Source organism: Mustelus asterias, chromosome 12 (genome assembly GCF_964213995.1).
Source record: "Mustelus asterias chromosome 12, sMusAst1.hap1.1, whole genome shotgun sequence".
Lineage (NCBI taxonomy): Eukaryota > Metazoa > Chordata > Chondrichthyes > Carcharhiniformes > Triakidae > Mustelus > Mustelus asterias.
The window spans coordinates 84,540,242-84,828,599 of NC_135812.1; the positions used below are offsets into that span (position 1 = coordinate 84,540,242).

Consider the following 288,358-nt stretch of genomic DNA (forward strand, 5'->3'; position numbering starts at 1 on the left):
CCAAGCTTCAAATTTCCATGTGAAATATAAACGGTGAACTTGCTTGGAATTGAAAGGAGAACAGTCGACACTGAGTACAGCCGGTAAATAAAGATCTTCTTTGTACTTCAAAACATAGCTAATCTCACCGCTATATTAATTTCCAGGCACTGTGGTGATATTCCGCCTGCAGTTCCATTTCAGCTGATCAGCTGTTTTACTCTGAATTCCACAGGACACGTCACATTCTCCATGCTGATCAGTTGACCAGTGAGTTATCAGGTATCTTCTTCACTTCACTTTCACTTGACCACTTACTCCACTTCAGGGTGGTGGGGAGTCGGAGTCTATCCCGACAGACATTGGGCGTTAGATGGGGTTCATCGCAGGGCACACGCTGTCACTATGCTCACGCTCACACACACAGACAAACTGAGGGGCAATTTAATGTGGCCAATCTACCTAACCTGCGCAACTTTGGACTGTGGAAGGAAACCGGAGCACCCAGCGAAAACCCACGCAGACGTGGGGAGAACATGCAAACTCCACACAGACAGGCACCCAAGGCCACAATCAAACTAGGGTCACTGGAACTGAGAGGTAGCAACGCTAACCACTGTGCCACCGTGCTGCCCCTATCACATAGCTAATAATTTAACAAATCTCTCCAATTTATTTTGTATGTTATTGTTACTAATAAGGATGTTTCATTGCTGAAAAGGGAACAAGTGTTCTCCATTAGCTGAAGCAATTGTCTGATGTTGATCTCTCAACATGATCCATGAATGTTCCTGCTACTTCGGATCCTGAAAACCTATTAAAGTTGGGCTAGTCCACAAAGTGGGAAGGCTGTTAGAATCAGAAAACAACATTGGTTTCGCTGCTGACTGACCAGAACAAAGGTATCCATCTACTGGAGAATGGAAAGAAAGGAAGAGAACATGTGAGCAACAAATGTTACAACTCGTACAGTGCCGCAAATAACAGGATTGAACCAAAGAGCTGTTAAGTTTCAGTTTATTTATTAGTATCACAAGTAGGCTTAACACTGCAATTAAGTTACTGTGAAAATCCCCTAGTCACCACACTCCGGTGCCTGTTCGGGTTCACTGAGGGAGAATTGTTTTTAGCATGGACAATGCACCTAACTAGCACATTTTTTGGACTGTGGAAGGAAACCAGAGGAAACTGACGCATGTCTTTCAGAATGTAGGAGGAAACAGGGGCACCCGGCGGAAACCCATGCAGACACAAGGAGAACATGCAGACTCCGCACAGACAGTGACCCAAGCCGGGAATCAAACCCGGATCCCTGATGCTGTGAGGCAGCAGTGCTAACCACTGTGCCACCGTGCCGCCCTCATTACATACCGCACTGAGTAAGACCAACATATGCTCAGCTGCAGACAGCCATTATTGAACTAACTTTATTCACACCTCCCCATCAGCAAGGGCAGCAGAGGGGGCACTATAACAAAATGCTCAGATCTTGCAACATACCACTCTTTTGACAAGATAAACGACAAGAACAACTTTTTCTCTCCTTCCTTCCTGCATACATTCAATTAACCTATCTGGCTTCTTTCTCTTTCTGTCCGGGTATCTCGTTCCATTTCCATTAACTTGACTCTGCTCTCTCCAAATCTCTGACTGTATCAAATCTGAACTTTGGCTTTGACTACCAATTCCACTTAATGGTTGGGACCGTGACATTGACTGATTTGTCTTAATCAAAGACCCTGACTCACTTTGCTCCACCAGTGGATTCTTTAATATTGGCAAACTTTCAGTTTCTTTGTGACTTCACTTTGAGCTGTAAGAGGAATTTGGACTGTAAGGCATTGCTCCTGCTCTTCCTTTGTCAGATTTCCTCTTTCAAGCAAATGATCGACATTACGCCGATGGAGTCTCTCTTCAATCTTCACTAGAAATGTGAATGTGCCTAGACTCTTTAAAAAAATTCCAATCACATACTTCTTCTTATCACCTCAGTAGTTTTTCACCATGATCTTCTGACCAGCACTGAACCTCATGCCTGGTGTATCAAGATTCATCTCCACTTTGTCTTACTTCTCTTGTACTTTGCTGTTGATGTCAGGCTTAAGCCTGGGGTCATGTTTAAACACTAACTTGGCAAGGTTAAAGCAACCTTTTGTAGACTGTTGGGTTATTCTGTAAGAGAACAGAAAATTGTCTCGAGAAACATGGAAATTAATGCCACCCTTGTCACCTTGCGAACACTTCTGTGGAGACCTCATCACAATCTGTACACTTCTTTCTCCAGCATCAATATGTGTTGACTCCATTCTTATTCAGATATATTTCAAACTCCTCTGGTGTAAACTGTGGACCATTATGCGTTAATAGAGGCAATAGGATCAGCAAGCCAATTTCTTAAAATCTCAATATTTTGGGCACTTGAGGCATTGGACATAGACAACATTTATCCACCCTCTTTTGCCATTGACCAAAACAAGGTTTTGCTTCAAAGAAATTGACAAGTGCTCATTCCCACAGTTTCCTTGTGTTTGTCCATGGAATGAAAGGAACCCTAGTTGGATCATTTCTAATTCTGAGACACAATTCACAACTTTCATCAACTCTTTAATATCTTTTGGTGGATACCAAAGCAAAATCGGCTGTTGCTATTGTTTTCATTTGGACTGTCCCTGTGTGTTCTTGATAAACTTTCTCAAGCAATCTCTCTCCAATCTTTGGAGGAATAATGGCTCTTAAGCCTCACTGGTGACAGCCTTGATCTGCACTCAGTTCATTGAATGTGAAGTTCTATGTGTGAAATTCTCATGCAGTTTCTCATCATCACACTCTTTAAGCCAGCCTTTCATGACATAATTGAACACTTTACTGAGCATCGCATCCTTGCAAGTTTCTTCACTAACTTCTCTAGCAGACACTGGAATAACATTTGTACATGTAAAGCAAATCACAGGTAACTCAGTGGCCAGGAAATCTCACAAGAATATGACCTGATTTACAATATTTAATATGATATTGATAGCTAATTTTATTATTTGATTCCCCTTTGCTCAAATATCAATTTGCGCTCTCTAAGTACTTCCTCAGTGACAGACATAATGATGAGCATTACTGTAAATAATTTGACCCAGTTAAAATTTATTTATTAGTGTCACAAGTAGACTTACTGTGGTAAACCACTGTTAGCTTATTGCCTGTGTGTGTGTGACATGCCTGGACATGTCCCCCCCCGCCGGCCCTGCCCGGGACTCCTCCCCCCCTGGTCCAGGTATAAAGGTGACTGCTCCCCACCCCCTGCCTCAGTCTCTGGACCAGTTCATCGGCATGGGTGTGCTCCAAGTCTTTTGCTAATAAAAGCCTATTTGTTCTTGCATACAAACTAGTCTTTGCTTGATTGATAGTGCATCACTTACATTAACACTGTAATGAAGTTACTGTGAAAATCCCCTAGTCGCCACACTCTAGTGCCTGTTCAGGTACACTGAGGGAGAATTTAGCATGGCCAATGCACCTAACCAGCACATCTTTCAGAATGTGGGAGGAAACAGGAGCACCCGGCGGAAACCCATGCAGACACAAGGAGAATGTGCAGACTCCGCACAGACAGTGACTCAAGCCAGGAATTGAACCCAGGTCTCTGGTACTGTGAGGCAGCAGTGCTAACCACTGTGCCACTATGCCGTCCATATCTTCTTACCAGTTCAACCATATCTTCTTAAACCAGTTTCTTCCCATTGAGAAATGTTGTTCTCTCCTACCAGTGGCAAGTAAGTTTAAGTTTAAGTTTTTTAACTTAAACTTAAATAAACTTTAACTTAAACTTAATAAACTTACATCTTTTGTTCCCTCCTACACTACCAGTGGCAAGTAGTGGGATATATAATCAGATTCAACCCTAAAATTAACTGGAATACTGTTATTGCAATAACTAGTTCATTTCACACCAGTTTTACTTGAGAGAGGCACATGGATTTCTTCTATCCTGTCTGAGATAACAGAAATGGCTGCAGATATATCAATGCTGAAAGCAAGTTGTGAATCTCCAACTCCCATTTCTACAGCGGGCTCTGGAATTATATCTTCAGCCCTATTACTATCATTTTCCATGTGCTGTTTTTCTTGCTCGCTGACTTAATACAACTGTTAATCTTCCTTCTCAATGACATCAGCTTCTGTTCAGTGGGCAGCATGGTGGCACAGTGGTTAGCACTGCTGCCTCACAGAACCCAGCGACCTGGGTTCAATTCCAGCCTTGGCGACTGTCTGTGTGCACGTTCTCCCCGTGTCTGAGTGGGTTTCCTCTGGGTGTTTCAGTTTCCTCCCACAGTCCAAAGATGTGCAGGTTAGGTGGATTGACCATGCAAAATTGCCCATCAATGTCCCAAGATGTGTAGGTTCAATGGATTAGCCATGGTAAATGTGTGGGGTTAAGGAGAAAGGGTGGGGAAGAGGGCCTAGTTCAGATACTCTATCAGAGAATTGGTGCAGACTCAATGGACCAAACGGCCTCCTTCTGCACTGTAGGGATTCTATTCTATGTTTCCACATCTATCATTTATGCTTAGAGATGCAAACTCCTTTAGATCTAACATGACTGGAGTTAGTGCATGGCTATTCTACATGCTATCTATGACTGACCTACCCACAGGCTTAGCACTTTAATTGGAGAAGGGGCATTTAAATGTTTGGTCGCTACCATGGCAATGATGGCATCTAAATTTTAGACCCTCAGACCGTGAACTTGGCTGCCGTGGCCTGGACCTCACTGAAACCTGGTGGGCCTCCCCTGCTGGCTCAGGAGAAATAATTCCTTTGCCATTTGCAACATTCCCATTCAGCCATTTCCATGGCTGTGGCCTCATCACAGGCCTAGTTCCATGACAGCTACTTGCCTTTGCTCAAAAGCTCGGAAGCTTGGCCTGGATTTTATTTTTCTTTGGACCTCCTATAAACTTGTCTCTAAGTTTGATTTCTAAGTTCACAGCTTGCCCACAGTGATGAGAGAGTTTCTTTAATTCAGGAATGTATAGGGCAACACCATGGCACAGTTAGCACTGCTGCCTCACAGCGCCGGGGACTCGGGTTCGATTCCCGGTTTGGATCACTGTCTGTACGGAGTCTGTATGTTCTCCCTGTGTCTGTGTGGGTTTCCTCCGGGTGCTCCGGTTTCCTCGTACAGTCCAAAAGACATGCTGGTTAGGAGTATTGGCCATGCTAAATTCTCCCTCAGTGTCCCCCGAACAGGCGCTGGACTGTGACGATTAGGGGATTTTCACAGTAACCTCATTGCAGTGTTAATGTAAGCCGACTTGTGACACTAATAAATAAACTTTAAAATTTAATCGACTACAATCTCACTTGGCAACTGCTTCCTTCAATACATCAAAACCATCAGTGCAATTATATTCTAAGTCATAATAGGAGTCTGGAATTTGAATGATTTCAGCGTATTCCCTTGTACTGGGATCGTGTGGGCAACATTGGATTTTCAGCATCCGAAAGGCATTTGCCCCCATCAGGGTAAGGAAAGCATGTACAGTATCCTCATCTCTTTAAGTCACTTTTAACCAAATGTGTCACCTTTGTTTCTAATTATACCATCCCGCTTTCTGAGGATTAAACATGCAAGAGGTGCCACTTTTTAAAATTACGTAATGTGCTGACGCACTGGATATCTGAACACAATGTGTATACATGAAGCAATCATTCAAATTGCTCAAAATAACTTGAGGATTTTGAAAATCATTTCACAGAGCTCCTGAGTCCTGAATTTCTCAGGTGGAATTTAAGAAGGAATTCCGTCCCAGCCTCGGTACTATCTTTCTGTGGATCATTGGCTGAGTCAGACCAGCACATGCTCAGCTGCAAGCAGCTATTACTGCACTAACTGTATTTACACCTCCCTAACAGAGGGCGCAGCAGAGAGCACGCAAAAACAAAATGTTCAGATCGTGCAAAATACTTTCTGAGCCACTTTTTTTCTCGTTACGTCTATTCAAAATGACGACAAAACAGTAATTTCTTCGCTTTAGTCTAAGCAAGCAAATAAGGAAACAGGACATTCACCATGTGATTATTAAACCGATTATTGTTAGTGCTTGGCTGACTGTCTGTGCGGAGTGTGCGCGTTCTCCCCGTGTCTGCGTGGGTTTCCTCTGGGTGCTCCGGTTTCCTCCGACAGTCAGAAAGACGTGCTGGTTAGGTGCATTGGCCGTGCTAAATTCTCCCTCAGTGTACCCGAACAGGCGCCGGAGTGTGGCGAGCAGGGGATTTTCACAGTAACTTCATTGCAGTGTTAATGTAAGCCTATTTGTGACTTTAATAAATAAACTTTAAAACTTTATTATAGAAGACACCATGAACATTATTGTTTCTTATTTTCTCAAGTGAAAGAAAAGTTGTGTCTCACACTTATGAACATGTGAACCCTCCAAAGAAACGCTTGCTCCCTCGGTATATCATTTTCCTTCGGTCAACTGAGCATCTTTTCAAGGGCAACATAGTGTTGTTTGTCACCAGCAGAATATTTATTGTTTGCGTGGGTTTTTCAAAAATATTTTGAACTAATGTGTTAAGTTGTTGACATTTTTCTGCAGCCATTTGCCTTTCTTGTCAGCTCAGAAACCTTTGTTCGGCTTAAATAGGACGATGAGTCTCTGCTGTCCAAGAGCTTCTTTTGTGAACAAGGATGGTTTAGTGGTAGAAAAAACAGGTTCATTTTGATTTGTTGCCCAATGGATCCAAACTCTTATGCATGGTTTCTTTTTTAACCTCTTTTTTTTTTGTCCTTTTCTGGTATATGCTCCATGCCATATTGATCATGTTCCTGATCTCTGCTGCTTACAGCAGTAAATCTGAATAATTAAGTTAAGATGCAGTAGATTAGGAAATGCAGCACGCTAATGGCCCAACGGTAAATATATGCAGCTAAAGCCATAAAACTACTTAAAGCGCCTTTACACATGGCAGTCTGAAAGTAGGGTTCTTTGGCTTAAGTCTTATCTCCTATTGGACACGATTAGTCACTGAGTACTTTACAATGACATAATGAAGTGAGACATAGACACCTTGCTGACATGCAGAACTATTACTTTGCTCACCATGAGAAAAAAACCTATTTTAATATAGAATAGGGCACTCTCATTTGGATAATGGAATATTTGCCTAATTGAAGAGTCAGGCTGGTTTGTTTGCAGATACGTCTGGCGTTGGCAGGATTTGCTAAATTGCAATTGTAGGAAAGTTTAATGCAGCCGTGGACTCTGTGAACATTAATTAAAGAAGGCTGTGTACACAGTATTCATAAGGCTGTGCGTTCAGATGCAATTCAATACAAACCACACAGCCCATCCACTTTTCTCATCGGTCAGTGAACATCTGTGAAAAATCCACTGTTACATAATTGTGCAATTTTACCTTCCCAGCAGCAGAGTAAACATTTGAACGTGGCAGTATCCATTCACAATGCAGTACTTTGACAGCTATTTTTGTTCGCAGCTTGAGAAATACCTGAACCCATTTTATTTTATTTTCCCACTGCCTCGTGTGCTCAAATATGGTTTCCTGAGCAGTATCAGTTCCACAGCGCCTTGTCCAAAGGACCATTTTTCAAGTGTGAGCATGAACAGTGAATGTTGGCATATGGAGGACACTAGACTTGAACCAAGACCACTCCTGCACAGATACCAATCCGGATGTAGACACAAGGATCACTTGATAGAGATCAAGAATGGAGGGCTTGCACTTAAATAGAGTTTTACTGTGTCTCATAAAAATGTCTTTAAATGCTTCAAAAATGCATTATTTCTAAAGGTTTTACTGGCAAAAATGCCAGGCAGCCATTTTGAAAACAGTAGCGAGAAGTTAAATGATCATTTAATTGATTTTGGTTGAGGAAAAGATGTTGGCCAGAATATTTGGAAAATTCTCTGCTCTTCCTTGAGTACTACTGTGGGTTATTTACTATGTGGGGAAGTTGGTTAGCCCAGTTGTCTGGACAGCTGGCTCATGATGTGGAGCGATGCCAACTGCGTGGGCTCAGTCCCCGTACCAGCTGAGGTTATGAGTGAAAGTTCCACCTTCTCAACCTTGCCCCTCGCCTAAGGTGTGCAGACCCTCAGGTTAAACCACCACCAGTCAACTCTCTCCCTCTCAAAAAGTGGGAGAGCAGCTTATGGGACTTTGGTGACTTTCATTACTTTCAGTTAATCTGTACCTGAACCACCAGTAGAAACAATTTTATGCCAAGAATAAGGAGAATGGCCAATTTATTTTCCAGAAAAAATGAGACCAATCAAAGAGAGGCAATTGAGTTGAGCTAACTCAAAGCAGAGCACAGGTTGAACCTTGGACATTTCCAGGATTGTATGGATGACATGTCCAGTTTGTCAATTGGGACATCTCTGAAGGGTTATTTGTTTTATAGAGATATGACAAGGCATGATGAGACTTACAAAACCTACCCTGCTGAGGATGGAACTGCCTTGCTGTTCCTGCAACTCTTCAAACAAGATGCACACGGTGTCAATCTCACATTCAAAGTTGAGACAAGTGCAGCGACTAATTGGTCCAGTTTCATAAATGATGCATCTGAAAATTGAGAGAGAACAAGAGGGATAGCATATGATGGTACCCAATTAGCCCAGGCTTGTTTCTGGGAATTAAGATCGAAGAGAACAGGCATGTGTGTGACGTACCACAATTTTGGAGTCTTGGCTCAACAGGAGCATTCGCTTCTCAATGAAGAGTTTGTAGGTTCAAGCCCCACTCTGGAGACTTGTGTACAATGGCAGCACTGTAGAAGTGATGCATTATCAGAAGTGCTATCGATGTCCTATGTCTATACTGATTTGGGCCTGGTACTAGTTCTTGTTCATCCAGTTGCTATGGGGTAAAATTTTGCTTACAATGGAAGTATTCAGAAATTATACAAATTCTAGCCCAATTCAAAATTTGAGATCCATTACAAAGGACAATGTGTGGTTCATAGAATCCATAGAATCCCTGCAGCGCAGAAGGAGGCCATTCGGCCCATCGAGTCTGCACCGACAACAATCCCACCCCAGACCCTATCCCCACAACCCCACACATTTAGTTGGTTTAGGACTTGCTGGTGTTACCAATTAAAGTAAGAATAATCCACTCTGGGCTTAGTGGGAAGCTCCATATGAAGATTTCCCTCACAGAGTAGAGGGAGTGAAATGTGGTCGATTTCTTTAATGATCCACTGAGATTTTTTTAAAAATCAGGATCTTGAGAGGGAAGAAATAACATTTGTTTGCAGCCCGATGGGTTGTGGGTGGGATGTGGCTCTTCTCCAGCAGTGAGGGGGTACGGGATGTATTCAGGTTATTTGCACTATCAGATATAAATTCAGGCCCTCAACATTTGGGTATTCTGAACAGAAAGCATGAGCTCAAATTGATTTTGATGGCGATCCCTAGAATTTGTACTGTTATTTCTCTGCTTCACTGCCTGGCTTTCATTTGTCCCAAATCTTGGGTATATTCTGCCGTGTCAGATGCTGAAGTGCTTATCAATAAACCATTATTGTCAGTCATCCCTGCAACGTTCCTCAGAGCTATCAGCTTGGAATATTCCAGTTTATGTTTACATTCGAGTGACTCAACACATGCCAGAAACCCTATCAAAACACAGCCAGTGTTTAATACCTGACTGTATATAGGATAATAGTTATGTTTAAAATCACCGCTCCGAGCAATTGGGTGGAAGAACATTAAAAGCAAATGAAGTACTTGAGGGGGATGCCTTCCTGACAACCCCGGTGTGCATGGGCTGCAGTGACAAAGCGAATGGAATGATTGGCAGTGTGATAAAACAGCTCTGCTTGAAATGGTATGAGCTCTTGTTCTCTTTATGTGAAGAGTCTTGAGTGACTGATCCCTGTCGGTGGGAAACTGAGGGCCTGTTATCAGAATATTCGGCTGCTTCTCTGATTTAACCTATCAACGCAACAGCTGGAAATGCCGACAAAACTGCAGTGCTCAATCACAGGCTATAATCAAGCATTTATCAATTAATTGATCTTTGGTGTTTTCCTAAGCGCTGCTATTGCGACCTGCTGAAATGCTATGCGTGGTAATGGTATGTTTTACAAAGCAGCATTATTTTATAAGAGAACTGCTCATAAGATGTTATAATCATTTTGAGAACAATGCGTACACATATTTTGGTCATTATTAAACTCCACCAGCTTGGGATAATAAGAGCTGTGTGACTTCAGCCCCTGCGAGATTCCTCACTTTCCTCTCTTGGGAATTAAGTAGTTTGGAATACTGCATCTGATTCTTACCTAAAGTTCACTCTTGCAAAATGAAATGATGAATTGTAAATCTCCTTGCATGGATTATATAAATCAAGTGCAAACCTGATTTAACTGCGGTGCTGACAAATGTGACCGTTTGTTTCAGGGTAACCAAGAAGCCACAGCCCCTCCGGAAGCGATGGCGCAGCCTTACCCCCCTGCCCAGTACCCTGCACCACAGAACGGAATCCCAGCTGAATACGCTCCAGCGCACCCGCACGCTACTCAGGACTACGCTGGACAGACCACGGTACCAGAGCACGCCATGACGATTTACACACCAACACAGACGCATTCCGACCAGCCGTGCACCGATGCAAACACACAGTCCTTAACGGGCACATCCACAGTACCGGTAAGTGCACAGTTGACAAACAGCACTGTGTCTAGCTGATGAGCAGCGCATGAGGAGGGAGCAAAAATTCCTCTTTAAAGAAAATCAACGTTTGTTTTGAAGCAAAGAGAGGTGCTCTTTCTTAGCAAAGGGGTAGGACAATGTCTTACTACATTGCATCACTGTTCCTCGAGATAAATTCAAGAAAGATCGGAAGGTAAAGGGCAGCACGGTGGCACAGTGGTTAGCACTGCTGCCTCACAGCGCCAGGGACCTGGGTTCAATTCTAGCCTTGGGTGACTGTCTGTGTGGAGTTGGCACGTTCTCTCCATATCTGCGTGGGTTTCCTCTGGTTGCTCCGGTTTCCTCCCACTGTCCAAATATGTGTGGATTGGATGGATTGGACATGATAAATTGTTCCTTAATATCAGGGGGATTAACAAGGTAAATATGTGGGGTTATGGGGCTAGGGCTTGGGTAGGATTGCTGTTGGCGCAGGCTGAATGGGCCGAATAGCCTCCTCCCGCACCGTAGGGATTCTAAGTTCGAATAGTCATGTGTGGTAGTGACTCAGATTTAGGATTCTATAAAGGTGATGCAAGACAGGTTTGTTGGGTTTGCATTTCAATGGGTGGAATTTTACTGCCCTGCCCGCCACGGGAATTGGAGCGGGGCGAGGGGCGGAACATGCAAAGGTCCTGGACTGGACCTCGGGCAGGATTTTGTGGTTTTGGGATGAGCGAGGCCATAAAATCCCACCCAATATCATGGCAGGGTGAATGGAACTCCGACTTGGAGTTAACTTATGCTTTTGTGGCCTTAGAAGTGCTTGGCGACGTCTCATGATGCCAGTTGGTTAAACCATCTGCATTCTCCAGCATGCTGAATGAATTCACCCACTAAAAATAATCCTGACCTGTACATAATCTTTGGCACTGATACAGAAATGTGCACTATAAAATCGCTGGTGCAGCATGGTACTGAAAAGCAAGATCTGAAAACATGAGTTCAAATCTCACCACAACAGCCAAGGAATTCAAATTCAATGATTAAGATAAATTTGGAATAAAGAGTTGGTTTGAGCAATGGTGACCATGAAACTATCGATTTGTTCTAAGAACTCATTTGGTTCACAAATGTTCTTCATGACTTACATGTGACTCCAGACCTCCAAGCCTCTTATATAGCCAAATTACTGAGTTGTATTCAAGTTGTATTCATCACCATCACTTTCTCAAGGGCAGTTAGGGATGGACAGTAAATGTTGACCCAGAGCCAATGAATTAATCGAAATGCAATTTTATTTATTTTTTCTTTATTCTTTCATGGGATCTGTGTGGTGATGGCTGGGCCAGCATTTGTTGCCCGTCCCTAGTTGCCCCTTGAACTGAGTGGCTTGCTAGGCTATTTCAGAGTCAACCACATTGCTGTGGAGCTGGAGTCATATGTAAGTAAGGATGACAGATTTCCTTCCCTTAAGGCTATTAGTGAACCAAATGTATTCCTTGGAACAATAGATGATAGTTGTGTTCATCATTACCGATACAAGTTTTATATTTCCAGATTTATTGAATTTAAATTCCAACAGCTGCTGTGGGATTTGAACACCTGCCCCAGAGAATTAACTTAGAATCATAGAATCCCTACAGTGCAGAAGGAGGCTATTCAGCCCATCGAGTCTGCACTGACTATCTGACAAATTATCTTGCCAGGCCCTCTTCCCGTAACCCCACACATTTACTATGGCTAATCCATCTAACCTACCCATCTTGAGACATTAAGGGGCAATTTTACTTTGGCCAATCCACCTAGCCTGCACATCTTTGGACTGTGGGAGGAAACCAGATCACCCAGAGGAAACCCACACAGGTATGGGGAGAATGTGCAAACACCACACAGTCAGTCACCCAAGGCCAGTATTGAACCCAGGTCCCTGGCGCTGTGAGTCAGCAGTGCTAGCCACTGTGCCATTGTGGTACTTGGGGATCTCTAGATTACTATTCCAGTGGCATTACCAATACACCATCATTTACCCCAGTGGGGATTGTATGGGTAATAATGTTGCCTCAAAAATTACCATAAATATAAATTCACAGCTCTGCAGATAGCACAATTCAACAAATTGCTCTTTCTCTGGTACAATACATACTGCTTAAAGGAATGCTGTACTACAACCAGTGGGGAAGTGATGGCATAATGGTATTGTCACTGGACTAGCAATCCATAGATGCAGGGTAATTCTCTGGGGACTCAGGTTCAAATTTCACCCAGGGCAATTTGAATTAAAAGTCTAATGATAACCATGAAATCATTGTCAATTGTTGTAAAACCCCATCTGGTTCACTAATGTCCTTTAAGGAAGGAAATCTGCTGGCTTTTAGGGAAGGAAATCTACTGTCTTTACCTGGTCTGGCCTACATCTGATTCCAGATCCACAGCAATGTGGTTGACTCTTAAATGCCCCCCCTCAAAGGCAATTAGGGATGGACAATAAACGCAGTTGTATTTCACTCTTGACTGATCATTTTTAACTATAGCACTGATGAGATAAATAATAATGAAGACGATAAATAATTATTAGCCTGTTCTTTTTCCCAGTGTCTCTGTATTTACAACTAATAGGAGTTTAGAATTTAGTCAGCGGCTGATATTTATTTATTAGCATTTGCCTGCTCAGTAAGTTCGTCTATTTTGCAATGAAATAGTAAGAATGATTTATATTTCTTGGGTAGCAAGATTCTATTTCCATTAAGGAGGAATCTCAAAGGATAGCCGTTTTAGTTGCCACATTCTTAACTATGTTGGACATAATAGGGAGTTGTTCCTAAAGTAGTCATAACATTTAATAGGTCAGATAAAGAACAGTTTGATAGAAATAAACTTGGGCAGATTTTCAGAATGAATTTAACTTGATACTTTCATTGCAAAAAGAAATCCTGAATGTGTGCCAATTAATGCATCACAAATTGACTAGATCTGACTCCAAAACTACTCCTGCAGTGCTGTGAGGGCATTTCTGAAAATGTAACTCGCTGCAAATAATTTCAATTATGGGCAATGTACCTTATTGTCTATCAGCAGCAAGTGTTCAGTACATGCTTATGATGGAACAAAAGATTGAATCGTAGAAAGTTCAGTGTTCAAGAAAGCCATTTGGCCATCAGACCTCTGTCAGTGCTAGCTTTAGATTTATTGACTTGAATGGGTGTCACGGTGGTTAGCACTGCTGCCTCACAGCGTCAGGGACCCGCATTCGATTCCGGCCTTGGGTGACTGTATGGAGTTTACACGTTCTCCCTGTGTCAGCGTGGGTTTCCTCTGAATGCTCCAATTTCCTCCCACAGTGCAAAGATGTCCAGGTTAGGTGGATTGGCCGTGCTAAATTGCCTCTTATTGTCCAAAGATGTGTAGATTAGATTGATTGGCTATGCTAAATTGTACCTTAGTTTCTGGGAGATCAGGAGGGTAAATACGTGGGGTTACGGAGATAGGGCCTGGGTGGGATTGTTGTCGGAACAGGCTCAATGAGCTGAATGGCCTCCTTCTGCTCTGTAGGGATTCTATGAATTGCTTTCCTGTCCTATTGGAACTTTTTTCTCTTGGTGTTTAAATAATTCCCCCTAAAATGTAGTGATTGATTCAGCTTCTGTAGTAACTTGAGCTAATGCATTCCATATTCTTACATTCTTGTACTTAACTAATTCCAATGTGCCGGTTACATCTTGGGGAGTATCTGGGGAGGTGGGGGGAGGGGCTGGTAGTGTGCGGGAATCTGGTGTTTCCTCTGAACTTCACAGCATGTGACATTTGACCCTGTATATTCCCCACAGAAAGTCAGCCTGTTGGACAGGCTTGGCTTCCCATCAGGCCAGAAGCACTGCAAGGAAGGCCATTGAACTACGGACCCCTGATGCCAGGGGGGGGTGGTCCAATCCCCGATCCTGGGGAGGCGTGGGGTGTTCCTAATACCGAGGAGTCTGATCCGAGGCAGTAGGGGGGAGGGGGGAAATGTGTAGTCTGATGGTGAAGGAGCTTCAGATTCGAAATTAAGTACTCTTGCTCCTCCTCGCCCATGTGGAGTGCTGAGTGGCCTTCTGCCCGGGTCTCTTCCTGCCCTCACTGCAGCTGCCAGCTTTCCTCAGACTCCAAGGAAACCTGTTTCATTGTCATTCCGCTGGGAATGTTAAATCCGAGTACAATGATCCGAGACAAGAATTGGTGAGTCACATTAAATACGGTGCAGCCCAGGACTTGGAGCAGTCATGGTTTACCACCCCATAAATTCCCAATTTCCAGCAGTGGGGTCGAGAGCCGAGAGGATGATAGATGATTTTAACAGATGGATTAATAAGCCAACTCTGACCACTCTTGCATCTTCTGCAAGCTAGTTTCAGGCTGGGTATGGACAAAGATCTTTGCTTGCTTGGGATGGAGAATTGAAAGGAGGTAACACTAATCGTTTTAAATTCTTGACAGAAAACAGAATGTGCTACCACTGGAAATTGGTATATGTCAATATGATGTGTAGTGGAACTTTAAAATGGATAGATGGAGGTATTATACCAGTCTCTATTGTCAATACTATTAAATTAAGATTGACCTAACTGTCAAACTTCCTTTTAAGATGGCAATTGTTTGTTAATAATACTCCAATCAGTGCCTCCCAGTCTCACTCTTCCTTCAACCAGTACATTCATCAGAAAAGAAGCTAGAAAGTGGAATTGTTCATACTCACATGTGCTGGCGGCGCGGTGGCACAGTGGTTAGCACTGCTGCCTCACAGTGCCAGAGACCCAGGTTCAATTCCCGGCTTGGGTCACTGTCTGTGCAAAGTCTACACGTTCTCCCCGTATCTGTATGGGTTTCCTCTGGGTGCTCCGGTTTCCTCCCACAGTCCAAAAGATGTGCTAGTTAGGTGCATTGGCCATGCTAAATTCTCCCTCAGTGTACCCAAACAGGTGCTGGAGTGTGTCAACCAGGGGATTTCACAGTAACTTCATTGCAGTGTTAATGTAAGCCTAAAATAAATAAACTTTAAAACTTTACCAACAGTTGCAAATTAAACCACACATGATATATTGAAGTAATTTAGTGCATTAAAACTGTTGGCAAAGCAAATGACTTTCATTACAGTTTGGTGACTTAAGGGACATTAACAACAAAGTGTAGGAAATGTCTCAACCCACAAATCTGTGCTGTAGTTCTTTCACTGAGAAGTGATTTCTTAGCAGCTTGTTAAAAGTGCAGAGAACATTTTAGAATGCAAACTTTACAAACACAGAACAACAAAAATAAATTAGTTCAAACTTGATAAAAAATGAAATGTCACCAACTACTGACAAAGCAGGGAACCGAGACCTCCCGTGTCCTAAAAGTCTGGCAAGATTGAATGTGGTCCACAAGATAGATTTGGAAAATGTACTGCCATGGAACGGAAATTTTAATGAATTTTCAATTTTGTAAAAGCAATGGATGCCACATTTATTTGCTCCTTTGATTCTGGTGAGCTTTCTATTGGGAATAAACTGGTGATGCAAAATAGAAGGCTCGTGTAACGTGGCAAAGTGGGCCAGATTGTCCTGCAGTGGCACACTCCGGTTGATAGACATGAATTTTGCTCCGAGACTTTTGATCTGGTTTCTCAGAGCAAGTAAGTCAGCAGGACATCCAAAAGGGTGCAGTGCCCTCTACAGGAAATTTGGGATCAATGTAAACAGGGCAAGAAACTGTGTATCTTCCTAAGCAATCAGATTGAAGAACCCGTTATGATAGGGGTTCCCAAACTATGGGTCGTGACCCCGCCCAGTAGGGTCACAGGATGGGCAATTGGGGCTGGGAGCTCCCTGTCTCTGTGCAATGACAAGTCTAGTTGAGACATAAAGGACAGTTTTGAGATTGACTCCCAGCTCCCTTGGTGTGTGTGCACACAATTGTTCCCTTACTTTGGTCTGGTGGATGTGGCCTGATGAAATTAGCTCTGAGGCCCAGTCACTGACTCCAGTAGAACCTACAAAATGGTAGATGAGAAAAACATTTCTGCATGTTCTCCAACCCTCATCCCCTACTCTCAAAGCTCTACCCCCTCACCCCTTTCCCTCATTGCACTACCTTACTCTCTCCCACTCATCTTCCTCCCCCCCCCCCAACTCCTCACTGCTTTAATCCCCCCTTATTCTCTCACAGCTCCCTCACCCCCAACTCTTACAACCTCATTCCCCACCCCCCACTTCCTCAGAGCTCTAGCCCAACTCATCCTCCACTCTCAGTCCGGGGTCATGGAAATTTTCACATTTTAAAATGGGGTAACAGTGGGAAAATGTTTGGGAATCACTGATTCATGCGTAACATGAAGTCTAGGCAAGGAAGTTAATTTGTATTAAATTCAATGTCGAATGGACACAAAGCCAAATACAGAGAGGGGGAATAAGAGATAGAGATAAATGAGCAAGAAAGAGGAAAAAAAAAGTTAAATCACCAATAATAATTAAAAACTGAAGGAATGAGGCTTCACACTTCAAAAAATTAATTTTCAGCGCCAGAGAGGTTGTTTGGAAGTAATTAAGACTTTTCATGTTATTAAAAAGATAGTAAGAAGTTTAACAACACCAGGTTAAAGTCCAACAGGTTTACTTGGTAGCAAAAGCCACACAAGCTTTCGGAGCTCCAAGCCCCTTCTCCAGGTGAGTGAAGGGGCTTGGAGCTCCGAAAGCTTGTGTGGCTTTTGCTACCAAATAAACCTGTTGGACTTTAACCTGGTGTTATTAAACTTCTTATTGTGTTTACCCCAGTCCAACGCCGGCATCTCCACATCATTAAAAAGATACTCAGACTGCAATGGAGAAATCCTAAATTTTCATGATGGATTTAATCTGTGCCTTAATGTCTGCACAGTAACTTCATGTTGCACATTTGAATGGAGAACCAGATGGCAACTTGCCATTTTCATGCTGTCAGTGGCAGAGTAGCACATCTCAGTCAGCGGCTCCTGAATTTTTGCATTTGACCAACATCTGCCCCGACCTGAAGTTGCTGTCCAACATGCACAAAAATGATGGAGAGCATTGTTAGCCTCACTGTTACTTTCAGAAAAAAAGTCCAGCCCAACGTAACACATTATGACAGAGACAAACTCATATTTTAATGCCTGAATATTTTAAAAGTTAAAGAGCACTTAAAATCTCGTGTAGTGTTGCAGTTTTACTAAAATGGAACGCTCAATCTGACTGTATTATTACATATCAACTGTTCATAACTTTAATTCTCCCTTTGTCCCCGATGATTCCGGCTAGCGATGTCTGAATCTTTGAATGCAGAACTTCACTGATAGCACAATGGAAGAGGATGGGTTAAAATTTTGCCAGTACAGAATATCAACCACACTCTGTAAGAATGCACAAGAAATCCCCAAAAGGGCCAATTCATACATTGCAGTCAACATCCAAACAGCAACCTACACTCCATGAGAGAGGTGATAACTGTATTACTCAGGAGGTTTCTCTCAACCTCCATCCCACTAACAACCAGTAACCTGAGCCTTCAGGGCCCAAGGTAGGTTATGGTTGCAATGCCCTCCGTCATCTTCAGCAACACAGTAAGTAACTTTGCTGTATTTTTTGGGGGTCTTTTCTCCCCTTGCTACCCTGGATTATTTCGGTTTCATAGAGTCATAGAGGTTTACAGCATGGAAACAGTCCCTTCGGCCCAACTTGTCCATGCTGCCCCTCTTTTTTTAAACCCCTAAGCTAGTCCCAATTCCCCACATTTGGCCCATGTCCCTCTAGACCCATCTTACCCATGTAACTGTCTAAACGCTTTTTGAAAGACAAAATTGCACCCGCCCCTACTACTATCTCTGGCAGCTTGTTCCAGACACTCACCACCCTGTGTGTGAAAAAATTGCCCCTCTGGACCCTTTTGTATCTCTCCCTTCTCACCTTAAACCTATGCCTTCTAGTTTTAGACTCCCCTACCTTTGGGAAAAGATATTGACTGTCTAGCTGATCCATGCCCCTCATTATTTTATAGACCTCTATAAGATCACCCCGAGCCTCCTATGCTCCAGAGAAAATAGTCCCAGTCTATCCAGCCTGTCCTTACAACTCAAACGATCAAGTCCCGGTAGCATCCTAGTAAATCTCTTAATACCCTTTCCATAATAGGGTGACCAGAACTGTACACAGTATGCCAAGTGTGGCCTTACCAATGTCTTGTACAACTTCAACAAGACATCCCAACTCCTGTATTCAATGTTCTGACCAATGAAACTAAGCATGCTGAATGCCTTCTTCACCACCCTGTCCACCTGTGACTCCACTTTCAAGGAGCTATGAACTTATACCCCAGATCTCTTTGTGATGTAACTCTCCCCAACACCCTACCATTAACTGAGTAAGTCCTGCCCTGGTTCAATCTACCAAAATGCATCACCTCGCATTTATCTCAATTAAACTCCATCTGCCATTCGTCAGCCCACTGGCCCAATTGATCAAGATCCTGTTGCAATCCTCGATACCTTCTTCACTGTCCACTTTGACACCAATCTTGGTGTCATCTGCAAATTTACTAACCATGCCTCCTATACTCTCATCCAAATCATTAATATAAATGACAAATAACAGTGGAGCCAGCACCGATCCCTGAGGCACACCGTTGGTCACAGGCCTCCAGTTTGAAAAACAACCCTCTACAATCACCCTCTGGCTTCTGTCATCAAGCCAATTTTGTGTCCATTTAGCTACCTCACCTTGGATCCCATGAGATTTAACCCTATGCAACAACCTATCATGTGGTACCTTGCCAAAGGCCTTGCTAAAGTCCATGTAGACAACATCAACTGCACTGCCCTCATCTACCTTACCCCTTCAAAAAACTCAATCAAATTTGTGAGACATGATTTTCCACTCACAAAGCCATGCTGACTGTCCCTTATCAATCCTCGCCTCTCTAAATGCCTTTCAGATCACTTCTGTGGGCAAGTCACAAATGCCTAAACCTTTGGGAGTGGCCATCCCAGTCACACAATCTAGATAGCCTCCAGAAACATGCCCAGGAAAACAAAGGAGAAAACCCAATTTGTTCATTATTTTTTTAAATCTCAAAACTAATCCTGTACCTTCTTCGAAACTCTCTCGTATTTAATGAGCAAATAGAGTACAGTGATTAGCACTGCTGCCTCACAGCGCCAGGGACCAGATTCAATTCTGGCCTTGGGTGACTGTGTGGAGTCTGCATGTTCTCCCCATGTCTGTGTGGGTTTCCTTCGGGTGCTCCCGTTTCTTCCCACACTCCAAAGATGTGCTGGTTCGGTTGATTGGCCATGCTAAATTGCCCATTAGTATTAGGGGGATTAGCAGGGTTAATACGTGGGGTTCTGTGGATAGTTGGGACTGTTGTCGGTGCAGGCCCGATGGGCCAAGCGACCTCCTTCTGCACTGAAGGGATTCTATGAAATTGTATTTTAAATTTAAAACCATTAAGTAAATTTAACTAACAAAGGACAGACAAGCACATAATATAGATGAACTAGAATTCCTTCCACATCATTCCTGGAGTGACAAAGCAATAATAGGATCCCAACTCTGACCACTAATCTCATCATTTGTAAAAATGATTTTGGTTATACCATGTTTCTTTGCTTCAATGTCTTATCACTATAGAAGCTTGTATTAATCTTAACCAACTCCCTCAGGAGTTTCAATTGACCGACTCCTTCTCTGATTTTCAACTTGATTTCCAGGTTCAAACTTTCATTAGATCTTAGGGAAAGAATTGCTGGGGCTTCCTGGAGTTTGAATAATTGATCAGGAACATTTTTTTCTAAATGCACTTTCAATCAAATACAAGCTGAACCAATCACACAAAATTGTTCTTGAGTTATTCCTGTCTCAAGCCAGAGAATGACTAAACTTGAAGCATTTGATTTAATTTGAACTTGGGCCACGGTGTGAGCTGTCACTAGATGTTTTTATAATTCCTTGTGTACGATGACTGAATTTAAAAGGAACAGCCAGCACGCCAGACACAGACAGACAAAGCACTAAGTGCTGAACTTTTATGTACCTGACCCATTCAGGACTTTTTTTTCCCCAGTGGGGGGGGGCAGGGGGAGATGCCTGGATTCCCCCACATGCTGTAGATTTTAACTCCACAGCATCTCCATGGTCTCCAAAGAGGTGCGGGTTAGGTTGATTGGCCATGCTAAATTGCCCCTTAGCGGGGTAAATAGATGGGGTTAAGGGGATAGGGCCTGGGTGGGATTGTGGCCGGCACAAACATGATGGGCCAAATGGCCTCCTCTTGCACTGTAGGGATTCTATGATTCTATCACTAAGTTCTCCCTCTTGATGCCTGCCTGATTGACAGATGTGGTTTTCAGTCAGAAGGGAAGAAGCCCGGGGGGAGAGGAGGGGGAGGTGGAGGGGGGGGGGGGGGGGGGGTTGGTGAAGGACCAGGCAAGTCTGCACCTGGGTTGGTGGAGGGGAGTGGGGGGGGGGTGGTTGATCTTAGGACAAGAGTCAATGAGGGAGGGGAAAAGTTAAGTCAATCGGGTAGGCTGCCAATCCCTGGGGCCCAGAGTGAAAGGCCGTCAGGGGAGGAATTTGAAAGCCTGGAGACGAGGGATATGGAAGCTAGGAGTGAGGTGGCAAGGTTTGATGCCCAGTGAAGAATTGGAGTTCTGATGAGGCCTGGCTGTGGCAGGATATAGAAGGCCTGTTGGGGGCTGGGATTGAAGGCCTCAATGTCAGTGAGGGTGTGCTCATCGGGGTTCATCAGGCAGGCATGTTGGATGCAGGAGGTAGGTATGAAGCTGTTCACCTCCTGGATCTGCCAAGTTCCCACCTGGATGTAGCTGCTAGGTGTCTCGCAGCTTAGGAAATAAGGCTATCTATCATCAAAGTTGTAAACAACAACGATTTTTATATAGATAGCACCTTTAATTTAATAAATTGTCCCAAGTCATTCCCCTGTAGCTTTATGGAACAAACTCGAACTCTGAGCCACATAAACAGATATTCGGCCGATGACTAAAGACTTGGTCCAAGAAATAGGATTTAAAAAGTAATTTACAAGAGGGAAGAGAGGAAGAAGAGACACAGAGCATTGTAGGGTGGGAATTCCAGAGCTTGGGGACTAGGCAGCTGAAGTCACACCCCTGAATGATGGAATGATTAATATGAGGAATGCTCAGGAGACAATAATATGTGCACTGCTGAAATTGCAGCAGGTCATTCCTGACTTTAACGACTCGAGAGCAGAAATCTCTCCATGTCTTTGGCACTGTTCGGGCTCCCCACATGGCAACTCCCCTGCCCACTGCTAGTTGCATTCTAGCAATGGTGAGATGAGGCCCTTAATTGGGCCATTTAAAGGCCTCGATTTTCAATAGCATCCAGATGGGATGGTCATCCACAAACCTTCCCAACCGAGAATTAGGGTGCAGGATCCCCGCTGCAGAACCGTCACCTCCGCGCCCCCACCCCACCCTCCACCGCCCCCACCTGCAGCAATTTAGGCAGGATATTAAATTCTACCCCTTACATCAAAGCCTGAAAGTATTCTGGGAATGGTTAGTTAAATAGTTTTTTTTTTAGTGAGGGTCAGATGACTACATTGATCTGCAATCATCCACCATCCAGCTCTCAGATATGTTTCTGGTTGCAGCTCCTCAGAATCTGTGTCTGGCACAGTGGTTAACACTGCTGCCTCACAGCGCTAGGGACCCGGGTTCAATTCCAGGCTTGGGTGATTGTGTGGAGACAGCCCGTGTCTGCGTGGGTTTCCTCCGGGTGCTCCGGTTTCCTCCCGAAAGACGTGCTGGTTGGATGCATTGTCCATGCTAACTTCTCCCTCGGTGTACCTGAACAGGCACCAGAGTCTAGCGACTAGTGGATTTTCACAGTCACTTCATTGCAGTGTTAATGTAAGCCTACTTGTGACAACAATAAATACACTTTAAGGAATTATGGGGAAGTGAAAATTGCTGTTAATTGTAAATCTAAAGCTGCTCAGAATATCCAATATTGGATCATCTAGAAATTGGCAAGCCGAAAACCAATTTTACTCTTTAAGAAAATGCTGCATAATTTATTTTAATTTCTTTCCTTTTCCGTGCAAAATGCAAAGTTTTTCCCTCAATATTCGTAACAAGTTACTATTTGATGTGGAAAAACAATCTAAAACCACAATGAAAGATGGCCCATATCTTCTGGTAGTTCAGTGCAGCTCAATGTTCCCTTCAGATTTTCTTTGTACTGGGTGGGCTACCAACTCCTCTGAGCACTACATTATTTGGCCTTGGACAGCTTACGTTTTGAAGGTCACAATGTACATGATTTACAATTTCTCCCAAAGATCGAGGAAGTTGTGGGTGACCTGTTTATTTCGATGTGCGCTACATTCCAGATTGCTGTGTAGTCACGCACCCATCTTGGAGGGAATATTGGTGCAGGTGTAATGGGAACACGAGCCAAAAAGCACTATAATTTAGCAAAGCTTTAAGTGGCCTGTTGAGCATGCTAACTTGCTGTATTTATACAAACTGAGTGTAAAGCTAAGCAAAGTCTGAAAGTTCTCCTGTCAGGTTATGCTCAATCTTAATCCCAAATAATATAATCTATCTGCGTGATGTTTAATTAGAAGATTTAACAAAGTTTCATAGAATTGCCATAGTTCAGAAGAGGCCATTTAGCCCATTGAGTCTGCACTGCCTCTCTGACAGAGCATCTTATCCAGGTTCTCTCCTCCACCATATCCCTGTAACCTCACACATTCACCATGGCTAATCCATCTGACCTTGGGACACTAAGGGGCAATTTAGCATGGCCAATCCACCTAACCTGCGTATCTTTGGACTGTGGGAGGAAACCAGAGCACCCGGAGGAAACCCATGCAGACATGGGGGAAATGTGCAAACTCCACGCAGAGAGTCACCCAAGGCCAGTTTGTGACCTTTGAGAGCATCGCTCCTCATTTTCAGTTCTTTTTAAACTCTTAAAGACACGTTTAAAAACTAGAAGTGAATGGAAGGGGTGGCACAGTGGTTAGCACTGCTGCCTCACAGCGCCAGGGTCCCAGTTCAATTCCGGCCTCGGGTCACTGTCTGTGCGGAGTTTGCACTTTCTCCCCATGTCTGCGTGGGTTTCCTCCGGGTGCTCCGGTTTCCTCCCACAGTCCAAAGATATGCGGATTGGGTTGATTGGCCATGCTAAATTGACCCCAGTGTCAGGGGGATTAGCAGGAAAAATATGTGGGGTTACGGGAATAGGGCCTGGGTGGGATTGTGGTCAGTGCAGAATCGATGGGCCAAATGGCCTCCTTCTGCACTGTATGGATTCTATGATTCTATGGAAGGATAAGCTCGGCCGAGCCAGGATTCAACATCTCCTCCCCTAGAACCATAGAAAATTACAGCTCAGAAACAGGCCTTTTGGCCCTTCTTGCCTGTGCCGAACCATTTTTTGCCCAGTCCCACTGACCTGCACTTGGACCATATCCCTCCACACCCCTCTCATCCATGAACCCGTCCAAGTTTTTCTTAAATGTTAAAAGTGACCCCGCATTTACCACTTTATCCGGCAGCTCATTCCACACTCCCAACACTCTCTGCGTGAAGAAGCCCCCCTTAATATTCCCTTTAAACTTTTCTCCTTTCACCCTTAACCCACGCCCTCTGGTTTTTTTCTCCCCTAGCCTCAGCGGAAAAAGCCTGCTTGCATTCACTCTATCTATACCCATCAAAATCTTATCCACCTCTATCAAATCTTCCCTCATTCTTCTACGCTCCAGGGAATAAAGTCCCAACCTATTCAATCTCTCTCTGTAACTCAGCTTCTCAAGTCCCGGCAACATCCTTGTGAACCTTCTCTGCATTCTTTCAACCTTATTTACATCCTTCCTGTAACTAGGTGACCAAAACTGTACACAATACTCCAAATTCGGCCTCACCAATGCCTTATATAACCTTACCATAACACTCCAACTTTTATACTCGATACTCCGATTTATAAAGGCCAATGTACCAAAGGCACTCTTTACAACCCTATCCCCTCAAATTAATCCTCACCCACCAAATTCTGGCATGGAGGCAGGTAGTTCAGATCGGAGGCGCAGTGGGTGGACACAATGGAGCTCGATTGAAAATGAAGAGGGTGGATGCCAGTGAAGATTAAGCTGTGAATCCCTGTCACTCAAAGGAGGCTTGAGAGTAAGGCACTTGGCACCATTTTATTCTCCCAAATATCACCTGTAAAAATGTATAATAAATAACTGGCCACAAGATTTCTCTTCCACGAAGTTGTGGCATTTACAATTTGTTATGTTAAAGAAATTTGCCCAGTCACTGAAAAATGTGAACGTTAAACATTTGTTCTTCATTTTATCTGAGCAGGAGCTAATTACATCCTGTCAGCACAGTTACTTCTCATTTTTTTTAAAAAAATCTTCTATCATTTCTCGTTTGGAAAAGAAAAATACACAAATAGGGTTTTTTTTTCTCCAAGGCTGAGAAGGGTTTTTGTTGATTTTATTTTAATAGCTCGGAGAAGCTGCAGTGGCTGAGGAGGCGACTGCCTCTTTTTTGCAAGAGGCTTTCTTTCCCAGCGTTTTTTTTTTCAAATCATTTCAGGTTAAGAGCCACTCACTTTAATCAGCTGCAATGAATCAGCTTGGCTGATGGCCATGCTGATGGCTTCAATTATGTGCTGAGTTGCAGCTACCAGCATTCCAGAGGGGGAAATCTGCAGAGGATAGCACTTCAGAGCAATTTCCCGATAAAGGCAGGGAGTGCTGTATTAGTGCCTCTCCAGCACATAGATCGGGCAGGTTCCATATCATCCGAGCAACTAATGCGATTAAAGGATTGTTGCGATGCTATCAGGAACAACGGGGCATGTTAGTCCCTAGTGCAGGGGAGAGAGAGGCAGCCTTCTGGATTAAGGTCCACTGGCACTGATAACATGACAGTCTATGATGAATAACATCCAATAAATGCTCTGCCTTCCCATGGGCTTAAAGTAGACACACACCAGCTCCAGTTTCCCAAAGGCTAGCGTAGCGTACAGCGCAGCAACAATTAATGTTTACATTTGATTTCTACGTTTCCACCCCCTCCCTTCCTATATGATGCCTGAACAACCTGCACCCGTGCCAATTCTCCGAAGTTGCGTTTCCTAAAAATAAAATCGAGACGGTGGGATTTCTGAAATGTTGGAAGGCAACGACACAGCAGATGGATAATGAGCAGCCAGATTTAGACATGAGTCTGTAAATTTCAAATGTATTGACAACCAAAATGTCAGGATAAGCTGAGGCAGGCATTACGATCATGAGAATCATCCATTAAATCTCATCGTCACACCACCGGGTGATGAGGGAAAATGCAACTTTCCATTTAAAGCAGACTCCCGCTCCCAGACATAGCCAGCCAAAGATAAAGATACTTCATTTTGAGGTGAATTACGAGTGGAATTTGATGAACCACAAATCAGAAGATCAAAACGACAGTTTGTGGTTATTTACACGCAACTGCCACAGTAACTGCAGTCGAAGACAGATGTGCGATTAAATGCAGAAAACCCAGCGCTGCTTTTGAGGACGGCCCACTCTGAGGTTGTGAAAATGGCATGTCCAGCACCCCTCATTCCAACGCATTGAACAGCATGAAGATCCTGTACATGCACGGTAAGCCACAGAGAGTTAAAACAAATCACGTCACTTCAGTCGGAGTAATGTCGTCGAAGAAATGTCCTGAGTGCTAACTACTGCTAGTCAACCGTTCTTGTCCTGAAAATTAACTATTCGTAGAATCATAGAATCCCTACAGTGCGGAAGAGGCCATTCGGCCCATCGAATCTGCACCGACTCCCCAACAGAGCGTCTTACCCAGGCTCACATCCTGCCCTATCCCCATGACCCAATACATTTAGCATGGCCAATCCCCCTTACCTGCACAACTTTGGACTGTGGGAGGAAACCCACCCATACGTGGGGAGAACGCGCAAAATCCACACAAACAGTGACCCAAGCTGGGAATTGAACCCGGTTCCCTGGCGCTGCAGTGCAGAAGCAGGCCATTCGCCCCATTGAGTCTGCACTGACTCTCTGAAAGAGTAACTTTCTCAAACCCTATCCCCGTAACTCTGCTAACATACACATCTTGGGACACTAAGGGGCAACATAGCATGGCCAATCCACCTAACCTGCACATCTTTGGACTGTGGGAAGAAACCGGAGCACCCAGAGGAAACCCACACAGACACGGGGAGACCATGCAAACTCTACACAATGACCCACGGCCAGAATTGAACCTGGATCCCTGACACTATGAGGCAGCAGTGTTAACCACCATGCCGCCTGGTGTGGAGTGTTAATTATTCAGGCTTTAATTTTTTAAATATTACATATGTTGCTTAACAATGAGCTTTTTTCACTTTTACTTATCTTTCGCGGCACAGTGGTTAGAACTGCTGCCTCACAGCGCCAGGGACCTGGGTTCGACTCCTGGCTAGGGTCACTGTCTATGTGGAGTCTGCATGTTCTTCCCATGTTTGCGTGGGTTTACTCCGGGTGCTCTGGTTTCTTCTCACAGTCTAAAAGACATGCTGGTTAGGCGCATTGGCCATGCTAAATTCTCCCTCAGTGTACCCGAACAGGCACTGGAGTGTGGCGACTCGGGGATTTTCACAGTAACTTCATTGCAGTGTTAATGTATGCCTACTTGTGACACTAATAAATAAACTTTAAACCTTAATACTTTCTTTACCCCTCTTTTATTTATCTTTCTGTACCTGATTTGACATTGAATTCACCCAATTCTAACTGCGCTTCCTTCGCAGTCTCTGTAGTTTCCCTGCACAATTCTTCAACCTGATTGCTTAAGGAAATACATTTGCTTGCTCTGTTCACCCAGGTGCCCATTTCCGATTCACATTTCCAGCAGTTTGCTGGGCAAAATATTAACATTAAGCAGAAAACAGCAAGTCTAACCAACAGTGGGCACAGTTGGCCTGTCACAACTTCTTTTGGACGAGTAATATTCACATGTAAATCTTTCACCATCCCTGATCTCATACTGTTTAGTCTTATAGCAAAAAGCGGAAAGATTGACTCTTCCTTATACTTCTTAACATTTAGTGAACCACCAGATAAATTATTCCTATGTATACAGCACTGACTCTTTCAAAAGTCTCTTCCCAGTTGCATCCGCCCACAGACAATTCGAAATGGAAGCGATTCAGCTCGTTGCCTACATCTCTTTACCTGCTGCGCACTCGAGAAGTTGTTCCCAGCAACTCTCTCATTTTTTTGTTCAGAATACATAGCTGGTTTATTGTTAATTGCCTTATACAACATACGTGGTTTTAATGCAATGAAAAACTTCAGAATCAGGAAAAATTAAGCAGAACAATTAGTGCAAAAACATTTCCATTGGAAGTGTGCTAAATATACATTTCATTACCATCTTACAGCAGTTTTCCTATGAGTTACCAGCCTAAATAGCACACTTCTTCTGTATTGGAGTTAAATTCTGAAGATCCAATCACATGGGAAATCCATTTATAGCAGTAATTCATTCCTGCATTATATATATGTGTGTATATAAGCTAACAAATATAACAAGAACAGCCACATAACAGGAAACTTCGAGAGCTGTCAAGCACCTCCTTTAGAAGTCGTGGACCTTTAACTGCTCCTCCTTCACAAAGTCAACCTCCAGAAGAAATTCTCCAGCAAATATTCTTTCGCCGGTCACCATGTCGTTAGTATGCATCACTTCTGGTTTGCTTTGGGTGGGATTCTGTAAGGTTAATGTTGCCTTAAAATGCTTTGGGATTCAATGAGGCACTTTTAAAAAAAAATGATCTAAAATAATATTAATAAATAATATAATATTTAATGCACCTTGGAGGTAAGAATGAATATTTAATTTAGTTTTAGATTTTTAAACATCAGCCTGTAACCATAAGCATTTTTCTGTTAAGACCGACACTGGGTACTGATTCCAGGAGTCAGTCAAAGTGAGGTGACCTGAGCCACAGGGTGTTCCATCACTGTACCATTGTAGGCAAATTCGTTTCGGAAAGGCTTTCACAAGTTTCTTTCTCTCATCGACTGCTTCTCTATTAATTGTTGTCTGATGGCCAGCGCACTCTCGGTAATGATGGCCCTTTGCTTTGAGTTTAACACTTCATGGGAAACCATTGGCCAGCTGTTTTGGGTGCAGATGTTAACCCTTTCAACCAGCTCCGCTGGCTACACCAAGGGAATGAATAAGTTGAACGAGATTCAATTAAATATAAGTGGAATGGAGCTGGTAAAATGGTTTGCTGGAATTCCTGGCTTCTAAATGAATTATTGATCGTTCAATAACATTTCAGTCAATCTGTTTAAACCATAAAATGTTTGTCATCTATTATAGTTTGAGATGTCTGTTCTGGGTGTAGGAAGAGCTCATCACAAAAACCTTTGGCTACAATTATGTCATCAGAGCTAAAGAATTCATAAGTACAAATTGCATTAGGGAGAAATGAGGGAAGGTTTTGTGGCTCAGGTCACCTCACTTTGACTAACTCAACCTCCTGGAATCAGTTCCCAGTGTCGGTCTTAACAGAAAAATACTTACAGGCTGGTGTTTAAAAATCTTAAACTAAACTAAATATTCATTCTTACCTCCAAGGTGCGCTAAATATTATATTATTTATTAATATTATTTTTGATCATTTCTTTTTTTTTTAAAGTGCCACATTGAATCCCAAAGCGTTTAAGGCAACATTAACCTTACAGAATCCCACCCAAAGCAAACCAGAAGTGATGCAGGCCTAACATTACGATCCGCCTTCACATCTGTAGCAGCTGGCCAGCTCAATCATTTAAAACAATATGCAAATAGGAGTGCAGCCGCTCTCTTTGCATAATTCCTTCTCTCCACTCTTCTACCAGGTCCCTTTAGGCTGTCACAAAGCATTAGCACCAGTCCAGGACACTGAGGAGGAAAGGAATGGCTTGAAAGGCAGCTATGAAGGAGGTTTTCAAACCACCTGTGATAGCTAATTGGCAACGTTGTCACCAGAGTCACTGAAACCCAAGTTCCTCTGAGAATAAACTAGCAAACAAAAAAAATCTATCATTTAAAAAAAAGTTTAGATAGTTTGAGGTGGAGTAGTAGTTTCCTAATGGAGCTGACCTTTCAAATCCCCGTGTTTCAAATAGCCAATCACTGTGTGTTTCTACCTTACGCTTGTTTCCTGTCCAGCCCATACAATGATGGAGAAAATAAGTTTATAAGTTCATAAGTTGATAAGATAGAGGAGCAGAATTAGGCCATTCAGCCCATCGAGTCTGCTCCAGCATTCGATTCTGGTTGATATGCTCTTCATCTCTATTTTCCTACCTTCTCCCCATAATCCTTCAACCAATTAAAAATCTGTCTAACTCCTCCTTAAATTTACTCACTGTCCCAGAATCCACCGCACTTTGGGGCAGCGAATTCCACAGATTCACAACCCTTTGGGAGAAGTAGTTTCTCGACAAATAGGCGATAGGCGAGGTGATGAATGAATACTTTTCTTCAGTGTTCACCAAGGAGAGGGGCCATGTTTTTGAGGAAGAGAAGGTGTTACAGGCTAATAGGCTGGAGGAAATAGATGTTCGGAGGGAGGATGTCTTGGCAGTTTTGAATAAACTGAAGGTCGATAAGTCCCCTGGGCCTGATGAAATAGAACATAGAACATAGAACATTACAGCGCAGAACAGGCCCTTCGGCCCACGATGTTGCACCGACCAGTTAAAAAAAAACTGTGACCCTCCAACCTAAACCAATTTCTTTTCGTCCATGAACCTATCTACGGATCTCTTAAACGCCCCCAAACTAGGCGCATTTACTACTGATGCTGGCAGGGCATTCCAATCCCTCACCACCCTCTGGGTAAAGAACCTACCCCTGACATCGGTTCTATAACTACGCCCCCTCAATTTAAAGCCATGCCCCCTCGTGCTGGATTTCTCCATCAGAGGAAAAAGGCTATCACTATCCACCCTATCTAAACCTCTAATCATCTTATATGTTTCAATAAGATCCCCTCTTAGCCGCCGCCTTTCCAGCGAAAACAATCCCAAATCCCTCAGCCTCTCCTCATAGGATCTCCCCTCCATACCAGGCAACATCCTGGTAAACCTCCTCTGCACCCTCTCCAAAGCCTCCACATCCTTCCTGTAATGTGGGGACCAGAACTGCACACAGTACTCCAAGTGCGGCCGCACCAGAGTTGTGTACAGTTGCAACATAACGCTACGACTCCTAAATTCAATCCCCCTACCAATAAACGCCAAGACACCATATGCCTTCTTAACAACCTTATCTACTTGATTCCCAACTTTCAGGGATCTATGCACACATACACCTAGATCCCTCTGCTCCTCCACACTATTCAAAGTCCTCCCGTTAGCCCTATACTCAACACATCTGTTATTCCTACCAAAGTGAATTACCTCACACTTCTCCGCATTAAACTCCATCCGCCACCTCTCGGCCCAACTTTGCAACCTGTCTAAGTCTTCCTGCAAACTACGACACCCTTCCTCACTGTCTACCACACCACCGACTTTGGTGTCATCAGCAAATTTGCTAATCCACCCAACTATACCCTCATCCAGATCATTAATAAATATTACAAACAGCAGTGGCCCCAAAACAGATCCCTGAGGTACACCACTTGTAACCGCACTCCATGATGAATATTTACTATCAACCACCACCCTCTGTTTCCTATCCGCTAGCCAATTCCTGATCCAATTTCCTAGATCACCCCCAATCCCATACATCTGCATTTTCTGCAGAAGCCTACCATGGTGAACCTTATCAAACGCCTTACTAAAATCCATATATACCACGTCCACTGCCTTGCCCCCATCCACCTCCTTGGTCACTTTCTCAAAAAACTCAATAAGGTTAGTAAGGCACGACCTACCTGCCACAAAACCATGTATCCTAGGATTCTGTGGGAGGCAAGGGATGAGATTGCAGAGCCTTTGGCGTTGATCTTTGGGTCCTCGCTGTCCACGGGGATGGTGCCAGAGGACTGGAGAATGGCGAATGTTATTCCTCTGTTTAAGAAAGGGAATAGAAATGACCCTGGTAATTATAGACCGGTTAGTCTTACTTCGGTGGTTGGTAAATTGATGGAAAGGGTCCTTAGGGATGGGATTTACGACCATTTAGAAAGATGCGGATTAATCCGAGATAGTCAGCACGGATTCGTGAAGGGCAAGTCGTGCCTCACAAATTTGATAGAATTTTTTGAGGAGGTAACTAAGTGTGTTGATGAAGGTAGGGCAGTTGATGTCATATACATGGATTTTAGTAAGGCGTTTGATAAGGTCCCCCATGGTCGGCTTATGATGAAAGTGAGGAGGTGTGGGATAGAGGGAAAGTTGGCCGATTGGATAGGTAACTGGCTGTCTGACCGAAGACAGAGGGTGGTGGTCGATGGAAAATTTTCGGATTGGAGGCAGGTTGCTAGCGGTGTGCCGCAGGGATCAGTGCTTGGTCCTCTGCTCTTTGTGATTTTTATTAATGACTTAGAGGAGGGGGCTGAAGGGTGGATCAGTAAATTTGCTGATGACACCAAGATTGGTGGAGTAGTGGATGAGGTGGAGGGCTGTTGTAGGCTGCAAAGAGACATAGATAGGATGCAAAGCTGGGCTGAAAAATGGCAAATGGAGTTTAACCCTGATAAATGTGAGGTGATTCATTTTGGTAGGACAAATTTAAATGTGGATTACAGGGTCAAAGGTAGGGTTCTGAAGACTGTGGAGGAACAGAGAGATCTTGGGGTCCATATCCACAGATCTCTAAAGGTTGCCAGTCAAGTGGATAGAGCTGTGAAGAAGGCCTATAGTGTGTTAGCTTTTATTAACAGGGGGTTGGAGTTTAAGAGCCGTGGGGTTATGCTGCAACTGTACAGGACCTTGGTGAGACCACATTTGGAATATTGTGTGCAGTTCTGGTCACCTCACTATAAGAAGGATGTGGAAGCGCTGGAAAGAGTGCAGAGGAGATTTACCAGGATGCTGCCTGGTTTGGAGGGTAGGTCATATGAGGAAAGGTTGAGGGAGCTAGGGCTGTTCTCTCTGGAGCGGAGGAGGCTGAGGGGAGACTTAATAGAGGTGTATAAAATGATGAAGGGGATAGATAGAGTGAACGTTCAAAGACTATTTCCTCGGGTGGATGGAGCTTTTACAAGGGGGCATAACTATAGGGTTCGTGGTGGGAGATACAGGACGGATATCAGAGGTAGGTTCTTTACGCAGAGAGTGGTTGGGGTGTGGAATGGACTGCCTGCAGTGATAGTGGAGTCAGACACTTTAGAAACATTTAAGCGGTTATTGGATAGGCACATGGAGCACACCAGGATGATAGGGAGTGGGATAGCTTGATCTTGGTTTCAGATAAAGCTCGGCACAACATCGTGGGCCGAAGGGCCTGTTCTGTGCTGTACTGTTCTATGTTCTATGTTCTATAACTCTGTTTTCAATTTGCTCCCGCTTATCCTAAGACTGTGACCTCTCGCCCTAACTTGCCAGATTGTCTACTACTCCATCCCAGCTGAAATGGTGAGGACTGGCAGTGTGGGAGTCTCTACTTCTGTGGTTGCTCAGCCAACAGATCACCTGCCTTTAAAAAGAAATGGAGGACAATTATGGCCTGCAAAGCATACAAGAACCGAGATGAGGAGGAATTTCTTCAGCCAGAGGCTGGTGAATCTGTGGAATTCATTGCCACAGAAGACTGTGGAGGCCAGTTCATTGAGTGTATTTAAGACAGAGATGGAAAGGTTCTTGATTGGTAAGGGGATCAAAGGTTACGGGGAAAAGGCAGGAGAATGGAGTTGAGAATGATATCAGCCATGACTGGATGCAGAGCGGATTTGATGGGCCAAATGGCCTACTTCTCCTATATCTTATGGTCTTATGGTCTAAGTTGAATGTTCTGGTTGTTTGTTGGTGCTTTTTATTAAATTAAATGAACAATGCAAATACTGCAGCAATATGATAATTAAAATAACAAATCAGTGGGTAGCATTCTTTTCACTTGGTAAGAAGGTTGTGCGCTTGAATCATAATTTGAACATGTAACCTAGGCTGACGCTCCCTACAATATAATACTGTGGGAGTGCTGCTTTGTCAAAGGTGGCTTCTTTCAACTGCAATACTAGTTAAAGCCCTGTTCTGGTGATTCAGCTGTATGTTAAAGCTCACAATTAGAAGAAGAGAATGGGGTTTCTAGGCATCCGAGACAACATGGATCCCTCGACCTATTCACCAGTGTTATAATCCCTGTAGAGATTGACAACCTTCTTTAAAAATCTGAATTTTCAGTGACCTACTCAAAAGATCACATGACCAGATTTCAAGTTTTAAGACTTCAATGAAACAAACTAAAAATATAATCGATTAATAACTATTCAGATAACTTATACTTTAAACAACAGAAAAATGTCCTCATTTAACTACTAAAACGACCAAACTCCCGCGATAGTTATACTTTACGCTCTTCCTTAAGTGCAGACTTAATTCGCCAGGAACCAGTCCAAAGCTACTCTCAGTGCCCAATTGCTTGCTTCCTTTTTCCTTTTCCAATGATAACTTCTAAACCCCAAAACGACTGTCACGATGAGGAAAGAGTTTGAGATGCTTCCTTCTCGCCTAGTGAGGCAAATCTTCCAGTCACATTTACATCCTCATGGACTCAACCTCTTCAATCAGAGTGCCCAACGCCCACCCACATTTTGTGTGGTGACTGACAAGGCCAGCATTGTCTCTGCTTAAGGAGCAGGACAATCTATCTCTATCTTTCTGCTCCCTCTCCCAGATTTTTGCTGAGCCATAATATTGAAACAGTTACAGCCAATGCTCAATCATAAAATATAGCCATGGATGAGGTACTAAGAGATGAGTGGCATTCATGGAACTGTACCCCTATCTAGAATCAGGGCCATGAGGGGAAAATAAAGAGAAACTGGTAGGATGACCAAAAGAAAAAATGCATAGATGGAACTTGAAAATTAATCCTCTTCACTAAAAAGAATGCTGCAGGTGCAGGACTCAGTAATGCTAAGCAGACAAGCTAAAGGCATTTATCTTATCTCAGCTTAGCAACCAGTTGGAACTACTCTGAACTATCTAACTTTAAAGTCTTCTCCCCAGTCCAAGTTTGTAATTGCCTTGGCCAGACTTAAGGTTGCTGTCATTTCCCACAGACGGATTTGGAAAATAGTCTATGTACCGACTCTGTTAGAGAGTAAATGGCTTAACCACAGGTGCCGTGATAATTAGTGCAAAGCAAAACCTTCAGCTATTGAGGTACAATAGTCCCTTAGATCCCAATGCCAAAGGATTGTCTAGCTTTGAATTTTATCTGAATAAACATCATCAGGTATGTAAATCAGGAACTTGTTTCTGATGACCGATGAGAATCTAGATGAATATCTTTTAACGCTGTGGCACTTATCTATCTTAACTTGAAATGAAGGTAGTGCAAGGAAGGCCCATAGCCATTTCTCTGCATGGCAAGTTCATGATCTCCTTCATGCCACCAAGTCCTGATATTAAGCCGAAGCCAAATTAACCCCTTCAAAAAGAGAAGAGGTGGTGAGTTATCCTTGTTTGCCTTTAGTGGCTGTTTCAAGAATAGCGCTGTCGGAGACTTTGGAATGGAGTCTCCGATCAGAAATGTGGTGCATGGAGTAGCTCAAACAAGCTCAAGCATCTGTTCGACTCAAGGCAACATCTTATTCATATCGAAACACAAAGGTCATTGAATAAACGTCTCTTTGAAGTTACCATCAATGTCACAGAGTTCTGTCGATTTCAACTCCTGTCCTAAAAAAATACTTGGGACCTGCCACGCACACACCAATGCCTCACTGCTTGTTTCTTTTATCCATGGTTCAACTTTTTGGCTCCGTGGTACAAAGACAGATGTGTGTCTGACATTCCAAAGAACAAATCCAGAGTCCAGTTTATGGGTGACCAGCTCACCAACAGGCACACAATTATTGTGTCAATTCCAGGCTACACATTCTCATTAACATGCAAATTAGATTCAGCAGGAATAAGAGGTAACTCTCTATAGGGCATATTTATTTAATGTAAAAAAGAGCAACATTTATTTAACCATTACCATTGTGGAAATCCTGCTGGTATTTAACCTTCCGATGTGTTGGGTATTTTTTGGTGCTTCCAACATTGCTATTTCTTTAGCAAGCGACTCAGGATTTCCACAATGGTAATCTTGGCAGAAAGAAGTAGAGGGCCGCGAAATGGGAATTCCATTGAGAATGGGTGCAAAGTGGGCAGCTGCATGCAATGTGTGGCTGAATGCAGAGGCCCAAGGTTCATCTACAAGATACCAGAAAGCTGCGCTTCTGCTCCACCCGCCTCCGGTTTAAACAAAGAAACAGAAGCAATGAAAAATATCGGTTCTCTGCTGGAACCTCATGACATTGGCGTAGGCCCCTTAAAGTTTTTGCAGATGTTGACACCTGGTCCTAAAAGAGCCATTAGGTTCCTGGTGAGTATATTCAAAAGCCCAATTAATGCCTGTTTCAGGTCCCCAGGTGTTTTTGTGGGTGGGAGAGGAAATTGGAGCCAGAGATCATGCCTAGAATACGCCAACTCCCAAGAACCAATTTCTCCCCCAACCAGATTTCGAGATGTGAATGATTCATTGCGAACATAATCCATCTGTTCAAAACACCTGGACTTTGGGTGGAAAAACGGGGTAGTTCTGGTTGTAAGTCAGTCACACCGAAGTAAGTTCTAAAATATGTGCTAAATCCCAGCGTAAGTGATGTGGAATCTGCTACCACAAGGAGCCGTTGAGGCAATTAGTGAAGATTATTTAAGGGGAAGCTATATTGACGCATGAGGGAGAAAGAAATAGTTGGGTCTTTTGATTGGGTGAGATTAATTAATGTGGGAGGAGGCTTACCGGAAACATAAACTGCGGCATTGGCTTATTTAGTCAAATGGCTTGCTTCTATACTGTAAATTCTATGAAGGAGGTGCTGACAGAACTCTTGCCTCTCCTGCTGCCTCTACAAAGTATGCATATCGACAACCATATATTTTAACCACAACTATTGTGTGTTGGTACCTTTAAGCAACCCCATCCTTACACAGGTCTCTCGTGGCTGGTCCACCGAAATGTAATGTACTCATTCAAGTCATAATTGAGGAATGATCACTGATGGCTTACGATAGTCACTTATTCAGGCCATGTTTGAAAGAATCTCATGCTCTATTTGGGGGGTCTGACAGTCCCTCCCACTGGACTGTTTTTGAGTGATGATCATCATTTCCCAGGGTCTCCAATGGCACACCCAATACGCAGACCTTATGTGCTGCTCCACTTGTTTTGCAAAAGATAATTCCCGAATTGTTTAATTAAACTGATAATCTACAGATAATATGGGCTCTTGTGTTTGTCGAAACTGCCAGATGTTCTGCCATGTGTTTCTGAGAATGCCACTGGGCTGGAAAGAACAGATCAGTGGAGAAACAGAGCAAAAGCTCACTCTGTCATTGAACATAGCATTGTTCATTTTAACTAACCTTGTATTGAAATGATTATTTATAGTGGCGAGGCATTGTTTTCACTGAGTTGAATACATACATTATTATCCATTCTCTTACCTTTGGTGACTATATTCCTTACCCACCTCTGTGGTCCCATAGGATGGATATACTCCACTGCAACTGACTACTCTTATTAAATCAATTTAAGGAAATCAATAAATACTAGTAGATCTCCCCAGGCATTATTCACAGGTTGGCCAAGATCTGGAGTGCCGTGCCTGATGCTTACAACAGCAGCCTAAATGCAAAAACAATTTGCCCATCACTGCATTATAGTAACTTACCAAAGCAATATTCAAGTATTATCGCCATGAGGCAAAAGTGTTATCTACATTATTGGTACTGAAAATACAAGGGTGGAATTCTCCCAAAAAAATTCTAATTGTCGAATTTGTGTGAAAACTGGAGTAATTCACGCTGTTTTTTTCAGTGGGAGTTCAGAGAAGAATCTCCCACACTGTGCACTGCAAAGGCCACCAGTGTGAATATCATTACATTTCAGGAGGCAGAGCCTATTCCTGCTGGAGGTGTTGTAATCAGCACACTGAGGGCCACAGCGCATGCGCCAATCTGTCAGTGCCGAGATCGGCGCATGCGCTCTGGCCCCACCCTGATGCCCTCCCGATTGCCAGCCAGCTCGATCATTCCCAGGCCCCCATCCCCACTCCGGCTGACCCCTCAGCCCACCCCGATTGCTGGCCTTCCTCCTTCCCCCACCAATCCCAACTGCAGAGTGGCAGCGGGACCCCCTCACCCCCACCAATCGCCCACTAGGCCCTGCTCCCATCGCCCCCGTCCCCCGATAGGCCCCACACTATGCCCGATGAGCAGTGCCAAGGTGCCCTCTGGGCATTGGCACTTTGCCCCTTGGGCAGTGCCAGGGGACACAGGCTGGCACTGCCAGAGTGCCAATGCCCAGGGGGCACCATCCCCCCCCCCCCGCTGTCCAACCCCCTGGGGGGCCCTGATTGCCCCCCCCTTCATTCCAGTGGGATTGAGCTACTAGTTCTCTGAAACTGGGGAGCTACTGTAATCCCCGCTGGAGTGAAATACTCTGGTGGGTTGGTTGGCGCTAGCGGGTCCGGAGACTTCAGTCCTGGGCTCACTAATCACATTCAAATAATATTGAAATGACCATTTAAATAGTCTGTGCGTCTCCCCACTGATTTCTGGGGTGAAGCAGATCCCGCCGGAAATCTGGCGCTGGGAGATGCAAGGGGAGCGCGAATGCTCACGCAAACCCTGTGAATCAGCTGACGCGGGATTTCCCCGGCCCGCTGCGCTAAGAGAATTGCGACCCAAGTCTTACAGATGGGTAACTCGTATTCCAATGTTCTAGCACTTCCTAAAAATGGTATATTTTCCATTTCTCCACCAACATTCGTTCGGATAAATTCAACAATTGCTTCATAGCAGGAAGCTGAACACAGAAATCTGAGAATCAGAGATCCAGTGTTGCAACTCTGTTTGATTCATGTTTCCTTCATGTGGAGCTCCCCAATGGGACTGCCGGCTTGTTGAATTTGCCCTCTTGTTGTTAGTAATTTACATTCTAAAATATATATTTTGTCCTACCTCCCAGAGTGGATTTGATGTGTTTGATTAAGATGTAACCACATCACTTACTTTTCCCTTTGTCCCCAAACCCATTCTTCTTTGTCATTCAAATTTCGGAAGATGATTTTTTTTCTGCCCCACGTCCCATCGAGGATTTGTAGTCCTCACAGGTGGAAAGTTTTAGCTGCTGTCTAATCTTCAATGGCATCACTCATTGTTTGTGATCCTTCCACGTCATGGCCTTCGAATGTGAATTGTCATGGTGCACTCTGGGTAGTTTGCTTCCAATGGGAGAGAATGGAAGTGAAACTCCCATAATGCATCTCGCTGGCACATATAAAATCTGTTTACGAAAACTGGAACCCCCTGCCCAGTTCAAGAATCCTATTCTGCCTGTTGTCATGTGATGTGACCTTTGTGGGTTCTGTGGGATGCTTTGTTGAGAATGGACTTTACTTTGCCGCCTCTTTGTTGTGCGCTCCTGGGCAGAAGAAGAATAATATTTAGAATGTAGCCACACCCCTCAAAACAGAGCTTATATGCCAGATCGATTATTCTACACGAATGTTTGTTTTTATTCGTTCATGGAATGTAAGCGTCACTGGCAAGGCCAGCATTAGTTGCCCATTCATAAGTGTCCTTAAGAGGTGACTTCATGAACCATTGCTGTCAGTGCTGTTCGGGAAGAGATTCCAGGATTTTAACCCCATGATAGTGAAGGAACAGCAACATAGTTCTCAGTTTTGGGGAACTTTCAGGTGATGGCATTCCCATGCCGCTGCTGCTCTTGGTGGTAGAGGTTACAGGTTCAGAAGGTGATGTAGAGGGAAGCTTGCTGTGGTGCATCTTGCAGATGGCACACACTGCTGCCACTGTATGTCAGTGTTGTAGGGTGTGAATGTTTAAGGTGGTGGATAGGGTGCCAATCAAGTGGGCTGCTTTGTTCTGGATGGCGTTGAGTATTGTTGGAGTAGCACAAACCCAGGCAAGTAGAGAGAATTCCATCACACTCCTAACTTGTACCTTGAAAATGGTGTACAGGTTTTGAGTAAAGGTTGTGGTGGTGGGTGCGGGTGCGCGGGGCGTGGTGGTGAGTTACCACAAAACTCTGAGCCTCTGACTTGCCCATGTAGCCACAGTATTTATATAGTTGGCTCAGTTAAATTTCTGGTCGATGGTAAACCCCAGGATGTTGATAGTGGGGGTTTCAGCTAGATTCTCTCGTTGATCATTCGCTGCATTTGTATGGCTGAGAGCTAAAGTGTTAAACCAAGAAAGAAGGCTAATATTATTGAGATGAGTTTGGGGAAAGTCTCCAATTTCTTCCTCCGGAAATACTCCCATAACCTCCAGAGCTTTCTTGGTCTGAACTCGAGTGTTGCAGGGATCAGGCAAAAACTCCCTGGCTAAGAGAATATGAGACATGTACCTCACCCAGGTAATCAGACTTGCAGCCATTTTATATATAAGACAACTGTATTGGCAGATCAGCAATATAGAGTGTCTGCTAAAACAATGGTTCTCAAATTGCGATCTGTGGATTCCTGTTGATCGAGACAGATGTGAAGGTACGAGTCAGAAGCAGATGCTGCAAATGAGCTCGTCGACCCAACTAGCAGGAGAGAGTGAATGGAGGAATGCTGAGAGTAGCATGAATTACCTGTTTTCTGGGAAGCGTTCGAAAAGAACACTCTATCCATGCGGAACCCTCATATTTAAGCACCACATAATATTACAACTTAGATGGAAGAATGCATCTGATTATTAATATTCAAAAAGAATCATTCAAAATGAAAACACTTTGGGAATTGCTCAAACATGGACATTGCTGGCCATTTGCAATGTAGATGAGTGGTAGTTACCAGATTCTCTCCCTGTGATGAGATACCAAGCCTACAGTAATGCAATTCTTAAGCATGATCAGATAAATAGCAAAATGTGAGTCAGTTACCTTGTCAACTTTTAAGAAACCAGCAACATTTTTTGCTTACTTACTCAAAGGATTGGCACACACGTGGGTTCCGTTCAGCTAATTTGCTGTTCTTCACGAGCAATCGCACGCAGCTGAAAAAGAGGACATTTTTCTCGACAGGTTCTCCAAAGCTTCACCTGCAGTGAAGCCATTTTGCTTCATCACCTTGTATCCACCATTTCCCATTTCTAAAAGCAGATCTCTAAGAAGCAGCACAAAGAAACTTTTCAAGTTAATTATGGATCAGGAAGTCTATTCCAGAATTTTTGCCTCTGTCATGCTATCTGCAAGTCCATCTCACGCATTGAACATTCTTACTGCAATTCCACAGAGAATTTTTTCAGTCCCATCTTTACCTTTTATTAGATTGTATCTGTTTCCCCTGTCATTTCCTTGCAGTTCAACTTTTTGGGTTTCACCTTTTCTATAGCCACGACTATCTTGCACACATCTATACAATTACAAAATAGATTGGGGCTTGTGCCAAACTCCCACCATTTACAGCAGTTGCCTGCTTGCCTTGAAAGGAGTTCACCCCTTGCATGGCAAAATGTGACTCGGGCAGGGTGGGGATGTTCCTGCATTGAATTTTCCCACTGTTCAGTGTCCAGTAATGTTTTAGAAGAGCCATAGAAACACAGAAAATAGAAGCTGGATGGGCCATTCAACCTTCAAGCCTGCTCTGCCATTTATTGTGATCATGGCTGATCATCAAATTCAATATTCTGATCCTGCCCTGCCCCCATATCCCTCGATCCCTTTAGCCCCAAGAGCTATATCTAATTTCTTCTTGAAATCACATAATGTTTTGGCCTCAACTACATTTTCTGATCGTGAATTTCACATATTTACCACTCTCCGGATGAAGAAACTTCTCCTCACCTCAGGCCTAAAATGTTTACCCCTTATCCTCAAACAGGCTGGGATAACAAGGGCATCGAGATAAATCATCTTTCATGAGGGCAAACTAGACCTCACCATTCGGGCCTAAGTCAGACAAGCAGCTTGAACCACTGAAGACCAGGAAATATATCATTTTGTAGTTGGTCTTCTCACTGGGAATCCTAGGAAATGTGGACAATGTCATTCTGGTCAACACAGACAGGTTAATTAATATATATCAAAATGGCATGCTTGCCTCGATACCCTCAGTGCAGTCAGCACTGGAGGCACCAAGATCCCAATGGAACCACCATAAAACCCACGGAATTTTAAGGCCCACCTGAGGTAACGGATATCTCTGCAGCTTGAAAAACCCAGGTTCCTTCTGTATTTCAACACAATTAAAGTTTTTCTTATCCCAGAGATCAGCATTTAAGTCCTCATTGCATTGTTTCCAGTGCTTGAATGTGTCCCTTGTTCCTCAGTTACCCTGGCATTGCAATATCACGTAAAAGAACTCCAGGTGTATTATATCATTATGTCAGCTCACAGCACCCAAAGAGCTGCAGTACTACACTGAGACAGCACTATTGACCCTGATAATCTTTCACCTCAATGTATTCACTTACCTCCTAATAGGCAGACTTTGATTTATGTTTCAGCACTTTGACCCTGACTTTACTAATTCTCCACTTTCCCTTCTCATTATGCACATTTTCAAGTCAATTTTGGCTATTTATTTTGACCACGTTGCCCTTGACATGTAATTGTTTTCCTGGTATTTATATTTTCCCTGCTGTTGTCTGTACAGTGGGTTCCAGCACTATCCTTCTGTCCAGCCTGCTTAGGATAATGATATAGCCTTTATTTATTGCAACCCTTTCACTTTGAAAGAGGTTGAAGCAGTTTCCAATAAAGTGTAAAAAGAGCTAAATAGGCAGAGATTAACGATACTGCCACAATAGTAATTAGAAGTGTTAAAATTAGATCAGCCTGCACTATCGAAGTTTTGTAAGTGGTGAAATGTCGGAGCTTGTTCAGCGTTGTGCAATTGCAGCATCTGCTGTATGTTGTCCTGCTGTGCCGGGTTAGACGGTTAGTTGATTTTCACTCAGTACTTGCTGGAATGGTTTTCCACATCTAGTTACCCATTCTTCCATTTAACTTGAATTAACTGCAAAATGAAGCTACAATTGCCAGAAGGTTAAAATGCAAACTATTGAAATATACATTTGCAAACCTAAGTCAATGCTACTAATTACGTGTTTCAAATGCCTTGGATAATTCTCCTTGAAATTCACACTTGCACACAGCACCTGAAATTTCATATGTATTGTCCAACAGTGACCGCAGCGTTCCCAAAAGAGTCCATATTATTTATTTACATTTTTCATTATGTTGCGTGCACTCCAAGATCATTTTTCACTTAAATTGACCTTCCTTCATTACAAATTGAATTGATCTTAAGCTTTCTCAAGTTAGAGCAACAGGGATCCATATTGATTTGAACACACTAATTCTAAATTATTGCAAATTTTACAGAATGACTATCGCATTTAACCCGTGGATCCAACCTCTCAAGGAATTCAAGTTTTCCTGGGCCAGCCATTTATTTGCAGTCGCTAGCTCGTGCATTGAAAGAAAGACTGGATTACAATGATAAAGCTGCTGAGGTGTTAAGAGTATTCCCATTACTAAATTATTAAGCATCGCCTACAAAAATAAAAGCTTAAGACAATTTCCATCCATACTTCTTGCATGATCCTGTGATACTTTCAGACAAGTGCAACTGTCAAGTCTTTAATGCATGTTGACCCAGATTTTGAAGTCAGTGGCAAGTGAGCAACACTCACCATTTAATATGCCTATAGCTGCCTAGGGAAATTCAGTGGGCTTTCGAATGACAATGCATGGTAATTAGAGACCCATTTTCATGTGGCACCCTCTATAGTAGATCTGGGACTTCTGCGAACAAGAAACAGATTATCTTGAAATAAGTCAGCAGAGGCCGGTGTCCCTTCACCAGATTCCCTTTTATTTACAAGCTCTATTATAGTTCATAGAGCGCTACAGGTTCTGTGTCAGCATCCGGAGTGCCAGGAGCCCTGAAACCCCCAGTTATGCATACAGAAATGTCTCCCTGATTGGGCAGGCAATAATAAGTTCAATCGGGAGTTCATATTCCAAGAGGCCAACCTCAATGGCCTCAAGGAAGTCATTACAATCTCTTCACCCTATCAAATTGAAGAATGCTCATTAAATCACACACAGCCTAAACCTAGAAGTGTAAGTTAGAATATTTAATTAAATGTAAACTCATGCACAAAAAGCAAAATAAAGGAAGGGGAAGAAAGAGAGGAAGGTAAAAAGGAAATGTGAAGAATCCCATTTTTAAAATTGGCAGTTATAATTAAAATCTGAAGGAATGAGACTACACATTTGTAAAAGTTTATTTTCAGTGCCAGCAAGGTTTCTTGGTGATATTAAGACTTCGCTTACACTTGAATGGACAAGCCATAGCTTTCATTGGTGCATTTACTGGATTAGAACAAAAAATTCACACCATTCAATGTGTTTATTGGCGAATATCTTGGGTAACAGTATAGCCATGCCTCAGATATTGGCCGGAATTCTCCGGTCGTCCACGCCGGCAGGTTTCTCCAGTCCTGCCGACAGCACACCCCCACCTGCAGGTTTCCTACCAGTATGGGGTGATGTCAGTGGGAATTCCCATTGACAGTGGCGGGACCAGAGAATCCCACTGCTAGCAAACAGTGCGCACCTCCCTCCAATGGGAAACATGTGGCTGGAAGGCCAGGGAATCTCACCCATTGTCTTTACCTAATGGTTCTTACTATGACCAAACATTTGTTTTTGTCTTTTTCCTCCTCAAAGTAAACAAGACTTGAATAGTTTGTGCTGTCCTTTTGCCCAATCTGGCATCTTAAGCATCCCATACATCTCATCCAAAAGTGTGACTTATAATTCCACGTGTGGAAGCATATCATTATTTAGAACGTAGTTCAAGTGCATTTTAATTAACTTCCCTCTCTGCTACTGTTTTTTTGTTGACCAACAGAAAACTATTACCACCATTTAAACACAGTGGTAAACTGAGAATCCACACCCATGGTGACTGAGAGAGATGTTATACCTCACTGTTGATCCAGCAGAAGGAACTCTTCAGTTTTGAGAAATAAAATGAAACAAAACTTACTCCAACTTACAAATCAAAGAAAAAGGTTTAATAAAGAAACATAATTACTCCAACACTTGAGGCCTCACCCTGGGCCATTCCAAGCCATCTAACAATTCCCAGCAGATTCTTATTTATACTGAGTCAGCTGGTCAGCTGATCATCACATCATTTTGTCATTGGTTACATAGTTCATTGGGTCAGCTGACCCATACAACTTCTTACCATTGGTCACACTACAACAGATCCAATGTTATCATCGGTTACCTTCTAACACTCGCATTGCATTCTCTTCATTTTGGTGGGAAACTTTGGATGGTTTTACTTTCTCTCGGCTGTTATTGCCCTGCTCAGGTCCAAACCTCTAACAATTGCAGAGGTAAAATAAAATCACGCAAATCCTTGAGCAGTTTGTTACTCGAATTTTCAATAGCGTGAGGGAGTGTAACCTACCCAAAGGCAGTCAGGACCAGTGCAACAAGGATATTTTATTTGCAGAGTGCGTTCAAGCAATTGTCTGCAAAGTACCAGAATTGATAACATAGAACATTTAAAAAGTGAAGGAAATAAATTAAACTCAAATAATCTAGGGGAATCAGTACCTGCTGGGAGTGCTTCCACTGCTAGACACCTCTGCAGAGAGTTATCTGTTGCCTATAATTGTTATAAATTTCACAGCTGTCTGACACAGCAATGACAGGCTAAGAATTGTTTAATGCAAGAAAGCTTTTTAAAGAGCACCTCTTCTATATTGACAAAGGCAATTTCATTAATATTCTTATTTTCTAGGGAATGTAATGTTTTTGTTATTGATCTATCACAATTACTATGATTGTCATGAGCTATTATTAGCAGAACAAGGAAGATCAGATTCATATTGGGCTTATACATGTTACAGTATCACAACATCCTTACACTGTCATCCTGTATGTGATACACATATGCATGCAGACACACACACGCATGCACGTACACGCATGCAGACATACAGACACACACACGTATACATGCATGCACACACACACACCAACTGCAATGTAACAAAATTTTAATAAAAGCCTAAAACAATTTTATCAATTAGCAAGTGTGCAGTTTCAACCGAACCTCACACCATGTCGAATAATGATCCCAGGAATGAAAGGCTTGACATATGAGGAGTGTTTGAGGAATCTGGGTCTATACTCAATGGAGTTTTGAAGGATGAGGTGGGATCTTATTGAAACTTACAGAATATTGAAGGGCCTGAATAGAGTGGACATGGAGAAGACGTAGTAGAAAATAGATCCGAGGTCACAGCCTCAGAGTAAAGAGACGACCCTTTAGAACTGAGATGAGGAGGAATTTCTTCAGCCAGTAGGTGGTGAATCTGTGGAATTCATTGTCACAGAAGGCTGCGGAGGCCAAGTCTTTGAGTGTATTTAAGACAGAGACGGATAGGTTCTTGATTGGGAAGGGGATCAAATGTTACAGGGAAAAGACTGGAGAGTGGGGCTGAGAAACATATCAGCCATGATTGAATGGTGGAGCAGACTTGATGGGCTGAATGGTCTAATTGTGCTGCTGTATCTAATGGTTTTAAGTGCAACATTAGAAGTTTTATTTTCATTAAACTTACAGTGCAAGTCAAGGGGTTCTTGTGAATCACACAAAAACTCCACTTTGTTGAACTAATAATGGAAGACTGTGCAGGCATTCTGGAATACAAGGTACAAGATCAAGTATCTCATCAACCACTTTATCCTCAGTGCCCGAGCACATGAACTGCACTGTTAACAATCGAGCTCAGTTTCTGTGAATGTTTGAGCCAAAACCTTATTCGTCTGATCTTTAGCAAACTGGAAGCCAACCGATTCTGCCCCACCATAAACTTTCCCTTGTTTCTAACATGCTGGAGAGTATGGGTAGTTGACGTCCCATCACATGTCACAACTTCATGAGATAAATCTCAAAAGAGCTCAAATATCCAACAGCAAACCGAGTGTGTCTTCAGACTTACTGAATTAGGAAATGGTAAAGAGAATAAAGCCGGAAGCATTGCTTGCAGGGCAGATCATTTGGCAGGAAAAGTGGTCAGGTGTTAAGGCACAAGTTTTGATCAAAATCAAATTAACTATAAATTAAGTATATTTAAATAAATTGACAACCTAATAATTAATACAACTGTGCATGGTCAGTATACTGACAGCAAGGGCTTGGGCACTCCTGAAGTCTAGATAAAAAAAACACAGTGCTTTCTATTTCACGCAGCCTGTTGACATAGGTTTTGGGGTTATCATTATAGGATTTGTGCTGCATCACTAATTCTAAACCTGTCATTGTCACAGTACTGTAAGTTCGCAGTTTGAATGAGAACTCCAAGTTGTTCTAATGTCTTTGATGTGGAGCTATGAATACAATGCTTTTTTTAATAAAGGATTAAGTTGAAGGAATTTAAATGCAGTGAATAGGTTTTTATCAATAAAAGTTAAAAGAAACAGTGAAGTCATCAATAGATACTTAGAACTTTATTTCATCTTGCCATTGGACCCCGAGGTATACACATGGTGGATCTTGGATGAGTTGGTATGGTGTAAGAACAAAAGGTGATGGGTGATAGGTGGGGGTGCATTGCTTGGCAAGAATCGGCACTAATTTGGCATTGGGTCCAGAAAGGGCCAAAGAGTGGGTGGGGGGCATGAGGTGGCATGAGTTAGCATGGATGGGGTATGGAGGGCTGGCAAGGTATGAGGGCTAAAGAGCTGGTTTTCATTTTGTTGTTTGTTTACAGCTGAGACGAAGTGCCACTGCACAGAGATGGGTTGCACTTTCTCTTGAGTTGGGAATTTTTGAGTGTCTTGTGTTATATCATCTCCCCCGCCAGCCATGCCACCCCTTCCTTCCCCCACCCCCACTGGTTAATTTGATTTTGCTATTGGCCAAAATGTGATTGGGGAAGAGCATGGCAGCGTGAATCCTGGTCAGATGGTGAAACTGGCAGTAACCAAACATGGTCGTCAGCTAAAACTGCATTCATATTAGCATCATCACATTGTTCTGGAGGACATAGCTATTGCACAATTTCCTCTTTTGTGAGGAAATGTTTTTAACCAAAAAGATGGACTCAGAACCGAATGAAAATATCACCTATTAGAATTGCAAATGTGACGATTGTTGAAAACCCATCTTCAGACCGCACTGAGAATTTGTTAGATCCTCTCACTAATTAGTTTGCCATGATCACAAAATAAGTCACATGGTTTTGCAACCTATTTGAAAACGGAGCAATTAGTTTCAATGTAATCACAGTGAGTGTAAAGGACCAATTTGCATGTTTGCACATAGGCCCTTTCCTAAAGAACACTATTTTCATATCTGAGTTTGGTTAGCAAGTGATATATCAATACTCAAATTGTCCTTTGTTGTTTTCCCCTGGGTAGTACAGAACAATGCACGTTCCAACACTAAGTAGATTGTATTCCAAAAGAGAGTAGGAGAAGGAAAGGGACCGTGACTAATGGGGAAGGCATGCAAATGTGGCTTGTTCAATTTGACAGGCAATTTGGATTGAAAATGGCTATTCTGGGAATGAGAATGCCTCACCTGACCGAAACTTCACGTTTGTGTCATGGCTGGCATGCTTTGTATTTTGCTTGCCTGTTGTTTTATCTTTTCCCTTTTGCTGTTCCTCCAGCAGACAGATGAAGCCGCACAGACAGATTCGTCACAGCCGCTACAGTCATCAGAGACCACAGAGAAACAGCAGCCCAAAAGGTTACATGTCTCCAACATTCCCTTCCGATTCAGAGACCCTGACCTGCGACAAATGTTTGGGGTAGGTGCATAGCCTTTAATCATAGACGAAGCGAGGATCCTGCCTTACCTCAGACATCCTGACATGTATATTCACACTTGTTCAGCATTCTATCATCGGGTGCATTGGAACAAGACAGCACAATCTTTATTGATTGAATGGTTTACAGATTGGGTGATTGATTGCAATTTTACAGGAGAGAAAGATGGTAGTAATTCATTGTGGCAGTGTCAGCACACTTCAAAATGGACTTTAATTAGGGACTTCTCACTTAAATCCAACATTTCCAATCAAGGACTTCAAATAAACTGCATTCTTCAATTTGACAATTCTGCTAACAATCTGTTGAATTAGTGTATATGTTAAAAACTTGGCTTTTTAAAAAAATTGATGCAGACTCGAACACCCACTATCTACCAGAGCACCTTCAGCTGTATGAGGTTAAGACAGGGACAGCAGTGTACCCAGACCCTGTCTCTGAGGCAGCGTTTAGTTACAAGGCATTGGTTTCATGACAGTGATAATAGTTGATTGAAGCAGAGAACAGATGCATTCTTTCTGGAAGGGGTTTGATGATGTAATCCTTTATATATAAAATAGAAATGACATGATGTGTTTAAAATCCAGCAAAATCAAACAGGATGACTGTACATGAGTATCATTTTTTTAAATAAATGAACAGGGCATACAGTTCATTTGAATTAAATGCTCTAAATCTCTAATTAAATGATTCTTCCAGAGAATTAAAATTAGGTCACAGTATCACATGACCATGTCTTTATATGATGAGTGCATTCAGTGTGATTGTAGACTTTCTCTTGCTACAAGTCAGCAGACCTTCAGCTGAGGACACGACATTTTTGATTCTTCACGTGAACTCCTCATAGTAGCTTACCTCTTCCAGAGGTCAGATGGCTGCCAACTGCACTAAATTATTTATGAACTTAAAGCCAGACTTAGTGTTCATCTGTTGCCAATGGAACCTAATAACAACATATTATATTGAATCTGGAGATTTTGAGATATCTTTTTCTCTGAGTTTTAATTTGAATTTTTAAAAAAGACTGGTAGACTGTCGTACCCAACTTTCTTTCCCATTATTATCATAGAATCCTTACAGTGCAGAAGGAGGCCATTCGGCCTATCGAGTCTGCACCGACAACAATCCCAACGAGGCCCAATCCCTATAACCCCACATATTTAACCCGCTAATCCCTCTCACCTATGTATCCTGGGACACTAAGGGGAAATTTAGCACGGCCAATCAATCTAACCCGCATATCTTTGGACTGCGGGAGGAAACCGGAGCACCCGGAAGAAACCCACACAGACACGGGGAGAATGTGCAAACTCCACACAGACAGTGACCCAATTCGAATCAAACCCAGGTCCCGGGAGCTGTGAGGCAGCAGAGCTAACCACTATGCCACTGTGCCTTCGAGTCTTGCCCATAGCCTGGAATGAATACTAGTAAATTAATGAAAAACTAATGTTCTTGTTAGGGCGTCTGAAACCTTTTTAAAGGCATGTGCTGGGAATATTCTGAAGGACTGTGCAGCAGCTGGTATTCCAGGTAAATGATTGGTCACAAAGGATGACAAAGGATCCAATGGCCTGAAGATTCAACTCTGAAAGGAAATGGCTGCAAAGATTGTGGTTGCCTTAGTTACGATCTTCTGAACCTAGATTAGAATCATAGTATCATAGAATCCCTACAGTGCAGAAAAAGGCCATTCAGCCCATCGAGCTGTGATGGCTTCAGTCAGGCAAATGAGGTTGGCCTGCTGGAATATGAATCCCTGATTGAGTCCTCAATAAAAGAATTCCCTGATTGAGTCCTAATTAATAGCCCAATCAGGGAGCCTCTTGTTCCCTATTTAAAGCAGGTGTGCCAGTCTCTCTGCCTGCTGAAGCAGAGCACACACAGAGAGCACTCTGTTGTATAGCATGTCTTGTAAATAAAGGAACTTTTGGTGACGGGACCTTCGCTTCCATGGATTTATTATAGAGCTTTCACTGATCACAATCCCACCAGATTCTGGAAAGGTCCCAGCAGATAGGAAAGCCGCAAATGTAACTCTCCCATTCAAAAAAGGATGGAGACAGGAAGCAGGAAACTGTACGCCAATTTGCCTAACGCCTGTCATTGGGAAAATGCTGGAATCCATTATTAAAATTGTAGCAGCAGGACATTTAAAAAAAACATAATGCAATCAAGCAGAGTGAAATTCTGACCAATTTCTTCGAATCTTTTGAGGATGTAACATGCAGGGTGGATAAAGAGGAACCAGTAGATGTAGTGTATTTGGATTTCTAAAAGTCATTCAGTAAGCCTCTGCATTTCAGCTCACTATACAAGCTCAAGCTGCCAGGATGATATATTAGCATGGATAGAGGATTGGCTAACTAACTGGAAATAGAGTCACGATAAATGGATCATTTTCAGGTCAACAAACTGTAACTAGTGGGATGCAACAAGCATCAGTGTTGGGGCCTCAACTACTTGTAACTTATATTAATGACTAGGATAAAGGAACACGGTAAAGTAGTCAAATTTTCTGAGGAGGCAGTATAGATGGGAAAGTAAGTTGCGAGGAGGACACAAAGTGACTGAAATGAGTTAGATATAGGTTAAGTAAGTAAGCAAAAAAATGGCAGATTGAGTATAATGTGGGAAACTGTGAGGTTATCACTTTGGAAGGAAAAATGAAAAGCAAAAAATATCATGTAACTGGAAAGTGATTACAGAATGCTGTATTACAGAGGGATCTGGATGCCGTAGTATGCAAATCACAAAAGGTTAGCATGCAGGTACAGCAAGTAATTAGGAAGGCAAAATGAATGTTGACCTTCATGGCAAAGGGAATGGAGTATAAAAGAAGGGCTTCGGTGAAACCATACCTAGAGCACTGCATACAGTTTTTGTCTCCTTATTTAAGAAGGGATATAATTGAATTGGAGGCAATTCAGAGAAGGTTGCATAGGTTGTTTCCTGCGATGAAGGAGTAGCCTTATGAGGAAAGGTTGAACAGATTCGGCCTATAGTCATTGGAGTTTAGAGGAATGAGAAGCAATCTTATTGAAACATTTGAATGCTGGATTTTCACTGAGTCAGAATGACTTGGGAGCCCTTTATAAATTGTGGTCAGGATCCAATTCTGAGATTTTTGTGACCCCATTCCCAAGGTTTTTGATTTTCAGGAGTGCCTTTTAAGGATGCACAAACCTGCACCCTGCATTCCTGACTTGGCCGACTCCATTGTGGAGGTAGGCTTGGCCTAGTACTCTCTTATTTTCATGGAGTCAGGTATTCTGCCCCGCATGCCCCTTGTGCCAAGCTGTGGCATTTCCATGCCCATTGACCCACTATACATTGAACCCGATGATAGCAAGAGCATGTGTAAAATATAAAGCTTTAAAAAGTCATTGATTCATAACTTCCCATTCTGAGAAAGAGGAGCAGCAGTTATCCACGGAAAACCATAAGGACAAGATGCACAGCAGATATCTGTGACAAACCAGGAATTGCAACCTGAGAGACCGGTGTGAGACTCTCATTGCCCACCTCTTCTTCAATGAACTCCACCGTTTACCATGGACAGGTTTTCAACATCTGAGCTGATAGTTTTTTGTTTGTTTTTCTTTATTAACATTTTCTGTTCTGTGCACTAGAATAAAGGCAAAGATATGTGTTATAGTGTACAGAGAATGTCTTACAAACGGGATAAGGATGTGTCTGTTAATTCTGACAATAGTAATTTCTAGACTGTAATGTGTGTTTACTTGTGCTTGGCACATTTAACTTGCTTTTCTTGTATTTTCACTGCTTTATGAACATCCTCCCATCCCTTTCCAGGGTGTCCCACTCTCAGAGGCATATTAGCTTAGAAATGGTAGATGAGCACTCTGCCAAAATTGCTGCCGTACAGAATGAATAAAACAAACTACCCTGTATCAGAAACCTCCTGTACCTGCACTGGTGACAGAAAGTGAAATGCCTGATTCACAGGTTTGGGTTGCAGCACTTGTTACCTCAGACCTGCTACTGACAGGAGAAGCAACTGGCCACTCACAATTCTCCCCATGCTGGACTGATATGATCAGGAGACTCCCAATCTGTCTAAGATACATGCCGCCCACATCCCAAGAATGAATGTTGTGTTAAATCTGAGGGGTGATCTTATAAAGGATTTGATCAGATGGGATTTGAAAATATGAATTTGAATGTTACTTAGAATCATAGAATCCGACTGTGCAGAAAGAGATCATTTGGTCTATCGAGTCTGCACCGACCATAATCTCACCCAGGTCCTATCCCCATAACACCATGCATTTACCCTAGCTAGCCCGCCTGACACTAAGGGGCAATTTACCATGGCCAATCCACATAACTCAGATATCTTTGGACTGTGGGAGGAAACCGGAGCACCCAGAGGAAACCCACGCAGCCACAGGGAGAATGTGCAGACTCCACACAGACAGTGACCCAAGCAGGGAACTGAACCCAGGTCCCTAGTGCTATGAGGTAGCAGTGCTAACCACTGTGCCACCGTGCCGCCCCGTGCCGTCCTTCTATGTAATTAAGATAGAGGTTTCAATCTCGTCAAATGTAATTTTAACATGTCAAGAAGTTCTTTGTGACAAGAGTGAATGATTGGCATTTGAAATAGATTTCTCTCTAAAGTCAGAAATTCTGGATGCATTTGAGGAACAATTGGAGTTTGCAAGGGGGGAGGGATTGAGGAAACTTTATGGTGCATCTGGGTGCAAGAACTAATAATCTTCCACATCCATAATTACCTTGTGATATGCCCTTTGGGTATTGTATAGTTAAGGCTTGAGTTATTCAGCAATTGTGCACAGTTAGTGTGCATGGACATGTGAATGTATGATTAACATGGTGCCCAACACTTGGTTTATACAGTCATCTGCGTACCTCTTCAATTTCCTCATTCAACACCTTTTAAATCCCATCTTTCAATTCATTGAACAAATCTGTTTTCATGTGTTGTTAATGGTATCCCCTGGGAAGGTGCATCTCCTTGTTCTCCAGTTGTGAGCCAATTTTCCCCATAACTATAAGAACAATAAAGAATCACAGATAGCAAATGGAAAGTTTTAAAATTTGGATATTCCTCAATTCCAACAAGGATGCGAGTAATTTAAACTTATCCCTCAGAAGTTCATCATGGCTTCATTATGGCAGATTATAATTTTCCAATGCTGTTAATTCTCAGCCACCAGGAAGGAATCTGAATTAAATAATGTACTAAATTCTACATTTTTTCATAAGACAATTCAATTAGCAGGTAACCTACACTATGGTGGCATAGTACTTATGTTACCAGGCTAGTAATCCAAAGGACATTTTTTTATACATTCTTGGGATATGGGCATCACTGTGGCCAGTATTTTTTGCCCATCCCTCATTGCCCTTGAGAAGTTGGCAGTGAGTGCCTTCTTGAACTGCTGCAGTCCATGTGGTGGAGGTATACCCACTGTGCTGTTAGGGAGGGAGTTCCAGGATTTTGCCCCAGTAACAGTGGCCTGGATGACCTAAAATCTCACACAAGTAACTCAGGAATTTAAATTCACTTACTTACAGTCTGAGGTCACATATCAACCGACTCAAGAACAGCTTCTTCCCTGCTACCATCAGACTTTTGAATGGACCTACCTTGTATTAAGTTGATCTTTCTCTGTACCCTAACAATGACTGTAACACTACATTCTGCACTCTCTCGTTTCCTTCTCTGTGAATGGTATGCTCTGTCTGTACAGCGCACAAGAAACAATTCTTTACACTGTATGCTAATACATGGGACAATAATAAATCAAATCAGATCAAATCAAAAATAAAATCTGAAGTAAAAAGTTAGTATCAGTAATAGTGACTGCGTTATCATAAAAACACATCTGGCTCACTCTTACCCATGAGGAAAGGAAATCTGACATCTGTAACCAGTCTGGCTCATATGTGTCTTCAAACCTACAGCAATGTTGCTGATACTTAACTGGCCTTTGAAATGACGAAGTAATTCACTCCGTTCTATCAAACCGCTACTTAAAAAAAACCCAGACACACCGCCAAGGTTTCATCTAGGTTTTGGACTCAATAAAGGCAACCCCAGTCCAGACAATCCTGCAAACCTCCTCACTAACAGAATATACTCTGGGTGGAGCATTTCAATATCCATCACCAAGTACTATTACTGACTGAACTGGCCAAATCCTGAAAGACATAGCAACCAATAAGAAGGGAAAAACCTACTTGACCTCATCCTCAGCCCTGCACCCGTCATACCCATCTGTCCATGACAGTATTGGTAGGAGTGACCAAACTTGTGGAGATAAAGTCCTATCTTTACATTGAAGATGTCCCTCGTTGTGTTGTGTGACAGATAGCATGCCCATCCCTCGTCCAAGTAATAACGTTTATGAATAAGGGTGCTGGATAATCTGTGCGAGTGGGCATTGCTGGTAAAACATTCAGGGGAGGCGGGTGGAGGGTGGGAGAAGTGGGGGATGGGGGAGCAGGGTGCGAGAGAGCACTGTAGGCATGGGACCCACCCCGATTCAGACACTGTCGCCTTTCAAACCTGCACGATCCCCTCTTTATGAACACTGGAGTGAGTCCATACTATAGTTCGTAATAAAGGCATAGTTTTCTCAAGAATGAAGTACATTACAGCCAACTAGCTGTATTTCTTCTCCCCAACACCTGACAAAGCGGAAAATTGCCCATGTATGCCAGGACAAATCCAATCCAGCCATCAGCCAGTAACCCACCCTATCAGTCTACACTCAATCATCAGCAAGTTGATGGAAGGTGCCTTCAACTGAGGTATCAAGTGACACTTATTCACCAGTAACCTGCGCACTGATGCTCAGTTTAGGTTCCCACATGACCGTTCACACCAGACCTCATTACAGCCTTGGTCCGAACATGGACAACAGAGCTGAATTCTAGAAGCGTGGTGAGATTGATTACCCTGGACACCAGAGCAGCGTGGGATCAAGTGGGGCATCAAGGAGTCCTTGTAATGTTAAAATCAGTGGCAATTAGGGTAAAGTTCTTCACGAACTGGACAAGTAGTTTCTGGAGGCTAATCATCTCAGCTCAGGACCTTGCTGAAGAAATTCCTGAAGTAAGCTCAACCATCTTTGGCTGCTTTATCAATGACCTTACCGCTAACATAAGATCAAAAGTAAGGGTGTTTGTTGATGATTGTATAGTGTTCACTTCCATTTGCAATGCCTTGAAAATGAACTAGTCCATGTTGATAAGCAGCAAAACCTGCACAGCATTTAGGCTTCTGCTGATGAGTAGTAAGTAGCATTTGCACCACATAATGTTTTGTAAATTCATTCGTGGGACATGGGTATTGCTGGCTGGCCAGCATTTATTGCCCATCCCTAGTTGCCTGAGGGCAGTTAACAGTCAACCACATTACTGTGGCTCGGGAATTACATATAGACCAGACCAGATAAGGACGACAGATTTCCTTCCCTAAAGGACCTTAGTGAACCAGATGGGGTTTTCCGACAATCAATAATGGATTTATGGTCATCAGTAGAATCTTAATTCCAGATAATTGCCAAGAAATGATCATTCTAATATGTGAGATTTTCCCCTTGATGTTCAACTACATTATCACAAAATTCCCTCAGCATCACAATTGAACAGAACTTCAAGTGGGCCACTGATATATCTACTGTGGTTACAAGAGCAGGTCAGAGGCTTGGTATTCTGCAGCGGTCGATTCAACCTCAGATTCTCCAAAGCCTTTCAACATCAACACTGTGAAGCCTCCTTACAAACATCAGGGGGTTTGTGCCAAAATCACAGACTAGTCAAGCAATAGACTGACATAGTCATACTCGTCAAATCATACTGTACAGCCTATGTTCTGGACACTTTCAGCACCATCCCTAGGTACGCCCTGTCTCACCATCAGGAAGGACCCAGCAGAGATGGCCACAGTACATTGGTATACAGTCTGAGGGGAGTAGCCCTGGGAGTCCTTAATGGCATAAGGTCAAGGATGGGCAAGGAACCCTCCTCCTGTTGATTGCCAACTCCTGCCCTCCCTCAGCTGATGAATCAGTGCTCTTCCATGCTGAACACCACTTGGAAGAATTGCTGAGACTAGGAAGGACACAAATGTGCTCTGGGTAGGGGACTTCAATACCAATCAGCAAGAGAGGCTGACACCACTACTGACTGAGCTGGCCATGTCCTAAAGGATATATCTGTCAGATTGAGCTTTCAGCAGATTGTGAGAAAACCAACAAGAGGGAAAAATCTCGGCACATCTGTGTATCATAAATTACCTGGAGAATAGGGTAGGATTTTTCCATCCCGCTTTGCTGGACAAGTAGCGTAGTGGGGTGGGAAATATGAGCGAGAGGCGGAAGAATGGGTTTACACCTGATTTCTCGCCTCTTGGGATATTGTCGGCCACACTCTGCCAGCAGAATCAGCCTCATGCCCGGGAAGATTTAAACATTAATGACATGGTGAGGATCACAGATGTTCCCCACCAACAGGGACCAGATGTGATGGCCTCACCAGTGGGACCACAGGCCTTTGAAGCCCGGGATGGTCAAGGGCAGAGTTGGACAGTGCCCCTGGAGCAGTGCCAGCCTGGCACTGCCAGCCTAGGACCCTGGCAATGTCAACCTGGCACCAGATACTGCCAACCTGGCACCCTAGCAGTGCCAAGGGGGTGGGGCTTGATAGCAGCAGGGCTGGAGTAGGATGGGTCCGAGGGATGGGGTCTGACAGGGGCAGAGCCTGGGATGAGGTGATGGGGCTGCATAGGAGGGAAGGGAAGGAGGAACTCTACATTGGGAGTGGTGGCTGATCGGTGTGGGAGGTGATCGGGGGTAGCGGCTGATGGGGGGCAGTTGTCGGGGGGTGGGAGCTGATCGGGGGGGGTGGTGATGAGCCATATGCGGTGATGGGGATGGGGGATAGTGATCGGGGCATGGGCGGCGATGGGTGGAGGTTCTGTGCAAATGGCTTGCTAGTGGGATTTGAATCTACAACCTAGAGGTGAGAGTGCCACCCAGTGAGCCAGTGCTGAAATAAGATGGTGAAGGAAACAAACTTCTCTGTGGTCACTGTACAAATATGCAAAAGGTCTATGTCTGCAGGGAGTGTGGAGGTTGATGTCCATAGGGGGGCAATATCCATGTGGGGTTGTGGGGCAGGGCAATGTCCATGGGGGGAATTATGTCTGTGGGAGGATGGGGGGTTACTCAGTATACTGGGAGATCAGGGCACCTGTGCACGGGTGCCCCTCGTGCTCAGCAGCTGGGTTTCTGGCAAGCTGAGACTCTACACCCCTCCCCCACTGGCGAGATTCACATTATGGCTTCTGTATTGCACAGAGTGCCGTAAATTACCACCACTCATCTCGCTGGAAAAACAGGTGAAAAAAACTCCCGTTTTCTCACCCAATTTACACTTTTCTGAGAAAATTTCGCTCAGAATTTCTCTGAGAAACTCCACCCCATGGTTGTTGTTCATTCATCTTTTCTGGGTCAAAATCCTAGATCTCCCTTCCTAACGGCGTTGTGGATGTGCCTTCACCAGATCCATTGCAGCGGTTGAAGAAGACAGCTCACCACCACCTTCTGAAGGGAATTAGGGATGGACAATAAATCCTGACCTTGCCAGGAATGTGCACATCCCATGAGCAAATCAAAAAAAGTTAAATAAATTAACTTTGAGTGAAGAGTAGTGTTCCATCACACCCATATCAGGTCACAAAGCACTTTCATCACAGTTTGTTTGAAGCTATAATGTATCGTATTAATATTGTATTTGCCAAAAAAAATTTTCATCTTGTTTAAGTTCTCACTGTTAACAGCACAGTACCATCTACTGTCAGCCGCATGCCATCATTAAATCTGGTTTTATAAAGTGAATACAGAGCTATAACTACAAAAATTGAACTTGCTTGCACAGTTAAGTGGCAATTTAGATCCTTGAAGGGTATAAAAACAGCCTTATTACTAGTTATTATTAAAGCAGGATTATAATGCATTGTGATTGGCTGGTTTTCTATCATTCTCTTATCAAATTCTGGTTTCATATAATCAACCACATGAAAAAAAAATCATTTTGATTGGTGGATGTTTAAATTGAAGAAAAATGGTATTAAAAATTACCACTTATCAAAGTGAAAATGATCTATCGCCGACTGGTAACCCGTTTTTGCAGTTGTGAAGGATTTTTTGACAGGAAGAATCCGACTGAATAGAAAAGAAAAATCCCTATTGCCTACCATTGAAAATATTGAGCCAGATTTTACTTTCTGCACAAAATGTGACTTGTCCCCGTACATTGTCTGACACTGATCCCTTTAAATCTCTGGTGTCAGCTTGGTTTACAGGACAAAGGCTTTTGATTTGACTTGATTTATTATTGTTACATGTATTATTAGTATACAGTGAAAAGCATTGTTCCTTACGCGCTATACAGACAAAGCATACTATTCATAGAGAAGGAAAGGAGAGAATGCAGAATGTAGTGTTACAGTCATAGCTAGGGTGTAGTGAAAAATCAACTTAATGTGAGGTAGGTCCATTCAAAAGTCTGATGGCAGCAGGGAAGAAGGTGTTCTTGAGTCGGTTGGTCCGTGTCCTCAGATTTTTGTATCTTTTTCCCTCTGGAAGAAGGTGGAAGAGAGCATGTCCAGGATGCATGGGGTCCTTGATTATGCTGGCTGCTTTTCCGAGGCAGCGGAAAGTATAGACAGAGTCAATGGATGGAAGGCTGGTTTGCATGATGGACTGGGCTTCGTTCGCAACCCTTTGTAGTTTTTTGCAATCTTGGGCAGAGCAGGAGCCATACCAAGCTGTGATACATCCAGAAAGAATGCTTTCTATGATGCATCTGTAAAAGTTGGTGAAAGTCATAGCCAAATTTCCTTGGCCTCCTGAGAAAGTAGGGGTGTTGGTGGGCTTTCTTAACTATAGCGTGGGCACGGAGGGACCAGGACAGGTTGTTGGTGATCTGGACACCTAGATCACTAACAAAGGTGGGATCTCAGTGCTAATACTGCTTCTGTTTGGGAACTCTCTATTAAAGTGTTAAATAACTAAGGTGCCCTTGCTAGTTTCCTACACCTGCAGCAACGTAAAGAGCCAAGCAAGATTACAAAATGTGATCATCGAGCTGTCTCTCTTTGTAAATTGAAATTCCAGGAATAAGGGAAATAATGTAACATGTCCTTTTTTGCATTAAAGTTGTCATTTAAAGTTACTTTCACAGTTTTATCACCAGGCAATGCTGGTAACCTTATATGTATGGTCCAGAGTTAAATCCAGCATAAGATAAGAAGTGGGGATATTTGCTGATGAGTGAACAATGTTCAGGATTATTTGTGACTCCTCATACACAGAAGCAGTCTGTTACCATCTGCAACAAGACCTGGGCAATAATGAGGCTTAGGTTGGAAAGTGGCAGGTAACATTGGTACCACAGAATTGCCAGGCAATGACCATCTCCAACAAAAGAGAATCTAACCATCTTCCCTTGACATTGCCCATTCCTAATTGCCTTTGAGAAGGTGATGGTGAGCTACCTTCCTGAACCTCTGCAGTCCATGTGGGGCAGGCACACAGAAGCAGTCCGTTACCATCTGCAACAAACCCTGGACAATAGTGAGGCTTAGGTTCAAAAGTGGCAAGTAACCATGGCATTACCATCACGGAATCTCCCGCAATCAATATCCTCGGGGTTGCCATTAACCAGCAACTGAACTGGACCAGTTATATAAACATTGTGGCTACAAGAATAGGTCAGAAAACAGGTCAGAGAGTAATGCATCTCCTGAGCCCTGTCCACCATCTATAAGGCACAAGTCAGGAGTTTGATGGAATACTCTCCACTTGTCAGGATGAGACACTCAAGAAGCTCAACATCATCCAAGACAAAGCAGCCTGCTTGATTGGCACCCCATCCACCATCATCAACATTCACTTCCTCCACCCCCAACATACAGTGGCAGCAGTGTGTATCGTCAACAAGATGCATTGCAACAACTCGCCAAGGCTCCTTCAGCAGCACTGTCCAAACCCTTGACCTCCACTACCCAGAAGAACAAGCAGACATAAGGGACCAGCATACTTGTAAGTTCCCCTCCAAGCCACACAGCATCCCGACCTAGAACTATATTGTCATTCCTTTATTGTCATTGGATTAAAATCCTGAAGCTCCCTGCCTAAAAACACGATGTGTGTGCCTGCCCCACATGGACTGCAGAGTTTCGGGAAGGTAGCTCACCATCACCTTCTCAAAGGCAATTAGGAATGGGCAATAAATGCTGGCCAAGCCAGTGACACACACATCCTATGAATGAATTAAAAATAGAACTGCAGCATGTTGTAGCCATATTTTTGGGATAGTTCAATCTTCTTGATGCGTTGGAGACTGTACAGCATCTAAGAGTGGCTGGCTCACACATTCTCATGTGAAGAACATCATTTGAGAACTACAAAGTTCCCTATTTATCCATGAGCTATCTGTGAAACCTCAGAGAAGGAATTCTCAGAGAAATATCCGTCCCTTTTTGGGTTAATGGATATTCATTACCATTGGCAAGTGGAAAAGATAAAATTCAAATATATGCAAATTCTTGTACTTTCAATTACAAAGTGTATGTACTTCAGTGGACTGTCATTAGTCTTTTTCTGCTCCCAGCAACCAGTGGGGTTGTATTTGAGAGAAACCTGTCTTTGTCACAGGTGTGACTGGCCAAGTCTGATCTCACAAAACAGAAATAATTTAATTTGAAGTTTAGCAAAATATCTGCACCATTTTTTTAAACCTTCTTCTCACAATCTGAATATAAAAAACAAGTTCAGACGTATGAAAATTCCTAGTGGTTCAATTACAGAAAAAAATGATTTCCTGTCATGTTTGTGGACTTGCAGAAGTGGCTTTAGATGACAGGTTTGAAGCAGAGAGGGACCTGCCATGCTATTTAAAGAATTGGTGCATTCATAAAGCAAACCCCTTTTCCACTTATTTATGATAATGCTGGAAATCATCTCAAAACACCTCGGGTGGGATTTTCCGGCCGCACTCGCCCCAAGGTCAGAAAATCCCACCCGAGGTCAACGTGCCTGGTCCGTGTCCCGCCCGCTACGATTCCTGTGGCAGGCGGGACGGGAGAATTCTGCAGCTCATTTCAGAGATACTGTACCAGATTTCATTTTAATGTTAAGGTATCCTATACAATCTAATAGGAGTCTTTGCATGCAAAGTATGGGCTAGGAAAGATGTCGAGGTGCTTCTGAGGGATATGAAAGTGGCATCCACAAATGCAGGGTTTATTTTATCCTTCAGAGAGGTTTGTCAAGCACACTTTTACACAGACAGTAACAAAATTAACAGCTAGCACCGGGTTTGCTCTTGAAACATCTGTGCATTTTTGTTATTAAGGTAAAACTTGCAACACAGAAACAGGCTTTTCATCCCAACTTGGCTATGTTGGTGTCGGCTGCATTTCAGCACAGCTAAACTGACAAATGCATTGAGCATCACAGTCCACGGAATTGAGTAGGTAGTAGGGCTGAATAAACTGGAACCGATTTTAACCTAACCTACCAGGAATCCCTCAGGATTGAAACAAAGAACAAAAAAACAAAGAAAAGTACAGCACAGGAACAGGCCCTTTGGCCCTCCAAGCTTGTGCTGATCATGATGCTTTAACTAAACTAAAAAAAAACCTTCTGCCCTTAATCAGTCCGTATCCCTCTATTCCCTCCCTATTCATGTACACATCCAGATGCCTCTTAAAAGTTGCTAATGTGCCTGCTTCAAACACTTCTTCTGGCAGTGCGTTCCAGCCACCCACCACTCTCTATGTGAAAAATTTTCCCTGCACATCTCCCTTAAACTTTCCCCCTCTCATCTTGAACCTGTGCCCCCTTGTAATTGACACTTCCACCCTGGGAAAAAACCTCTGACTATCCACCCTGTCTATTCTTATAATTTTGTAGACCTCTATCAGGTCCCCCCCCCCCCCCCTCTGCCCTCAGCCTCTGTCTTTCCAGTCTAGTGAAAACAATCCCAGTTTATTCAACCTCTCCTCATAGCCAACACCTTCGAGACCAGGCAATATCTTGCTGAACCTTATATGCACTCTCTCCAAAGCTTCCACGTCCTTCTAGTAATGTGGTGATCAAAACTGCACGCAATACTCCAAATGCGGCCTAACCAAGATTTTATATAGCTGCAACATGATTTCCCAACTCATGCACTCAGTAGCCCAGCTGATGAAGGCAAGCATGCCATATGCTTTCTTAATCACCTTGGCCACCTGTGGAACTGTGGACCTGCACACCCAGATCCCTTTGTATGTTAATGTTCCTTAGGGTTCTGACATTTACAGTATAACTCACACCTAAATTTGATCCTCCAAAATGCATCAGCTCGTGTTTGTCTGGATGAAACTCCATATGCCATTCTGTGCCCAAGTCCATGGCACTATCAGCAACTCCACCAATCTTCGTGTCATCTGCAAACTTTGGACCGCCCACATTTTCCTCCAGATCTTTTACATATACTACAAACAACAGAGGTCCCAGCACTGATCCTTGTGGAACACCACTAGCTACAGATCTACATTCTGAAAAACACCCTTCAACACTACTCTCTGTCTTCTATAACCAAGATGTGGAGATGCCGGCGTTGGACTGGGGTAAGCACAGTAAGAAGTCTCACAACACCAGGTTAAAGTCCAACAGGTTTATTTGGTAGCAAATACCATAAGCTTTCGGAGCGCTGCCCCTTCGTCAGATGGAGTGAAAATCTGTTCTCCAACAGTGCACAGAGACACAGACCTGGCTGGCTGTAGAGATTTGCATTCTAATTAGTATTCTGTAACTTGATTTCTGTGTCTCAGTGCACTGTTGGAGAACAGATTTTCACTCCATCTGACAAAGGGGCAGCGCTCCGAAAGCTTATGGTATTTGCTACCAAATAAACCTGTTGGACTTTAACCTGGTGTTGTGAGACTTCTTACTGTTCTATAACCAAGCCAGTTCTGTATCCATCTAGCCAGCCCACCCCGAATCCATGCGATTTTAGTTTTTGTACAAATCTGCCATGTGGGACCTTGTCAAACACTTTACTAAAGACCATATAAACTACATCCACAGCCCTTCCCTCATCAATTATCTTTGTCACCTCTTCCAAAACTCAATCAAGTTGGTGAGACATGACCTTCCCTGTACAAAAACTGTCACTAACTAGTCCATTTTCTTCAAAATATGCATATATCCTGTCCCTTAGTATCTTATCCAAAAGCCTCGCCACCATTGACGCCAGGCTCACCGACCTAAACTTTCCTGGATTATCCCTGCTTCCTTTCCTAAACAAGGGAACAACATTGGCTATTCTCCAGTCCTCTGGAACCTTACCTGTGGTCAAACAGGATGTGAAGGTATCTGATAAGACCCGGCTATTTCTTCCCTTGCCTCCCACAGTAACCTGGGATCGATCCTATCCGGCCCTGGGGACTTGTCTACCTTAATGAAATTTAGGATACTCAACATTTCCTCCTTCAATATACTGACATGATTGCTTGGAATATTAGTTTTACATCCCATCCACTTATCACTGTCATCAGACTTCAAAGAGGAGTAAAGTCAAGCAAGTTGTAACAGCTGCATTGTATCCAAACCCATCAGCAGTGAGTTCAAGTTAAAATTGCCCTGAATATGTCTGTAGAAACTGATAATGTTCATTGGCTAAATCAATACACATAATTTCAGCTGGAGCTTCTTTTATGCACTGGGTTTATTTATTATTGTCACAAGTAGGCTGACATTAACACTGCAATGAAGTTACTGTGAAAATCTCCTAGTCACCACACTCCAACACCTGTTCGGGTACACTGAGGGAGAATTCAGCCAGTACACCTAACCAGCACGTCTTTCAGACTGTGGGTGGAAACCGGAGCACCCGGAGGAAACCTACACAGACACGGGGAGAATGTGCAGACTCCACACAGACAGTGCCCCAAGCCGGGAATCGACCCCAGGTCCCTGGCGTTGTGAGGCAGCAGTGCGGACCGTTGTGCCACTATTTCATGGATATAGAAGCTCTGAAAATAACAAATAATCTTGTCACACATTTCTAACTTTTATAAACATTTACTTCAGAATGATTTAAAATTGACTCAAGTAACTTTAATACTTGACTTATTTCTACACTGTATTATAATTATTGGTTTTAAAATAAATATTTCACTAGCCTGTCTGAAAGTGCTATTAACTGAAAATACTACATAAGATTAAATATGTGGAATATGATAAATCATATTCACTGCTGCAGTAACACTCGAGAGGAAGCTGTCAGTTAGCAGTAAAATTATTTCAGGGAAATATAAACAGTGTTTTATATTTCAGTAACAACTGCTACATATTTCCAGCAACCATAGGATTTGTCATAAAATATCAATTGCACTGAAGTAACAGTCAATATGACCCCGCAGCTTGGCATGATGAATAAATTAATCCAGAAACTTCCCTGCCTTTAAAACAAATATCATTAAACTTGCTATTATTTTTAGACCCTTAGCACCTGAGTAATATGTCTTAAATATAAAATAAAACTCGCCTTTGCAGTATGATCTATTCCTGCAGCACAGTTTTTTTTTCCCGGAGCAATGTGACTCACTATTGCCGTAATCTCCACATAATATCTGACTGAAAGGAGAGTAGGGGGTACTCCACCACACGTACATAGATCTACACCTGTATCCTTCCAAGAATAATTCTGTTTCGATCCCCGCTCATTGTTTTTCAACCAGTGTTCAAGGTCTCCAAAAAGAAAAATGGGGAGAGGTGTAAAACAATTTATTGTCACCCATTTTGTTATCGCCCAAAGTCAAAATCTTTCTGTGATAACCCCCAGGACTTGCAGGGGGGGTGGAATCACTGATTGACCTCCCGTTGGATATGAGCTCTCTGGGGATTGGTAATTAACTCATCAGGTGGAGCTCGTACACTGAGTCCTGTGTAAAATAGGCCCCTGAGTGGGTCCATTATTGCTAAGTCCCAATTGGGACCTGTTTGTGTTCACCACAGGCTTGTGACTTTGCTTCACTTTATTTTGTGCAATAAAGCACTGTTCCTCTACAGCTGATTCCTGGGGTGGAATTTTCCCGTCCTGTCAGCCAAGGGAATCTTAGCAGGCGGGACAGGACCATGCAAAGGTCCATTACCCTTGGGTGGGATTTTCTGGACTTGGGGCGAGCGCAGCTGGAAAATCCTACCCCTGGAGTTATTATACCTTCCAATCTTGCAATGATTAACTAGCTGTTTTAGGATTCCACATTCCCTTCCAGAACATTCACGAGAGAATGTGCTCATAGAAATCATAGAAACCCTACAGTGCAGAAGGAGGCCATTCGGCCCATCGAGTCTGCACCGACCACAATCCCACCCAGGCCCGACCCCCACATATTTTACCCGCTAATCCCTCTAACCTACGCATCCCAGGACTCTATGGGGCAATTTTTTTAACCTGGCCAATCAACCTAACCCGCACATCTTTGGACTGTGGGAGGAAACCGGAGCACCCGGAGGAAACCCACGCAGACACGAGGAGAATGTGCAAACTCCACACAGACAGTGACCCGAGCCGGGAATCGAACCCGGGACCCTGGAGCTGTGAAGCAGCAGTGCTAACCACTGTGCTACCGTGCCGCCTGCAATTGAGCTTCCTTTAAGGTGCCAGATACTCTGCATTTGCAAAAGTCCCTTCTGTGGCAATGCCATGGCCATTAGTCCACATTCGGAGAAGTGCATGCAAGCACCAAGAGAAAGATGTAACAAAGCCATTGCAAATATGTCCTGCACATTGGCACCGTGTATATAAGTGCTGTGGAAACAGAAACAGCTTCCTTTCACCTGGAATTCTGGGGAGCAGGGAGCAACAACTCTTGCATGGAGAAGGAGGCAGCATGCACAAGGATAGTAACTATTGCCATTTGCTATTTATATGGAGGGAAGGCGATGGCCTAGTTGTATTATCGCTAGACTATTAATCCAGAAACTCAGCTAATGTTCTGGGGACCAGGTTCGAATCCTGCCACTGCAGCTAGTGGAATTTGAATTCAATAAAAACAATTAGTAATTAAAGAATCCACTGATGACCATGAAACCATTGTTGATTGTCAGAAAAACCCATCTGGTTCACTAATGTCCTTTAGGGAAGGAAATCTGTCATCCTTACCTGGTCTGGCCTACATGTGACTCCAGACCCACAGCAACATGGTTGACTCTCAACTGCCCTCTGAAATGGCCGAGCAAGCCACTCAATTCAAGGGCAATGATGAATGGGTGATAAATGCTGGCCAGCCAGCAACATCCATGTCCCACAAATGAATAAAAGAAATCTTGGCTCTTAACTGTAAGCCCACAGGTTTTAGCATATTTGCATCCAGGTTAACTGGACATGGGAGACAGCATTAATCTGATCCACCCCTCCCACCTTCAGATAGTTTGCCTCATCACTTGTGCAGGAAGGAAGTACTCCAGCATATATCTCTGCCGTATTTTCTCAGCTTTTTTTCAAGATTAAGCTTTCCTCGGCTGAAGTGTCTGGACCTATACTTAGGTTTAAAACCATATGAATAAAAATATTGTAATAAACTCGCAGGACAAGCAACATCCCTTTAAATGCTTCTGGCTGAGTGAGTTTTGCAATTGATAGCCAGTTGGCATTCAGGCCCGACACCCACAGATAAATGAATAATAAAACCTGAGATTGTAGAATTGTGTGTGGCCTAATCCCTGTGTCATCAGCACAGTTATACCTATAGTATGGCTATGGACACTAACCAGACTTTCAATGATTACAAAATCAGGACTTATATCTTCATTTCATGGAGTCACCTTTAATCTCTTCCTTGCCAGTGGACTGTTATGCACACTGTAGAAATAGTGTCACAGTTTGATGCATCAGCTTAATATATAATTTCAATATAATTAAACAGAACAGTTTTGTCAAATATAAATAAGGGTTATTGATTTAAAATTTCAATATCTGGTATTGTTTTATTTATTGGAAAATGCTCATCACAAAATGAATGCATTTCAGTTTCAGTTAAAGAATTAAATATTAAAAACATTTATTAAGCTAACTGGGGATGTCATGTAACTCCATGAGCCATAGTGCTACTGAACATAAATGTGAACTGTAGCACATTGATTCAGGCTAATAATTCCCAGGTCATCCATTTTTAACCTGGAGTAAGGCTCGATGTGGCTCCAACAACAAAGGGTTTATTAAACTAATATATCTATACACAGGATGAGGGTCAGAATGCATGCACAGATCTCCTCCCTGGCTCCAGCTAAAGGTCCACCTTGTCCTAGGACGCCCTCGCTCCTGATTGGCCCAGCTGCCCACACGGCCGTTCAATAGCACCTGTCCTGATCACATGGCCCGCAAAGGATTGTCCCTTAAAGGGTCCACATTACCACATAGCCCAGATCATTCCCATTACGGACAAGAACTAAACATTTCCACAAGGGTAAGGAGATGGGCAGTGACTGAGGCTGTTGTTATTTTTCTCTCAGTGGTCACTTTAAGAGTGGCCTCATCAATTGGAGATTTTCACAGTAACTTCATTGCAGTGCTAATGTAAGCCTACTTGTGACATTAACAAATAAAGCATAAAAATATAATAATTCTGTTTCGACCTCCACTTACTGTTTTCAACCAGCGTTCAAGGTCTCCATAAAGGAAAATGGGGGGAAGCGTAAAACAGACGAGCAATTCATTGTCACCCATTCTACATTATTGCACAAAGCCAAAATCCTTCTGTGATAACCTCTAGTGGTTTAGGACCAGATTGTTGTGTCAGCCATGAAAGATGTCTCGCACAGAGAGACCTCAGGGAAACAGGCACCTTGCAGAATCACATTCGGGAGAAAACAAGAGTGGTTTAATATCACAAAGTAGCACAGAAATATTGGAGACTGTTAGAATGTCTCTAAATATCACTTCTGCAGCTCTTCAACCAACTAAAAGAACTTCCTTCTGTTGTCAAATATTTCTCTGTGGGAGATTTTCTGCAGAGGTTATCACACTCTGAGGGACCCTTGCCCCCCTCCAACTTCAGTAGACAGTGTCAGACACCCAATGGCAGCACTTTCACTGCAAAATCTGAGGGACAATTTCAATGACTTTCTCGGCATTACTTCAATCATGGAAAGAAAAGGTTTGTGCAAGGGGTAAGGGTTCAGTCATGATTAACACCAGATTTCTGCCTCTCCGAGACCTGCCTTGTTGAATTTCCTTGTGTTTTTGTTTCTTCCCATATTCCCGGTCTCCTGGGTCTGAAGTAACCCAGATTAGCAGATCTGAGTGTCCTGCTTTTCAGCTAAAGAATTCGGGATAACTTAAACCAAGAATTATACAGTGCAGCAGGTGTCAACATCATTTGAAGCAAGCCAAACTGGAAAGTGTGGTACACTCATTCCTCATTTCTGCAGCCAGAAATCCTCTTTTGCAGTGTTGCTATTTTTTCCCCCCACTCTGCCTGCACGCTGCTTTCCTCAGTAGTTCTGACAGGGTCAAACCTTTAAAATCCAGCGAAGATAGAACACGCTCCACTGGTGCTTGCAACAAAGACAAATCTTCTCAAATGTTGGCACAAATGAGAGCTCTAAACTTGAGAATCATGCCTGTCAGGTTGTTGCACAGTCTGGGAGACTGACTGCAGAGCCTCAACATAGGTTTGATGTTCCTGAAACATCCTTCCCACTGGAGTTCTGAATCCCATGCCTCGAACGATAAAGGCTCTCCTCTGTTGGGAAAGTGGTGTCGATTTGGTGCAGCATCAACCACTTCCCATTCCTCCAGCTCCCTCATGCTCTGTGAATCAGCCACTATCTAATTGTCTTGGATGGAAGTATCTGTACTGGTGTAAAGGCAGGGAAGAGGCAGGCGGAACAGGAGGTGAGTTAGAGCTGGAGGCTGGCTCGGTGAAACGCAGAGAAGGGCCTACTGCAGCGAAATGAATCCTGATTTATCTCTTTCCATTTCCATCATCATCCTCCTTGTTGTTCTCAATACCATCATCGTCTACAAGGGGGTAGTTATTTCTCCATTCTGTCTGAATTATTTTTATCATCTTCCTCCTCCTGTGCCATCTGCTGTTGTGGTGTGCTGGAAAGAAGGCTAGAATGGGTGAGTTATACCGACTTGCTGATCCGGGTTCCAAGACAACTGGAACAAAGTCACAGAGAGCCGAGAGGAGCTTTTCCTCCCCCCAGTGGCTGACTACGCTCTGCTTTCAGGTGAACAGACACAGTACCATCCCACACCTACCACCCCCCACCAATCCCCACTTCCCCCCACACTGCAGAGTGGAAGTTGGGCATATTGGGGCATGGGGCACTTTTTACTAAGTAGGATGCAATGAGTTGGAAAAATTCCCGACTTCAGATAAGCCCCTCCGTAGCCAAAATCCAGCCCTCAGTCTTCTCTTTTCCAGGGAATGTAGCCGCAGCTTGTTCAGTCTTCCCTGACAGTTGCATCCTCTGAGTTCTGTGAAAGCACTGAACCTCATTGCTCTGTTTACCAGATATCAGCTACTCCGAGTGCTGTTAACCTTAATTGTGCCTCCGCATGCCTTTAAATAACTGTAAGAAGTTTAACAACACCAGGTTAAAGTCCAACAGGTTTATTTGGTAGCAAAAGCCACACAAGCTTTCGAGGCTCTGAGCCCCTTCTTCAGGTGAGTGGGAATTCTGTTCACAAACAGAACTTATAAAGACACAGACTCAATTTACATGAATAATGGTTGGAATGCGAATACTTACAACTAATCCAGTCTTTAAGAAACAAAACAATGGGAGTGGAGAGAGCATCAAGACAGGCTAAAAAGATGTGTATTGTCTCCAGACAAGACAGCCAGTGAAACTCTGCAGGTCCACGCAACTGTGGGAGTTACAAATAGTGTGACATAAACCCAATATCCCGGTTGAGGCCGTCCTTGTGTGTGCGGAACTTGGCTAGATAGCCAAGTTCCGCACACACAAGGATGGCCTCAACCGGGATATTGGGTTTATGTCACACTATTTGTAACTCCCACAGTTGCGTGGACCTGCAGAGTTTCACTGGCTGTCTTGTCTGGAGACAATACACATCTTTTTAGCCTGTCTTGATGCTCTCTCCACTCCCATTGTTTTGTTTCTTAAAGACTGGATTAGTTGTAAGTATTCGCATTCCAACCATTATTCATGTAAATTGAGTCTGTGTCTTTATAAGTTCTGTTTGTGAACAGAATTCCCACTCACCTGAAGAAGGGGCTCAGAGCCTCGAAAGCTTGTGTGGCTTTTGCTACCAAATAAACCTGTTGGACTTTAACCTGGTGTTGTTAAACTTCTTACTGTGTTTACCCCAGTCCAACGCCGGCATCTCCACATCATGACTTTAAATAACTGTGCCAGGAATATCCTACACACTTCTCCAAAGCTGCAATAGTTTGGGCAAATGATTATCAGAAACATCAGGTCGATGCGCAAGTGAGATTGGATTGCGGCACGGTGACACAGTGGTTAGCACTGCTGCCTCACAGCGCCAGGGACCCGGGTTCAATTCTGGCCTCGGGTGACTGTCTGTGTGGAGTTTGCACTTTCTCCCCTTGTCTGTGTGGATGCTCCGATTTCCTCCCACACTCCAAAGATGTGCAGGTTAGGTTGATTGGCCATGTAAAATTGGCCCTTAGTGTCAGGGAGATTAGCACGTTAAATGCGTAGGATTACGGGGATAGGATCTGGGTGGGATTGTTGTCAGTGCAGGTTCGATGGGCCCAATGGCCTCCTTCTGCACTGTAGGGATTCTACGGTTCTATGGTTCTTGCCACCAGTCCCTCCTCAAAGTTACAGCAGTCAATCAGGAAACCACCACCGCCCCAAAAAGACTCCTGGATCCTGGATTCCTGGTCTTGTTACCTACCCTCAACACAATTCAACTGACTGAGCAGCTGGCTGTGTCTCTTTCACTTTTAAAATGGTAAATTAAAAATTGAGTACATAGCGAAGTCATTTATTTTTGCAAAAAGGACAGAAAATGAAAATGTAACCTAAACATTAAAACTCTGGATCAGAGGAACAGAGAATAGGTATTGATTCATTAAAGCTTTTAAAAGACTTCTGTGTGCAAAATAGAATTCCAGGTTTCAACCTTGAACACAATCAGGCAGAGATGATGAATCTGTACAAGACATTGATCAGACTACAATTGGTGTACTGTGTATAGTTCTGTGCACCTCATTTTAGTGAGGATATTGGAGCTACGAGAAGGTGCCGAGTAAATTTACTAATGAAAGAACTTGCACCTAAATGGTGCCTTTCGTGTCTCAGATTGTTCCAAAACACTTTGTAGCCAATTAATTACTTTTAAAGTTCAGTTACTGTTATTTTGTTGGCAGATGCAGCAACTAATTTGTACACAAACCAACAAGTAGCAGTGAGATAAATGATTTGTTTATCTGTTTTAGTGGTGTCGATCACATGGCAGATGAAAGTTAATGCAGAGAAGTGTGAAGTAATATATTTAGCAGCAAGAATTAGCAATGGCAAAATCAAATAAAGGGCACAATTCTAAATGAGGTTCAGAGCAGAGGGAGATGAGGGTATATGTGCACAAATCATTGAAGGTAACAGGGCAGGTTGAGAAAGCGATTAAGAAGAAATGTGGGATCCAGGGCTTTGTAAATAGAGGCACAGGGTGGAATTTTCCCAACCCGCCCGCCACGGGAATCAGAGCAGGCGGGGGCGGACCATGCAAAGATCTATTGACGTCAGGCAGGAATTTCTGGCCTTGGGGCTAGTGCAGCTGGAAAATCCTGCCCATAGAGTACAAAAATAAGCAAGTGATGATGATCCTTCAAAAAAACACTGGTTTGGTGTCAACTGCAGGAGAGACTTGATGGAGGTGTCCAAAATTATGAAGAGTCTGGACAGAGTAGATGGGGAGAAACTGTCCCCATTGGCAGAGGGGTCGAGAACCAGTGGGCTCATTAAGGTGCTTGACAAAGGAACCAAAAGCAACTTGAGGCAAATGTTTTTTTTTACACAGCACTTCTTTTGGATCTGAAATGCACTGCCTAAGGGTGTAATAGAGGCAGGTTCAATCAAAGTTTTCAAAAGGCAATTGGATAATTAGTTGAAGAGAAACCATTTGCAGGCTTATGGGGAAAAGGTAGGGGAGTGGGACTAGCTGAGTAGCTCTTACAGAGAGCAAATGTAAACTGAATGGGAGGCATGGCCTTCTTTTCGAACCATTCCTATGATTCTATCACCCATGATGCAAATCATCTTCACAAGAACAAAAGAAATGGCAGAACAGGCTCGAGGGGCTGAATGTTCTATCCCTGTTCCTGCATTACTATGACCCCATGACCAGGACACCAAGAGAACTCCCCTGCACTTCTGCAATAGCGCTCTGAGATATTTTACCTCCACCTGAATGGGCAGGTTAGAGTTTCAGCTGAAAGACATACAATACAAAGGATGAAAAAATAGAATTATGACAGGCTTGAAAAATAGGACAGTGCCCACTACAGCAGAGTAGGCTGTGTGAAGGCTAAGGAGAGTATTCAAAGAGTTTGAAAGGGCAAAGAGTGAAAGATTATTGATACCGGTGGGTAACAATGTGGAACAATTACATGTAAAGGGGTGGCATCAAGGGATGGTGCTAAAATCCTGCAACAAATGCAAATATCAGTTTGCATAACACAAGTCATTTTTCCACACATCGATCAACTGGTCATAGTATAATCAATTTCCTGAATTCCATTTTGATCAGAAACAATGTAAGTCAGAGAGGAGGAACAAAAATCATTTTCACCAAACCCATTTTCCCTCAGTGTCTATTGAATCTGGAATCTTTTGAAAGCATCGAGGAAATCTCATTTCGCTGTACAAGACTGCAGTCTGTTCCATAATTTAACAACTCTGACTGTGAAACAGTATGGTGGAGGAGCGTAGCTGTGGTCCCGTGAAATAACGAGACATGAATTTTGCACCAATGGTCTCCCACACTGCTGAATGTTTGATATTTGCCAGACTGTTGCAGCGAAATGCTGAGCGGAGGCCGTTGACTCCCACAAAAGGGGAAGGGAAAAGTCAATGAGAACATCCCGGCTTTCCCACCTCCTAACAACTGGTTCAGAGTAAAACTGACAAAAGGCCAGGGAGCAAGTCATCTGGTCATTCACACAACCAGATTTAGCGTTGATCTTGTGATATCTGGGGAAAAAGGAAGAAAGCAATACTTAAAATTGTCGACTATTACGGCACATGAAGAGGGCACTTGGTATGTCACATCTGTACTGGCTTTTTGGAATCACTGTTCAGCATAGTCGCACGCCCTAGATTTTTCCTCTTAACCCTGCAAATCAGTCCATTATGAATACATTGCCTTTTACATAAGAACATAGGCATTAGGAGCAGAAGTAGGCAAATTCAGCCCTTCAAGCCTGCACCGCCATTCAAACAGATCATGACTGATCTCTCCCTGCCCTCAAATCCACTTGCCTAGCCGTTCCACAATACCCCTTTAATTCATTTTTTAAATCAGAAATATACCTATCTCCTTCTTGAAACCATTTAATGATTCAGTTTCCACCGCGCTATGGGGCAGCGAGTTCCACAAATTCACCACCCTCTGCGAGAAGTAGTTCCTCCTCATCTCAGTTTTAAGTCTACCGCCTCTCAACCTATACCAGTGAACTCTTGTTCTCAAATGCCCCATAAGAGGAAACATTTGGTCTAAGTTTACTCTATCAATCTCTTTTAGAATTTTATATACCTCGATCAGATCCCCTCTCATCCTTCTAAACTCCAGCGAATATAAACCCAAAACTGTTTAATCTCTCCTCATACGTCAACCCTTTCATCCCTGGAATCAATCTGGTGAACCTCCTCTGAATTGCCTTCAACGCCATCACATCCTTCCTCAAATAAGGAGACCAAAATGGACACAATACTCCAGATGTGGTCTCACCAACACCCTATACAATCGCAAACATTTCACTTGCAACAAGTGAAATTTACTCGGCTTGTAATCATAATCCAAGTTATTTTTCTTCAGAGCAACACAATAATTTCTTCATCTCCATCCAACTGATTATCTTTGAGCCTCTGTGTCTTTTGGCAATTTTCTACAAGAGTTTTATTCCTGTTTCTCTGCTGAAGATACTGCTCGCAGGCTGAGGTTCAGTTCCACGGGAGTGAGTGAAGTGCACGTGACTGGAATAGTTAAAGTTAAAATTTATTTATTAGTCACAAGTAAGGTTTACATTAACATTGCAACTAAGTTACTGTGAAATTCCTCTAGTCGCCACACTCCGGTGCCTGTTCAGGTCAATGCATCTCACCAGCACGTCTCTCAGACTGTGGAAGGAAACCGGAGCACCCTGAGGAAACCCACGCAGACACGGGGAGAACGTGCAAACTCCACACAGACAGTGACCCAAGTCGAGAATCGAACCCAGGTCCCTGGTGCTGTGAGGCAGCAGTGCTAACCACTGTGCCACCATGCTGCCCCTGACTATTGTTCAGGTGTAAGGCTCAACAGGAAGGGGTAGAATTTTCAATTGCATAATTGCATAAGAGGAGTTCAGTTGTATTTACATAATGTGACCCCAACCTTCAGCCCATGTTGGTGCTGGCACTGCAAGCCTGTTGAAAGAAACCAGAAAGTTGCATGAAAATAACCCCTTAAATGGCTGCCCGCAGTGAATAATAATTCAATTTAAAGGGATGCAGCCACCTATGGAGATTAAAGTGATTTTTACTTTTGATAAAAGGTAATATTTAAAGGTCATTTGGGTGATGAAATACTTGACAAACTCACTGGCTGCACATTAAATATGGAGATACATATTTATGGCCAGGTGTTGTTATGTAGCTGCATAACACTCCCAACATCATCTTCAGGTGAAGTGGGGTTAGAGAAAGAGGTAATTGAACAAACGTGCACAAATATAATTCAATCCCCATGTTAAATATATTGCCCTTATTTCATATTCCTATTATAAAATCCTATGCAAATTTGGAATGGAAGTAGGCCTGTTGGGAGCCAGATGTGGCCAATGATATTTCTGATTAGTAAATACAAGTGATCGATAGACACCATCACTTGACATGTGATCCCAGTGCTGTGGATTTTAATATTTAATGCAATTGTTGGTACAGTGGCGAGATGAAAAGCAGAATGTGCAATTGTTGTTAAGAGTGCTTTCCTTCCATGGTTTCTGACTGGTAGTAAGTATTAAGTAAATATTCACATGTGTAAGGAATTTTTGACCAAAATTAGAGCAGTGTCATGGAGACCAGCAGGGTAAATACATGGGGTTTTGGGTATAGGGCCTAATGAGCTGAATGACCTTCTTCTGCACTGTAGGGATTCTGTGTGGCTAAAATAGTGTTGTTGTTGCAATTTCTACTGATCACAATGCTGCAAACCACAATGGATGCTGGGCCAATTCTTCATTTTAAATCTGAGATTGCTTAATTTCTGCTAATCAGTTGGCCCAGATCTTCCAAGGAGCGGTAATCATCATCGGATTGCCACTCCATTCGAATATTTCCCCAACTCGATGTTGCTTCATGTTTCTCCTCCTGAGCCTGGATTCCCCAGAGATGCAGAGCGCAACATCCCTTGGAGAACTCCATTGCAATGGAGTAGAGTTGGGGGGGAAAGGCAGAGCACGCTCCCATTATTCAGCACTGGCTGCCATATGGTGAAGGTCCAGTTTGAATGTCAGTGAATGGATGGGTGAGTGAACAGGTGGTAGGTTGGGTAACTGGGTGAGGTAAGTGGGTAGGTGGGTAAATGGGTGAGGTGTGTAAGTGGTAGGTGGATGGGGTGGGATGTGGGTGCTCTGGCAGGTGGATGAGGTAGCAAGCGAGTGAGGTGGCAGGTGAGTAGAGTGGCAGTTGAGTAGTGTGGCTGGTGAGTAGGCTGGCAGATGGATGGAGCGGCTTGTGGGTGAAATGTAGATGGGTAGTGTGGCAAGTGAACGCTGTGGCAGGTGAATAGGGTTCCAGGTGGGTAGGGAGGCAGGTGAGTGAGGTGGCAGGTGAGTGAGATATCAGATGGATGAGGTGGTAAGTGGGTGAGGTGGTAGTCAGATCTGATGAGATAGTCAGAGCGAGGCAGTGGTCACTGTGAGCAATTTGTGGGTCAGTTCTGTAGTTCTCCAGAGGTTAGACTAAGTTGTAAATTGTCTAACATTTCCTGAGTAACGATCCAGGTAAGTACATCAGAACCGCTCCAAATCTCTGACTCTAACTCATAGAGTCAGTGACATTCATGGAGGGTCCCAAGGAACAGGGGAATTCCCATGTAAATCCACGCAACAGGCCTTTCATAGAATCAGAACACACATATAAGTGGTACTTCCGGTCTCCAATGATCTGGAAACCGGAAGATGTGGGCCATTACAGGATATGAGACAAGGGTGTCCATGTGACGTTCGGTCACAGATAAGCATGATCTCGTTGATGAGTAGAAGAGGCTCAAGGGACTAATATTCCTACTGCTGCTCCTATTTTCCTTTAATACTAGCCTATGTAGACAAATAATAACTTCCTCTCATCAGTGGTGACGCCGTACTGCATCGACTGACAATTACAATGTGACATGTTTAATATGAATGTAGGAATTTTCATTAATAAAGGGACTGTGGCAGAGTACATTTTTTAATATATAATGCATAAATACACATGCATCCAGCTCGACAACACGACACAATTAACAGCAATAAGCTAATTTAGATTCTGCTGCTGTATGTTGTTTGACAGCCTGTTCTGAGTTTTTTCACTGATGAGTGTCTGTTTCACATTTGTAAGAAGGCCATATGGATGTATTTTGATTGTTACTATGCAGGAATCAATTATTTTTTAAGTATTTCCTATGAAGGCAGTGTACATTTGTCCAATATATTAATGGCATGCTGTGTCCATGGTTTCATTAAAGTCAGAAGTAAGTGTCAGGGAATAGAATATTCTTTCCAGCCAGATACTTTGAAGAAATGACTGTTATATACAACATGGGTTTGCTGCAATATAAACATTCTATTACCGACTATCAGCAGCTAAACCCCAGCCTCAGAAGATTGATTGAATTTCTTCAGCCTCGTTCTCGTCATCTTTTGAATTGCTGTACTCTTGATTCATAATCAGCATGTGATCCTTAAAGATCTGAAATTGGCATGGTAGCACAGTGGTTAGCACTGCTGCCTCACAGCGCCAGGGACCCAGGTTCAATCCCGGCCTCGGGTCACTGTCTGTGTGGAGCCTGCACGTTCTTCCCGTGTCTGCGTGGGTTTCCTCTGGGTGCTCCGGTTTCCTCCCACAGTCCAAAGATGTATGAGTTAGGTGGATTGGCCATGCTAAAATTGCCCTTTAGTGTCAGGGGGATTAGCAAGGTAAATATGTGGGGTTACAGGGATAGGGCCTGGGTGGGATTGTTGTTGATATGGCCTCCTTCTGCACTGTAGGGATTCTGTGATTCTATTCTACGAAATCACATTCACTGCAAAATTTAATGTTAGGTTACAATTGTAAATGCAGCTGAATTGAAATATTGTGTGGATAACACCATAAACTAATATCACAATCGTCAGGGAAATCTTCAGCTGACAAAGGTCAGAGAAAGCCAAGTGGGCTGGATTTTCACAAGTACAGCCATGAACCCAAGGTCAGGCGATTGTTCTTGTCAACCTCTGCTTTTTTGTGTGGGAGCTGCTGAGTCTTTGTGCGTCTTCAAGAGAGAGCTTGACTGGGGCAATAATCGTGGGCTAAATGGCATTACAGTCAACACATTGACCCATGCAGTCTCCTGTACAGGTGTCATTCCCTGACAGGATTGGAGAGGAACTTTCCAGAACATTGTTATTTTACTGGGCCAGAGTTTTCCAATCTCATTACCTCTTCCAGGCACTTACATGGTTATGGGAGAAGTTGAAAATGCCCAGTCAGGAGGCTCCAGCTATCATTTGTGTGGACAGCCTGAATGGACCAGTTTGTATTGTATCTCAGAATAAGGGGTAGGCCATTTTTGACTGAGATGAGGAGGAATTTCTTCACTCAGAGGCTGGCGAATCTTTGGAATTTACTGAGCATGGTAATAGATTTCTGGAGACTAATGATGTCATGATGTGGAGATGCCGGCGTTGGACTGGGGTAAACACAGTAAGAAGTTTAACAACACCAGGTTAAAGTCCAACAGGTTTATTTGGTAGCAAAAGCCACACAAGCTTTCGGAGCTCTAAGCCCCTTCTTCAGGTGAGTGGGAATTCTGTTCACAAACAGAGCATATAAAGACACAGACTCAATTTACATGAATAATGGTTGGAATGCGAATACTTACAACTAATCAAGTCTTTAAGAAACAAAACAATGTGAGTGGAGAGAGCATCAAGACAGGCTAAAAATGATGTCTAACTAATGTCTAATGTCTAACTAATGTCTAACTAATGATGTCAACAGATATTGAGAGAGTGCAGAAAAGTGGCACTGAAGTAGACAATCAGCCATGATTTTAATTGAATGATGTAATAGGCTCGATGGGCTGAAGAGCCTACTCCTGTTCCTATGAATCTTTTTTTTAACATTCTTTCATGGGATGTGGGCATCGCTGGCAAAGCCAGCATTTGTTCCACATCCCTATTTGCTCTTATACTGACCTTGCCAAGTCATCTCAGAGTCAACTGCTTGCTGTGGGTCTAGAGTCAAATGTAGGCCAGGTCAGGGAAGGAGGGTGTATTCCCTTCCCTGAAGGACATTGATGAACCAGATGGATTTTTACGACAGTCAATGATAGCTTCATGGTCACTGTTACTGAGACAAGTTTTAAATTCCAGATTTATTAACTGAATTGAAATTCCACCAGCTGCCGTGATGGGATTTGAACCCATGTCCCCAGAGCATTAGCCTGGAACTCTGGATTGCAAGTCCCTCTCCATTATGGAAGGAAAACTGGCTGTGCTCTGCACAGGGTATGTGATGCTGCTGTCCACCAGATCTTTTTCTCTGCATTCCACACAGGTGATGCTTTACACCGAGGCAATACAGATGAGAATTTACTGCCCGTGATTCAACAGACTTAGTCATAGTTTCTAATGTGTCGGTGCAGACTCGATGGGCCAAAGGGCCTCTTCTGTGCTGTATGATTCTATGATTCTCTGTTGAGGCTACATTTTAAAAACCAGCACTCGAACTACGATGACACCAATTTCCAATCAGTGCTGATAAATCTGTGGCCACTTGGCCTGGAGTGTATCTGAAAGGATTGTGCTTTAATAAACTGACCTAGTCAACCTCCTGCTCAGGAAGTATTCCTTCCTCGTTACTGTGGTTGACTGGGCACATTTTTTTAAAATGTTACAGATCTTGCTTAAATGGTCTGCAAGTTACATTTTGACATTAGCAATCATTTAGTAAGAGGCCCTGAGAAATTCTCTGCATCTGTCAACTCTCTCCGATGTTCTGATGTGTCAGCTAAGCACTTTGAGTCCACCTTTTCCCCAGCAGAAAATAGAACTCTGAGACTTTTCGCAGCAATTAAAATGAGAGTTTTGTAGTAATTAGCCATTTATGATAAAAGCCTTTATTATATCCTGTCAGAAAAGGAGAGATATTGCGATGAGTATCTCAACTTGTCCCTGAGGGTTCATTAAGATTTAAAACACAAAGCAGCAATTGAACAGAGAGAAATAATGCCCTCAAAAACAACACTAAAAGGTGAGAGAGGGAAGATATTGATAGTGCAGAGAACAAAGTCAAATACATTTTAGCAAAAGAAATCTCATCTGCTAATTCCTAGTCCTTCAAATTGGATCAATGCACTTTATGTTTGCAAAGCCCCATTTCCTCTGCATTGCTCAAGGATGACTCTAACTTGGATTGTTTGGTAGGGTTATCTATACATCATATTAAAAATCTTGTGTATCTGCACACACCTTGTCCACAATGGTTATTTTCCATCCATTAATCTTTTCTCCTGTTACCATTTCTTCCCCAAATAGAACTGCCTATGTAAAAATTTGTAAGGGGAATTACCAATGTAAATAGTTGCTTAAAACATGTATTCATGAACCAATTGGATCACTCAAAAGGCATTTTCAAAAACTGATGCCTACGTTTTTTCCGTTCACAATTGAAAATACATGGAATGCAATGTTATTAACTACACAGGACTTTTTTCCCCCCCACTGGTGTCCAACAATGATGCTGCCAAAATATGCTCCCATTTTTGAACTCGGCATTGGCACTGCAGAGGCCCAAGGATCAAGATTGGGTCTCATCCGTATATTCGGGGTGAACTGCCGGTAATAATGGCTCCTTTGTAGCCAGCTCTCCCAATGGAAGAAACCAAATAGCAACCACCTGCCTCCCTGGTAAACCGCAGGGGTGGGAAGACCATAAGACAAAAGATATAGGAGCAGAATTAGGCCATTCTGCCCATCAAGTCTGCTCTGCGCCATTCAATCATGGCTGATATGTTTCTCAACCACGTTCTACCGCCTTGTCCCCGTAACTTTGATCCCCTTACCAATCAAGAACCCATCTATCCGTGCCATAAATATCAATGACTTGGCCTCCACAGCTTTCTGTGACAATGAATTCCACAGATTCACCACCCTTTGGCTGAAGAAATTCCTTCTCATCTCGGTTCTAAAGGGCCATCCCTTTACTCTGAGGCTGTGCCCTCGGATCATAGTCTCTCCTACACATGGACGGAGGGGGGTGGTTTGGTAGCAGTGTGTGTTGGGGGGTGGGGTGGGGTGTTGAAATAGGCTACAAGAAGGAGGGAGAGGTTGTGGTGAAAAAATTCGAAAGCTTAGTGACTAGTGGGGTGCCGCAGGGATCGGTGCTGGGGCCTCAACTATTTACCATATACATAGACGATCTGGAGGAGGGGACCGAGTGTAGGGTAACAAAGTTTGTGGATGACACAAAGATGAGTGAGAAAGCAAATTGCGTGTAGGACACAGAGAGTCTGCAGAGAGATTTGGACAGGCTAAGTGAGTGGGCAAGGATCTGGCAGATGGAGTATAACGTTGGTAAGTGTGAGGTTATCCACTTTGGAAGGAATAATAGTAAAATGGACTATTATTTAAACGGTGAAAAATTACAACATGCTACTGTGCAGAGGGACCTGGGGGTCCTTGTGCATGAATCACAAAAACTCAGTTTGCAGGTGCAGCAGGTAATGAAGAAGGCGAATGGAATGTTGGCCTTTATCGCGAGAGGGATGGAGTATAAAAGCAGGGAGGTCATGCTGCAACTGTACAGGGTACTGGTGAGGCTGCACCTAGAGTACTGTGTACAATTTTGGTTCCCTTATTTAAGAAAGGATATATTAGCTTTGGAGGGGGTACAGAGAAGGTTCCGGAGATGAGAGGGTTAGCTTATGAGGAGAGATTGAGTAGACTGGGCCTGTACTCATTGGAGTTTATAAGGTTGAGGGGAGATCTTATAGAGACATATAGATAATGAAGGGGCTAGACAGGGTAGAAGGAGCGAGGTCATTTCCACTTACAATGGAAACAAGAACTAGGGGGCATAGCCTCAAAATACGGGGGAGTCAATTTAGAACAGAGTTGAGGAGGAACTTCTTCTCCCAGAGGGTAGTGAATCTTTGGAATTCTCTGCCCAATGAAATAGTAGAGGCTACCTCGTTAAATGTGTTTAAGTCACAGATAGATGGATTTTTAACCATCAAGGGAATTAAGGGTTATGGGGAGCGGGCGAGTAAGTGGAACTGAACCCACTATCAGATCAGCCATGATCTTATTGAATGGCGGAGCAGGCTTGAGGGGCTAGATGGCCTACTCCTGCTCCTATTTCTTATGTTCTTATGTTCTTATCTGTGATTTGTAACTGCAGAGACCGTTGAAGTATCACGAATGGGGACGGTCCAAACCTACCCCCCTCATGAGATGACCAATTTGCGGAGGGGGTCCTGCTGCAGGCATTGACTTGGGATGTCTAAAAAATTGGTCCACTGAACTTGGCAGTGAGGCCAATGCTTTGGCAAATTGAACATAGAGCATCCACTACTGAATTGCATGTTTTATGTCTGATTAGTAATTGCAACACATAACAATTTTTACCCACAGCCTGTCCCTCATAAATCAATAACCGGACACATCTAGTTGCAACCACACAATTTCAGAACACAGCCACAGAAATCTTTATTTGCAGTTTTGGAGCAATCTCGCATTCCATCAAATGAAATGATAAAAAGAGCAAATAGAATTGAGTACAAAAGTAGAACTGGAAGCTATTGCCGCTTAGTGTGCAACCATTTTTCTGCCGGAATTGTATTCACTTATCAGAAATAGTCATTGAATCCCATACGCATTAAATAAAAATTTGAACACTGGCAAAAACCTGAACAGAAAATTGGACAATTCAGTTCACTATCAGAATATTACAAATTACAGATACGATCTGTGGCTCTGTTCAGTCCTCTAATTTGTTTTCTAATCAGAATTAATCATTTGCAGGAAATCATTTGCGGCGATTCTGATGAAGGTGTTTGGAGTTTTAAATAAACAAGTATTCAGTAATGAAAAATCGTCCAGGAATTCTAAGTGGACTGTTACTCGGTTTTCTGCAGAAATATTTCTGCTGTACTTTCAACTAAATGATTTATTCAATGCTGAAATATTAAACGCTCTTACCTTAGCTTAAACTTAATGCAGTATAATGGGAAATTAAATTTAAAAAACACAGGAGCGGCTTTGGAGGCTATAAAATGTGGATAAAATACATGCGCTGAAAATTAATTTACAGATAAAAATATTCAGTCATTAGGTATAAATGTTAAGGATATAACAAAACAGATTATACCTTCAATCAATATTCATGGACATGCTCACATATGACCATGATAATGTTTGTTTAATGAGAGTACCTGGATAAGACAACCATGGTAGAAATCTCCTTGGTCACAGATTATTATTATGTATTTAGCTTTTTTTTTCTGAAATGTAATAGACGGAGGTATTTCAAAACTAACAGAATGAAGGAATTTTTAACCGTTGAAAGGAATGAGTGGGAAGGCTAGATGCAGAATTAATTGGCCAAGGATGGATCGTAGAGGCTGGATTCAGAGATATCCCTTATCTGAAGGCAAGGGTTGGTCAATCCAATAGTTGTTCCCCCCAGCCCACTCAAACAGGGCACAATCAACCCCCACCCTGTAATGCAGACAGCACAGCAACTTGGTGCCACAGTGTCCAGCTAGTGCTGACAGCTCAATGGAGCAGAGGATGAATATCGTGCAAGGGTAACATCAGTTAAAGCTAACTTTGGACTGTTTAAAACCAGCCAGACTGGAACTTGTGCTGGGAGGTCATTATGAGCTGAATCTGACCTAGGATAGACAGAGCAATGACACAATGTGGGAGAGCACAGGTTCTAAGTTTTTTGGACTGCACTGGAGGCCTTGGTAAAGGAGGTGCAAGGAAGAAGAGATCCACAAGGAGCCAGGAGGCCTAAAAGACACATGCTCAGAAGGCAATTGGAGCAGAGAATCCTGAAGGTAAATATCAGGAGCCAAGCCCTGAAGACTTGGATGCAATGCTACAAGATGTTCAGTGATTTCATAGTGATCACAGTGTACCGCGAACCTCAGACAACGGCCAGCTCAGCAGACCATCGCCATCACTCACTTACCAACATCAATCAATCAGGCCTCGTACTTGACGTATACCGTCACCAAATCTCAAAGTTTGTACACACATCACTATTGAACTATGACAGCTGTGTCAAATAAACAGATAGCATGACACACAATGACAAACATCCCTCTATCTCATACTCCCAGAATGGCATCACTACTGTTGCCTGTCAACCAGCCTGCTCAGTCGACTGCCATTAAATGCAGAGGTGATAGAGTCATAGATGGGCCTTCTATCCCCACAGCCGCTCAAGGTTGTCCTTCAAGACCATCTGCGGGCTCCTCCACTGAACGTCAGGAGCCTTCCACCAGCTAATGGAGTTTCACTGCATAGGACAATGAGGACAGGCAAAGGCACAGAGACGTGAGGGGGGGGGAGTTTTCCTGCCCACCCGCCACAGGAATCGTAGCAGATGAGGGGCAGACCATGCAAAGGTCCATTGACCTCGGGCAGGATTTTCCGGTTTTGAGGCGAGCGTGGCTGGAAAATCCCGCTCCTGATGAGCTGATTTTTATGTGCAATATGGAATGATGTTAATTACAAATTTGATTTGGAATGTTTGCTTTTCTTTTTGCAATACGATCAAGAGGACACTGTGATAGCCAGTGACATAGGGAAGGGGGTGTCGATGAAGAGTTTCAGTTACTGGTATCACAAAGAGCCTGGCCACAGAGAGAATACATGTGTTGCTCTTTCTTCCCTCTCCCCCTTTTCCTCCTCCATCTTCCAGCACCTCATCCTGTTCTGCATGGTCCCTGTTCATTCTCCATGCCATGCTGTATCCAAGGGGAGTGGCTATTAGTGCATCCATGTACGGGGGCAATTGGTTTGTACAGAAGCCTTGAAATCAGCAAACCCTCCTTGCTCATTGCCACACCACTCCCTGTAAATGTAGACTACTTTAAACAGCTATGCAAAGCAGGAAGCAGTTGTAGAATTGAAGCAACAGTTAGAAGAAATCAACCTGCAACAAAACTGCAGGTAGTTGATGGTCCTTTTATGCAGTGCTGGTGGAGGCCCTTTACGGCTGCTGAACATGTGTTTGGCAATGCAAGGTTAAAAGATGGCATTAGCTGGAGTGTTGCTCTCCAAAATGGCATGACTGGTGACAAATCAGTGTCGCACTCTGATTGATGCCTTCATTAATATGGTGCCCAGCACAACTCACTCTAAAGGTGTGCATGAATGCCAAGGATTCTACTTTTGCTACCAAATGGAATGTGTAATGCCCAAACAATGAGTGCTACTGTCTCAACCTTTGCACCCCTAGGTCAAGAGTTAACTAGAGACCGTAGAGACTTGGTTCCATGTTGTCCCTTAAGTGGAGCTACTAAAGTTAGAGTTAACCTGATGTGACCGAGCCAGGGTCCTCAGTTTGCTTTTGAGGAGGAGCAGGGGAACTTTGAGGTCATAAACCCTCGTGCACAGGGGCTGCGTCCAGAATTGGCACAAACATTGCAATCTCTTTGTTGTGGTCCTCACATCTGAGACACAGTTCCCATGGAGTGATTGGCTCACTCAAGCATGAAACTCTCTGCCCAACAGCTCATTCTTTTATATATGATAGATGCAAGCTGCAATTTTCCTTTGTAACGTGCAGAGAAACAAAACGCTGTATTGCTACTGGAGTTTGTGGTTTACTGTAATACATGAAGATTATTTCCCTGTAATTTTTATATCTGCATCACAAGTCCATCGCTTCAGTTATGCATTCAACTTGTTGCTCTTTATTGCTGACAATCCCCTGTTTTGTGTAGTTCTTTCCCAATATAAGATCAGACTTTTCCATGAATAAAAAAATGACTTGCACAATAGTAGGTTGATGAATTGCAGATCTGTATGGAGGAAGGTAGTTTTGGGTGTGTATATATATGTATGCATTCATGCATATATGGATGTAAAATCACTTGTGCTTTTATGGGATCATTTACACATCTGCTGTTCACCACAGCCATATGTCTGGGGGTGAGTCGCCCATAAAAATTCTAAGTGTCGAATTTCTAAAAACTGGAGTAAATTCTGCTGTTTTTTTCAGCAGAAGTTTCAAAATGAATCTCCCACACTCTGTGCATTGCAGAGTGCACTAGCGTGAATCAGTTCAAAAAGCTGGGGGCAGGGCCTATCTCTGCTGGAGAGGCCAGCAGCATAGCGCTGAGCAGGCCACTGTGCATGCACCGATCTGTCAGTGCCAGGCTCCTGATAGCTGGCCAGCTCGATCGCTGGCTAGCCCCACAAGCCTCGCATCGCTGGCCGTGCGACCCCCCCTACAGCCTGATCACTGGCCCCCCAAACATGCCCAGGCTTGACGGCCCCCCCTCCCCGCAGCCTTGATCTCCTGCCCCTCCTCACCAATCCCCCCCTTCCCCCACATACCCGATCTATAAAGGCAGTGCAGTAGGATGGGAGAATCACCCTCTCTATAGCTGTTGGAAGCTTATGCCCTTACCCATGTGGTAAGAGATGGATAATCAAGTCACTAATTGAGCGAGTTTTGATTGAGTTTTAATTGCAAAGCACAAGCTCATGTTATTAATGTCTGTCAACTCCCCAATATGTGACTGCCTCGACCCACTTGTTGCTGCCATGTGTACGCTCTAGGTCGATTTTCTTACTTAAACTGGATGGATTGTCACTCATAATGTTTAGTAGCCAAAAGTCAGTGGATTGAGGATTATTGCTCATCTGTATGCTGCTCACTTTAATGACTTTTTTTCCTCAGCTGGGTAATTTTAGGGGTGTTTTGGTGCTTCCCCACTTTCAAACATCAGAGTTGATATTTTAACTTTGCTCACCTCATTAATTGAAATCTATTAATTCTGGTGCAAATACCAATTTCATGGAGCAATCATTGCAGTTATTTTGATGTCAGTTCATAAGCATAGACTCATTGTTAACAATAAAATCATGTGAAATAATCAAAGTTGAAGAGGACATTATTTATCTGCTTGTGGTTTAATGGTTCTAACCAGAAAATTGGAATGCCTGGTCATGTCGTTTATCATAGAATCCCTACAGTACTGAAGGAGGTCATTTGGCCCATCGGGTCTGTACTGACCACAATCCCACCCAGGCCCTATTCCCGTAACCCCACACATTTACCCTGCTAATCCCCCTGACACTGGGTCAATTTAGCATGGCCGATCAAACTAACCTGCACATCTTTGGACTGTGGGAGGAAACCGGAGCACCCGGAGGAAACCCACACAGACACAGGGAGAATGTGCAAACTCTACACAGACAGTGACCCAAGGCTGGAATTGAACCTGGGTCCTGCTAACCACTGTGCCGCCCCATTTTATTTTGAATAAATTTACAAGTAAGTAATGGCACAACACCTTCTATGGGAAAATTATATGGGTTACCTTCTGCATCGTAGAGATAATCCTTTTATAAAATTAACTGAATGCTGTAAAGCAATTGAATTGGGAAGAGGAAACCCCCATTACAGATGTTTCCATGTTCAAACTCCTTACATAATTTCTAAGTTCCGCTCTCCTTCAGCACCTTGAGTGGCTGGACTGTTGCAAGGAGGCGCGAGTCTTTCAGTTCCATTATGGATTGTTTCTGAAGTTTGTACGTGGTGAATCACAGTATAATATTTCTAATGATTGTCTCTCTTGTTTCTTTTACAGCAATTTGGTAAAATTTTAGACGTTGAAATAATTTTTAATGAGCGGGGTTCTAAGGTAAGCGAGACATTCTAAACTTATTTGTTTGATCTTTTAATGTAGTTTCGGTGAATTTAACAGAGACCCAGTGGGTATTATATGTTATGTATGAGTGTACTATGTAGGTACTCATAGGTTATTGTATAAAGCACATTCTTAATTCTGCAGTAAGAAGTCTCACAACGCCAGGTTAAAGTCCAATACGTTTATTTGGAATCACGAGCTTTTGGAGCGCTCCTCTTCCATCAGGTGAATCAGCATTATTTCCTGCAGACATACGGAAATATTATTGAGTCCACTCACCCGATGAAGGGGCAGCGCTCTGAAAGCTTGTGATTCCAAATAAACCTGTTGGATTTTAACCTGGTGTTGTGAGACTTCTTACTGTGCCCACCCCAGTCCAACGCCGGCATCTTCACATCATTCTTAATTATAGACAGCTTTGCCTATCAGAATGCTTATATGTACATGTGCATGTGGCATCAGTAGTTTTCCTGCTAACAATAATCACAAATTTCCCAAGGGTTGCATGCTCACACTATGGGATAGATTACCCAATGGACTCAATTAGAAATACACAGAGGTACAGACAAATTTCAATTCGAAAACGGATTCTGTGCTCCATGCTAACAGTCTGCTGAATATTTTAGTAACAAGTGCTGATGTGGAAGGTGGTCTGGATGAGCAACTGAATTGGAGAGCGAAAATGAGCTCAATTAGCATATGGGGCTCAAGTGACAAAATTGCCGAGGCATTTTAGGTTAATGGCTGTATACCTACTGATACTAACCGCTCCATTGTACCATCAGACCCGGTAATATTGGCATGACGGGCTGCTTCACCAGAGCGCAGTAAAACAAATATAGCATTGCATCTCCTCACTGCTATTTGTCTTTAATGAGGGTGCAGATGATATCAGTGAGCCAGTCCATGTGGGTCCTTCATAATCTCTAAGAGTGTGGAAATACTGGATGTTAGACTAAAGATCAGTCTGCAGTTTGGGGCATGATGCTCATATATCATTTCATATGTCACTTGTAGACATATGATAAGTATCCCAGCTCTTCGGCACAAAATGAGTGTGATAATATTGTAATTAAGGATTTTGCGAACTATGATTTTGGAGATTTCAACATCTTAAAAAGTGAAATGCTGCTCAGAGGCTGAAGAGTGGTCTGTTGCCCTGAAAGGGTTATGGGGTGAAACTGCAGGTTTAAAAGGGATAATGTGCGAAATAGCAGGATTAGAGGATTAATGTGTAAAGCAGCAGGGTTAGAGGATTAATGTGTGAAGCAGCAGGGTTAAGGGATTAATGCATAAAACAACAGGTTTAAAAGATTAGTGTGTGAAACGGTAGGTTTAAAAGGTCAGTGTTTGAAACAGTAGGTTTATTGGGTTAATGTGAAAAAGAGTAGGTTTATAGGATTAAAAGGACAAAACGTTCTTGTTGGTAGTAACTGGACATGGTGTTTGCACTATTATTAGACCGGCCTCACGCTAGCACCCATAGTGGGTAGGGGCAGGATGAACGGATCGTAAGGTAATGAGGGCTGTTGATCTGTCACCGAATTGTCACCAGCTTTTGGGAGAGTTGAGTGGGGTTATGAGGAAAACGTGAGTTCAAAGTCAGATATTTTTAAAAATTTACTTTGGATTCCAGGAGACCAGTATCCATTAGCATTTACACTGCTAAATCCAACTTCCATATCCTAGTCAGAGCCAGCCTGCCATTGGGATCAGGGAGCTGAAATTCATGGTGTACATACCAGAAGCATTGGCTTAATAAAGTGGCCGTTGGTGTTATCTCTACTTTGTTAAATTATTTATCTAAAAACTATTTCTGCTTTGCTTCTATGACTGCAACTTTGCTGCAACTTCCTCCATTATTACTTTACCACATCTCCCACTGTTATTTCCACTACTTAGTACATCTACAAATACTGTTATTTCTAATACCACAACAACATTACAGTGAATCCTTTCAGCAGCAAGACAGGTCTTAATTTTCACTCTGTGCTTCCCAATGGTTTTCAAAAACCGAGGTGAAAAGCTGGCCCATTGTGTGAGCAAGAGTAAATAATTTATGCCAAGTCTGAACATCTTTTAGCCATTCACATGCTAGACTCACCACATAAACACAATGTCTACAAGAACAGGTCAAAGACTAGGAATGCTGTGTTGAATAACTCATCTCCTAACTCCCCAAAGCCTGTCCACCATCTACAAGGCACAGGTCAGGAGTATGATGGATCCAGTTGCCTGGATGGGTACAGCTCCAACAACACCCAAGAAGCTTGACACCATCCAGGACACAGCAGCCCGCTTGATTGGCACCACACCTACAAACATCCACACTCTCCACCACCGACGCTCAGTAGCAGCAGTGTGTACTATCTACAAGATGCACTGCAGAAATTCACCAAATTATGAGACAGCACCTTCCAAACCAAAGACCACTTCCATCTAGAAGGACAAGGGCAGCAGATACATGGGAACACCACCACTTGGAAGTTCCCCTCCAAGCCACTCGCTATCCTGATTTGGAAATATATCACCGTTCCTTCGCAGTCACTGGGTCAAAGTCCTGGAATTCCCTCCCTAGTGGCATTGCTGTCAACCCACAGCACACGGACTGTAGCATTTCAAGAAGGCAGCTCACCATCACCTTCTCAAGGGCAACTAGGGATGGGCAATAAATGCTGGCCAGCCAGCGACGCCCATGTCCCATAAATTAATTTTAAAAAACTCTAGCCAATGGCAATAATAAATGGCAATCACAATCAAGATCCCCTCAACTTATACTGACATTAATTGACCACAACTAACAGTAGAAGTTTTTCTAAATATTCCAAATTCAATATAAACATGCAAATTTCTGCCATACTTTCTACCAATCTTGGTGCATTACATTACCTCTTGAAGTATTGTAGTTTAGTTCAGTGAGTGACATCTTCCCACATGTTCCAAATATCTTCCCATATGTTTTAATCAAGCAAAGTCTATTCTAAACATGGAGTAATTTGGAAGGAATGACAGCACATGTCTTTAATGCAGCTTAGATGAGCAGAGGATGCGCTTAAATGCACTGCAGACATCCTTTGAGAATATATGAAAGCTGCCACTTTCAGTAAAATGTTTCAGGCCAATGTTGAAAGACAACTACTTCAGAATAATTTCAAAAATAAACAGAAATACGTAACCTGTACCTAAGCGAGGTGCAAATGATTTCATTTTACTGTGCAAGATTTAGAACATGTTTGGTATTTTGCTTCCTACTTGTTTGAAGACTGAAGCCTAAGACTGATGTTCTGAACATTCAACATACCAGTCGTACCAACCTCTAAAAAGAATGACAGAGAGCAGGAACTTAAAATACAGACGCGATTAATAAAATTGGCCTGTGGTATTGTTTGATTGTCATCTTCAGACATATCCTCAAGCACGCACCATCCAATGCACCATTTCCATCCTCCCACAGACCACCCAACTCCCCTGCTAAACAAAATGTTGTACGAAGTCTCACAATACCAGGTTAAAGTCCAACAGGTTTATTTGGTACTTTAATCTGGTGTTGTGAGACTTTAACCGGGTGTTGTGAGACTTCTTACTGTGCTTACCCCAGTCCAACGCCGGCATCTCCACATCAAACAAAATGTTAGCATTTCCTTAGAGCTGCCACTATCCTCTTCTTATCCTGCACAAATAGAATTAGTTTGAGAAAAATCTCTCAAAACATCTGCAATTCCTCTGGAATAGTTTATCAGTTTTCCCTGGTTTTGTCTTATAAACATAAAATAACTTAGAAACACAATGGATTTTTTTTATTTTCTCACCCAACCATATTAAGTCGAAATACGGAAAAAAAAACCACTCTCCTTTGTAGGCTCTTATCTATCTTATTGGTACAGACGGCAGGAAGATATGCCACCAGAAGATGATAATCAGATTAAACAGATTTAACGCTGAATAAATAAATGGCATTTATAAAAGATGAGATCTATATGAAATGCATTTTCAAAGTAAGGAAGAGCATTTGAAATGGGGCTGGGAGGCTGCTTCGGCGATTGAAGGGTTAAGCTTGCTCAAGCAATTTAGTTTGCAAAAGAATGTAAACCCCTTTCAGCACGTAAAATACAAATTTATAGTTTATGGTATGAATATGATTACAAGAAGAGATTAACAAACAGTCTAATTACAAGGCAATTGAAGGTGTTAATTGTCTTTTTCTCTCTCTTTCCTGTCTAGCAGGGTAAGTCTAATACAATGTTATGTGTATTCTCTGTCTGACAAAAGGTCTGGAATCACAGGATTTGAAAATTTACTGTAGCTCTTGGCTACTAGAAGTCATAATTTGGCCACTGCATTTTAAGTACAGTGGACCAATTGTTTTTGCATGCATAAGGATTCTAACTATGATGAAGGATGCCATTCTGATCTCTATGTGTTAAGTGTGCAGTGGAAAACAGTTACTTTTTATTCTATGAGGAATGGCGTACAGGATACTTATTACTATAATTACCACATTAGAACACTTCTGACATGCAAAATTTATACGATGTGGATACTGTGGCTTCGGAAGCCAGGAAAACAAAAATAATGACCAGGCAAGCTTGTAATCATGTGCATGAGACTATAAAACATTTTAATAGATTATTACATTTGTTAAGTGGGCAGGCTGAATAGCTCCTATTTTTTAAAAAAGAAAATTGCAATCCTTGACTCTCAGTCCTCCAGTATAAAAAGCAGAGCAATCCTTATCCAGGAGAGCAGAGTCACTTGACCCAAATCTGTGGATAATGCTGAAGTGTTCTGTCATATTTTCTGAGAAGTCATCGCAATTCAACATTCTGTAGCTTTGTTCCATTGATGTGCAGCAATCATCCAAAACCCAAATCAATTGTCTTTAAGATACCAAAAGATGTTACTGGGCTGAGTGGTGTAGATACCATAGTCTGACTAGAGTTCTTGTCAAGAAGCTGGTTGATTCCAATCCATTATTTTCAACAGAATTTGTCAGTTGAAGTTTCCTTAAATGTTTGGAAAGCAGCAATTGCTTTGCCTACCCTGAAGTAGGGACCAGACTCTCGTTCAAGTAATATCCCTTCCACCAACAAATGGAGACTAATGAAAGCCATGAGAAGCAAAAGTTGTTTCAGTATTTAACCTCTAACAATCTGTCATATAGATATTCATTTGACTAGCAAGCAAATCTGTGCGTATTTTAATTACTTGTTTAAAATGAAGCAATTCTCCCAATTGCCAGTATCAGGGAAGAACATCAGCCCATGCCATTTGAAGGGCCCTTTAAGCTTTGACATCCCAGCTTCAATGAGAAGATGAGATGCCATGCCTTGAACAGATTGTTTTCCGATTGGACATTAGTTCTCTTTTAATTTGTCTTATTGTCAGAACACCACAGAGTCTTTGTCAGGAATATATTTGGTTCCTTCGTTAACACCTCGATACATATTATAGGAGAGGTATTATCTCCTTTCTTGATGATACCAGCTTCCATAGAATGGTTAATTATACACATGAAAGGCTAGCAAATACCAAATCAGTCAAGGCTGATAGAGCACTCAACATAAGATGGCCAAATGGCAACCTTCAACAGTAAGGGGGATCAATCAATAGCTCTGTTGAAAATGATTGATTGTGGTGTTTTCAACCTTTCCCCACACTAATGTGTTCAAGCCCCCTCTAGTTACAATGATTCAGCACTTTGACTTGGTAATCACATCTGACCTAGATTGGGAAAAGCAAGTGGGCAAGGGTGCTTGGCAGAAAAGTGAGAATTCTCAAGAAAACTAGGCTCTCTTTGCCACTGTTGGCAACCTTTGAGTACTACAAAGCCAATATCTACTCCAGTGATCCAATATCTGTTTAGCTGACTGCACAGAAATTGGGTCTAGATCCATGCAGACTAGTGGATTTGATGAGGATATCCTCTCCTATGCCAGACTCCTTACAACTGTGGAGAGCTGTCACGGCTGTCAGTTCTCTGCAAGATTATGACATGAGCAGCACCATGATCGTTTGTGTTTAAACCAAACCTCTGTATTTTTGTCAGGAATCACAAGAGCTGCACCTCCACACTCTGTACAGCTTCACACACAATACAGACAGCAAAGCTTCACACACTGCTTGTGGAAGTATGTGCCCGACAGAACCATTACTTGGAGTTCTCCTCTATGCACATAAGTTCATGCATAACATTAATAATCAATTGCTTTGCTAGGGCTGCTGAATGTGCACTAAACAATGGGGACCTATGAGTGGCTTGCCCATTTTAACAGCCATTACAAGACTAAAATAAAACCAAACAGATTTGTGTTTATGTTTGATGCCTGCAGATGTGGCATACGATTAAAATAAAGCCGAAATTAATACAACCATTCTCTTTCAAGACCTTTGCTACCTGCACTACAAAGAAAAGGCCGGTGCTATTATATATTTCATTTGGATGAACTAACTTCCAGCCTTGACTAATTTTTGTTTAATCTTATGTGCTTTCTATATAAATACGGATGTCGTGAACTATAAAGGTCAGTTTTAAAACCAGGACAGTATGGTTTGACCTGCTTCCATCAAATACACCAAAACCTAATGCAATTGTATCTCAGCCCGGAAGCAAGAGACAAAACTGGAAATTATTTTAATATGTTTTACAATTGATCTCACTGGTTACTTTTCAAAAAAAAAGTGTTGTGAGGGAAAAAAAGGATCTTCATTTGGGCTTAAACTGAGCTGTAGAAAATGAAAATGGTCTGATCCAGGTTAGAGTTGTATATTTTCTAATGGTCCTCTCATTTTTAGTCACCATCATTGAAAACTGATCTTCCTTACCTATGGCAGAAATATCAAATACAAGATCCTAGCAAGCTCACTGCAGCAGAACGGCAACTACAATAAATGTGTAAATAATCTATATGTTTTCAAATGCAGCGACTATATCTTTCCCTCTCAGTATACTTTCCATTTCACCTTCTTGGATCCGGTTGCTCTGTGGCCTCGTAGAATGACTTTGCTATCTTGATGTTCCAGCTGGTGTACTGAAACATATCAAAAGACTGTCTTATTCCCTGTATAATCATATGCATGTCTCTCTTTTCCTTTTCTCTTACCTGCATGCAGGGATTTGGTTTCGTAACTTTCGAAACCAGTGCTGACGCGGACAGGGCACGGGAGAAATTAAATGGAACAATCGTAGAAGGTCGTAAAATAGAGGTGCAGGTCCAATCTTTCTCTTTTCCCTACTTTAAATGTCTACTTCGTCTTTTTCCATTGATCAATTTGTGTGCACTTTCCATTTCCTCCTTTCCAATCTTCCGTACCTAAACATATTTCCTGCAGCAGATGCCTTCATTTCACAAAGGGAATCATGGTGCCTGGTTTGGTGTTCCCCGTTGGTTTAAAAGCTGGTGTAGGACTTGCGGTCAATGTGGTTTTTTTTTAAAACTCTGTGAAAACCCTAGCTGATAATGCATACTGCCAATTAAAGCCACTTAATAGCCAAGGAAAACTGTTTTTATTTTCTAAGAGCATCTGATTTCCACAATGAAATGTACTTGATCTGCAGTATAAATACACAAGCACTTGAGGATTCCAAGAACAGGGTTTCACTCCACTTTTGCTTACTGCTGATGCTAATAGATAGGATCTCAAGATCATCGATTAAAAGCAATACACATTGTCAAAATAGGGTACAGCTACTTTGTGTTTTCTTCGTTATTTTATACAGAATATTCTGCTCTAATGTAGTCATATAATCTTGTTCAAACACTTCCTGTGCTGGGGACAGTTGATCTATCCACTGCTTTGTTTCCTAAAAAAAGAGTAACACCCTCAGTCACTAATATCACTGAGATAGAAGAATATGTGCCTTACCAGGTAGATATATTCTAAAAGCTTTTAGAACAAAGAGTACTCTTGCAGTTGTTCTGAGCCATCTTTGATGTGATTTCTTTTTGTTACTCATTTCCATTAGTTTCTGTGTTCACCTCAAGTCTCACTAATGATCTCTGATATTAAATGAATCCCATGGGAATTAATCTACAAGGCTTCAGCATAATGTTAATGCTCAATTCTTTCAACTTGAAATTTGTAAGGCTTAGCTGGAAGCAGAAAGAATAGAAATGTCTTGGAGGTTAGGCTGTTTCCTTTGCTGCCTCACAGCGCTGGACACTTCTGGAATACAACAGAACAGTATTTTTGGCATTCATGATAGATTAGTACATTTGCTGAACTGAGACCAGTGCAATGTATTACATGCATCACCGGTGAATCGGTATTGATAACAAGCAATGTACACTTAATTACAAGAACTTTGTGAAGATTACAATCAAAATGCTCTCTTGCACTTCAGTTTACTATAGCCCAGGTTTTGCCGTCAGCTGTGAAGCAACTGCACTCTCCGCTGACCTCGAAGAAAATTGCCCACAAAGATCTAACAATCTCCGTGGCACAAATTTCATCTTCCCTGACATTAAGTTGAACCTGGCATCAAGTCATGGGGATTGCCAGGCATCCAGTGACAGTGATGTCATCAAGCAGTGTGGGCAGCCCATCACATTCAAGTATTCCCATTGACAACAAACCAGGAAGTAAATTGTAATATTTATAAAAAGCAAACGATAGCATAATAAAGATTGGGGCACATATATTAAAAGTCTATTGATATCTTTTTTTAATCAGAGTGGACAGTACACAAATGTAAATTCAGTTTTCCAAGGCCAGAGAGGTTTTTCAGCAGTAGTTGAGACTGAGCACACGATCTAAAACCTAATTAAACCTCATTGTCAAGGCATAGTGTTTGACAGCAATACCACAGTGTAAAAGGACATGTTCTTCTCAACTCAGTGATTTCTATAGATTGCCACTTACGGAGACTTCAACAGCACACTGTGTGGAAGAGCACAGGATCATTCACAGCACGATTTGATTCCTGTGTTAAACTACCTAATTGTAAACTCCAGAAATTGCTATCAGTTTCATAGGTTGATGGCATCACAAACATTGATAGTTCCGTCATCATTACAACCACAGAATCCAGGTCTATGCTTTCTGTTGGTATCTGTACTAGTACATATGGGTATTGACAAATCCAGATAAAGCCTCAGAGGGAACAAGCAAATTAAGACACAAAAATTACTGTAGCTATTCATACTGCCACTGACTTCATCATCATTTATGTCGATGGAGCTGGAGGGTGGACTTCGGTAGTTGAGAAATATTAGCACTGCTCAATATTACCAACTAACCCATAAAATAATCTATTTGATGACATTATAGGAAGAAGAAAATAATTGCAGCATTCAGCACATCTAAAGCGATGTCATCACAAATCTATATTTTCTTTGAGGTTCAAGTATATTATGGTCACTAACTTAAAGACGACTAATTAACTTGCATTTTCTTTTTCCTTTTAAAACTGGAATTCCAAAGATATTGCAAATTTTTCCAATATGCTCACTGAGATCCAAATGCACTATAATATCTTGACTAATAAATAGGAGCTCAGCATGGTTAGCACAACCATAGATGTTTACAGCATGGAAACAGGCTCTTCGGCCCAACTTGTCCATGCCATCCTTTTTTTGAACCACTAAGCTGGTCCCAATTGCCCGCGTTTAGCCCCATATCCCTCTATACCCATCTTAACCATGTAACAGCAGATGTAATAGTTTAGGTTGCAATATTTACAAGTGCCCAGTTTAGTATAACTCAACAATCTCGGAAACAGCTAGAATGTTCTTCACAAGACTGGGTCTTGTGAATTTCGCAAATGTGCAGCAGTGTTTGCAAAGCTTGAGCAGTCTCCACTGGGAAGTGATTCTGATCCAGTGCTAACTGCCTGAAACATTGCGCCTGGGTTCTCCCAGTCCATCATTACTGACCCATACCGTTTCTGTGTCACTTATCTGTGTCTGCTTCCATTTCTTTTCATTTATGAAGTTCATGCCACACTCATATAGATCATTTCATAGCTTCTTATTGAAGGTAAGCATGTTATAAGCAAAGGCACTTAGTTTAATATAGTTGGCAGTGTGTGCTTTGAAGTTAAATTATTTGTCGATTGCATTTAGATCTGCACTGCTGCCTGTTACTGGAAATCTTTATTTTCTAAAATGTGTCAAGGGAGCAGAACATTTTTTTAATTCCGCATTTGTTATTAAAAGGGAGTTGTGTGCGACATTTTTCTCCAAGTGGGAAGGCATGAAATAGTAAATAGCAGAGAATTTTCATTTTGAAACTACTTTGCAACCAAAATCATCAAAATAAATAATATTAGCTTTCCTATTTCCACAATAATTTGTTGCTTTATGGAAGTGAATAAATTCTCCTGGTTTAATCTAGTTCTGGCAATATCTAGATGAATACTAGTAGTCTGGTTAATCTTTTACTGAGTAGAATTTCCGTACAATTCTCATGAACCAGGTTATCATGGAGGACAGTTACTTCATGTTAATGCTGGCATATAAATGTGACCACAACAATGTACCCAGCTCTCCTCTCACTTCAAACCCCACAAACATGGTGGCAGCTCTTGTCCCAGCTGTTATCAGGGCCAAATTGCCTTAGCAATATATCTAGGAACCAGACCGCACAAAATGGAAGGGTGCCCAGAAGAAAAGGGATTAACGCTTAACAGAACCAATAGTATGTGATCACACACATCACCTTTTGTTGTCACTTTTTCACATGAGTTATCTTTACAGGGATGATACTCAAACTCAAAGGTTAGAACTATCAGGAAAGACTGACTAGGCTGTGGCTAACTGTGGACTTAATAAAGATCTTGATTGAAATTATGTGTGGGTTTGATGGGGAATGTATTTCTGCTTGTGCTTGGGCGGGGAGGTGGGGTGCAAACCCTGGGGTCTCAAGTTTGATGATATTCATTAATAAATCTATTAAATCATTCATTAGAATCCTCTTTGCCCAGAGAGTAGTTAGAATGTGGAAACTGGTACCTCATGAAGTAGTTGAGGTGAGACCAGAATAGATGTATTAAGATGTAATAGATGTATTAAGGGGAAGCTAAGTAAGTACATACAGGTGAAAGAAATAGAAAGAAAAGCTGATAGAGTTAAATGAACTGGAGTGGGAAAGAGGTTCATGTGGAACATAAGCTCTTGCAGTGACATGTTCGGCAAAAAAGTTCTGTAAATTCTATATAGTTATATGTTGACCTGGAAGTGCCTCCCAGAATGAGCCTGCTGGGTTTACTGTCAATAGAAGAATAAAATATGTAGCTTATGAAAGACCTGGGAAACCAGGAACTCCCACAGTCCACAGATCAAAATAATTGAGTTTCCTTTGATTAGTGTTCTTGCATCTCCTTTTAAGGTCACCAACAATGACAAAACAAAACCCCATGATTTGCTCTGGAGTCACATATAAGCCAGACCGGGTAAGGATGGCAGATTTCCTTCCCTAAAGGGCATTAGTGAACCAGATGGGTTTTTACAACAATCGACAATGGTTTCATGGTCATCTGTAGATTCTTAATTCCAGATTTTTTTATTACATTCAAATTCCACCATCTGCCGTGGCAGGTTTCGAACCTGGGTCCCCAGAACGTTAGCTGAGTTTCTGGATTAATGGTCTAACCCTACTACCACTAGGTCATCGCCTCCCCTATAGTGATTTCGTCCCACAGTCCAAAGATGTGCAGGTTAGGTTGTGCGGAAACCCCCATGATCTACATGGGGAATCACTATTTGACCTCCCACTTGGACTCATTGAATACAAGCTCCCTGGGGACAGGTAATTAGCCAACCAGGTGGAGCTCATATACTGAGCCCTATAAAGCAAGACCGTAAAAGGGTCCATTAACCTTTTAGTCCCGGTTGAGACCTGTTGTGTTCACCAGAGGATTGTGGTTATTGTTTATTTTCATTTAGTGCAATAAAAGCATGGTTCACTCACAACTGACTCCTGGAGTTATTATAGGTAGATTGGCCATGTTAAATTGCCCCTTATTGCCCCAAGATGTGTAAGTTAGATAGATTAGCCATGGTGAATGTGTAGGGTTACAGGGAAAGGGTTGGGGGAAAAAGACCTGGGTAAGATACTCTTGGTACGAGAATCGGTACAAACTCGATGGGCTGAATGGTCTCCTTCCGCATTGTAGGGATTCTATGATCAGGATGGCATCCACAGTCGGAATACATTTTCTTACTTGTGGCCCCACCTTTGTGGTCTTGCATCTACAAATAGAATATGAGGAAGTGGTATGTTGAGTATATGCAGAATTGGTGTTCCTATTGAATGTATGTCTGCTTATTTTGGTCATTGTGGACTAATGAGCATCAGATGGATTTCTCCTGTAATTATCTCTAGATCTTGGATTTGAAGTCTTTGGATCAATGGATCAACATATTTATTTAACTGTGAAAATCCTATGTTTATTGTATATGTTTGCATGGCAGCTATATTTGTCCAGAAAACATCATTCTAAATCTTGGAAATGTCTGAAATTCTAGATATAGGAATGAGATATACAACATTGCAGCCCTCTGTTCTGGAATATCTTGGAAAGAATAGCAAGCTACATCTTGGGAGGTATTGCTCAAAGACAGCACTCAGTCAGATGGCATCAGGCTAATCACAATATTCAGTGATAGCAGATGGCATATGAGATGTAAGTGATCACATTTCAAAAGTTGGCTTTACTCAGAGTTAGCACAGAAGTGCTTTGGTTGTTCTTTGCATTTTGAGGAGATTAATTATACTTGTAGATTTTGTCAATGTGCTTTCTGTACTCAGAGCTGTTCACTTATGTTTAGAGTTAGTAAATTGTTTGTTGGCAGCCTTACCCTCTGTCTGATTTTTCCACTTATATATATGAGTACAGGTGGCAGCATGCGATGTCTTACAACAAACCAGAATACAGTGAGAAGTGTTCAATATTTGCCCCTTGGATATTGTAATTTCATATTTCAATATCGGGCAAGTAAAGGCACAGTTTGGTTCATAGAAACTAGAAGCAGGAGGAGGCCATTCGGCCCTTCGAGCCTGCTCCACCATTCATTTTGATCATGGCTGATCATCAAGTTCAATATCCTGATTCCCCCCCTTCTCTCCACTTTTCTTGATCCCTTTATCCCCAAGACCGATATCTAATTTCTTCCTGAAATCAGACATGTTTTGGCCTCAATTACTTTCTGTGGTAGTGAATTCCACACATTCACCACTCTCTGGGTAAAGAAATTTCTCCTTACCTCAGTTCTAAAAAGATTTACCCATTATCCTCAAATTATGACCCCTAGTTCCGGACTCCCCCACCATAGGGAACATTCTTTCTGAATCTAGAAGGTTCGTAAGGGATGAGAAGAATTTTAGACATAAGTGACTAATGATAGTGCATCAAAAGATAAACCAAGCATAACAACCTCATGAAAAAGCAGATAGTGTAAGGGCTTCAGTGCACAAGATTTTTCACTGTATTTTCTTACTGGCACCATGTTTATTTCCAAGATTTCCTGCATTGAATTCAGCACAAAATTTCAATGACGAACCTATTTCCATTTACTGTTCTATAATTTGCATCATAATCTAGAGAGATCTGGGTGTGCAGGTCCACAGTTCCCTAATAGTGGCAACACAGGTGGTCAAGGTGCTTAAGAAAGCATATGACATGCTTGCCTTCATCAGCCGAGGCATTGAGTACAAGAGTTGGGAAATCATGTTGCAGCTATATAAAACCTCGGTTAGGCCGCATTTGGAGTATTGCGTGCAGTTCTGGTCACCACCACAGAAGGATGTGGAAGCTTTGGACAGAGTGCAAAGAAGGTTCATCAGAATGTTGCCTGGTCTTGAGGGTGTTGGCTATGAGGAAAGGTTGAATAAACTGGGATTGTTTTCGCTGGAAAGATGGAGGCTGAGGGGAAACCTCATAGAGGTCTACAAAATTATGAGAAGAATAGACAGGGTAGATAGCCAGAAGCTTTTTCCAAGGGTGGAAGTGTCAATTACAAGGGGGCACAGGTTCAAGGTGAGAGGGGGAACGTTTAAGAGAGATGTGCAGGGGAAGTTTTTCACAGAGTGAGTAATGGGTGCCTGCTACATGCTGCTGAGGAAGTGGTGGAAGCAGGCACAATAGCAACATTTAAGAGGCATCTGGTACGTGAATAGGGAGGGAATAGAGGGATATGGACAGAGTAAGGGCAGAAGGTTTTTTTATTAGTTTAGTTAGGGCATCATGATTGGCACAGACTTGGAGGGCTGAAGGGCCTGCTCCTGTGCTGTACTTTTCTTTGTTCTTTCTTTGTTCTTGGTGTGACAGAACAAGTCTTGTCAGCTATCACTGGGAGAGTAAATCCATAACTTCTACACTTGAGACTTCTGTATGTGCTTTAAATAAAAAAGGGAAACATTTGCATTGGCGCAGCTTATAGATCAGATTTTACAATAATTAAAAATCTTCCATGCTTATGAAAGATTAATTTGTTGAAGCGTTTGCAACATTACTTATTTAGTTTCTCTGGTCCCATGCGGGACAATGGTCCAGAACGAAAAAGATTGTGTGGGACCAGGGTTGGTGATGAAATCTTGCTGCTCATCCTAATGTTTACAACTTTAATTAATACAAAGTTCAAAAGGACTTACAACACTTAGCTGTAATTGTAATGTTTCTCATTATTGCAGAAAGGCTAATGTTTAAAGTAATTGTGCTGACTTAACATAAGTTAAATACATTTGCACCCAAATATATGTTGAGGTTACAATCTTAGTAATATGCCCTGAGGGGGTATTGGTTGCTTCAACTTAGGAAAGCCCATTTTATCTCCATTAGATGAGCACTAAACCCATCTGAATTAAGATGGTGATCGTCCTTTAAGTTATTTTTAAATGCTAGTCTCTGCTGATTCGTCCCCAATAGTGAGCATCTTTGATGCGGCATTTTATTAAATTAAAGCTACTGGGGCAATCTTACCAGAATTTGGCAGACGGTGGGAGTTTCTGGCCAAGCAGGCCCCAAAGCTGGAAAATCCCACTCGAGGTCAACGGACCTTTGCAAGGTCCATGTCCCGCCCGCTACGATCCAAAGATGTGCGGGTTAGGTGGATTGGCCATGCTAAATTGCCCCTTAATGTCAGGGGGACCAGCTAGGGTAAATGTATGGGGTTATGGGGATAGGGCCTGGGTGGGAATGTGGTTGGTGCAGACTCGATGGGCCGAATGGTCTCCTTCTGCAATGTCGGATTCTATTCTATGATTCCTGTGGCGGGAGGACGGGAAAATTCTGCCGAGTGTTTTTCTCCAGAGAAATAGGTCAGGTTTTCTCACCAGATCTTGCCACACTCTGTCAAAAAAAACCAGCTGGGCAAAGTTCACGTCGTCATGCAGGGGGGAAGGGCCTAGATGTTCATCCAGCAGCAAAGATACTCCAGCAGCAAGCAAGAAAAAAAACAATTTCACAAAGTAAATCAAAGTGAACTTTCAATCAAGAAACTTCATTACACCTCCACTTGGGCCATGCCCTGAGCCACAAATGCTCTCCTCAATTCCTATCTGCTTTCCATTTACCCTCACAGCAAGTTACCATTGGTTACATTGTAACACTAACCATGCTGGCAATGCCCGCCTGCTCAGGACACCATATTTAAAGGATGATCAGCACATGAATGACCCTTCCCCCTCCCCCCAGCTCACCACGGAGATCTTCAGGGGCAACCCCCACCCTGAACGAAGTCAGCATTCACTCCCCCGCCCCCTGATCAGAGTTTGTACCCTCCCTTTGCACCCTCCCCCAGCAGTCAGTGCTGGCGTCCCTCCCAACCCAACCAAATTGAATACAGAAGTTGGAACATCTTGTTGGAACGTCTTGTTGAAGTCGTACAAGACATTGGTAAGGCCTCACTTGGAATACAGTGTGCAATTCTGGTCACCCTATTATAGAAAGGATATTATTAAACTGGAAAGAGTGCAGAAAAGATTTACTAGGATGCGACCTGGACTTGATGGATTGAGTTATAAGGAGAGGCAGGATAGACTGGGACTTTTTTTTCTGGAGTGTAGGGGGCTGAGGGGTGACCTTACAGAGGTCAATAAAATAATGAGGGGCATAGATAAGGTAGATAGTCAATAGCTTTTCCCAAAGGTAGGGGAGTCTAAAACTAGAGGGCATAGGTTTAAAGTGAGAGGGGAGAGATACAAAAGGGTCCAAAGGGGCAATTTTTTCACACAGAGGGTGGTGAGTGTCTGGAACAAGCTGCCAGAGGTAGTAGTAGAGGCAGGTACAATTTTATCTTTTAAAAAGCATTTGGATAGTTACATGGGTACGATGGGTATAGAGGGATATGGGCCAAATGCGGGCAATTGGGATTAGCTTAGGGGTTTTAACAAAAAAGGGCGGCATGGACAAGTTGGGCCGACGGGCCTGTTTCCATGCTGTAAACCTCTATGACTCTACCTCTAACTGACAGACACCATCCCCCCGCACACCATCCAATGGTCATAGCAGGCATCCCCCCTCTTCCGGCTGAGCATTGGACCCCTCCCCCCCAGCCCCCACTCACACAGTCAATATCGGCATGCACCTCCCCCTACCTAAAATGGCCATCACCAGCATCCCCAGCTCCCACGTCCTCTCTCGGCCACTACCACATCCCAGTCTCAACATGGCATGGTGCCAACCTGTGAGTGTTAACCTAACAGTGCCAACCTGTGCCAGGGGGCATTACCAGGCCCCTGCTTGGTCATGTCCCTCTCCCCCAGGGGTTATCCTCACTTTTACACCCCCAGGGACGTCCCCAGGACAGGTTTATGTCTGGATAAACCTGTTGTAAGCTGCATCGACGGGCGGTGTGAATATATGGCAGGGGGTCAATATACGGCGAGGGGTTGGGTTCATCAGATGCCGGCGAGGAACGGCAAAAATCGGAAGTCGTAATCTCACCCAGCAGGATCTGCAATTTTCAAGTTTCACCACATCTTGAGCTCAGAAAGCATTCTCACAGGTGGCAAGATCTCACCCATTGAGTAATTTTCAGCACTGCAGAAGGCTCTTTGGCCCATCAAGTGAAGCAAACCAGTCAGTCCTATTATCTGTTCCTGTCGCCCTGAAAGTTTATTCCCTTTAAATGACCATTGCATCATGATCATGACCTCACATATATGCACTTTAAACATTAGCTTCTCAACAATAATATGAGAAGAATTGTGCTGCTTTTTGAGCTTTCTGGGAGCTTTGGCCACTTGAACTGAAATAATTATTTCTGAAAGCGTTTTCTGAGCCAGCAGAGGGTTCTTGGACGTAAACATCTGACAAATTTCTGATTGGTTGCAATGAATTTGGTGCCAGAGACTGAGGAGGAGGAGACTGGCACAAGGAGCTGCAGAGTGAAGAGAAGGAGGAGTATAGCTAACAGAAGGCCTATCCCACAGGAATATACAGACCCCGACACTCTCACCTGCAGTTCACCAAGGAGCAGAGAGACTGTGACTATGCTCCATCATCCATTGCTGCACCAACAACAGCTGCCCCTGCAAAGTCACTGAGCCCTGAAATGCTATGCCTCTGGATTATTCCAGTCTGCCATAGCTGACATCTGCAATCTCAGCCAATCGGCTGTTCAAGTCAGCAATTGCTAGATTAGTGTTATATATTTAAGTGGTTGTATGATTGCTTGAAGAACGGGTCACATGATTTGATTATGAGGTCATCAGGGTGATTCTCAGGCTTCTGTCTTTGTTTCATTTTCTGTTCCATGCAGAAAACATCTCTGTCAATCAACCTGTTGTGTGTTACTTTGAATCTACGTGTGCAAACGACATATTTTTCTTTTTTGTGTAATACCTGCAACTCCCAACATAATTAGGACATTACAGTGACGGAAGTGATCTTTGCCAAAGCCAGTGACTTCATTTCCTTCCCCCATGAATGAAATAATGCAGGAGAACAAGGCTCTGAGCTGCGCCAAGATTGCAGGCATCCCCTCCAAGTGCGGAGCGTCATCTGCCACTACTTGGCAGCATATCAGAAAAGTCGAGGAGGAGGCTATCAAGAGATCTTAGAAGCACCATCACTGTTTTACTTCAAGCTTACTTAGCTGCAGGAAATGGAAGAGTCCAGGGCATGTCTGTTCTCAATAAATGCATCTTTGGAAAGTGCTATTACGGGTGCCAGGAGCTTCTATCCAAGGTAAACTGCAGTAACGATGCCATGCAGGACTGTCACACAGAAATTAGTCCAGCCAGTTACTCCCATATCCCACTTGTGACTGAATATTTATTTTTTACAAGGAGCTGATGCACAACATCAATGGTGCATAGGAAATCAAGAAAGAGAAGGGGGGATGAATGTGGACTGAAAAAATGAAGGAGGGAACAATGGAAATGTTGTCATTAAAACTTCAAAGACTAATGGATTTTATGCAAAGGCATTAATAGTTGATAGTTAGGAAAAAGTTTTTGAGAGGTAGTGAAGGATTGCATTTAGAGAGAGTAGACCTTAACTAGCTTGCAATAGACCACGATGTGTTCAGTTGCTGCATCCAAATGAACGTTACTGAGGATTTCCATTTGCAAAGGTGAGACTCGAGGTCATTAATAAACTGCATAAATGTGAATCTAAATGCATCATGCGTATGAATTGCAAAACTATACACTTAGACAGAAATCACCATTATTGTCATGCACTTAATAAAATAGACTTGCACAGGAACTGTTCCGGGAAATTGTGGCTTTTATAAATCAGCATATTTAAAATAGGAAACGTCTCATCTGTATTCAATTTAACAGACTTTCGTCTCTGCAACAATATAGAACAATGCAAGATTAATTTATGGTAAAAATACTTGAAGGTTATGTACACTCAGATTTAATTTATGAGGAATGTCGTTTTAATAATTTCTCTACCAAAGCCATTTAAATGTTACAGATTGTCAATGATAGTGAAAAGTGAAAAGTATCTGTCTGGGCACCCCGTGTATCAGGGCAATGTCAAATTGTTTTCAATAACTTTACCAGATTGTTCAGAAACGTAGATGACAATAGTGTGTAAAATACTTTATTCAAACAGGATCCTGCAATGTGATTTACTGGTTAGCATCTTCTCTCATGCTCTTTCTGTTTTACTTGCTCGCTTGTTCTTATTCCTTGTCTGTTGCTATCACTCTCAGGTCCTCTTTCTTTTTGCCTCTTGCTTCTTGGCATTAGGGACTACCAGTGAAATCTGAATTCAAAACAGTTTTATTTTGTTTCCAAGTGGCCATCAGTTCACAGCACAGGAAGATGTTTCAGCGCAAAACAGCAGTCTGAGATATGAGGCCAATAATAGATCATGGAACTTGGATTGTCACTTAAGTACAATGGAGAGCGTTCCTTTGAGGTGGGATTGAAGTTCATTGCAAGGGAAACTGAGCCTATATTGCAAACCCATTCTTGGAACACATTACTCTGCAGCATAATACTGTCCCTGGGACCAGAATAAAGACTGAAACCTTTCTTTAAATTATCATTTCTCATCTGTCTAACTGCCAAAATTACACGGAGTGAATTGCAGTGTGTAATATTTGTTAATGAATGAATTAACATGAAACTACTTTGTCTGCTGTTTTAACAGAGGCATAACTGCAATTACTTAAATGCTTTTGTTAAAATAGGAGGCGAGGCAATTATAGATACCTGGGAAGCTCGTAACTAATTCATGGGCTCAAACACTGGCTTAAACCACAAGACAACACTCCCAACAGTTTAATAAAAGTCATCTGCAACTTATAGCTTATAGCATGCATTCCAACACCTTGTTATTTTACACTATTATGTATCATGGTTAATATACACCATTTTAGTTTGAAATGCGCTGAGTGTTCTACAGAATGCACAGAGTGCCGACAGCAAGTTCCTGGGACCCACACAAGCTGTTACAGTCCTTTCTGAAACAATTAATACAGGATTATTATTTCACATGACTGAATAGAGACAATTCCGAGGTTCTTGGGGGTTTTTTTTGTGGTCGACTGCAGCACATTATAGCTCACTCCGAGAGGATCCTATTAATTCCTGAATGTGATGTGTTTCATTGTTTAATCGCAGGTAAACAATGCAACAGCAAGAGTAATGACGAACAAAAAGACCCCCAATCAATACACAAACGGTAAGGTAACCAGCAGCTGCTGACTTAATGAATCAGTTATTTCTGTAGAGATTGTTTTTGATACATCAATAGCAATGGTATATACAATTAAACTGTGACTTCAAAAAAGCAATACTAAATAAGAAGCCCCCTTAATGAAAAGTTTAATGAGGGCCATGTTTTCCCTTTGGTATTTGTCGCAGACAAATAGCATTAACATATGGGGTAGATATAAAACACAAGCTTTGTGGATTCTTTTTGTATGATTCGTTTGAATGAATTAGGAAAGCACAGTCGGCGTACGGACACTAGCGCTATGGGCAGCACGGTGGCACAGTGGTTAGCACTGCCGCTTCACAGCGCCAGGGACCCGAGTTCGATTCCCAGCTTGGGTCACTGTCTGTGCGGAGTCTGCACATTCTCCCCGTGTCTGCGTGGGTTTCCTCCGGGTGCTCCGGTTTCCTCCCACAGTCCAAAAGACATCTGGTTATGTGCATTGGCCATATTAAATTCTCCCTCAGTGTACCCGAACAGGCACCAGAGTGTGGCAACTAGGGGATTTTCACAATAAGTTCATTGCAGTGTTAATGTAAGCCTACTTGTGTCACTAATAATTAAATTTTAAACTTTAAAAGAGTGCAGAAGTTCAGCTAGTCCTTTGCCAGATGAACTCAGCAAAAGTCTGATGAGAGACGAGAGCTCCCTGTGTTATTTCAAATTAAACATCAATTTGCTTACGTAAGTGTACAAGGAAAATTTACAGGTCTGAACAATAGAATATTAGTTTCCACTCAGGCGCATTAATAGGTTTTCAGTTTCAATTATATGATTTTAAACCTGCACCAAGTGGTTGCAGCAGCAATTCAAATTGCACTGCCCCAGATTTGATGCACTTTGACCAACATATTTCAATGTATCAATGTTCAGTGTCATCCAGCTCGCAGAGCAGTGTATCCAGGCACCTGCAGAGAAGTGAAAGAATAGACAACAGAAAGTGTGTCTTGTTAGCAATTTTATAGAATAGAATGAGAGCATTGGTAGCAACAAAAGAAAGAAAGTCTCAACATTTCTGTGTGTGGCCTCTGAGATCTTGAAGCAACTCCTAAGAAACTGTCAATGCCTTCTTCACATTGTGGCAGCAACATCGAACAACCTGATTCTGAGTTCGGAATCTGGACCTCTTTTCTAGTCAACAATACACAATGGGAAAAATAATCGCTGTGTGTTATATATTACAATGTAACACTTTTTATTTGCGGATATGGGGCGCGATATTTCTGACTCGCCACGTCGGTTGATCAGCGTGACAAGCCGGGAACGTAGCGGGAAAGGCCAGAAATACGATTCGCACTGTGCGTGAATCAGATCGCTCTCCTCCCGGCCCCATTTTACTGGCTATTAACATGAAAATTACTAAATTAAAATGCACTTTCCGAGTCCGGCACAGCTGCTTCCGCCCTCCTGGTGAGATGTTACGCTGGCGAGAATCATTACTGCTCTGCAGTAGAGGGGACCAGGTGCCAATACCATGCCAGAGGCACCAAAGGCCATTGAAGCACCCCGGATGGTTGGGGGCAGGGCCAGGCAGTACCCGTCAGGCAGATGTCAGCCTGAGTGGGGGTGGGGCCATGAGGGGGGTATGCACAATGAGGAGGAGCTTATGCAGGGGGGGTGTCTGCGAAGGGGGTCGGCAAGGGGAGTGGTTGCGGCCAAGGAAGCTCTGCAAAGGGGGGAGCTCTGCAAGGGGGTGGTCATGCGGGGGAGGGGGGGTAATGTGCAGGGAGCGAGTGCAGGAGGGTGGTTGTGTGGAGGGGGGGGGGTTGTGCAAAGGTGGGCCATGATGGGGGTGGGGGGCATGTCGGGGCCCACCAGGTGTTTCATCAGGAGGGTCCACATGCCCTGATGCCGGCGACCTGTGTTGGTATGGGGGTAACTTGGAACTAGAAGCAGGAGTAGGCCATTTGGCCCTTCGAGCCTGCTCCGACATCCATTTTGATCATGGCTGATCATCAGATTCAATATCCTGAACCCCACTTCCCCCTATAGCCCTTGAAGGGTGGCCCGGTGGCATTTAGGGGCAGCGCGGTAGCACAGTGTTTAGCACCGCTGCCTCACACCACCAGGAACCAGGGTTCGATTCCCGGCTTGGGTCACTGTCTGTGTAGCGTTTGAACATTCTCCCGGTGTCTGCTTCGATTTCCTCCGGGTGCTCCAGTTTCCTGCCACAGTCCAAAGATGTGCGGGTTAGGCGGATTGGCAACGCTAAATTGCCCCTTAGTGCCAGGGGGACTAGCTAGGGCAAATGCATGGGGTTATGGGAATAGGGCCTGGGTGGAATTCATAGAATCATAGAATCCCTACAGTACAGAAAGAGGCCATTCGGCCCATCGAGTCTGCACCGACCACAATCCCACCCAGGCCCTACCTCCGTATCCCTACATATTTACCCACTAATCCCTCTAACCTACGCATCTCAGGACACTAAGGGCAATTTTAGCATGGCCAATCAACCTAACCTGCACATCTTTGGACTGTGGGAGGAAACCGGAGCACCCGGAGGAAACCCACGCAGACACGAGGAGAATGTGCAAACTCCACACAGACAGTGACCCAAGCCGGGAATCGAACCCAGGTCCCTGGAGCTGTGAAGCAGCAGTGCTAACCACTGTGCTACCGTGCCGCCCTCTGCTACCGTGCCGTGTGCAAACTTGATGGGCCAAATGGCCTCCTTCTGCACTATGAGGATTTATGTGTTTTAAGAGAATTCCTTTAGCCCTAAAAGCTATATCTAATTTCTTCTTGAGGTTACAACATTTTGGCCTCAACTGCATTATGTGGCAGTGAATTCCACACATTCACCATCCTCTGGGTGAAGAAATTTCTTCTCACCTCAGTTCTAAAAGTTTTACCCCTTATCCTCAAACTATGACCCCTTGTTCTGGACTCCCCATCATCAGGAACATTTTTTCTGAATCTACCCTGTCTAACCCTGTTGGCGTTTTATAAGTTTCTATGCGATCCCCTCTCACTCTTCTAAACTCCAGTGAATATAATCTTACCGACTTAGTCTCTCCTCATATCACAGACCTACCATCCTGGGGATCTGCCTGGTAAACCTTCGCTATACTCCCTCTCTAGCAAGGACATCCTTCCTCAGATAAGGACACCAAAACTGTACACAATACTCTAGGTGTGGCCTCACCAACACCCTATTCCCTTGCAGCAAAACATCCCTATCCCCATACTCAAATCCTCTCACTATGAAGGCCAACATACCATTTACTGCCTGCGCACTTACTTTCAGCGACTGATGCACGAGAACACCAAGGTCTTGCTGAGTATCCACCTCTCTCAATTTACACCCATTCAAGTAATAATCTGTCTTCCTATTATTGCTACCAAAGTGGATAACCTCACATTGATCCACATTATACTGCATCTGCCATGCAGATACCCACACACTCAGCCTATCCAAATCACGCTGAAGCATCTCTGTATCCTCCTCACAGCTCACCCTCCTACCCAACTTTGCATCATTTGCAAATTTGGCGAAAATACATTCAGTTCCCTCTTCAAAATCATTAATATATAATGTGAACAGTTGGGGACCCAGTACAGATTCCCGTGGAATCACACTCGTCACTGACTGCCAATCAGAAAATGACCCACTTATGCCAACTCTTTGCTTCCTATCTGCTAACTAGCTTTCTATCCATCTCAAGACATTACCTGCAACCCCATGAGCTTTAACTTTACAGAGTAGTCTGTTATATGAGACCTTGTCGAAAGCCTCCTGAAAGTCTAAACAAACCACATCCACTGGTTCTCCTTGGTCAACTCTACGAGTTACATCCTCAAAGAATTCCAATAGGTTTGTCAAGCGTGATTCCCTTTTGTAAATACGCCCATGATGGTGAGATGGGATCCAATGACGTGTGTAGTGGGGGAGCTTCCCCGGTGCACTTAGTCACCAAACCCCCTGCCAGTGCAAAGCTCCCAGCTGTCAAAAAAATTGACAGAGTGCCAGAAGATTGCAGTCCCAAGCTCACCTGAAGGACCAGTGCAGAGGACTCTCGTTTTCTTGCCGTTATGAGACTTTTACAGAAAATTCCGCCCATGGTTTATATTGAGATAAGCATCTACAGTAGAAATCTCTCTTAATTTTGACTAACAAGTCTTTGAATTGAGCAATATGTTCTTCCAAAGGCAAGCTGTTGAACAAACAGTCTGTTCCCCTTCAGTGCACTGAGATCTGTTTGAATTCGCATGGAGAATGCTTTCTTGCTGGGCACGCCTGTGTGAGAATGATGTCTGTATAGGCAACGTCTCTGCTTTGCAACACTTAGGGGTTTGAGTCCCCACTTCCACCCATGCTGTAGCCTGTTATCAATGTGGGGAAATTGCCAAATCCCTCAACAGTGTAACTGGAGCTGGACAGAGCAGGTGTCACCCACAGTCCACAGAGATCTCGAGGAGCCAGTCATGCATTACACAGTCTCACTGCTGAAGCAAGTCAGCATGGAGTAAGCCAAAATGAAATCAGTGAAAAGGGGGCCGATTAAATGCTGATTTAATTATGCCTGATGTTAAGGGACTTTTCTTTCTTCACATTTGCCAGGCCCTCTGGCAAGAAATCATAAGCTGCTGCTAACAAATTGTCCTTTCTTGAACTTTTGCGGCTGTTTCTTCTTCCCAATCATTTCATGCAAATATACATCTTGTTTCTATTGCAATACTTGACAGATTGGAGTACAAGATACTGTTAAAACTTATTTGTATTTTCTACCTGAAAGTAATGCAATTGTGCCCTGGGAGATATTTTAGCAGACGCATCTAAATTTCCCCCCCTACACTACTTCACTGCAGGCACCAACTTTTTAAAAATAAACTAGTTAAATCAACCACTAAAGTAGCAAAGAAGTAAGAGAATCCCATTGTACAATTTTAGGATCCAAACTTGATTCTTAAGTAGTTGGTGAATTAGATCAAATGCCCAGGTTTTCTCTATAATAATGTAACGACATTTTAAAAACTGAGATAATTTTTATCTGTCATTGGATGTTAATTGTTTTAGTGAATTTAGAAGGAGGAAGAAATCTGAAATGTGGGTAGCATGGTGGCACAGTGGTTAGCAGTGCTGTCGCATAGTGCCGGGAACCAGGGTTCAATCCCGGCCTCGGGTGACTGTGTGGAGTCTGCATGCTCTGCCCGTGTTTGTGTGGGCTTCCTCCGGGTGCTCCAGTTTCCTTCCACACTTCAAAGACGTGCAGGTTGGATTGATTGACCATGCAAAATGTCCCCTTTTTGTCAGGGGAATTAGCAGGGTAAATACGTCAGGTTGCAGGGATAGGGCCTGGGTGGGATTGTTGTTGGTGCAGGCTTGATGGGCCAAATGGCTTCTTTTGCACGACAGGGATTCTCTGAAGTGCATTAAACAGATTCAGCTCCAATTAATTAGGAAAAATATTCTTGACTTTGAAGTAAGAAGATTTCCTCTATGGATCCTCCGAATCAGGATCCCTTATAACTCCAGACCTTGCAACCACTGGACTCACACTTCAAATACTTTGTCCTCCCATTTCCACCCCTAGATAATTAAAACAAACTTCGAGATATATGCAGCCACCAGCATTAGCCAGTGCCAAGGCAATATTTGAACAGGAGAGATTGAAAATATACAGAGGAAATAAATGTTCTACCTCGTTGTTTATTAATTGCATGAAATAAGCCAAAACATTTTTAAAATTCACATCAGGCCAATTTGGGAATGTGACTTCAGATTTGCTGCATGGCCCTGATTAAACCCATTTAACTTTTTCCAAATCAAAAAGAAATGTGTGAATTGAAATGTCAGTGTCTGAATGTCAAGTTTTCAATGACTTCACTTACATGTTGGTCAGTTAACAGCTACCTTTTGGTGTTATTAACTAGTGGGAGTAATTGGTCTTGATGTAGGATCGTGAGGACAATATTTTCATCGTAATGTGATTAACATTATCGCAGTGTAGGAAAAAACAGTCAATTTGAAAATTCCAGGCCCATATCAAAAACTTTGGTCTCCTTATTTTGATTAGGAGTAAGTTAATTTTGCAATGGCAGGAAATGGTGCCATTGCCAGCAAGATGTCAATGTTTGGTACAAAATGTCATCTTAACCAAGAGCTTGTCTTAAACGGGGTTGATTTAAAATTAAATCAAACGATCATCATCCAACTAAAGCAAGAGTGTTTTAATGATACCGAGGCTGTTATATTGAAAGGGGTCAGCTGAAAGAATACATTCAGAAAAGTCTGTTCATTTCATTGAATGGTTAGGATTTGCAGATCAAGTCAAATAATTAGGGCAGGATTTTCCGGCCACACTGGCCCCAAGGCTGGAAAGTCCCGCCCGAGGTCAATGGATCTTTGCATGGTTCATTTCCCGCCTGTAACAATTCCCGTGGGGGGGCCTGACAGGAAAATCCCACTCTTGGAATCAGAATTATAGTTAGGTGGTTGGATGTAATGTAATAGGGCAGTTAAACTGTTTCAGATTGTAGTTGAAACAGAAACATTTTCATTGATTTAAGCTTTGCAACAAACATTACTCACTTATTTTATTTTTCATTATGAAACTAGAAGTTTCCTTTTTCCATTAAAATCCAAATCCAATCAAGTGTGGACATTATATTGTTCACCATTGTGCCTACTTGGTGAGTTAAAATCCCTCTGTAAATTAACATCTTGATTAAAATAACACACTCAGGAATTTAACACCAATGTAGCTAGTGCAGGAAAAAATTGTGCACAGAGGAGCATTAACATATATGTTAAGAATTGTAACCGTATGCATTTTATTTCACCAGTGAGTCCATGTTAGGAAAAGTTTTCCTTACAAATGCAATTAACTATTTGATTATACATTGGTAAGATTTGAAAATGATATTTTTTATTGGTTAAATTTAGTTTCCAAAGAGAATTTTGTCTGTCCTCAGAGTTTTAAGTTTAAAGTTTTAAAGTTTATTCATTAGTGTCAAAAGTAGGCTTACATTAATATTGCAATGAAGTTACTGTGAAAATCCTTTAGTTGCCACACTCCTGTGCCTGTTCGGGTACACTGAGGGAGAACTTAGCATGGCCAATGCACCTAACCATCACATCTTTTGGACTGTGGGGGGAAACCGGAGCATCCGGAGAAACCCACGTAGACGGGGGGAGAACATGCAAATTCCACACAGGCAGTGATCCAAACCGGGAATCGAACCCGGGTCCCTGGTGCTGTGAGACAGCAGTGCTAACCACTGTGCAACCTACAATCTTGAAATATCAGCCTGGGTTTTCCAGTCAAATATTTTCAATGTATCAACATTAAGCTCAATTGCAAAGTCGGGGCTATCAAGTCATGGCTCAGGCAACGCGGTGGCATAGTGGTTAGCACTGCTGCCTCACAGTGCCAGGGACCCGGTTCAATTCCAGCCTTGGGTGACTGTCTGTGTGGAGTTCGCACATGCTCCCCGTGTCTGTGTGGGTTTCCTCCCACACTCCAAAGATGCATGGGTTAGGTTGATTGGCCATGCTAAATTACCCTTTAGTGTCAGGGGGATTAGCAGCGCAAATACATGGGATTACAGGGATAGGGTCTGGGTGGGATTGTGGTTGGTGAAGACTCGATGGGCCAAATGGCCTCCTTCTGCACTGTAGGGATTCTATGAATTAAGTATTTGGGACATTAAAATTATAATTTTTTTTATTAACTGAAGGTTGTTTGTCACATTCTTACTGCTGTTACAATGGGGGATGGAGGGATTTATGATTCTGCTGTTGAGTCAGATTGACAACATGTCAATAGACAGGAACTGGAGAGCACAACCAAGAGGTCATATATTGAGCACTGAAATATGCTTGTGTTATTTACCCTCTCTTAAAGAGATATGTTTATCCACGTGTTGTGCAAATGTTGTCTTATGTCAAGTAATTTTGCCGTATTTGTTTGCCTTCTTGTATATTGTCAATGGGCTCTCCAGCTAAACTAACCTTCCTTGCTACATGGATGATTCTGCATGAATAATATATTTGAATAAATAAATACAAGCGCGAATTTAAAACTCTTGCTGTAATTACCGGTCCATTGTGTACGGAAGTGACTCTTTTAGCTACGAGAGTGCAAAGCTGTGGAGTTAGCTCTGATGAATGAAGTTTGCTGTTGCAAAGCTGTTTCACATCAGACCTGTCTCTCCTTTCAGGGTGGAAATTAAATCCAGTCGTCGGAGCTGTCTATGGCCCAGAGTTTTATGCAGGTAAATAATTTTACAAGTCAGAAAATAAGTGAAAGCAATAAAGAAATCTGCAGGAGAGCAGTGCGAGAAGGGGAAACAGAATGATTGAAATGAAAGCAGGTGACAGAAAGAGCTCATTTTTCATTTTTATTTCCTTTTCCTGATGCTGTACCAAATCATCTTTAATGGATACTGCCTTCATTTCAAAGCAAGGCAGACTGTCGAGCTCACTTGATTAATTTACCACAAATCTTTTCTCTCCCCTAACCATAGTACTGCAGTTTGCCAAGTCTAAACGCTACCATATGTTTTGTATTCCCCGGAGAGGCAGTAAATAGCCGTCTTTGCCTGGCCACATTCCTTGGATATATTCACAAATAATTATCGAAGGATTTAATATACTTTCAAAAGGAATAAACTGGATAGGCAGTAATTAATCACTGTTTATCAACCGGCCCTCTATACTGGAGTTCAGTGCTATCAGTCACTGCAAATCCAGTACCGATGAAAGGCAAGTCTCTCTCCATTCATCCCCGGGCTCAGTTTCATTGTAGTCAAATCTGCTTCACCGCAATGACAAATGGAACCATAACCCGTTTAAAGAGACTCAATCCCTTTTCTGCTGCCCTGAATAGTCCAATTTTCTGCCCAATATTTTACATAAATATCTTCTTGTTTTGCTTACCGAAGCCCTCTCACAGTTAGAAATTGATTTAAAAACTCTGGAGTGCAGCTTTTAAACCTGTGCTGCAAACCCAGTTTCCAATGAGGTCCTTTGTCGATTTCCAGACAGTGCCATGAATTCCAAATGAAACAGCAAGAGATCACCGCTTCCTGGGGGGGGGTGGGCTTTGAAACTTGGGCTATCAGGAAGCAGCAATGTTTAAATTATATTTAACCCTTATCCAGCTGTATAAGTATGAGACCTGCTGAGTGGAAAAGAGTCGGGTACAGTGGACTCTTTTCGAATCACTTTACTCCATCCTTGCAATAATTCCTTACAGGAGGTAAGAAAATGATCTTAAAATCAAGTAAACTGACTCAATAAGAGATTATCCCTCCCTTTTTTTAAACAGTTGTCAGTACAGTACACCGCTGTATGTGACACTACATTCTGCACCCTCTTCTTTCCTGTTTCCCCACGTACTCTATGAACAATATGCTTTGTCTGTATAGCACACAAGAAACAATACTTTTCACTGTACACCAATACAAGTGACAATAATAAATCAAATCAAACCAAAGTAGGTGAAAAGGGTGATGGTTGTAAATTTAAAGCCACGTTTGCCTTGTACTTGCTTATTTGTTTTTAATGTGATGTGTCAGTGGGAGGAAACCTCTCTGCCAAAGTGTGCTGCCCAAAGTGCCATCTATTGTGAGAAACGTCCACTTTTCACAGCAAATGTCAACTTGATGAACTCTTAATTTGCATACTCCTGTTACTGACCTTTGATTACTATCATATTTCGGTTAGCCAAAACTAGGGTGATGGAAGAAAAACAGTGGTGCACAATATCTCCTGAAAATGGATTTCCACTTTTAATTCTCCAGTCTCGTGAGTCACCAGGGTGGGATTTTACAGCCTTGCTCGTCCCGAAACCATAAAATCAAATCCCGCTCGATGTCAACGGACCTTCCCATTGTCTGCTCCCCTGCCCGTTCCGATTCCCGTGGCGGGCGAGGTGGTAAGATTCCAGCCACTGTGTGTACCACTTTGAGACACTTTGATGTGAAGCGCATTTATATAAAGATGAGCGCCGAAAAGCCCCGACTTCATCCGCGGCTGGGATTCCCCACTGCCGCTGCAGTGAATGGAATTCTGGCCGAGCGCCAAATTCTCCATTCTCACTGACAACAGAGCGGGTACGGATGAGATCGGAGAACCCCGCCTGAGTTCTTGTCAAAAATTATTCGGAACAGGTGGGTTTCCATAACTGCCACCCAGGCCATCGCCTGAATCTGTAAGGTCAGTCACTCGGGGAAAGAGTTGTTCTAGTTGTTAAGAGTGTTAATGGCAGGAATGCATTCCCTAAGGTTTTCCTCTCACCAATACTTTTCCAGAATCATAAAATCCTTTACGGACGCACTTACAATTTTACAAGAAATGTCCACCCGAGGAAATTGTCAAAGCATTTTTTAATGTACATTCAGGAATCAGCAAACTCCAGTATCCACCAATCCCACTTCTGCCAACCAATATTTCAAGAAATTAATATTCTAAAACTTATACAAAGAGCTTTTTTTTCTCACCAATATTCTCCCTTCAGCTCCTCTGAAGGTAGTGGTTCCTTACTGGGATTTTATTCCATATTGTAATAAATGTTGCAGTTGTTATTTGCCTAACTAGTGAATAGGGACAAGCAAGAATTATTACAGATACCCTCTTTTACTTCACCCAAGCCGTTACATATGGGATGAGTTTTGACTGATCCTGCCTTAGTCTTAACTGGCACCAAGTCCCATTCCCTTTTCACCCCATTGCTTAATGACCTACATTTGTTATTGGTCCGACAGCATGTCGATTTTAAAATTCTTATACCTTGTTTCAAAATCCCCAATTTCCTTCCTGCACCACCCTACCTCTGTAATCACCTCCAAGCCCATAACCCTTTCAGATTCAGAATCATCTAATTCTGGCCCCTTGAGCATCTCCAATTTTAATTGCTGCACCATTAATGGCTGTGTCTTCTATTGATCAATCCCGAAGTGCAAGTCCCTCCTTATATCTCTCCATCTCTCCACCTCACTTTCCTTCTTCATGACACTCCTTAAAACTTACTTCTGTGACCAAGCATTTGGTCACCCAACTTAATATCTCCTTCCGTGACTCAGTGTCTTATTTTGGATTATAATGCTCTGGTGAAGTGCTTTGGGATGTTTCATTACATTAAAGGTACTATATAAATGCAATGTAAGTGTAAATGTAAGTAGATGCCCACATTTAAACACTTCTTGCAGGGGAGTGGTCACGGAGTCATCAGTGGAAATGGGGCAGTTTCCCCCCTTTGTCAATCTTTTCACCTGCCTTCTGTTTTGAAGGCATTAGTTCCTTGCTGGGATAATTGCGCAGCTGCAATTTGCCGTCTGGTACCTTACACAATTGGAGAGTATTAATTTTTGAGTCTTGTCAGTAAGCGTTCATCCACAATATAGTCCAACAAATTAACAGAGGTCCCAAATCAAAAGATCTAGTGAACTTACCCTTCTTGACTCAGTCCAAAGATGTGAGGGTTAGGTTGATTGGCTATGCTAAAATTGCCCCTTAGTGTCCTGAGATGCGTAGGTTAGAGGGATTAGCGGGTAAATGTGTAGGGATATGAGGGTAGGGCCTGGGTGGGATTGTGGTTGGTGCAGACTCGATGGGCCAAATGGCCTCTTTCTGCACTGTGGGGTTTCTGTGATAGGGGTAGTGAGGCCAATTGCACCACTACCATCCTCAGCAACATAGCCTCTAATTATTTTTCGAGTGCACTAGCAATTTGTTAAAATGCACAGCCTCTTTATAAACTAGGAATCATGCGGCGAGTAACTCACCTCCTGACCCTTCAAAGCTTGTCTACAATCTACAAGGCACAAGTCAGGAGTGTGATAGAATACTCTTCACTTGCCTGGGTGACTGCAGCTCCGACAACACTCAAAAAATTGATACCATCCAAAAAAAAGCAACCCATTCCCAAACGTTCATTCCCTCCAACACTGACACAAGTCAGCAGAAGTGTGTACCATCTACAGGATTCACTGCAGGAACCTATCAAGGCTTCTCAGACAGTGCTTTCCAAACCCATGAACACTACCATCTAGAAGGACAAGGGCAGCAGATACGTTAGAACACCACCACTTGGAAGTTCCCCACCAAGCCACACCATCCTGATTTGGAAATATATCACCATTCCTTCACTGTTGTTGGATTAAAATTCCTGAACGCCGTCCTTAACAGCATTGTGGGTGTTCTTGCACACGGGCAGCAGTGGTTCAAGAAGGCAGCGCACCACCATCTTCTCAAAGGTAACTAGGGATGGACAATAAATGCTGGTCTAGCCAGCAATCCTCACATCCCACGAATGAAGTAAAAAAAAAGCATTTCTGCGTGGCTCCTTAAATGGGCACACGTATGTGCAGCCTGCCCAGGCACTCTTGGTATGTTGCATAGTGATGCAACTTATAGAGAGTATTGATCCAAGCTGAAAGCAACTTAATGCAGCACAGTCCAATGTTTGAGTCTTTATTGATAAGCATTGCTCAGCTATGTAATGACTGATCTTGCTAAACCATTGGGTGATTTGCATTATTGAAAGATTAACAAAATATTTGGAGCAATGATTTATGTGTGGTATATTTGCAGTCAATTAGCCCAGCTAATACACAATACATTAAAAGTGCATTGCAGAGCATATCTTCCTGTTCTACTGATGTCAGCCATCTTACAATGAACAATACCAGATCAAATGTGCGACTGATTCGGAGAGAAGATGATTAATCCACTATTTAATCTTCTGTTGATTAGCATTTTAATTGAATAATCAGTACAGCTGTGATAGCTCATTCACTTGTTATTGGTTGCTGTGATATAATTGTGATTGAGAGCATTCCCTTCCATATAATTTCTACACTGAAAATAGATAATCCAAACTATGAATGAAAATGTCTGCAATAATATGTCCCCAACAATAGGATAGAGCATAGAGTTGAAATGTCTTGCCAATGTAGTACAGCGACTAATGGTGTTGTTTGGCATCTGTCCAGATAATTCAGCTACACTGACTAACATTACCTTGACTGCACAGACTAGGATATACAAGCTGCAAGCACTAGTTTCTCTGGGTTTCTCCAAAACAGGAAGAACCGCTGCAAATTTGCATGCACATATGTATGACATACCGTCTTGTGCACACAGTATTGCTCTGAAAATGGAAGTCAGAATGCCCCAGCACAGTATCCTGGCAGTATGTTTATTTACCAACTCGACATGTGCCAGAAGGAAGTATAATCCATGATTGAGGTGAACAACATGATATTCCATGGTCAAGAAGTGTATTGGATTCTGAGTTGGCAGTTCCTTACGTGCGGCTGGAATTGAGACAACCTTGTTTCCCCTCTAGATCACTGCCACAGGAGACCATGCAATCAGGACCACTCCGATTTTGACTCTGCACTGAAATTTTAATGGCGCATTTACACTCAAATGATTGGTGTAAATGTCCTCATACAACAAGCATTAACCATTGATAGGAAAAGCAATGATAGTCACTGAGCACTAAGGCTAGCGACGTGGGCATGTCGCTTCCCCAGCTTTTACATTTTCAGAGATCTCCAAATTCATGAATGCACAATGTCAACAATGATTGTTTTTATTCCCAGAGAAAAGCTGGATGACTCATTACAGACTTAATGATGCCAAGTTTCTTCTGTTTCTACAAGGTTTCACGAGGAATCGGTCTTCCCTCCACATTCACAAAGCAAATAACCAGCTAGGTGTTTCCACTCCGCAGGCTGGAGTAGGATCCAGTGTGGAGGTGGTAGCCAGCATGCTGATTGAGAAGTTGGTATTCTGGTGTCCATGTGGGCATATGTGATGATCGGCCATCTTGCTCAGGGGACTGAGAGGAAAGTTGCTGGCCTGAACATGAAAGGGCAGTTTGGAAGTACCAAAGGCATTCTTCCCATTGGTGTGGGGCAAGCAGAAACCAAAGAGGAGCCTGTAGTGGAACTCCGTGCCATGACATGCCATCATGTAGATGCCACGAACTCTGGCAATGCCAGTACTGGAGGGGAGACACAGTGCGATTCCCATGTCCACAAGATCAAAACCTGAAGATTTTCAAGGCCAGTGCTGGTGGCAATCTTGCCTTTTATCCCATTCCAGGACTTAAGCACATAAATCCAGACAGTTCATTGCAATGCTGAGGGAGTGCTGCACTGCCGCAGGTGCAGTCTTCCATTTGGCTTGTAAAGCTTCCCTCTCAGGTGGAAGCAAAAAACCCCAAGGCACTACTTGGAAAGAATTCTCTTGCTGCTCTGGCCAATATATATCCCTGAAGCAATATCACAGAAACATGGGATTATCTGGTTGTTTATTTAATTGCTGATCACTGCAGCTTGCTTTTTGTAAATTTCCTGCTGTGTTTCCCTATATTACAACAGTGACCATCCTTCAAAACAACTGTGAATCATTGGCTGTGAGGCACTTTGGGACATCCTGAAAGCGATGCAAGGTCCCATTTAGAAATTAGAACATTGAATATTGCAGCACAGGAACAGGTCCTTCGGCCCACGATGTTGTGCCGAACAAGACACCAAATTAAACTCATCCCTTCTGCCTGCCCTTGGCCATAATTGCTCTGTTCCTTGCATATTCATGTGCTTATCTAAAAGCCCCTTAAACACCCCTATCGTATCTGCCTGTACCACCACCTCTGGCAGCATGTAACAGACACCTATCACTCAACGTGTAAAGAACTTGCTCTTAACATCTCGTTTGAACTTTCCCCTTCTCACTTAAACATAGAAACATAGAAGTTAGGAGCAGGAGGAGTCGTAAAGAGTGCCTTTGGTACATTGGCCTTTATAAATCGGAGTATCGAGTATAAAAGTTGGAGTGTTATGGTAAGGTTATATAAGGCATTGGTGAGGCCGAATTTGGAGTATTGTGTACAGTTTTGGTCACCTAGTTACAGGAAGGATGTAAATAAGATTGAAAGAGTGCAGAGAAGGTTCACAAGGATGTTGCCGGGACTTGAGAAGCTGAGTTACAGAGAGAGATTGAATAGGTTGGGACTTTATTCCCTGGAGCGTAGAAGATTGAGGGGAGATTTGATAGAGGTGTATAAGATTTTGATGGGTATAGATAGAGTGAATGCAAGCAGGCTTTTTCCGCTGAGGCTAGGGGAGAAAAAAACCAGAGGGTATGGGTTAAGGGTGAAAGGAGAAAAGTTTAAAGGGAATATTAGGGGGGGCTTCTTCACGCAGAGAGTGGTGGGAGTGTGGAATGAGCTGCCGGATAAAGTGGTAAATGCGGGGTCACTTTTAACATTTAAGAAAAACTTGGACGGGTTCATGGAGGAGAGGGGTGTGGAGGGATATGGTCCAAGTGCAGGTCAGTGGGACTAGGCATAAAATGGTTCGGCACAGACAAGAAGGGCCAAAAGGCCTGTTTCTGAGCTGTAATTTTCTATGGTTCTATGGTTCTAGGAGGCCATTCGGCCCTTCAAGCCTGCTCCGCCATTCATCACGATCATGGCTGATCATCCAACTCAACAGCCTAATCCTGCTTTTTCTCCATAACCTTTGATCCCGTTCACTCCAAGAGTTACATCTTGCCACCTCTTGAATATAGAAACAATGCATGTCCCCTAGTGTTAGACATTTCAGCTCTGGGAAAAGGATTCTGACTGTCAACTCTATCTAGGCCTCTCATAATTTTATAGACTTCTATCAGGTCTCCCCTCAGCCTCCACCGCTCCAGAGAAAAAAACCCTCATTTGTCCAGACTCTCCTTATAGCTCAGACCCTCTAATCCAGGTAGTATCCTGGTGAACCTCTTCTGCACCCTCTCCACAGCCTCCACATCCTTCCTGTCATGTGGCGACCAGAATTGAATGCAAGATTTTAACACAAAGTCATATGAGGGAAGTGGCTGAAAGCAGAGGAGAAAATAGCTGGGAGGAGGTCGTACAAGGCAGTGCTGTCTGGGGAATCCTGGGAGCATTACTTAGAGTAGTTAATGCATTAGGTCTAGCCGATGCCTGCCTGTAAGAAGAATTTGGAATGGAAAATCAAAGAACCCAGGGATGAGAATTTGAAGTGCTCATCTTAGCAGCTGACTAAAGGAGTTATGCAAATTCTGTGAATCAAGGAAGGCTGGAAACAAAATCTGCTCGTACAAGTGAGTTAGTTCCCGCAGGATGTGTATGTGGAATTATTCGCGTGTGAAATACTTCACTCTTTGTTTAAATTGCTTTCAATCGACATGATTGTATTGCAGAAATAGTTCTGAGTTCATGTCGCCGGCTAGAAGTTCCCGGAAACCAATGCGTTAAAATGGAAATTAAAGTCAAGTGACGAGCGGAATTTTCAGGCCATTCCCACCAGCAGGATCTTCCGTCGATGGCAGGTCCAGCCAACGGCGATCCCTCACCATGGGTTGTCTGGTGGTGGAGGGTACGAACATCGTGAAACACCAGTGACAGCGGCGGGGCTGTAAGATCCTGTGGCCAGCCAATGGTGGACTGCCTTCACCACCACAAAACATGCCGCGAAGAGGGGAAGAAGAAAATCCCACCCACCCAATGCGGCTGACGCTTAAATGCAGGGCAATTAGGGATGGGCAATAAATGCTGGCCCAGCCACCGATTCCCACATCCCATGAATGAATTTAAAAAATGATATTAAAAAATTGCATGCCCTGCTTAAATGGCCTCCCGTTGTACTAAAATACTGAGCAACACGTAATCCAGTGGAATTTGCAATCAGCTGAAAATAGAATAATTTCCTTTTGCATTTTAGATGGTTGTTTTCATATAGAGACCCTGACAGAATATTTTACTCGGTTTCAGAACATACAGTCGACTGGTCTCAGTTGCGTTGCTGAACTTTTCACCTTTGGAAATATGGCTTCAGGAATGTACATTATAGGTTAACTTTTAAAAGGAAGGACTTAATGGTTCAAGTACATAAATCTTTAAACATGGGAAGACATGTTTATGAAGCTGTTAAAAAAAAGGCAAATGAGGATTCAAAGTTTTACAAATAGAGGCACAAAATACAGAAATATAGAAGTAATGGCTAACCGGAAGTATAGGGCATTGGTGAGGAGCTGGAGAATTGTGTGCAGTTTTGGTGTCCTTAACTGAGGAAGGATGTCCTTGCGATAGAGGGAGTGCAGCGAAGGTTTACCAGGCTGATCCCCAGGATGGCAGGTCTGTCATATGAGGAGAGACTATGTCGGTTAGGGTAGACTAAACAGGGTAGATTCAGAAAGAATGTTCCCAATGGTGGGGGAGTCCAGAACTAGGGGTCATAGTTTGAGGATAAGGGGTAAACCATTTAGAACTGAGGTGAGGAGAAATTTCTTCACCCAGAGGGTAGTGAGTGTGTGGAATTCACAACCACACAATGTAGTTGAGGCCAAAATGTTGTGTGATTTCAAGAAGAATTTAGATATGGTTCTTGGGGCTAAAGGGATCAAGGGAAATGGGGGAAGGGGGATCAGGATATTGAATTCAATGCTCAGCCATGATCAAAATGAATGGCGGAACAGGCTCGAAGGGCCGAATGGCCTACTGCTGCTTCTAGTTTCTATGTTTCTATACAAAACATTAACTAGAAAAATTGATTATTACCGTTTTGGAGGCAGTTTGTGGGTTTGCCAGATTGATCTCGGGTGTGGAGAGATTTTCTTACGAGGAAATTTTCTTATGGGGCAGCATGGTGGCACAGTGGTTAGCACTTCTGCCTCACAGCACCTTAGACCCGGATTCAATTCCAGCCTTGGGTCACTGTCTGTGGGGAATTTGCACATTCTCCCCGTGTCTGCGTGGGTTTCCTGCGGGTGCTACAGTTTCCTCCCACAGTCCAAGGATGTACGGGTTAGGTGGATTGGCCATGCTAAATTGCCCCTTGGTATCCAGAGTTGGGTGGATTAGCCATGGTAAACGCATGGGGTTTTCGCATAGGACAGAGGGATGGACCTGGGTGGGATGCACTTTCAGAGAGCTGGTGCAGACTCGATGGGCTGAATGGCCTCCTTCTGCACTGCAGGGATTCTATGAGAGGTTGAACAGGTTGAGCCAGTATTCATTGGAGGCAACCTTATTGAGACATATAGGATTCTCTGAGGGCTGACAGGGAGATACTGAGAGGATGTTTCCTCTTGTGGGAGAGTCTAGGACCAAAGGGCATAATCTCGGAGTAAAGGGTTGCCCATTTAAAACAATCTTGATCTGGAGCTGACAGGAGCTCTCCTGGAAGGCAAGTTTAAAAAATGAATAATTTTTGCTGAAGTTTGGGTGCAACACTTCCACCAAAGCCAGCGCGAGTATTATTGGTACCCGGACGTTGATTAGAATATGAAGGGGCCTAATGTTCGTATATAGCAGCTTCCAGGAAGCCGAAAAATAACCAAGGCACAGGCATTGCTGGAATTCTTCCGCCCCGTCTGCCACGGAATCGGAGCAGGCAAGGGCGGTTAGCGGAAATGTCCGTTGACCTCGGGCAGGATTTCCCGGTCTCGATCGAGCAAGGCCGTAAACTCCCTTCCCATCACCCTCCAACATTCACCATCTTTGCCCTAATTTCTGTATTTGTTTCTATCCACTGGGTCCAGTCTTGTGTGCCCTGCCTGAAGAAGGATTTCAAAGGAAAAGGTACAGAAGAGGGTTACCAGCGATAAGAACCTAGAGAAATCAGTGTCTTTGTTCACTAGCACAGAGGAAGCTAATGGAATATCAAAGCTATTAAGCATTTTTATCAGGCAAATTGGGAAAAATAAACTATTTCCACCAGTCATTGGGTCAGTAGAATTGCATAAATGTCATTTAATTGTCATTAAAGAAGCAAAGGCTGAAGTTAGTACAGTGGGTAAGCCCCAACGAGATTTTGTGTTGGGAATCTCTCTTCCTAATTAGATCCATTGAGGAAGCAGCTCTTCATCGATCCCACTCTCTGAAATTCCTTCCTTAAATCTCTCAAGCACAATATCCTCCTTAAGTTTCTTCCTTAAAATCCACCTAACTGATCAAACTTTGGTTGCACTTCCAGTGTGCCCACTTGGCATCCATTGATTCTCATAAAGCCTTTTCCTTCACTGTGCAGAATGCAAGTGATTGTTGTTTAGGATTGCAGTTCACCATAAAGTGGGAAGATGTGACAGTGACAGAGAAGCCAACCAATACTTCAAAGCGGCACAATGGTATGAAATGATGCTTGCAGCTTGGGTGCCCTGCAACATAAGCTGCGCTGAAGGAGGGCATCTCCATTTTGGGCCAAAAGCCAACTAAATGGAGGGAAGTGGTTGAACAAAAATGTTGATGCAAAGATGTGTGGGTTAGGTTGATTAGCCATGCAAAATTACCCCTTCGTGTCCCGGGATGTGTAGGTTAGAGGGGTAAATGTGTGGGGTTGTGGGGATAGGGCCTGGGGTGGGATTGTTGTCAGTGTAGACTCGATGGGCTGAATGGCCTCCTTCTGCACTGTAAGGTTTCTATGATTGGGCGCAATCTTACCGGCCTTTCACGCCACGCTCCCACTGCAGCAAGGTCGGAGAATTTGACGGCCAGCCAAATCTCCGTTCACTGTGGTGAGATGGGATAATCCCACCGGTGTGAACGGCACTAAGATTGCAGCTAGTGTGTTAATCCAGATTGCTGTAAATAGGAAAAGGTGTGCTGCTGTCAGAAACCAATCAAAAGTATGTATTCTGCTCACATTTTACACATATCTTGTAACGTGCAACCATGTCACTTGGGAGCTGAGTTGTGTCACATATTTTTCATGAGGCTGGCCAGCTGAGTTAGCAGATACTAGTGGGGCAGCACGGTAGCACAGTGGTTAGCACTGCTGCTTCACAGCTCCAGGGACCTGGGTTCGAATCCCGGCTCGGGTCACTGTCTGTGTGGAGTTTGCACATTCTCCCTGTGTCTGCGTGGGTTTACTCCGGGTGCTCCGGTTTCCTCCCATAGTCCAAAGATGTGTGGGCTAGGTTGATTGGCCATTCTAAATTGCCCCTTAGTGTCCCGGGATGCATAGGTTAGAGGGATTAGTGGATAGATATGGGGATAGGGTCTGGGTGGGATTGTGGTTGGTGCAGACTCGATGGGCCGAATGGCCTCTTTCTGCACTGTAGGATTCTATGATTAAATACTGTGGAGACCAGACCAAGGCATTCCTTTGCTGTCAAAAGGTTCCTCAGCGGGACCAGCAGCCATGGATTGCAAAGGATAGCTTTGTTTTCGGAAGATCTCTCTACACCGTGTTCAGAATCCTTCAAGCAGTGCAGGTAGTTTAGAGAACCACTTTTTGAAGACATCATGTCTGCTTCATGGATGTGGTTTGTGATATTTCTGTGGTCAAAGTACAAATCTTTTCCCTTTGCGAGGGGTCCTGGGGGTTCATACGAAAAGTTTGGATATGTACGTGGCCCCTGTTGCCTTGCACTCGAGGGAACCCTGACACCTCTGGAAAGATCTGCACCCTATCCAGCTGCAGGCTCCTTTCTGTAATGAGCGTGTAATAATTCTTAATCATGGGCAGCATAAATGCATCATAGAATCCCTACAGTGCAGAAGGAGGCAATTCAGCCCATTGAGTCTCCACTGACTCTCCAACAGCATCTTACCCATATCCTATCCCCACATATTTACCGGCTAATTCCTCTAACCTATACACCTTGGGACACAAAGGGCAGAATTTTACTGGCATGTCACTGATCCCGCCCGGGGCCAACAGAGAATGCCATTCCCCAAGCCTCGCCCGCCCCCGGAATCAGGGGGTAAGGGTCAATTTAGCGTGGCCAATCTACCTAACCTGCACATCTTTGGACTGTGGGAGGAAACCAGAGCACCTGGAAGAAACCCATGCAGAAAAGGGGAGAATGTACAAACTCCTCATAGACAGTGACCTAAAGCCGGAATTGAACCTGGATCCCGGGCGCTGCGAGACAGCAGTGCTAACCACTGTGCCAGCATGCTGCAATCAGTATCTGCTGGTGTTTCGCTGTTGTATTCACATGATTGGAGTGCTATTCCACTGACTTTTTCCGACATTTGCATACTCATCTGCTGGATTGTGCGTGTAATATTTTTGAAGCGCAGGTTATAATATTTCAGTTAAAAATTAAATAAACAATGCCACACTGCATAATGATTTAACAAATGTTCTGAAAGCATCATTTCCATCTCTGCCACATGGTGACCTGAGACCACTGCTAAACCATGGCACTGCATGAATGGAACTAATCAAACATTTTCATATCCAGTGAGACTGCTAGTTGGAACCTTAGAGTATAAGATTATAAAAAATATAAGTAGGCCCCATTCAGCCCACTGAGTCTGTCCCACCATTCAATAAGATCACGGTTGATTTGATTGTGGCCTCAACTCCATTTTCCAGCTTGTCCCCATTCGCCCTTATCTCCCTGTTGATCAAAAATCTGTCTAACTCAGCCTTGAATACATTCAATGACCCCCAGTCCCCAGTACTCTCTGTGGAAGAAAATTCCAAGCACTTACAACCCTATGAGAGAAGAAATTCTCCTCATCTCTGTCTTAAATGTGCAACCCCTTATTTTTAAACTGAGCCCCCGGTTTTAGATTCCCCCACAAAGGGAAACATCCTCTCAGCATCTAACCTGTCAAACCCCCTCAGAATCTTGTGTTTCAATCTGATCATCTCTCATTCTTCTAAACTTCAATGAGTGTGGGCACAACCTGCTCAAGTTTTCCTCAGAAACAACCCCTTCAGCCCAGGAATCAACCTAGTGAACTTTATCTGAACTGCCTCTAATCCAACTACAACCCTCCTTAAGGAGACCGGAATTGTACGCAATACTCAAGGTGCAGTATCACAATTCCCCATACAGCTGTAGTCAGACTTCTCTATTTTTATACTTCACCACCCTTGCAATAAAGGCCAACATGAATGTCCCTTCCTCATTACTTGCTGTACCTTCTTGTGATTCATGTATAAGGACACCCAGTATCTCCATTTAAATAACATTCTGCTTTACTATTCTTCCTGCCAAAGTTGACGATCTCACATTTTCCCACATTATCCTCCATTTCCAATTTTTTTGCGCAGAGATATAACCTGTCTATATCTCTTTGCAGACTCTATCCACTTCACAACTTGTTTTCTGGGCTGTGTTTCTCTTACTGCCAAATGCGACTAGAATACAGTCAGTTCCTTCACCCAAGTCATTAACATAGATCTTAAAAAGTTGAAGCCCCAGCACCGATCAGTGACATCCCACTCGTTACAGTTCAGCAACCTGAACATTACACATTTGTCCTGAATCTGTTTCCTGTTAGCTAGCCAATTCTCTGCTATTATATCACCCCCAACACCATGAACTCTCAACTTGTGCAGACACGTTATCCACTGCATTTTAGAAATCTAAATAACTAAATCTCCGAGTTACCTTTTATCCACCTTGCCTGTTAAATCCCCAAAAATGCTAATAAATTTGTTAAATATGATTTTCCATTCGCAAAGCCATGTTGACTCTGTTTGATAGTATTATAATTTTCTATATGTCCTATATTACCTATTTAATAATAGATTCCAGCATTTTCCCAGTGACAGATATTAGACTGACATCTGCTTCCTTTCTTGAGTAGAGATGTTACGTTCATGGTTTTCAAATCTGCTGGGATGTTCCAGATTTAGGGAATTTTGAATAATTACAACCAGTGCATCTACCTTCCTTAAAGATCCTAGGAAGCAGACCAGGTACTGGAGGCGTGTCAGCCTTAGTCTCATTAGCTTTCCTAATACTTTTTGTCCAGTGATTGCGATTGTTTAAGTTCCTCCCTCCCCTTGTATCAAGGAGTGGTTTTGAAAATATAGCGGGCGGTCTTATCAGCTCGTCACGCCGGTTGATCGGCATGGCGAGCCGGTAAGATTGCAAGAGAGGTGGAAAACCAGGCTCATGCCCAGTTTCTCGCCTCTCGCGATGATACCAACACTGAATTGCTGGCGTAATCAGCCTCACGCCCTTCGTTTTCTCATTTTAATGTTAGTAGTGAGCCTGGGACATAATTGCCCAGGCTCTTTTGCCCTGGGTGGTTGGGGGCAGGGGTAGGCAGTGCCCCTTGGGCACTTGCCGCTGGGCACCAGGCAGAGCCAAGGGACAGTGCCTACGAGTAGGGACGGGGCAGCCCATGGGGAGCTGTGCACTCTGCAATCGGGGATCACCAGGGTAGCAATCGACCAGGGCTGAGAACCAGCGATCAGCCAAGAGGGGTGATGAGGGCTGCAATTGGCCGGGGAGGAAATCGGTGAGGACGGTCTGTGATCAGGCGTGTGGGAGAGGCAACGTCTGGGGGACTGGGAGGGGCGAGATCTGGCGCATGTGCAATAACGCCCTCTGGCAGTCAGCAGCCAGTTTCCCAACATGAATAGACTCTGTCCACTCCCCCGACTGGCGAGAATCACACTTTTCCAAGTGTGATCATTTTCATTTTTCTCTCGCCGAAAAAAGAAGTCTGAAACTTTCTCGTTTACGCACTCGTTTGGCACTTAGAATTTTTTTAGTAAGATCCCCCCCATAGTAAAGTCTGTAAAAGATAGTTAGAACTTTATTTTACTTAATCTCACCACGGTTTCGGAACTCAGCCCATGGTAAAAGCTGGGTGTGTTGACATGGAGTGTATAAGGGCAAAGGGTGCTGAATGGGTCATGGGTTGGTACTGTTGGCATGGGGGCCATATGAGTGGGATTTATGGGTTGGCATGAGTTGGCACTAAAAGGGCCTTTGATAGGGTAGACAGGCATAGGTTGGCATGGAGGGTGTGAGAGGCAGTGGGGGGGGCATGAAGTGGCTTGAGTTGGGGTCTGGGGACTGTATGGATGGTAGAGTTTGAGGGTTGAAGACTGACTTTGTTTTATTCTATTTATCATAACTAGGACAAAGTCTCAGAACACAGAGGTGAGCCTTTTTACCAGCCCACATCAGCACCCAGCCCCTGTGGTTGCTTCTGCTGTTCTCAAGGTGGGCAGCCAGTTAGCAACCCCCAATGAATGAAAATACAAAGATTTGGGACACTCAGGTGATTGGGGCAAAAACCGAAGACAAGCAGTGCGAGATTCCTTGCTGGCAGGACCTTCTCACTTCAGTTGGGTTGGAGAACAATGGGATGAGACTCCCTGCACTACAACATTTTGCAGTGTGGGAAACCTACTCTCTCCTAACATTAAAAAATTACTCACAATTTAAAAATATTTCTAGGAAAACCCAAGCCCTCTGCATGGTGGAAGCAAACCCACGTGTTCCATGAATCTTGCACAAAAAGGAATTGGTTGCCAGGGCTACAAAGAGCCTGATTGCCAGAGGTTTACAATGGCAGGTGTGACACTCTCATACCTCATGTCAGCTGGCCAGGTTTTATGACTTGATCATTAGATTCAGAGGGTGCATACTTTGGACCCCATCTACTGCTAGTACGTGAAATCTAAACTTATCTCAATGCTGATTTCCAGTCTATAACTTTTCCCTCCATTTTTAAGACTGTTTTGGTCTTGGCTTTTCACTTTACCTTGAGCACTAATATTAAGATCACTGACCTAAGATTGATCCAGAAGAGAAATGAGGCTAAAAGATTCTACACAAAATAGAACAAAAATATTTATTGATTTCAATGTAGCTAAAGAGTATTCATTTCATTGTCACGTTTAGTCAAGAAAACACAGAGGCCGGAATCTTACCCGCCTGCCACGGGAATCGGAGTGAGCAAGGGGCGGACCATGGAAGGATCGGTTGACCTTGGGCGGGATTTTATGGTTTGGGGCAAACGAGGCAGTAAAATCCCACCCAGAATGCCAAGCAACGGAAAGATAGGGCCAGATGCTATGGGCGGCACGATGGCACAGTGGTTAGCACAGTTGCCTCATTGCGCCGGGGCCCGGGTTCAATACCGGCCTCAGATGACTGTTTATGTGGAGTTTGCACGTTCTCCCAGTGTCTGCGTGGGTTTCCTCCGGGTGCTCCGGTTTCCTCCCACACTCCAAAGCTGTGCGGGGTAGGTGGATTGGCCGTGCTAAATTGCCCCTTAGTATCATGGGGATTAGGAGGGTAAATATATTAGGGTTTCAGGGATAGGACCTGGGTGGGATTGTTGTTGGTGCAGGCTCAATGGGCCAAATAGCCTCCTTCTGCACTGTAGATTCAATGAGTCTATGATTCTAAGATTCTCCAACCTCACTCGCAGCCGGAATTCCCGCATCCCACTGCAGTGAATGGTGATTTGGCTGAGTGCCAGATTTTCCGTTCTCGCTGGCAGCAGTGGCGGGGCATGAATGGCTGGAGAATTACGTTCATAAAGTGTTTCCAGACCACTGTTGGGAGGGTGTTGGTTAAAGAACACCGTCTCTTAACCTACTGAAGACCACAAAGACTTCTTTAACAGCAAGTCCTTATTAACTACTTGTAGTTGTATGCATATGTACAGCGAAGGGTACAGACAAGAATCTGTCTCTATGTCCAGAGGTCTTTACACATCTCTGCTCAACACCACACTGGCCCAAGGTCTGGGTCATGTTGCTTCTGACATCACTGTGTGGATGGTACTGTACTCATTCGCACATTAACCCTGTATGTGCCAGATCCTTTTTCTACACCTCCCCAAGTCTTTATCCAATGTATATAAAGTTACATTAGTTTACTTTGTGCCTTACATTATCAGCCTCAAACATTTACACTGTTGTTATCATTACTATAATACGATCAGTGCCTCATCTCCCCCCCCTACAAGTCCTTGAAACTACAGGTTCATGTCTGGAAGCCTTATAACCATTCCAGGGCCAGAATTCTCTGGTCTCACATGCCCCACCATCGCTGCCAGACAGAATGGAGAATTTGGCCCTCAGCTAAATCCCCATTCACAGCAGCTGGGACTGGGGAATCCCAGCTTCAGTAAGGTCAGAGAATTCCAGCCCATATCTTGTTTGCCATTCTGTTGGAAGAATGGTGGGCTCTGTTGCTTCTGGTTCTTGCTATTGTCTTGGATGTTGGACTGGCATCCAGGTATGCTTTGATTCTTTTCTTCCATTGCTTCATGTTGGTCGGTTCAGCGGTTGCGTTGTTCAGTGGTTGCAGCTACTCTGAATCAGTTCTTGCGGACTGGATGAACATTGTACTTGACCCCTCGGTACTTCGTCCTCATCTTCTTTCTCTGTGTAGGCCATCTCGGTGCCCTCTGGGGCTGAGGAAGAACATTCCTGTGGTTAGAAAAAAGTTTAGTGGCATGCCCACCAGCTCCTTCTTCTACAACCATTCGTGCAGTCAGTGGCATTTTTGGTGCCCAAATATGGGCTTAGAGGCCATCAGTTGGTTACTTTGGTGAGATGTCAGTGTGGACCTTGATTAATATCATTATAATGCTTCAGCAATGATTTCCTCTGCTCACCATTCCAAATAAAATGGTATAGCAATCCAAAAGAATGGACTTCTTATTTTACTGGAGGTAGGTCTCAAAGGGGATGTCCTCACTATGGTTCTGAAATATATTCCATTCTAAAATCACAGATTGGAATTTTCTAGATTTGATAACAGAGAAGAGAAAACAAATTGTCATAAAAGCTGTTTTAAAATAAAGTTTGCAATGTAAACAAGGTTATTATAGGCTTGAGGCCATTCCCTTTAAAAATAATTTATGGAACACTTTGTATAAAAGCTCAGATCGAGAAAATCATGATGAGATGTGGAGGTACTTTTCAACTTACTGTTGGAGCATAAAGCCAGTGTTATGGGACCAGCGCCCATTAATAGATACTAGACGATTTTCCTTTTCATTGATACCAATGCCAGTTACTTGAAACCACCCCCTCCTCACCCCCTTCCCAATTATTTCAACCACATAGAGCCTGATTTTCCGTCCGCTCGCCCCAAAACCAGAAAATCCCGCCCGAGCTAAATGGACCTTTGCATGGTCCTGTCCCGCCCGCTACTATACCGGGTGGGACAGGAAAATTCCCCCCCTCCCCTCCCCCGATAGTGTCCATCAAATATTCCTGGATTAGATGTGACAGAATAAAGGTCCCGTATGCTCCACAGCGACAATTTACCTCAGCCTGCACTTTCTTCAGAGGAAGAACGCACACAATCATACTGTGGCCTCATAAGTGATGTTGTCAGATAAAGCTTTGGCCTCCATATCCAATAAGAGCTTGACTGAGACCACCCAAACTCATGTCACTTTGGACACTTTCAAGCAGCAGACAGAGACGTTCAGTGTGTCAGTCTGGGCTGAATTTGAACCCAGGTCGCAGAGGTGAAAGGTCAGTGTGGCACCGCACACATTGCCCTATTTTTCATTGGACAATTTTTTTTCCCACTGAAGTGACGCGGACTATCATGCATTGGAAATAACCGTGATAATTGTAGAACAAGTTCCATTTTAAATGACAGAACAAGTAGCAGGATGTTGCTTTGGTGACCTCCACTGTGCTGAGGTCTTCCATGCATATGAAAGAAGATCAACCTCATCTTCTATTCATTAATCACCGCTGAGTTCAGAATTAAACATGTTCGCGAATACAGCCCACAATGTTGAACCATTTGTATTTTCGTTCCCCCGAGTGAATTATAACTTATCAGTGAAGGCACACTCACTCCTGTCAGATGTGTCTCATTTTCCGTTATGTTCTGCAAAGATAAACTGGAGTGCGCTGTGACTGGGGCTGAGCTGAATGCTTTCATTAACATGCAAAGTCGAGATTTTGTTTCCTTCAGTACACTAGTCAGTTATTATTGGTGCTTAATGACTGTCATGCCTGGAGCAGAGAATCCAAGTAGAAGCACCTGGGCCATTTCGAGTGCTGGAAATCCGGACGGAAGTTCTCGTTATGCTTTTATTTCTTACTCGTTCATTACTTCTGTTTAATTTTATGAGTCTGCAGATTTGAAAAGGGCTCTCCCTAGCACTGTTGGCTCATCAAAGAAACTGGATAATCAGTCAATTTTACACCAGACACATGTTGCTATGATGGGACGTATATTCCGATTTCACTTTCATTAAAAACCACTCGAAAGCCTAGATCACTTGACTCTGAAACATTTCTCATTCCCTAGATTATTTACCTAGAAGTTGAGTTTGTAAGTTCTTTGAATGGTTATGTTGGTTCCCAAATGCTTTCCCTGCTGGATCATTACCAGCCCCAATGGCAAATGGGTGGTAAAACTAGGAGGAAGCGGGAGGCATAATGAACCTGTCTGAATTTTTGTTCTCTGCTACTTCTTGTTTTCTGCCTGAAGGGAGTGAAATTGATGTTTTGTTTTGAAACTTCCTGTTTATGGCCTTACTAACGAGCGTTCTGAAATAGTAGCTTGACTGCTGCATTAGAGTTAATTCCACTGTGAAACAGATAAACGTGGTAATAAAGCATTTTCATTCAGCAAGTTTACATTTACAGGTTCAGTACTGGTGGAGGTAGCAAAAGGTAGTTAAGGAGTGGCAACTGCACCAGAGATTAATCACTCTAACCATCAATGAGGGTCGCTGTACTTACCGGCACTTGTAGTTACTGAGCATCACAGGGTGTGGGGCATTTTAAATGATTGAGTGGCAAAGTGCTTAAAACTTTAATATTGAGCACAAATTATACTTCATTCTGCCTCACCATGTAGCATCAATGCAAACGACACATGCAGATGGTATACATAGTTTTTACCACTTGAATAGTAGTTACTCACCCCCAGTCTCAACTCCACCGACCTTCCTGACTGCCACTTTTGATCGGGTGCAGAGCTATGGAGCTTTGTTGCATTGAGCTCACCCAAATTTCCTCTATCGCTGCGACCACTTTCTTTCTTTTCCTTAACACACATGTCTGCCTTTCCACTACCAAGCCCTGATTCATATCTTTATGATCTCAAGGCAACCTTCTCTGACATGCACCTTGCTGGCCTTTGATTTGATTTGCTTTCATTTATTATTGTCACATACAAAGAACAAAGAACAATACAGCACAGGAACAGGCCCTTCGGCCCTCCAAGCCCGCGCCGCTCCCCGGTCCAGGATTGAATCCTGAATCCAGGATCCCCGCCCAATTTTCCCGCCTATCTACATCCTAATATCCTATCCACCGAGCTGTCCCTCACAGCTACGATGCTTTGTTCATTACAACCTATTAACTCACCCCCACCCCCCCATTCCAGACCATGTGATCTCCAGGGAGAGGCGAAAACCCAGAGTGAAAAACCCCAGGGCCAATATGGGGAAAAAAATCTGGGAAATTCCTCTCCGACCCCCTGAGGCGATCGAAACGAGTCCAGGAGATCACAATGGCCCTGATCGGGAAATGCTTCCCAACCCTAGTCATTTCCACTTCCACGTACACCATATGAATTCCCTGCCCCCGAGACAGGTTCCCAACTATCCGCAGTCTCGCTCTGTACTGGCACCAGCAAGATGATCATAGAATGAAGCCTTGAAATGAGAAACAAGGAACAATTAGCCCGCGCCGCTCCCTGGTCCAGACTAGACCACTCTTTTGTATCCCTCCATTCCCACTCCGTTCATATAGCTGTCTAGATAAGTCTTAAACGTTCCCAGTGTGTCCGCCTCCACCACCTTGCCCGGCAACACATTCCAGGCCCCCACGACCCTCTGTGTGAAATATGTCCTTCTGATATCTGTGTTAAACCTCCCCCCCTTCACCTTGAACCTATGACCCCTCGTGAACGTCACCACCGACCCGGGGAAAAGCTTCCCACCGTTCACCCTATCTATGCCTTTCATAATTTTATACACCTCTATTAAGTCTCCCCTCATCCTCCGTCTTTCCAAGGAGAACAACCCCAGTTTCCCCAATCTCTCCTCATAACCAAGCCCCTCCATACCAGGCAACATCCTGGTAAACCTCCTCTGTACTCTCTCCAAAGCCTCCACGTCCTTCTGGTAATGTGGCGACAAGAACTGGACGCAGTATTCCAAATGCGGCCGAACCAACGTTCTATACATCTGCAACATCAGACCCCAACTCTTATACTCTATGCCCCGTCCTATAAAGGCAAGCATGCCATATGCCTTCTTCACCACCTTCTCCACCTGTGACGTCACCACATGAATTGGTATACAGTGAAAAGTATTGTTTCTTGCGCGCTATACAGACAAAGCATACCGGACATAGAGAAGGAAAGGAGAGAGTGCAGACTGTAGTGTAACAGTCATAGCTTGGGTGTAGAGAAAGATCAGCTTAATGCGAGGCAGGTCCATTCAAAAGTCTGATGGCAGCAGGGAAGAAGCTGTTCTTGAGTCAGTTGGCACATGTCTTCAGACTTTTGTATCTTTTTCCTGATGGAGGAAGGTGGAGGAGAGTATGTCCAGGGTGCGTGGGATCTTTGATTATGCTGGCGGCTTTTCCGAGGCAGCAGGAAGTGTAGATAATGTCAATGGATGGTAGGCTGCTTTGAGTGATGGACTGGGCTTCGTTCACGACTCTTTGTAGTTTATTGCAGTCTTGGGCAGAGCAGGAGCCATACCAACCTGTGATACGACCAGAAAGAATGCTTTCTATGGTGCATCTGTAAAAGTTGGTGAAAGTCGTAGCTGACATGACAAATTTCCTTAGTCTCCTGAGAAAATAGAGGTGTTGGTGGGTTTTCTTAACTATGGCGTCGGCATGGGGGGACGAGGACAGGTTGTTAGTTATCTGAACACCTAAAAACTTGAAGCTCGCGACCATTATTACTTCGTCCCCATTGATGTAGACAGGGGCATATCCTTCATTATGCTTCCTGAAGTCGATGACTATCTCCATCATTTTGTTGACATTGAGGGAGAGATTATTGTCAGCGCACCAGTTCACCAGATTCTCTATCTCCTTCCTGTACTCCATCTCGTTATTGTTTGAGATCCAACCTACTATGGTAGTATCATCAGCAAACTTGAAAATAGAGATGATGGGGAATTTGGCCATCCAATCATAGGTGTAGAAGGAGCATAGTAAGTGGCACAGCCTTGTGGGGCACTGGTGTTGAGGATAATCATGGAGGAGGTTGTTGCCTATCCTTACTGGTTGCGGCCTGTGGGTTAGGAAGTTCAGGATCCAGTCGCAGAGGGAGGAGCCGAGCCCCAGGTCATGGAGTTTGGAGACAGGTTTCATAGGAATAATGCTGTTGAAGACTGAGCTGTAGTCATCTTCTTGAAGCAGATATGGACCTGAGATTGGTGTAAGGAGGGATTGAAGATGTCTGTGAATACCCCTGCCCGCTGGTCCGTGCAGGATCTGAGTGCTCGTCCGGGTACCCCATTTGGGCCATCACTATTCACAAAATAAAATTCATCCAGAACACCATGGTGCACATTCTTAACACTACACCAAGGCTGACATTTCCCATCACCTTCCTCTTTGACATTGCCACTGGCCCTTCATTCCCCCACTGAATTGTTCTGAGGGCTCTTGTCCTCACATTTGAATCTTGCGCTGCCTCAGCAATTTTCTCCAGGTCTGTGTACATCATCTTGACGTCAGCCTACTCCTTCCTCGCCCACTTCACCCTCACTGGCTGCCCCTCCAACCCGTAGCCCCACACCATCTGCAATGCTCTTCCCCAGCAAATATACCTAGTGACCTCCCTCCTTCTAAATAATACTGAAAGCCTTTGTGAGACCCCTTTCCCCTAAATTAACCCTCCCTCCCCCACCCCTCCCGGCTATTTGGTGCCCATTATTTTTCCACTAATCTGGAAAGCACTTTGCGGGAATCACTCGGCACCTGGAGAGAAGCAACTTTTAAGAAACATTTTGTAGGGAATGTTTTACATCTTGCTGAGCAATATGCTGCATAATGGGATCAATCAAATGAGTGCTCATATGAAACGCTTAATCAATTTAGCTTCTAATTGAGCTGTAATGAATGCAAGGCAATCTAGTAAACCTGATTTTCCTCTCTGCCTCTAGTGACTGGTTTTCCATACCCTGGAGCTGGAGCAGCTGTGGCCTATCGAGGAGCTCATTTACGGGGGCGAGGTCGCGCTGTTTACAACACCTTCCGCGCTGCACCCCCACCACCACCAATCCCCACGTACGGAGCGTAAGTATCACCACAAAGCTGACTGCGTTTGCGACCTGGCAGATCTTTTAATTTAATGGCCCATTATCAAGTGCTCAGTGCAAGAAGCTTTCTATGAATTTAATTTCCTTCAATGTATGTGGATTAATAAATTTACAATGGTAGCTGTTTTGGGCTCACTCTATGATTAGTTTTTCATTCACTCCCAGCTGCTTGGCACAGCATTAGGATACAGTATTGTTTAAAGTTTATTTATTAGTGTCACAAGTAGGCTTATATTAACACTGCAGTGAAGTTACTTTGAAAATCCCCTCGTCACCACACTCTGGCACCTGTTTGGGTACACTGAGGGAGAATCTAGCATGGCCAATGCACCTAACCAGCACGTCTTTCAGACTGTGGGAGGAAACCGGAGCACCTGGAGGAAACTCGCACAGACACAGGGAGAACGTGCAGGCTCCGCACAGGCAGTGACCCAAGCTGGGAATCGAACCCAGGTCCCTGGTGCTGTGAGACAGCAGTGCTAACCACTGTGCCACCGTGCCGCTCAATTGCCAGCCGTGATGTGTGACATGCATTTGTGCTTTGATGATATAGAGAAGGTGCTATCTTCCTTTATGCTGTTTCACCAATGAGTAATTTACAATAGATTACAGACAAATTCTGTGCGTAGCAAGTATTTGACTTTCGAAAGAACATCCACTTGTGCTTTATTCTGCTCATATCTATGTGAGCACTTCGACTTTGAAACTGTAAAGCGTAATGGGAAATTTGACACATCTACGGGGAAAGGTTTCCATGGCACACTGAGTCTGGTGAAATTGTAAACCCATTGATCAAAAATTGGGCTTACAATTTTGCTGCACAGAATACAAAAGCTGCCTTCTCGCCACTCTGGTCATTAACCTAGGGCTTGGACCTGTAGTTAAATTCCCCATAATTCAGTGGCAATCACCGTTCACTTCCCCTTTCGAGGACAGTCTTCCTAATTCAAAACAAAACAGTGGAAGCAATAAATGTGACTACAAATTAAACAAAAAAAACTGTTGGTAAAATGCTTCAAATGATGCTGTAACAAAGTGGAAGTGAGCCAGTACAACCTGGCTAATGTGAGATACAGAGGGCAAATTTACTTTTGAAAGATTACTTGCTTTATGAGCTGAGATGCATAATTGGATCGCATTTTAATTAAAGTCTTAACAGGAAAATTATTTGTCCTAATTTATATTTGAAGTTCCTACTTTTCACCACAAATGTGGCTAATTATTCTCTTCCACCACCTCCTCTCCCTTCCACCCCCGCTCTTGCATCTGCCTTAAATGGTACTAATTATCAGGACAAAAATAGAAATATCCTTTATCTTGCAGCATTTTGTTGATTGTCTAGAGTGGGGAGGAAGGGTCGTACATATTAGTTTAATTGTTTTTATCCTCTCTGTATTTACATTAGCAATAACGTGAGTACAAGTTATAGAACATAGAACAGTACAGGCCCTTCGGCCCTCGATGTTGTGCCGAGCTTTGTCCGAAACCAAGATCAAGCTATCCCACTCCTTATCATTCTGGTGTGCTCCATGTGCCTATCCAATAACATGAAGTCAGTTTGCTCACTCACGTTGCTTCCTTTCTAATATTATCATGGCCATTATAAAATGGAGGAATACATACATTAATAGGCTTTTTCAAGATGCCATTAGATATCTGGGTGCATGATTACAATACCTCAACATTTACTTTGTCTCTTTATAACTCAGTTAGTGGGTGATTTAATTGTAATCAATGAAATACTTATTCTAATTGACTTAGATATGACTTACTTGCAAATCAGACGATGTCTAACCATTCCCACCAGGTCAGCAGGGTGCGATTGTAATCAGCCAACTGGTAATCTAGTAGTTTGGAGCCTATGGTTGAAGCATCAGCTCTGTCCTCGGAGAGCAGGGAATTTGCTTTTGCTCTGAGGATGAGTTGTTGTTACACACACTGAGTAATTTGACAGGCTTGACAGGCTAAACAGAAAAAGTTTACACAAATACAAGGTGAAGTGAAAACGCAGCAGACTTGGCGAGCTATTAAAAGCACCAAAGGGATACAAAGAAAGTAATAAAGCTGTAGAAAGGGAATATGAAGAACTTCCAAGGGATGTCAAAGCTAACAGAAAAACGTCTTATAAATCTTTAAGAAATGGAAATTGGCAAAGACAGGAGCAGGTGAGAATATAATGGATTATATCTTTTCTAGCGGGAGAAAAAGCACATCGTGCCAATAATTCAATGGAACTTAAAAATATCAAGGACTGGAACTTAATGGATTTAATTCAAGTAAATAAAAATTGTAATAGAGAAAATAGATAAGATATGCAAGTTTTCAGAAGCTATTGGGAAAATATAGGTGAGGATTTTAGTCACAATTTGCCAAAGCTATCTCCATTTCAAAACTACGCCGTTCGGCTAAAAATTCTAGGAAGACTCAGTATTTAAGAATGAGGGAACAACCAGGTAGCTACAGACCTGTCAGTTTAGCATGAGGGAAGGGAAAGTTACTGGTGTCTATCATTGGGGACAGAATGACCAACAAATTGGATCAGTATAAGGGCGGCACGGTTAGCACTGTTGCCTCAGAGTGCCAGGGACTCGAGTTCAATTCCCGGCTTGGGTCACTGTCTGTGTGGAGTCTGCACATTCTCCCCGTGTCTGCGTGGGTTTCTTCCGGGTGCTCTGGTTTCCTCCCACAGTCCAACGCTGTGCGGGTTAGGTGGATTAGCAATGTTAAATTGCCCCTTAGTGTCAGGGGGACTGGCTAGGGTAAATGCATGGGGTTATGGGGATAGGGCCTGGGTTGGATTGTGTTCGGTGCAGACTCGATGGGCCGAATGGCCTCCTCCTGCACTGTAGGATTCTATGATTAGATTTATAAAGGGTAGACTGTGTCTGATTGATCAAGTTGAATGTTTTATGGAGGTCATGGTGGATAGGAGAGTGTTCCCAGCTGCTGGTCATTTGGACTTACACAAGTCATTTGATAAGCATAAGATAATTAGCAAATATCCACAGATTTGAAGGTAACCTTATGACATGGGTTAGTGATTGGTTGGGAGATAGAAGACAGAGAGTTGGGATAAAGGAGAGACTTGTTCATTGGCAGGATAGGACAAATGGTGTCTCCCAGGAATCTATACTGCAGCCGTAGCTTTTCTCCACACATATTAGTAGGAACATAGAAACAAGGAGCAGGAATGGGTCATTCAGTTTCTTAAGCTTCTTCCACCATTCATTTAGAGCATGGCTGATCTACATCTTAACTCTATCTACCCAGCTTGGTTATATAAGCATTAATAACTAATAAGCTCTATCAGTCTCAGTGTTGTCATTCTCAGTTAACATTACTTCAACAGCTTCTTGGGTAGGACAGTTCCCGATTTCCACTACCCTGAGTGAGGAGAAGTGCTTCCTAATCCCTGAATGACCTAATATCTTGGCGGTTATCCCTGTCCTGTTGGACTCTCTCACCGGAGGAATTAGTTTCCTTCTATCGACCTATCAACTGATGTCCACATGGGGGACAAATAAAAAGTAGTCCCCTTGGAGATCTGCATAGGTGTGGCCACACAGCAATTTTAAAGGGGCTATGTGCACAACAAAGGGAAATTAGAGGGAATTATGTTATTGACTCATTAATCATCTTAAACAGCTCAGTTAGATCACCCTTCATCTTCTATACTTAATGATTTAGATGAAGGAGTAGAGAGTTGTTCATTCAAGTTTGAAGATGATTCTTAGTTTGGTGGCCCTTTCTGTGGTACTACCTATCGTTCTAGAGCCACACCTCTGGAAAGATAGATTGATCTCAGATGTGATATCCCATAGATTCACTCCAATGAAATTCTTTCAAAGTGTTGAATTATGTAGACAGACACGATGGATATAGGTCATTTGTATTCTCTTTTATTAGGGGTGACGTATTTCAGGTTCATAAAATGATTCATGGATTTGATCGAGTATATACAGAGGAACTATTTTCTTTGTTTAAAGTTTATTCTTTATTAGTGTCACAAGTAGGCATACATTAACACTGCAATGAAGTTACTGTGAAAATCCCCTAGTTGCCACACTCTGGTGCCTGTTTGAACATAGAACATAGAACAGCACAGAACAGGCCCTTCGGCCCACGATGTTGTGCCGAGCTTTATCTGAAACCAAGATCAAGCTATCCCACTCCCTATCATCCTGGTGTGCTCCATGTGCCTATCCAATAACCGCTTAAATGTTCCTAAAGTGTCTGACTCCACTATCACTGCAGGCAGTCCATTCCACACCCCAACCACGCTGTGAGTGAAGAACCTACCTTGGACATCCTTCCTATATCTCCCACCATGAACCCTATAGTTATGCCCCCTTGTAATAGCTCCATCCACCCGAGGAAATAGTCTTTGAACGTTCACTCTATCTATCCCCTTCATCATTTCATAAACCTCTATTACGTCTCCCCTCAGCCTCCTCCGCTCCAGAGAGAACAGCCCTAGCTCCCTCAACCTTTCCTCATAAGACCTACCCTCCAAACCAGGCAGCATCCTGGTAAATCTCTTTTGCACTCTTTCCAGCGCTTCCACATCCTTCTTATAGTGAGGTGACCAGAACTGCACACAATATTCCAAATGTTTTCCCACCAAGGTCCTGTACAGTTGCAGCATAACCCCACGGCTCTTAAACTCCAACCCCCTGTTAATATAAGCTAACACACTATAGGCCTTCTTCACAGCTCTATCCACTTGAGTGGCAACCTTCAGAGATCTGTGGATATGGACCCCAAGATCTCTCTGTTCCTCCGCAGTCTTCAGAACCCTACCTTTGACCCTGTAATCCACATTTAAATTTGTCCTAGCAAAATGAATCACCTCACATTTATCAGTTTGGGTGCACTAAGGGAGAATTTAGCGTGGCCAATGCACCTAACCAGCACATTTTTCGGACTGTGGGAGGAAACCGGAGCACCCGGAGGAAACCCACGCAGACATGGGGAGAACATGCAGACTCCGCACAGACAGTGACCCAAGCCGGGAATTGAACCTGGGTCCCTGGACACTGTGGGGCAGCAGTGCTAAACACTGTGCCACAGTGCCCTTTGATGGAGGTATCCAGAAAAAGGAGCCATAATCTTAAAATTAGAGCTCAATTGGTTACGAGTGAAACCGAGTATTGTTTTGAGTGAAATGATGGTCGTGAAAATCTGGAATTCGTTTGAAGTAAATTAAGTAAATAAAGTTGGAGTACATGCCAGCTATGTTCTAACTGAATGTAGAAAGGCTGGAGGGGCTGAATGGTCTCCTGCCACGTTCCGCTAGCATTTTGTGTAAAATTTCACATTTTAAGTGGCAGATTGGATTCCACTGACCAAGTGATTAAAAACATAGTTGGCTCTCATAATGAGACTACTTTTGAAGCACAGCATTATCACTTGTGATGATTATTCCTGTTCTTTCTTTCCCTGAGAAATTAAATTATACAATTCTAAATGCATGTATGGAAAAATTCTCACTAGGGTTGCAAATCTCGCACACGAAATCTTCTGAAATGAAAACACGAGTAAAGTTTTTTAAAACATCAGCTATCACCAGGGGATAAAAAGAACTGCACATGAACTTCAGCTTTATCAGACTTCTTAAGATCATCTGATATTTATTATTGATGCTTCATATATAATCTAAAATGTAAGAACATCTGTAAAGAAAATCATTAGTAGCTGAGCTTCCCAAATAATATATTCCTCGCACGATGTCCCAGCAGTTCAGCTTTCAGTCAACAATTTGTTGTTATTAGTAAATGAGTGTTTTGTATATAATTCCTGTCGTACACAGTGAGCTCCATTTTGACCTTGTTCTTGGCACGCATCTCATCTCGTCTACATTATTCTGAAGCATCAAGCTGCATAAAGCAAGATCTCAGTCTATAGAAGTACAAATTTACCAGCAGGGATGCTCATCCAGCCAGAAAGTCCGGGCGGTTTTGAATGCCATCAATCCTACAATTCAAGTTGGGGAATGTTTTATATTTCACTCCAACCGGTGAGGAATCGCGCTACTGCAGATTTCTCAATTGAGCCGTGTAGCTGCGAGTTAGCGAAACCTACTCGAGATTTATAGGGGTTTTTAGGGGGTGGGGGAGAAAAGCCGTGATTAAAAAGTATCTTCAGGCATTCAGGATTTAAGCTGTGGCTTTTGTGTGAAAGCCTCAGAAATCTTCCCCATTGTGCAGTGTAACCATAGAGCACAAGTTGCTGCAGAGCCTGAAGAATGTCATTCGCTAGTCAAGAACTGCCAAAATGAGACCTTTGTGTTGCTGGTTATCACGTCCACAACAGGTTGAAAGCCCAAATATAAAAATCTCAGTTACTTGATCATTCGAACTCTCCATGCCTTCCGGGGACTGTACATATATATATGAAGGATTCAATTTGACAAAGAACTGCATGTATTGTGACTTGGTGTGAATGAGGCCTGGCTGCTGCAATTGAAGGGTTTACTCATTAGTAGAGTATTGTCCTCTGATGGCACCAAGGTTTAAAAGGGGATGTTTTGTAATCAAATATGATCATTCATAATGCTTCCTATTTCTTTGCAGAGTTGTGTACCAGGATGGGTTTTATGGGGCAGAAATTTACGTGAGTATTGATTTAAAATCAAATCGATTTCAACTGATGAGCAGGGAAGCACACACCTGACTTTTGTCTTCATGTGGGAGGTGTACAATTAAAACTGCAATAAGGTCGAGTCTTCCAGCTCAAATTGATTGCACTTACTGAAATTCCTTTAGATATGTGCATTGGTGCTAAACCATTCAGACATTTAGGCATCAATAGGTCTAACAGAAACAGTCAATACCCCCTTGAAGAGGCAGCTCTTTGATCAGTATTAGAGCAGAACAGTGATTCTTAATTAGAGGCAGGTTTAACAGACCTGGTGTTCAAAATGATACAATTGCTCTTGTGTAGTATTGGTTTGGCAGGAACCTAATTAGATTAGAGTACTCATAATCCAGCAGTAACTAATATAAAGACCCAGTGATATCTAAGTTATCACGAGGAGAGTGAACCGTTTTGAACAAATTTAGCTTAATAAATAGTTCTGGGAACATTCGCTGCCTGTGAAAATTAAAATTAAACTACACAAATCCTCGAAAGGTTAATCGAAAGAACATTTTAAAACATGTTACAAGTTGGAGCTTGAGTCAGCACAGTTTCTTTTTGTTATGAGATGGAGATTGCAGCCTTCTTTTTAAATTTACTGATAAAAGACTTTCAGCAAAGCCGTTTCTTGATAATAGCCAGTTCCAAGAGTATTCGGACAAGGGAGCAGCATTGAAAGATTCTCAGAATATGCAAACTCATCCCTGCATATAAATAACCTTACTTAGCAGGTTAGCAGTACCTTGAATAATAGAGCGCTACAAATTACGACCAAAACAGAGCAAATAATCCACAACTTCTCTCGAGGCTTAATAGTTCCAAGATTCTCAAGTACGAGATTACTATTTATTGTTATGTGGCATAAAGGGTATAGCTAAAGCAGTTTACCTCCAGAATACTCTGAGTCCTGTAGTGCAGAGATAATGATCCAACTGCCATGCTAACACTGTGGACAGTGAAAAAGCTGTTGGTAAATAAAAGTTCAGGTTGCATGCACAGTCAGACATTAGAGAGACTCCAATATGTGGATGTTAGATGATGTGATTGCTACCTCATTGGTTTGTGGATTGTCTTGAAGTCAGTGATAATTGTGAAGAACTTAATCGCCATTGCTGTATGGGACTCTCTTTACTCCCACAATAAAGGGCATTGGTTCTGATGGTACTTTTGGCTAAGGTTTTCCACTGACTTTGCACCGGACTGCATTTTTCTCAAGATTTAAGAGGAAGGTTCTCAAACTGTGGGTCGTGATCCCCCGACAGTGGGGTCCTGGGAAGAGCAATTCGGTTTGTGAGCTCTCTCCCCTCTGTGGCAGAAATGGTGACAATGGGGTGGGGACTCAGATGGGACAGGCCTGCCATCAGCTCCAAGGCCTTTGATATATGCACCTGCCCAATTTTTTGCTTGCCTTGATCTGGTGGACGTGGCCTATTGAAATCCACTCCGAGGCCTGATTGCTGCCTCCAACAGAGCCTGAAAAATGGTAGGTCAAAAAAAAAACATTGCAGTCTGCTCTCCAGCCCCACACCTCTACTCGCCCTGTTCTTAGAATCATAGAATCCCTACAGTGCAGAAGGAGGCCATTCAGCCCATCAAGTCTGCACCGACCACAATCCACCCAGGCCCTATTCCCTTAACCCCACATATTTGCCCTGCTAATCCCCTGACACTAAGGGACAATTTAGCATGGCCAATCAACCTAAGCCGCAAATCTTTGGACTGTGGGAGGAAACCGGAGCACTTGGAGGAAACCCATGCAGACAAGGGGAGAACATGCAAACTCCCTGGCTCTGTGAGGCAGCAGTGCTAACCACTTGTTCTTGAAACCTGTAATCATCCTTCTCACAACTCTACCGCCCCACCACCCCAACTGCTGTCTCAGTGTTCTACCCTCTCCCACCCCCACTGTTCTCTCGGAACCTTACTCTCCTCGCCCCCCCGCCCCCAATGCCCCACTGCTCTATCAGAGCTCTACCCTCCCCTATCCTTGCTCTCACTTTGGGGTCATGGCAATATTGAAGCTTCAAAATGGGGCCACAGTAGGAAAGGGTTTAGAGAATACTGAATTAAGACAAACATTTAGGGTGTGATTTTGAGGATACACCCTCTGTGCTTGAGTTTGGCTCAAAATCCAACAAAAACCAGAAATTGCAAATCTCACTGGGGACATTGGGAGATTCTGATTTTCACCGGCCCTCTCTGGCAACATAATCACACCCATAATGGACAAGAACCTGATTTTAATAGATTTAAATGTGTTTGCATGGATTTAACCAACCCCTCATCAAATTATCCCCCTCATTAAATTTCCATACCTTGCCAATGTGACGTCATGTCAGCGAAGTTCTCAACAGGTTTACCCAAACATAAACTTATCCTCCGGGGATGCAAAGATCAGTATAGCCCTTGGGGGAGCGGGGTATGGCCAGGCAGTGCCCTGGCATTGCTCCCTGGCATAGTCCTGGCACTGCCCCCTCAAACAGCTTGGCACTGCGGTGCCAACCTGGCAGTGCAATGGGTGGGCCCTAAGGGGAACCTCATTGTGGGAGGGTCTCATCTCTTTGTGGTGGTGGGGGGAATGGGCACTGAAGGGCGATGTGAATGCCAGTGATGAATGTGGGGGAATGAAGGCAGGGTGGGGATGGTAGACATGATCAAGGGAGAGGGGCTGGTTGATGTCAACTTTGATCGCTTGGGCACAGGAGAGGGGATCGTTGATGCCAGGAGTGTTTCTGGGATGAGGATGGGTCGAAAGTGATGCTGGCAATGACAGTGAGATGCAGATGTGGTGGGGTGTGGAGTGAGTTTTTTGTTCCGATTAGGGCACCCTTTAAAAATGGCAGTGGAGCCAGCTAGCAAAGAATCCCTGCCTCGCCAGAGTGATGGCATTAAATCACACCCACTCTTTATTTCAAACCAAGAAGCTCAAAATCTGGTGAGAAAATTGGCCAGTGGAGATGGAGAGCCTCCCGCCAATTTTCTCACCAAATCTGACACTTTGCCAATTTCTGGTGAGTCGCTTCCTTAGAATCTGGGTTGGATTTGGAAAATAGCAATGTTTCTAGTACTAACAGATGAATGACCTGAAAACGTGGATCTCTCTGATAGAATCTGGACTGATGCTGGTGAATTAGTCTATCTGGTTCAACAATTACTGAGATATTATAGCATATATTTTCCAGTTTCTGTTGGGCTTCCTGGATAGCGTGGGCGCAACAAATGAGGGAAAATTAATTGCCAGCAAGGAAGGCCACCTCTTCCTTCAATTTAGAAGGATGGGAAATCCAGGGAGGCCTCTCTGTTGGAAATATGATCTCGTCCATTTGGATTTCTTCCACTCAAAGTGTCTGGGTGATCCAATGTGCCCAGATGCAGGATCAGAAAACCCTGGCCCATCTTTTGTCTTTTGGCCATGATTAAAAGAAGGTAGAGCTCCGTGCCTCCTCATTTCCAGAAACCTTCACCGTCTTATTTGACTGGGGAAGACTTTGAAAATGTCTGCCAGAAATTGATGATCCATCTTTATAGCAGAATTGCAATTATTTTTCGCAAAGCTTTTAATGAACTGGTTATTAAATCTTTTTACTCTCATTCTTCATGGTTTGTTTGATTGCCTCATTGTTATTCATTAGCCATGACCAGAGCACCAAACTACATGAGCAAAACTGTCTTACTGGGCGAAAAAAGGTAAAGGATAGCTTTCAGAATCCAGCTACAACCACAGTAGCTACTAGTAACTGAGGCGTGGATTCCCACACCGGCTGCCGCTTTCTATTTTCTTGTATTTGATTGTCACAGGCAGCCTTATTCTGCATATTTTCTTGGAGGAATTAATTCTGGGGCACTGAGGGAGTTGTGACATGATATATATGTATATAATTAAGATACTATTAACATGGACTAAAGAAAACAAATGTTATTAGTTAAAGAATCATCTTCTGTAGAATCATAGAATCCTTACAGTGCAGAAGGAGGCCATTTGGCCCATTGAGCCTGCATTGACAACTATCCCACCCTATCCCTGTAACCCCCTGTATTTACCCTGCTAATCCTCCTGACATTAAGTGGCAATTTAGTATGGCCAATCCACCTAACCCGCACATCTTTGGACTGTGGGAGGAAACCGGAGCACCCGGAGGAAATACACACAGGCATGGGGAGAACGTGCAGAATCCACACAGACAGACAACCAAGGCCGGAATTGAACCCAGGTCCCTGGCACCATGAGGCAGCAGTGCTAACCACTGTGCCACCGTGCTGCCCTCAAGCAAATAGTGTTCAAGTTGCTGACTAATTGGCGTGGAAGTGACTGGTGGAGGGGCAACAGACCTCTGTGGGTAATGCCAGTGAACACTAAGGCAAGGATCCTGGCTGATGATAGCACATCATCGGTTGCTAGCCTACACAAAATGAGTTAAAAGCACAGTCTTAAATAAATATTGTGCAAGAGTAGAATGAAAAACACTTTTATTTTAAGTTTCTGGTCCATTAGATCAACCACTGCCTTCCATTGCAGTTGATGTTTGTACGGTAATGGTTTTCATGGAAATAAGTAGCCTCGGGCTGTACTACAGCATGATGTCCCAAAGGGATCCCATTCACTTGTGAGGCTGTCCCTAGGAAGCTCATGCAGCAAGTTGAGCTCCTTCGCTACTGTTCAGCATTAAAGAGATCCCCACATTCCCATGTTGTGAAAGCATCAACCAAAACATCAAATTAGTGGTTGTAAACAAATTAATTAAACAAGAACGGAAGATTGTGCTTTAAACAGAATACGGAATGAAAGAGTTTCGGAACAAATGGGTGGACTTTGCTGTGTGTGCTGCACCCAGGGCATCTAACCAGGGCATGAAGTAGATATCCAATGGAGAATAGCAAGGAAATGTGGGTGCGTAATGATCATGCTACCCAAATTTCCTCAGAAGCCTTCACTGCCTTATATGACTGCGGAAGACTTTGAAAATGTCTGAGGGTATTTGCTTTCTCCCCTGATTGCATGTGTCTCTGGGTGAAAGTGCATGGCATCTTGGCTCATTATAATGGCTCCGTCCTCAGTCTAATTTCCTCCAATTATACCAGTTCCGAAAGGGTTCAAAATTATTCCCAGAGTTTTTAAGGCACAGCAGGAAATCAAGTCCTATTTCTCATTATTTCTTATTACTTTATCCTCACTGAGACCTGTCCTGTATTTTGTTTCTTCGAATGCATTTTTATGGCATCAGTATTTGTGACATTAAGAATTGGAAAGCTTCCCTGATTGCGGGTTCTTAAACAAGCTGTGCCTAATGTCCGTGTCTAATGAATAAATGGCTTCAAACTTGAATTTTCATTCCTGAAGAAATATGGCCTGAGTTCTCTACCTCCCTCGGGCCCCAATTGTTTACACTGATTTAAGCCCATTTTTACGATCCACTATATGCTAATGAGATCAGCATGAAACGTAAGAAGAGCCATGATGGACCAAAGTGGCTTCTACCTTTGGTGTATTTCATTGATTCTGCAAAATTGACATCAGCAAAATGGGTGCACAAATGGATGTAATTTTCAGTGTAATTTCCCCCCTGCCGCATGGGAAAAACCCCCGCCCAAGATTGCCAACATTTCTAAGCATGGCCTGCTTCACAGAATTGTAGTCATAGAAAATAGGCACAGGAGTAGGCCATTCGGCCCTTCGAGCCTGCACCATCATTCAATAGGATCATGGCTGATCATGCACTTTCAGTATCCCACTCCCACTTTCTCTCCATGCCCCTTGATCCCTTTAGCCACAAGGGCCACGTCCAGCTCCCTCTTGAACGTACCTAACGAACTGGCCCAGCAGCTTTCTGTGGTAGAGAATTCCACAGGTTCACAACTCTCTGAGTGAAGATGTTCTTCCTCATCTCAGTCCTAAATGGCTTACCCCTTATTCTTGGATTGTGACTCCTAGTTCTGCACTTCCCAACATTGGGAACATTCTTTTCACATCTAACCTGTCCAGTCCCATCAGGATTTTATATGTTCCTTTGAGATCCCCTCGCATCTAAATTCCAATGAATACAAGCACAATTGATCCAGTCCCTGCCATTCCAGAAATCAGTCTGGTGAACATAGAGGTTGGGATTTTACAACCCCGCTCGGGCGATGCTCATAAAATCCTGCCCAAGGCCAACGGGGAATTCTGTTCTGCGAACCTCGGTAAAATTCCAGCCAGAGTCTTTTACAGCACAAAAAGAGACCCTTCGGCCCATCATGTCTGTGCCGACCAACAAAGTACTTATCTATTCTAATCCCATTCTCCAGCATATTTGATTTGATTTATTATTGCCACGTGTATTGGGATACAGTGAAAAATATTGTTTCTTGAGCATTTTACAGACAAAACATACCGTTCATAGAGTACATAGGGGCGAAGGAAAGGAGAGCGTGCAGAATGTAGCATTACAGTCACAGGTAGGGATGCCTGCATGTAGCAATGGATGAATCAACTGGAATTTATTGTGTAGGTTTTGTTCATTGATCTTTAGCCAAGCCCTCTCTCAACCACAAGGTTTTACTGTTTGCAGGCATTCTAGGGTTTTTAATGTACTGAAGTGTATCTGGAACTTCGTATGTGTGTACAACCTGGAAGCTGGACCCAAAAATGCATCCATTTTGCCACTATCAAGTTACACTCAAATATCCGTTGTATATTATTAGAATATGTCAAAATATTAAATGGGTATACATCAGTATAAACAATCAGGGCTTAAGAAAAGTATTAAACCTACACCATCATATGAAAATTATAGTTTCAACTCATTCAACCATCATTCATGCACATTAGGCAGATGTTTAATTACTTGACATCAGAGAAGCTTTTAGATTTTTAATATCACTTATATTTATGCCATAAAATTGTGTTCAGCAAAGAGAAAATGAAGAAGACGTCTCTGAGGGATACATTTAGAAAAGAATACTCAGAAAATGCAATAGGCTTTAAAAAGTTACCTAGCTGCAACTGCAAATCTGCTCATAATGTGAAGAGAATCTTTGAGAAAACACTGTTGCAGGAAATTTGTGCAGTAGGCTCTGTAACTTGAAGGTATGCCCATTTTCCTAGGCAGAAATACATTCACGCAGAGGGATCTCTGACCATAAGATGCGCGAGGAAATCCAGGGCCGGAATCTTCTCACTGTTCACGTCGATGGGATTTTCCCATCCCGCTGCGGCGAACGGAGATTTGGCTGGGCGCCAAATCCTCCAACTTCGCTGCAGCGGGAGCGTGGTATGAACGGCAAGATAAGATCACACCCAAGGCGGATTGTAGCTGAGTGTATAATTCACTTACGCCCCAAAATTCTGTAATCTTTTCGGCCGCCTCATTAATTTGCCCTGCAAGTATGGGGAAAGCTCAAGGCCGTGAAGTTTAATTTTAGACTTTATTTTATGAATTACTTACTTGCTCTGAATTTATAGATTTTATAGAAACCCTACAGTGCAGAAGGAGGCCATTCGGCCCATCGAGTCTGCACCGACCACAATCCCACCCAGGCCCTACCCGCAAATCCTTTTTTTTTTACCCGCTAATCCCTCTAACCTACGCATCCCAGTACTCTAAGAGGCAATTTTTAACCTGGCCAATCAACCTAACCCGCACATCTTTGGACTGTGGGAGGAAACCGGAGCACCCGGAGAAAACCCACGCAGACACAAGGAGAATGTGCAAACTCCACACAGATAGTGACCCGAGCCGGGAATCGAACCCGGGACCCTGGAGCTGTGAAGCAGCAGTGCTAACCACTGTGCTACCGTGCCGCCCACTGTGCTACCGTGCCCCCATCCCTGTCCTTAATAAAACTTTGGTAGGTGCTTTAGCCGTTTACTCTGAGGCCTTGCTCAACATTGCACAACACTAATTTGCTCTCAAACTCAAATGTGCACCAGATTGCTATTTCTTGGAGACAGAAAGCAGGATCGACCATAATGCACCAAATGGCAGAGCAGACCCAAGATGCGAAATGGTCTAATCCACTCCCTAATGTCCCTAGGGTACCTGTGAGTGTGTCAGAACAGATTATAAATGGGATTTAAAGCAACGAAATTATGAAAACATCAATGTCATTTTAATCAGAATGGTTATTTAAAAATATTAACATCCAAGGAGAACCGGATGACATACAACTGTTTCCTGACCTCTGTTAACTGGATTAGAATATCCAAAGGTCTCCTCTCATTGGTGTCTCATAAGGGTACAGAGTGAATTGTGTTTTGATGCATTCTACCCAATCCCCATACAAAGGAGTCCACGCAATGGATTGCCTACAGATGAGACGTTAATTGGTATTGTAGCAAATAAAAGCTCTCAACTTCTGTTTTGGATAAGTTGTAATTAGAACAGCAGTGAGCATGGGAGAGAGGGCAGCAGCTATGTGTGTTTTGCACCAGGGTCTGGACCCAGATTATCAGTGTACAAAATGAAAATTGTCACAGATTTATTGGCTGCAGTAGATTGTGAAGAAACAACCATTAACCTTCAGGAGGAGGGCCGCTGTTTAGGAATCGTTTAAGATCCTTGTGAAAGGTTTATGAGAGATTTATTTGAAGAGCTGTATAATTGAAACTATCTGCAGGATGATTTCTCTTACCTTTTAATTTAATTTCTAGGTTAATATTTTTAAAAAAAACCCATCTGAATGTTAATGAGCCTAAAACTCCCATAAGGGGGAGGGAGGGGATGACTTTATTAGATAGGCAGCCCTCAGTGGACCCAACAATACCCAGTTCCATTCATCCAATTGCTGTTTAAAAAGTGAATGAGATGGCACAATGCCAGGGGCCCAGGCTGCAGTCCCTGTGTTTTAATTAACATTGCGCTTTGCACAGTATCTGAGGGGTTTAACAGTATTGAGGTTTCAGATCGATCTGTCATTGCCATGCTCGCTGCATCCTCTATCGAAATCTCTGCAGTGCCTGATTCCCATTCTGAACACACCGCCAAGGCATTAAACACTTCACTGGGCCACCTGCTTTTCCAAAGCTTCAACAGGCTGTGCAGGCCCAGTACATCCACTAACCCAGTTGTTATCAATGGTACCTCCCGGCCTCTGGGTGTGTAATGTTCCTGTTCTCTTCATTCAAAGCCATGAGGTCGAGTCACGGTTTTCTTTTTTTTTTCCTTTCAAGTTTATCCCTTTCTTAACAAGTTACAAAGCCAATGCGTAGAGTGGACCACGCAAGCCCTTAATGCATCTCTTTGCTTGCTCCAAAAAACAATTCAAATTCAAATTGAATCCAACTCATGATCCCTGACAAGAGAGACATACAAGATCCAAGCTGACAGGAAAAGGCCTTGCACCTGAGCTTGGACTTGATCCGACACTTGATCTTCGCCAAAAGGCCGAGACATAGGCCCCATCCTGGGGGATCAATCTCCCTGATCATTGACTCTCCCCTACCGGCTAAGTAGGGCAACTTCTCAGGCACCAATCAATTCCCAAAGTATTCAACTTCCTCCTAATGAGATTCAGAAGCACGCTGATAAGTGGGAAGATATTAGTTTTGACGAGTATTCCAATCAATGGTTATCAAAAATCCCAGCCAAGCACGGAAAACCCTAGTGACAAAACGAAACGGGAAGAGGTTGAACCCAGCCACCTTTCCCACCCTGTGGTTGACAATGTTACTTCCACTGTTGTTGATAAGACTGGGTAATTTGTTTTTGATGTGATATTCTGTTGGGCTCTGACCAGAATCGGGAGGACAGATGCAAAGGCATTGCCACTATTTTAACAGCAGCAGGATTTGTAACAGTGCCACCAGAACGTTTAAATTGTTTTCTTTAGACTGGTGTTAGCAATTAGTGTATTGGAGAGGCCAAGATGGATAGTTCCAGGACACCTCAATACTCCAATATAGCACTTACGGAAACATCAGAAGTTACTTAACTGCAACTGAGATTGAGCAGAACAACTAAGTCCATGACCTATTTCTTTTAAATGAAAGATAGAAAAGCATTTGAAAACTTGACTTCCACTAAAAACATTGTTTGAGGCTTCTCAAAAAAGCAGATATAGAGCATCACTAGTGTAATCCTATCTGAAAAGATTCAGAGCTAAGATCTGATTCAACAAAAGTCTCTCCAGAAAAACAGTGTAATAATTAGAAAAGCCCCATATAATTGACAAAGGAAGTCATCTTTTGACAGTGTTTGCACAGGCATTTAATTTTCAAGAACCTATGTAAATATAAGGGAAGTGAGTGAGTTTTGCGTGTGGCAGACAGGGATTAACTTTGTTTGCTTTCCATAGTGTCTGATTTTTCTCATGGTTACACTGTCACCTGAGAAAGGAGATATACAATTATCTACAGAGGTGGTTCTTGTGGGGGGGGTACTGCTGTACAGTTTCTTGGTCTTTGCTGCCAGAAAGCGCTGAAGCTTACATGTCAGTTTTGTATTTCACACCAACTTAAAAGAAAATAATTCTTTCCATGAGGAATTTGTTCCTGGGCTAAGGTTAGCAGCAGTAATGATGCAACATCTTAATGTTTGCAAAGTACAGTAAGTAGTATCATCTGAACACAACAGCAATGCTTTACATTCACTTTTACTGAGTCGGGGATGTAGATGGCAGTGACTGGCAGTGATTACCAGTCCATTGTTCATTGTTTGACTGTCTCTCCAGTTCTCACTGTTTGCAGCCCGTCTACTTCTCTCTGACCACTTCACTGCCTCTGCGTTACAGACTAAAACGCCATTTGCCATAGTATTAATCTATTATACACAGAATGTAATGAAGCTCTTCTTTCTATTTCAGGGAGGCTATGCAGCATACAGATATGCCCAGCCTGCTGCAGCTGCTGCTGCAGCGTACAGTGACAGGTACGACCATCCAGCAAACTCCACTTTTTGTTTACTGTCTCATTTCTTCCTCTTGTGGAATTTATCCCTTTGTTCATCCCTTCCCTTCATCTCAAAGTCTGGAGAGAACAGTGAGCTCTACCGGCTGCGAAGTGTTGAAAACGTTGTCTTTTTTAAAATTCCTGGGCAAAATTATCTCTTGCCAAGTGCTGTTTGTGGAAGTGTCATCACTTCCCAGCCTAACGCTCACTGCCAGTGACACTCCTCGATGCCAGCAGAGTCTCGCAAGCTCTGGCAACAACGTTGGCAAGATGTAACATGAGGGAATTAACTAAAAATCTAGTGGCAAAGTAATGACCGTTAAATAGCACATGCAAATGTATTTGTAAATAACTTGAGGCTTGCTAAAGCTGCAGAAAGGAAACAAATGGACTTGCTTAAGCTGAGAACCACCGTCTGATTCATTCAGACCTCGGCCTAAGTTTGGATGTGAATTTACATTCAAATTAGTTACGTGAAGAGCAATTTAAGTAAATAAGGAAATAAATAGCACTAATTCAATTCTTATGTGCCCTTATAACTGGATCAATTATGCAGAAACAGCCAAGAGTTTGCTGTTTTGAAACTCTGATTAAAGGAGAAGGTGTTTGTGATAATAGAAATCATGCTGAAGGGATTATGATCCATTCTAATGAAGTGTCAAGCAGATTAAAGCACACAGGCTTCAAAAGATTGAAAGTGGAGCTGACACCATAAACCAGATTTTATGAATGAGGACAATTCATGCACAGCTTGGGACACTGTCCACATCACAGGTCGCATTGTCCACACTTTCTCAACCATGAATTTTTAATGGATTGCAAATTGTGGCCAGAGTGCCCATGATTTCCAGCCTGGCCAGTGGTCAAGGCCTCCCACCAATAGCCTGCATTTGTTTTCAACCACTAGACCAAAACTCGAGCTGTTGGTCACTGTCACATCAACCCCCGAGATGTGCTACTATCTTGGAGATACATTCCAGAGTGTGATACTCTAGAAGTGTAGCCTTGATTTTTTTACTCTTGGCTATCGCAGCAAAACATATTCCGCTTTTAGACTAATTATTTAGTCTGGAAATGTGTGTGAACCTCACTGTAACCTGCACGTTTTGCGATAAGCATATTGCCACCAATGCAGTGAGTGTGCATTTCTGAATCCAACTTTAAGCAGGTAGGGGAGCAAACATCCCGTAATCTGGATCATCTTTAGATTCTGCAATGAGGACAATATTCCTCACACTTCAGCAAATGTCATTCAAATGTTATGAAGCGATGGTGCACTGGCAGGTTACCACACAGAGAATCTCCCCCCGAGGTCTGAGACCATCAATCAATCACAGGCTGGCTCACGTCACATACCAAGGCATTGTGTACAAAGAGCAAGATCACAACTTCTTCCCTGCGCACAGCCACCAACAATTTTTATTATCCCACCTCCATAGCAGAATGTAAGTGCTGGGCACCACTGCAATAAAGATAGCTTTTTCACTTTCATTTTCATGCAAATGGAACTGAATAATGGACAATGACATGATGTCACTTAATGACACTTTAAGACAGAGATAAATAGGTTCTTGATTAATAAGGGGATCAGGGGTTATGGGGAAAAGGCAGGAGAATGGGGATGAGAAAAATATCAGCCATGATTGAATGGCGGAGCAGACTCGATGGGCCGAGTGGCCTAATTCTGTTCCTATGTCTTATGATGCCACTCATTTTCTATTGCCACTCAAGATGCATTTCTACGCCATCAACTTAAGGTTATATTTAAACCTAATTGCGTGTTTGCCCTTTCGTTTAACGCTAGACTTTTGGGGCAGAATTTTCCCGTCCTGCCCGCCACGGGAATCGTAGTGGGAGGGACACAGGCAATGCAAAGGTCCGTTGACCTTGGGCGGGATTTTGGGCGAGCGCAGCTGGAAAATTCCACCCGAATTCAATTCCTGTTCTTATGCGTTTTAGCTATGTTCAAAATATTTCTTTTAAAATTGATTTTCTCTCTGGTCTTTGGAAGCCCAATTACAACCATCCCCTCCCCCCCAACCCCAACCCCCAATTATTCCAATTCATTCGACTGGAAATGAAACCTGAAAAACAGGCCGTTCAATTAAGTGGGAAAAACTAGCATTAAAGCTCTTGGTGAATAAAGATCCTCCAATCTCATTCATCATGAAATGGAAAGAGAACAGAAACTCCTTTTAGTTCTTTGGTGACACACTGCTTTGTTGGAGCAAATTAACAATGGCAGGAGGATGGAATTATCTAACTGGGAGCATATTGAAGATAGACTTTAATAAGACATACTGTCCAGTTGGCTGCTGAAAGATACATTGGAGGCAGTGCTGAAGCACTAGTTGACAATCTTGCATCTCCAAAGCAGGGCTGTCAATGTTGGGTAAAGTCCAAGCGTGCATTTTCAGCCAAGTGTGTTTTTCAGTCAAGTCAGCCAAGGTCTGCCAAAAGGTGGAATACTTTTTCAAAACACTAGCTTGTATGCATCACATGTGGTGACACAAGGGACAGTCTGTCCTTGGCTTAATCCAGGTTTCAGGCTCAAAAGTCATAGAATCATAGAATCCCTACAGTGCAGAAGAGGCCATTTGGCCCATCGAGTCTCCACCGACTCTCCAACAGAGTATCCCACCCAGATCCTCTCCCCTGTAATCCCACATATTAACCATGGCTATTCCCATCTAACCTACACACCCTAATTTACACATCTTGGGACACTGATGAGCAATTTAGCATGGCCAATCCACCTAACCTGCACAGTTTTGGATTGTGGGAGGAAACCGGAGCACCTGGAGGAAACCCATGCTGACACGGGGAGAACGTGCAAACTCCACATGGTCAACTGGTTTGCAAAGCTGAACACAAGTCAGTCATCAGTCAAAAATCAGATGCCTGAAACCAGTTAATGACACTAACTTGTGCTGTGGAATCCTCAGTCAGATGGATCAGATTCAGAAACTAGTCATAGTTCTAGGAGGTGAGTTTGGGTACTGTCATCAGACTCCTTTTGTCAATTCCTAACCTGGTCTGTACATGAAGCATCTACTTGGTAACTGAAAGCTTCAACTGAGGAAGCACCATTAATGACTATTGGCCTTTGTTGAAGCAATGGTGGAAAAGTAATTGTTTTTCCACCAACCTCTGTTCATTGGACAATGAAAAATTGGGTCTCTGATGCCATCAGGATGATAAAAATCAGGTCAGTTGTTTTGTTAGACGATTCCAATTGGGGGGCAGCATGGTACAATTGCTTGAGATTCCAGACAGTGATTTAAATACGATATTCCACAGTGATGGCATAAACCTTTCTTTGCCTTGTTAACGCTATCTCTTTTTGTGTAAGTAACCGAATGTCGTGTCCATGTGGAATTACATGAGTTAAAAAGTCTGTAATAAGCACATCGTTAACACATCACAGCAATAAAGGAGCATACTTCAAGTGGAACTTCATCTGAGCTTAGTGCTGAATTGAAAGCCATTCCTCAAACCCTCCCCCGGGAAATATCGATTCCTACAGGATTGTCTCAAATATTCAACTGATTTGCATGGAATATAATGTGTTAGCAGAAGATGTGGGTGGAGTGGGTGAGTTAAAGGAGATTGTTTTCAAATGTAATTTTTCAATTCAATTTGTGAGACAATTATCATTCACAGCTGAAAACACTAACCTGAACTCCTTTACACCTTGGATAATGCAGGGATTCTGGTTAGTGCAATTCCTGACAGTGTGAAGATTACAAGAGATTTCTGATCACTTAGATATTTGAGACAATGTAAATATTGCATTCGCGATCTAAGGTTGGTAATCTAGATTACAACGAAGGTGGCAATCTGAAGCTTAGGGCAGATTCCTGACAAGGTAATTTTTATTACAGGTTCCTGATAATAAAATGGCCGTGATCAGGTTGGACCATGTTGACCCCCACAGTGCACTCATGACAAATTAAGAATTATGAAGGGTCCCTGATAAAATGGAAGGTTGATTGGATTGTTGGCAATTTGCTCAAAATCTAGGACAGTGCCAAATATTAATATGGGAATCAAGAATTAAATATCAATGTTTTCTCTCATCTAAGTGTTAAAAATGTAACAAAATAAGTTGATGAATATCAATGTGTTTGCATTCCCTGTGAACTCTTAGCAGTGTGTGCGAGGACTCCCACAAAAGTGTACATTAAAATCATACAGAATCGGTCACAGGTTGGAAATAACTTCTCTGTTTAAATTGACAGTGTTCACATCGCATATTTTTGTACGGAAACATACAGACTGACTTTCATATTGTGATCCACATCATACACCATAAGTGAGTTTACAATGTGATGCCTGTGTCTGCAGACATACTATTTTTCAATCTATTACAATCCCTCAAAGCTGTAATATTTGGCAGCCTATTCTCTTCGATATTCGTTTGGAGAAGAACCAAAACATTCTTAAAGTCATTTTGTTGGCAGTCAGTGACTTGGGGCAAGAACAATGAACAGAATTGCAAGGAAATTGTCTCTGGAGTGATTTCAGTGTCGCTGTTTGAAGACATGAAACTTTTCCTCAAATCCGGGCCTCGGAAATGGTCGGTGCTGTGAAAATCGTTGGCAGCTGGACGAAAAGTTGCACATGCATTTACAGAGTTGCAATCCTTCTGAGTGTCAGGGTGTTAGCTGATTTTTTAAAAGTAGGAATGTGAAAAAGCGGACATGGGTCCTGACAAAGGGTTACCGCCTTCATTTTCAGAGATTTCTAAGGGATAAATCCAGATCTTGTGTCGCTGCCCACAGAGGAAAGTGAATGTAGAAGTGTAGGTGTGACTAAGGAAGATCTGACTTAGTCATGACTGGAAATACATATTCAAACAGAAGCCTTATTAAAAGACGTTAATGGAGCTCAAAGTAAGTCCGTGAGCCGCCAGAGAATGTGAAGGAGGGGTGGAAACAGTGATAATAATTTTCCAAAGATCTTTGGAATCAGGAATTGCACCAAAGGGCAACTGCTGTGCGAAAGAGGGAAAAATGTAAGCCAAGAAATTAGAGGCCAATTAGTTTTACCTCAGTTCTGGCTTGTTAAGCACTGTAATTGGTCCATGTCTATATTTTCTTTTGCAGAATCGCCAAAGAGCCCTCTGGACAAGCTGACAATGCATATAAACAGAGTGTGGATATGTGTTTACTCCACATCTAATATTTTCTGTTGCATGTTTCAGTTATTCATTTTAATACAACAGTATTCCTTCAGAGAACCTGATGACTATCTGTATCACACTGAATTAATTTGCCAATTTGAAGCACGCATCGCTTTAAAGGATTCTCCCAGATTTTTTAAAAATCGTGAATTTATTCAAATGCAGGCGCTCCCCTGCTTTTAAACTTAGCCCAGTCATTCACCCTTTTCACACAAGTTCCTCGGAGTGGAAAGATGATTGAATTAAATGTGTATAACATTCAAAGCATTACATCACTGACAGCTCGATTGACTTGATTCCCTCCGAATGCCCTATTTCTAAGCTCCGGCTGCTTTGTCACTCGCTGCCGCCTTGTTATCTGCAGCACACAGACCTCATTTGCAGTCTGTCACTTTAAAGAAGTATCCAAGATGTTGGCTTGTTTGCTGGCAATCACGCGGATCAATATGTTTGCAGTTTTTTTTTTTTAAAAGTTTTGCCTTGAATGAGAAGGAATGAAGCTGCGGAATCCTGCTGTAACTGATGGCCCGAGTCCTTCCAGACACACATTCATTTTATTCATGCGTGTCAGTGGAATCTGTCAAAGGAAAGATCACTGGACAGCCTCGCTGAAGGCAAGACTGCGATTTTTAAATGGGTTGGAAACAAATGTACAATTAAAAATTATTTATTGACTTATCACACGTACATGATGAAAACATAAATTTGGCTGGACTCTTTACAAACAACAGCTATCCTCAAAGATTGGGGCTAAGTGGTGCAGTTGAGTTTAGAATTGGCTTTCAGTCCTTGAGACAAAGAAAAGGGAAGAGAAAAGGTGGCTCCTGCAAAAGACATACGCCATGTGACCGCATTTGTTGAGAGGCTGTAACTATGACACTGTGAAATAACCTCCAGGATTTCTTTATGTTTACCTTCCAATTTCCTGCCCGTTGTTTCCTTCCAAACTCTTTACTTGAGTGCGATTCCACATGTGCCGGCAGTTCTCCACTCCCTCCCCTAAGTATGATGTGGAGATGCTGGTGTTGGACTGGGGTGGGCACAGTAAGAAGTTTCACAACACCAGGCTAAAGTCCAGCAGGTTTATTTGGTCACACGAGCTTTCGGAGCGCTGCCCTTCATCAGGTGAGTGGAGAGTTGGGTTGATGTGGAGACGCACCTCTTTAATCTGTGATTTTCCTACTCTCCACTCACATTGTCTGTACCTGTAAAGACTTGATTACCTGTAAAGACTCACATTCCAACCATTATCTTGCAATTGAGTCTTTGTCTATGTATGCCTTGTTTGTGAACCCAACTCTCCATTCACCTGATGAAGAAGCAGCGCTCTGAAAGCTCGTGATACCAAATACACCAGTTGGGCTTTAAACTGGTGTTGTGAGACTTCTTACTGTGCCCTCCTCTAAGTAGTCATTCTTCATTTGTGACCATTGGGACTTTGTCCACAAACCAGAAAAGCTCATTCTGATTCTCTCCAGCCATCTACACACGCATACTTTCCAACATAGTTCACCAGAGAGCATCCAGGGGGGGATCTTTTGACTTCCCCAGTTCCAGGATTGACTAGATGGGTTTTCGTGTCACCATGGCCAGACTGTTGAGAAGTTAAATAAAAACAGAAATGCCGGAAAGACTCAGCAGGTCTGGCAGCATCAAGAAGAGTCGTACAGACTCTAAACATTAACCCTGTTTCTCTCTCTCTCTCCACAGATGTGTCTTTACAGCATTTTCTGTTTTTATTTCAGATTATCCACAATATTTTGCATTTATGTTACAGTTGTGGTGCTAATTCTGCGCCGCCTGGAAATTGAACCTCGGAACCCCGAGTCTACATGGCTTGTACTAGGTTTTAAAGCATAAGTTACAGCTGTGTGCTATTTACGTGCTTGAATAATTCGGCCCAGGATTTGCACTTCCCCCGGCAGACAGAGCCAGAGAGGAACATGCAGACATGTTCTGTTGATTCCCTATTCTTCATAGTTTACTCCCAGTCAATCCATCGGGGTGAATGACATTCATTCGTGGGTTGGTGTATAGTAGATACATACTATTGAGGGAAATGTATTACTCATGTATTAATACACATGGCCTGGCCATGTTTAGCACAATTTTCACTGTTGGTAAACTGGGACTCCAGAAGTAGACTGTTAGGCCCAAAGTTCATGGCTCAGAAAACAGTGGAAAGAGAGCTCCCAAGGCAGAACCTGAAGAAGGGTTAGAGCCTTTGACTTATGCTATGTAAATGAACATTTCATTGTCTTGATTGGAGGTTGGACCTGGTTACCCCAGGGCTCCTATATCACGATATAATCAACTATTTTTCTCAAGCTTTCATTCTCGTTTTCTCCTTGTAGTCTGAATATAACAGCAAACCAGTTTAAATATTTAAATAGTTTCAGTGATTTTCTTGCTGCATCATTGTAGAAACATAGAAAATAGAACGAGGAGTGGGCCATTCAGCCCTTCGAACCTGCTCCATCATTCATTATGATCATGGTTGATCATCAAATTCAATATCCTGATCCTCCCCTTCCCCCAATACCCCTTGATCCCTTTAGCCCCAAGAGTTATATCTAATTTCTTCTTGGAATCACATGATGTTTTGGCCTTCACAACTTTCTGTAGCCATAAATTCCACAGATGTACCACTCTCTGGGTGAAGAAATCTCTCCTCATCTCAGTCCTAAAAGGTTTACCCCTTATCCTCAAACTATAACCCCTACTTCTGGACTCCGTCACCATTGGGAACATTCTTTCTGAATCTATCCTGTCTAATCCTGTTAGAATTTTATAAGTTTGTATGAGATCCCCTCTCACTCTTCTAAAAGCCAATTAATATAATCCTAACTGATCTAGTCTTTCCTCATATGACAGACCTACCATTCCAGGAATCAGCCTGATAAACCTTCGCTGTACTCCCTCTATAACAAGGGCATCCTTTCTCAGATTAGGACACCAAAACTGCGCACAATACCCCAGGTGTGGCCCCAGCAACACCCTGTACAATTGCAATAAAACATCATTATTCTTATACTCAAATCCTCTTGCTATGAAGGCCAACATACCATTTGCCTTCTTTACTGCCTGCTGTACCTGCACGCTTATTTTCAGCGACTGATGCACAAGGACACCAAGGTCTTGCTGAGTATCCACTCTCTCAATTTACACCCATTCAAGTAATAATCTGCCTTCCTATTATCACTACTGAGAGGATAACCTCACATTTATCCACATTATACTGCATCTACCATGCATATGCCCACTCACTCAGCCTGTCCAAATCACACTGAAACATCTCTGTATCCTCCTCATAATAAAATTGTATTGTCCCTCCTATCATTTGGGCGACTTTTAATTTATATATTGCCCATTGTGTCACTCTACTCAAACTATCTGCTTTCTCCATGTGAAATGTACCTGAAATTACACCTGTCAAGGTTTGCTCTTTGACCCTGCCAGATCATATGGGAAAGAATGATGTACAATTACAGTGTCCATAGGATTAATATTACTTATTGTTTCCAACTATGTAGGTGAGATTTTAACTCAATGAAAATCCATCGACTTTTACAAAGTTAAAATCAGACCTCATTCATCAGTTTTGCCTGTTTCCTCTCTCTGTGCAGTTTCTTCCTTTTCCACAACCTCAGTTTATACTTGCACCCTCTAAATAGAGCTCCAATTCGTCAATAGTTTACCACAAATTACAATTATACACATGCCATGCCTGCCTGAGGAAAAGAAACAGTAACAGAGCAAACATGCCTTAAGATGGAAGTCGGGAGAGAACTGGCAGGGGGACAGTTGGTTGACATGGAGCAATCTAAATGGAAGTCGTATTGAAATCCACTACCCTTAATACCACCCTGCTCATGAGAAGACTGAAGTTAGTCAAACCAAATAGAGATAAAATTGTGTTTTTTTTATTTTAGTTGCACCTGTTTTTTAATTCCACACAAATGGGAAGTTTGCTGATTGCTAAAAGCAAGCCCAGGGTCTGCAGAAGTCTCAATTTAGAACAATATTGTCCTGGACACGTTCTGTCCAAGTCGTCCTTCTGTATTTAAAAGGCTGTGAACTGTGAGGATTGTATAATGCAAGCAAGGATAAGAACTAGGAGCAGAGTAGGCCATCTGGCACCTCGTGCCTGCTCCGCCATTCAATAAGATCATGGCTTATCTTTTCGTGGACTCAGCTCCACTTACCCGCCCACTCACCATAACCCTTAATTCCTTTACTGTTCAAAAATGTATCTGTTCTAGCCTTATAAACATTCAATGAGGTAGCCTCAACTGCTTCACTGGGCAGGGAATTCCACAGATTTACAACCCTTTGGGTGAAAAAGTTCCTCCTCAATTCAGTTCTAAATCTGCCCCCCGAGTTCTAGTTTCACCTGCCAGTGGAAACAATCTCCCTGCTTCTACCTTATCTATTCCTTACATAACCTGATATGTTTCAATAAGATCTCCCCTCATTCTTCTGAATTCCAACAAGTATAGTCCCAGTCTGTCCTCATAAGCCAAACCTCTCAACTCTGGATGTCCATTCATCAGCATTATTTACCCTCCTCCTTAGCTGACAATGAAGACGCTGCACTATGCTTGAGTAAGGAAGCTATTCCAGGAGTTGTGCTCTTTATCATCCTACATGAACAAAATGTCAAGGGGATGAGCATGCACATGGCAGGTGCGAATATGGAGCACAAACTGATCCAAGGCATTGACACTAAGATAGCATGGGCCAGTCATTTGACAGTCAAAATGACTGTCATTTTGATTGGAGGGTGATGCAGAGTTCTGTGGATTTACATTACATTGACCTGTACTGTCAACACATTCAGCCCATCCAGTCTGTACCACGTGTTTATATTCCTCTTATAAGCTTCCTCCCACTCTCATGGCCTCATCCATTCCCAGCCCTTCCTTCTTGTCCTTTCTCTCTCTTGAATGCATCAAGCTTCCTCATAAATTCATCAACTGCTTCAGCCAATGCACATGATGGGGAGATTCACCATCTCACCATTCTCTCTGTGAAGAGATTCCTCCTGAGTTTGTGGCTATTTTATATTTGTGCTTCCTTTGTACTGGACACATTCACAACTGAGAGCAGTTTCTCCTCACCCACGCAGTTTGATTAAACCTCTTCTTGATGTTTGCTTTTCTTTAAGAAAAGAGGCCCAACTTTTCAATCTTTGCTGATAGTTCCAACCTCTCAATTGTGGCAACATCCTTGCAAACTCTTTTTAGTACTTGCTCTAGTGCTTACATATTCTTCTTACAGTGTAGAGAGCAGACTGCATACAATACCACAAGTGCCATTATATCAGGTTTCTATATATTGCCCAGTTTGGATGGGCATTTGAGGGAAACTAACTTCCAGAGGATAGAGCAGGGGAATGGGACTGACTGGATTCATCTGCAGAGAGTTAGCATGGACTCATGGGCTGAATGGCTGCCATCTATGCCATAATTACTCTATGGCCACAATTTTATGGCTCCTTGGGCAGGTAGGGGACCATAAAATTAGGCAACGTGCCAGCAGGCTCCTTCCTGGTGATCACCCATCCTCCAGACACCCTGCTACAACTTTATCAGTGGGAAGAGGAGTAAGGCAACTAGCTCACCCAGAGGCCAATTGAGGCCCTTAAATGTAAGATCTTCATCCCACTGCTGCTACAACTTTACCCATATGAAACCTGGCAGGCTGATGGCTAGGCAAAGGGGATATAGCCCATTTCTGCAGCCTCCACTTCCCCCCACGATTTCCCCTGCCCTGTGCACCCCACCTCTCCCATACCCTTCGCCGGGATCAGGCTGGCAAGCCTTGGCAACATCCCACACTTAACATCATCTGGGCTCCCTCGCAACTCATTTCTCCTGAGGATCACCTTCAGTCCCAGCAGTGGCCACGGCTCCTAGTGGCACTGATGAGACAGAGCACTGCAGGCCATTTGATTTGACAGCAGTTCCCAAACAAGGGACATTTTTCAAAGGCCCGCCTCAAGACAAATAACAGCCCAATGGCTGTTTAATGACTGCGAGACGAGATACCCTCAAAGAAGACGGCTCGACTCCAAGTTTTACACTGGGGGGCATGACTGAACCCTATGGCTGTAAATGAATACTGGCACTTTGATTTCACTCTTTCTGCTCTTCTGGATTTGTGTGGCTACTTTTACTGATTCACGTATCTCTGTTCCCAGATCTCTTTGCTGAAAAATTTAGTTTCCTTTCAGCCAGGGAATAAAGTGACCTCCTCATTCCTTCAACTAAAATGAGCCACCTCACAATTTTTCAGCATTGCATTTCATTTGCCATTTATTTACCCACTTAGCAAGTCTTTGAGATTTTGGTGGAGTCCTTCATGTCATTAGCTGGAATCCAATTTTGCACATTCTGCAAATTTTTGTGCAGTCCCTTCAATTTCTGCTCTTAGTCATTTAAGCATATTTATGTGTGACACAGGGAGCCCAAAGAAGAGAAAATAATTTTTAATCACAGCCAATTTCACACTGTGTGAATATTAGCGTGCAATATCAAATTATTTTGCTACTTTTACTGAGGCATTAACATGTTTATTTTAAATAAATTACTCCCTCTATTAAAATGGCAGGTAATAGGATTTCACAGAAATAAATCAAGTATTTTTTCCATTCATATTCACACAGCATAAAGCCACAGCAATAATCCAATTTACATATCTAACTTAAAGCACCTTAAAACTATTTAAAATTAACATGGAACCACCATTCAACTTCCAGTGTGATACTGGTATTGGCTGGGTCCATCACACAGGCAGTAACTCACTTTTGGTTTGAAATCTCTGCAACAATGTAAGAATTGCAAGTGAAGCTACCTCAGTCCCTCTGACTATCTTGCGTTAGTTTTTTTGTATTCATTCGTGGGACATGGGTGTCACTGACTGGCCAGCATTTATTGTCCATCCCTAGTTGCCTTTGGAGGGCAGTTAAGAGTCAGCTACATTGCTGTGGTTCTGGAGTCACATTTAGGCCAGATCAGGTAAGGATGGCAGATTTCCTTCCCTAAAGGACATTAGTGAACCAGATGGGTTTTTCCGACAATTGACAATAGTTTCATGGTCATCAGTAAATTCTTAATTCCAGATATTTTTTATTGAATTCTAATTCCACCATCTGCCGTGGTGGGATTCGAACCCAGGTCCCGAGGACATTAGCTGAGTTTCTGGATTAATAGTCTAGAGATAATACACTAGCTCATTGCCTCCTCCGTTAGTGTGCAGGATGCTTGCTATTAGACTCCAGTTCGGCTTTCAATCTCATACCTTCTCTGTCAAAAACATTGCCTACTTTGACCTCCGAAATATCACCACGCCTTTGCCAACTCGAGCCTTGATTATTGCAATCCTCTCCATACTCTATCTTCCATACTCTATTAATTTCAGCTCATCCAAAACTCTGCTGTTTGCGGCAGCATGTTCTGATTGTTTATCACCCCTATCTCCACTGGTTCCTGGTGCCACAACCTCCAGTTTAAATCTTTCATCCTTATGTATAAATCCCCTCATCATAAAGCCCTCCCTATCTCTGAAATCACTCCAGCCCCACAACTGCACACTCCTCCCTAAACTACACCCCCAAAAAAATTTCCACTCCTCCCGTTCCCTTCACCCCTGTACTGGTGGACTACCTAACAGCTGTTTCGGGCTTGACCTCCCACTCTCGAATAATCTCCAGAAACCTTTCCACACTCTCTTTAAACCTATCTTTTTCTTAAATCAAGCATCTGGTCATTTTTCCTCATGTCTCCTCCTACTGCTCAATGTCCATTTTTGCCTAATTAAGCCTCCTCGATGAGCCCTGGGAATATTCTCCCAATCTTTTGGGCGGAGAGGTGGCAGATGGAGTTTAATCCGGATAAATGCGAAGTGATGCATTTTGGAAGAAATAATGTAGGGAGGAGTTATACAATAAATGGCAGAGTCATCAGGAGTATAGAAACACAGAGGGACCTAGGTGTGCAAGTCCACAAATCCTTGAAGGTGGCAACACAGGTGGAGAAGGTGGTGAAGAAGGCATATGGTATGCTTGCCTTTATAGGACGGGGTATAGAGTATAAAAGCTGGAGTCTGATGATGCAGCTGTATAGAACGCTGGTTAGGCCACATTTGGAGTACTGCGTCCAGTTCTGGTCGCCGCACTACCAGAAGGACGTGGAGGCATTGGAGAGAGTGCAAAGAAGGTTTACCAGGATGTTGCCTGGTATGGAGGGTCTTAACTATGAGGAGAGATTGGGTAGACTGGGGTTGTTCTCCTTGGAAAGACGGAGAATGAGGGGAGATCTAATAGAGGTATACAAGATTATGAAGGGTATAGATAGGGTGAACAGTGGGAAGCTTTTTCCCAGGTCGGAGGTGACGATCACGAGGGGTCACGGGCTCAAGCTGAGAGGGGCGAGGTATAACTCAGACATCAGAGGGACGTTTTTTACACAGAGGGTGGTGGGGGCCTGGAATGCGCTGCCAAGTAGGGTGGTGGAGGCAGGCACGCTGACATCGTTTAAGACTTACCTGGATAGTCACATGAGCAGCCTGGGAATGGAGGGATACAAACGATTGGTCTAGTTGGACCAAGGAGCGGCACAGGCTTGGAGGGCCGAAGGGCCTGTTTCCTGTGCTGTACTGTTCTTTGTTCTTATTAAAGGCAAAACATAAATGCAGCTTGCTGTTGTTGTAGTAATTGGGGTAAAGTTACAAGTGTCCTCTCTCACTAGCAAACCTTACCCAATGCAAATGGTGTATCACAAATCGGGGTGCACCCAGAACCTCAGAGCAATTGGAAACAATGATGAGAAAATCATGGGCCATATGCACTTCTGAATGTGTACTATTGGGAGGGTTTGAAGCGCATTCCTGGAAATGTGAAAGAATAATCCCCGTAACATTTGCTTTTTCAGGAAAAATCTGTTCACGATTGAAAATCCCAAAGAATCTTTTTCAGTGTGCTCAGTGAAGTGATCGTATACAAATCCTGTGTGTTCTACTTGGATGGAGGGCAGGAATTTCTGGCCACGCATGCCCCAAGACCAGAAAATCTCACCCAGGGTCAACAGACATTTGCATGGTCCATGTCCCGCCCGCTACGATTCCCGTTGCGGGCAAAATGGGAGAATTCCACTCAGAGTCTTTAACACATTTATCAATGATATCAGTTAGTCATTTGGTGAATGTGGATGTTGCTGAAAAAAGACGACTTTTGTCGAAGCTTTTCATCTTGCACTCATCAGGTCAATCACACAAATACCAATGTCAGGGGAAGTAACAGCTTGATACTGATTGATTGGCAAGTGGATTTTGATTGGGAGAGGCATTGCCATGGGGAATGCGTGGGTTGATGGTGACTGAGTTATGCCAGTCAAGGAATTGGTCTCCTAAAAGAAGCAAGTCTTACTTGAAAACGTGACTCGTGCGTCAGCTGCTTTGAGTGAGAGTAGCAAAAGATTGGTAAGATCAATGGAAAAACCTCTGGTGACAGCACTCCAACTGCAGGACATGTACAGATGGAATAGAATTCAATAGAAAATGCTGCACTGGAGCATCCTCGAGCAGAGAATTTATAGTTAGCTACTTCACTGCAGCATCATTAATCTGGGACTGTGGCAGTGCTTGAAGCTGTTGTATACATGGAACCGCGGGGTAAGATTCTTCACACCACTGTAATCACCAGAGAAATATTATAAATGAATATTAAAGCAGTTAGCTTGAGAAGGAAAGCACTGCGATAGATTTGCAATGGATCAAAGTTGGTTCATTGTGAAATATTTCACTTGCTGTTTTTCTGTTAACTGCCAAAGTGGAGTTCCTGAGCTCATCCCATCTTAGATACCAAACTAAGATGGCAAATTCTATCTGTTATGCCTTAAAAGTTTCATTTTTATTTCGAGCTACTGAAAATTGCTTCAAAGTATTTTGCTTATCCTCTTATTTTGCCCAGAGCATTCCAATTCCCTGCTGGCCATGACCCGAGGGGCCGTCATTACATTAATTGCAAACACTGTCATTCTCGAGGTCTGTTGACCACATTTGAATGCGTGCAATGCTGTCGAAATGGTAACGCTTTATTTGTCCCATGTTTGCCTCGTCCGATAGAAGTGAGTTGGCTACCGTGTGTTACATGTACTTCTCCTTCTGTTTCAGCTATGGGAGGGTGTATGCAGCAGCCGACCCCTACCACCACACTATTGCGCCAGCTGCAACGTACAGTGTTGGGACCATGGTAAGCATCAGTAACTGCACGAACTGCTAGTAACTGGCATTTTCCACAGAAATAATACGTACTTTGTGGGCGCGTGTCTGTGCAGATACATCCGCACGTAGGCACACACAAGTACACATAGGCCATGCTTTTTAATGCATTGTAAGAACTTCCATAGGCAAGTAGCTCAGCCCTTTCCGATTTTAAATCCAGCTACAACTTTAAGCAAAACACTGACCCTAAAACCTAAGCTATTTTATTTAAAACCATGAGAAAACACACACTCCAGCACATGTTTGTACAGTCCTTCCTTTGCAGAATGAACCTTTTAGTTGGACAGCACCTTTGGTACTACTGTACTAGGCTTTCTGTTTGAGTTACTGCAGTATATCAGTGTACCTGTAGATGTATGTGACATATACACATATGAACCAAACCTACAGATAAAAGAAAGAACAAATCACTGCTGATAAAAATGGCTGCGGCTGTCAATCTGTAGATCTGTTTCATAAAGGATGCACGAGTCACATATGTACGTTTATCCGCAGAGATATACACAGGAAAGCACTGGGAGAAACTACATCCCCTCACTGACGCCCAATGTGTGTTTTGTTTATACCAACCAGGTAATAATAATGCAGATTCATAAACTAGTGTTACATTTATTCAACTGTTAAAATTTAATAACGTTGAAACATTTACATACCAGTAGCAGTTAAGGATTTTTTTTTTACTGTCATGAGAAAGCTGTTCATATCCCATGAAGGAAATGCCATTTCCACAGATGCTATTCTATTGTAGTGAGATGACCGATATCATGTGTCCCGCAGCTTTGGAGACCACACATGTAACATGAATGCACATAGATTCAAATATATGCACAAGAACACATAAAGATAATGAAAGTGAATTATTAACCTTTTACAGGGGGAACGTGCCTAGGCTTTTAGAGTAAACTTTGTAAACTACTCTGGGTTCTCGAATTGGAACAACAAAGGTAATTATATAAGAAATTCTGATACACCCCAAAAATTACGTAGTTTGGGAGAAATCTGTTATTAAACAATCTGCTGGCTACTGAAAGACTAGCTAATTTAGACTTGGTCCTCTCTCGTCTCTGACATCATTGAATAATCTTCTCATTAGTATTTCTATTAGTAATTTCTTAGCTCCTGCCTGCTTTGTCTTGTAATTTCAACATGTCCAGTTAGAGAATCTCTTGTTCCCCCACTCATTTTTCCCCCATTTTCTTTCCTCCCCCATGTTAACCTCCTGCAACCATGGCATCCTCCTCGTTAGAGAGAGTGGGACGGTTCATCTCAGAGATATCTCCAGGAATGCCGTCAATGCCAGTCCTTGGTTGGCCTACCAGGTAGGGATTAAGCATTGAACTGAACCCAAAATCCAAACGGATTTAATCAAACCAAATCCAATCAGAACTTTCTCCAGTTTGGATCAATTTTGCTTCTAAAAGTTTTCTAAGTCCAAAAAAAAACAGTCAAACTGGAAGGTTTCTGGATTTTGTGCAACTTGCATCCACTCATTTGATTTGAAGAAATATTTTTGCCCGTCTGGGTAGTTCCCACTTATCCCGCTGTATTCCTAATTCTTGACCCAGATAGAACAGCAAGCAATTGCTTATCCTGGGCAGTGGCTAGAGTAATGAAGCATCTCGGAATGCTGATCCTATGCTTGCAGAATGGGAATGCATGCAAATATTGAGGCAGGTCTGATCTCCAGTGATATAATTCAAAGCTGTTTGTGCAGGTGTGGAAGCTAGAATTGTTGGAAGGATCATCTTCACTCTGTTACCCAGGGAACAGGTGAGCTGCACCGCCTCTGTGATCAACGACACAGGGTCTCAAGAACTCTGGAGCTCTGCAAATGCACAAAAACCACACACAGATGACGATGGATTTTATTTGGATTTAGAAAGATCGTGAACAGACTGTCATATGGCTTGTCTCGGCTTCATGTTCAGGAGAAACATGGAAGTCAGAAAATATTCCAGTTGATGCTGCAAACTATGGCAAGTCACTCATTTCCACTCTTAGGCAGTGAACTTGAGGAAAGGTGAAAGTTCAGAGTTCCCAAACTAGACACTTCCCTTCACAGCTAGTCCACCTGACACTTCACTCCTAACAACACAATATTTGATGATGTCATAGAAGAAGCAAGAGCACTAACAGAAAATAGTTTTATTTCCGAAGATCTTGAGTTGCAAAATAAGGGCTTCTCCTAAACTACTGGTGTAACTGCTCTAAATTTAGCAACTTTTATTTGAAAAGATTTCATCGCATACTTATTCATTTCACTTCTTATTACTTTATATTGTTTTCAAGTGCAACTTATCACTTTTATCATGGTACGCTAATCAGAACATGGATTTTGAGTTTTGAATTGGTAGAGTTCTGATTTGAAAGCATTCGATGCTGCCATGAACAGCTAAATTAAGAGTGGGTATCTCTCCATCCTGCACACTTGTCAGTGATGAGTTCATTTTAAGAGAAGATGGGACTATCCACCATAGCAATGCCAAACTGCGAAACACCCTTTTTAGTTCAACCCCCAAGACAATGAGCAATAGCACCAGAAGCTATGTTGTCTATGTTGTAGGTGAGGGCCCCTTGTGCCCTATGTTGTAGGTGAGGGCCCCTTGTGCCCGTTGAAAGAGTGCAAAGGAGGTCATGCTGGAGGGGGGGGTCAACGGGGGAATTAATTAAAATGTAAGCTGTTTTAAAATACTGAAGATATATACATATATCTAGCTGATTAGCAGATGAAGGCCTAGGGATTAAATTTTTTTTGTTACACAATTACCATCAATGTCAGGAGTAAATTCATTCACATAGAAGAAAAATTCTCTCTTACTCTCTTTTCTGTGAGTGAGTGTATGTGCGTGTGTGCGTGTGTTTGTGCCTTTCTCCGTCTTCCGCAGTTCTCACACTCACTGTAGCGGATACTTTTACTGATACACGTGGTTTTTAGCTAGCTTTGCAGCCAACATCATTGATGAAAAAAAATTCAATTTTCCATTTTGAAAGCCTCCACGAAAAAAAAACCCCAAAACATTAAGATTAATGAATGGTGATTGCGGCAAAGCCCCCCCCCCCCCCCCCCCCCGCCTCTCCCCCCCCCCCCCCCCTCTGTAGCCGCTTTGCGGAGAGAGAGAGAAAAAAAAAGCCTGCCACTCCCTTGAGTTTCATCAGCGCAATGCCTTCGTTTAGACAAATGATTTAAATTTGCCGAGGTGACGGGCGTGTGGTTTCAAATCTTGCAAATCTCCGGAGCAGCTGCTAGCTAAAAGCTTTCATTAATTAAGATGATTTTTCTCCCTTCATTCTCTTAATTAGATTTGTGGCTTGTGTTGCTGTAGCATTTCGTACATTAAAAAATATTTATTCGATTTTTTTTCATCTTTGATGTTGCAGGCTAGCCTGTACAGAGGAGGGTACAGTCGCTTCACCCCGTACTAGCAAGAGAGGCTCAGAGACACACTAAAACCCAGCAGGGCTAGAAACGTCTTCTCAGAAACTGTGGGGGTTTCGGCACGACATGCAGTGATGTTTTGTGCTGACACTCTCTGGTTAACATGATATTTTTACCTCAGATGTTTTTTTTTGTGTTTATTACATGTTTTATCTGTGGTGACTGCAAATTTTTCTTGAGTTTTGCTCAGTATCATCTACTTTGGAAAATTTCTGATGTATAAACGTAACAGGAAGAATAGACTTGACGGTGGCACGGTGGTTAGCACTGCTGCCTCACAGCGCCAGGGACCCGGGTTCAATTCCCGGCCTTGGGTCACTGTCTGTGCGGAGTCTGCACGTTCTCCCCGTATCTGTGTGGGTTTCCTCCGGGTGCTCCGGTTTCCTCCCACAGTCCGAAAGACGTGCTGGTTAGGAGCATTGGCCATGCTAAATTCTCCCTCAGTGTACCCGAACAGGCGCCGGAGTGTGGCGACAAGGGGATTTTCACAGTAACTTCATTGTAGTGTTAATGTAAGCCTACTTGTGACACTAATAGATAAACTAAACTTAGCTACATCGTTTTGTTTTCAAAATTGGCATTCATTGCCGATTTCACCAATTCGCACCAACCAGAAAACTCTCTGGGTTTCAGGCCGGAAATTTTTTTTCCCCAATATTTTTTTTTAATGAGTGACTCTTGTCAGATTTTCAGAATGGTTGGTTTTAAAGTCAGTTAAGTGAATGAGATTCTATATGAAATGGGGTGCACAGCTTTCAGGTGACTAGTCAGAGAGAAAAACCTACACAACATATCATTCCTCCTCATCTAATCCCACTTCCGATTACTGTGAGATCCTCTGTCAGCGCCCAGTCTTCCCACCCAACTGTGACAAACCCTGACTGAACTCATCACATGTGTGCCTGGTGGATTGAAGTGTCAACCAGAACTGTGATTGAAACATGCCCCTCATAACCATGATTGTGTGAAGTGAGCCTTTTAAAAGCCTTCCATGTTATTCATTTTTAAGTCTAAGTTTGATTGATGGAGAAAGGAAACAGTTTATTCTTGTAGATAGCTTCAGTCCAACAGTCAGTTTCAATGCAATAATAGTTCCTTAACATAAATCAGCAGATAAAACGCTGTTAAGTTCCTCACATAGTCGTCGCCAATAAAGCAGAGCATGTCCAGTTGATATAGTGAAATTTGTATTCGTGCCTCATCTGTGGAGGCTTTGTGTAAACACTACTCACTGTTACTAAACGAGTTGGGGATGAAGCCAAGTCACTGAGCCGGTATTGAATCACACTGGTTTACTATGGTTCAGCGATGTTCGTCTTTTTTTTAGTAAGTCATAAAAAAGGGTGGTTATGCCACAGTGAATAGATAGCAGTTAACTTAAGGGGCAGGTCACAAATGCATTCATCTAAGAACAGATCTCCATATGGCAAATTTTGAACATAGCTGGTACACAATACTGTCTCATAAAAGAGGTAGCAGCACTTTTCTACCCAGCATTGGCACTTTTTTCTCCATCCCATTCCACTTCTCCTCACTGTTTTGGGCTTAGTACAAACCTCATTTTGCTTCAATACGCGATTCATGTCCCCTGAGCTGTCACCTCATTAATTGTCATCACATTTCCTTAGATCATTCCGGAGTTGCGAACAGCACAACTTAATAAAATAAGCTGACCCCTGCAATTGAAGATGGTTCAGTTACAGGCTAAAAGCTTTCAAACGCAGATCAAAAGTAATTCTCCTGAGAAGAAATGTAAACATTCTTTACTTTAGCAATTCAGCGTGGCTAACTGTTTTTGAAGGCATTCCAATTACGCATAAAATGCTCCTGATAAGCTAACATACTATTGCAGTACAATATATAACACGATTCTTTACGTTAAGTAATTACATGATTCTCTCAGCTAAGCCAACAGGCAGGGATTTATTAGCCATGAATTTTCATGATCAGAATTTTAGGTTCCCACATTCACAGCATGCAATTATGTAAATATTAATGCCTGACTTACAGAAATTTGTTGTAACTGCAATTTACTAAATGGAAGTCAGTTGCCTGATAAGCACTTTATCACCTTAAGAAGAGGCTTCTGGCTTTTCAAATGGGTATGTTTACTAAAGGGAACTGTCTAAAACAGTTGGAAAAGGAATTAGCTGCTTATTTCTTTCTTGGTATGATTAATATTGCGACCACATGTATCATGTACAATTGCTAGAAAAATCATCATTCAAATAGAAGGAAGGCTAGCGAACAATACATTTAAAAACAGGTCATTTCCATTTGGAATTTTGTATCTGTTAGTCTTAAGTATTGTTTTTTTTTATATATATAACAAACAGAGCTCCGCGAGGCCTCCCTCGAGTACTGAATGTCCCAGCTTTCTCCAGTTCAAGTTTTGATATTTTTTTAATCATCTATTGTCTCCGAGGAAGGTTCCTTAAGTGTGAATTGTGTAAAGAGATTAGATTATTAAGTACGATATGAGATTGGGGCTGCGTGAATGAACCAAAAAATTGGAATCACATTCTATTTTATTTCTGACATCTCCGAGGATTAACTGGAGCAGAGTATATTCTGAATGTTGTGTAGGTTTCATAGTGAGATGAAGGCAACATAATTATAACTGAGGAGCTACCTTAAGTGTGTTATGTTTTGCTTGCTGTACAGGTTTTGCTTTTTTTATTATTTTCTTGTAGCTTATTTTAGGTTTTGATTTTCTTTCTTCTTTCCTGCCAAAATATATTCTGTTAAATCAAACTCCAACCCATTGCAATATGGTGTATTATAGGTCAACCTGACTCAAGTATTTAAAACTGAGTATTTATTATGATTAGCATATGATTGTCTTCGTATACGTAGATTAAAATGAGTAGGAACAGACTTAGAAAATTGTATTCATCCTTTTATACACTTTCAATATGTGCACATAAGTATTCCATGGGTCATTTTTTTACAAAAAAAGAAAAAATAGCTTTAAAAAGACACTGTTTATACTTTTTGGGGAAAAGAAATAGCTAACATCTTTATAAATGTTTACTTATGAAATATTATGTGAATTGTGTGCTGTAGAAAATATATTACACTATGTGTTAGCTGTAAATTCCACTGGATAGAATTAAAGGGGGGTTAAAACTGGGAAAACAATCAACAGAATTTTAATTACCTTTTTTTAAAATGTTCTCTTGACAAATTTACTCCACACATAGGATCAACTCTTCAACATATTCCAAGCTATAAAATTATTATTAGGCTGTATTGACTTTAAGAATTTATTTTCAGCTGTTTCTTCAAACACAATGTCATCACTCAGAGCTTATTGTCTTCCTGAGACTCTGCTTCCTTTGACAGAAGCTTAGCCGATCTTATCTCCTCTTGCCTACATTGGCGGTTTGCATATTTTACCTAGCGTGTTATTACCTGCTTCTGAAAGCAGTGCCTCTCGAGTCACATGTAACAGGAACTTATACCCATATGGTGTTCAGAGTTAACCCTTCATTGCTGTCTTTATTAATTTTCCAATGCTTGAATTAGTGGGGATAATTTTGACATTTGACAATAGCATGAAGTGAGCAATATTGGAATGATCACCTGTTTTACCTATTCCGGAAAAGCAAAGCCAGGCAAGGGGGTATAGCGGGAGTCAATTCAATGCTGCCCATTTTATTCTATTGCCAAAAAATCTAATTAACCCATATGTTTACAACACTCACGCCCTGATTCTCCTTTCTATTGTGCACATCTGTAAATATGTGCACATGTTGGTGCATTATAACTCTGTGACTATCCCTTGTACACTGCACAATGTTATTTGAATATATATATACATTTTGCTTTACATGCGGACAGGGCACACTAGCCCAATGTTCGTGACCATACCAGAATTTGAACATGGGAGGAATGGACGGATAATTACATTCACGAGGTAAGTCTCCAATCCTCTTGATATGTTTCAAACAAGCGCACACCCTCCTGAGGTGTTTCCTGGGCTCAGTTTTCAATAGGAGCAGGAGTCCCCAAAAGATTCCCAGGAAACTCAAACTAGGTCTTCTGTGAGCAAGTCCTACCTCTGCCCACTTTGACCTTCCTATTGTGATTCAAAACCATGGGGGAAAATCACCACTGTGGTGCTCCCAGCTGACTTTTGAGCAACCTCAATCCCAACTACCAAACTGCTGCTGGTGTGACTAAAACAAGAAATTAATCGGTAAATATCCAAAACAAACAATTTCTGTCCACAGGTAAATAATGTTTTATTTTGTTATTTTCATTTTAGATCTTGGATACTCATGTGCAACAACTGTTTTGCACAGAAACATTCCCTGTAATGCTGTTACCAATTTGGCAATGCCCAGCATTGTGTGGGAAGTATTTTTAAAAATTTTACTCCATTCTTAAAGTTACAATGCTCATACGCAGAATGAATCGGGCAAGTCCAATTCATCTCCTTGCTTGCTCCAAATACTAAATTCAAATTGAATCCAATTCATGGTCCCTACAAGAGAGGCATACAAAGGCCAGAATTTTCCGGGCATTCATGTCCCACTGCCGCTGCAAGCAAGGATGGAGAATTTGGCAATCAGCCATATCTCTGTTCACTGCAGCGGGACTGGAGAATCCTGCTGGCGTGAACAGCTGGAAAATTCCAGCCAAGATCTAAGCTAACAAGTTGAGGCATTGCACCCCATCTTGGACTTGACCTGATGCTTCATCTTAGCTAGAAGGCCAATTGTGTGGAAACTCACTGTTCTAAACCATTAGTTTTAAAGGTGTGGAGATATTTCAGCATCAAAAAGAATCACAATATTACAATGGCCAACTAACGAACAAACAGCAGTTTTAACTGATTTCCTTTGGCAAACAATCCAAAACAACTTGCATTAATAATATTTAATCATAAACCAATCCAAGTAATGGAGCAGCAATGTGATAAGTTAATGAACCTAACTTAAGCGGCTAGCTAGAGTCAGTTGTGGGAGGGGTTATCAAGTCAGCCTTGTTTATGGAAATATATATCATATCAAATGGCTGACTGTTGGTGTACCCTCTTGTTTGTTAAAGATGTGGTTGGAAATGGTGTCCTCATTTCCACACAATATAACAATCAAAGCATTATCTCCCTGTACTTAGATCTATCATTTAATAGAATGAAAGAAAGTAATTAAAGCTAAACGTTTACAATTAGGCAAATTATCTGTTTGCTAAAATACCAGGTCAGCCCACTGCCAAAAGTTTATCTTTCAGTCCTTCCCATAGATAGCAATCTGTTTTTTATATAATATAAAGTTACTGTCCTGTGTGTGTCTTAGCAACACACAATAAAGCTTTTCTCTGCAACACCAAAAAGAAGAAAAGGCATCCTAATGTGTGATTTAATTTGTCAAATACACGCAATTTATCTTTTCAGAAACACTGCAAATAGCAAAAGATACAAAAATTGACAGAGAAAGGTAACTGAAATTTCTGTTGTATTTCTTGTTTCTCCCTTTCTCAATCTGGTACAGAAATAGTTTTTATCAGGAACAGATTTGTACAGAAATTCATCATTCTTGTTGATAGAGTTGAACAAATGTAATAATATTCTAGGGTCCATTATATTAACCTTTCCTTGCTGGCATTCCATTTACATCATCAGGCTATTTTAAAATGTTTACTGTATATGCATTTCCTATAAATATGTTGAGATTAGTGTTTGCTCTAAACACTTTCTTGCTAAGCACTTTGATAAACTACAGTCGCATCTCTTTGCTGCAAGATGTTCAAAGGCAACTGCAATGAAAAGGGGTTACAAAACACTCTTGTAATCGTTCCCAATCTGCAATTTTTGAAGTGTATTTATTTGTCTTTAGTAGCTAGCAATCCCCTCCTTGGGCATACATACCTGCTGTCCTTCCAATATGTAAACCATTAAATCTGCACAACTGTCTATATACAGATCAACAGTTGCTATGTCCTGGCTTTATTTATATTATTAAAAATAATATAGAACATCTCTATATATGGAGGACTATGTATTGTAGTGTGCTAAAATAATGTCTGTTTATGTGTGGGACTAGGGTTCAAATAAATCCCAGGCAGAGTTGGGGGGGGGACTGGATATGTTCCTTTTGTCTGATGGTAGTTGGGTGATATAGTGAGTTGCCTCTGGGATCCAAAAGAAATTCTGGCCGGACATAACTATTTAGAACACAAACATCAGTGAGTTTGATCAATTTCAATCCAGCTTCCGATTACTATAACTCAAGAAGAGCACAATTAGTTTTTAAATAACAATCTCTCTCAGATAGGATGTAGTGATTTGGGTTGAGATGCATGGGAGGTGAAATATTGGTGGATTGCTATGCTGCATCGGACTTGAACCTAGTTGTAACTTGAGACAGTTCAGTGAGGTTGCCTAGCACAAAGAAGAAAAAAATCTCTTTGCTGCATATTCCTGTCTCTTGTGTGGTAAGAAAATGTATATGGAGAAAAAAGTCCATATGCATCAGGCTTGAAGTGTTCGTCTGTGTGTGTGTGTGTATATGTATATATATATATATGTATGTGTCTATATACACGCACACAAAGATGACTCATTAATGTGTTCGTGTTACTTTGAGGATAGATTGCTATTTCAATCTAATAAAGATCTGTTGACTAATACATTGATCAGAATTATCTCCAAGCCAAACTGTGCAAGTTCTTTCCTTCATCTTATATTCTAGTGACTCTGGCATGACACAGGTGCACTGTACTAAATGAAGGGCTCAGAAGCTGAAATCCACGGATTCTGGGAATACAGAACCTTGTGCCACACCTACAGCAACAAGATGTGGAACGTACGCAAGTACTGCCATATGGAAAAGAATTGTACGTTGTATACCATGTGTACGCTCAAACTCCTCCTTTTTATAACTCCACTTGTATATAGCCCTTTAGCTGCCACCCTTGTGCAATAGATTATAACACACCCTGACCTTTCCTCCCATTGAAACTAATGGGAATGTCTCTGGGGCAGTGACAGTGTTAGTGCCCAGTTAAGTGCATTTTTGTTATGCATTGAATCATTCTTGTTGTTTTCAATGGGAGTGATAAGAATTGACAGCTCTCAACAAAATAGTGGCAAATAAAAAAAGATTGAGCAAAAAAAACCTGTAAACATTTCAAAAAACAAATAAACTTCTCTTTTTAGGACTTTCAGTGTCCTAGAATGGAAACAGGTTGTGTTGTAAAAGATTTTGAAACAGCCTGACGTTTCAGGACTCAAGAGGCCCACGTTCCTCCCCTTTCCTCTCCCTCTACCTAGGCCTGGACTCTGTGGTCTCCTTTTGAACTGCAGAACTGCCCCATTGATCAACCCTTGATGTTATGATGCTGCCTTGGCCTAGGGTATGTTATTATGCCGCTGAGTTAGTGATGTCCTAGTTTCAGTCCTAGGGCCCGTCACATCTCAATATTTGAATCTCTAATGCCCTCTTGGCCTAAGTATCCCTAGCTTTGCCTGGCCTTTAGCTATCCAGACACCTCATTCCACAAAACCATCACTTTTCCAAGCCACACAGTCTGCAATTCCATCTCAGTATTAAAGACTATTTTGCTCAGCCCTTGTCTCCTCAGTGCTCTCTCAGTCCTGGAACTGCATGTTGTTTAATATCCTGTTAGTACCTCATGTGCTTTTAACTGTCTATATGCTGTTGGTTCCTAATTTCTTGCTCTCTGCTGCTGCTCTGGTAGATACCTGCTGATTAGAGAGCTGTAGTTTTAGACCTCTGCCTTCCTTTTTCTGTCATTCTGTAAGCTTCTAATGTGATTCAATTAACAATATCCTTAATAAAGATTGTTTCTTTCTTCAACAAAAATAGTTGTTCTGAATCTTTTTTAAAAGACGTAATCCAATAGCAATAGACTTATAGCAAAACACAAGGCTTAAAGAAATTCATCAAAGTTCATAACAGAGCAATATAGAACATTTTTAATGGGATGTGGATGTAATTGGCAAGGCCAACATTTGTTGCCCATCCCTAATTAAGTGGCTTGCCACCCCACCTCAAGGGGTAGATATGAGTCAACCACATTGCTGTATGTCCGGAGTCACTAGTAGGCCAGAGCAGGTCAGGACGGCAGATTTCCTTCCCGAAAGGACATTAGTGAACCAGATGGATTTTTACGACAATCAATGATAGTTGGCATGGTGAACATTACTGACACTTGCTTTTCAATTGAATTTAGGAACATAGGAACAGGAGCAGGCCATTCAGCCCATCAAGAATGCTCTACCATTTAATACCTTACAACCTTTTACAGCCACTATCCCCATAGCCCTTTACCTTATTTTTAACCAAGAGTCTATCAATCTCTGCTTTAAACATACACAGCTTCCATTGCACTCTGGGGTAGAAAATACCAAAGGTTCACAACCCTCTGTGGAAAGAAATTCCTCCTCATCTCTGTTCTAAGTGGCAGCCCCCTTATTTTGAAATTGTGCCCCCTGGTTCTAGACTACCCAAACAAGGGAAGCATCTTACCTGCATCTACCCTGAATATTCCTATTAATTTAAATGCTGGGATTTGAATCAAGAACAGTTGCCTGGGCTTCTAGATTACTAGGCCCGGGACATCACCACTCTGTCACAGTCTCCCCCATGATAATTGTGCTGTACAGCATTTAGCCATTGTTATACACATGTTTGAGATTTCAAAAGAAATAAGAAATATAAAAGTATACTTAAGATTTCTGTGCATAACTTGAAAATGGAAGCTAAGTACTGTTGAAAAGAACAGCAGGCAAAAGATTACTATTTTTGTCTCCTCAAGATTAGTTGTGTGCAACAAGAAGAAGGTAAGCAGGTTGAGAGAGAGGAACAGAGGAAAGGTCAGGATAATTGGGAGTTACAGACGGATTTTGAATAAGAATCCAACAATGGCTGAATGTACAGTGCGTCAGTTCTGGGTTCTGGAGGGGAGTTTCTTCCAGTAATACAGGAACAAAGAACAATACAGCAAAGGAACAGGCCCTTCAGCCCACCAAACCAATTCCTAATCCTTATTTAGACCCATTGCCCATACGCAGTTACTATCCCTCTGTTCGCCTCCCATTCATATGTCTATCAAGATATGCCTTGAATGATGCTAAAGTGCCTGCTTCCACCACCTCCACTGACAGTGTGTTCCAGGCACCCACCACCCTCTGTGTGACAAACTTTCCCCACAAGTCACCCCTAAACCTTTCCCCTCTCACCTTAAACCTGTGCCCTCTTGTAGTTGAGCTTTCCACCCTAGGAAAAACCTCTGACTATCCATCCTATTTATGCCTCTCATAAGTTTGTAGACCAGGTCAGAACAGATTGCAAAATTAGTAAATCAATGAATCTCTTCTGTAAAATTATGGTTGTCATACAGCCTGTGAATAGATGTTAGTAGCAACAAGCAGTTAAAACATTGTGGAAAACCAATTAAGAATGGTATGTATCATTGTAAAAGCAGCATAAGGATAAAGCTAAGAAATACAGAAATGCATTGACATCCAGACCCCCTCCAATTTTCCATTCCTGCGGTCTATTAAAAGTTTATTCATTGTTTCTTTTCTCAAGGAACTTGAAAAGATCATTAATTTTGTAGAAGTAGAAATTAGATATTCATAATGGAATCATTGAGATGATATGTAATTAATCTTTGGAATAACAGACACTTTAATGATACGAACTCTTCCCTCGAGGGAAGGAGTAAGCGCTTACCATCTACTGTATTTCCTTTTTCATTTCTTTGAGGTTAGAGAAAAGGTTGATATTTGCAATGTTACCTAAGCTATGAGTGCTAATGTTTTTCAAGTGCGACATGTCACTGGGTAAGCCATTGAGTTAAAGCACAATGATGGGAATGCAAACACCTTTTTTCAATGATTTGATTTATTGTGAAGAATTACTTCCGATAGATTTGAAATTGCTGGGAAGAAGATCACATCGGAAAGGAAAATCCAATAAATCGGGTGGCACAGTGGTTAGCACTGCTGCTTCACAACTCCAGGGACCCGGGTTCGATTCCCAGCCTGGATCACTGTCTGTGCGGAGTCTGCACATTCTCCCCGTGTCTGCGTGGGTTTCCTCCAGGTGCTCTGGTTTCCTCCCACAACCCCAAAGACGTGCTGGTTAGGTGCATTGGCCGTGCTAAATTCTCCCTCAGTGTACCCAAACAGGCACTCTAGTGTGGCGACTAGGGGATTTCACAGTAACTTCATTGCAGTGCTAATGTAAGCCTACATGTGACACTAATAAATAAACTTAAATATGTGAATCCATACTCCCTGATTAACCTGTTTCAATTAACCTTTATTTAGCCAAGTAAGTCAATGGAGAGCCAATGAGTGTCCATAACAACCTGGTCAAGGGCCAACGTTGCAGCAACAGAAGATACACAGCAACGCAATTCAGTTAAACACTAAAAACAGTCAAATAAAATTGACAGTTTAGCACATACGATTATCAGTCGACAAAGCCTCAACCCTATGATAATAAAGTTAGTTCGCTTCAGCTTTAATTCCATCCCATTCAGCCACAAACTCAAATAGATTACGACTGAAGACTGCGCTCACTCTTGGGAATGACCCATTTGATCAAGTCACATGACCTCAGATTGTAAGAAGAGGCAGTAAAATGTAACAAACTTTTCAAATTGGCAGGCATTTTCCCAAACAATGTTCCATAAATTAACAGAAGCTTGTGGAGTTGGCACCACGTGGGCAAATCTAATGTTCCAACCAGGAGTAATGGGTTGAAATTTCTAAACTTATGACAGAAACATACTGCATAAAAATTCCAAAGCCACATCGCCGAACTGAGAGACTCAAAGATACACGATCATGTGAAAAGCTTCTCCTGCAGCCATATGGCTCTGGCAGGTCCCTCTTTAGTCATCTGCAGTAACTTGCACATTTGGAAATTATTCAAACGTGAAATCACCATTTGAAGAATCGAGGCAGATCAGCTCAAGTGTCATTATGTAAAGGGTGCAATTAAAACACTGTCGGGGGCTGCATTGGTCTCTGTAGCGCTCGTTTCTTTGGCTACACAGCCTCCTAATGTTCAAAAATGGAGTCCGAGATGCCTGAACACATTTCGAACAGGAAATACACAGGACACCACTTTAGTCAACGGTTTGTGTGCACACACCTAACGACTGCCAGCAGCATGCAGCGCATTCAAATTATGACGTTAATCAGTGTGCAACACAGATTTGACACCAGTGTTGCTGTGTTCAAACTGCACACTGCAGCCAATACCTTGTTTTGACCTCGCGCCGCTGAGCATCTCATTAAATGGAATGAAGGACTTCCCACCAGTGGTCTGTGACAGGAACGGGAGCTACATGCAGGTTAGTTGTGACATTATTTTCTTCTGGCTGCTGGTGCAATTATATGTGTTTTTGTGCATTCCTATAGTTTGCTAAAGTTTAAGTGAGGTGGTGCTGAGGTACTTTTCTGTTCATTTAAAAGCTTTGTGCTGAGCCAAGTTCAGCCCCAATGTGAGGCGGCACAGTGGTTAGAGCTGCTGTCTCAGAGCGCCAGGGGACCCCGGTTCGATTCCAGCCTTGGTTGACTGTGTGGAGTTTGAAAATTCTTCCCATGTCTGCATGGGTTTCCTCTGGGTGCTCCGGGTTCTTCCCACAGTCCAACAATGTGCGGGTTAGGTGGATTGGCAATTGTAAATTGCCCCTTAGTGTCCAAAGGTGTGTAGGTTAGGGGGATTAGCAGGATAAACGTGAAAGATTACAGGGATAAGGCAAGGAAGGGGTGGACCTGGATAAGATGCTCTGTCGGATTGTCAGTGCAGACGTGATGGGCTGAATGGCCTATGTCTGCACTGAAGGGATTCTATGATTCAATGATTCTAAGTTGCTTCCAGGGACAGCTGCCCTGATGGATCTTTCTCTGCAAATTTAGTATGATTGGGCCATAAAGAGCTGCTCAAAGAAATGGGGAAGGAAGGCTCTCGGCTGAAGGTCACAGACTCCTTAAGGAGCAATTCTATTACCTCAGTATCAGTGAGGGCTAATGCATGAGGTCTCTTTACTCTGTTTCATGTTCAGTCAAAGTTCATAGGCAAGATTCACTTTTCAAAAACTCACACTTCTTGCAGCAACAAGGCTTCAAGAGGTTTCTTTAAGCACTTACACTCTGTGACCCTCTCCTGCCGCATGCAGCTAATGAACAGCACAGGTAGCACTGGCTACATACGTAATTCATTTAAAACAGCAGACAGTACCAATTTAACTTGTTGTCTGCAATGCAATGAACAGACACGATTTAATCACATGCCATGATGCACATGCCTTTTTTTTTATTCATTCAAGGGACATGGGCATTGCTGGCTGGACAGCATTTATTGCCCATCCCGAGTTGCCCAAGGGCAGTTGAGAATCAACCACATTGCTGTGGCTCTGGAGTCACATGTAGGCCAGACCAGGTAAGGATGGCAGATTTCTTTCCCTAAAGGACATTAGTGAACCAGATGGGTTTTTTCAACAAACAACAATGGTTTCATGGTCATCAGTTGATTCTTAATTCCAGATATATTTTTAATTGAACTCAAATTCCACCATCTGCCGTGGCGGGATTCGAACCCTGGTCCCCAGAACATTAGCTTAGTTTCTGGATTAATAGTCTAGCGATAATACCACTAAACCATTGCCTCCCCCTGTGATGAGGGTTAACCAATCCAACCCTCTGAGAGGAATGGATTGCACATGAATCTGGCCTCACTCCCTGGGTAGCACGCTCTGCACTGACCCCGATGAAACCATGGCAGATTGATCTGCCAGCTTCACTATTACCATCCCGACAAACTGCCGACACCAGTCACAGCCCCAGAGCAGTTCACCAGTTAAGCAGCTGGGGCAGTTAAGCCACTTCAGACATGGAGCCATGTTCCCTGGAGAGCACAGTGTGGGAGAAGCAATCAGGAAGGAGGGACAGGAAACAGCCCAACATTAATATCTTTGGATGGAACCTTCGAGCAAGCCTTTTATTGGTTTGGCTGTAGACTACCTGTAAAAGCTGACACCCCTGCATGTTGCTAGCTGCTGTCACTGAGATAAATTGAGCCAGGGCCATGTACAATGAATGGGCCAAACATCAGTTTCAGGCATACACCCCAGACACTGACTGAGTGTCAATCCAATATGGCGGGCAGTACACTCCCAGTGTTCAATGAACATGTTGATGCCTACTGCCAGATGTGACCCTTTGGTGCCCATTATATATCCATGAAATGCAGTGCTGTGTACGTGTGTGTCAATGTATGGAATGTACATGGCTCTGTCCATAATTTTAGATAAAATAAGCAAGAGATTCATGAGGCACTGGACTAAAGGTCAACATTGATTTAACCAACAGTGAAACTCAAGCTTCAAATGAAAAATTATGTAGAGATTTTAAAGATAGCATTCCAAAGAATAATCAGCAGTGTAATGGCTCTCATCAGCCATTACACCACGCCAACAATTTCTTTAAAAGCTTCAATGTTAAATGCAGGTAAGCAGGTAAACAACTTGTCATCTATATTTGTGTCATTTTTTAATTAAATCCCAGCCTGCCTATCTCACAATATCAACCCATTGATTGATGGTCATTTTCAAGTGAAGTTCATTACATGCTGTCACATTGAAATGAATGTTTGAAAAAATATTAACCAACTTATGATCTAACGGAAATGAACAAAGATTCCATTAAAATAACTTGCATTATCTGCCTCCCTTTAGCCTGGTTCATGGATAATGTTTGCACAGATAATAGGAGTTTGGATAATCAGGGTTCTACTGTATCCAGCAGCTCAGGAGACACTTCAGTCGTGACACACTGATTGCTATTTTGTTTCCAGGTTGGAGCTCCATGTTATAATTAACATTATATTGGTCAGGTTATGCTGAAAGCTGGGAGTTGTTCTGTGCTAATGATCCACACTGAAAGTGTCATTTATTTGTGCTTATAAAGTGGGAGAAACAAAACACACGTCATGCTGAAGAAGTGTTTGTGGGTTTTTCTTCAGAAATAGGACCAAGAACCTCAATTCTAGGGGTGGGATTTTGCAGCCACGCTCGCCCCAAAACTGGAAAATTGCACCCGAAGTCAATGGACCTTTGCATGGTCCGCCTCCCGCCCACAATGATTCCTGTGGCGGGTGGGACAGGACCCCCCCCCCCAAGATGAAGTCTCTTTTCCGAAGGTTTTATTAATAAACTGTATTATTAATACGATGACAGCTCAAGTAACCAATAACAGTAATATTCAATATTCTTCAATAACATTTTCACTCTAACATTACTAGATTATTCCATGTAGATGGGATATACTCTCTGTGTTATTTCCTGGTTATTAATTATTTATTATTAGTCCCTTTTTTCCAGCGATATTACATCACAATTAATAACCTTTCAAGGGAAACCTGCAGCAACTTCACAAATATCCCTGTCGATAATCAATATTATCCCTAATTTTGACAATAAAAAGCACACGTAACCATAGCATTTTCTCTCCAAAACTTGGACAAAAAAATCATGGTGGACTCAAACAACCTCTTTAGCAAATATCATTAATAATACACAGCAACCTTCAGGAATCCCAACAAATCCTTTAATCAGAACTCAACTCATTGAGCTGTAGCTCCGTTTCTCTCTCCGCAGATGTTGCCGGACCTGCAGGGTGTTTTCAGCATTTTCTGTTGTCGCTCAATGGATTGGCTGCATCATATTTACAACACTACTCCCTTCCTCTTGGTTTGAACAGGATATTGGTTTGTGAAAAAAAGCAGACCCAGGAAATTGGGTCAGGAGCCAACATGTCTGGGGTTGGGGTGGGGGGGAGGGGGTGGGGGGGGGGGGGTGGTGGGTGGATGCAGAACATGCGATGAGTCAGCAGCCCTTGAAGCCCATCATTGATGGGAAATGCTGACTAGAAAGTTGTCTAGCATTCACAAAAGCACAGGCAAGACCTTGGTGAATTCTCCGTCTTTTGGTGAAGAAATGTTAGAACATAGAACATAGAAAATCTACAGCACAAACAGGCCCTTTGGCCCACAAGTTGCGCCGAACATGTCCCTACCTACTAGGCTTACCTATAACCCTCTATCTTACTAACTTCCATAAACTTATCCAAAAGTCTCTTCAAAGACCCTATCGAATCCGCCTCCACCACCACTACCGGCAGCCGATTCCACGCACCCACCACCCTCTGAGTGAAAAACTTATCCCTAACATCTCCTCTGTACCTACTCCCCAGCGTCCTAAACCTGTGACCTCTTGTGGCAACCATTTCAGCCCTGGGTAAAAGCCTCTGAGAATCCACTCTATCAATACCTCTCAACATCTTATACACCTCTATCAGGTCACCTCTCATCCTTCACTTCTCCTAGCTCTCTCAACCTATCCTCATAAGGCATGCCACCTAATCCAGGCAACATCCTTGTAAATCTCCTCTGCACCCTTTCTATGGCTTCCACATCCTTTCTGTAATGAGGCGACCAGAACTGGGCCCAGTACTCCAGGTGGGGTCTGACCAGGGTCCTATACAGCAGCAGCATTATCTCCCGATTTCTAAACTCAATTCCTCTATTGATGAAGGCCAATATTCCATACGCCTTCTTAACCATAGCCTCTACCTGCGACGCTGCTTTGAGTGTCCTATGAACCCAGACTCCAAGATCCTTCTGATCTTCCACACTGCCAAGTGTCTTACCCTTAATATTATATTCTTTCATCCTATTCAACCTGCCAAAATGAAGCACCACACACTTATCTGGGTTGAAGTCCATCTGCCACTTCTCCGCCCAGTCTTGCATCTTATCTGTGTCTTGTTGCAACTGCTGACACCCCTCTACACTATCCACAACACCACCAACCTTTGTGTCATCAGCAAACTTGCCAACCCATCCTTCCACTTCCTCATCCAGATCATTTATAAAAATCACAAAGAGCAAGGGTCCCAGAACAGATCCCTGGGGCACTCCACTGGTGACCGACCTCCATGCTGAAAAAGACCCATCTACAACCACTCTTTGCCTTCTGTGGGCAAGTCAGTTCTGAATCCACAAGGCAATGTCCCCTTGTATCCCATGCCCCTTCACTTTCTCAATAAGCCTTGCATGGGGCACCTTATCAAACGCCTTGCTGAAATCCATATAAACTACATCTACTGCTCATCCCTCATCTATGTGTCTAGTTACATCTTCAAAAAATTCAATTAGGCTCGTAAGGCATGATCTGCCTTGGACAAAGCCGTGCTGGCTATTTCTGATCATACTATTCCTCTCCAGATGTTCATAAATCCTGCTTCTCAGGATCTTCTCCATCAACTTACCAACCACTGAGGTTAGACTCACTGGTCTATAATTTCCCGGGCTATCTCTTCTCCCTTTCTTGAATAACGGAACCACATCCGCAATCCTCCAATCCTCCAGAACCTCTCCCGTCTCCATTGATGACGCAAAGATCATCGCCAGAGGCTCAGCAATCTCTTCCCTCACCTCCCACAGTAATCTGGGGTACATCCCATCCGGTCCCAGCGATTTATCTAACTTGATGCTTTTCAAAAGCTCCAACACATCCTCTTCCCTAATGTCCACATGCTCAATCTTCTCAGTCCACTGCAAGTCTGCACTGCAACTACCAAGATCCTTTTCCACTGTGAATACTGAAGTAAAGTATTCATTGAGTACCTTTGCTATTTCTCCCGGTTCAATACAGACTTTCCCACCGTCACATTTGATAAGGCCTACTCCTTCACATCTTATCTTCTTGCTCTTAACATACTTGTAGAATGCCTTGGGGTTTTCCTTTATCCTGTCTGCCAAGGCCTTCTCATGACCCCTTCTTGCTCTTCTAATTTCCCTCTTCTAAGCTCCCTGAACCTTTTGTAGGCTTTTCTTTTCTTCTTGACTAAATTCGTTACAGCTTTCGTGCACCATGGTTCCTGTAACCTACCATAACTCCCCTGTCTCATTGGAACGTTGCTATGCAGAGCTCCAGACAAATTCTCCTTGATAATTTGCCACATTTCTTCTGTACATTTCCCTGAGAAAACCTCCTTCCAATTTATGCCTCTAATTTCCTGCCTAATAGCCTCATAATTGCCCTTACTCCAAATAAACACTTTCCTAGCTTGACTGATCCTATCTCTCTCCAATGCTAATGTAAAGGAGATACAGAGTTATGATCACTATCCCCAAAATGCTCTCCCACTGAGAGATCTGACACCTGCCCAGGTTCATTCCCTAATACCAAATCAAGGACAGCCTCTCCTCGTGTAAGCTTATCCACATACTGTGTCAGGAAGCCCTCCTGAACACACCTAACAAACTCCTCCCCATCTAAACCCCTTACCCTAGGGATATTCCAATCGATACTTGAGAAATTAAAATCTCCCATCACGACCACTCTGTCATTATCACATCTCTCCAGGATCTGCTTCCCAATCTGCTCCTCCACATCCCTACTACTATTGGGCGACCAATAGAAAACACCCAGTAAAGTTATTGACCCCTTCCTGTTGCGAACCTCCACCCACAGAGATTCCGTAGACAATCCCTCTGTGGCATCCATCTTTTCTACAGCCGTGACACTATCCCTGATCAACAGTGTCACTCCCCCACCTCTTTTGCCTCCTTCCCTGTCCCTCCTGAAACATCTGAAACCCGGCACTTGAAGTATCCAGTCCTGTCCCTGAGATAACCAAGTCTCTGTAATGGCCACCACATCACACTTCCAAGAAGTGATCCACGCTCTAAGCTCATCCATTTTGTTCACTACACTCCTTGCGTTAAAATAAACGTATCTCAACCCTTCGGTCTGAACACTCCCCTTCTCCATCACGTGCGTATCCTCCCTCTCACACTGTCTACAAGCCCCTTTTAATTTTAAGCTAACCTCCTCTCTCCCAGTCACCTCATTTTGATTCCAACCCCCCAACCATTCTAGTTTAAACACAGTTGTAGATGCTGCTGCAAGGATTGTGCCAAAGGGGAGTAGCTTTATGTGCAGCAAAAAGTCCCGAGGAGCTCCAGCTAAATGGGGAGACACGGTGGCACGCTGGCCTCATAGTGCCAGGGACCCGGGTTCGATTTCCAGCTTGGATCACAATCTGTGCAGTCTGCACATTCTCCCCTTGGGTACCTGGGTTTCCTCTGGGTGCTCCAATTTCCTCCCACAGTCTGAAAGATGTGCTGATTAGGTGCATTGGCCATGCTACATTCTCCCTCAGTGTACCCAAACAGGTGCAAGAGTGTGGCGACTGGGGAGATTTTCACAGTAACTTCAGTGCAGTGTCAATGTAAGCCTACTTGTGACACTAATAAATAAACTTAAACTTAAAAGAGCAACATGCTGAGAAAGGACAGCTGTACACACACATAGGCAATGGGCTGAGTCAATGCAGTCCCCAAGATCTTTAGACAATGACTGCAAATGAAGATAAGTTGTGCTGGTATCAGGAGGAAGGCAAAGAATGTGATGTACTCCCTTTTTTGGGTCAGGCCACGAAACGCTAATTAAAGTTTGGAACTACTGAGAGCTGCAACATGGGATTTCACAGCCTCATTTCTCACCCGATGTCAACGGAGATTTCCATGTCGAACCCTAGCCCGCTCCGATTCTGTGACAGGTGAGGTGATAGCAGCTAAATACTCTTGCATATTCATGATGCTTTGCTTTGTAAGGGCTGGATGAAAATGGAGAGGCATTGAAGAAGGATTGCATGGCCAGCCATATGGAAAGATCAAGGAAGGATAATGCAACGTAGTCACGGTCATGGTCAGAATGGGTGTTAATCCAAATTTGTATCAGGTCGATGTTGCGCCATGGGAGGAGCAGAAAATGGGCAGTTGTTGTAGGGACGTCTGCAAGAAATGGATATCCAACTGGGAGTTAACACTTTTAGGAGGAGAGATTTAAAATGGGATGGGAATGGCAGGGGACCGATGAGTAAATAGTGTAGTTTGGTGTGATTAATAATAATGTCTGGCAGGGGAAAGGCATTGTATGAAGACGTGTGACAATTGATAACAGCCAAGGAAAAGAATCTCAAAAGAAGGTGATTGTCAGTTTAACCTCTAAACAAAGTGGGGAAGTGAGGGCAATTGGGAGGGGGGAGAGACAGGGATGATCTTGCCCTTGAAAGTGGAGAATCCTGGAACATTTCGCATTTGGTGTTTGGGCTGAAGGTGGTTGTTTTTGTCTTCTGGCAATAATGTGAGGTTTAGACTGAGGAAAACAAAACACAGTCAGATGGTTAACGTGGTCAAGCCAGTTTGCAACTGATGCCCAAGTCGCTTACGTGCCAGGTATTCTCAAACCCACATTGTTCCGACTTGAAACAGCAAAGGACTTGGTTGGGGGGAACCTAATAAGTTTAGTTATTTTATTATTTATTCATCAGTGTCACAAGTAGGCTTACATTAACACTGCAATGAAGTTACTGTAAAAGTCCCTTAGTCGCCACACTCCGGCACCTGTTCGGGTACACTGAGGGAGAATTTAGCATGGCCAATGCATCTAACCAGCACATCTTTTGGGCTGTGAAAGGAAACCAGAGCACCCAGAGGGGACCCACACAGATACGGGAAGAACATGCAGAGTCTACACAAACAGTGACCCAAGCCAGGAATTGAACCTGAGTCCCTGGCGTTGTGAGGCAACAGTGCTAACCACTGTGCCACCAATAACAATTAGAGAAAGTGATGAACTTGCTCCTTTACTCATACAGATACAGTTTATCATCACTTTGAGCCACACTGGTTTCTCCTCCAAAATCATTCTGATTATTTCATCATAGTGTTGTATAAGAACCAAACTGTCAGACTCTACTTGACAATTTTGGTAACTAAATTAGGTTGACCTGAAACAATCAGTCTGTTCTAATCTAACACTCAGATAATGATTTGCATGATGATTATGCTCTTCTCTTTTCTTCCTCTCACTTGTTTCTGAAAGTGCTGGTTTGATCTTTTGACCGAACAATGTTTATTATTTTGACAGTATCCACTGGCAATGAATTATTAAGCTAGGCTACAGCTACTCAGTTCAGTTTCTTGTTAAGATTCTGTTGAAAATCTGTCAAATTCTGCTCTCCTTCTCAAAATCACCAACACCAGTAAGGCTGATGCTGCAGACCTGACCTGAGCTGATCTGCTCAGCTAAGGTGTCATCCTAAGGCCCAAATGGGCTGAAGAAAAAAAACTTCTTAGCTCTCATTGGACACAATCCAACTCGACTTCCTCATTGATTGATTAGTCTGGTAAATATTTGGTGTCTTTGGAAGCTCCCTGTGTACTCTATGCTAGCCTTGGGTTTCCCTGAGCCTATTCAGAGGCATAACACAATCGCGCCTCCTCAGATACTGAAACCGTCCCATGCCCATATGCAGCAAGACCTGGACAATGTCTAGGCTTGTGCTGACAAGTCGCAAGTAATGTTTGCACCACACAAGTGCCAAGCAATGACCAACAAGACAGAATCTAGCCCATCATCCCTTGACATTCAATGGTATTGCCATCACAGAATCCCCCTATCAAAATCCTGGGAGTTACCATTGATCAGAAACTGAACTGGACTAGCCGTATAAATACTGTGGCTCCAAGTGCAGGTCAGAGACTAGGAATCATGTGCTAAGTAACTCACCGTCTGACTCCCCAAAGCCTGTCCACTGTCTACAAGGCACAATTAAGGAGTGTGATGGAATACGCTCTACTTGCCTGGATGGGTGCAGCTCCAACGACACTCAAGAAGCTTAACACCATCTAGGACAAAGCAGCCCGCTTGAGTGGCATCCCGGTCCATAAACATTCACTGCCTCCACCACCGAAGCAGCTGTGTGTATACCATCTACAAGATGCACTGCAGGAACTCACCAAGTTTCTTTCGGCAGCATCTTACAAATCCACGACCACTACCATCTCGAAGTACAAGGGCAGCATAGTCATGGCAGATACACCACCTGGAGGTTCCCTTGCAAGTCTCTCACCATCCTGACTTGGAAATATATCACTGTTCCTTCACTGTCGCTGGGTCAAAATCCTGGAACTCCCTCCCTAATAGCACTGTGGATGTACCTACACCACATGGACTGCAGTGATTCAAGAATGCAGCACATACCACCTTCTCAGGGGTACTTAGAAATGGGTAACAAGTGCTGGCCTAGCCAGCAATGCCTACATCCCATGAAAGAACAATGGATGTTTAGGAACCTCTTTGACTTGACTTCCTCAAATTGGGTAATGGATGGGCAAATGGTCTCCCCGAACATATTTTAACAGTCTGATCTATATGCCCCAATAGGAAAAACAGTTTAGACCAGTGTTTTTATTTCCCAGTTTTCACTGATTCTTCCTTCCGGGTATGCCAGGATCCCGGTAAAGCAGAGATCTGGCCAACGCAACATTCCTCGCACTTCATCCTGGGGCTTAAATGTGGACTTTTACATTCCTCAGCCCCAAAGATTTTGTAACCAATGTACTTGTTGTGTGGTACATTTGCAAGGCATTGCATGAAATATAATGTTGAGAATCAGTTTCAGCTCCAACAACAAATTATTGATGCAGAATGTAAATATAGATAATTACTTCAAAGATTAATGTATATGTGTGTAAGGACTGCAAGCTGCATTAAATATAAGATACGGGGTTAAAATATGTCCTTCACAAATGCATTCACAGTTCAGCTTAACACTGCGATATAAGCACACAAAAAGATTCACAGACCTTTTAGCAGCTTTTAATCGTGTTTACTTGCATTTAAAATTAACTAATCTTTTAAAACTTAAAAATAATCAAATGCAAATAATAAGGATCGCAGTGAGATGGCACTGGAGAATCCTATTCAAGCACTCATGTCTCCAGTAGTTCTGAAACAACAATGCTGAAGTTCCTAATGTTTACTCTCGGTACTGTTCTGGGATTGCAAAAACAGAAGATTCAGATTGAGCAAATACATTAAGCTGACATTAAGTCCAAGGTTTTCTCCTGTATATTCGCCAGCCCCTAATTCTTCCCCTGTGTATTTGAATGCATGGGAAAATCACAGCCTGGCAAATTCCGAAATGAGAAACTCCGATGTTTAGAGAGTCGCTGTTAAGAGCTCGGCAAGTTGATCCATTTAATTTAAGAGTGCGGCTCTCTTGCCATTTTAGTGGCCAAGGCGGAACAGTCCTGGGCAAAAATTGCCACAAAATTTACAGCAGAAGCCTAAAGGTCAGCCCCTGACCCTACAGCAAAGCTGAGCAGTGTGAGATCTCTTCTAGGAAGCTTTCTCACACTCCTGGGCCTTGGCACTTCATTGTTGCCTGAAGCTGAGCTTAAAAAATGCAGTGGCTAGTGCAGAGTTCTCCCTTTGCAGGCAGAATATAATTCACAGCCAGCGATACCACGTGGGTCTTGCTGGCTTCACTTTGCACAAGGCAGCTGTCAGAGTCAGATTGACAGTGCAATGTACTAGTTACTATTTGCTCGAAATTTCTGGAGGCGCATCTTATTCTTCATGATGGTATCTATAGGCTCTGCCCGAAGGCAGCTCCTCGACTCATTGTCTGCTGATACTTCATCCCAAGCCATTTTCTTGGCAGTTTTTTGTCATTGCCTTCCATTCTCAGGGACAGGTCCCAAATCTACCTCAGCTGCAGCAGGAATCAAGCCCAAACTGTTGTTGTTATTCTGAACCACATGTTAACCATCCAGCCAACTGAGCTAACCGGCCGCATTCTTCATGAATGTTTTCAGCTCTGACTATTGCTCAGATAATGAAGCAGCCCATGCCAGCATGCAGGAAGATTTGAACAACACCAAGGCTTGAGCTGATTAAGCAATTAATCTCACGCCACACGAGTTAGTTATCATGGAGAGAGCCCAGCCACAGCCCCTTGATATTCAATACCATTAGCATAGTTGAATCCTTTAAAACCTTTGGTGAGTTGTAGCAGTGCGTCTTGTAGGTAGCAAAATGATGCTCACAACAAGCCAGTCATATGGGAGTGTGGTTGGGTGGGGACAATTGGCCAGAAATCAATCAGACTAGCCACTTGCATACCATGCTTACTAGAGCAAAGGCTGGGTATTCTGCGGACTTCCCAAAGCCCTCTAAGTTAAAGCTTATTTATTAGTGTGGTGGACCTCAGTTGTGCCTTTGTCCTATATGGACCACCGTTGTGTGTGTTTGTCATACCTGGACACATCCCCTTCCAGTTTGGTTCCTCCCCTCAGCACCTAGTATAAAGGTGGCTGTCTCCTCCCCCTTGTTCAGTCCAGGTCGGTTAATTGTTGGGATCTGCTCCTGATTCTGTTGTGAATAAAAGCCTACACTTATATTGGCATATCGGTAGTCTTTCACCTTATTGATAGTGCATCAATTAGTCACAAGTACTCTTACATTAACATTGCAATGAAGTTACTGTGAAAATCCTCTGCATCAGCGACAAGGCATGCATCTCCAGCTGCTTAGATGGTAAGTTCCAAAACCATTCAAAGCTCAATACCACACTGTGTAAAGTGGTCTGCTTGATTTAGACTCCATCACCAGTTCTAACATCCAACCACCCCATCCACCTCCACCCCTGCATGACTGGCTTATAGTGGCTGCCATGTTGCTACCTACAGGATGCACTGCTGCAGTTCACCAGGGGTTTCCTTGCAGCATCTCCCTAAACTGCAATATCCGCTATCTGGAAGAACAGAACCAGCTGGTGCATTGAAACACTATCACCTACTCACTCCCCTCCAATTCACACATGACTTGGACATATGTTGACTTTCTTTATCTCCACTGGCTTAAACTCCCAACCTAATGGTTTTGCAGGAGTACCTTCATGCCACAGACGGCGGCAGTAGAGGAGAAAGACCACCTTTTCAGGGGCAACGAGGAACCAGCAATAAATGCTAGTTATGTAAGAATTGACAGAACCACGTATCTGTGCCCTCTAGCAAAGACAAGATCCATGTAAACTGCAAAGACCATTTGTTCCCAAGACAGGATATCAATAATTTTTCTTCTCAAGGACAATGCCACAGTGGAACAAGCTGCCAAAGGAAATAGGCACAGCCCCATCACTGTAAATTATCAAGACCCATCTTTACATTATTTCCATTTAAAAGCCTTCATTATCAGGACTACCAGTTCAACAGGTCATGCTTGGTTTTGCCAGTGTTGCCCATATAAACATTGGTGGAATACAGATATTAGTCTGCAATGCCAACACAACTATAACAGAGGCAGCAGCAGAAGTAATTCAACATTATTTACGCTTACATAATGGTGATTTTGTTTGCCTCACTTTCTATAGAATCTTACAGTGCTTGAGGAGGCCATTCGGCCCATTGAGTCTGCACCGACCACAATCCCACTCAGGCCCTATCTCCATAACCTCATGCATTTACCCTAGCTAGCCCCCTGACACTAAGGGGCAATTCAGCATGGCCAATCCACCTAACCTGCACATCTTTGGACTGTGGGAGGAAACCGGAGCACCCGGAGGAAACCCACGCAGACATGGAGAGAATGTGCAAACTCCACACAGACATTGACCCAAGCCAGGGATCAAACCTAGGTCCCTGATGCTGTGAGGCAGCAGTGCTAACCACTATGCCACTTGTTTGGTCACCTCAGCTGATTGATTACTTTTGTCAAGTTGCATTTCTTACAAATGTCCCGTCAAGTGAATTATGTGAGATTCATGTAGTCTTTCTCTTCCAATCTAATAGAGCATAAACAGTCCAGAATGTGGACTTGAATCCTCTAGTTTGTTATGCCTACACGTAAAAACAGAGTGGTTGAATAGAAAGTTAACTAACCTACTCCCAAGTCTTTTGGGCACACACTTGCACTGTTGGAACTAAAAGAAAGGAGCCTGGATGTTTTTCTTTCCAATCGACTTGGTTATTGGTTTCAGATAATGAGCAGTTGGTCCAAGGTTTTTCAGGTACCTGGTTAGGCTTCTGAGCTAGAAACAGGTGAGTCCTGTCAAATCTGTGATTCAAAATATGGATCGAAGCATCTCAATTAATTTCCTTTTGATGTCATTGTGAATGCGCCACATTTAAAAGAGTTTTAATTGTATTACACCGGCCTGGAGTTGGCAGAATTATCCCTGTCATACTGGTTGACACTTTTCTCTTCTTGTTGCTGAATCTCTTATTGCTCTGGAGTTCCCTCCGCCTGTGCTTAGTTAGCTAGAAAAATAGAATTTTCCACAACAGTGAGCATGTGAGAGATCTGGGGGGTTATTGCTGTAATCAGGAAGAACAAGAAATGCTGCAGAGAGGACTCATCAGAACACTGTCTATAAGAGCTGGTCAACTCTGTCCTTTCACTAATTCTAAACAATTCCTTTAACAGGATGCAGAATCTATGGAAGACGATGATCATTGGCAATCTATGTAATATATCAGAACCAGATATGGAGGAGACCTTGTTTTGCTGTATTTTAATTATTAACCATACTGTAATGTAATTACAGTCAAATCTTATTAGCACAGAGTTTACATAATGCACCACCCACCCAATAAATACTCCATTTGTTTTTCTGACGGCTAGTGTACGTGTAAAAAACGTATTCATGTTTATTAACAGCAGGGCAAAAAGTTCATTATTCTGGTGGGAAACCAGTTAAGTACCCTGGAAAACAACAAGAACCAGTTGCGACAGGCCTCTGCAGTTCTGGGAGTTTCCGATTTGTCTTTTAAGTGGCACCATCTCCAGTTGCCATTTATAAGGCAAGTTTCATTCAGGAGGAAGAGGCATAGGGTGGGGACTCTTTCCCTATGATGATCTCGCGTATCTCTGGACCAAAGTATTTTGACAATTGAGATGTACCGGCCTTTGGATAAAAGTGAGCTGTGGGGTCCAGACCAGGTAAGCAGCCCAGACTGCTGAAGAAAGGGATGTAGTGTTCAATTCTTATGCGTTTGATTATGTGAGTCTGTTTACTATTGATGCTCACTGTGCTTGATTGGTGTGGACTCAGAGAAAAATAACCAAAACTGTGGAAAGAGCTGGAAGCTGGAGCTGAAGCATGGAGTAGACATTTTAAAGCACTGTAGATAAAACTTATTAACACAAAGAACTGGTATCATTTCTGCGTTGATCCGAGATATAAGATATACAACAAAAGTTTTTTTTTTGTTTGATCATTCCCCCTTAAACAGGCTGCTGAGGAAGGGAAGGTTGTGATCAGAGGCGACCTGGACAACATCCTGCCAACAATGCTGGGTGGCTGCCTGATTCTTCAGCTGAATGGAGCTGGCATGGAGAGAAAATGTGCATGTAGCTAATCTTACAGTCCTGCCACACACAAGTTAGGTGCCCTCCTGTTGATCCTGGAATCCTGGGTCTCCAGGTCATCACATTTCAAATGAACCCCAGGATCTCTTCACTCACTTAACTGACTTCTGTCTTAACTCACAAAGTGTTTACTTAGCGGCAGTTCTGTATCCTTAAAGCAACAAGCATCTGGAGAATAGTAAATTCTGCTTCCCATGTTATGCTGCCCCCATGTTATGCAGCACACCTTCACACATTGCCACAGGAAATTGACCAGTAATATAGAAATGCTGGGAGAGATCTTTGGCTGAAATCCACTCAACCTTAGCTTGTTCTGGGTGGGTGAGAGACAGAATACTAGCCAATGAGCAATTCGACTGAGTGCCATTTACCACCATTTTTGTGAATTCACACCAGAAATGGCAGTGGTTGTTGAATATGACCTGCTAAATATGTAAGAACATACTCCACCTGGACAGTAATGATAGGATATTGTAGTTATAGTTTTTTGAAGGGGTAACCAAGAAGGTAGATGAGGGCAGTGCAGTTGATGTTGTCTACATGGACTTTAGCAAGGCCTTTGACAAGGTACCGCATGGTAGGTTGTTGCATAAAGTTAAATCTCACGGGATCCAGGGTGAGGTATCTAAATGGATACAAAATTGGCTTCTCGACAGAAGCCAGAGGGTGGTTGTAGTGAGTTGTGTTTCAAACTGGAGGCCTGTGACCAGCGGTGTGCCTCAGGGATCAGTGCTGGGCCCACTATTATTTGTCATTTATATTAATGAGTTGGATGAGGATATAGGGGGCGTAAGTTTGCAGATGACACCAAGATTGGTGGCACGGTGGACAGTGAGGAAGGTTATCTCCAATTGCAGTTGGATCTTGATCAATTGGGCCAGTGGGCTGACGAATGGCAGATGGAGTTTAATTTAGACAAATGCGAGGTAATGCATTTTGGTAGATTGAACCAATTATAAGGAGAGGCTGAATAGATTGGGACTTTTTTCTCTGGAGCGTAGGAGGCTGAGGGGTGACCTCATAGAGGTCTATAAAATAATGAGGGGAATAGACAAGGTAGATAGTCAATATCTTTTCCCAAAAGTAGGGGAGTCTAAAACTAGAGGGCATAGGTTTAAGGTGAGGGGGGAGAGATACAAAAGTGTCCAGAGGGGCAATTTTTTCACACAGAGGGTGGTGAGTGTCTGGAACAAGCTGCCAGAGATAGTAGTAGAGGCGGGTACAATTTTATCTTTTAAAAAGCATTTAGATAGTTACATGGGTACGATGGGTATAGAGGGATATGGGCCAAATGCGGGCAATTGGGATTAGCTTAGGGATTTTAAAAAAATAAGGGCAGCATGGACAAGTTGGGCCAAAGGGCCTGTTTCCATGCTGTAAATCTCTATGACTCTATGACTCTATATATTTTCCTCAAGGCCTCCAGTGCAACATTAGATGACTAGATTTAACATTCAAAATTCTCTTCACCATAGGGAATGTAAAAATTAATAACATGGTGATGAATTACTTTTCAGAAGTGCCAGATATACCATTTTTTCAAACAACATGGTTCTTCTCTTCAATTAGCTACACTGTGGTTCAACAGGCATCTGAGACCCACAGCATCTAGTCGGATAAGTTAAAAAAAGTTTTGGAAAAAAGTAATTCATTCATAACTTTCTCCTATGTTGAAAATAATATAATTGCATTGCACGTTAATAAAATTGTCAAGCATACAGATCCTTTTAACAGATCAATAACACAAAAACCACTTAACTTTATGTAAACACACATTTAATGGCAGAAATCAGAGAGCTTGCAATACAAGTGAAACAATGGGTGTTTCAAGCGAGACCAGAAATTCCTGACTGAGGTCAATGGACATTGCCATTGTCCGCGCCTCGTCCACTCTGATTCCGTGGTGAGCGGGGTGGTAGCATTCCGATGAATGTTTTATCTGGGGTTTCGGCACTCTAGTGGTTTTCTGGGCTCTCACCCAAGCATGCATAATGAAGTTTGACTGAGAACCCAGCTATCCATTAAGCTTGTTGAAACAGCTGCTATAGACACCAGTGACAGGCTGAGGAACTGTCCCAGGTAAAACTAGCCATGGAAACAAACATAAGCACATGTTTTGTGTTTCTCAAGTGAAAGAAATAAAGATAAGAATCTCCAATATAACTAATGTGTAACACAAGAAAACAAAATCTTAACTCCTCAGAAATGAATTCACTGCATGTTTTCCCTGCGAGAGCTAATGCCTGTCAGAAGCCTGGGGGTCAGGTTTCATCCTGTCCTCAGCCTGCCACCAGAGTCTATAGCAAATATTTCAACAAGCTTAATGGATGCCTGGACTCTCAGTCAAACCTTATTATGCTTGGGTGAGAGACCTGACAACCACTAAAGTGCTGAAACATCTGCACCCCAGATAAAACATTGTTTCGGGCCCACCATGACCATGTTGATCTTCTTTAGTCCAGTCTAATCTTAACATGCTCTTCATCTGTTAAATTCATTTCTGACCTGTAATCCCAACCTATTCCCATTGTTTTTCTGCTGTCCAGCTCTCTCAAAGCTTAAAACTGGTGTACAATGTCATATAGCACACTTATAATGCACTTGCTGGCTGTAAGCAGACATGTTTCTTAACCAGCGCTGTCACACCATAGAGTCTACCTCTTCCAGTGTTGCCATATCACTTCACCAATGTGAGTCGATGCTTTCAGTGGTCCCTGTACTTAGTGCTGATGAAAACCAGAGCCCCTTATTTGCGCTTGCAGACATCATCCTGCCTTTTCCAGAACCCTCTGCTACTGGGACTCCACCTGATCCAAGAACCCATCTTTTTTATCAGTGGCATAAAATCCCCGAATCCCCATACTTGCAAAATTCAGGAATCTCCCTTTGGTTCCTGCAACCATCTTCCTGTCCACAGTATGGGCCCAATTTTAACCATGTGTAAGTGAATGGCTTTTGAGTGTGTTAAAATTGGGTCCTATTTTTTTCAAATCTCACTTCTCTCATTGCCATCCTTATTGCTGCCATACAGTGAGATTTCTGGCTCCCAGCACAGCAACACATATTTCTATTATTTGCCAAACAAATGTCGTCCATGTTTCCGCTGAAAATGTGCTGAAAAGTATATAGGTGCTTTAGGTAAAAATAGAATAGATTTATTTGGGAATAAGATTATACAGAAGAAAAATAGTACGGTAGGTCAACATTGATCTATTTTTTGAGTTCAACATAATGAATCAATTGGAGATTCTTGGAGTATTTCTATCAGAATCCTCCAACCGAAATTATAACCCTCCATGAGTTCAGTGCGCCACTGAGTTCTGGTTCACTGCAATAACATTGAGTAAATGATTGAATTGGGTGAACTGAAACAATTGCCTAGAGCTCTCATATATATTCCCAGATTCATGCAGCTTTCAGCTATCGAACTGTCAATCACAACCTGAACGCAGACAGAATGTGGTCCCTGTACTGTGTTGATGTGATGAATCCATTCACACAAACGGGCTGACCTCACCTCCGATTTTGGCAGCTTACCTTGCTGAACTTTATTTTTGACATTCCTGGCAAGTAAGTCATACCACAATGGCAACATCAGGGCTCATGACAGGATCTTTAAGCACCAGTTACCTGTGTTGGGCCACGAACTCGGACAACAGCAGCACAGTCAAGTTTCTAACAGCTTGGGAGGAGGAGCGAGAGGATGACAGCACTGTTGGAGCTGAGGATTTTTTTGAGGGCAAGTCGGAAATGCCAACTGCTCCTTTTCAGGCGTTGTCCACCCTTTGTCACATCCATTGGGATTGGATGCTTTGGTGATGGGAGCTTTGTTGCTGCATCCTGGGAAGGCCCTCACTTTAAAATATTTTTTGGCAACCCTATGAGCTTTATGCAGTCCATGTGTAGGCTCCCCGTGAGAAACATTAGCCTGGAGTGAGTGGGCCCGAGGTTGGTGTCAGGTACCTGTGTCTAATAACACGGGCATGTCCCACGAACAGGAGATAGTTCATGGACTGGTATTAGCACTGCATTTCCAATTGACCAGCAAACACTGGAGTACTTGGAGAATAAGCAGCTTTGACGGTTAGTGTCATCTGGCTCCAAATAGAAACCATGCAGTACAGAAAGTCTGTGTAAGCAAAATCCAACGAAGTGTCTGATTATTGAATGTTAAATTATTTTGTTAAAAACAGGATACCCAGTTTCTTCGGCCAATCCATTGGGAGACAATAGAGGATACAGACCGAGTAAGGGCAGAAGATTTTTTTTAGTTTAGTTAGGGCATCATGACTGGCATGGGCTTGGAGGGCCGAAGGACCTGTTCCTGTGCTGTACTTTTCTTTGTTCTTCTGAAAAGGTGACCGTGAAACTATTGAGCTGTTGTAAAAACCCATCCGGTTCCCTATTGCCCTAAAGGGAAGGAAATCTGCCATCCGTTCCCAGTCTGGCCCATCTGTGACTCCAGATCCACAGTAATACGATTGACTCTTAAGAGCCCCCTGATAATCCAGAAAGCCACTCAGTTTTATTCAAGAAGTCAGTTCACCATCACCTGCACAAGGACAATTACGGATAGGCAATAAGTACACTGTGACACTCACATGCCATGGATGAATAAAATAATTAAATGGGGGTGGCACAGTAGCACAGTGGGGGCGGCACGGTAGCACAGTGGTTAGCACTGCTGCTTCACAGCACCAGGGACCCAGGTTCGATTCCTGGCTTGGGTCACTTTCTGTGTGGAGTTTGCACGTTCACCCCTTGTCTGCGTGGGTTTCCTCCGGGTGCTCTGGTTTCCTCCCACATTCTGAAAGATGTGCTGGTTAGGTTCATTGACCCGAACGGGCGCCGGAGTGTGGCAACTAGGGGAATTTTACAGAAAACTTCATTGCAGTGTTAATGTAAGCCTTACTTGCGACTAATAAATAAACTTACACTTTTAAAGAGATTTTGAGTTAGGATTTCATTTTGTTTCGAACCGAAACGTGCAAATTGAACAAAATTTCCAAGGCAGTTTTTAAAAATGCTTTTAGTACCAGCCTAACAGCTGGAGTGAAATGTCCACATCATTCCCAGGAAATCAAAAATCAAGCCAAGTTCTCCTGGATAGGATTTTGTTTCTGCATGTTGTACATTTGTCCCTGTATTTTATTAATGGCTTCCCTGTGCCCGCACAAGTGAAAGTATGTCAAGAAAATCATGAAATCTAGAAAATGGTTCAATCTGTTTGAGTACTGCATCAATGAAGTATTTATTGCTAAATTAATAATAAATGTCATCAGTCAAAATGGCTATGTCAATTATATACAAAAATGTTTGATTATTTTTCAGGCCTGTATTTATTTCTTCATTTCACAATGAAAATGCTAAGCAGCGAATAGATTTTATGAATGTTTCAAAGACTATTGTATTTTTCATGAGATGTCCTTTGAGGGTCTAAACCAGCAGCACTAATCATCAATCTCATTAAAGTTCACATGCAGTGAAGCACCTTAAGCTCCAGCTCTCAGGCAACCCCTGTCTGTGCTCTGCTCACACTGTCTTTCGAGAACCACTTTTCTGTGGGGCAGAAGCAGTGGTGCAGAAGTTTGCCTAACAGTGGCAATATAGACAGACTTTGCTACAGTCAGACTTTTCATCATGCTGACACCATGCCAATAGTTCTCAGCAAGCAATTAATTCTTTTCCTCTGGAATTGTCAACAGTTCATTCTCGACAGTTTTGACCTCTAACTGATCCCGGTTGTTGTCCAATTGTTCAATTACGTTGGAAATCTGTCATCCCACAGCTCCAAATCTGTAGCTAGCTACAGCTTCTTTTCAGTACCGAGGACTTCAACGTCTTGATAAATTTGAACCTTGCACCGTACAAATGACAGTTGCATCTTTATCTGCAGACATATTTCAACTCAGAATGTTCAAGACACAGGCAAAATTATGTAAGCATCCTCTATGTCCATCCATCTTCCTGCAGCTAACATAACTACCACCTGAGATCCTGTTAGCCAAAAGCAATATCACGAGATGACTTTCATCCATGACATCAAAGTTGATCTTCCTCTACACCTTAGCTATGATTGTACCACTACATTCTGCACCCTCTCCTTTCCTTCTCCCCTATGTACTCTATGAACGGTAGTGCGCAAGAAATAATACTTTGCACTTCATAGCAATACATGCAACAATAATAAATCAAAAAATCAATGTACTGATCGGATAAGCGTGATGTTCTGAGCAGGGATCCACCAGTGGATGGACAAACTGATTGTGGTGGGAATAGAAGATTTAATTTGAAGGACAAATACAATCCAGGAAAACTAAACAGAAGCAAAGCTACACTGGTGGCTGAGCACGGCAAGGCTGGCGACTGCAGCATATTACTCATTTGTGTGGTCAAAGGATCACTGCAAAGCTAGCTATTGTTCTCATGGATTCAGAGCCAACTAACCGAGCAACCTCATTTGCCAGTACTTTAAAAGCCTGTGTGGTTTGGTGCGAGTGATGTGAGAAATGGAATGCTGGAGCTTTGCATTTGTTTCCCACTTTCCCCTGAAGTAATAATGTGTCAACCAGCAATAACTGCTTAGCCCAGAAGGTGTGTAATTATCAGTGAAGAGGTGCAAAGGTTCCCACACTGGGCCAGCACATAGTTTCCGTCCCAAGACACATTGCTCACCCCCTTCATCATTGAAGATCTCAACTACGCTTCTCGTTTTAAAAGTTCCTGCTGAATAACATCCACTTAACATCCACTATCCAGGCTTTGGGTCTCAATTTCCAGTGCTTCGGAATCCAACCAGTGTAATGGCATGGGTTTAATCTTCACTGGGATGAACCCATGTGATAGCACATCAGCCATGTTTCAGAGCGTGTGAGTCAGAAGGCACAAAATCCTGCAGAAACTCAAGCTCAAAAATACAGACCAATACTAAAGGACAGCCCTGGGAGAGTGCTGCATCACCTGAGATGCGATGTTAAACTAGCCTCACTTTGGACGTAAAAGATTCTGAATGGTACTACCTCAAAGGATTAGGAAGCTTGTCCCACAGAGTGGATTGACATGAGCAACTGAGCAAAAATGACACAAGAATTTTGGTGCAGCAATTGGCAAACTGTTAGTGCCCACAGTAATTCAACACTGACAAGGTTTACATTGACAGGTCATATGAAGAAACAGAACACGTCTTTGTTGGACATACATAAAACTAATCATCACTTACACCTGGTCACACAAATCATTGTTCGCTACTGCACAATAAGAAGTCTCACAACACCAGGTTAAAGTCCAACAGGTTTATTTAGTATCACGAGCTTTCGGAGAGCTGCTCCTTTATCAGGTGAGTGGCACTGCAGACCCTGTCATAGAATCCCTACAGTGCAGAAAGAGACCATTCGGCCCATCCCACCCAAACCCCAGGTATTTACCCATCTAACCCCCCTGACACTAAGGGGCAATTTACCTTACCTGCACCCCCTAAAATGAAAATTAAGTATCTATTTTGATGTGAACCTTCCACAATAAATAATATCTTCAATCAAGTGCATGAGGGTAAAATAGACTGGAGTAAAAGGCAAGAGACAAAAGTTACCTTTTCTTTATACAAACTAAATATCCAGAGTTCTTGAGCCTGCTGCTGAAAGATAAGATTGACTGACCCTGCCTGTGATGTTCCCTCCCAACCTGTGAAAGCATCTGTTCCCTGATCAGCACTTCTGGCATGACAGTTCAGGAATTTACCCTGTGAAGAGATGGGTGATAAACCCACCTCCCATTCCTCTGTGGCACCACTCTTTTTCCAGTCTTTTTGATCTAGCTCGTAGGTTCCGCCTGCCCTGTCAGTCTTGGTTAAGCCGATCCCTTAGTCTTTTTCTCGATAAAAGATTACACCTTCAAAGTACCAATGAACTTACGTCTGCAATCTCATTTAAAAAAACACCATCGTTAGATGAAGAGGTTGTGTGGTATAGCATGTTCCAACATATATTAACTCATGTGAAATAAATTATCCCCAGTTTTTCTACTGGGGACCAGACAGTTGGGGTTAAATGTAGCCTAGGCTCACGGGATGAACTGTTTTGTGAGCCATTAAGATTAGTTCAATTATTTTGGGGAGGCTCACTTCAGTGTGTATAAGATACTGAACCACAGTAACAAAAAAACTATCCATAAATATCAAGTTCCAGTCATGAATTATTTAACCAGTTTCATACTGTTCAAGGATACTGTCAAATCCTCTTCATGTGCACAATTGCTAACCTTTACAATACCTAATCTGACAATGTTAGATGCCAAATAATTGACATGTTCATCTTCCAGTATTGTCACATTTCCCCTCTCATAGATCTAACAATGATACATAGATGATATTTCAAAAATGTAAATGTGTGTACATTGCTATTTATTGTTTCATGACTCCATTTAACTGCCTATTTAATCCGGGCTAGTTTGTAGCAGTTTGCTACAAAAGGATTGACAATTTTATTGACAATATTTTATTGACAATAAAATGAAATAATAGCCCATTGGTTATGATGCTGGACTGGTTACATGACAAGTCATTAGTTCAAATCCGCCCCCCCCCCCCCCCCCCCCCCGCCCATAGGTAAGTGAGTTGTGACAATTAAATTTAACGGATCTGTTAATTTATAAATTGGCACCAGTTACTAAATTTTATCACTGCTCAGTTATTATAAACATCCAACTAGTTCATCACTATCCTTCAGGGAAGCGAACCAATTGTCCTTAATTGGCATGGTTTACATGGGACGCCAGGTTAATTTTTATGCTAAGCTATGGACAGAGTTTTCAACCTCTCAAGCCAGTAGGATTTTCTGGTCTGCCTGATATCATTGGACTTTTGAATTGTTAGGATACAGATAATAAACCCCAAGTTATATTATGAAGCTGGACTAGACCCCAACAATTTTCTATTTTGGCATTAGTGTGAAGATGATGTTTCACTCCAGGCTCAATTCTACTCACAAACCAGGAAGCTTTTATCAAAACAAACTTTATTTAACAGTTTAACTATAACAAATGAATTAGCTTAATGTTTAACAATTGAACAATACTTAAACATGACGAGATACAATTCTTAACTGCTAACCTCCCACTTTGAGTTCTAATCAAGCAATATTTCTCTTATAGACTCGAACCTCTCTTTAAAATTAGTTAGCAAGACACAGACATACTTGCTTGTTTTAGGTTAATAGTCCTGGAGCTTTCAGAGCACCAATGGCGAGCGAGAGAGAGAGAGGGAAAAACACCACTTCTGGCAATACAGGCATCAACTGCTTGTATTTTAAAAATGAAACTGAAACTCTTTCTTTCTTGCAAGCTTATTTCCTCCCATAAGCACATTACTCTTGTCCCTGTCAATCAACCTAATTCAAACTCTAGTCTGACAGCCCAGGGGGAACCTAAGTAAACACAAATGCATTTGCTCTGCTTAAACAAACACTCCGGTGGAATTTTTCCATCCCGCCTGCCATGAGAATCATAACGGGCGGGACACGGGCCATGCAAAGGTCCATTGACCTCAGATGGAATTTTCTGGCATTGGGGCAAGCGCAGGTGGAAAATCCCACCCTCCATGTCTAAAATGAGTATTTATCCTGTTCTCCCAACTACTAATTTAAAGGATTTCCCAGAAAAATAAGCACCCTGCAAAACAGATCTGAATTCTAAACATACTCCTTACAAGAAACATGATATAAATTTATTTCTTAAAGGCAGTTTCATCACAGATTGGATCGCCACATTTTATAGCCTCATCCCCACTGCGACAGCCCATAAAATGACCTTACGTTTTTTAATGAGATTGCATAAGAATTTAAGAAACCATGTAAAATTTGACCCATTCACATCTTGCATCTATATACTGCTTTTAGCATAGTAAAAGATCCCAAGGCACTAAAACAAACTTTGATACTGAGCCACTTAAAGAAGTGTGAGGATAGACAACCAAAAAGCTTGTTTAAACGGATGGATTTCAAGAAAAATCTTAAAGATAGAGGGAAGAGTGTGAGATGTGAGTGCAAGGGCAGCACAGTGGTTAGCACTGGTGCCTCACAGCGCCAGGAACCCGGGTTCGATTCCCGGTCTCGGTCACTGTCTATGTGGAGTTTGCACGTTCTCCCTGTGTCTGCATGGGTTTCCTCTGGGTGCTCCAGTTTCCTCCCACAGTCCAAAGATGTGCGTGTGGGCTAGGCGGATTGGCCAATCTAAATTGCCCCTTAGTGTCAGGGGGACTAGCTCGGGTAAATGCATGGGGATAGGACCTGGGTGGGATAGTGGTTGGTACAGACTTGATGGGCCGAATGATCTCCTTCTGCACTGTGGGATTCTATGATTCTATGCTTAAAGGTTCAAAGAGGGAATTCCTGAGCTTAGGGCAAAGACAGCTAAATGCATTGCCACTAATGATGGAGTGATTAAAATGGGAGATGTGGAAGAGGCCAGAATTGTAGAAGTACAGCAATCTTGAAGGGCCGTAGGACTGGATGGAATTATAGAGATAGGGAGAGTGAAGGTCATGGAGATACTTGAAAACAACGATGAAAATTTTAAAATCAAGGCATTGTCAGAGGAAAAGCCAATGTAGATCAGTGAGCGCACTCCTTCAGGAAAACAGAAACAAGATTTAAATAGCTTGCGGTGGATCTGGCTTTATGTATAGCTCCCAGAACACTGCCATTAAACCAGGGCTTGAAAAACATTCCTGAATTAATTCTCGTGATATGTTAAGAATCTGAAAAAAACAACACCCTAGAAACTGTAAGATCAAAGCAAAATACTGTGAATACTGGAATCTGAAACAAAAACAGAAAATGCTGGAAAATCTCAGCCAGTCTGACAGCATCTGTGGAGAAAGAATAGAGCCAATGTTTCGAGTCAGGATGACCCTTCACTGGCTCTGTTCTCTCTCCACAGATGCTGCCATTTTCTGTTTCTGTACTCTAGAAACTGTTACTTACTGAACATAAAGATAAATTGCATCAAATAAATTTTCACATTCTGCCCCAGGTTCCTATTGGAACACTCATTGGGTAGGTTTGCAGACCAAGACACAGCGGGTATGATGAGGATTTAGCCAGCAGTCCTGCTCTCAGCCAACAGCTTCACAAAGAGCCATGATTCTCATTTATAGGCTATAATGGAAGCTCCACTTGGGAGTGGAGTACATCATCTGAGCTGGCATGTCCATACATTATTCAGGAAGTGTTCATTTTGGAGTTGCCTTTTGAAATGAGACATTCAGTCAAGGCTGTGTCTTCCTGATCAGTTGGATATTAAAGATTCTATGATACTATTCGAAGAAGAACAGGGAATTCTGCTGGTACAAGTTGCTATCTCGGTCAACACAAACAGGGGATTTGATTAGTCACTCTTCTGTTGTTTGTACTGGTTGTGTATAAATTATCTATAGGGCATGATTTAACGAAAATAATTTTAAGTGCTGAACACAAGCGAGAAAACAGGAAAGTTTCAGATTTGTTTTTAGAACGGGTTTGACCACTGCCATCCTATGGCACCAAGTGCAAAAGAAGTGACAGGATGCAATTCTCGCCAGAAAGGGGTGGAGGGTGGAATTTGAGTTTGCCGGGTGTGGTGGACCTCAGTTGTATCTTTGTCCTATATGGACCACCGTTGTGTGTGCTTGTCATACCTGGACACACCCCCTTCCAGTTTGGTTCCTCCCCTTGGCACCTAGTATAAAGGTGGCTGTCTCCTCCCCCTTGTTCAGTCCAGGTCGGTTATTTGTTGGGATCTGCTCCTGATTCTGTTGTGAATAAAAGCCTACACTTGTATTGGCATATCGGTAGTCTTTCGCCTTATTGATAGCGCATCAATTTTATTCACAGCAGTTGACCAGCATGGAGCAGTTTCTAAAACCCGACAAGTTAGCATTAGACCCTCAAGAGGTTGGAGCCTCTGATAAATTCGATCATTGGCTGGACTGCTTCGAAGCATTCGTCGACACCGCTACGGCCATCAATACCGACGACGCTAAACTCCACGTGCTCCGCGCCCGGGTAAGCGAAACTGTCTATGGAATCTTCCGGGACGCTGCTACATACGCGGATGCAATCGAACTCCTAAAAGGACAGTTCCGAAAGAGCCCTAACATGGTTTACGCCAGACATCCCCTAACTACCCGCAAGCAGCAGCCAGGAGAATCGTGCACCCAATTTCTGCGCGCCCTGCGGGTCCTCGCTCGAGCTTGTGACGGTAAGGCTGTTACAGCAGCTTAGAACACGGAGGACCTGATCCGCGACGCCTACGTTGCGGGCATTGAGTCTACATACATTCGGCAGCACCTGCTTGAACAAGATGGCCTGGATCTCCGGAAAACGGCCACGATGGCTGAAACGCTAGAAGCGGCCTCTCACAATCTCGGGTCTTACCTTGCATCCCGTTCCACCGACGGCTCCACCGCAACGGCTGTTCCAGCGGGGCCCAAATGTTACTTTTGCGGCCTACCCAGTGGAGGTCCTCGGGTGCTGCTTGGTGACGCTGATGGTACAGGGCACAGTCTACGAGCGTTTTCGGCTCCTCGTGCTGCCACGACTCTGCGCAGCTGTACTGCTGGGGTTAGATTTCCTCAGCCATCATAGGAGCGTCACCCTGCAGTATGATGGCCCTTATCCCCCGCTCTCCGTCTGCAAGGCGCCATCACTGCAGCGCCACTTGCGCGTTTGAGCGTCTTAGCATTGACTTTAAAGGCCCCCTCCCCTCCTCTAACCGCAATGTTTATTTCCTGAATATCATCGATGAATACTCACGTTTCCCCTTTGCCTTCCTCTGCTCGGACATGACCACGGCTTCAGTGATTCGGACCCTGACCTCGCTCTTCACCCTGTTCGGCTTCCCAGCCTATGTCCATAGCGATCGTGGGTCCTCTTTCATGAGTGACGAGCTGAGGCAGTACCTACTCGCCAAAGGCGTTGCCTCCAGCTGCACCACTAGCTATAACCCCAGGGGAAATGGTCAAGTAGAGCGGGAGAACGCAACCGTCTGGAAGTCCGTTCTATTAGCATTACGTTCTAGGGGCCTTCCAGTCAGCCGTTGGCAAGACGTCCTTCCGGACGCATTACATTCCATTAGGTCACTCTTGTGCACAGTGACCAATACGACCCCTCATAAGCGGATGTTTTCGTTTCCCAGGAAGTCCTCTTCGGGTACTTCGCTCCCGGATTGGCTGATGTCCCCGGGGCCCGTTCTGCTTCGGAAGCATGTCCAGACCCATAAGGCAGATCCCTTGGTCGAGGAGGTCCAATTGCTCCATGCTAACCCTCATTACGCTTATGTAGTGTACCCTGATGGGCGGGAGGACACGGTTTCTGTCCGTGACTTGGCACCCGCGGGTGCCCCTGAGGTCACCACGTCCTTCCGCCCCACGGTCCCTAGTGTTGTCCACTCGGAGTTTGCTGCGCCTCTTCCTCCCTCAGTCCCTGTCTCCAATGTAGTGCGCCCAGAGCCTGTTGCGGCCCCCCACCCCCCAGCTCCGGTTCCCACTGTTCCCCATATGCCACCAGGGCCACTGCTCGCTCCTCTCGCCCCTATGTACAGCTCGCTTGAGTCACCGGAGCCGTCGCCACACAGTACCCGACGACTGGACGGGACGACGGATTGGTCCGCTTCACACCATCTGGCGCCTTCTCTCGATGCTCACTGTACGGAGCCTGGGCCGACATCGCTCCCTGCTCGGACGACTCTGCGACCTGCACTACGACGATCGCGACGGCGGATCAAGCCACCGGTTCTTCTGGACTTGTAATATAGTTTCCACTTCACCCCCGTGTTGTTTTTTTTAAAAGGAAGGGGTGAATGTGGTGGACCTCAGTTGTGCCCTTTGTCCTATATGGACCACCGTTGTGTGTGCTTGTCATACCTGGACACACCCCCTTCCAGTTTGGTTCCTCCCCTCGGCACCTAGCATAAAGGTGGCTGTCTCCTCCCCCTTGTTCAGTCCAGGTCAGTTATTTGTTGGGATCTGCTCCTGATTCTGTTGTGAATAAAAGCCTACACTTGTATTGGCACACCGGTAGTCTTTCGTCTTATTGATAGCGCATCACCGGGGAAGCCAGCTTCTGAGTTCCAGGGGCGCCATTGCGGAGATGTCCTGATCTCCGAGTGTACTGGGAGATCTCCTGCTGCCCCCCCCCACCCCCACCCACCTACCCCAGGCACATCAGGACGCCCTCTCCCCCACACCAATTGCATGTGCCAGACTGTCCCACAGACAGCGGACACCCCCACGCCACCAATCACCCCTTATGCCGGTCTCCCAAACCTCCCTGCCCCACAGACATCACCACCTCCCCACGCCAATCACCTTCCCTCCAGCAGAGTTCCCTCCCACCCACCCTGATCGCCACCTCTTCTGCAGAGTACCCTCACTATCCCAGCCGAGTTCCCTTCCTTCTTTCCCACCCTGATCACTCCACCCCCCCCCCCCCCCACCTGGGCAGAGTTCCCCCTTCCCTCCCACCCCTGCAAAGTTCCCATTTCCCCCACCCTGTCATAAGTCCACCCCAGAGGCTCTGCCCTCACAAGCCCCACCCCTTGGCAATGTCCCTGGCACAGTTATGGTGCCTGGTAGGCAGTGACAGGGTGTCCAGTGAGCCGTGCCAGGATGCCAGGTGGGCAGGTGGCATTGCCAAGCTGGCACTGCCCAGTGGGCACTGCCCAGCAATGCCTCCGACCACCCGGGGGGGACTTCATTGGTCTCCGATCCCCCAGGCAAGCCTGTCACATCTGGTCTCCGCCGTGGGTGAGCAGCTGTGATTCTCGCCGGGGAAAGCCATGACCAGTGAGGTGGTTAAGGTAAGTGAGCCCAGTCGATAGCGTCCGGGACTCATTTATGACATGATAACCAATGACAACACAGAGCCGGTATGATTGGGGAAGGCAGAAAAACCGGGCACTTTTCTCATTTTTCACCTTCCACCCGAACTTACCACCTCGCCTCGCCGAAAGTCAGGTGGGACGAGGTCGCAAAAATCACACCTTTTGGGAGGGATTTTCCAGCCGCGCTCACCCCAAGGTCAGAAATTCCCACCCGAGGTCAACGGACCTTTGCATGGTCCACCGATTCCTCTGGCAGGCGGGATGGGAAAATTCCGCCCTTTTTCTTTATCTTCAGATACATAAATATAAATTTAGAAGCAAGCAGGATTGAAAAGAATAAGTCATCAAAAAAAGAGAAAAAAAGGTCTGAAAGAGAGACATTTGTCCAAGTAAAGCAGACAAAACGTTCCTATCTCTAAGGCACAGTTTAGGAGCTTTTCATCCTGTTATTTTATTGCTGAATTTTCATACAGAATAAAAGCCAGAGCTGCCTCAATCAAGTCATGTCCTTGATAAAGCTTTAAGATGGAAGCCTGGCTCTTCCCCTCAGCACATCTCAAATTGAAACTCAATGTTACAGCGGTTTATAATTAAAAATGTCATTAGTATCACTTTCATTTATTTTACATTTGCGTTGCCTTCAATACCGGGGTGTGTCTTAAGCCACCCTTAATGTAGTGCCCATTTCAAATGAGCATTCAAGTGAGTCTGAGATCTTCAGTGTGAGTATCATTCATAAATAAGCTATTCACATTTTTAAAAATTCTATTTAATAAATAAACTGTGCTGCAGGCACCTCATTGAAACTGAACCAATAGTTGAAAGAGAAAAAAAATTACTTCTTTAGTAATTTATAAACACTCAATGGAATTCTGAGATTAAAGGCAATGAATGCAATAGGTTAAAACATGAAAATCAAAAGAATTTTAGTTCAAACCCAAAACAAATATGTGATCCTTTTGGGATCGAAAATCTGCAAAGACATTTGATTGTTACACTTCAAACATTCAGGAATGCAGATTATAAACTCTTCAAATCAGCCAGTGGTCAATATTTAAATTCTACATCACGACATAAATCGTACATTTCGTACTTGCGTCAGATGCTGTGTTAATTGATTCTCTAAAAGGATGTGGTATCAGAACATGTTGTTGCACTAGTGAAGCCTGTATTCCAATAGCTCAGTTGGAAGAGATGAAATGTTTCCAACCTCAAACAAACTTGTTTCTGTTTCCAAGCTCTTGTCCTTTAAGCTCTAGAACTTAACCTCAAATCAAGAGGAAACAGAAGAGGGCAAAGCTCTCCTGTTGGCGATAATTGTAGAGGGTTAGGTTGGGCTGGCTCCAACCCAATTCCCAAGGAACATGTAGCCATTGGGCAACATTGATCTCAAAGTCCAAACTCAGCTAACGGTAACTGGTAAATGTCAGTCCAGGAGACTATGAAGATAGAAAAGCAAAATACTGCAGATACTGCAAATCATAAAATCCCTACAGTGCCAGTGGAAGCCAGTTGGTCCATCAAGTCTGCACCAACTACAATCCCACCCAGGCCCTATCCCCATAACCCCATATGTTTACCCTTGCTGGTCCCACTGACACTAAGAGGCAATTTAACATGGCCAATCAACCTAACCCACACATCTTCGGACTGTGGGAGGAAACCCACGCAGGCATGGAGAGAACGTGTAGACTCCGGACCAAAATTGGACCTGGTCTCTGGCGCTATGAGGCAGGAGTGCTAACTATTGTGCCATTGTGCTGCCCTAAAAAAAACAGACAATATTGGAAATGCCAATCAACATCTGCAAAGAGAGATGTCCATGTCCCTGTGCTTGTATCAGACCTAAGAAAACAAGAACAGAGGCAGTGAATTGAGGACAGAGGGGGACCAGAACACAAGGGAAGATCTGTAATAGGGTGGAAAGCAGGATAGGTGAAAGGATGAAAGGGGATGATAGTGCAAAGGCAAAAGAGGGCAGCAACAGGGCAACTGAAGAACAAAATGGTTCAGTTGTATCAGTAACAATAAAGGTAGATATGAGAAACTGAAGTTGTGACACTGTTGTTTTAAGAAAACTTCACTAAAATGTTGCAGCTCTGTATGTTGTCAGATCATTATCGATCCTTCCCTTTGTCTTATGGATCCATCTTCACAATTTATTTCGATTTTCTAAACTGGCTTATGTCTGTTTTCCTATATGAGATGTTACTTCACAAGAAAACAGGGAAGCCATAATAGATCGAGGGCAACTCGATGCACTTTAACTATAAAGGCTTTATTGCCAACAGGATAATTATACACGTGTAAAACAAGGTAAGACTAGACCACAAGTACGCCTCTTGACTCCTGAGCTCCTACTGCCAGTCCATCCTCGACCCAGGGTCCGTGTCCTCCTGAAGATTGTCTCAACTTCCCGCCAGGGCAATCCATAGGGCCCTCGTTGATCGTGCAGCCTTCGATACACCCCCCATTTCAAGGACCAGGCTACTACACTACAAGAAAACAGGGAAACAATGAAATTGTTAACAAATTCTTATCCAAGAAGCATGTCAGCAGCTATTTTATGAGGGTCACTCCGGCTAACTCGAAGAGCAGCAAGTAATTAGATTCCACGATCTTTTATAAAAGCAAAATGCTGCAGATGCTGGAATCTGAAACAAAAACAGAAAATGCTGGAAAGTCTCAGCAGGCCTGGCAGCATCTGTGGAGAGAGACTCCACATCCAGACTCGAAATGTCAGCTCTATTCTCTCTCCAAAGATGCTGTCAGACCTGCTGAGATTTTCCAGCATTTTCTGTTTTTGTTCCACCATCTTTTATCTTTTAGTCCCCATTGGCAGAATTTATTGGCCTTTCCTTCATTATAGGTAGTTCCCATGTGGTTGATAAAGTATCTTCTTTAATCATTCATGAGATGCGGGTGTTGCCAGCAAGGTCAATATTTATTGCCCAACCTTAATTGTCCTGTAGAAGGCAGTGGTGAGCCGACTTGAAATGCTGCAGTCTGTGTGGTGAAGGTACACCCACAGGGCCCAATTTTACCATTGCTTTGCGCCCATTTTTGCGTGCAAAAACTTGGTAAAGTCGGGCGTGAGGCGAATAGCTCGATTTGCATGCATTTAAATTGACTTAATGAGCTGGATGCCCAATCTTACCAGCATTTCCCCCTTTACCATCGCGTTCGCCTGTCCAGATTCGGCACGAAACAGACATGCTCGGCAAAGGTCTGTTTCCGGCGCTCCAGCTTCAGAAGAGGTAAGTTCAGAGCTTCCAGTGGCTCTCTAACTCAGATTGGTGGTGGGGGTGGGGAGGGAGGTGGGCCAGATTATTCTCTGGTGGTGGGGGGGGGGAGGAGGAGGCGAGTCAGATCATTCTCTGGTGGGGGTGGAGGAGGGAGGCCCGATCATTCTCTGTTGGGAGAGGAGGGGTGGGGGGGAGAGGCCAGATGGTTCTCTGGTGGGGTGGGGGGCCAGATCGTTCTCTGGCGGGGGAGGGTAGGAGGAGGGAGCCCAATCATTCTCTGATTGGGGGGGGGGGGGTGGGGGGGGCAGTAGTAGGGGGGTCCGCTGCCACTCTGCGGGCGATCGGTGGGGGGGAAGTGGGGCAGGGGATTGTAATCGGTCTGGGTAGCGGAGGGGGTAGGTGGATCAGGGGGACAGTTACGTTGTGGGGGTGGGATGATATCTGTGGGGGGTCATCGCTCCCGCTTTTTGCAATGTGACAGGGGAACGTTTTTCAATTTTTTTCTCACTGCGCATGCGCAGTTGAAGGCTCCGATCGGAGCAGCAGAGTTTCGGGCGCGATAAGCCCCGCCCACAGTGCGATTCAGATTCGCGACTTTTTTTTCAGGTTAAGTACGTATGGGGGCACCTGGGAACAAGTCGGATCTGAATTACACCCAGATTCAGCACTTAGAATCAAAATGGTAAAATAGTCCCCACAGTGTTATTGGGAAAAGAGTTCCAGGACTTTGACACAACGATGATGCAGGATTGGTGATATATTTCCAAGTCAGGATGTGTGACTAGGAGGGAACTTGCAAGATGTGTTGTTTTCATGTTTTTTTAATTCATTTTATGGGATGTGGGCACCACTGGCTAAGCCAACATTTATTCCCCAGCTCTAGTTGCCCTTCAGAAGGTGGTATGAGCTGCCTTCTTGAACCACTGTAGCCCCTGAGGTGCAGCTTCACCCACAGTGCTTGCTGTCCTTGTCATTTTGCATCTTTGCAAGGTGCTATTGAAGGTGCTTTGTAGAGTTACTGCAGTGCACCTTGTAGATGGTAAACGTGGCGACACAATAGTGGAGGGAATGGCTGCACAAAGTGGTGAATGAGGTGTCAAACAAGTGGCCTGCTTTTTCCTGGAATGTGTTGAGCTTCTTGAGTGTTGTTGGCGCTTTATTCATCCTGGCAAGTGGGGAATATTCTATCACACTCCTGACTTGTGCCTTGTTGGTGATGGAAAGGCTTTGGGAAGTCAGGAGATGAGTCATTCACTAAAGAATACCTATCCTCTGGAACAATTTTGCTGGTATCAAGGCCAGTTCTGGAGCACTATAGCCACAGTGTTGCTGAGGCCCAGCTTTATTGTGTGCTCGTCTGTTCCTGGATATCATGTGGAGTGAACAGAATTGACTAAAGACCAGCTTCTGTGGAAAGAAGGGACCTCTAGAAGAGGCCAAGCTGAATTATTGGCTCAGCACTTCTGGGGGTAAGTGATTACAAATGCTTCAGTCTTTGGGCGGCATGGTGGCACAGTGGTTAGCACTGCTGCCTCACAGTGCCAGGGACCTGGGTTTGATTCCTGGCTTGGGTCACTGTCTGTGTGGAGTTTGCATGTTTTCCCCGTGTCTGTGTTAGTTTCCTCCGGTTGCTCCGGTTTCCTCCCACAGTCCAAATATGTGTGGGTTAGGTTGATTGGCCATGCTAAATTGGCCCTAATTTCAGGATGATTAGCAGGGTAAATATGTGGGGTTACAGGGATCGGGTGGGGTTGTTGTCGGCGCAGGCTCAGTGAGCCGAATGGCCTCCTTCTGTACAGTAGGGATTCTATGATTCTTTTATTTTTGCGCCCACATACTGAGCTTCACCATCATTGAGGATGCGAATGTTCATGCCATCTTCTTCCATTATTATTAAGAGCGCAACTGATTTTAAACACTAACAGATTCCAAATCCCAGAAGGGAAGTTTGAAATGCCAGCTTTCAACTATATTTTACAATTTGGTATAATGTGAAGAAAGGTTTGAAGACCAGTGAAGGATGTCCCAGACATTTTCGTGATGATTTTATGTTTACTAAAAAGTAAAACACAGAACAAGAAACATAACTAGAAATACACTTAACTACATTAATGGTTAAACACAGTGGCTGGAGTTCTCCAGCTGTTCACTCTTCGCCACTGCTGCCAGCAAGAATGGAGAATTTGGCAGCCAAACCTCCATTCCCTGCTGCGGGATCGGGGGATTGCAGTTGTGACCAAGATCAGGGAATCCGGCCCAAAAATTTTAAATTTACCCAGTTCCAAATCCCTCTATTTTCCTAACACCAGTGCTAAAATCTCCCCAAACAACATCCCATAGGTTTTAAAACAATAAGCAAAATCCAGCAATAGTTACCACACCAGACACTTATATCTTTCAGAGTTTGTTTCCAAATTAGGATTTCTCAGACAGATTAAAGCAAAATAGAGCGGGTGCTGGACTCTGAACAACTGGTTTCTCAGACAAACCTTTCTCTGAGTACAGATTGTTTTCAGGGGTTGGCACAACTTCCTGCTGTGCACTGAATTCCTAAAAACAGCTAGCCTGCATAGGGTAAATTTGCCCTTGACATGCTGGTTTACCTTTTTGATCTTCCCTTATCTGAACGAATCTTCTCAGAAGTCACTCTTAATTATTTACATTTTGTGAGTTTACCTTTTAGAATTTAATTGTAAAATTCACACCTCATCACTTCCTTTGAACTTCTGACATCTTCACTTAAACTTTTGACAGTTTATCCTCCATTGTTACTAACTTGCCTGAGGTAAACATTAGTTTACAGTGTGGCTCGGCTTATCCACAGAACAAAACAGCAGTTCCACCAACCCAGCCAACCTGTCTCTACTACAGTTTCCATTTTAAGTAGTTTGTTAGTTTAAAAAAATATGCAACCACCAGAACACATTCCCAATTGCTGGTTCCTTTACATTTTATGATAATTTCCTAACATTGTTTAACTGGCCACCACCATATACGACAGGATGTGACAGGACTACAGAACTTTAATCTGATCCGTGTGATTGTGGAATTACTTACCTCTGTGTATCACATGCTGTTCCCAATATTTAACATGCATCGTAGCTTCATGAGGTTGAAACCTAATTATGTCTGGTGCTGTTTGTTGGATATTCTCCTATACTCGTCACTTGAACCAGAGTTGGTTCCCTGGCTTCATGTGAATGGCAGAGTGAAGGATATGCAAGGCCACAAGGTCACAGGTTCAGTTGAATGCAATTCTTTTGCTGCTCATGACCCACAGCACCTCATGGATGCCTAGTTTTGAGCTGTTTTGAGATCTGTATTGTATTCAGCATGGTGTTAATGTTGCAAAATATGATGGAGGCTGTCCTCAGGGTGAAGATGGGACTTGGTCTCCACAAGGACTGCACAATGGTTACTCCTACCAACACTACCATGTACAGGTGCATCAGTGATTGTTCAGGATGAGGTCAAGTAGATTTTTTCCTTCAGTTGTTTCTCTCACCACCTGCTGCTGGACCAGCCTGGCAGCCATCAGGACATGGCCAGTTCAGTCAGCAGTGATGCTCCCTTGCCAATTCAATGATGGACATTAAAGTCCCCCTATCCAGAATACAGTCTGCGCCCTTGCTACCCTCAGTACTTTTCCCAATGGTGTTCAGCTTAGTGGAGAACCAATTCAGCAGCTGATGGAAAGTGATGGGTGGTAATCAGGAGGATGGTACTTTGACAATGTTTGCCCTGATGACATGAGACTTTGTGGATCAATGCTGAAGTGTCCCAGGGCCACTCCATCCTGACTATGTATCACTGCACTGCCTGCGGTGGTTCATGGAGACGTATGGGGCGTCGGCCAGAAGATATGATTGTGTGACTATGACTGCATCAAGCTTAACCAATCTCTAAGACATTCCTCATAACTTTGGGGCAAAGGCCCAGGATGGCTGTGCAATGTTGACTGCCATACTTCCAAATCTGGTGACCAGGCCGACACTGGGTAATCCATTTGATTTTGTCACAACTGATTTCAGAGGGCACTTAAGAGCCAGTCACATTGCTGTGAAGCCACAGATAGGCCAGACCAGAATAGAACAGCAGATTTCCTTTCCTAAAGGACATGAGTGAACCAGGTGGGTTTTTAACAACACTGGCTTTATACTTTCCAATTTTTCAAATAAATGAACTGAATTCAAATTCCCCAACAGCTATGGTGCGATTTGTACTCATGTCTCACAAGTTATTAATGCAGGCTTCTGGATTACTAATCCTGAAACATAACCATAATGTTGCCATCCTCCCAGTTATTGCTACACCATTCATTGCGCAGGGGTTAGAGATAATGTTACCAGCCACATTTTCCAGTCCCCAAACTAAGATTTGCACTTTTATAATTTAATTACTTCAGTGATTGCCAAACATTTGTTCCTTAAGATCATGATTAATTTATTGAAGAAAAATATAGAATTAAACCTAGCTTCATGTGGGACTGCATTAATGGGCGAAGACTTTTATTTGAGGGTGCTGCAGTTGTACGCTTTTCATAAAACTTCCTCTCTCCATGCTATCACAGCTGTTCTCATGTACAAACCTTAACCCCTATTATCTGAAACCTGCACCTTTTCACTCATCTATCCTCGGGGAATTATATGTAACCTGTAAAATTAACAATTGTTCTCACTGTATTAATCATAGTCTTAGGTTATGATGCAGTTTTCTCCAGCAATGACAGAAACAATCCATGCACCAGAGACTTGTGCAGACTTTAAGGGGACTAAAATGTTTACATGTATTTGTTAATCAATTAAACTAAGAGGCACAGAAGAATTCATAGGAACATAGAAACTAGAAGCAGGAGTAGGCCATTCGGCCCTTCGAACCTGCTCCGCCATTCATTCTGATCATGGCTGATCATCAAATTCAATATCCTGATCCCCTTTCTCCTCTCCCCACCCCATATCCCTTGATCCCTTTAGCCCCAAGAGCTAATTTCTTCTTGAAATCAGGCAATGTTTTGGCCTCAACTACTTTCTGTGGTAGTGAATTCCACACATTCACCACCCTCTGGATGAAGAAATCTCTCCTCACCTCAGTTTAAAAGGCTTACCCCTTATCTTAACTATGAATCCTAGTTCTGGACTCCCCCACCATTGGGAATATTCTTTCTGAATCTACCCTGTCTAATCCTGTTAGAATTTTATAAGTTTCTATGAGATCCCCTCTCACTCTTTCAAACTCTTTCAACAAATACTGTCAGTACAATGCAACCTGAAAATATGAGGACAATCTGTATTCTATGAATTACTTTACAAGGAATATATTTGAATAACATTATCCACAGGTACGCCACCTCCTTTCATTTCTTTTGTTCTTAGCTTTTATTAGAATAGCATCTTGATATAATTTAAGCCCCACATTATGAAGTCCTCTTATCTGATTGAAGTGGAGGTTCTAATATCCCATAATTAACTGCTTAACTGAAAAACTTTGTAGTTCTTAACGTGTTGGACAATCAACACCAACTATTATGTGTCCGTTTGGTGTCTTTATCTGAGGAAGGATGTCCTTGCTATAGAAGGAGTGCAGCGAAGGTTTACCAGGCTGATTCCCGGGATGGCGGGTCTGTCATATGAGGAGAGATTAAATTGGTTAAGATTGTATTCATTGGAGTTTAGAAGAGTGAGAGGGGATCTCATAGAAACTTACAAAATTCTAACAGGATTCGACAGGGTAGATTCAGGAAGAGTATTCCTGATGTTGGGAGAGTCCAGAACTAGGGGTCATAGTTTGAGGATAAGGGGTAAACCTTTTAGGACTGAGGTGAGGAGCACCTTCTTCTCCCAGAAAATGGAATTCACGACCACAGAAAGTAGTTGAGGCCAAAACGGTGTGTGATTTCAAGAAGAAGTTAGATATAGTTCTTGGGACTAAAGGGATCAAGGGATATGGAGGGAAATGGGGGATCAGGATATTGAATTTGATGATACGCCATGATTAAAATGAAAGGCATAGCAGGCTCAAAGGGCTGAATGACCTACTCCTGCTTCTAGTTTCTATGTAATTGTATTGGGAAACTACCAGTGTATCCTTTCTTCCAGAGAAGAGACAATAGTTGCTTCTGAAGAATATTTTTAGATAGGTCTTGGTCAAGCAGATGGTGCCTAATAATATTCCAATTCAAACATGCAAGCAACGTTCAGTTATATACAGTATCATACGGTAGTTAGCTTATATTTTGGACAGCGGTGTTTTGCACATCTTTCTGTTACCACACAAACACAAAAATATATTTCATTATCTTGTTCAGGAGCAATCCACTAGTTACCCGAGGGCAACCATTAGCACTTTGAAGCAACAGCCCATCATCTAAATTTAATTTTAAACTGCCATCAGCAAACTTACACATTTGTGACAGAGAGCTACACTATCTTTACTGTTTGAATTTCAACTGATTGGCAAGTGGCTGCATAATGTTGGCAAACATTCAATTAATCTGACTCACAAAAGTCAGTGCATTATGAAAATATATTCAGCGTTTTTACAAGAGGAAGTAACACGCCACGTAATGAATACAAGTGCACAAAGCAATTCTGTAAAAGTTTCTGAAGTGGCGCTGGGATTATTTGCAAATAGGGATATATCCTGGGCGTTACTGAGGGAGGGAGGGAGGGAGGGAGGGAGGGAGGGAGGGAGGGAGGGAGGGAGGGCGAGCCATATGAGAGTCACAGGTCATTCAGTTTAAAGTTTATTTATTAGTGTCACAAGTAGGCTTACATTAACACTGCAATTAAGTTACTGTGAAAATCCCCTAGTCGCCACACTCCGGCACCTGTTCAGGTACACTGAGGGAGAATTTAACATGGCCAATGCACTGAACCAGTGAGTCTTGTCGGACTGTGGGAGGAAACCGGAGCACCCGGAGGAAACCCACGCATTCAAGTTTGAAAGTTTAACAGGCATGATAGCTAGGCCCTTCACTTACCATATAAAAAAATAAACAGGATGCAAGAAGCTGACAATGCTGTGTTGCGGTATAACATCCCAATGTGTGGCAATGGAGCATTCTAAAACAACATTGGAAGCCACATAACAAGGTGTTAGGACAGGTCAAAATGGAAGTGTATTCCAGTCCTTTGATATGGTACATAGGGATGGAGAAAACCTGTTTTTACTCTGCAGGCCTCCAGGGGTGTGGAGATTGTCTGTACCTTTAAGACTTGATTACCTGTAAAGACTCGCATTCCAACCATTATTTTGTGAATTGAGTTTGTGTCTTTATATGCCCTGTTTGTGAACTGAACTCCCACTCACCTGATGAAGGGGCAGCGCTCCGAAAGCTAGCGGCTTGTGCTACCAAATAAACCTGTTGGATTTTAACCTGGTGTTGTGAGACTTCTTACTGTGACCTCCAGGGAAACCAGTGCCCCGATGGTTAATCCCACCTTTTTCTTATCCTCTTTAGTTATTCTTCATTTTTTTCCCCCCATTTCTTGCTTTAAGGCAGGGGAGTGCTTGGTTTCTGAACACAGAAGAGTGTCACGCATCTTCCTCTGAAACCTTTCCTAAAGGTCTCAGCTTGTCTTTTTCTTGTTTTTTCCCCCAGTTCAGTTTTAATTAAAATGTCATTGTTCTGGGTGCAGCTAATTAATTACAAGTGAAAATCTGACAACAGAAGCACAGAGTCAAATCTATCACACACAATTAAATAAATGTAAACTGCCAAACACAGACTTCTCCAAATTCGGTCAAAATTTCAAGTATTTTCACACATTAAAAATTAACTAAAATGTCATTGGTTGTCAGTGGTAATGTCAAAGCTTGATTCGGTCTGAATTAATAGTTGATGGAAAATAAATTGCAGTTTACCACGATACCAGGCACTGTTGTGATCGTAAATAAATGAAAGAGCATCAAGTTTATAATAAAGGAGGTTGGTTTTCTATTATTGATAGTCCCTTGTTGTCAGCATATATTATCTTTTCATCCATTTTTCTTTTTGTTTTTCACATAATTTCCTTTATTTTCAAGTCTTATCTCATTTGAAATATTTTAATGAATTCTTATTTTCTCCTTATTCCATTTATTTCCATTCTACGTCATAATTTTAAAAACATGTTTATTTTTTATTCATTCGTGGGACGTGGGTGTCATTGGCTGGCCAGCATTTATTGCCCTTCTCTAGTTGCCCGAGGGCAGTTGAGAGTCAACCACATTGCTGTGGCTGTGGAGTCACATGTAGGCCAGACCAGGTAAGAAAGGCAGATTGCTTTCCCTAAAGGGAACCAGATGGGTTTTTCCCCTGACAATCAACAATGGCCATCAGTAGATTCTTAATTCCAGGTATTTTTGATTGAATTCAAATTCCACCACCTGCCATGGTAGGATTCGAACCCGGGTCCCCAGAACATTAGCTGAGTTTCTGGATTAATAGTCTAGTGATAATACCACTTGGCCTTCACCTCCCCTATTGATCAATTTCCTACACTGGACTTAACACATTTACCACCTCACCTTGCGCTAGTGGTATAAAATATAGCAGGAACATGAATGTATTTTTTCCCAAGGCTTCAGAACTGTGGAATTACACAGCTACCTTGCTTTTATTTTTCTTCAATTATTTTCAACCTTTAAGAACTTAATTTTGCCATTACCTGATCGATACTTGTTGATTTATCTCATCTTACATCCTATTTTTTGCAAACTCAGTGTCAACCTGCAGTAATGGGCCTGAGCTTTCTGCCTAGCTGTACTAATATATTCAAAGAATGGCATCTTAAGAAGATTCAAAGGTTCACAGGGAATGGAATTAACCGCACAGTCTCATACAAATTTAATTTTACTTGAAATTCAGCTACTGTGACTCAAACCACTGTGTTGTTCATTGAATTCTTCATTTAATATTACAACTGAAGATAGGAACCTGGGAACTTAGGGGCAGTAAAAGGGCATTTGGCCCCTCAAGCATGTTCCACCATTCTATTCATGGCTGACTTCCTATCTCAAATCCATTTGCTTGCTTTTTTCCTTGACCCGTGATATCCTCAGCTATTAAAAATCTACTGATCACAGTCATAGAAATTTCAATTGATCCAGCATCCGCAGCCTGTTGGAGGAAGGAGTTCCAGAATTCCATTCTATTTTAGGTGAAAAAGAAAACAGCTTCCTGATTTCACCCATAATTAACCTAGCTCTAAACTGAAGGCCATGGGCGGGATTCTCTGGTCTCGTCTGTGGCAGAACCCCTTGCGAGCAAGAATGGAAAATTTGGCGTTCCAGCCAAAACCCCATTCACTTTCAGCGGCACCAGAAAATCCCAGCAACGAACGAGGACGGAGAATTTCGGCCCACCTCCCAACCGTCTCAACTCAAGGGAATACCAACCACATTTAGGCAACCCGGACTCGTAGTTTGAAGTGAGGAGAAAGCTTGCCATGGGGTACAGCGGCACATGGCAAGGTCTGCACGTGGAGTGTTTAACATGGGGAAGCTGTTACGATGCTGGTTTCACGTGGGGGTTTGGCTGACCAAGAGACTCTTCTGCTCTTACTTCCTGCCATAGGCCATTTGAGAGGATTTGTCCGTCACTAATCAGTTTGACTGGCCACATTACAACTGCACCTTCCATGGACATCATGAAGCCAACTGCACCACAAGGTCTGGCCTCATGGCTTTACACTGTAAATCTGCATTGCACACCACCCCACACACCCCCAACCCCCCACACCACCCAAATCCCACCCACCCACCACCAACCTTCCACACCCCTCACACCACCCACCACCATCCCCCACCCATCCACCACCGACACCCCCACGCCATCCACACACCCACCTCAAACCCCCCACACCACCCAAATCCCATCCACCCACCACCAACCCCCCACACCACCCACACACCCACCTCAGACCCCCCACACCACCCACCCCCCTCTCAACCACCCACCCACCCACCACCCACCTCCAACCCTCCACACCCCCTACCACCCTCCAAACCACCCACCAACCACCCACCTCCAACCCCCCACACTACCCAAACTCCACCCACCTACCGCCAATCTTCCACACACCCCACACCACCACCCCCCACCCACCCCCACCCACCGACCACCAACCCCCCACACTACCCACACACCCACCTTGAACCCCTCACATCACCCACTCCTCATCCAACCACCACAGCCCCTCACCCCACCCACCTCCAACCCCCCACACCATCCAATGCCCACCCAACCACCTACCCACCACCCATCATCCACCCACCTCCAACTCCCCACACCACCCTCCACTACAACCCCTCCCACCCACCTTCCCACCACCACCCCCCTCCATCCACCCACCTCCACCCAGTGCTAATCTGGCACTGCCAGGGTGACACTGCCAGGCCCGGGCCCTCTGGGGAACCCCATGAGGTGGGTTTACACACTGAATTCATGCAAATATGCAGAAACTCCAGAAGATATATCCGTCGAACAGGCCCATCATGTCAGGACTCTTGTTAGAAGAACAGTTATGATCACTGTTGCCCAATGAAAGGTTGTTGGTTTTAACTGAGGGTATTTAAGTTTGGCTTAGTTTTTTTTTAAATGGGTAACATAATTAAGATTTATTTGTAAAAAAAAAACATGGATAACGGTTTAAGAGAAAGTGCTTTTTATTTGAGACCCCATCCGTAAACTAATCCATTAGGGACTGCAGAGAGGATCTTCAAAATTCTTCCCTTCAAGGCAAATAAAGTAAAACTCCAGAATGCCTGTCTATTCTTACATCCTGCCTTATCAATCTTTCAATCAGTTATCTTCCTTTGCATTGTCACAGCAGCTAGAAACAATCATTATACCTGCCATCTTTTTACTGAGTGGCAAAAACAGATGGGGTGGAAAAATCTGAATCATGTTCATGTCCTACTGCTATTGTTTTTCTTTAATTTTCAGAGCTTCTTTAGCAAGTAACTCAACAAAAAGACAGATGTTTGCGATCAGAGCTGCTGCACATGATCTATTCTAGGTTCTGGCATGTGGTGCCAGAAAATCCATAGAATCCATAGAAAATAAACCTCCAAGGGTAGCACGGTGGAAGTGGGTGACACGGTGACACAGTGGTTAGCACTGCAGCCTCACGGTCAGGATGTGGAGATGCCGGCGCTGGACTGGGGTAAACACAGTAAGAAGTTTAACAACACCAGGTTAAAGTCCAACAGGTTTATTTGGTAGCAAAAGCCACACGGTGCCAGGGAACCGGGTTCAATTCCCGGCTTGGGTCACTGTCTGTGCGGAGTTTGCACGTTACCTCCATGTCTGCACCTCCAGGCGCTCCGCTTTCCTCCCACAGTCCGAAAGACGAGCTGGTTAGGTGCATTTGCCATGCTAAATTCTCCCTGGAGTGTGTGGCGACTAAGGAATTATCACAGTAACTTCATTGCACTGATAATATAAGCCTATTTGTGACACTAATAAACAAACTTTAAATAACAGGACAAAAGCTGAGAAATGGAAAAAGAGGGAATGTATAAAATATTTAAATGACGGTTCATGGCTAGTACAGAGTGTAATATCCTCCAGACCTCTTCAGTCAGATATACGTCTGTCTTGGCATCTATTTCAACCACAGTGGTCAAGGGGCCAATCTGCCCCTTGCGTCACTTTGATAACCATTTCCAGTGTTTGAACACCTCTTTCGACACATTCGATAAATTGTCACATTGACCTCAAGATTGAGTGATTAAACAAGCTGCCCACTCCCAAATCTGCAAGTCTCATCTACCCCAACCATCCTATACTCTGTCACCAAATGTACCCTGACAGCAAAGTGTTGAATCTACAATGATACATTTCTTACCTCTAAGTCAGAAGCTTGAGATTCCAATCTCCAGGGACCTAAGTGCATAATCTAGGCTCACAGCCTTTCACAGGACAACTAGAATCAGTAAGGAAGTGCAGCACTGTTGGAGGTGCTGCATTTTGGATGAGTTATTAAACCAGGATCCTATATACCCTCTTGGGTGAATTTAAGAAGTTGTGTGGTGATATTTTGATGGAAAGCAGAGCAGAGTTCTTCACCAGTGTTCTGGCTGATATTTATCAGTCACCCAAAATAACAACAGCGGTTTATATTTGTATAGCACATCAAACAGAATGAGCTGATCCGAGGTGCTTCACAGGAGTATTATCAGATGAAATGGGACACTGAGTCATCTAAGGAGACATTAGGTCAGATGACCGAGAGTTTAGTCAAAGAAGCAGGTTTTATGACGTGACTTAAAGGAAGAGACCGAGGTGGAGAGGTTTAGGGAGGGAAATCCAGAGCTTGGAACATGGATAACTGAAGGCTTGGCCACCATTGATGGCAACAATTATGATTGGGAATGTACAAGAGGCCAGAATGATAGAAGTGCAGGTATCTCAAAAGATTGTGAGATTGGAAGAGATTACAAAACAGGGAGAGGCGAGGCCATGGAGAGATTTAAAAACAAGGATGGTGATTTTTACTCAGAACAGAAGATTATCTGGTCGTTATCACTTGCTGTTTGTGGGATCTTGCAGGGGGAAAATTGACTGCCACACTTCTGAAATGACGGGTACCTATGCCTCAAGAAGCACTAGGCTCTAATATGATTTGGGAAAACCTAACATAAATGCAGTTTCATGCATACTTTCTCCCAGCCTGACAGCTCTGGCTTGTTGTAACTTCCATATCATAGGTATGTAGGGCATAGGAGCAGTTGTGGGCCATTCAGCCCCTTGAGTCCCTTCTTCCATTCAGTTAGATCATGGCTGATGTACCTGAACACCATTTTCCCACACTATCACCATGCCCCATGATATCTTTAATAGCTAGAAATCTATCCATTGCTATCTTGGATATACACAATGCTTCATCTTCCACAACCATCTGGGGTAAAGAATTCCAAAGATTCGCCACTCTCTAAGTGAAGACATTTCTCCTAATCTCACTCCTAAATGGCCCACCCCTCATTCTGAAACTGTGGGGGCGAATTTTCCTGTTCCGCCCACCACGGAAATTGGAGCGGGCAAGGGGCGGACCATGGAAATGTCCAGCCTAGTGTCTCCTAGTTCTAAGCCCCCATACACACAACAACACAACCCCCCCCCAACCCACCCCCAAAGCCAGGGGAAACATCCTTCCTGCATCTACGCTGTCAAGTCCTGTAAGAATTTTGTACGCTTCACTGAGATCTCCTCTCATTGCACTAAACTCTAGGGAAGCCCAGTCTCCTCAATCTCTCATTATTATTACATTATTGCAGTACACATTTTTCTCAGAATCCTACTTCCACTCACAGCTTATGCTCATGTTTATTTATACGACAAGAATTTCAGACCACCTGTGTCTGTACAGTTGGAATAATTGTCTTGCTAGGGTTAAGTGTTATTAGATCCTTGATTATATACTTGCTTCCGGGTACAAATATTCATAATTACAAGTTTGAACTACACTGAGCCAAGGATGCCAAAGACAATAAAGCACTCAAGCCAGACCGACATGTGTTGACCGTTCTGACAGCAGCCAGATGGTCAGCTTTCCATTTTAAGCTGCAGGCACTCACTCATAGACAAACTCCATTCTGTAGATGCAGCTTCGGATTATTATTAATGTGAAGTTCACATTTGAAAGGATCTTTGATTTGAAATGTATTGTAAACAACACGAGTCGGAAGTCATTCATTTATCAAGAGTTGTGAGTGTGTTGCCTATTTTTTGCCGAGAAAACATGGAGTACCTGACTTGGTTTGACTCATTATGCTGTGCTGCTGACCAGACATGCTCTGTTTACCAATTCTGTCACCAGTCCCATCTTTCATAAATTATTGTTCATCTCACAGCTGCATTATTATCAGGTTTTTTTTTGCAGATTTCCGGCTTAAGTTGAGTTGATGTAATTTTCTTCCTTCATTGCAATAGTTTGGCTTGGGTATTTCCATGTACTTGCTCCTAAAGCAATAGATGCCATATAAAGGAACATAATAGATGTGAAACGCAAAGCAGTCTATCCATAAATGAACAGTAAATCAATTTATGTGCCCTGTCACTTGCTGATGGTCTCAACATGGTTTAAAATATTGGATTCTAATTATTTTTAATCTCGGTGAAATATATCATGAAGGTCTTGTTTCTTCATACCTATTTAGATAGAAACAACTTACATTCATCTCGTGTATTTCATAATCTCAGGATGTCATAAAGCACTTCATGAGCAATGCAATACACTTGAATGATAAGCCATATGGAATGGCCACAGAAAGCAATGAGATAAATGACCAGATAATCTGCTACAATAGTGTTGGCCAAAGGATAGATGTTGGCTAAAGACACTGGGATAGCTCTCCTGTGCTTCTTTAAGCATAGCTATGAGTTTTTATTATATTATCATTCGGGTCAGAAACTCCAATGTGTTTTATGGAACCAGCCTGGATCATAGGTTTTGCCACTTCGAAGTTTGGCACAGGTAAGCATAAGATGTTTCACTCCAGGTATGATTCAAATGACCCACTAGGGAGATTTTATCAAACAAAGTTTGATAAAACAAAGAATACAGTTAACACATAGAAAGAAAATCATCAATAACTCTTATCAATTACAAACAAGAGAAGAAACAACCATGATATTGTATGAACCTTAACAGCTACCAATACTGTTTCAGCATAACCACCCCGACAAACATATACCCCCATTCTAGGCTTAACACAGAAAGTACGTATGCTCACGTGGTGCTGGATCTTGCAGCTTTCCAAACCCTTCTGTGGTTTACTCCTTTGGATGGTGAGTTGAAGCCTTCTGATCCTGATACTTTCAGCACACATCAAGAGACAGAGGCACTCCTTGTCTCTCGGTACTAGTTAGCCAGCCACCAAGAGCTAAATTTCCAATACCAGGGAGAGACACAGAAACACATTGCTTGCAGTATGGAGTCCAACAGTTTCTAACAAGCCAAACCGAAAGTGAATCCTTGGATTCCTCTATGAAGGAGCGACCTGACCATGACCTGTCAATCAGTCTTCCTCCAACAATTCAAAAGGGCCATAAAACGCGTAAAACTCCAGGGCATTGCATTGGGTCCAGATTAAAAATAAATATTGCTACAATTATCCTGCGACAGCAACCATAAAAGACAGAATTATGCAACAAGCACAAAAGACTAGGCCCTCTTAAAAGAATTGCAGAGAAACATGATTAAGATACATTTTTTAAAGGCACAGTAGCGTCACAATTACATCTACCTTAGATGGCAGGGAATGCAGAAAAACAACATTCTCTCTATACTGCATTGGAGACAGATTTGAAGATACAACCAATTGACTTAAGGTTCAGAGTGTTACCATTGTGCCAATGCTAACAGCTATCTTCGCGTTCACTATTAACAATGAGGGTAACATTCAAATTAACTGGAGACATCAGTAATTAGTTCATTTTAATTTTTAATGAACCCCACCCACTCCACAATCATGTCAAGGAACAACTGTCCACAATAATTTATGAATGCTAGCTTTCTTAAAATTACTAGGTTAATTTACCCAGTTGCAAGAAAAGTATTCTAGCTAAAGAAGGACATTCTGTAGTTGTTTGATAACAATGAAGTTAACATTGCAATATTAACCTACGCAGCAAGCGCAAGAGCTTATGAAAAGATACGTGTCTTCCTTCATTCAAACCAAAATTAATGGCGTATTTTCAGCCTACTCAGGAGCAAGTCCACAACTATATGATCCAATTTGTGATTTTATTATACTGAACTTTCACTTTTATGCCAATAACCATTCAGTGAATGTGATGTATGCCGTAATATATGTATGAATAACATTAACACGGCACTCAGCAGGACAAGTAGTGGTCAGTAAGCAGTTAAACGTGTGGAGTCATTAATAAGTGAAGAATCAGCTTAGCCAGGTTACTTTCTAATTGATTTTTCTGTTCATAAGAGAGGCTCCTGGGAAATGGCGACTCTATGACTGAGTGGCTTTGGTGCACAGCGACACGCTTTGGAGACCCTCAGCATAGGAACTGGACTTAATTGTGTGTGCCTAAAGCTGCAGTTAATAGATTGAAGTGTCCTAGGAGAGAATAAAACTCATCGGCATGTGTTTGACAAGAAATTAATCTGTAAAATGCTTAATTGCTGGCTTTGATAGCAGTCAGAGAATGACTCTCAGCTGAGTTAATTTGGAAAAGTGCAGTACAAGCGATTTATGAAATGAAATTTGACAAACTGCCAGTAAATGGTAATTAAAGACTGTTCATTAATTTGGGAGTTATTGATGGCCAATCATAAGGCCCCTGTAATCAGGAACAGTCCAAGTGAACCCAAAATATTCCGGATCAATCCTAACTACTATTTTGCTTTGATATGTATATACATGCACATGCATGTGTTTCTATGGTTATAGCCTTAGAGCGTTGTTGTACTGTGGCCAGTTGGTCTTTAATTCATTCCATGTAAGATACTTAACAGATGAGGTACTCATCCCTTCTGTTCAGGCAAGGTTTGAATCCAGATCCTAGTTTGTAAGAATTAACATTTTAATATGCTGTTAAAGTTTTCCCCTCAGAAACAAGTTTAATGAAAACTTGGAGCAGAACCACAAACTACTTCACCAAACTTTCCAGTGGAGAACATTAACCTTCATCTTCCCTCATATCGAATGGATATTTTGCAAGCCCCAAGATTGAATGAAAAACGCTCCAATCTCCTGTGAGAAAAATTTAGTGATTTTTGTTTCTGAATAATAAATTATGTTTAGATGGAGCATTTAATTGTCTGCTGTGGTTCAATCGGTAGCAGTCTTATCTCCAAATCCAAAGGTTCTGGGCTCAAGTCCTACTCCAGCAGACTTGGAAATGACAATCAAGACTGACTGTTCAGTACTGAGGGAGTGCTGCACTGTTTGAGGTATAGTCCTTTGGATGAACTGCTAAACCAAGCTCGTGCCTGCCATCTCAATGTCATAAAAGATCACATGATGTTATTTCGAAGATGAGCAGGGGAATTATCCCCAATATCCTGGCCACTATCCCACAATCAATAGAAAAGGCAAGGAAGTATAAGGAATGAGAAGCCAGAGTTGGAAGGAGAGAGTTCTGGGGGGGAGGTGTGAGGCTCAGGAAGGGGTAAGGCCTTGAAGGGATTTAAACACAAGCATTAGGATTTAAAATAGAGGAATTAGAGAACAAAGCCAAAATGACTCAGAAAAGGCAATGGTTGCAAGTGACTGGGAATTGGTGAAGCAAAGTTTTAGCTAAATTGGCATTTGCAGAATATGAAAAATGAGAGTTTAATCAGGTGATCGTTGGAATAATCAAGTCTGGCCATGACAAAGAGTTTCAGCAACAGCTCGGCGGAGGTAGAAGCAGAAGTCCACAAAGTTTGGGAGGTGGATGTAGCTGGTTGAAAGATATGAGGTTGGATGCTCAATGTGGGACTAGATAGGACACCAGTGTAATCGATCTGCTTGAACCTGAGATTTAACTGTGGGAGGGGAAAGAGTCAGTGACAATGGTAGAGGTTGAGAGACATGGTAGGGAAGGGAATGTGAAATCTGGCCGAGGTAGTCAAATTATATTGTCAAGGAGTAGCATGCAAATAGAAGAAAGGAACACCTACATTGATATAGCGCCTGTCGTGACCACTAGATGGTGTACTTTGCAACTAATTAATAATTTTGGAAGTTTAGTTTCTGTTATAATGTAGGAAACATGCCTGCAATTTGGACACAACCAACAACCACAACCAGTAATATGATAATGACCAAGTCATGTTTTAGCGATGTTAATTGAAAGATAAATATCATACAGAACACAGGAGGTAACTTAAAAGCAAAATACTGCAGATGCTAGAATCGGAAACAGAAACAGAAAATGCTGGAAAACTCACCAGCTCTGGCAGCATCTGTGGAGAGAGAAAATAGAGTGAACATTTTGAGTCCATATGACTTCTTCAGAGCAGGGAATATCTTGCCTGCTCTTCGTTAAATTCATGCCAGAGATCTTTTAATGACCACCTGAGAGAGACAACAGGGCTTCAGTTTAATGTATCATCTAAAAGACAGCAGGTGGGACCCTCCCAAAAAAATTCTAAATGCCTAATTCGCATAAAAACTGGAGTAAGTCCCACTGTTTATTTCAGCGGGTCTTTCAAAATGAATCTCCCACACTCTGTGCATCACAGAGTGCCCCAGCGTGAATCACGCTAAACATCAGTGGGCAGGGCGTATTCCCGCTGGAAAAGCTGGCAATGCCCAGGGGGTCCCCCCCCCCCTTGCCCGCATTCTCCTGGGAGGCCTCCATGGCACCCCCTTCACTCCAACAGGATCGGGCTGCCAGCTCCCAGCTAGTGGGGAGCTGTTATAAACCCCGCTGGAGTGAAACACTCCTTGCGGCGGTGGGGGGAGATGCTGCTGGCCCTCTAATTACATGTAAATGATCATTTAAATAATTTATTCAGCTCCGAGCTGATTTCTGGCACGGAGCTGACAACGCCGGAAATCCGGCGGGTGGAGACACGCGAGGGCCGTGGTGCCCAGCAGGAAGCCCGGTAAACGGCCTCTGCTAAAGCAGCTCAGCAGGCTGGGAGAATCACCCAAAGTATCTTCGCCAATGCAGCACTCCCTCAGTACCACACAGAAGTGATAGCCTAAACTACAGTAGCTGACTTCATTAGTAAGTGTGCAGAAGACTGTGTGCCAAAGAAGCAAATCTGTGTGTTCTCCAACTGGAAACCATGGATGAACAGGTATATCCACTGCTTGTTGAAGTCCAGGTCTGAGGCATTCAAGTCAGGCGACCCTGACCTATACAAGAAAGCCAGATACGATCTAAGGAGATCCATCAAAGATGCCAAAAGACAGTACCGGACTAAGCTGGAGTCCGAGGCTAGCCACACGGACCCCCGCCAACTATGGCAAGATCTGCAAGACATAACAGGCTACAAGATGAAGGCATGTAAAATCACCGGCTCCAACGCATCCCTTCCTGATGAGCTCAATGCATTCGTTTTGAGCAAGAGGTCAGCGAGAGCATGCCCTCCACCCTGGAAGCCCTGGATGAACCTATATCTGGAGTCACCATTGCAGATGTCAGAGCAGTTTTCTCGAAGGTCAACCCATAGAAAGCGACTGGCCCAGATGGGGCACCCGCACGTGCATTCAGATCCTGTGTGGATCAGCTGGCGGAGGTATTCACAGACATCTTCAACCTCTCTTTACAACAATCTGAGGTCCCTATCTGCATCAAGAAGATGACCATCCGGTACCTAAGAAAAGCCAAGCAGCGTATCTTAATGACTATCATCCAGTGGCTCTGACATCCATCATTATGAAATGCTTCAAAAGGCTAGTCATGATACAAATCAATTCCAGCCTCCCGGACTGCCTGGAGCCGCTACAGTTTACCTACCGCCGCAACAGGTCCACAGCAGATGCCATCACCCTAGCCCTGCATGCAATCCTGGAACACCTAGAATACAAAGACACCTAGTCAGACTCCTATTTATTGACCACAGCTCAGCCTTCAACGCCATTGTTCCTACAAAACTCATCTCCAAACTCTGTGCCTGGGCCTTGGCTCCTCCCTCTGCGACTGGATCCTGAGATCCTAACTCACAGACCACAATCAGTAAGGATAGGCAACAACACCACTTCCATGATCATCCTCAACACCGGTGCCCCACAAGGCTGTGTTCTCAGCCCCCTGGTATACTCCTTATACACCTATGACTGTGTGGCCAAATTCCCCTCCAACTCAATTTTCAAGTTTGCTGATGACACCCTGGATCTCAAACAATGACGAGACAAAGTACAGGAATGAGATAGAGAATCACAACTTGTGGGGCCGAAGGGCCTGTTTTGTGCTGTAGTTTTCTATGTTTCTATGTTTCTAAGCTGGTGAACTGATGCGGCGACAATAATCTCTCCCTCAATGTCAACAAAACGAAGGAGATTGTCATCGACTTCAGGAAGTGTAGAGGAGAACATGCCCCTGTCTACATCGATGGGGCCGAAGTGGAAAGGTTTGAGAGCTTCAAGTTTTTAGGTGTCCAGATCACCAACAACCTGTCCTGGTCCCCCCATGCCTACACTATAGTTAAGAAATCCCACCAACGCCTCTACTTTCTCAGAAGATGAAGGAAATTTGGCTCTCAACTACGACTCTCACCAACCTTTACAGATGCACCATAGAAAGCATTCTTTCTGGCTGTATCACAGTTTGGTATGGCTCCAGCTCTGCCCAAGACCGCAAGAAACTACAAAATGTCGTGAATGTAGCCCAATCCATCACGCAAGCCAACCTCCCATCCATTGACTCTGTTTACACATCCCGCGGCCTTGGCAAAGCAGCCAGCATAATTAAGGACCCCAGGCACCTCGGACAGCCTCTCTTCCACCTTTTTCCATCAGGAAAAAGATACTTAGTCCTCTTAAGTTGAAGGATGGCCATGAAAAAGAAGTCTGAAGTCACGCATCAACAGACCCAAGAACAGCTTCTTCTCTGCTGCCGTCAGACTTTTGAATGGATCTACCTTGCATTAATTTGATCTTTCTCTGCACCCTAGCAATGACTGTAACACTACATTCTGCACTGTCTCATTTCCTTCTCAATGAACAATATGCTCTATCTGTTTAGCACGCAAGAAACAATACTTTTCACTGTATGCTAATATATGTGACAATAATAAATCAAATCAAATCAAATCAAAAGACTTTTGTGCTCAAGTCTCTGGAGTGGGATTTGAACATCCAAACTTTTGACTCAAAGGCAACAGTGCTAGGGGAAGATGGGGACCAAGCATGAATCTTTGAGTAACTTAAGACCAATGTTCTCTCTAATTTTTCTTTACTCTACATAGCCTGTTTGTAGCACTACTTAGTCCTCATAAGTTGAAGGATGACCATGATTGCAAACATGTTAAAAAGGGATTGATGGTTGTGCATGACCTGTTTGGAATGGTGTTGAGACAGGAGTGGAAGCCATGCTGAAGATGGGTTAACTGTGATTTTATCGGTAAGAGTGAAACAAGTGAGGACTCTCCCTTTGAGATGGACAAAGTAGGAGAGACATTGGAGGAGGATAGTGCAGGGTAATGATGTCAAACATTGCAGAGAGGCTGAAGAGAACATTTGTGACTTTGAGCACAGTTTGGAAAAGGAACCGGATAATCCTGGAGGATTATCCTCGGGGAATTATGATATTAGCTAACATGGAAAGCAGTTGGGAAAGTTGGGTGGGAATGGGATCAAGGCAGCATGAGGTGTATCTCATTTTCAAGATGAGCTTGGAGGGGCCATAAGCGGAGATAGAAAAATCAGCAAAGTGGGAAGCTGGAGAGAGGCATAGTTTAGTGTGGTGGTGGAGCAACAGGGAGGGGAATGGATGGTCTGAATCTCAGTGAGTCTGTGAGCTCTTCATACTTGTTGGGAATGGAGGAGGCAGAAGAGATGTCTAAATCTCTGATACTAAGTGAAGCAATGCCTTTAAATAGTTGGCCTAATCCCAATCAATTAAGGAGCCCACTAGTGCCTTGGTTCATTTAATTATTCATTTGGCAAATAAAATTACATACATAACAAGAGGTTTGGGAAAATACCATCAAGCTTAACCCATACAGAAATGGTGCAACCAAACACATCATTGAGCCGTGTCCTCTCCGCATTAGGAGGAGACGAAAATCAAACCAGAGGCCAATTCAGAAAAAAAATCTCCAGGAGACTTCTCTCCAACTCTTGATGGAAATCGAGCAGAGTTTCAGGAAACGGTGGTACTCCATCATTTCTCATAATCACAATTAACCAGCAGCTTACTCTCCATAACTGGGAATGTTCTGTTCAGCCATGAACTTGTCAAGTTCAATTTCAACTCACTGGTTCAGGTTTCCCAGGAGACAAGCTCCATGGCAATGGCATCGTTACGCTCCCGGGACCATTGTGCAGGGTTTGGGGGTGGGGTGAGGTTCTGGGAAGGAAAGGATGACATTAAAGTGAAAGTGACTTAATAATAATCACATCAGACCATATTTTCCACAAACTTTTGTGTCACTCTGCTCATTAAAAATATCATCATATCATCAAAAGTAACTACCATATTCCTTGAAATTCTTACCAAACAAGGATTTATCAATTTCAGTCTTGAAAGCTCCACTTTGACGGCCATGAAAACATTGTCAATTGTCGGACAAACCCATTTGGAAGGAATGGGTTAGGAAGGAAATCTGCCATCTTTACCCAGTCTGGCCAACATGTGACTCCAGAGGCACAGCAATATGGTTGACTCTCAACTGCCCTCCAAGGGCAACTCAGGATGGGCAATAATGCTGGACAGCCAGTGATGCCCATGTCCTATGAATGAGTAAAAACAACTTATTCCAGAATCTGAATCCTTTTGGGTGGAGAGAATTCAAGATTTCTATTATCCTTTGAATAAAGATGGGCTTTCTGACTTCTCTCCTCATTGGCCTAGCTCTAATTTTAACATTATATCCTTTTGCTCTTGACTTCCCGTTGGAGGGAATAGTTTATCTGAAGCGACCTTACTGATCCTTTTAACATTTAAAGCAGCTCAATCAGATCACTGCTCAATTTTCTATTCTCAAGGGGATTTAAGCAGAGTTGATGCAATCTGTTCTCAAGTACTGGCTACTGCTTAGTCCTCAACTAATCCCTGAAGACAGATTATCTGGTCATCCGCATGTTGCTCTTTGGGAGATCTTGCTTTCTGCAAATTGTCTGACACATTTCCTACATTACAACAGTAGCTACTCTTTTAAAGAAAAGTGCTTCACTGATTGGAGAGTGCTTTGGGATGTCCCGAAGTGATGAAAAGTTTGATACAAATGCAAGTCTCTCCTTCTTTCTTTCATAGCTCCGACCCCAGGAAAATGAACGGCCTCTGCAATATTCCCGTGTTTAAGCTAGTTTCCGTGTTGTTGCCAGTTAGATGAGAAATAATGGCACTGGTAACCTGGCAACAACACGTTTTGTCGGCTGAGAAGAGGATTAATGTGAAAATGGTTGTAACATTGGTAATTTAGAAAAGTCAATTGCACATGAATTTGAATTCAGGAAGAGCGGGAACTTGAACTTGTCTAAGTTATAACAGGGTGGATTAATCAACCACAGCAACTCACTGCTGGATTTGGAATGCTATTGAGCCATTGCTTCTCAGGGCAATAGGAACATAAGAAATAGGAGCAGGAGTAGGCCATCTAGCCCCTGGAGCCTGCCCCGCCATTCAATAAGATCATGGCTCATCTGATAGTGGTTTAGTTCCACTTACCCGCCCGCTCCCCATAACCCTTAATTCCCTTATTGATCAGAAATCTATCTACCTGTGACTTAAACATATTTAACGAGGTAGCCTCCACTGCTTCAATGGACAGAGAATTCCAGAGATTCACTACCCTCTGAGAGAAGAAGTTCCTCCTCAACTCTGTCCTAAACTGACTCCCCCTTATTTTGAGGCTGTGTCCTCTAGTTCTTGTTTCCTTTCTAAGTGGAAAGAATCTCTCTGCCTCTACCCTGTCTAGCCCCTTCATTATCTTATATGTCTCTATAAGATCTCCCCTCAGCCTTCTAAACTCCAACGAGTGCAGGCCCAATCTACTCAATCTCTCCTCATAAGCTAACCCCCCTCATCTCCGGAATCAACCTGGTGAACCTTCTCTGTACTCCCTCCAAGGCCAATACATCCTTCCGCAAATAAGGGGACCAAAATTGCACTCAAGTTGCGGCCTCACCAGTACCTTGTACAATTGCAGCAAGACCTCCCTGCTTTTATACTCCATCCCCTTCGCGATAAAGGTCAACATTCCATTTGCCTTCTTGATCACCTGCTGCACCTGCAAACTGAGTTTTTGCGATTCATGCACAAGGACCCCCAGGTCCCTCTGCACAGTAGCATGTTGTAATTTTTCATCATTTAAATAATAGTCCATTTTACCATTATTCCTTCCAAAGTGGATAACCTCACACTTGTCAACTGATAACAAATGGTATGCTGGATGAACGCTGCACGGTAGCACAGTGGTTAGCACTGCTGCCTCATAATGCCAGGGACCCAGGTTCGATTCCCGGCTTGGGTCACTGTCTGTGTGGAGATTGCACGCTCTGCCCGTGTCTGCGTAGTTTTCCACTGGGTGCTCCAGTTTCCCGCCACTCCAGAGATGTGCAAGTTAGGTGGATTGGCCATGCTAAATTGTTGCTTAGTGTCCTATGATGTATAGGTTAGGAAAATTAGTTGGGTAAATATGTGTCATTATGGGAATAGGGTCTGGGTAAAATGCTCTGTTGGAGAGTCGGTGCAGACTAGATGGGCCAAATGGTCTCCTTCTGCAGTGTAGGGATTCTATGAGATCAAACTACAGTAAATCATATGGATTGTAACATAGCAACTTAGGAGTTTAAGTTTTGCTGCTTAAATGCTCACTCTTTCAATGTGCTTTGCTGAATGTAGTTTATTTGCCTCCTACAATCTCCAGCCTGCAATTTCTGTAAGGCCGGCAGCAAACAAACAAAACAAAGCAGAAGTTCATTTCAATTTATCCAGATTAAATTTTAATGAGAAACATCTGATTTCATTTAAGGGTGGCTAAAGCCACTGGTTCCTACACAAACACACACATTATGGTTAACATAAGAAATTAAAAGCCATCCAAGTCTCTAATAATCCAATGGGCTCATTGCATCTCATTTACCACCATATTCAACATGCCCTATTCTAATCAGAAAACTAGCCAAATCTAGAATAGGTTAGTAATGCTAAGCAATGGCCAAATCAATGTGTGGGTAGGCAGCTCGTTCCAAACACTCTCCACCCTCTGTGTGAAAAAATTGTCCCTCTGGACCCTTTGATATCTCTCCCCTCTCACCTTAAATCTATGCGCTCTAGTTTTAGACTCCCTTACCTTTGGGGAAAGATATTGACTATCTACTTTATCTATCATTATTTAATAGACCCCTATAAGATCACCCCCTAAGCCTCCTGCGCTCCAGGGAAAAACGCCCCAGTTTATCCACCTTCTCCTTATAACTCAAACCATCAAGTCCCAGGCGCATCCGAGTAAATCTTTTTTGCACACTTTCTAGTTTAATAATATCCTTTCTATAATAGGGTGACACAGTGTTCCAAGTCTGGCCTTACCAATATCTTGTACAACTTCAACAAGACGTCCCAGCTTCTGTATTCAATGTTCTGACCAATGAAACCAAGCATGCCGAATGCCTTCTTCACCACTCTGTCATCTGTGACTCCACTTCAAGCAGCTCGAATGCCATTCTCCATCACTGTGCCATTAAAATTGGAATTGAATGGTTTAATTTTTGTTTACCTTCCCGTCCCATCCAAATCCCCACTGACTCTTATGTGAGGAATAAAAGATCTTATGTGAGGAATAAAAGAATGACCAGGGTGAGGTTAGGGCCGGTCAAGGACAGTAGTGATCTTGGTTTCAGATAAAGCTCGGCACAACATCGTGGGCCGAAGGGCCTGTTCTGTGCTGTACTGTTCTATGTTCTATGACTCTCTGCAGTGAACATCCAGTCAGCTAACCTCTTTGAATTCAATTTACAAAACAAAGCCTGGACAGGTCAAGTGACTTCCTGTCGCCCCAAAAGAGAGATAGCTAATGATTCTGATTTGTGCCATGCTACATAACTTTTCTCCACATAGGTTGGCAAGAACAAAGACCTTCAGCAAGGTAAGATAGGTGACACTGGTGATTGAGAGGATAGAAGAAGTCACCATCAGATCTCTTTAGCAGCAGCTCCCTCACTTTCTACCCATTGCCCCTCCATCCCAGTAACAATCAGATGCAACATTTGTCCCAGTCATTCCACTTTCCAATAAACTACATCGGCCAACCTTGTTTCCATGTCACTTGGCATGGCAGAATCACCAGCCACAAGAAAACTTTGCAAACTGCAATTCCAAAATGACTGATGAGTTCATTGGCTTACAGAAATGTCCACATGCTCATCATTACCCAGTTCCAAGCCCTTGGTCTTGGCAAATGGTCTTCCCTAGGGCACCTAGTTCCCTGGAAATGAGATGGTAGCCACCGAAAAGTGGCTTGGACCTTGGAGGTAATAACCCTTCCAATCACTATTTTGCTGGAGTCTTCAAAATGAGGTTAGAACATAGAACATAGAACATTACAGCGCAGAACAGGCCCTTCGGCCCACGATGTTGCACCGACCAGTTAAAAAAAAAAACTGTGACCCTCCAACCGAAACCAATTTCTTTTCGTCCATGAACCTATCTACGGATCTCTTAAACGCCCCCAAACTAGGCGCATTTACTACTGATGCTGGCAGGGCATTCCAATCCCTCACCACCCTCTGGGTAAAGAACCTACCCCTGACATCGGTTCTATAACTACCCCCCCTCAATTTAAAGCCATGCCCCCTCGTGCTGGATTTCTCCATCAGAGGAAAAAGGCTATCACTATCCACCCTCTCTAAACCTCTAATCATCTTATATGTTTCAATAAGATCCCCTCTTAGCCGCCGCCTTTCCAGCGAAAACAATCCCAAATTCCTCAGCCTCTCCTCATAGGATCTCCCCTCCATACCAGGCAACATCCTGGTAAACCTCCTCTGCACCCTCTCCAAAGCCTCCACATCCTTCCTGTAATGTGGGGACCAGAACTGCACACAGTACTCCAAGTGCGGCCGCACCAGAGTTGTGTACAGTTGCAACATAACGCTACGACTCCTAAATTCAATCCCCCTACCAATAAACGCCAAGACACCATATGCCTTCTTAACAACCTTATCTACTTGATTCCCAACTTTCAGGGATCTATGCACACATACACCTAGATCCCTCTGCTCCTCCACACTATTCAAAGTCCTCCCGTTAGCCCTATACTCAACACATCTGTTATTCCTACCAAAGTGAATTACCTCACACTTCTCCGCATTAAACTCCATCCGCCACCTCTCGGCCCAACTTTGCAACCTGTCTAAGTCTTCCTGCAAACTACGACACCCTTCCTCACTGTCTACCACACCACCGACTTTGGTGTCATCAGCAAATTTGCTAATCCACCCAACTATACCCTCATCCAGATCATTAATAAATATTACAAACAGCAGTGGCCCCAAAACAGATCCCTGAGGTACACCACTTGTAACCGCACTCCATGATGAATATTTACTATCAACCACCACCCTCTGTTTCCTATCCGCTAGCCAATTCCTGATCCAATTTCCTAGATCACCCCCAATCCCATACATCTGCATTTTCTGCAGAAGCCTACCATGGTGAACCTTATCAAACGCCTTACTAAAATCCATATATACCACGTCCACTGCCTTGCCCCCATCCACCTCCTTGGTCACTTTCTCAAAAAACTCAATAAGGTTAGTAAGGCACGACCTACCTGCCACAAAACCATGCTGACTATCACCTATCAATTCATTACTCTCCAAATAACTATAAATCCTATCCCTTATAATTTTTTCCAACATCTTGCCGACAACAGAAGTGAGACTCACCGGTCTATAATTCCCGGGGAAGTCTCTGTTCCCCTTCTTAAACAATGGGACAACATTCGCTAACCTCCAATCTTCTGGTACTATACCAGAGGCCAACGACGACCTGAAGATCAGAGCCAGAGGCTCTGCAATCACTTCTCTTGCCTCCCAGAGAATCCTTGGATAAATCCCATCCGGACCAGGGAATTTATCTATTTTCAGACCCTCCAGAATATCCTGCACATCCTCCTTATCAACTGTAATACTGTCTATTCTACTCCCTTGCAACCCAGTGTCCTCCTCAGCTATATTCATGTCCCCTTGCGTGAACACCGAAGAGAAATATTGGTTCAATGCTTCACCAATCTCCTCCGGTTCCACACATAACTTCCCTCTGCCATCTATAACTGGCCCTAAACTTGCCCTAACCAACCTTCTGTTCTTGACATACCTATAGAACGCCTTAGGATTCTCTTTAACCCTATCCGCCAAAGTCTTCTCATGTCCCCTTTTAGCCCTTCTAAGCTCGCTCTTCAACTCCCTCTTAGCCAATCTAAAGCTTTCTAGTGCACTACCCGAGTGCTCACGTCTCATCCGAACATAAGCCTCCTTTTTCTTTTTAACCAACAAAGAAACTTTTTTGGTGCACCACGGTTCCCTAGCCCTACCAATTCCTCCTTGCCTGACAGGGACATACCTATCACAGACTCGCAGTAGCTGCTCCTTGAAAAAACTCCACATGTCGGACGTTCCCAGTCCCTGTAATCTCCTAGTCCAACCTATGTTTCCTAATTCTCTCCTAATAGCCTCATAATTACCCTTCCCCCAGCTAAAACCACTGGCCCGAGGTTCATGCCTATCCCTTTCCATCACTAAGGTGAACGTAACCGAATTGTGGTCACTATCACCAAAATGCACACCAACTTCCAAGTCTAGCACCTGGTCTGGCTCATTTCCCAGCACCAGATCCAATATAGCCTCACCTCTAGTTGGCCTGTCTACATACTGAGTCAAAAAACCTTCCTGCACGCTTTGAACAAAAACTGACCCCTCTAACGAGCTAGAGCTATAACAATTCCAGTCAATATTAGTCAAGTTAAAATCCCCCATAACAATTGCCCTATTACTTTCACTCCTCAGCAGGATTGACTCCGCAATCCTTTCCTCAACCTCTCTAGAACTTTTAGGAGGTCTATAAAAGACTCCCAACAGGGTGACCTCTCCTCTCCTATTTCTAATCTCCGCCCATACTACCTCAACAGATAAGTCCTCATCAAACCTCCTCTCTGACACTGTGATACAATCTCTGACCAATAATGCTACCCCTCCCCCTCTTCTACCTCCTTCCCTACTTCGACTAAAACATTTGAACCCCGGGACCTGCAGCATCCATTCCTGCCCCTGCTCTATCCATGTCTCTGAAATAGCCACAACATCGAAGTCCCAGGTACTGATCCACGCTGCAAGTTCACCCACTTTATTGCGAATACTCCTGGCATTGAAGTATACACATTTCAAACCCTGCTCCACCCCACCTCTGCAATGCCGTGCATTGCAGTCCCCATCCATGCATCCCTCACTTTCAGCCCCACTACTCAGGATCCCTCCCCCCCCCCGAATCAGTTTAAACCTCCCTGCATGGCCTTAGCAAATTTACCCCCCAGGATATTGGTCCCCTTCTGATTAAGGTGTAGACCATCCTTCTCATAGAGGTCACACCTTCCCCAGTACGAGCCCCAATTGCTTAAGTACCTGAACCCCTCCCTCCTGCACCATCCCCTCAGCCATGAATTCAAACCTTCCCTCTCCCTATTCCTCTCTAAACTATCCCGTGGTACAGGCAAGAGTCCAGAGATAACCACTCTGTCAGTCTTGGCCTTTAGTTTCCACCCCAACTCCATAAATCCCTGCCTAATATCCCCTTCCCCTATCCTCCCTATGTCGTGTGTCCCCACATGTACAATAACTTGTGGTTTATCTCCCTCCCCCCTAAGAGTCCTGAATACCCTGTCAGACACATCCCGGACCCCAGCCCCTGGTAGGCAACACACCAACCCTGAGTCCCTACCTTTAGTTCCGACCCTCCTATCTGTCCCCTTAATTGTGGAGTCCCCAATCACAAGGCCCAGTCTTTTACAGCCCCTAACCACCTGAGCTTTCTCACTCGGCTCACCCCCAGAGATCTGCTCTCTATGCTCAGTTGATTCCTCCTCAACTGTAGCCTCCAGCACCGAAAACCTATTATGGAGGGGAACCGCCCCAGGGGATTGTCTTCCCGATTGCTTCTTACCCCTCCTCCTGGCATTGACCCAAGCCTCATTTCTAGGAGTTACTATTTCTCTATAACTCCTATCAACTTCCACCTCCGCCTCCCGAATTATGCGGAGTTCCTCTACCTCCCCCTCCAGCTCCTTTACACGCTCCTCCAGAAGCTGCAATCTAATGCACTTCTTACAACTAAAATCTCCTGAAACACTACTGGATTTCCTCACCACATACATCCCACAGGAGATGCAGCATACTGCCTGAACTGCCATCCCTGAAGCCATTACCAGCAAGAAAAAAAGAAAACAAAAAACTTCCCCACACTTATAATTAGGTTAGAGGAGGATGGAAGGGTGGGATCCTCTACCAGTGTAGAGGATCGGGTATCTCCTCTGCACCAATTTATAGGGCTAGGGGCCCGAGAGAAAAAAAAAAAAAAACTACTACTGAGGGGGAACCACCCAGGTAACTGACTTTTAAAGTTAAAATAAAAACCCTTCCCAGACTCCTGGTAATTTGCGAAATAGAGCACACAGCTAGGTTAAATATTTAAATCAGGGTACTGTGATTTCAATAGAATCCTGGTCGATTTTAGTACTGGTGGAGTGTGAACCATGCACTCAATTGGTGGTTGGATGGTAGAGACTGTGGCAGATTAAGAATGTTCCGGAATTTGCTGTCAGTGGCTCGGCAACAACACATCTGACCACACGGCAGAGTGGAACATAAAGGATGAAATAATGGGAATTTATCAGAAGGGCACAGCAATAATCATGAGAGATTTTAATTTTTATATAGACTAGAAAAGTCAGATGGGCATTGGTAGCCTGGATCAGGAATTCATAGAATGTTTCCAGGGTAGCTTCTTCGAACAGCATGTTCTAGATCCAACCAGAGAGCAGGCTGTGCTCGACCTGGGAGTGTGCAATGAGATGGGATTAATTAGTCATCTCATAATGAACGTGTCCCTACGTAACAGCGACCATAAGAGATAGGTCAATAGAGATGTAATGGCAAATATTTAAGGGAATATTTCAGACGATACAGAATAGATAATGAATGAGAATATACTTAGCGACTCAGCCTCAAGCTCTCTGCGGTAAATAATTCCCAGATTCATTACCCTCTAAGAGAAGAAATTCTTCATCATTTCTGTCTCAAATGGGTGACCCATTTCTCTGAGGCTTTGGCCTCTCGTCCCAGACTCTCCCACAAGGAGAAATAACCTTTCAGCATCGACACTGTCAAACCCCCTGATAAGAACATAAGAACTAGGAGCAGTAGTAGGCCATCTGGCCCTCGAGCCTGCTCCGCCATTCAATAAGATCATGGTTAATCTTTTTGTGGACTCAGCTCCACTTACCCACCCGCTCAACATAACCCTTAATTCCTTTACTGTTCAAAAATGTATCTATCCTTGCCTTGAAAACATTCAATAAGTTAGCTTCAACTGCTTCACTGGGCAGGGAATTCCACAGATTCACAACTCTTTGTCATAGAATCATAGAAATCCTACAGTGCAGAAGGAGGCCATTCGGCCCATTGAGTCTGCACCGACCACAATCCCACCCAGGCCCTACCCCCACATATTTTACCCACTAATCCCTCTAACCTACGCATCTCAGGACTCTAAGGGGCAATTTTTTTTTTTTTAACCTGGCCAATCAACCTAACCCACACACCTTTGGACTGTGGGAGGAAACCGGAGCAAACCCACGCAGACACGAGGAGAATGTGCAAACTCCACACAGACAGTGACCCGAGCCGGGAATCGAACCCGGGACCCTGGAGCTGTGAAGCAGCAGTGCTAACCACTGTGCTACCGTGCCGCCCCTGTTTGTGTGAAGAAGTTCCTCCTCAACTCAGTCCGAAATCTGCTTCCCCTTATTTTGAGGCTATGCTCCCTAGTTCTAGTTTCACCCGCCAGTGGAAACAACTTCCCTGCTTCTATCTTATCCATTCCCTTCATAATCTTATATGTTTCTATAAGATCTCCCCTCATTCTTCTGAATTCCAATGAGTACAGCCCCAGTCTACTCAGTCTGTCCTCATAAGCCAACCCTCTCAACTCCAGAATCAACCTAATGAATCTCCTCTGCACCCCCTCCAGTGCCAGTATATCCTTTCTCAAGTAAGGAGACCAAAACTGTACACAGTACTCCAGGTGTGGCCTCACCAGCATCTTATACAGCTGCAACGTAACCTCGCTGTTTTTAAACTCCATCCCTCTAGCAATGAAGGACAAAATTCCATTTGCCTTCTTAATTATCTGCTGCACCTGCAAACCAACTCCTTGAGATTCCTGCACAAGGACACTCAGGTCCCTCTGCACAGCAGTATGCTGCAATTTTTTACCATTTAAATAATAGTCCATTTTGCTGTTATTCCGACCAAATTGGATGACCTCACATTTACAAATGGATGACCTCACATGATAATCCTAAATAATTCTATAATGTTGCCTTTCATTCTTCTAAACTCCAGTGAGTACTGGCCCAGCCTACTCAACCTCTCCTCATCTGAAAATCCCCCATACCCGGGATCAACCTATTATCATTTCGCCAGACTGCCTCCAATGCCAATATGGCCAGAATTCTCCCAAACATAATTCTAAGTGTCAAATTTGCATGCTGCAGTAATCCACGTTGATTTTTTCAGTGGAAGTTCAGAGAAGAATCTCCCACACTCCGTGCACTGCAGAGGTCACTAGTGTGAATATCATTATAAAGCTGTGGGCGGGGCCTATTCCCGCTGGAGAGGCCAGCAGCATAGCACTAAAGGGCTAACATGTGCCGATCTGTCAGGCCTCGCACTGCTGGCCTCCCGATTGCTGGCCAGCTCAATCGCCAGCCAGCGCTGCGATTCCCACATTGCCAGCTTTCCGAGCCCCCCCATGGCCCAATCGCTGGCCCCCCAACCATTTCCGGGCCAGACCCGAAACCACCCCCCCACCCCGGCCTGCCCCGATCTCCAGCCCCCGTCCCCCCGACAGTTAGCCCCCCCCCCCCGCAGTCCTGACATCCCCCACAGTGCCAACCCCCCCTGCAGCCCCGACCTCCCAGTAGACTGACCACCCCTCACCCCACTCCCTAGACTGCCCCAATCACTGGCCTCCCTCCCTCTCCCACCGATCCCGACTGCAGAGTGGCAGAGGAACCCCCCCACACCGATTGCCCCAACAGACCCCTCCCATCAGGCCCCACCCAAGAATTTGGTGGAATGAATCCTAGCACTTCTGAGAGAACGGTCTCTGTATGCACTTTGGAGGCTGCTAAAAAGAGAGATAAACATTCATTTGCCCTGTGTTCCTTTGAATGTCAATAAATATCTCCAAAACATAAAAGTTTATTTATTAATGTCACAAGTAGGCTTACATTAACACTGCAATGAAGTTACTGTGAAAATCCCCTAGTCGCCACACTCCGGTGCCTGTTCGGGTACACTGAGGGAGAATTTAGCATGGCCAATCCACCCAACCAGCATGTCTTTCAGACTGTAGGAGGAAACCGGAGCACCCGGAGGAAACTCACGCAGACGCGGGAAAAATATGCAGACTCTGCACAGACAGTGACTCAAGGTGGGAATCGAACCTGGGTCCCTGGCGCTGTAAGGCCGCAGTGTTAGCCACTGTGCCACTGTGCCGCCCTGCCTCATAGCAGCCGTGTCAGAGATACATAACCACATTTGTGCAGACCACAGCTACAGGTGACTCAAAGTAGGCTCAAAGGTGGTTGCAAATATATTTTTGTTTCTGCATTGCTTGTAATAACACTCATCTGATGGCGGGTCTAATAGGATGTCAATCCATTGTCAATGCTGTTTATCTTCCTTTCCTTCTGTCACATTCGCTCCTTCTGAATGGTGCTTGACCCAATTCCTTTTCCTCAAATCTATTAAGTGAAGATCCTAATTTCTATGCTGGAGCTTGGCACAGATAGAATGCTTGATGCAACATGTTTCGAAAGGGGTTGATGCTAAGATCCCATTCCCTGTGGCCTCACCTTCTTAAGAATCAACACATCCAGGAATGGATTACAGTTTATGAGCCAGCCTCCAGTTTTCAAGATGTTAATACCATCTGACGTTGGAGCATCATGCAGCTGATTAGCAAACATTGGCCTTGCTGCCAAGATTCTAAACTGTGTTCTCAATATGCAATATCTTAGTCAATGACAAAATGTCGAGTTGCTGCACCATGACTCCAAAGTCAATCAATCCCTCTACAGATTCCAAATCTCAAAAAGAGAGACTGGTTTAGCATGATTTGTTCCCGTATTGTTGGCCGACCTCCAGTTTTGATTCACTCCCAGTGGCTGTGGGCAATCTTGGCATATCTGGTTAGCATTTGAATATGTGAAGAAGTGGCTGAGTGCGCCAAACAGCACCTCTGCAATCTTCCCACTGGCCTCATTCTCCTCTACCACTGTTACCAAGCTGCATATTGGCTTTGTTGGGGCAATGCTTTTTTGGTTAACCTGTCAAGGGCTTTGCGCCCTACCAACGACATGCTATACAGCTGTAAAGGAATGGAAATGTGTTGCAAAAAGGAAACATTGCTGTATCCCAGATTGGGATGTGATAGGTTCTGAGAATAGATAGACAGCTGCATTGGGCCTTGCTATGTAAGAAGGAATAGTAAGAATCATTGGGTGGAATTTTCCAATTCCTCCACCGGATTGGCGATAATGGGGATGGGGTAGGGCAATGCAGCAGGAGCTGAAAAGTTGGGTTCCCACCAGAGTAAAATGATGGCAGGACTTGCCTGCAAGAAGGCCAGGGACAGCTTGCAGAGATCAGCATGGAGGTCTCCAGAGTCTGAACCCTGCAACAACCATGTGCAGCAATGGATGGGTGGGGCACCTACCCTGCGGATCTTCAAACTTCAGGAAATTCCAGGAGATGGATCTTCTCCTTCAATGGGAGGTAAGTCGATGGTCAGCCACCTTTTAAATATGGCTCCTGGATATGAGAGTGGGGTGTGAACCATCTAACCCTCCCCACTGTGCAAACCTCTAACAGCATAAGTAGTTAGGCCAGCATAGTGCAATGCAGCCTGAATTATCACTGGCCTCAGCGGCAGAAAACTCTCCCAGTTCCCACTCTCACCACAGGCTAGTAGAATAGAAAACGCTGCCCAATATCTACTGAGAGATCCTATGTATGCTTAGCCCTTTTTGCTTCAGTCTATGCAAAGACTTAATCTATGCAAAAACTTCATTTCAAGATATTTCTGCCTATGCAACTAACTCTACTAAGCTTAAAAAATCGACTGCTAGCTTGACTATATTTTAAAACTCAGAAGGCTAAAGGTTAGCTGAAAATTGACTGCATTCCTGAAGGGTACGCAATTCAGGCAAACAATAGCAGCTGCAAGAATTGTTTCTCCAGACAGAGCCAAACTGCGAAAAACATTTCCAATAACGAGATAAGAATTGAAATACAGTTTGGAACTGTGTGTTCAGTTTTCAGTTTATTTTCGAGATCTTATTCAAGCTCAGTTCAGTGTGTACAGTACAGGGCCCGGCTTGCTTAGAAGCCAGTCTCCAAGTTTTCTTCTCCTTTTCACTTTTGTCATGTTAAATTTCTTAAGCTCCGTTTAATAAAATAAATTCACTTTAAAACCCCATACCAATGCTGTTCCCTCATCCATGCAAAGGAATGAATGGACCCAACATCTACCTTGTGACCAGGATGTCGGGTGGGAACATATTGCCACTGACACTGCCTGCCACAGACTCATTTCACACCCCAATGAGCATTAATTGATACTTCCACTCCTCACCCAGGAGGAAGTCCTGCCTTAGAGACCACCCACCAATCTGACTGGTCAGTTGCTCTCTAACCCCTGCAGTGACAGAAGCTGCAGCGGACAGATGTGGAAGTTCAAGGAGTCCACAGAGCCTAAGTCCCAGCAGTGCTCAGAAAGCTCTTTCAGGGTATCAGGGCAGGGATCATGGGGAAGGTCTGGTGGGGGCTGGAGGGAGGGACGTCCTGCAGGGGGTGGGGGGGGGACACACCCAAATTTAGAAGGAGGTTTCTCAGGGAGGCGCCCCTTCTCTCCCCAACTGAGCCGTTAAATCTGATCATTTTCATGCTTCCCCTAACCCTGCAAAATCCTCCCCCCAGCCCAAAAAAGTGAGGCTGGGCAGAAAGGCCTTAAGTGGTCAATAATTGAGGGCCTCAATTGGGGCAAGGGTGGTCCAAAGCTTTGCCCATTCAAGCATAAAAACAGCTGAGAAATAGTCAGCCCGATATTTCCTTTGATGATACTTTCTTTTTCATCTGTTTCCAAATCCAATGTTGGTGAGAGACCTGCTTCATTCCATCCAAAGTCCACTCCTCAGGAGTCTGAGTCTCCTTTCATAGGGGGGTACGGTGGCACAGTGGTTAGCACTGCCTCCTCACAGCACCAGGGACCCGAGTTTGATTCCCGGCTTTGGTCACTGCCTGTGTGGAGTCTGTACATTCTCCCCATGTCTGCGTGGGTTTCCTCCGGGTGCTCTGGTTTCCTCCCACAGTCCGAAAGACATGCTGGTTAGGTGCGTTGGCTCTGCTAAATTCTCCCTCAGTGTACCCGAACAGGCGCCGGAGTGTGGCGACTCGGGGAATTTCACAGTAACTACAAGCCTACTTGTAACACAAATAAAATAAACTAAAGTGTGGGTCTTCCTTCCTCACCATTTAAGATTAAGCAGCACTTTTAAAGCAGCTGGTTAAAGCCATTTTTTTCTTCTGCAGCCAACCAATCTCAAGGTCAGATTTTGTATGCATTTTCCAGATGCAAAGAGCCCATTCAACTAAGGGGAGAAGTTTAAATCGGCCAGGCCAGGCCCTCATTGCTGGTGTGAGCACATCACCCAACTTTCGCTGGGATCAGAAAATGGGAACTGCAGTTTCTGTCTGTACACCTTTCGTTTTTTCTGGTCCCCTTTTCACCTGTTCTTCATTTTTGGTTGTTGTTTTTAACTTTTGAATGTCTTTGCCTCTTTATTTTTCCTGACCGTATTTCTTCTACATTTTGAATCTTCTCTACCTCTCTCTTTCCTGAGTGGCCCACTGCACATTTGTTAGTCATCAGCATACATGCAAATGTCACATCAGCAGAGGTGCAGTAGAACATTCTCAGAAAAGGTCGTAATCACACAAGAAGGAGCGAGACCAAGAGTAGCTATGGATGCTGAGCTCCCGGAATATGCTAATACCCATTCCATAATCAAAATGGGTGGCACGGTGGCACAGTGGTTAGCACTGCTGCCTCACGGCGCCAGGAACCCGGGTTCGATTCCCAGCTTGGGTCACTGCCTGTGTGGAGTTTGCACTTTCTCCCTGTGTCTGCGTGGGTTTCCTCCCACAGTCCAAATATGTGCGGGTTAGGTGGATTGGCCATGTTAACTTGCCTCTTGGTGTCAGGGGGACTAGCTAGGGGAAATGCATGGGGGTAGGGCCTGGGTGGGATTGTGGTCAGTGCAGACTCGATGGGCCGAATGGCCTCCTTCTGCACTGTAGGATTCTATGATTCTATGAAAAGTGAGGCAGCAAGTAAGGCCCAGGCTTTGAGAGGGATGGTGAAGGGGTTAAAGAAAGGAGACAAAACAATGGACAAGGTTGGACAAATCACAAGTAGTCATGCGTTACTAATGTAGAACAGGGTCAAAGTGTTATGCATACGTGCCCTGGTAGTGATTGAATATTATAATCACATGTGCATGCTTAGAATGCAATGAAGTAATTCAGTTATATGTACGCAAATAAACGCAATTGGATTCTGAGGGAGGCGATGGCCTAGTGGTATTATCACTGGACTATTAATCCAAAAACTCAGCTAATGTTCTGGGGACCAGGGTTCAAATCCTGCCACAACAGGTGGTGGAATTTGAATTCAATCCAAAATACCTGGAATCAAGAATCGACTGATGGCCATTATTGATTGTCGAAAAAACCTATCCTTTAGGGAAGGAAATCTACCATCCTTACCTGGTCTGGCTTACATGTGACTCCAGAGCCACAGCAATGTGGTTCACTCTCAAATGCCATCAGGCAACTAGGGGTGAGCAATAAATGCTGGCTAGCCAGCGATGTCCATGTCCCACTAATAAAAAAAATAGCGATAAGAGAATGCTAATATATAACTTAGCGATGAGTAAGAACAAATGAATATTATCCGTATATCAGTATAAAAATTATGTTTTGTAGTCTTTCAAAGGACTTATAATCCATCCTGTATGGGTGTAATCTCCATTGCAAATGCTTGAATAAACCGGTACAAAGAAAATTGAGTCTCGTCTGGTCTTTATGGAATCAGAGGGAAATCGATTCTTCCCCTTTAGATAGTGTATGCAAGAGCAGTGATTAGATATTTTGGAAGAAGGACAGGCATAATTATGTGTAAGGTGTTTTTCTGAATTCTTTGTTAAAAATTATAACTTTATTTTCACAGTTATGTCATTGGATGAGCGAGGACTGAGGATGCAGACTGAAAAGACTTTTTAAAAAATCTTGGTTGGAAGCTTGTTGAGGCATTGGAGGTCTCACCTTCTTGCTGGAGAGCTAGCAAGAGACCCCCACTGCCTCTTCGTGGGAAAGTCTGCCAAACCACAAGCCAATCAGGCAGTGGTGAGACCAGCGGCAGGTCTTCCCTGGAATCAAGTCTCTGGAATCCCACAGAATCTCCACAGTGCAGCAGGAGGCCATTTGGCCCATCAAGTCTGTACCGTTGCTCCGAAAGAGCATCTTACCCAGGCCCACACTCTTGCCCTATCCCTGTAACCCCACGCATTTTACCACAGCTAATCCACCTAACCCACGCATCTTTAGACTGTGGGAGGAAACCGGAGCACCCGGAGGAAACCCACACAGACACGGGGAGAACGTTCTATTTTAACATTTAAGAAAAACTTGGACGGGTTCATGGATGAGAGGGGTGTGGAGGGATATGGTCCAAGTGCAGGTCAGTGGGACTAGGCATAAAATGGTTCGGCACAGACAAGAAGGGCCAAAGGGCCTGTTTCTGAGCTGTAATTTTCTATGGTTCTATAGTTCTAACGTGCAGACTCCACATAGACAGTGACCCAAGGCCAGAATTGAACCCGGGTCCCTGGCGCTGTGAGGCAGCAGTGCTAACCACTGTGCCACCGTGCCGCTCCCAGGCAGACATCTTGTCACCAAGAATTGGGGGCCAGTTGAGATGGTTGCTGCTGGAAGGACAGACACCAGAGTTCCAGGGTCGCAGAGTGACCTGGGTCTCTCCTTCTGCTCCAACTGCTGCTGGTGTTGTTCCTCCTCTTGCTCATCCTCAGAAGTTCAAGATGGAGCTGCAAGAGCTGTTCCCATGCTGCAGTGAAGGCTGACAGTGCAGAAAGTGCAGCTTCAGGTGAGTGAAATCCCAGGCAGCTGAACTGACCACTCATCATGCATGACTCATCAGTCACACGGACACACTCTCAGTAGAAGTGCTGTGAGCAACAGCCTCTCACTTGGACAGGGCTGCAGCTTTTCGGTTTCACTGCTTGAAGGTTGATTCTGGCAAGTTTCACACAACTTGGGAAATGTTTCATTGGAAGCGATCTTACTAAAAACATTCTCAGTCCAGGACAGGCGGGAAAACGGAAGAGTTTCTCACCTGTTCTTTGGGCAAGTTCAAATCCTGAATTTTATGCACTGACTGCATGAAAAGGTAGGGTAAACCATTCCTCACCTATCGGGGAAGGGGGCGGGACTGAAATCACCAGCCGGCCTGCAGAGGGAGCTATTGCACATGCGCAGACCTCTGTGGCTGCACATGCGCAATTGCAATAGCAGAGGCATGACAGCTCTGAGAGAGAGAGACCTGTCAGACCTCTGCTGTTGCAGCTAGCCTTGACCCAGCCACCACCCCCTGCAACTATTGTGTAGACCCACGGCCGATTGCGAGCCCCACACTGCCTGGGAATATCGTCCTTGCCACCCCCCAGCTCCCCCCCCCCCCCCCAGCTCCCCCCCCCCCCCCCCCCACAGCTGTCCAGACCAATCGCGTCCCCAACATCCCCCACCTGTAGAATAGTAGCAGGCCCCCCTCCCTCCCACACTGATCACCTGCAGGGTGGCAGCTGGCCCCCTCACTCCTCCACCGATTATCTGCAGAACGGCAGTGGGCCCCCTCCCTCCCCCACTGAGCGCAATGCAGAGTGACAGCGGGGTCCCTCTCCCTCCCCCACTGATCGCCTGCAGTGGCAGTGGCCCTCCCTCCTGCACCGATTGCGATGTAGAGTGGCAGCGAGGCCCCCCTTCCCTATCCGATCAGACTGCCCTGGCCTGGCCCCACCCCTTCAGGCCCCAGTCCTGGCACTGCCCGGTGGGCAATTCCAAGGTGCCTGGTTTGCAGTGCCAAGATGCCTGGAGGGCAATGTCAAGGTGTCCAGTGGGCATTGCCAAAGTGTCTGGTTGCCAGGCTGCCAAGCCAGCACTGCCCAAGGGGCACCTCACCCTTGCCCTTGACCTCCCTGGGGATGGGCCTCAATGGCCTCCGGTTCTACCACCGAGGCTGTCACGACTGTTCCCCATTCGTGGAGACCAGATGTTTTCCTTGCTGATAAGAACCTTTCCAGCGAGACCACAAAGGCAAGTGAGCCGGGACAATTGCGTCCCGGGCTCATTAAATCAATGTAAATTTCCATTTAAATATATTTAAATAAATTATTCAGTGTCTTGCCAGAAATGGGTGAGAGGCTGATTGCGGGGCGAGCTGGTAAAATGGTGGTCATTTCTCTAGCTGGCTGTTAAAGCTGCACAGAGGTTTCCTACTCACCTGCAAACCTACTCGGGTTAAACCCAGAAGTGGGTGGGATTATGTCAGTTTTCCGACCCAACACCGCTCTTTGGGGAATTTGCAGGATTGGGAGACGAGAGGAATTGCAGACCTGTTTTCTAAGTTCAACAGTGTGTTTAGGTAATACATACTCCAGATAAATGTTCGGGGGCATGCTGTTACACAATTTGGGCAATAGCATGACCTATATTTCTACAACCCAGGACATGGAGGCACCAGAATGGTTTTACTGGGTCTCCCAATACACTTTTGGACAAATGTGTGAAACTCCAGGATGATAAAAACAGGAAACAGATTCCCCTGTTCTGGGCTTTATCTTTGACTGATCCATTTAAACCTATCACTTCAAAACAGATATTAAAAGAATGTAAACTCCTATTTTCAGCTCCAGATGTTAAGTGTTTGCTAAAAAAATGAACAATCTTATCACAATCCATTTCGCCTGTATCATTTTTCTGTCACTTACATCTTAGTCTGTGTCAACATAGTGAAAGATTGCCAAAGAAGTCCCTTCAGCTTCAAAGCAAAATTCTATTTTGTAAAAGAACCCCAATCACAAATTATATTTTGCAAAGCATCTGTGAAATTATTTTAAATTATTTGTGAAAATGTTTTTCAAAATCCTTTTCGTTGCTTGAAGACAATGTAAATCTCAACAAAGAATTGGCACATGATGTGTGATATCATCATAAAAATTAGGTTTTGTTCTTGCTACTTACTCCTCCCAACAAAAAATGTTTTCATGGTAACGTTTCCTTTTTAAGCAAACAATTGATTTGTTTGATGCATTAACAGATACATTAGTACTAGTCTGGACAACATTTTTAGTTCAGTTAATCGATGTTTATTGAACATAGAAAGCCTACATATTTTTAGTACGGAATGGGAGGGAGGTGGGTAGGGAAGAGGAGGAGTGCAGATGTGAGATTAACGAACCTTCTGATCTACTAAGTCATATTAGAATTTTAAATATCTATTGTGGCAGGGTGGCACTGTGGTTAGCGCTGCTGCCTCACAGCGCCAGGGACCCGGGTTCAATTCCGGCCTCGGGCCACTGTCTGGGTGGAGTTTGCACATTCTCCCTGTGTCTGTGTGGGTTTCCTCCAGGTGCTCCAGTTTCATCCCACACTCCAAAGACCTGCGGGTTAGGTTGATTGGCCATGGTAAGTTGACCCTGGTGCCAGGTGGGTTAGCAGGATTAACATGTGGAGTTACGCGAATAGGGATTGGGATCGGTGCTGACCCGATGGGCTGAATGGTCTCCTTCTGCACTGTAGGGATTGTATGATCTATGATTGTCTTCTGTAAAACTGAAATGGTGGCTACAAGAATTACAATACGGATCTAGTCTACCTGACCTAAGTCTGATTTCTATTGTGGTCTAGTATTTGTGTTCAAGCTTCCCCAGGGATATATGCCAATCACAATCATGCCGTTTGGAAAAGAGAGGCAGTGGCACAGTGGTATTGTCACTGGACTAGTAATCCAGAGGCCCAGGGCAAGATCTGAGACACGGGGTAAATCCCATCACGTCAGAATTCAATAAAAAGCTGGAATTAAAAGTCTAATTGTCGATCGTCATAAAAACCCATCTGGTTCACTAATGTCCCTTAGGAAAGGAAACCTGCCATCCTTACCTGGTCTGGCCTACCCGTGACTGCAGATCCATAGCAATGTGGTTCACTCTCAAATGTCATCTGACATGCAGAGCAGTCAGGGGTGAGCTGCCTCAGCCAGCGCAGCTCTGTTAAAAGACTTTCTTTTTAAAACTACTTGCAAAAGGGACTCAAATGTACATCCAGAAAGGCAAACCAGCAAGTATCTTTGATGTGATCAATGAATTGTCTTCCATTCTGAACTAATATAGGTGGTGTGACATGAGAAGAGAAATTGTCAAAAGGGTTTCTGGTTATGTGTTACTTTTCAAAACACTTGCAAAAATATTTAAGTCTGTAAAGTAACCTGTGCTTCAAGAAAAATTGTTTAGTGCGCTGCAAGGTTCCATCCTTGAGCCTTTCCCCTTTTTTATAAATACTGTACAGTTTTAGAGATGTTTTAGTTCCTGCTAGACATACAGAAATATTATTGCATATGCAGGTACAGTTAATTCATTGTATGAATCATTTTTAATTCAATATCTAATATTTAACCAAAAAGTTATCTACAATGGTTAACTCTCTTACTGATCTTCATTAATACTGATCATTGTTAAAAATAATTCTCTACAAACTGTTGGTAATGTATTATACAAAAAGAACAAAGAACAATACAGCACAGGAACAGGCCCTTCGGCCCTCCAAGCCTGCGCCGCTCATGTGCCCAACTAGACCATTCGTTTGTATCCCTCTATTCCCAGTCTGTTCATGTGGCTATCTAGATAAGTCTTAAACGATCCCAGCGTGTCTGCCTCAATCACCTTGCTTGGCAGTGCATTCCAGGCCCCCACCACCCTCTGTGTAAAATACGTCCCCCTGACATCTGTGTTGAACCTTGCCCCCCTCACCTTGAACCCATGACCCCTTGTGTTCGTCACCTCCGACCTGGGAAAAAGCTTCCCACTGTTCACCCTATCTATGCCCTTCATAATTTTATACACCTCTATTAGGTCGCCCCTCATCCTCCGTCTTTCCAGGGAGAACAACCCCAGTTTACCCAATCTCTCCTCACAGCTAAGACCCTCCATACCAGGCAACATCGTGGTAAACCTTTTCTGTACTCTCTCCAAAGCCTCCACGTCCTTCTGGTAGTGCGGCGACCAGAACAGGACGCAGTATTCCAAATGTGGCCTAACCAACGTTCTATACAGCTGCAACATCATATGCCAACTTTTATATTCTATGCCCCATCCAATAAAGGCAAGCATGCCATATGCCTTCTTGACCACCCTCTCCACCTGTGCTGCCACCTTTAAGGATCTGTGGACTTGTACACCCAGGTCCCTCTGTGTGTCTATACTCCTGATGGTTCTGCCATTTATTGTATAGCTCCCCCTTACATTAGATCTACCAAAATGCATCACTTCGCATTTATCTGGATTAAATTCCATCTGCCATTTCTCCGCCCAATGTTCCAGCCTATCTATATCCTGCTGCATTCTCTGACAATGTTCATCACTATCCGCAACTCCAGCAATCTTCGTGTCGTCCACAAACTTACTGATCACACCAGCTACATCTTCCTCCAAATCATTTATATATATCACAAACAGCAGAGGTCCCACTACAGAGCCCTGCGGAACTCCACTAGTCACAGACCTCCAACCGGAAAAAGACCCCTCCACTGTTACCCTCTGTCTTCTATGGCAAAGCCAGTTCTCCACCCATCTAGCTAGCTCACCTTTTATCCCGTGAGATTTAACCTTTTGCACCAGCCTGCCATGAGGGACCTTGTCAAACGCTTTACTAAAATCCATATAGACGACATCCACGGCCCTTCCCTCGTCAATCGGTTTTGTCACCTCCTCAAAAAACTCAACCAAATTTGTGAGGCATGACCTCCCTTGTACAAAACCATGCTGTCTATCGCAAATGAGATTATTCAGTTCTAAATGCGCATATATCCTATCTCTAAGAATCTTCTCCAACAACTTCCTTACCACGGACGTCAAGCTCACCGACCTATAATTACCCGGGTTATCCTTGCTACCCTTCTTAAATAACGGGACCACATTTGCTATCCTCCAATCCTCTGGGACCTCACCTGTATCCAGTGAAGAGACACAGATTTCTGTTAGAGGCCCAGCAATTTCATCTCTTGCCTCCCTGAGGAGTCTCGGATAGATGCCATCTGGCCCTGGGGATTTGTCTGTCTTAATGTTTCCTAAAAAACCTAACACTTCCTCCCTTGTAATTGAGATTTTTTCTAACGGGTCAACACATCTCCCTGAGACACTACCAGTCAACATGTCCCTCTCCTTTGTGAACACTGATGCAAAGTATTCGTTTAGGATATCTCCTACTTCCTTAGGTTCTCAGCATAATTCCCCTCCTTTGTCCCTGAGAGGTCCGATTCTTTCCCAAACAACCCTCTTGTTCCTAATGCCTTAGGATTCTCCTTAATCCTGTCTTCTAAGGACATTTTGTGACCCTTTTTGCCCTATTACATAATAGTTTTAAGTTCGCTACATTTTTGTTGCAATCTTTCCCAGCTACAGTATAATATCCAAAACATCTTCCCTCTCTTTAGTTCTGAAGAAGAGTCAAATGGAGTCATATGGTGGGATTTTCCGGCCGCACTCGCCCCCAAAGTCCGCAAAATCCCACCCCAGGTGAACAGATCTTTACATGGTCCGCCCCCCCCCCGCCTTCCCACCTCCCCCCCCCCCCCCCCCCCCCAACCCACCCACTGCAATTCCTGCTCCCCCCCCCCCAACCCACCCACTGCAATTCCTGTGGCGGATGGGACGGGAAAATTCTGCCCAAAATGTGAACTCTGATTTCTATCCCTACAGATAAAGAACAATGAACAAAGAAAATGATAGCACAGAAACAGGCCCTTCGGCCCTCCAAGCCTGCACTGACCATGCTGCCCAACTGAACTAAAACCCCCTACCCTTTTGGGGACCGTATCCCTCTATTCCCATCCTATTCATGTATTTGTCAAGACGCCCCTTAAAAGTCACTATCATATCTGCTTCTACTACCTCCCCCGGCAGCGAGTTCCAGGCACCTACCACCCTCTGTGTAAAAAACTTGCCTCGTACATCTCCTTTAAACCTTGCCCCTCGCACCTTAAACCTGTGCCCCCGAGTAATTGACTCTTCCACCCTGGGAAAAAGCTTCTGACTATCCACCCTGTCCATGCCCCTCATAATCTTGTAGACTTCTATCAGGTCGCCCCTCAACCTCCGTCGTTCCAGTGAGAACAAACCATGTTTCTCCAACCTCTCCTCATAGCTATTGCCCTATATGCTATATACTGCCAGACCTGGGCTCAGTTATTCCAACATTCTCTGTTTTCATTCAGATTCCGGCATCCATTTATATTCGTATAATATCCTGTTAGTTTCTGAACTTTAAAAAAAAATAACTGGTGGATATTTCTTATTTGTTCACGAGGTGCAATGAAATTGTAAAACTGCTTGTAAAGCTCATGTTTGTAATTTAACTGCTTGCTATAAAAATCTTTCCCCATTCTCCTATATTTGTTTCCAATTTGCTGATAGTGCCCAGTGATAGAATAAATTCGAATATAAATTCACCAGCTCGGATAAAAATATCATATTCATAAAGCAACATTTGAACCATAATTTTGTAGTTTCTTTGTTTTGTTGTGGTACGAACAGAAATGACTGAACAGGTTCATGCTTATTGAAAATCACTAAAACTGCTACTACCTTGCCTCTATGAGTTGTTGTGTCACTGACTCTAAGAGTAGACCACGTACCTCAGGAAAGTGAACCATCCAACTGGTAATGAAGTTTGCAACCCACAATTTTCCAGTCTCATTCACAATTATTTTTTTCTTGTTGTTCTTGTTTTGGGAGTTTGCCCCCCATTTTTCAATTATTGCAATCTACTTCTCACAGTGTGTTTGAGAAATGGTTTAATCAGGCAAAGTTCTCATGATCATTAGCAAATGTTGCAGTCAATCATTACTCACGTTGTCTGGTAATTGATCAAACTGGTTGACAATAGCAGGAATCTTTGCAAATATTAAATGCAGGTGGTACAATTTTCCTTTAAAAATCATTGGGAGCCTTCTGCACCTTAACTGTAACCGTTTGGTCTTGTTATCTACCAAGCAATTTAAATTGTCTAAATGAGATAGACAGATATTGTATCACAATCAAAGGATATCTTACTTTTTTTTCAAATGCATCATCCACATTTTATTGAAAGCTAATACAATAGTAATCACTTCTGCTCAAACTGTCCACAGCAATAACTGTTTTCATAGTTTAATTAAATGCTTTGGCCTATGGCCACAGCATTTAATCAGCATTGGAGCCACAGACTGAGTACTACATTGCTGATAAAACGGAAGTTTGCTTAATTGCTTATGGCTCCTTCATAAATAGGAAAAGCACGCAAAACATCCTGTCTTGAACATGCTCCTGGCATGCTTTCGACATGCCTCTTCAAAGCCGCGCTGAGGACAGGACTGACTGCAATGTACAGCGCTTTGCCATTCATGTGGGCTTGACCTTTTAACCACACCCAGCCTAGCGTGAACACTCCACCGCTTCTAATTCTGACAGTCATGCTTTTCTGAATAAAATCGATGAATCTTATTTTAATATTTGCATTTAGCCCCTCTCTTCCTGTAAATGGCTCTGCTGAATTTTTATGCAGAGAAGCGCAGAAAATTTATGGCCACAATTAGACCATTGCAGTCTGGTGAGCAAGCAATTACGAGCCTGCTGTTCAGTAATCCGTAGAGTCTGACCAAATCTCAACTCCCAGGCGCCACTCAGCTCAGTCTCCCAGCGCACAACACTAAACTCTCATTTTCAGAAAAATTAATATTTTGCCATTTATTTTCCCCTGCATTCACAATTGCGCAGTTATTAATTATTGGAAAAGGCAATGCCATAAATATCACGCGTTGAAGTGTGCACAATAATGCCCATGTAATTTCTGTTAATTGCCTGGGAGAATCTGTTTAAGATAAAACCCCTTCAATGTAAAGGGGATGTTTATTTCTAAGTATTGCTTTATAATATACAAGTTAATATCACTAGGTTATTCAAATTGAATAAAAAGCTCTGAGTCAACTGAAGCTCCCACACATTGTTAATCATTTTGACATTGTGCTAATAGAAACCTTTTAGGTGGATGTACAATACAAGTAATAGTAGAATTTTTAATTAAGCACTGAATTTCTGTCACATAGTTTTCCAAATACAAGTTCTTTCATTATATCATAGGCACAGAAAGAATATTCTGTCCATTATTAAACAACAGCTAAAACAATCCCCACGAATAGTCTTTGACAGTCTGATTTTTCTTTGGCACAGAGTTAAAATGGAGACAGTATTTTTTGCAGAAAATGCAAATTGAACTTGTGCTCAAAATATAGCAGATTTTAATGGACTGTATTATAGGGTGGCACGATGGCACAGTGGTTAGCACTGCTGCCTCACAGCGCCAGGGACCCGGGTTCGATTCCTGGCTTGGGTTACTGTCTGTGCAGAGTCTGCACATTCTCCCCGTGTCTGCATGAGTTTCTTCCGGGTGCTCTGGTTTCCTCCCACAGTCCAAAAGACGTGCTGGTTAGGTGCATTGGCTATGCTAAATTCGCCCTCGGTGTACCCGAACAGAATGTGGTGACTAGGGACTTTCACAGTAACTTCATTGCAGTGTTAATGTAAGCCTACTTGTGACAATAATTAACTGACTTGCTTTCCTTTGCAATACAGAATCTTGTTCTACTGATATTTGCAATTGATTTTAATGCAACACTTTGGCAATCGTGAAATTCTGAAATTTGTTCGGCGATTATAACACCTACTTAATTTTGCCTTCCTGTGCCAGTCTGGCTAATCAGTTGTTTCCTCTCTGCAGTTAAACCTAATTAATAAGATAAACATATTTATTACTGAAAAATCATAAACAAAGAATAAATGTAGTTGAAGGTTCGCTGGATTGTAATGGATCAGGATGATTTATTCTCTTTCCATTGTTAAGCTTGGCTCAGTTGTCAGTACTATTACCCCAAAATCAAAAGCTTGTGAGTTCCAATTCCACTCAAGAGTTTGAAGCACAAATGTGGGTATTTTGCTACGGCCGAGTGGCCAAAATCCTGGAAACCGCTGAAATATCTAAGCCCGGTCTCTGAACCTGGCATTACCCTTCTTCGTGTGAGTGGAACTAGAGTGTGGCTGGTGATTCAAATCACCGCTGCCTCCACTTAAGTAGAATTTTGGTAAGCTAGCAGTGTGAAATCAGGAGTGTGCAGATTAGATCAGGGTAAGAGGAAACCTGAATTTAGAATAGAATCATAGAATCCCTACAATACCGCAGGAGGCCATTTGGCCCATCGAGCCTGCACTGACACCAATTCCACCCAAGACCTATCCCTGTAACCCCACATATGTACCCTGCTAATCCCCCTCACACTAAGGGACAACTTAGCATGTCCAATCCACCTGATCTGTACATCTTTGGACTATGAGAGGAAACTGGAGCACCCGCCCTATAGCCTTCTCTACTCATGCTCAACTTGGTGGATTATTTTAAATAGCCAGGATACCCCTTTGGAGCGGTAGGGTGCCTATTTGAATAGGGTCCATGGACACCTTTGGGAGAGGAGGGGGAATGCATGGTTCAGGAGAGATAGGGCACCCGTTGAGGGAGGTAAGGCACTCTTTGGGATTGTTAAGATTGAAAATGATGATGCACATTTTATGCAGAAACTCATTGGAACTATTAAGTTGTCAAAGAACCCGTCCAAGTATCAAAGAACTTTAAGAACTGCCCAGCTGTCAGGAACTGTTCAAGTATCCAGGAGCTGTTGAACAGCTGTCCAATTGTCAATTAACTGTCCAGCTGTCAAGGACTGTTAAAGAATTGTCCAGCTACCAAAGCTGACCAGCTGTCTAGGAAGTATAAAAGCTATCAAAGTTGTCCAGGAAGTGCCAAAGCTGTCAAAGAGCTGTTCAAGGTTCATTGGTGCATTAGTATGGAGGGCGTAAGGGAAAGGGTGACTGGGGCATGGGTTTGCATGAGTTGGCACTATGATGGCATAAGGGGCATGAGGAAATGGGGGCAGGTAGAGGACCATGGCCTGGGGTATGGGGGCCATGAGGAATGGAGTGGCACAAGGGTGTGAGGGGTCATGGGGGCGTGTAGAGGGGCATGGGTCAGTACAGGTTGGCATGGATGGGGCAGAGGGAGTGAGAACTGGAGGAAGGACTCCCCCCCCCACCCCCCCACCCCCTCCCACCCCCCCACCACCCCCAACCCCCCACCACCCCCCCCAACCACCCCCCACCACCTACCCCCCCACCCCCCACCCCCCACCACCCACCCCCCACCCCCCCCCCACCACCCCCCCCCCACCCCCCACCCCCCACCACCCACCCCCCACCCCCCCCCCCCACACCACCCACCCCCCACCACCCCCCCCCCACCACCCCCCCCCCACCCCCACCCCCCCAATCAAAATTGGGAGATTCTGTCCATTTGTGTTGTTCAGGGCCAACTCTTCACATTCATTGTATCTTCTTTCAAAAGAGATTTCTCACATCAGGAAATATTTCCTTTACTATTGCACATAAATGAAATGATGAAATGGTTCAGTATAGTTTTTTAAAAGTAATTTTCAATGATTTTAAATCCTGTTACCAGAGGTGAAGGACTGGATACCTAATTAAAAATACCAATTGTTGCTGATAAACCAATTTTCAACTGAATTAATAAAATGGCACCACTCACCACTATGAAATACATCAAGGAATACCTTTTAATGGAAAGAAAATAAATGATTAAATTCTATTGGGTTGCTTGATTGCACTGGTCCGTTGCAGGTATGTTTGTGATTATGCAATTGAGTTTAGCAGAAATTCCCCTTTCCCTTCCCATTTCCCTTCCTTTCCCTCCCCTCCCCGCTTTCCTATTTCCTTCTTGTTCCTGCTCTACCCACCCCCCCCCCACCGCTTTAGTTTCTGGATGTGGTCACCTGTAGGTTAATGGTGTGCAGGCAGACAGGGAATGAGTGACTGCCAGACAGTTGAGGACTATAAAAGCAAAACACTGCGGATGCTGGAATCTGAAACAAAAACAGAAAATGCTGGAAAATCTCAGCAGGTCTAACAGCATCTGTGGAGAGGGAATAGAACCAACGTTTCGAGTCAGAAGGGTCATCCAGACTCGATACACTGGCTCTATTCTCTCTCCACAGATGCTGTCTGACCTGCTGAGTTGAGGAGGACAGCTGGTTTAAGAGTTTCCTGAGTGAATTTCACTCTCCAAATAGCAGCCAAGCTTTTTTAAAAACATGTTTCATGATGCAGACCCCAAAATCTAAATGCCTTATACTGGAATTTTACCGCCACGGGAATCGGAGCGGGAGAGGGGCAGACAATAGGAAGGTTTGTTGACCTCAGGCAGGATTTTACGGTTTCGGGATGAGAGAGGCCAGTGTTTGAATCCCACCAAACAGATGGTGGAATTTGAATTCAATAAAAAATATGTGGAATTAAGAATCTACTGATGACCATGAAACCATTGTCAATTGTCGGCAAAACCCATCTGGTTCACTAAGGGAAGGAAATCTGCTGCCCTTACCCGGTCTGGCCTACATGTGACTCCAGAGCCACAGCAATGTGGTTGACTCTCAACAGTGCCCCAAGGGCAACTAGGGATGGGCAATAAATACTGGCCAGCCAGTGACACCCATGTCCCATGAATGAACAAAAAAGAGCGCTGTTTTGTGCGTGTCCACCTTACTGCCCGACTTGGGCTGCTACTTGCTACTTCTCACAGTGGTTTTTTTTTGCAGCATAACTAGAGTGTCTTAACCCATCTTAAATTCTTATTAAAACTCAACTTCCCACCATATTGATTGCACTGGAATTCTAACTGGTTGATTGATTGGATAATGATAACTCTAATGCAGCTTTCTCAGCTTAACTCAGTGCCTTTCAATCTCTCACAGCTGTCCCCTTCAAATAACACGTATGGACATCAGCACAAAGAAAATTAAAGTTCCCATTTATTCAAATGAACAAGCCATGCAAAGCAGAAAAAAAATTGAGAGACTTTGCCGTAGAACTGCATCCCGGCACGGAGTCTGTGCCTGCAATGAATAAAGAAGAAGTGGGGAAATGATGAGAAAAAAATAAACAAAATAATATATTTTTGCCTCTCTTTGTAGGTTGTGTTTAAGTTGCAAAAAAGCTCTAGTGGGTCTGCACAGATCTTTAAATGCAAAATGTTCACAGACACACACTCATGTTTGACTGTGGATTACATCTTATTCTTCAGTACTTACCTTACAAAAAATCCACTCAATGATCTTGATCTTCCATTTTATTTCAGATGTCTTCATTCTATAGAAATCAAAAAGGGAGCACCAGCAGTAATTTGGACCACTGCAGAAAGGTAGAATTCACAAGCACATGAATTATTGGCAATGTTGAATGAAGCAAATACAAATACCCAGGTGGTCAGCGGCCTAAAGATGTTCCTGATGTTGGTATATTGTCTAAGTCTGCAGACATTCTGAAAGATAAACACACACTTCATGGAATACATTTTTTATATTCTAGTCTGCAAGAGAATGTCTTTTTGTAAATAATTTTATCAAATGTACATTTTTTGATCTATATAGATGTACACAGCCACAGCTTCTTCAGAATTGAAAAATTTCCATTTTAGTAAATATTTTAGAGATGTTCCAATTGAGTATTCAGTTGGTGGGAGCCATTCTTAGCATCATGAATATGAAGAACTAAAGGGCCAAACAACATTGTACTCACGCCTATGCTGTGAATTGTACTCCTTCCATTTCCCTTGGGTTAGGGGTTCTGGTTAGGTCAATTGGCTGGACAGTTTTTTCATGATGTGGAGTGGTGCCAACAGTGTGGGTTCAATTCCTGTACCAGCTGAGGTTATGCAACATTGCCTGAGGTGTCGTGATCCTCAGGTTAAATCACCACCAGTCAACCCTCCCCTTCAAAGGGGAGACAAGCCTATGGTCATCTGGGACTATGGTGATTTAACCTTTAGTTACATATTGGGTGGAATTTTCCCTCCCGGCCGCCACGGGAATCGTAGCGGGCAGCACAGGACCATGCAAAGATCCATTGACCTTGGGCGGGAATTTCCAGTAGTGGAGCGAGTGCGGCCGGAAGTCCCGCCTTGTTGTTTCAGTTCAATTTTAATGGAATGACCGCTGACAGAATGTCAAACTTTAACTCTTTATTATAGTTAGGTTAACAGCACCGCATTCATTCAAAATAAGCGCCAACGGAGACCTATCCAAATTTGCCATAAGAATATCTTATAATCAGGGAAATTTACAGTGCAGAAGGAGGCCATTTAGCCTGTTATGCGTGTGTTGTCTCTTAGTACCACATTCTGTTTTTTGCCCATAATGCTAAGATCCTCATCCTCAAATATCTATCCACTGCCTTTCAAAATTATTTATGAAATCAGCTTCCATTATCTTTTTAGGCATATGAAGCGGGGGTTTTCTCTCAGATGCTAAGTATTGAGCTTAAAGGCTAAATACAAAGACTCATGAAAGACATCATTTATTGACCAACACGTGCTGGGAAAAAGGAAGCCAGACACACCAACTCCTTTCTGAAGTTTACAATGCAATTGCAAAATGTTTGTACATTTTCAAAATTTCAATTCTCCTGCCTAACCTGTCATCCTAACTGGGTGCTCCAATCGTATTGGTACATATTATTTGCCTTGACCAATTGTACCCTACCATCCAGCAGAATTAGAAATTCATTGGTCTATAGGGCCCGGACGTTCCTATCCACTGTTACCAAGCAACCTCATTTACGTAAATCTGTAAGGTTCAAAAGTTGCTTTCCCACCGTAAGCCACAGTGTTGGAAAGGTGAAGTTCCCACTGCCTCATTCTGCTTTGTTATCAATAAGATCTGAATACTTTATATACATTATGAACACTTCTATTAATCTTCTAATGTATGAGAATTTGCACTTACCATGACTTTTCCTGATAGCATAACTGTATTCTGTGGCTTATTGTTCCCAAAGAATGTGGCCTGTCTGGTTTAACTCTCTTCCCATTATGATTCAGGGCAGTTTGCATTTTGGCCAAGGTGCACAATACATTTAAAAATACTTGTTTAAATTTAAAATACATGTTTAATTTCTATAGCAGTAGTTAGGTGCGTGTCTACGCAAGTAGTACCTTTATCTAAAAGAACTATAAGGCACATTGTGGTCCCTACCCTAAGTTAATTTCCCCTGATTAATAATTTTATTAGTTTTTAAATCCCAGCATATTCTGACTTCCTCTAACAGTACAGTAGCCCAGATCTTCGCAACCGTCTGCGTGATAACATTTCGCACCATCTCCCCTCTAGATTATTTGCCAATGATTTTGAATCTATGACTCACTTATCAACCCACTTGGTACAGAAAGGAAATAATTTTTCCCCATCCACCCTATCAAAACATCCCATCACCTTGAAAACCTCCCTGAGGTCTCCTCTTAACCTCTCTATTCCAAGAATGGATTTTCCAATCTCTCCTCATCCTTCATAATTCCCTGGGAAACCTCATCTGAACCCTTCCTAATTTTAACCATTTTATTTCTTTTTAATAGAAACGTGAACAACTTTTGTACATATCTCTGAATGTAAAATTCAGCAGCTCGAAACATTCAGTCGGAAAAAAATGGAATGAAAAATAAATGAGCTTCCGTATGACAGATGCAAAAGCTTACAATACTAGAAACCTATTAAATAGTCCAACATGGGTTTTTATTGAGAGTACAATAGTACTGTTCATATACACACTACCCTGTGGAATATAGAACAACTTCCTGTGAAGGGAATATAAGTTCATTTTCATTGTCATTTTTCTGCTTTTCACTTAATTATATAATGTACCTGTACCCATCTCCTCCTTTTTTATAGAATTAATAGTAAAACCAATTTACTCATTATATCCTTAATTTCATATTATCAAATCTCAATTGCACCTGTTGTATAAAATTAAAGGCTATGGTTCATTCTTACTCCCATTTATACTGAATTTGAATGTACCAGGTTAAATTTGCCTCCATTGTGCATAATTCCAGTGTTATTAAATTTCATTTAGTCCCATAGCATGGAAGTCAAATGTACAAATTGTATTATATGAAATTCTAATGTGTTAAATCTCAGGTCTGCTGAATATAACTCCCGTGTACTGAATCCTATTCAATGTTATTCTAGGTTATCAACTTACTTTTTATTCCTCCCCATTATATCAATTCTAATTCACTGAATCACTTCCAGTTGATGAATTGAGTGCATGTTTTATTGGTATTCTATTAATAAATCCATAAACAGAATGTGTTGCATCAGAACATGTGAGCATGATATGGAATGCTGAAGTGAGGGAGTGAGGCTAAAAGGCATTAATATGATGTTTTGTTGGATTCTGATGTTTTGATCATTTTTGACCTCTGGAAATTGTAACAAAGGCTTTAAAATGTGTTAACAGCTTGCCAATTGGAAATAATTAAAAAGCTTAGGGTTTGGGGACATGTCTGATGTGCACAATGTGTTTATGGAACACAAAGGATGCCGATTGTTTGGTTCCTACATTCAAAATAGTGACTACACATCAACAGCACTGCTGTAAAGTGCTGTGGGCCATGTAAGGTACAATATAAATGCAGTCTTCTTCCACAATGTGAATTCTAAAGCAATCAAGAAACGCATTTCACATTCTCTCAAATAAAGTTCTGATTCAGAAAAAGGAACCTTTCACATTCTTGAAACAATGAGTGGATTCTGCTTCTGCTGGTAGTGAGCTTGGAGGTGTGAGGGGCATGTAATTAAGCAGGATGCTGGTGTATAGGAACACCACTGTCGACCTGACTCCACCAGAATTATGTTTTGGGTGGGAAGGCCCATGATCGACCTTCCCACGTCATTGCCTATTGAGGCCCTGACATGGCCAATTAATGACCACTTAAGGGCCTCATCCAATGCTGCAGGTATTAACTCAGTGGCGAGAGGGCCTGTTGACATGAGTGATAAAACTGTGTGGCCAGCTTCACACATCCAGCGAGGTCCCTCAATCAAAAACATTCAATCCCTGACTGAGTGACTCAACATTGAGAAGGAGGAAGGCCCACTGAGAGCCATCCCTTTGTCCTTGCTGCCAACTGTCCTACACCACTCTCCCCATGATCCACACCCCTTGAAACCCCTCCCACACATTTTCCACCAGCAGCAGCTCCAGCTGCCTTCTCAGCCACAGGATAAAAAGTTGGACACTGACTCCAAATGGAAGAAGGCAAGACTCACAACACACAGGGTCTACAGGAAAAAGATCTCGAAATGTGTCAGCATCCTGAGGGGGGGAACACTTACATGGCAGGTCGTCACTGTCATCTGCAGCCTCTTGGAACAGGACTTTGTTCATAGGGGACCAGGAGGGCACACATTGCCAGAGGCTATCAAGTCACTGGAGGATATCTACTACAGAGGACAGTCATGCAGTACTACCAACACAAAGTGGTAACGAAGATCAATGTTATGTACATTGGTAACTGATGTGGAAAATGGAAATCTGGAAAGAAGTTGCCACGTAGAATTAGCTAACTGTACCGTTTAGCAAGTAGATATTCACTTTTTCTCATTATATCTTTGCTATATATATTACATCCTGTAATGTTTAATTACAAGCTCCAATTTTTCTATAACCATGTCTTAGTAAGTCTGAGTAGATCATATTCCTTGCAATGCTCCATTGTCTCCAGTACCCTCTTTTATCACAGGGTGAGATTTTCCAGCCACGCTCGCCCCAAGACCAGAAAATCCTGCCTGAGGTCAACAGATCTTTGCATGATCCTGTCCAGCCAGCTACAATTCCCGTGGCGGGCGGGATGGGAAATTTCTGCGTATAGTGTGCCTTGCTGTACAAACAGTTGAGCTCATTTTTAGTAGCAGCACCTCATACTTTATTTAAACTATTTTTTGTACTCCGGACTCTCCCTTGATTTAGTCCCATGTTCCCCTTCTCCGTTATTTATATTTAAGCTTGTTTCATTTTTTGTAGATCCCACACCCTACCATAATGGCTTGGAGCCTTTGTCCCCTCCCTATTTACCTTCTGACAGTGATCCCTTTCCAGTTTGGGCAGCACCTTTCCCATCATTGCAGCTCCTGCTTATTCGAGTACTTTGCCATTGGCCCAAGAAAAGGGACCACACTTTCACTCATCAGTCCTTCTGCCATGTGTTAACTCTCCTGGTGTATCTGCCCCAGAGATAATCCAGAGATTATTATTCTCAGGCCTGTTTTTTTAAATTTAGTTCCTATCTCCTGATACTCCCTCAGCCAGACATCCGACCCGTGTCGTTTTTTCAATAGGGACCGTGCCAACTGAATTTACTAACTTCTCAATTACCTTCATCCTTTCTCTATTCTCTCTGCTCTGTGTTATTTTGTAACTTCTTATCAGCTCTTATCAGTTCTTATCAGCCCCTCAATCTTCATTCCCGCAGTCAAAATTAATTTAGTCATTTGAACCTTTCTTCAAAACGTTACCCCACAAAGCCTGGACTCATCCTAGTCGTGCTGCTCTGAACCCTTTCTTTGTCCCATTAGGAGGTGAAAGACCAAAGCTGTGCATCATATTCCTGGACAAATAGAAAGAATACTGCAGATGCTGGAAATCTGAGAGACAAACACAAAATACTGAAAACATTCAGCAGTTCAGGCAGAAACTGTGTAGAGAATGGACAAGTCGACACTTTAGACTTTGTCAAGTCTGCTTAAATTTAGTGTTATAGACAGGTGAGAGAGGCTGAACTCTTTGTCCTCTCGTCGTCTGTCCATAAGCAGAATTGTTTTAAGAATAGGCTGTGGCATGTTTCCCCAAACCCTCAGTTTGTGAAATCCAATTTCTAGTCCAGAAATGGGGGGGGGGGGGGGGGTGGGGGGGGTGGGGGTGGGGGGGGCGCTGTTTTAGGACGGAGGTGAGGAGCGTTTCTTTCTCTGAGAGTTGTGCAACTTTGGAATTCTGCCCCAGAAGGCAGTGGAGGCAGGGCCATTGAATATTTTTATGCAGAGGTAGATAGATTCTTGTTAGGTGAGGAAATTAAAGGTTATTGGGGTAGGACAGCATGGTGGCACAGCGGTTAGCACTGTTGCCTCACAGCGCCAGGGACCCGGGTTTGATTCCCAGCTCGGGTCACTGTCTGTGCAGAGTCTGCACGTTTCTCCCCTTGTCTGCGTGGGTTTCCTCCGGGTGCTCCAGTTTCCTCCCACTGTCCGAAAGATGTGCAGGTAAGGTGAATTGGCCATGCTAAATTCTCCCTCAGTGTACCCGAACAAGCGCTGGAATGTGGTGGGTGAGAGTGGGGGGGATTTTCACAGTAACTTTATTGCAGCGTTAATGTAATGCACCTGTGACACTAATAAATAAACTTGCAACTAGTTGGGAATGTAGAATTTAAAACACAAACCGATCAGTATGATCTTATCGAATGGAAGAGCAGGCTGGAGGGGCCAAATGGCTTATTTCTGCTCCTATTTTGTGTGTTCATATTTTTAAAGTGACTTGCAGGAAAAGATTTTTATGATTGAATCAGAAGGTAAGTTTATTCACACATTCAAACCAGGTTGGGTGGTCACAAATTCAGACACACACACAAATATACAGTATGTGGGCTGAAAAAGAGGAGGTTTACAACTACGAATAACTTAGCAATAAAAGAACCACAGAAATGGATATCAGTTCATGCGATTTCCAGAGTCCAGAAAGTTAAAGCCCAGGACAAGAGGGTTCCTTCATCGAAATGTTCCAGTTCCAGTTGATTCATGGCTGAAGAAAGCAGTGCCGAAGACCCTTAGAATGGATGGTGATGCCGTGAGATGAGATTGCTGTATGTAGACCTGGCCTGCTTGGTAGGCAATGATCAGAGGCTTCGAGATAGAAAAGCTTCAAAGGGCTGAGATTTGTTGTAGTTTGCTTGGTCAAGATGGATTCCTGCGGCTGCTCTTGCAGGTTGGATGCAAATCAGCAAAATGTTTGTTTCTGAGTTCTCATCTGAGTATAAAGATTCCAACATGGTCATTTGGGTTATGTAACCTTATTTCTCCATATGGGATGTTCATCTGGTATCTGGGCCTGGTTTTAATTTCATAGCTTATAATGACCCAATGATTAGCCTCTGAAAGAGTCATATCCATATGAATGACCCTGTTCTGGGTAGCTATTTCTTGGTTGACTCTCGGACTCCATTAGCAGGGTGAGCTTATAAAGATGCAAATGATATCCATTTCCTTTCAATAATTCTTTTTTGAAAAGGACCTTTGCAGTCACAGGTGAGACTCCATGAACAACATGTTAGAGCATTTCTTCAGTGCAATCCATATAATGCCTTGGTGGTCACCTTAGAATTCCAGGCATCAGGTGGTTTGTGGTGGCCATCTTTTGGTTCAGCAAAGATCAATATAAATAAGTAAAAAAAGAATAAAGTTTGATTTACATAGTTTATGATTTATTTCATGTCATAAGGACATGTCAATTAGTATCATTTTTATTGACAAGTAAATCCGTTGCCATCATTTTCATTGCTGGCTTGAAGTATTTCAATCAAAATTAAACCTTATGTAAACTGGAGGATACTGAATTTCTAGGACGAGTATTTTCAGGGTTGGGACTGGAGAACACCACTGTCCATATAGTGATGTAGACAGTCACATGATAATGGACTATCTGTGGAGTAGAGTCTGGAAAGAGCCAGCTTGGAGAATCATCTACTCAGGGCTGCACATTGGAAATGTACATAATTATAGGTTATCAATAAACAGTTTATGTTCAACCATACATATGGTGGCACGGTGGCACAGTGATTAGCACTGCTGCCTCAGAGCGCCAGGGACCCTGGTTCAATTCCCAGCTTGGGTCACTGTCTGTGCAGAGTCTGCACGTTGTCTCCATGTCTGTGTGGGTTTCCTACGGGTGCTCCAATTTCCTCCCACTTTCCAAAGATGTGCAGGTTAGGTGTATTGGCCATGGTAAATTGTCCCTCAGTGTACCCAAACAGGCGCCGGAGTGTGGCGACTAAGGGATTTTCACAGTAGCTTCATCTGACACAAATAAATAAACTTTAACTACAACCTCTAGACCTCTCTGTGAAACACCAAACAACCTTTACAATGGGGAGGAGTGGGGGAGGGGAGGGGGTATGCAATGGGCTTCTCCCAGATTAATCACTATAACTTTGATAGAAGAGCCCTGGAAATCTCCCACCATTTTTCCAGCGTTTCTGTGACTCTTCTGCCAAAGTTGCAGACACGATGCACAGGAATTTGCCAAGTTTCTGTTGAATAGGCTTTTTTCACCTTATTTCACTTACTTCTGAATCTAAGTCCTGTTGATTTTTATCAGTTAAGACGTGGTTAGATACTCAGCGTAAATGAGAGTGCTTTAAACCGCATTTAATTACCGGCTCGTGACAGCTGAAAGCTGAAAGAAACAATTTTATACTTATGCTACGTCAATAGCAGGAAAATTTTGAATAATGTTATTTTGGTGCAATTCAACAGAGAAAGCAGTTTCTGAAAATGTGCTGCATCATCTAATTATCAGGGCCTGTGAAGAACATTTGATCATTTTTATTTGTCCAGGACAAAAAAATAAGATTCATAGAAACCCTACAGTGCAGAAAGAGGCCATTCGGCCCATCGAGTCTCCACCGATCACAATCCCACCCAGGCCTACCCCCATATCCCTACATATTTTACCCACTAATCCACGCATCTCAGGACACTAAAGGGAAATTTTAGCATGGCCAATCAGCCTAACCCACACATCTTTGGACTGTGGGAGGAAACCAGAGTACCCAGAGAAAACCCACGCAGACACGAGGAGAATGTGCAAACTCCACACAGACAGTGACCCAAGCCGGGAATCGAACCCAGGTCCCATGGAGCTGTGAAGCAGCAGTGCTAACCACTGTGCTACCGTGCCGACATTATTGTCACAAATTCCACAAAGCATTGAATCAGACATATTTAGTGTGCTCAGGATATTAGTACTAATTAGATAGAAGGTTGGTAATATAGGTGTGACTGGTAACATGAGGGGACATTATTAACAAGGATATGTTTGAACTGTGCTATGTTGAGTGTGAGACCATTCTTGAAAAAATTGCCTGTGGTAGTAACGTTGAATTTTCCATTTACATTTGTCCGTGATTTTTTTTTCCAATGGAGTTTATAACAGGTACATAATATTTGTCAGCAAAAAGTAAAATATGTTAGCAAAGTAAGTTACAAATGCCCAAAAAAGCTAAAGAGAAATAAAAAAACAGAAAATGCTGGAAAAACTGAGCAGGTCTGGCAACATCTGTGGAGAGAGAAACAAAATGAGTTCATAAGCTCTGAAGAAGAGTCCTACACACTCCAAGCATTAGCTCTGTTTCTCTCTCCACAGGTATTGCCAGACCTGCTGAGCTTTTCCAGTGTTTTCTGTTTTGATTTCTGATTTCCACCATCCACAGTGTTTTGCTTTTGGTTTTGAGCTAAAAATCTGGGGATGTAAGCAAGAACTTTTGTCCTTACAGAGTGGTTTACGAACATTATTGTCCTCTGGTAAACTTTACCGGAGTATATATCTCTCAGGAGATTTTTGATTAGTCATTTATTTTCCTTCCAATCTCTGACTCCCTCAATGTGTCAGAGTCAAACATGAAGCTTTGGAAAATGATGGGATTAATCACAATCCCTTTTCCTGACAGCTTCCTAAAATATTCATCATAGTGTAAATCAGAGTACAACTCGTAAGCTTGTGTGCCAAAGAAATGGAAGATTTTTTCCGATATATATATATACATACCACTCCCAGCATATAATGCACATTGAACACTGAGTTGTGACTTTGAACCATTTTGAAATAGCCTTACTCTTTTACAAAGAGTTCGGTCAACATTTCAGTGGGCATTCAATAAAGCAGAAGCTTCACATTTGGGTTGGCCAGCACATTCTCTCAGCTTGCTTTTAATTGTTCTTGCAAATGAACAGTTGCCAAGACAAAAGCTTGCTTGCAAAAGCCTTTGTGGATGTGATGCGCTGAAATAATTTGGCTTCTGCACTGAAAAATAATGAGTACACGGAATGGTATAAGATTGTAACACGCACAGTATACAGAGTAAATCTTCCTCCTGTTAGTTTATCTTCAAGGAACAGAAATATTGTGGTTTAGAACATTTTCAAGGGTGTTTTGAATAAAGATCCTAAATATATGCTCATCCAGTTCAGTGTGCCTAATGATTTCATGGCTGCGACTGGTAGTGTTTTCAAACTTAGATATATTGTTGAGATGCAACCTTCCCAGCTTTATCTCAATGTTTGGTTCCTGTAGCACGACTATTGTATCATGTGCTGTTAAAATAATGTTACATTCTCAAGATCTCCCATTTCTTCAATATTTAAGAAAGACAAATCCTTCTTATACCAAAACGGTCTATCACTCAACATAGAAGAGTTTCATAGAATCTCTACAGTGCAGAAGGAGGCCATTCCGCCCATCGAGTCTGCACCAACTCTCTGAAAGAGTATCTTACCTAGGCTCTCTCCCCCGCCCAATCCCCATAACCCTACACATTTACCATGGTTTTTCCATTTAACATACACACCTTTGGGCACTAAACGGCCAATCCACCTAACCTGCTCATCTTTGGAGTGTGGGATGAAACCGGAGCACCTGGAGGAAACCCACGCAGACATGGGGAGAATGTGTAGACTCCACACAGTCACCCAAGGCCAGAATTGAAACCGGGTCCCTGGCTCTTATTTTTTTGTCCTGCGAAAATAAAAATGATCAAATGTTCTTCACTGTGTCATTCACTTCTAATAAAATACTTTGTGTTACCAGCCTCTATTAGGAATGATTTAATAAAAGTTTTAATGTAACTAACTTTTCTTGTATTTCATGGAAATGCTGTTTCACTCTAGAACAATGTGGGGATCGCCCTATACAGAGCGGCCTGCAGCTGCTCCTGCAGCTAGAATGACAGGCAGGGAAGGTCTCAAAGTCTGCCAACGAAGAACTGGCCACTGGCCTGCCACCAGGTTGCCACAGAACAAGTATCTAAACTGGTCCTAAACCTAAACCTAAACCTGGACACTAACTGAACAATCCCAGTCAGCCTCCATTACAGACCTTAATAAGCCTTTAACTTGTTTAATTGGCGACCCAGCATGTGCAGGCAGGTGGGTAGCCCTACCACCCATCCACCCAATCCAGTCCCCAAGAAAATGGTGGATGGAGCTGGGGAGCCTGCAGACAGGCCATGAGTGCTATTTTTAGTGCCTGCCCACCTCATTCCTGGCCTCGGCAGTGGTTGAAAATCATTTGCCAGCGTCTCAGAAATGATGGCATATCTTGCTAAATATTTCTACTGTTGAGAGCTCGAGAAGTTGCCAGGTGACTTTGAGATTTTCCACTGCAAATTGATCCATTATTTTATTTAAGTTTCCTAATTTTTTTTTAGCTTTTAATATCACACAATGATTTTGAAGTGTGTTCTTGAAGTGGTTTAAGGTGAGCTATTATTGTTCCATGAGATGGAGATGGCTGATTCTTGAAGCAGGTGGAGGTTTCCGCTTCTCCCATTGTCAAGCACTGCCTTCAGCTCTGGCCTCTTTTCTCTTGTGCATGTTGAAACAAGGATAAAGGTCATATCTCGGAGAATGACGATGAAGAGGTCCATATCAGAAAGAGGCACTGCCCAAAGTAAAATCGGTATCCTGAGGAGCTATTGAAGCATGGGAGGTTAGAGCATTGGCCATATTCAGGCTATGAGAAGAAGTGGCAGTCTAAAAAGATATTTAGAGGAGTGAAAACAAAAGATGTGTGCAAATGAAGAGATGCTGAGGAGGCGATGGCCTAGTAGTATTATCACGAGACAATTAATTCAGAAACTCAGCGATTGTTCTGGAGACCTGGGTTCGAATCCCGCCACAGGCAGGTGGTGGTATTTGAATTCAATTAAAAATATCTGGAATTAGGAATCTACTGATGACCATGAAACCAATGCCAATTGTCTGGTTCACGTATGTCCTTTAGGGAAGGAAATCTGCTGTCCTTACCTGGTCTGACCTACATGTGACTCCAGAGCAATGTGGTTGACTCTCAACTGCCCTTGGGTAATAAAGGATGGGCAATAAATGCTGGCCCAGCCAGTGACACCCATGTCCCACAAATGAATTTAAAAAAGAGAGAAATTAGAGGAGTGCAGAGAAATCATCTTCACCCTTGGCATAGCCAGCCAGTGTCTGTGCCAGCCCTAAGATAAAAGCAAAATACTACGGATGCTGGAATCTGAAACAAAAACAGAAAATGCTGGAAAATCTCAGCAGGTCTGACACAGCTGGATGAAGCGCCACCCAGACTCAAAAGGCCCAATTTTACTATTGCGTTGCACCCGTTTCTGGGCACGAAAACTTGGTAAAGTCGGGTGTGAGGCGAATAGTGGGATCCGCGCCTGCATCCGCGCAGATGCCCACTTTACCAAGGCCCGAAAATGGCCGCAATCGGAACCGCGCCCGAAACAGGCGCAACGTCAATTTAAATGCATTTGCATGCATTTAAATTGACTTAATAGCTGGATGCCCAATCTTACCAGCATCTCCCCCTTTACCATCGCGTTCGCCCGTCCAGATTCGGCACGAAACAGACATGCTCGGCAAACGTCTTTTTCCGGCGCTCCAGCTTCTGGGGGGCGGGGGAAGGAGGTGGGCCAGATCATTCTCTGGTGGGGGGGAGGGAGAAGGAGGCGGGTCAGATGTATCTTTGGTGGAGGGGGGGGAGGAAAGGGAGGTGGGAGGCCAGGTCTGGTATCTCTGGTAGGGGGTGGGAGGGGGGTCTCGGCAAGGAGGGAAAGGGGGCAGGGGGTCACGATCAGTCTGGGTAGCAGGGGTGGGTGGGTGGATAAGGGGACAGTTATGTTGTGGAGGTGGGGCAATGCCTGTGAGGGCCATCGCTCCCGCTTCTTGCTCCCGGGCCGCTTTATCTGCTTTTTGCAGCCCGGGAGCAGTGTGACAGGGGAGCGTTTCACTGCGCATGCGCAGTTGAAAGCTCCGATCGGAGCAACAGCATTTCGGGCGCTATAAGCCCTGCCCACAGTGCGATTCAAACTCGCGACTTTTTTTTTCAGGCTAAGTGCATAAGGGGGCGCCTGAGGACAGGTTTATAAGTCAGATCTGAATTGCGCCCAGATTCAGCACTTAGAATCAAAATCTCCCCCAAAATGTTGGCTCTATTCTCCCTCCACAGATGCTGCCAGACCTGCTGAGATTTTTCAGCATTTTCTGCTTTTGTTTCAGTGCTGTACCCTGTCCTTTCTGACAAAATCAGTTCCTCTAGCATTGCAGCCATGCTTTATGGAGATACAACCAAGGTTTTGTTCTTCTGTTATCTTGCTGCCAGGCTTTGCATCTATATCAGTTTATGAGATAACTTGATTTGATGCAGCAAACAGTATGGTCCTCTGTCTCTCCACTGTCGGCTGCAGTGTTTCTGCATTCAGCTTATTAAAATGCTGATCTTTTTACCTTCCACCTCCTGTTGCTACCACATCCTCTCTCCACTAGAGAAGCAGAAAAACATTACCAAAAACCACTGGATTTTCAAACCAACACAGAACATTTACATTGCAGGGGCATCTCTGGCTCTGAATACAGTTCATGCTTTTGTCTCAAAATCTTCAGGCAGCTTTAATTTCAAACTGTTTAAAAGTGTCAGGGACAACAAAACCACTTATTTAAAGCATTTCAGGAATATTGGATCCAAATCTTCCAGTTGTCCTCATAGAATCATAGAATCTTAGAATCCCGACAGAGCAGAAGAAGGCCCATTTGGCCCATCGAGTCTGCACCGACAACGATCCCACCTAGGCTCTATCCCCGTAACCCCATGTAACCCCTGTTAATCCCCCTCACACTAAGGGGCAATTTACCATGGCCAATCCACCTAACCTCCACATCTTTGGAGTATGGGAGGAAACCGGAGCCCCCAGAGGAAGCCCACACAGGCACAGGGAGAACTTGCAGACTCCACACAAACAGTGACCCAAGGTGGGAATCGAACCCGGGTCCCTGGCACTGTGAGGCAGCAGTGCTAACCATTGTGCCACTGTACCGCTCTGTGCTACCCTGTGCTGCCTCGTGCTTTATGTGTCTCCATATCTGTTTAATCAATCTTCAAGGCCCAATACGTCCCCCAATCTATATCAACTTGCCATTTTCCACCACATGCACCAGCCCAAAGTCCACCCTCTTTATACTGATGACGTTAAGCAAGTATTTCCAGTACATTACTACCCTAATATAGTGCCCTCCCAAAGCACAGTATCCACACTGGACAAATTCCCTGTGGCCTTCGGGCCAAATATTCGTGGAGGAGCTGGATAAGTAGAGTTGGGAAATTACCTGATCCAGCAGACTTTAGAAAGCCCCCTGCCCACTATATTCTCATTCTGGGGGGGCGGGGAGAGAAGGAATCAGGTCCACCCCCTCCAGAGGTAGGACTGAGGTGACAGTGGAGGCATGTGGGTGGCCAGGTCTGTTTACTGAAACATGGACCCAATTCTATTGATGAATGTCAGCCATTCAAACCCTCACCCCCACCCCCCCCTCAGCTCCCCACAAATCCTACATGTCCCCATGCCCCCTAACTTTCCCCATGCCTTCCAATGCCCCCTCATATATTCTGCTCTCCCCCCATTCTCCCTCCATGTCACCTCATCTTCCTCATGTCCCCTCCCAAACCTCATGCCCCAAATGCATTGTCTATAACCATTCAACATGGGTAGATCTCAGAAACCATGGGTACGATTGTCCCACCCTGTCACGTTAGTCGAGTAGCATAGCAGGGTGGGAAATGTAAGTGGGAGGCTAAAAATCTAATTCCCACCCAGCGGCTGGCAGGTCGCGATTCTCCCAGGTTATTTTCTTTTGCATAATCAGCCTTGCACCGTTCCCGCAGCATTGGGGGTTGGAGGCTAATGGTGGGGCTGGTCATCGGGGCTTGGGGCCGGCGATTGGGGGGGGGGGTCAGGTCTGGTCATCAGGAGGCCATTGATCGGGGGGAGGGCGGGATTTCAACTGATCTCCCAGTATACTGGGAGATTGGCACGTGCCCAATGGCCCCCTGAACACTCTGCTGCCGGCCTCTCCGGCGAGTTTAGGCTCTTCCCGCTTTTGTTGGACACTTTGATTATTTTGGAAAACTCGCCCCCCCATGTCTTGGAATGGAGATAAAAAATTTAAACTTCAAACAATCTAATGAAGTTCTCACTCATACTGAAAAAGCTCTCATTTATAAAACCTACGCAAAAAATTAAATCCCCTCAAATTCTCAATCTATTGTAAAAACAAACACAAATCAATTTCACTAACCACATGAAAGATAGGTAATCCTTTAGAACCACTAAAATTGTCAAAATATGGACACATTCCTCCGCTGAGTGGTTCTGGAGCTTTTGAAACTCAAAGAAGCACCATAATTGGTTCAGCTATAAACCAAACTATGTGAAATCTAAACAATGGAGTCTATTGAAACTGGTAAAACAGATTACATTTTCTTCTAAGCTAAACCAGATATGCTCTCAATCAAAGCAGCCCAAGAGTGGGTGTCTGCTTTCTTTACTCTATGTGAACACTGCTGAAATGTTTTATTTTATTTAAAAGAGCTCTGCACACTCAAACCACTTGAGTTTATGAAACTAGAGATTCCAAGCAGTGGTTCCTTCAGTTTTGAATGCATCGTAGCATTTTCCCAATGGGAAAAGTACTCTAATGCATCTCAACACTTACACAATGCTGAACAATGTTACGGTTCACTTAACTTTGCAGGATAAGTCCTGTAATCAATCACTACAATAAAAAACACATTTAGCTTGCAAGACACCATCTAGCTATTGAAACTGAATGAACAAATATAGTGAAAGAATTCTAGGAGTAAGAAGCTGCTTGTTGTTGTTCCCCAGTTGGGACTGGGTATGCCCCACAATGGTTTGTGCTTCCTACGAGAGCACATGAACCACATCAGTTTATCAAAGGAGACTGATTCCACTAAAGTTGTGGAGGGGTTTAAACTGTTCACCCCCACATTTGAGCCAGCAAGGGTGGACAAGCTGTGTGCAGTCAGATGACCAAGCATGCTTTCTTTTTTTTATTTGATTTGATTTAT

At 43.3% G+C, this 288,358-nt stretch overlaps 1 protein-coding gene across 3 annotated transcripts; it reads left to right on the forward strand.

Moving 5' to 3' along the window:
* Positions 1–10,403: 10,403 nt before the first annotated feature.
* Positions 10,404–176,579, forward strand: rbfox3a (RNA binding fox-1 homolog 3a). Of its 3 annotated transcripts, none has more exons than XM_078225539.1 (11): positions 10,404–10,649; positions 48,546–48,686; positions 88,048–88,101; positions 95,218–95,310; positions 108,130–108,190; positions 116,390–116,443; positions 140,035–140,167; positions 146,763–146,802; positions 157,603–157,667; positions 173,046–173,124; positions 176,535–176,579. In XM_078225539.1, the coding sequence occupies exons 1-11, from the start codon at positions 10,440–10,442 to the stop codon at positions 176,577–176,579; spliced, it is 975 nt and encodes a 324-aa protein (XP_078081665.1). In that variant the 5' UTR covers positions 10,404–10,439. The 3 variants fall into 3 exon arrangements, with proteins under 3 accessions (XP_078081665.1, XP_078081666.1, XP_078081667.1); XM_078225540.1 differs by having other exon boundaries at positions 10,413–10,655; XM_078225541.1 differs by having other exon boundaries at positions 10,413–10,655; positions 48,549–48,686.
* Positions 176,580–288,358: the final 111,779 nt, after the last annotated feature.

Coding starts and splice junctions, on each gene's coding strand:
- rbfox3a (XM_078225540.1), top strand. CDS start 10,440: ATGGCGCAGCCTTACCCCCCTGCCCAGTACCCTGCACCACAGAACGGA. Junction 140,168..146,762: donor CCAATCCCCACGTACGGAGC/GTAAGTATCACC, acceptor ATTTCTTTGCAG/AGTTGTGTACCAGGATGGGT. Junction 157,668..173,045: donor GCTGCAGCGTACAGTGACAG/GTACGACCATCC, acceptor CTTCTGTTTCAG/CTATGGGAGGGTGTATGCAG.